Below are 283,330 nucleotides of genomic sequence, written 5' to 3'. Positions count from 1 at the left end.
AGCAGATATTACTGAATCAGTACCCTAATTATTAGGACAGCCCGAGAGGTGCTAGCCTTTCCAGCGAATACCTTGATTCCAGTTGATTATAATGATATCTGTTTGAAATATTTAAATTATCGCAAAATTACACCCTGACCTATTGATAGCGTCACTAGTGGATCTGCCATGAAAACCTAAGAATTCCCTTCCCTGCTTTTCTCTGGCTTGTTCATTGATGCAGTTGGCATTTCCAATACTAGGATTGCAATCCAGTTCCCAATGTATGTACAGGGTGTCCCCATGTATGAAGTCAAAACTGTGTCAAGGACCTTAGAGGAGGTGGGAAATTCCACAGCCGTAGCTTGAGGGCTCACCGTAGACCAACTAGATCCACCATGAACTGTAATTTTGCAAAATTGTACAGCTGTGGATTTATCTTGGCTGAAAGGGGTGGGGTGTGTGCCATTATAGGGGCAGAGTGGTACTCTTATATACTAAATATTTCCCTTAACGTTCATGAGTAGATAGATCACATTAGGGATAGCGTGAACAAATTATACAAGACCAATAATGTATTCAGTCTTGATGTGGAAAGTATCTCCTCATGGCTGAAGGGGATCTTTGGGGGATGGAGATCTTTGAGACAGTACATACTCTTGCCGTGGTGTCCTCCCCAGACATCTGGATAAATGGAGGATTTCGGACAGTCGATCCGGAGAGCCACTGTCTGTCCATAGGCATGGATTGTATTGTGTATTGGGGATTGGTCAGTGCAGACGTCTCAGAAGTACTGGAGCAAATCATTGGAATAGAGGGATACCACATGCCTTCTGTCCCCCAGGGTGATCCCCCACACCTGCCCTCCCTCCACAATGGGATGGTGAGCGGTTACATTGCCATCTGGAACAGTAAGGAGGACAGGGGGAACCCCTGCAGAGTGCCGCCTCCCACAGGAAAGGCGAGTAAGATGAGCCGGCCTAAGCGGATCCAGGAGAAGGGTTTTGTATATTGTAATTGCGGCTAATAGGTGCCTGCCTACTCCCATCTGATGCAGTACTTGGAAAAGATAGCCCTATGTAAGTGTATCAAACACCTTCTCCAAGTCCAATAACAGGCATGCTGCATGAGGGAATTTCTCTTGTGTTTGATCCTGGATGTGAAACAGACGTCTGATGTTATGAGAGGTGCTCCGCCCGAGACAAAGCTGCTTTGATCAGGATGTATGAACTCGGGGAGAATCTGAGCATATCTGTTGGACAACATTTTCCTTAGGATTTTATAATCTGTTCCTAGTATGGCAATTAGGCCAGTACTAGGTCAGGCAGGTGGGTTCTCTATTAAGCTTAGGAATGGACACCAAGAAGGACAACCAGAGGGAAGGTGGTAGTTCCCCAGACATTAGCTCATCATTAAACATCTCTGCTAAACGAGGTGCTAAGCTGCTGGCAAAAGTGCTATAGTACTCTATTGGCAATACATCAAGGACTAGGGTTTTATTTTGGGAAAGATCCCAAATAGCCTATTTGACATCTGCAGCTATGATCACAGTATCAAGGCTGTCTCTTTGGGCATTTGGGATCCTAGTGAGGGGAAGATCTGACAGGAATGGCTCCACCGCATCTGCCGTTGCTTGGGCAGGTGCCTTATTTATGTTGGAGTAGTATCTGTGGAACATCTGTACGATTTTGTGTTGCTCACAAAGGGTGACAACAGACTGTGAGGGGAGTTAAAGAATGGGACTCTGACAGCTTTCCTGGTGAATCAGCCATGCAAGGAGCCAGCTAGATTTGTCCCCCTCTCTGTGGGTCTTGTCCACTTGTGCTCCAAGATTAAAGCGCGTGTAATGGCTTTTAGCCTTAGTTAGTTCAACGCTGTTGGCAATGTCGTGCTCGGATGATATCTCTAGTGTTAGGGAGCGCTGCTCTGCCTCTATTATCTCCTTGTCCAGTGTCCTGCATACACCTACAATCTCCTGAAAGCAAATTTAGCCTGATGACCACCTTGAAGGCATCCCACTCCACCGTCCTAGTAGAGACTGAGTCGTGGTTTTCAGCAAAGTAGTTTTGTATGTGGTACTACAGAATGTTTCAGAATATGGCTCCTCCAGGCAGTCTCAGAAAGTCGCCACAAGGGTGTCGGGTGTGGGGCATTCCATCGCAAGTCCACAACATGTGCGTCATGATCTGAGATAACACTGCTAAGGTAGTCTGCACTGCAAACTGAGGCTAAAAGGGAAAGAGATCACAGGATATGGTCCAGGCGTACGTACAAGTTATGTGGTGCAGAATAAAAGGGATAGAATTGGGAGCACAGGTTTGTGGCCCTCCTTGCATCTGCTAGTGCGTTTTGAAAAACCCACCCTGCAAAGCACTCTGATTGTGTGTAGGGGGAAGTGCTCGGTAGCGATGGGTGAGAGTGATCACGGTGGAGATCAACTACACAATTATAGTCCCCGCCCAGCACCCATGGCATTTGGGTCCTATGCACCAGCGCTCCAGAGAGCGCAGTCCAGACTCTTTTTTATAAGTATTCATGGCGGAGACACTCCCTAATAGAATATATGAGCCATCAATTTGGCCCTCAATCAATACGTATTGCCCTTCTCTGTCTATTGCCTTGTCAAGCACTTAGAAAGGAACCGCTGGTCGGATCTAGACCATGGCCTCCCACATGTACGCAGAGTATTTTTGGGCATACACCAACCCCCTCCATCGTTTTTAGAGTTGTAGCATCTCCCTAGCTGTGATATGTGTTTACTGAAGAAATACTATTTGGGCATGCTGTCTCTTAATGAAAGAGTATACATTCTGACACTGCACGCACCTTTTTCCCTCCTGAGGCGGAAGCCGGGAGGTCTCCTGTCTGTCCCTGTGTTTTTAAATCACTTGTAACTCGTTTTTATTGCGTTTGTATTGGTACTCGTTTTTGCCCCACACCTGATCTTAGAGGTGTACTGAGACCCCCCAGTGCCTAGCAGCACCCAGAAGTCTACTCTTACCTGTCCTGCTGTGCCGGTCCTGCTCTCGGCTGAGAGCACCGGGCGCCGGTTTTTGGCGGCCATCTTGGGTTGGGCTGGGTTGGGGACGCCATTGAGAGTTCTATAAAAGGTGCCTGGTGCAGGTAATCGCCTATTCTGACACTGCACGCACCTTTTTCCCTCCTGAGGCGGAAGCCGGGAGGTCTCCTGTCTGTCCCTGTGTTTTTAAATCACTTGTAACTCATTTTTATTGCGTTTGTATTGGTACTCGTTTTTGCCCCACACCTGATCTTAGAGGTGTGCTGAGACCCCCCAGCGCCTAGCAGCACCCAGAAGTCTACTCTTACCTGTCCTGCTGTGCCGGTCCTGCTCTCGGCTGAGAGTACCGGGCGCCGGTTTTTGGCGGCCATCTTGGGTTGGGCTGGGTTGGGGACGCCATTGAGAGCACTTTAAAAGGTGCCTGGTGCAGGTAATCGCCTATTCTGACACTGCACGCACCTTTTTCCCTCCTGAGGCGGAAGCCGGGAGGTCTCCTGTCTGTCTCTGTGTTTTTAAATCACTTGTAACTCGTTTTTATTGCGTTTGTATTGGTACTCGTTTTTGCCCCACACCTGATCTTAGAGGTGTGCTGAGACCCCCCAGCGCCTAGCAGCACCCAGAAGTCTACTCTTACCTGTCCTGCTGTGCCGGTCCTGCTCTCGGCTGAGAGCACCGGGCGCCGGTTTTTGGCGGCCATCTTGGGTTGGGCTGGGTTGGGTACGCCATTGAGAGCACTATAAAAACGGGCAGGGATGACTCCGCGCAGCGGACGCAATCAGCGGGCGCGCCGGATCTGCGCCGGAGTCGTGCCAGAGTCCTGCCCGTCTGCGCCCGTCCGCGATACGGCAGCGGACGGCGCGGCGGCAGGCTCTGGCCATAGGCTTTCCTACTCTGCAGCGGATCTACTCTCACTTAACCTTAATACCGCTACCTGTCGGTATGTCTTTCCCGGCCGATTCAAAGGTAAATGCTGCTGTCCAGGGTGTGGATGGTATCCCAACATATATCGGGCTTCTGAGGGTTCCCGTCCGCTCCCTCCCAAACAGTTTAAGTGCTTATTGCTCAACACCCGTTCTTTACATAGGCACGCTTTGGACATCTTTGAGTTACTTACCTCGGAGAACCCACTCTGTCTCTTGCTGACAGAAACATGGCTCTGTGAGTCGTCTAATCCTGACATCGCGGCAGCCTTTCCGCCAGAGTATATTGTTTACAGACAGGATAGGACAGTGGGTAAAGGTGGCGGGGTTGCACTTGCAGTTCTTAGATCTTTTGCCTGCACAATGATCCCATCTCAGCCTATTTCTGGCTGCGAATCCCTCGCCTTTTCCATTGCACTCTCCCCGCATCAATCTTTTTCTGGGCTTTTGGTCTACCGACCTCCGGGTCTGCGGGGTTCCTTCTTTGACGACCTTCAATCTGTTATTACTGCTCTTTGCTTGAAGGTGGAAAACTGCATAATGTTAGGGGACTTTAACATCCACATGGACGTTGAGTTGGACAGTGAAGCGGTCAAAATCAAGGACATCACTGTTCCTCTTGGTCTAACTCCTTACATCTCAAGTGCGACTCATGATAAGGGCCACACGCTTGACCAAGTGTTCTCCACCTTTCCCCTTATTATGTCCCGTCCCACCCCTGTTCTCTGGTCCGACCATTCTTTGATTAGTTTTTTAATTCAGGGCAGAAGTAAAACATCTTATACTAACCCAGACCACCTTAGGCACCCCAGACGACCTTTGCATAAAATCACCCTTGAGAATCTTGCTCTAGCGCTTCACGAATATCCCTGTATCCTATCCGGCCATCTGGAGAGGGACCTTGAAACTTTCCAGGAATGGTTAGTTGGAAGGCTTGATGATCTTGCTCCTCTTTCTACCCCCTTTTCATCTGTCAAGCGCAGTTCGGCTCCTTGGTTCTCTAAGTCACTTGCTCTGGCACGGCGTAACTGTAAGTTAGCCGAAAGACTCTGGCGGAAGCAATATGACCAAGAAGCTAAGTCTGCCTATAAACTTTCTATTAAATCTTACCACTCTGACATTCTTGAGGCCAAAAAGAACTATTTTGCAAATAGAATTGAGTCTGCTTCAAATTCCAGTAAAGAAATTTTTGCCATTGTTAAAGAGTTTATCTCTCCTAAATCTAGCATAGTCCAGCATAAGTTCTCCGAATCTTGGGTAAAGGAGCTGGCCACTTTCTTTAATACGAAAATCAAATTGATTCAAGAATCTTTTCCACCAGCTGCCCCAAGTGTCTCAGTGCATGACTCCATCTTGATGACTTTACCTCCTGATTCTTGCCCCATTTTATCGGAGTTTCCTCCTTTATTGGAATCTAATTCTCTGGATCTTTTACTCAGGATTAAATCTGGCTCTCCGCTCGATCCATGCCCGGCGAGCTTTTTAGCCCGGACTGCCAAGATTCTGAATTCCTTAATCTCTCCTGTTTTGAACCTATCTTTGTCCAGCGGCACTGTTCCGCCAGCCTGGAAGAAGGCAATGGTCGTTCCCCTTCTTAAAAAACCAGGCCTTGACCCAGAGATACATGCTAACTATAGGCCCATTTCTCTCCTGCCCAGCTTGGCTAAGATCGTCGAGAAGCACGTCCACTCTGTGCTTTCTTCCTTCCTTGAAGACCATGGGTTACTCCACTCTACCCAATCTGGCTTCCGCTCCAACTTGAGCACGGAGACCGCTCTTTTGGAAGTTAATGAAGCCATTAAGGAAGTTCTCGACTCAGGAGGAAGAGCAATGCTGGTGATGTTGGATCTGTCGGCGGCCTTCGACACCGTCCCGCATGAGGCCCTCTTGAGAAGACTTCACAAGATCGGTCTCAGAGGGACGGTGTTGAGCTGGCTGAGATCTTACCTAGCGGGTCGTCGACAAGTGGTCTGGGCCCCCCCGTACTCCGCCGAGGTGCCGCCTATGAATGTCGGAGTCCCTCAAGGATCGGTGCTGAGCCCGACCCTTTTTAACATCTTCATGACTCCATTGGCGATACTGGCGGAGTCGATGGGTGCCCAGATCATATCATACGCTGACGACACCCAGCTCCTCTTCACCTGCAAGAAGGGCATGGAGTTTGACGGGGAGAGCATCCGTGGCTGCCTTGGGGCTGTCTTCAACTGGTTTCAGCGGAGCAGCCTTAAGTGCAACCCGGATAAATCTGAGGTGCTCTTCTTCGGCTGTCAGGCAGAACCGCCCTGGCAGGAATGGTGGCCGGTTTGCATGTCCCCCCCCTTCCTCTTCCTCTTTGGTCGCTAAAAATCTTGGGGTCAAAATCGATAACACCCTGGCTCTGAAAACACAGATCACAGGTCTCACGGGTACCTGTTTTGGTTTACTTAAAATGATGCGTAAATTCCTTCCTTTGCTCCCTTTAGCCCACAGGAAGCTGACAGTACAAGCTCTGATCTGTTCCAGGCTTGATTATTCGAATGTCCTCTACCTGGGTTTGCCGGACTATCTCTTGCATAAACTCCAGGTTGTACATAATTCAGCGGCAAGAGCCATCTTCGGCCTACCCCGGCAAGCCAGATCATCTGAGTTGCTTTCCTCCCTTCACTGGCTTCCGATCAAGAAGCGAATCACATTCAAAGCTCTTACACTGGCCCATAAGGCACTCCATTTGGTGGGGGCCTCCTACATTCAGAAACGGCTTTCTTTTTACAAACCCTCCAGATCTCTCCGGTCGGAAAATCTTGGCCTGGCAATGGTGCCTCCCATTAGGAAAGTCAGAATTGGTGGACGTTCCTTTAAATATCTCGCTCCCAAACTATGGAACTCCCTTCCTGTTGATCTCCGTCTTATTCCCAACCTGTTTGCCTTTAGAAAGGCCTTGAAAACCTGGCTTTTTAATCAGTAATTCTGTTATGTTTCTGTTCTCTTTTTTCTTTTCTCAGTAATGGGTCAGAAAGCGCCGGGACACTCCTTGGAGTAGCCGTGCGCTATACAAGTCACCCATTAACATAACATAACATAACATAACATAACAGAATAACATTTCCTCACTGTGTGCATGCCCTGTACATTCAGGGTGAGGAATCTAGTGTTAGTGAGTGGAGCCATGTTGCGGAAAATGAGGAAAGCCGGTCCTTGGGAGAGCGCAACATGCCAATGACTCACCACCCTACCTGTATGGGGTGTGTGATGCCTTCGTATCCTGTTGAGTTGTGTGGGGTAAACATTAAAAGAGCAACAACATGTATAAGCAGCAATTCACAGAGCCTACCGCGCCCAAACTAGATACAGTAGTTAACCATCTGGTTATTTGGGGTGGTGGCCTAACAATGAGTGACAAAGGTTCAAGAGTGGCATTGCCTTGCATGTCAACATCTGTGTTGTACTGAGCCCAGTCTTGATAGAGTGAGGAAGTGGGCGGCTACACCTCTGCTGTGGTGGCCTGGGAGGATATGGTTGCTATGCTCATTGAATAATGCACAGATGAAAGACTTATCAGATGGTAGGTAAGTACATAAGCAGGAATTCAGTCTGCCTGTGCCATGACATTGGGGTCTCATATTAAATTATAATTTCAGCTGTTTGTGGAGTCATCAGCGGTGGAGACTGGGATTCCTGATGGAGTCATGAGGTGAGTCAGACTCTCCATCTGAGGAAAAAATGTGAGGGCCACTGTCACCATCTGAGACTCCAAGCCTGGCCCCCAGATTGACTGCTGCCTTGAGGGCCCATTGACGGTCCTCTGTTATTTGTTCCAGGGCAGGGGACTTCAGCAGTGGAGACCTCAGGGAGAGTCCTCATCAAGGGGGATTTCTCCATTTCCATCTCGAGATGGTCCACCCGCATCCCTAGCTTGGGGAGGCAGTGAGGTTCCTGTCAGCCCAATCCCATGCATCCTTGGGGTCAGTAAAAAAGAGAGACTCGCCATTGGCGAGGATCTTAAGATGGGCTGGGAATTGCAAGAAGTATTGGATTCCAATTTGTCAGTCTCTTTTTGACCTCCAGAAAGGAGGTACACTGTCTCTGTTGGGCATAGTCAGGCAAGAGCATGACGATTTTGTCCGCCAGTTGTGAGGGTCCAGCAAATCTGGCAGCTTGTAGAATAGCATCCCGGTCCCTGAAGTGCAGGAACTTGGCCAGCATGGGTCTCAGTGGGGTTCCCGAGATGGGGGGGCATGCCGGCACCTGACGGGGTCTCTCCTGTGAGAAGAAGTGAGGTTCAAACAGAGACAAAAGACCCAAACCAGGTTTCCGAAAAAACAGGGGGTCCCGGCTTTCAATCCCCTCCTACAAGCACAGGATTATTTGTTGCTTCTGCCGGGGCGTCCTTCTGTGTCTTCTGCCTTCTCCTCAAGCATGTCGTTTTATTAATTAGATTAATTAATTAATTATAATCGTACTAATGGTTTGGAGTGATGTTGAAATAACTAATCAACCTTATTAATGACTGAAATTCACGTGGGATTTGCATCTGCATGGCCTAATTAATTACGTGAACTAAAATTCGTACACATACTAATCATAGACAATTAGAATATTGCATGATATATGTCGCTTTCGTGATGTAATTGTGATTCGTGCTTTATTTAGTAAGTATAAACCGCATTGAGTGTTGCTTTTGGCTAGATAAATACACACACATATGGGTATTAGCGGGGGGAATAACATTTAATTAGTCATTTCTATGTATTAATTACGTTTTTGTGTTTCTTTGCTTAAGTTGACTATTCTGGCCTATCGAATGATGGCTGCTTTTGGTGCCTAACCCGACTGCCAACGCTGAACCAGGATTGGGTGAAGTGCGCCTGCGCTAAGATGAGCAACAATGGCCCTGTCCTGACCCCAGGCAAGCTGTACTTATCAAGGCCACTGGGAATAATGCCAACGCTACAGACAAAAGACTTTATTAAAGAACCGGAACCAGCAAGTATGCTGACACCATGGACTAAACCTTATGGGAACTTAGAGGATGACCCCTGATCAGCCAATCAGAACAGTTTAAAACTCAAATTTGTTACATTTTGTTATTGAATTTATTATAAAAACCCATAGAATAGAGAGGTCGGGAGTCGCTCCTTTGATTTCCTGATGATATGCTGACAGAGAGGACGGTGACACTGCAGGACAGCTGTTAGCCTGAATCTTTGACGGACAGAATTAATGCCCAAACTCCTGATGAACTGAATCTGCTAAAATTGATGGGCATAGATTTGCGAGACTGCAAAATTTGACATAGAGGACGACTTTAGCCAGAATAGGTAAATATGAATGGCAACTTGATCAAATGAATGATTTAATCTGCAATATTAATATAAATTTGGATTTGAACATCTACAGAAATTAGTTGGGTTGTTTATTCATTGAAAGGTGTTTATGAAAAGGTTAATTAGAGTATTAGAAATTCACTTAAATCTACAACTAACAGATCCGTCCCGTTTATGAGGGGAATACCAAATGAGAAATCTAGGGCCTAATGAGTATAAGAAGGTTGTGTAGATTTGTTGCTCATTACGGTAAAGTGGTATCTTTCCTCCCTCCAGCGCTTGGAAGGATGATCGCCTCCCGCACGGACTGATGGTGAGTGAATGTTGGTGTTATGGGCCCCTCCAGCGAATGTATGGATAGAGTGCGTGTGTGAGATCTTTTGGTCCGTGACGGTAGGGAGGGATTTTGCACTCCGCGCTGCATCAGTTTTTCTGGTAGCAGTATGATGGTTAGTTATTGTTTGGTTTAGGGACTATTGCTTGTACATTGCTTATTGACTTTGGTTATTGATTGGTTTTTATTTATGTACTAACACTCTATGTTGAGTTACGTTGAGTTTAATGTTGTTTGTACGGCTTCTGGGATGTAGGAAGTCGGAAGTTTGTAACAGTTCCGTAGTAGAGCAGAGGTAAGCGCTGCTCTCGGGAAAGACGGAATTGTTATTGCCCAGTAGGTACACAGGGGAAACGTGTGACAATTGAAGTTGCACGGCGCATTGTCTGGGTTCGATTCGGTGACATCGTCGTGTGTTGCCATTAGAGACATTTTGTGTGAGAGAAGTGTGTATGATAGCGAAGGTTACCTGTGAAGTTCTGGTCTTAGGTACCAGGGATCCAACTGGCATTCCGATAACGCTTATCACTGGAAAGGTAATAGGTACTCTCTGAGCTTGTTAGAAGGACAAAGTAGAGGTAAACTCGGTTTTGTTAACGTATGTCATAATTCTGTAGTAGGACAGACTGTTCGCTGTTCTCGGGAAAGACAGGGTTCTTTGTGAATGTACTACATTTTTCTTGTATGAACGAGTGTGAATGCAAAGGCATTTGGGTTGATTGTGAAACTCTAGGTTTATTTCTCAGGAGCATTGGGTCTCCAACTATGTGTCTTAACTACTAGAGAAACATTTAGCTAATGCTTGTTAGAAGGGTGAAGTAGAGGGATGTGCTACTTTATCAACGGAAGTAATGACTCTGTAGTAGGGCAGAGGTAAGCGCTGCTCTCGGGAAAGACGGAATTCTCGTGAGAAAGTTTTTTTGCTGTTCTTTGGTTAGCAAAGCGGACAATGGAGATGTTTCTATGTTGTTACTAACAGAAGTGTAGTAATTGAAACAAAAACTTACTGAGCGGATTTGTAAAGGAGGGGTAGACAGAAGCAGGAGCAGGAGCTGCCGCAGCGGCTGCTGATGTCAGAATGACCGCGCTGGGATTGGACAGTCGGTCAGAACTGTGAAACGCCCCGGATTGGTGCGTTAGTGTACACTGCGCTAGGATTGGAGGAAACAGGGTGACGTAGACACTCCTTATTGGTGCGTTAGTGTGAGTCGCGCTGGGATTCGAGGATTGTGACAGTGACGTGGATGTTCTGAATTGGTGCGCTAGTGTGAAGTTGCGCTGCGATTGGATAGATTAGCGGTACAGTTGTAAAGAGGGACTAGCGTTGCGCGAAAGACAAGAAAATGTATCACGACCCACCAGAAAAGGTAAGAAAACCTGGTTAGGGAGAATCAAGAAATGGTTTAAGAAAGACAAACCAGTTAAGACTAGGGAAGGACAGTTACTTCCTCCACCGAAAACCCCTGCATCCTTTATGATTGGGAAATATGGGTATCATACTTGTATTTGGTTGGATAACTGGGTGAGATACACTAAGGACGACGACGAAGCAGCTTTTCCAGAGCATGGTTCATTTAATTTGGCTGTTTTAAGAAATTTACGGGAAAAGATGATGAATTTGGAACCAAGACCTAGACCGACACAGTTTGAGGCTTTGACAGAATGGGAAGACGAAATGCATGAACGAGAAAGACAAAGAAGTGGTAGAGTATATAGGTACTGGTTTGGAAGACCATACGGACACGAAACGCATAGCGATCGAATGAAAAGATGGCGAGATGAAAGCATGACTGAGGGTGTGTTCCCTGTAAGAACTGTAGGAGAGAATGAAGGTCGAAAGTGTGTAGAAAAGAGGCATAATTTAGAGTTGAGACGGTATGGAGCGAATGAGTCTGAGGATGATGTTCTTGATAATATGTTCTATAAAAATCCACCACCGTATCGATCAGAACCAGAAATGTTAACTCCAAGTGTCCCAATGAGAGAAACAATGCGAATTATAAAATCGGAACCAGAATCCCTAAGTTTGAGTAAAAATAGTGGTACCAGGGAAGTAGAAATGAGATCAGAAGTAAGAACAGATGGAGAAAATTATGTAGAATTAGCAAAAACAACCCTGGAATTAACCAAGAAAATAAGAGAATTGACCAAGAATCTAGAAGCAGTAACTGTTCCAGTAACAATAGGTCCAGTAATGCCTATTTTTGAAAAACAGAAGGACAGTGAGCATTGTTTGACAGTCCCTTACAGAAATAATAACCCTGTAGAACAACCAAGAGTGAGTCAGAATGAGAATCCATGGAGGCAAACTATGAGTGTAATGGAACCAAATTTTACAAATTATCCATTTGTAGATTAGAATTGTGCAGAGACGCATGACAATGATAAAGACAGTGTCAGAAACACAAAATGATTTTGGACACGGAAGTGTAGAAAAACCAGTAGGACCATCAACAGACGAGTTAAGTGAATGGTTAAGAAGCTTGCAGAGGAAAGACAAAGAATCCCAATCAATTGATGTGGCCAAGTTACGAATGGTATCGGAAGAGTTAATCGTAGGGACTATCCCGACAGAAAAATTGAAAACCTATCAGGATGAAGAATTATTATTTCTGTGCAAAAGTGTGACCTGGAGAGCGAAAAATTTGCATGAAAGGTTAGAAGGTGTAGCAAATGAAATGGGTATTAATATTGAAAAGATAAAAGCCTTACAGAAACCTTATCGAGTAGAATTCACTGAAAAGGATATTGAAAATATGAACACCACAGGACGAATAGGTAAATTAAGGACATAATCATTTTGCTGAGAAAATAGGGAGACGTGGATAAATGGAGAAGCAGGTGGTTTAGAAAACGCGATGATGCCTCAGATAAGACATTTTCAGCCTTTCCTGTAAGAGAAAAAGAGAAGGTAGTGACTGAGTGCCCTATGAGAGAGATTCCAGGAGGAGGATATGTACATGTCCCATGGACGAGACAGGATATTTTGTCTTTTACGAATGATTTCCCTCGACTACGCGAAAAGCCCGTCGAGTGGTACAGACAGGTAGACAGATTTGTGAAATTGTCTATAGTTCTATGGATTGATTTGAATAGTCTATTTGACATAATTGTACCAGCAGATCTATGGTCAGAGTGTAAGCTGATGATAAATTGGCCAACCAAGGAATATCCAAGGGATCCTAAAACAGGAGCACCAGACCCCGAGGTAATGAAGAAATATGAGCAGGTTATGGTATTTTTGAAAAATAAAGTGCCCCCTAAAGAGACAGACTGGGTAAAAATTGATCGAACACACCAGGAAAGTAAAGAGTCAGTGCATGCATATTACGAAAGGCTAATACAAGTTTTTAAGCAGTTTAGCGGAGATGAGAATCTGAGTGAAAAGGATTTGAGCCATTTTGTATACAGATTTGTATATGGTCTACGACCAGAAATTGGTGATATGATTAAACAGCATACAGTAGATTGGCAAAACAAGAAAATAGATCAAGCATTGAGACATGCTAAATACTTCAGTGATGAAATTGAAGCAAAACAGCGGATGTTAAAGGAGAAGGCAATGTGGGCACAGGTAAAGGTAGCGGAGAGACAGGAAGCACAATTGGTGGAACAAGCAGGGACCAAGCCAAAATTTAATAATGGGAAGTACAAAGGGAACATTGAAGAAGCTAAAAAGAAATTTCCGTGTCATAATTGCGGCAGGATAGGGCATTGGAAATCCGAGTGTAAGTTTCCCCCGAGTGCTAACAATGAAAATCCATCATTGAACCCACAGGTGCAGCGAGAGGTGAGTGGTCAACTGCAGCAACAGCAGCAAGTTGTTACTCCACAGAATCAGGTGCCAAAGCCGCCTTTTCCACAGAGCAGAAACAAACAGAAGTATAGTAGTGAATAGGGATTCTACAATGAAGAACAGGTAAATAAGCTGCCACGCGCTAGCGCTGTCTCGCAGTATTGGCTGCAACGCGATGAGAGTGACGCAGAAGAGAGCTATTGACGTGCCGAAGGGAGGAAGAGGAGTGCGTACTTGGTGCAACTCTAGAAGTAGACCAGACAGGACCTTTTGTAGATGGGAGGGTTAATGATGAAAATATTACTTTCCAAGTGGATGCTGGTGCTACTCGATCAACTGTTAGATCCGCTGATGTTAAGAATCTTCCTCTCTCGGATGAAACGATCCAAGTAGTTGGTGTGTCCAACAGGCAAATTAAGACCTATCTTACAGAACCAGTGAAAGTCAGCCTAGGGAAATTTTCAGAAATGCAACGCTTTGTGGTGTGTGACACCAGTCCTGTGAATTTATTAGGTAGGGACCTGTTGTGCAAAATGAATTGCACTATATTTTGTCCCCGGATGGAATAGCTTTTGAAACACCAGATGATGATATATTGTATAAGATGACCCTAGCTAACAGAGAAAGGGAAGTTACTGAAACATATGCTGTATTCAACCCTGATGAATTACCAAAAGAACTGAGAAACTCTGTAAAGGCAGAGGTTTGGGATTTCACTGGGGAAGATGTAAGATTAATGAGAAATGTAGATCCAGTCAAAATAACTGTAAAAGAAGGAATAACATATCCAAATGTCCCACAGTACAGATTGACACCTGAAATAACTGAAGGTGTAACTCCTATATTTGAGAAAATGATCAGACAAGGAATCTTGAGAGAAATAATGAGTAGTCCATGTAATTCACCGATAATGGGACTGAAAAAGCCTAATGGGAAATTCGGGATAGTGCAAGATTTGAGAAAGGTGAATACAATTGTGGTATCATGTTGTCCCATTGTACCAAATCCATCAGTGATTTTATATCAGATTCCCCATGATGCAGAATGGTACACAGTAATTGATCTGTGTCATGCTTTCTTTTCCATCCCATTGCACCATGACAGTCAGCAAATTTTTGCATTTCGTTTTGGTGAGCGTATTTTGGCATGGTGCCGAATCCCACAGGGGTATACAGAGAGCCCCTCAATATTCAATCAGTTGTTAAAGAGATCTTTTTTTTTTTTTTTTTTTTTTTTTTGAAACCGTTTATTGCAATCTCAAATAGTTACAAGTATGGGCCTACAACCGTCTGGCCGGCCGCTAGAGTGGCAGTAGCATATGACATACATACAGAAAAATCTCTAGGCGGTGCAAAAAGGGTAAATCAGGAGATATCAGTAGTGCAGGCCACATAACTCCGAACCAACAATGCGGTTTCCTTTTGTCAAAACACAACAACACAAAAACAACCACACCCGCAAGGCAACCCGCAATCCCAAGTGACAGCACGCGCTCCGTAAGTGGGGGACCCCAACCAATCGCCAAACTCTGAAGAGGGGAATGAGAACAGATCAGGGACTGGGGAACCACGGGCCCATGGCTGGGGGAGGGGGTCGGCTAGGGGGACGGAGATGGTGAGGCAGCCGGCAGCAGCGGCGGCTCGCAAATACCCCCGCGATAGGCGTTCCAGGGGCCCCAGATTTTCACCCACGCCCCAGGCTTACCCCTCGCAACATACACCACCTTTTCACGAAACATACACCAGTCCATGTGTTCTTTCCAGGCCGACACCGCCGGAGGCCTCTGGGATCCCCACAATTGAGCAATGTCACGCTTAGCTATCATGTATCCCAGAGTCACCCACCGCGTCTGCGGAACCGAGTAGTCAGTTGGCTCCCACACATTCAGCAAGCATCTCCTCGCTTCAGGCAACAGCACGACACGCGTAACCACTCGCAGGACCTCGTGCACACCACGCCAGAATCGCTCCACCTTTGGGCATTCCCACAGAATATGCAAGAAAGTTGCCAAAGCACCACAGCCACGCTTACACAGTCCATCCTCAGCAAAGCCCATACGTAGAAGCCTTGGCCCCGTCACATAAACCCGGTGGAGGATCTTAAGCTGGACGAAGCGAAGGCGAGCCGGGATGGCCACCTCCTTCGGAGAGGCCACCGCGGACATCCAGTCCTCGTCGTCCAACTCCAGCCCATCGGCAACCCAGGCCTCGCGGAGGCCAGTCAGCAGGCCCGATCGGTCGTTGATCAGTTTTTTATATATAAGGGAGATCGTGCTGTCTGGGACATGGCCATCCAGCACTCTGTCCTCCAGGGGGGAAGACTCCGGAATGGATGCGACATCCGGGAAGACGGAGCCCAGCGCGTGGCGGACTTGTAAGTACCGGAAGTACTCACTGCCTTGCAACTGAAACTCCGTCTGCAGCGTCTCGAAAGTTTTGAATCCCCCCCTCGTCCAGAGATCTCCCACTGTGCTGATGCCGATCGTGTCCCACTTCTCGAAGCCCTTCGAGGTCCACAAGGAGCCCAACCTCGCCGATGCATATAGCGGTGACGCCCGGGTCAAACGGTGCTTCCACCCCATAGCTGCGTTAGCCGCGTGCCACACCCGCACCATGACACGCGTCGGTCCCGTCAGGCGAGGGTCCGGCGCGCCAGAGTAGAGCGCCCGATTGTAGTCGCCACCGGGCAGGAGCATCTTGTCCATTTCAAATGCCGGGTTCAGGGCGGGCCCGTAAAGGCCATGATTAATCGCAGCTAGCTGGGAGGCCCAGTAATACCGTTTAATATCCGGGAGGGCAACCCCCCCATCGTACCACGGGAGCGTCAATTTAGCCAAGGCGATACGTGGCCTCCCGTCCCAGAACAGGCGACGCTGCAAACTCTCCACCTCTCGGAAGTAGCGCGCCAGAACCAAATCCATAGTGTTCTGGAGAGCGTACAGAAAGCGCGGCAACTACATCATCTTAAACAAGGCCGCTCGGCCAAGCGGCGAGAGCGGCAGACGCCGCCAACGCACCACGTCCTCCTTCAAGCGCTGGAGGGGGGGCAGCAAATTCCGCTCGTGGCGGGCCTCCGGGTCCAGAGTAATATATATACCCAGGTACCGAAACCCCTGGGAGGCAATCTGGATCGGACAGTCCCGTGGTAGGACCGGAGCCTCCCCGGCAAGCACATATACACAGGATTTCGCCCAGTTGATGACGGGGCCTGAGTTGCGACCGAATGAGCGCAAAACATCAACTAGGACGATCAGTGATTTACGCGGGGAGGCGAGATATAGAAGGATATCATCAGCGTAGAGGGACACACGGTCCTCATGCTCGGGGGTCCAACGGAGACCACGGATGGAAGGGTGCCACCGCAGCCACTCCGCCAGGGGCTCCAGGGCCAATGCAAACAGGAGAGGCGACAGGGGGCAACCCTGTCGCGTGCCCCGTCCCAGTGCGAATGGGGCCGAAACTCGTCCATTCACCACCACCTGCGCCAATGGGCCGGAATACAACAACTTGACCCAGCTGATGAAGCCCGGTCCAAAGCCAAACTTCGCCAGCATCGCCCAAATGTATGGCCACTCAAGCGTATCAAACGCCATGGTGGCGTCCAAGGACGCCAAGATGGCCGGCTCCCGCACGAACGGGACACGCGCGAGCACCCCGTGCAAGCGTCGCAGATTAAGGGCCGTGTTACGATGGGGTATGAAGCCGGACTGGTCTTGGTGGACCAAGTCGCCCACCACGCCGACCAGCCGGTTGGCCAGCACCGTGGCGAGGATTTTGGGCTCCGCGTTCAAGAGCGAGATAGGCCTATAGGATGTGACCCGCTCACGGGGTCTCCCCTCCTTGTGGATCACCACAATCGTGGCCAGACGCTGGTCCGGCGGAAGGGAACCCCGCGAGCGGGCCGCCAGGAACATCGCGCGCAGGTGGGGCGCCAGCACATCCGGTCGCAGCTTGTACAGCTCGATAGGAATGCCATTGGGGCCCATGGCCTTGCCAGATGCGACCGAGCGGATAGCAAGGGCAATTTCGTCCGAGGTGGGAGGAGAGTCCAGCGAATCCCTGTCCTCCACCGAAAGGGAGGGCAGCGCGATGTCCCGAAGCAGGGCATGGGAATCCTCCTCCGAGCAGGGAGAAACCGGGGAATACACCTCGCGGAAATAATCCGCGAAGCAGGAGACAATGGCGTCCGGCTCGGTGACACATACACCATCCATCCTCTCGATCAACGGAACCACACTACTCGCTCTCTCCTTTTTATCCAACCACGCTATCAATTTACCAGCCTTATCACCCACATCATACAGTCGCCCCTGTTGCTCTCTACTGAGGCACCTGGCCGCCTCCGTGACGAGGGCCCTATAGGCCGCCTGCTTGAGGTGTAGAACATGCAATGTGGCATCCGTCACCCCGCTCCCCAGGTCACCCTCTAGTTCAGTAATTTCGGCCTCCACCCGGGTTACCTCCTCCAGCTCGCACCTCCGGGCATGGGAGATAAAGGAGAGGGCCTCCCCCCTAAGAACTACCTTAAAAGCCTCCCAAAGGGAGATGGCAGACGGGACAGACCCCACATTCTCTTCAAAGTACCGCTGCAAGGATTTGATCAATTCGGCTCGAATAGTGGGGTCGCGCAGGTACCAGGCATTGATTGGGGCTACCCTGCCCTCCCCCCTCGGGAAGACATCAAGATGCAGCAGTAGTGGGGAGTGATCTGAAATACCCCACGCCAAATGGCGCACCTCTCCCACCCTCCCAGCATAGGCCGCAGGAACAAGGATATAATCAAGCCGCGAGAGGCTACCATGGGCACCCGAGAGGAAGGTGTATTGCAGCTGCGCGGGATGCTTTAGTCGCCAGCAATCCACCAACCCTAGTGTATCTAATAGGCCGGACAGCCACGCCTGTGCCCGGGGGAGGTCCCTGGGGGGATGACGATCCATAGACCCAGAAGCCACCGCATTGAAGTCCCCCCCAACTACCAGAAGCCCATCCGGGAGGTCAAGGAGGAGGCACCCCAGGTCCGCAAACGTGGTTGATTGCAACCCCGGCGGAACGTACACTGATACAAAAACGACCACCCTGCCCTCCATTCTACCCACCAAGACAGTGTAACGTCCCCTCTCATCATAGCGCACCTCATCAATCTCCAATGGGAGCGAGTTCTTAATCATGATGCCCACCCCCCGCGAGCCCGAGGTGAAGCCCGAATGGGCCACCAAGCGATAGCCTCTCCGATTCATGGCATGAAAGGAATTACCTATAAGGTGTGTCTCCTGCAGGAAGATCACATCTGGTGAAATTCGTTTCAGATACTGCAGGACCACACCACGCTTAATCCTATCCCCCAGTCCGTTAACGTTCCATGATAACACAGTCAGATCCCTACCCCCCATCATACATGAAAGCCATCAATCGTCCCCCATAGAGCATCTCAAAAACAACAATACAGTAAAGGGTTCGCCTTGCGGTGCAAACAAACAACACTCCACCCCCACCCACCCATCCCAACAGAACTCCCCCCTCCCTGCACCCCTGCATGAGCCCAGACAGCCCCCCCAAAGTGCAGTGTGCCTGTCGCCCCATAGATGAAAAACTAACTAGTCCCCCAGAGGAGGAGGGAAAGCCCCCAATGGACCCCGTACGACCTCCATAGGAGGGGAACATACACGATCAGTGAATGGTAACCAAAATGTTGTCCAGAGCAACGCCTACTATTCACCCCTCAGTTCTGATCCGGCGAGCCCTCCCCGTCAATCGCACCCCCCCCACCCCCCCGGCCCCGATCCCCAGGCAGAGTATCCAACCAGTCCCCAGCCGCCTCGGGACGGTCAAAGAAGTGCGTGCGACCATCCACCTCCACCCTCAGCTTAGCTGGAAAAAGCATTGAGTACTTAAGGTTCATGTCCCGTAGGCGACGTTTAACTCCGAGAAAACTCAGTCTCTGCTTTTGGACCGTCGGAGTAAAGTCAGGGTAGAAATTCACGTCCATATTATCGAGCTTGACCGGTCCCTGTAGCCTGGAAGTCTGCAAGATAGCGTCTCTGTCCCGAAAGTTAAAAATCCGGGCAATGAGAGGCCGCGGCGGGGCTCCGACCTTAGGTCTTCCTCCGGGGACCCTGTGAGCACGTTCCACCGCAAAAAGTTTACTCAGCTCCCGGGGCTGGAGATGGGTGAGGATCAGGTCTTCCACAAACAAATCTGCCGCCTCCTCCTCCCGTCCCTCCGGCACCCCGACAATACGAACGTTGTTCCTCCGGGCCCGACCCTCGGCGTCCTCCAATCGACGGTCCATCATGGCGCTCGCCTGGCCAAGCCGGTGCACCTCCTTTTGAAGGGCCGCCACGTCTGTAGTGAGACTCGAGATGGTGTGGGCCAGGGAATCGACCCGGTCATTTGTTTTAGACAAGTCGGCTCTCACCAGGCCCACCTCCACCAGGGCCGAGTCTATCTTCTGCGCCAGAGTATCAAAGCGCTGGTCCACCGAGGCCTTCATCTCGGCAATGGCGCCCATGACGTCCCGGAGGGTCAGATCCGCGGGTTGAGCAGACGCCTCAGCCGGGCCCGCGGGGGATGTACGCTGTGCCTCTGGGGATCCCTTCTGGAGGGTGTAGCGGTCCATACTGTTTGACTGAGGTGCCGGGCCGCGGCGGGTCGATTTCACCTTGGCCCGGTCGCCATCTTGCTTTGTGGACATGTCGCACTCCCAAAGTCGTGCCAATCTCTTCGAAAGGGCCGATAAACCAGTTCACGGGTTCCGGGGGGGGGTGACCACTGGACCGCAGGACAACTCACAGCCGGCGGGTCAGCCGGGCACAGGGACAAGGCCACACCACCGCACCCCGCTCCGCAACCCTACCTCGCTTGAGGGCAAGGAGGGCGCAAAAGCGAAAGTGAAAGCGCGGGGTACGCGAGTCGCCCAGCTCTGCCCGCCGCTGTTGTTCGCTTTGTCCCCGGATCGCCCCACAACTCCAATCCGGGGGGCCGGCGCGGAGAAGGCCGCGATCTTCGATCGGTGCTCCCACCCGTGTCCGGGGTCCGATTCGAAAACGGAAAACGGGTGCCGCCTCAGCTCGGGTACACAGACACAGTCCCCTCATCAAAGACAGGATATAATCAGGATTAATTCAGGAGGTCGCGGAGGTCCTCGGGAGCTTCGCACCTACGCGGCCATCTTGGTTGCGCGCTAGGCTCCTCCTCGTTAAAGAGATCTTTGGAGAGTCTAGAAATGCCTGAAAGCTCTGTATTGGTTCAATATATTGATGATCTTTTGGTAGCGTCAAAAACACGTGAAGCCTGTGAGGTAGATACAATAGCCTTGCTGAATCATTTGGCAGACGGAGGGCTTAAAGTGTCACCCGCAAAACTACAGTTTTGTAAGAAGGAAGTGCAGTATTTGGGACATAATATTGAGAAAGGACTAAGGAAAATAACCATAGACAGAATCAGAATAATAAAAGGAATGAGAGCTCCCATGACTCAAAGAGAAGTGAGAATGTTTTTGGGGATGGTAGGGTACTGCCGTCAGTGGATTGGTAACTTTTCCTTGATCGCAAAGCCTTTGGTGCGATTGACGAGAAGTGATGTAAAAGATCCCCTTGAATTAAACAAAGAAGAATTGGCAGCATTTAGACAATTGAGAGATGGTTTGTGTGAAGCACCTGCATTAGGTATGCCTGACTATGAAAAAGAATTCGAGTTGTATTGCAGTGAGAGAAATGGATGTGCACTTTCTGTGTTGACCCAGAAACATGGTAAAATGAGAAGACCAATTGCATATTTTTCATCAATGCTAGATCCAGTAGCTGTAGGTTTACCTGGATGTTTGAAAGCGGTGGCTGCAACATGTCGAAGCTTGGAGCAGAGTGAAGGAATTGTGATGGGATATCCATTGAAAGTGTTTGTACCCCATGATGTAGCGATTCTGTTGACAAGGAGTCGTACTCAGTATATGACACACAGTCAGCTGACTAAGTATGAAAAGGTCATATTAGGTGCAACTAATGTGAGTCTTGCAAGATGTGTGAATGGGAATCCTGCAACATTGTTGCCCAATGCTGAGATTGTGATGGTAAGAGATGAAGTTGATCATGATTGTCTGGATGTACTTGATTTTTGTACCAAACCACGACCAGACATAAAGGATATACCTTTGCCAGAAAGTGATTTTGTAATGTTCGTTGATGGGTCATGCTTGAGAACGGATGAAGGAGTGCTAAGTGCAGCGTATGCAGTATGCACAGTCGCAGCAGTAATCGAAGCATCATATCTGAAAGGAGTGAAATCAGCCCAGGTAGCAGAACTTGTGGCTTTGACTAGAGCATGCAAGATTGGAAAAAGTGTGAGAGTGACTGTGATAACTGACAGCCAGTATGGCTTTGGAGTCGTACACGACTTTGGCCAACAATGGCTACAAAGAGGATTCCTGACCTCGAGTGGAACTCCCATTAAGAATGCAGAAGTGGTTGGAAAGTTGCTTGAGGCGATACAGCTGCCTAAACAATTGGCTGTTGTAAAATGTGCTGCACATAGTCAAGGTGGTGATTATATTGCCACCGGGAACAGGTACGCCAACGATATGGCACAGTATTGTGCACAAAATCAGAATTCGGTCAATCGGGCTAAGGAAAGAGAAATGTCTTCTTGCTCATTGATGTTCACTAACATTGTGGGAACTTGGGAAGAGGTAAAACAATTTCAAGATGAGGAAATGAGACAGTGGGTAAAAGCAGGATGTGCCCCAAGGGAAAAAGATCACATGTGGGTCTATCAAGATGGAAGACCAGTTATGCCTGATAGCATGATGTCTACCATGGCACGGATGTATCATGGCCAGGGACATATTGGGAGAGATGCCATGATCAGGTCATTTAAGCAGACCTGGTACAATGCAAAATTCAGACTTGTGGCAGAAAGTCTTTGTCAGAGATGCTTAATATGTCAGCAGTACAATTCTGGAAGGAAGACAGTAGTGAGTCTGGGAACAATAGGTCGAGAAGGAGGGCCTTTAACCAGAATGCAAGTAGATTTCATTGAGATGCCTCCCTGTAACAGACTGAGGTATGTTTTGGTAGTGGTCTGCCTATTCTCCAGGTGGGTGGAAGCATTTCCAACAAGAAGAAATGATGGGTTGACAGTAGCCAAGCTGCAGTGTCACCGTCCTCTCCGTCAGCATATCATCAGGAAATCGAAGGAGCGAGTCCCGACCTCTCTATTCTATGGGTTTTTATAATAAATTCAATAACAAAATGTAATAAATTTGAGTTTTAAACTGTTCTGATTGGCTGATCAGGGGTCATCCTCTAAGTTCCCATAAGGTTTAGTCCATGGTGTCAGCATACTTGCTGGTTCCGGTTCTTTAATAAAGTCTTTTGTTTGTAGCGTTGGCACTATTCCCAGTGGCCTTGATAAGTACAGCTTGCCTGGGGTCAGGACAGGGCCATTGTTGCTCATCTTAGCGCAGGCGCACTTCACCCAAGCCTGGTTCAGCGTTGACAGACGGGTTAGGCACCAAAAGCAGCCATCATTCGATAGGCCAGAATAGTCAACTTAAGCAAAGAAACACAAAAACGTAATTAATACATAGAAATGACTAATTAAATGTTATTCCCTCGCTAATACCCATATGTGTGTGTATTTATCTAGCCAAAAGCAACACTCAATGCGGTTTATACTTACTAAATAAAGCACGAATCACAATTACATCACAAAAGCGACATATATCATGCAATATTCTAATTGTCTATGATTAGTATGCATACGAATTTTAGTTCACGTAATTAATTAGGCCACGCAGATGCAAATACGGTGTAGGCTGTGAGCCCGTGTCGCTGCGCACTGGTGTCCACCGCCACAGTATTAGCGTGACCCCTGCCACACAGGCAACTCAGGAGAGGAGGAAATATATGGGAGGCCTCCAGATCTTGCTGATGGTGCAACCAGCTGTGGCTCTATGTCCATCCTCCGGGGCGATTCCCCTCTCAGGCAGGTGGTGCTAGATCACTCCGCTGCCAGGCCGTGTAGCTCCTGAAGCCTCTGTTAGCCATGTTGTCCCCAGTGCAGCCAACAGGCATGCCACCACTGCAACCGCCTTGCCCTGGCCTGGGCACCGACTCAACTTGAAATCGACGTGAAGCAGTGCTGTTGCTCTGACCCCCACAAAGACTAGAGGCGAGATCGGTCTCACGAGCCCAGCTGGCTGGTCCCAGCCGTGAGACACAAGCGGCATCCTTGTCTGCACTCAGGAGCCCCCAGGGAATGTCTAGGGTTGCCATAGTCAATGATGTTGGCCGGATGCCGTCATTCAGAGTAATGCTGCAGAGCGGGCCACTATGTTTGCTGGACCCAGGGGACGGATTAAGGCAGATTGCAGGGCTGATGGTGTGGAGCTCTAACAATGAGTGTCTGCCATCCTGGCCCGCTAAGCCACACCCCTAATTGTGATTATTACTTGAGTTGGGTTCTCACACCTCTCAAATAATAACCCAGTTTCTTATGCTACCCTTCCATGAGGCCTAAAATTATCTTCCTACACCCTTAATGCTACCCTTCCATGAACCCTAAAAAGCCACTACTTGGCCAGTGTTAAGGGTGGGCAACATGGACAACGGGTGGGAGACAACAGGCAACACAGACAACAGGTGGGAGAGAACAAGCAGTATCACAACATCAGGGTAAAAAAAGTACTATGACATGTTACGTTATGTTATGTAATGTTAATATAATTTATATTGTATGTGAATCACCCTGGGTGGGGTAGTTCAGCTCAGAATGGAAACACAGACAAACGCAAAAACTGCTCCATTAGAAGCACTGTCTTGAGTAATTTTCTAAATTTGAGATGTTCAGTGCACGTCAGAATATGAAGGGGGTCAACTATTCCAATACAGAGGAGCCAGGTAAGAAAAAGCCCTGCCCCCTGTGAGTGTCCTTCTGACCAGTGGGACTGTCAGCAAAGCTTTATCATTGGGTCTAAGTAGCCTAGGTGTGTGATAAAAGGTGAGCTTAGAAGATAGGTAGCTGGAACCTTTCCCTATTTAGAGATTTGTGTTATGCAGCACATTTCAAAAATAATTATTTTCTGGACCGGTAACCAATGTAGTGAATGCAGGAGGGGAGATGATGCCCCTCCGGATGGAAGATTGCAGATGAGACGCCCAGCAGTATTTTGCACAACTTCAAAGTTTTGATAACAATGTGTCATCTACGGAGGCAAATATTTCATTACCGTAGCCAAACGACTAATGACCAGTGCCAGTACCAGTATATTCCTCACTGAATGAGGGAGCAAGGTGCCACCCAGTTTCTTTGCCACTAATTTGGGGCTGGAAAATTGATAATTAAATGTATTGGGGAATCAACATTCCTTTTATTGACCCAACAGTTGTGCGTTTCATGGTTTAGGAGCCACCACATGCGTGTGTGGGTAGAGATCCAAGTGTGTGCCCAGGTTATCAAGCAGGTGATGTATCTTGTATGAGCAAGGTAATGCCAAAACATGCTGCCCCCCGAGAGGGTGCTTACATTACAATTGAATGTTTATGCCAGATCCAGTACCACCATTGTTTGATCTTTCACACTTTATTTTTCCCTTTGCTGCACGTTATATGTTTCGGTCCATCTCAGACCTGCACATGTACTGTTTCACTTTAATGATACAAGTAAATAAGAAAATAATTCATAAAACAAATATGACAGGAAGAAGATTAGCAGCTCTCCTCAAAATATATCACACTCAAGGCTCAGTGAGGACAACACTGGACACATTATGGAAGCTTTATAAAAGGTCCACTCTCTGTGACTCAGGGCTTCACATAAAACTTTTGTTGCTAATCTTTTTACTGTTCCTCCTTATTGCCCCAGTCCAAGAAGGTACTCTTTCCACACTCTTGGAAGTTTCTCGCGCTGCCTTCAGTTGTGGCTGTGCTTTTAATTATTTATAGCACGTAACTTCCAAGGTGCTACAAGGGATAATTTGTTTGGTGTAGAGCCATGTGCGAGTCACAGAAAAGCCAAACACAGCATATACTAACTGCAGATCCCAGGATTGGGACACACAGTAGGACCATATCACACAAATTTAACACATAGAAGGGTGTTCAAGCAGGAATAAAAAAAAGAAAATAAATAATCTCCAAAACAAAATCTCACAAAACAAGGGCAAGATCAGCCTAACATTTCCTTTTCTCTTTTACAGGGTAAAATTTACCAGCAATAGCAGCACCGGGATGGCAACTTCAAGACATCACAACATTAGCAACAGGAAAATGTAAAAAGGGGCATGGAGCAAAAAAGAAATCAAAAAGCTGGATATTACTTGGTATTTTGTTTCTTATTTCTCTTCCCTACATGCAAATGAAATGACAAAGAGATGTAGGACATATGAAAGTAGAGTATCAACATTTGTTAAAACAGCATGGAGTTTTAGCTCTGATCTGTATCAATGTAAGCGGAAAGATGATTGCTGAGGTGCCTCAGCAGTAATACACCATTATAGCCAACTGCCAAGGTCTACAACAGCTATTAGAACATTGGAATGTGGAGCACTCCACTGAATACAATGGAGTGCTCCTTGCTTCTACGGGCCTGTAAAAGCCAGCAGATCAATATTCCAATGTTGCTTTTGTTCACAGCTGTTGCTGTGAACAAAGGCCTCTTGGAGCCTGAGGGAATTTAAACCCCTCCAGCTCCGAGAGGCCTTTGTTTTATTTGTTATAACATCTGCCCTCTAGTGGCAGAATGTTCTAATAGCCTTATAGCCCTTTGTAGCTGGGCTATACCAGCCATTAAAGTCCCGCTCGCTGGAACGGGCGTTTAATGGCCAGTATAAGGCTATATTAAATCACTAACCACCAGTGCCGAGGGCCTATATCAGGGAGAAGATCTTTAACAACCGGCATCCATCTGGATAAAAGAGCTCAAATGCTTTTAGAGCATTCCTGAGGGTAGAATGTTCTGAAAAAAACCCAGGGAGAAACACAAACATTGGAGTGTTGAACAGCCGCTATTGGCCTGGACCCACTCCATTGTCTTCAGATGAGCTGTCAACATTGTAATGTTCCAATACAGAGTTATGGCCTGCTGCCAAGGGCTATACCGGTTAATAAAGACACTGAGCGGCCTATAACAAGTGATGACCTTTAACAACAGGTATAGTCGGAGGCAGAAGAGTTATAAGGCTATTAGAACATTCCACCCACTAAGGGTAGAATATTCTAAATTAAAAAGGGGGAAAGAGAAAGACAAACATTGGAATGTTGGAGCAGAAGGCTTTTAGCAGCCATTATAAGCCCGGAGCCACTCAATTGTCTTCAAATGAGCTGTCAACATTCCAATGTTCTAATAGAGCATAATAGCTAACCACCAAGGATTTAAAGGTTGATAAAAGTCCCGGACTTGAGGTATAGCCCTGAGCCTCAGGCAACAGTCTACAACAAAGGAGAGGGCCTTTGACATTTAGAATAGCCCAAGTCAGTAGGGCGATAACATGTTTCATGTTGTATAGAGAACATTGTTACCACATCAAACGTACTCTTACTTCCTCTAGTCCTAATCCCTTACACGGATCATCAAGATGGTTACAGTTATTAAACATTCTTTACACGTTGAGAAGAATCTCGCCTATGTCAATAATGAAAATTGAATAACTATACGAATACAGTGATTACAGCAAACAACTGTACGGTGCAAATATTAACTATCAAAGAATGGAAACAAAGTAAAATGTATAATTGATTACACATGTCATTCTAGCTGTCTTCAGCAAATCATGTCGACAGACAATGGACATATCATCTATAAACTAGACATATGGCATGAATATAATGCAAACCGATGGTAGATTATCTCCGCCTCTGCACTCGTCCCGGGTTGTCCCGATGGTTTCTTTTTGTTGCTGAGCAAATTCTGAGGTGATGGAGGTGGGCTCCAATGGACCTGTGCCTGTTGGTTTCTCCGCCTCCCTCTCGAGCGTCCACGGCCAAACCATAAAAAAGGTTGGTTAATAAAGTTGACTTGGAAACCTGGTGGTTGGAACAGTCCCATTGGTCCCATGTGAGCTTGGAAAGGGGAAGGTGGGCATTGCCAGGGGTTGGGTTGCCACCATTGTTGGTATTGATTTGGTGGACCACCGCGCCATTTAGTTTGATAGTTCCTTCCCCGCCCTCTTGACTGTTGGCCATTCCTTATGGATGAATCAGAGTCGCAAGCACTTGACCCTTCATCAGAACTAGAAGTGCCATACGTGGAACCCAGCTTACGTCTTCTACTTTTACATTCTGGAGGGACACAACTGTCGCTAGTGTATGGGTAAGCCCTTTCATAAGTAAATCTCGCCAGGTCCTTCTTAAATTTCTCGATCTTCGAGAACAAAATGGTATCCTTAAATTCCTTATTGTTCTTGTTAGACTCTTCTTGATTTTTCTTGAAGGCTGTGCGGCTCCTGTGCTGTCTGTCCCCAAACTCAGAATTCCAAATCAGTTGATATTGGTACACGAACACCATGGGTACAGAAGAAATTTACAAACTGTAACAGTGAGAAGGTCGTATATTTGATCACGTGTCCATGTCAGTTAAACTATGTAGGGATGGTGACCCGAAAGGTCAAACTGAGAATAATGGAACATAGAAGCACAGTGAGGTGCAAGAAACAAGCCACCAGATTGACAAGTCATTTCTTAGAGGTCAATCATCGACCAGTGGACTTCACGTGGATGGTTTTGGAACAACCGTATATTCCGGAACATGTCACGGACATTTCTAAATTTATCCTGCTTAGAGAACAGAAGTGGGTGTTCAAGCTGAAGAGTGACAAAGTGGGTTTGAATGACGCAATACCGTGGGTAATGCTGTAATATGCTTCTGCACCCCACTAGCTCATTTAGATACTGGAAGTTCGACTCTTAATTATTCCCTCACGGCACTTTAGAACTCCAGTATTATGTTGCTCAGGGCCACTGCCAATCGAGAACTCCCGAGTTTTCTTGACCAGACTCATATAAGGGAGGGACAGGAAATATTTTGGGTCTGAGGTCTTCCTCCTGCAATTTCCATCTGACACAGTTTACATATATGAACAAAAGGTCTCTCACCATGAGTCTGTAGGCAGGAAAGTGGTGTAGTGTAGACTAGATCAGCGCAATTCATGGTAAGATTAAACTATATGAACAGTGGCAACCTTTTCAGGGAGCCATACTTCCCACGATTCACAAGCAGGGCCCCCCCTCTTTTCTCCCCCCTTTTTTTTTAATAATACACTATCATTGCCATCCTCCTACTTTTCAACATATGTAGCTGAAGAGTCCCAACATAATTACATAAACGGACACCAGCGTGAAATGGCCATGTTCATAATGACTTAAAGCCTGGCATCAATTAGGTGCGTCATACTTATCAGTATGTTTATTCACATCCGGTGATGATAATTTACACTAGAATAATTCTGAGTTAGGGATTACGCGTTTTTGCACAGTAAGAACATGATGTGTGAAGGGAGCTAATAAAGCTGGTTAAACATGAAAAACAGAATAAAGGAACTATATTTCCCATGAATTCCTGTGACGTATGCATTTGAAACTACACTTCCCATGATCCTCGGAACGTCACTCGGTGACATCATTACGTCTATGAGCGCAACGTCGAGTGTGTTGGCAATCCTTTACGTGAATAAAGGTGGGTTGCCGTCACCCCGTCGGTACATCCCCGACGGCTCGGATGACCTTCAAGAGGTACCGACGGACAGGTAAGCCCCCAGTGATTAGCGTAACATTTGTCGAGTAAATAAGCGGCAAGGCAGTCTCCCTGACTACGAGTGACACTGCTGCCTCCAAGACGAGCCGCCTCGCTAACCCTACACCCTTTATGAGTGCACGAATTATGTGCAAGATGCCAGTTTGTTTTTAAAGGCCATTTGTAAGACAGTGTCCCGGGTAGCGAGAGAGACTGCTGTTAATTTACGCACGCTCTCATAATTTAGAGCACTCGATTTGAGATCTACTTTTGAGTATCACTAGTCGTTTTTTGTATGTTAGAAGCTCCCATGTAATACGGTAGCTGGCTAAACACATGAGCGGCAAGACTGTCATTTCTCCATCGAGTGTAATTTTCATTGAGTGACACTTGCACTAAATACACTGTGGCCACAAAATGCGTGTCCGAGCCCACACAAGATGGTTGTTTAGACCTTGTGTAGACAAGCTGCCTGCGAGCCGCCTTAAGATTGAATTTTCGGGGCGGTATGTTCATAGACTGCGAGGAACACCACGAGTTTTTAGACGCATGTTCTCGCAGACAGAGGTTCTCGACCTAAGACCCCTGTAATAAGATAATCAGTTCCCCTGGTATATAAAGAGGTTGTTTGCGAACATTATAACAGCGAGATTGTCACTGTTTCATCAAGAGACAGGACACTATAGTGTTCACGATGGTGGTGCAATGGTAGTGTGTTGATTTACAATCAGTAGGCTGAGAGAAGCTCAACAAGTTGGTTTTTAATTCTGTGCGAACTGATGTGTATGTATGACGATTTGTGCATAATGACAATCACTAGGATGTTAGGAGAGGTAGAAGACCACAACAATTGAGGTATTGTTCTACTCTTTTCTTTTTAGAGCAGTGCCTCCTTTTTCCCTGAGCTGTTGCCAGGTGAGGTGAGGTAGCCTCCTCTTAAATTCTAGGTAAGAATAAGAGGCTTATATCCAATGTTGGAGAATGATAGATGGCAATGTCTATGTCACTATTTGATATGTTCTGACAACACTTAACTTTCTGTCAATGAACCTCAATGTGGCGCATATTGTTCCTTTCTTATTTTGCAGATACCTTCGGGTATATGGTTTTTATAGAGGAAGGATAGTACACTCCACACAACAGGTGATTTGGTTGTATCGTTTCCAACCATCTCTAGTGTACTGATAGTAGTTAATTTTCTGTTATGTATTGTTTCACATTTTTGCGGTAGCAATAATTGAGTGGGTCCTGACGAAGGCACTGGACAGAATAATGTCTGAGTGTGCTGAAACATGTTGACCATGTTGTAATCTTAGACAGCTATTTGGTTAAACTGTCATTTGCACTGTTTTTAGTTTCAATTGTGGGAGACAATAATAAATATGTTGTCTGTGGTAACTCAATTTTAACTTCACTTATCACTGTTGCACTGCACTTATTTCCCACACAATCAACTGCTCTCATCTGGCAGTCTAGCGAGTTATCCTCCTTTACCAACTGAATGAAAACATCCTCGGGCTCCCCAATCATTATGGTTGGGGTTGTAGCCCTTAGTGTCACTAGAGTGGCTTCAAGAGGAGACCCAGATGATGAAGCATGTCACCAGCTCTGTGAGTGATGGGAATCCAGAAATGTATTGGATATTTATTTCAGTGTTATGTTCGTTCTCTAGGATTTGTAGTGTTCAGAACGCTGCTGTAGACCCTTGGACACTTCAGGTATATGAGTATTGTCGATTGGGGCAAGGTATCCAGGCAGGTCTCTAAACATTGTCTCAGACCCTAGTTAAAGATATTTGAGTTTTATGTACCAATTGCATACATTTTTTATTTTTTTATTCCCCAGATACATGTATTGGATACATGACAAGCCTCATGACCAAGGGAGTTTCCTGTGGACACTTAGACAACAGAAATTGAGGCCCTTCCTTTAACATGATGTTGCAACACAGCATTATATATAGGGATGTAGACTAAAGCAACGCAGCACTTTGCACTGCCTTGCCTTATTCCATATCTATGAGACCAGGCAAAGGCACTCATGGTGACTTTGCTTTGCCTCAGATGTGATTGGGAGACCTCCTCCACCAGAGCATCACAGAAATTGAAGCTCAGGCAGTGCAGGCCTCTTCTACATGTGTGATTTGCAGGTTTGTAGAGCACATGTGCCATGTAGTATGGTGGAAGCATGAGGTCCACACAAGCTACGTATGCACTATCTCATTCATCCAACACATATATGGCTATTTTATCCAACCTTTTTAACTGTCATGAGGTCAGTCATGTGCTTCACTTACCAACCAGTAGGCCATTCCCATATGTCCCATTCTGGAAGCACTCATTTATGATGGCATGTCTGAAGATGTATGCATCACGAGCACTCCCAGGGTACTTTGCCCCAGCAAATTGATGAACATCCCCACATGGTCCACTATTCCCTGCATGTTGATTGAATATGTATGCTTCCAATTGCAGTACAGGTGGGATGTAGCAGCAGGAGGCACCAGTTGTACATGAGTGCAGTCCATTGCCCCCAACACATGTGGAAATCCAGCAATAGCATAGAAGCCATGCTTGGTTTTCCGTTGTTTTTGCTGCGTGTTAAAGAACATGCGGTACTGGGGTGTGAGGCTTATCATGGCCGACACCAGCATGTGGAGTACTGACATCAGCTTGGCCTGCAGAAGGATTTTGGTGCACCTCTGGGATGTTGTCTGGAGTGTTGGTGCAATCTGGTGCAGGAGGTGGGCAATGGGCTTCCTCCTGAACCTCTAATAGGTGATGAACTCCTCCTCCATGAGGTCAATGAAGATATTCCTCTGCCGGTATGTCCACTCCCTTCTCCTGTGCTGCCTCCGTGGTGATGGTGGAGGTGGTGGTGGAGGTCGTCATCACCTTCTCCCTGCTCCGAGCTGTAGTATGAGTAGCAACATGGCATAGTAGAGCTTACCAAAGTGCTCTGGGTATGTTCTGCTTATGTATCAATGCCGATGCATCATTTTTACGCCTGGGTTGCCGATGTGCAAGGATTTAGATGCATTTTGGACTCAGCGCATCATTTTCCTACGATGCAGCACTTTCCCAAAAACTTGTAAATATGGATGCATCTTTTTTGCGTTGGATTTTAGAGGGGGAACGCCTACCTTGCATATAATTAGGGTAACCTGACGCAACCGGTTGTAGCGGAGGAAAAAAAAGATTCAGGACAGAGAAAAGTGACGTAGTATGCCTAATGCATCACTTTGTAAATAGGGAGCAAGAAGTGCACTGCTGCGTTGAAACAAAGTGGTGCAGCGATGGCACAAGCTCCTTGTAAATATGCCCCCAGAGTCTTGGTGGCCAGACTGGAAATCCTAATCAGTGAAAATCCCTATAGCAGAGGTGACTCCTCTGCAATGGCAGAGGAGCGTCGCCCCACTGCCTGGCTCAGAGTCAGCAAAATGTTAAATAAAAAAATGTTCTTAAATTGTTTTATTGTGCATTTGCCGGCTCTTAGCCAGTACTGGTGGGAAGGGCGGACCGAGGCATGGGAGGGTTAGAAGGAGTGCTACATGCACTCCACTCCCTAAGTGCTCATGTGTGTTTGGCCGGCCGTCTCAAGCCAAGCAAAACAGACATGCGCACTTAGGTTTCTCTAACTCGGCTGCATTGGGCAGCCGGGCTGGAGAAACCCTAACAGACTCCCTGGCCTGAACGGGGCATTTTTCTAGTCAACTCAGGCCAATCCCCGTGCTGCTCTGCAGCACAGGGATTGGATGGGAGTCTGTCCCAGGGGATGCTGGGACCCAGAAAGAGGAGAGGCGGCGAGACGCTGGAGGCGGCCAGCCGTGGCTAAAGGTATGTTTTTTTTTATGTATTATTTCTAACACACCCCTCATACCCCCAGCGCTCCCTCCACCCACCCCACCACCCTTTATTTGTGTCAGCTGCCACTGCTCTATAGTTTCAAACTGGGAGTACTTGAATTGCAAAATAATGAGTGCCGGTGCCTAAAGCTCTGCTCAGAAGCCTGCGGCCGACGCAACTAAGTGTCAGCATACCAAATTCCAAGGTTGAATCCACTTCAAGCCTCTTTAATCCACAGCCAGGCACTCCCTGCCCTTTCATCTCACTCTCGCAGCTTCCTGCTTTCTCCCTTTACAGTGCTTTCTCAGTCCTTCTCTTCCTCCGTCTTTCCGCTTTGTTTGTTTTTCCATCTCTTGGTACAGGGAAGTGTTTGATGAGAAAAGGCAATTGCCGGTCCCCAAAAATGAGTGCTGGTGTCCCCCATCGGCAATCACTGTCTCCAAATAAGCACTGCAAATGAGGCCTCTATTAAGTTTCGACCTCTGTACATTAGTCGAAGAGTCATCCTCAGGACCATAAAACACATCACTGAAAGATAAAAGTAAATCATGATAGTAAATAATGCAATAATAGTGCAGATATTCTGTGTGAGTATGTGTCAAAAAAGCAAGAAAACTCACTAATTTCAAAAGGAGTCAAAAAGATCCGGGTAGTCAGAATCCTGAATTATTCTAGCTTTTTTTGTATAGCACCTTTTCACCACACTGAGCACTGCGCTATTGTTGCACTTTTCATTTTCACCTGTTATGCAATTTCATACAAGATTAAAGAACTACATATTATCACCTTTGTGTGATCTCTATGATTATTACAGTTAATGAATGGGGTAGTCTTTTATCGAAGTTGCTGTAGGAAGAACCATTATTGTTATTTAATCGAATACCCATGTTCCTCTGTACCTTTGGATTACCCTGTTTAAGTTTATATGTACAAATATCCTATTTTGTAAAGAAATCTCTTTGTTAACATATTCAGTCCTTTTACTTTTTTTGTATCGAACTTCATTTAATTGACCCTTTAAGTAAGGAACTCTACAACTCATTGAAAATTCCCAATCCCTTGAGATTCACATTTTATCTGCTTCAAATACTTTTTCTACTATTTAGAAGTGTAAAAAAAGAATTTAATAAATAATATAAATGCCTGATTTTTGTGATACACAATGTTTTTGCATTTTTTGGGTTGTCTGTTTCAGCATGCTTAAACCTCATTTACAACACTCAGCTTATTGGGCATTGTCCACACAGTATGACTTTCTGCCATACCTTGTACCCGGTGTACAAGGCCCAAAAAACATGCAGCACAAAGCCTTTAGGATTAAAATGTTTTAATGTTTTGGTGTAACGCACACCGTCGCCTACAACTTTCTGATGGGCTGGAAGTTCATTCATGAGAAGTAAAGCAAATATCTTCATTGTCCACCCCCCACAATCACCCACTAAATAATTCTCTCTAGCTCATGTGTACCATGGAAATTTACATTAAGCATCATATACACACTTGCCATCCTTTATAAGGTCCATTTTGTGCCACACAGACTAACTCTATCGGTACCCCAATATTTCAGATTATGCAGCAATGTAGACCCTCATGCACAAAGGACATCTCATAGGAGAGGCAGCCACACATTCACCATTTTGCTGGTATGCCTGTATTGGTTCAATGCTGCTCATTGTCTGGCAGTGCAGGCTGAAAACCCAGGACACTACATCATGCTAAAAAATATGTCATACGCTGCCCTCAATGAGTGAGGCAGTGCAATGTTGACAGTTTACCAGTTGCACTGTTTAGTGCAAGACTCTGATATTTCACTCCTCATGTGTTCTGTCAACATAGTGGACACAGTGCACTGCCATGTGTAGACTTCCATGTCCCACATTGACATGCACTCCCTAATGTCTCCATGGCAGTAGCTAATGAACAACAGTGACTAATGCTGTCACATCCAAATATGTGTGAATCTGCACCGGCAAAATTGTAAAAAAGCAGACATGTTTCAGGTCAGAAATGCCAATAGTAGTGTCAAACCAACACAGTAGAGAAGTGTGAGAGAAGTATCACCTCAATGGCTAACAGAGTCTCCATACCAGGAAAGATTTACCAGGTTCATGGCACTGGCATTCACAAGTATTACAAATAGTAACTGCATCACGTAGGCCAGTATCTAACAGTGTCAGTAATACCAAAATTGAAAGTGCGTGTATGCCAAACAATGTCAGTGCACGACCCATACTGGTTGAAATGTAGAGGAGTCATTCCGGACATATAAGAATGTACTTGGATGTGGGCCCATCAACAAAATTATGACCATTGACTGATTGTTCCCCTCCTTTCTTTTCTGCTGATCATGGATATGGTCTGCAGTCATGTGTCATGACCCGACATGCACAGCTCCAGACAGACGCCCAGCGGAGCTACAACCGTGCACTTTGCAGGACCCGGTCCATGGTGGAGCAGACTTTTGAAGTCCTTAAGTAATGCTTTCGCTGACTCTCTGGGGGAGATTGCTCTCCTCCCCCTATATGTTATGTAAGATTATTCTTTGTGCTGAATTTTGCACAACATATGTGTGCGCATCAATGTTACATCAGACGAGGTAAATGAGGACCATGAAGGCCCTGAGGATGATGTTAAGGAAGATGAGCACCAATTCCATAATGTACATACAATTGCTGGGACACGGCAGAGAGATCAAATAGTACACAATGTTTTTGCAGATGCATGAGTCACATAAATGGACACAAATACATGGACTTCATAAAAACAGTGTCCTAAAATTCTAATAAATTTATGAACACTACCTTTGTGTAAGGAATCTTACTTCATAGTCAGTGTAAATATCATAACACTCACATCACACATGATAGTAATTGGCCAATAATACGTTCAAGTAACCCCTCAATATAGCAACATATTGTGATGCATGCCAATAGCAAACATATATCTCCTTGGAATAAATTGTACTTAATTTGTATGCCAAAACATAGACAAAGATTTTATGTAAACACTAATATATATTAGCACTGTGCATGTGCCACACATATTCTTCCAGAACCAAGACCATACAGCAGATGTGTGTGTTCCACAACATGATATGGTGGTTTTAGGTTATCAGTCTATGGAAACTGTTTGTTCACACACATCAACATGCGTAATATATGTCTAGCCACATCCATATATACATCTAGACAGTCAATGTGTCCGCCCAAATGCCGCATACACTGCAGACTGGCTGAACCAGCCGGCATATGTCAACCCATGAGTGGGTAATATATCCATCACATATCCTAGGATAGTAATGGAGCTAGATATGGGCATAGGTGCCACAGGCTGGTGTCGCTGGTGGCTCACTACTTGGGGAGCTCAGGAGGCACAAGCCTCTCAACCATATCTATGAGGCCTCAAGCAAACACCCTGTGTGGCTCACCATGGCCTCATAGCTATGGAGTAAATCAATGCACCTAGATAGGCCAGGTTGGTGAACTCTGTGCCATAGGGACATTGCAGGGGTATTGTGGAGGGGGCGTTACTCACTGCACCCGCATGCAAGGGAATCTCTAATGACTTTAAAAGTGCCGGAGGGTTGCCGCATACACAGTGAAACATGGAGTAGCTTTAAAGCAGCTGCTCCGTTTCACACATGAATGCACTGTCCCCACACCAGCGCAAGTTGCGGGCTGCCCCGGTGGCAACGCATTCAACCTAATATGACACACTTTTTCTTGTAGCGCACAGTGCACACTCTAACTTGGGCCATGGTGCAAACAGAGAAAGTGCACACTATGCATAATAGGGCCCTAGTAATGCAACAAGTCACACATATGTGCACTGTCAACATACACATGCAGCACATCCGAGGTTTACAAGCATGCCAGCCAAGAAAATTTTAGCAAGAGAAGTGACCACTGGGAGTGTTTGCCTGCATTGCACCAATACACTGTACCACATACAAAGGGCTAGTTGCATCAATGAAAAAAATACACATTGGTCCATAGCATGACGGATTGCACCCAGACCCTGATTTTTAAGTCAGCCATCAATGTCAAAGCATCAGTGACAATGCATTGTGCATTGCCATGTTTTGTGTGTAACTTGCACATTGACTAGTCCCCTAGCAATGTGTCAGCAATAAACAAATCTTTATTAGGATGCATGGCGCTATAGTAGTCAACGTGACGCAATAGTAGTAAATATGACACAATAGTAGTCAATGTGACACTAAAGTAGTAAATCTGATGCTATAGTATTCAACATGACACTATAGTAGTAAATCTGACACTATAGCAGGCAACGTGACACTATAGCAGTATATGTGACTCTTGACAAGGAAAGGGGACACTCCAGTAGGAAAGGCGATGCATTTGTAGGAAATGTGATGCTTTTGCGGAAAAAGTCCTGCTTAACAGAAAACATGATGCTTGAGTAGGAAAGGTGAGACTCTAGTAAGAAAGGTGACCTATTTGTAGGAAACATGACTCTTTTGTAGTAAAAGTCCTGTTTTACCTGAAAACATTATGCTTGAGTAGGAAAGGTGAGACTCTAGTAGGAAAGGTGGCCTATTTGTAGGAAACGTGAAGCTTTTGTAGGAAAAGTCCTGCTTTACCTGAAAACATGATGCTTTAGTGGATCAGCGTCGGACGGAAGCATGCATCAATGCAAAAGTATCAAAAACAATCCTTTGGCCATTGTAATGTGTTGTATGTAACTTGTGCTTTGGCTATTTCCCTAATGAAGTGTCAGAATTTTTTTGTTTTTTCATAGGAAACATGATGCATAGGTCGGAAACATGACTCATCCACCCAGGAAATGGTGCAATGGCTCGGCCATGCAGCAAACCAGGATGTATGATGTTCCTTTCACTTTGACTTACAGTCTTTTTGTTTGTGCTGGCTGGTGGTGCGGTTTGTTGTTTGCTAGAGAGATTGGTGCTGTTTCTTGATCTTGTTGGTGTCTGTGCTGTCCCTGTTGTGTCCCCAAACTCTCATTTTTGTTTTGTCGTTGTAATTTTTGTTGTTTTGTGTAGTGTATTGTTGTGTGTTTGTCCAAATTGGGGGTTCTAGTTATAGAGGTCGTGGGATGGGTTAGTCTTTCTGTTTTGGGTTTAGGGTGGCTTTTGAGGTTAATGATATGTCGGGCAGTGGCACGGGCAAGAACCTGACAGAGGAGGAGTTTGGGGGACAGCTCTGGCTGATATACAGGTACCTGCCCAACATGATTGGCAATTGAGGCCGGTTCAGCCACGTATACCCAACCCGAGGCCTCAGCATTGAAAGAATGTGCCCATTCAGCTATCACACATCTTCAATGTCCAGCGAAGCATTTATCAACTCAAGAACAGGTGGGCTGATGCCATCAGCCGGGAGCAAGATCTTCTGTACCACCTGGGGATCAAAGTTGGTGGGGCTACCGGTAAGTCCCTCTATACCATAAGCTTGTAGTTGTGTGGCTTTTTCACAATACTTTGGGCCTCCATTACAAAGAATTTGCGTAGCGCCACACAGCAAGTAATTTGGCTGCACTGCCCTACGCCAATTCAAAAGGGCAGGAATGCACCATATTTACAATATATGGTGCATTCCTGTCCTTTCAGCCAGTGCTGATGCACAATGTGCAGCTGAGCGCCAACGCAGACACCTGATGTATGTTTTGTTGACATGACTGTTTTTGTGCAGGAAGGGGCACCTTCCTGCACCAAAACAATCACAAGAGGCATTTTCCTTGTTCCATGTGTCGTGTAAAGTGGAAAAAACAAGGAGAAATGTTCACATTGCCTGTTCTGCGGAGATGAACATTTTTGGTGCTGCCCCAGGTGTATGTGACATTGTAAATTTAGGGCAGTGGCAACTTCCATTGGTGATGAGTGGGAACACCCACAGCAACACCCATGAATGCCTCCTTGACGTAGAGTAAGGCAAGGCCACGCGTTGCACTGCTTTGCCTTACTCCATATCTATTAGGAAATGCAAAGGCATGCAGGATGGCTGTGCGTTGCCTCATAAATATGATTGAGAGGCCTACACCACCAGATCGTCAGATAAAGTGACAATTTGGTGGCACAGGCCTCTTTAAATAAGGGCCTTGGACTGGCTTTCATTCCAGAAGGCCTAGATATGTATATAGTACTATGGTATGATACTGGATAACTGCCGTACCACAGGGAACAGTTCACAGAGGCATCACATTAGCCAAAACCCACCATACAGTGCAGGGGAGGCCCATAGGTGAGGTGGGACCCAATCGGCACTGTGCAGGGAGTATTTTCACATGGCCTGGTAGGTCATTACTGACTTAGAACTGTGGAGGCCACACTCCATGTATGTTACAGTGGAACACACTCACTAGTCATCAAGCACAGATTGGACAGGATGTTTGGTTACACCCCCAAATGGTCAGACATATGTCTAGGTATCAAAAAATGGAAATCATTAATTTCTGAGCCTGTATGGGCCTTGATTAATCATTCTTCATTAACAGTCCACTGGTCACATGTAAGGAGCCAAGTGAAGAAGACAAACCAGCATGGGGACTGTCCGATGTGTGTACCAATGTAAAGAACACATATTGACTTGAGAAGGTCCCAGCATTGTCATACAATGCAGAGTGTTGTCCCTCAAATTGAACAGTTCACATAGCCATCAAAGCCTAGCACCTTTGCACCAAGTTGCAAGCTAGGCTGGTCTTGTACCTTGTCTGCCCTCTGTGCACCTCAGATGTGATGTGCTTGCTATCATCTAAATACACTGTGACATGACATACATATCTCCATCATGAGGGCGTTCCAACTGTGCCTCATGCTACAAGTCCAACGTACAGACAATACCAGGCATTTGTGATGTCAATGTACTGTGCTTCATTTGTACACAGTGTACATGTTTAGCATTCACAGATCAATGTACCATGTTTTAGTCTTGTAGGTGGACCAGACCCATATAACTGTGGTGAAGTGGTGACCTTCCAAGATCCCAATGATACTAGTAAGTGTCACCTGATTGTTTCTGCTATTTAAGGATTGTGCGTGTGTGTTTAAATGGTTTGCAATGAGATGTGCAAGGGCTTTCATCACTATGTGGAAAAAAGCTGTACCTTAAATGTGGATTCACAACAGACGTAGGGCTAAGTTGCATGTGCAATTGACCGGGCCAAATTGCTATGCGGAATCATTTCCAATATATGCAGGCCCACATGGCGGATGCCTGTTAATATGCTGAGCAACAGTTGTTGCAGCTATGGTGTGGATGCTTCTGGCACATGCACCATCACCTGCCCCAAAACCAACTGATGGTCATTGGTTCTAATGTCTCTCGTCCATACTATGGACAAAAAGACCCAACATGTTAGCCGAAATATGTGACACAAATGTTGCATGGGATAGACTGTGATTTTCCCGACACAGCATGTTTGCCCAATTCCAAATTTGTACAAGACAAAGGTGTGGTTAGGGTGTAACACATATCCCAAACCGGATTTCCAAATGTAAACAGCACATTGATTGTTGACATGTGCACAGTGGATATTTTACCAAAATATATGTCCTCCTATTGTGTGTTCACATCATACCATGCACATGCCTTCAGATTACCGGCCTCTACCCTATCAGCCCTTGTACAATCTAAATGAATAAAGGCATGTCAGATATTCATGCCACTCAAACAGCAAATTGTTTTGTGATCCATACATGTACCTGTAGTACAGCATCTACCCGTATTTTGGAGTCCAATGGATTTGGGGTACCATGTGAGCAGGCTCAGCATACCAAAGCATGATTCCATCCTAGTGTCAATGCTATATATGTATTTGTGAGGTGGCATAGTTAACATGTATTATTCATGGTAGCATAACCAGTGGGCAAGTTACATATTCCCATTTGTTGCAGTGAGTCCATAAGTCTATTGTCTATAACAATGATTTACTTGGGTTCATCTCAGCCCACGTTGATCATGATATGTGGCATCTGTCATCCTGCATGATGGGTACCTGTGCATCCCTCAGAGAACAGCACATCTGTGACATGTGAGATGGGGTGCCAGAGGTGATCTTGCCGATATGTAATTGTGGTACAAAGGAAATTTTGATGAAACTCAATGTGAACATGAAAATGGAGGGATGATGTTCTATCTGCCAGTCTGTTGCACATTGCTGCTGTAGGTGTACAGATGGGAATTTATGGTACTTTTTGTGTGGCAGATCTACACAGGCTGTGATGAATTCTACACCCATCCAGATTGAATAGGTATGAATGGATGTGAAACATGTCACCAGTCCATACATGCCAATGCTGTTACATGCCTGACTCCTGCCCCATATAAAGGCTTTTAGACTGTATTAAAATATAGACAAGGCTGATATATCACCATCATTTACTTAAAAATGAATGAAAGAAGATGAAAAAAATGAATGAAAAAAGAATATTTTGTGACGAGTACCAACTGTATAACCAGGCTACTGCCAATTACATGGACTGTAAGTATTGGCAAAAATTATCCTTTAGTTTAGAAACTGCTTCAGTAGACAATTTCATGATCTTTCATGTTCTTTTTCAGTTGTTCTTTACCTAAATTTCGGACTGATTCGCCTAATTTCTATGTGTGGATCATCCTATACATCCTATATGATATCGTCATTTTTAAATATAAGTAGGGGAACTGGCATTTCTGTGGCCAATTTCTGGTTTGAAATATAAATTGATCAGGGAATCTGAATCATCTTTATTTGTTCCCAGGTAATTCATTCCTCGACCAGTCCTTGGTTAATTATAAACCATAAATCTGCTGGAATTATTACCAGAACAGAAGAGGTGATTTGTTCAATATACCTTATGTCATGGTGGAGGCCACTATTTCACAACTGGGATCTATTGCCAATACATAGATATTTTTGGTGGTAGTTCCTCCTTTTTCTTTTCTTTTTTCTTTTTTCCCTCCTGCTTTCTTCTTTCTCTCTCTCTCTTTTTTTTAACATCTCCAATTGGAAATTTATCCTGATGAATGCATGCTGTAGTACAGTATTTATTATTATTATTTTTTCTGATACCCATTTACATCTCTGTTTTTAGATTCGTACATCAATGTTTTGGACACTCATGTAGTTATTACTTTGTCCTGATGATGACCGTTAATGTCTACAACGGTCGAAACGATGCATTGATGTGGCTGAAATTGATGAAGGACGCATTGTTATGCACTGTGTTGTTCTAGTCTTGTCCTGAACCCTTTTGTTTATGTACAAACCCTTCCCACTGCCACCTTTTTGATTACACACTGTATTGTTGATTTATTGTTCGTGTACTGTATTTGAGCTTCATTGTTCTCTATGTCTTAATATTTTTTATGAAATTAATAATACATTTTCTATGAATTGATGTATTGTTGTACATGGGTTTCATAGATATCTATCTCTTTCAATTTTATTTTCTCTTTTCTTCTTTTTCCTTCCCTCTTTTTCTTAATTAAATTGTATGACTTAGATTGTATTATTTTGTGTTGTTTGATATATGTTATGTCTCCTTGACCCGCTGTTAGGATTTCTAGCTTTGCCCCTGGTTCAGGTTTTCAGGGTAGCCTCTGTTGTCTATAACCACTTTTAGAAGTGGGCATTTCTGTGTGCTATGAGTCTTTGTGCCTGCCTGATATGTATTGACCGTCTGGTTCTGACTGACAGGGAGAGAGTGGGTGTGCATTATCCTCCAGCCAGTCCCTGGAGGGGTTGAGGTGTGTCCTGCCCTGCTGGGTGATTCAGCCCCAGGCTAAATAGGCCTGGGCCGAATTTGGAGTGGGGGGAGGAGTAGCACCTGCACCTGAATAGGGCTGTTCCTGCCTTCCACAATGATGGCTCCGCCCCTCTGTGGTGTGTCTGGAGCCAGGGCTTACACATTTAATGAGGAGTGTTGTGCACTTTAATTATATTTTTAGAGTGCCCTCAGAATTGATTTAAACTGGGCTCAGGGCCCTGTGCCAGGGCAGAACAAAGACTGTTGGTACTATAGGTACTAGGGCTGTGACCCCCATGCTGTTGAACTTCTTGAACTACTGGATGAACTGAAGAGAAGACACAGCATGGACTATTGTGTACCAGGAAGAACCGCCGTTTGGGACTAAGCTGCTGCCTGCTGGGTGGCTGAAGGGACTGCCCTCTGCTAACGGTCCCTGCGTGCTGGCCTGCCTGCCTGCTGTTCCTGTGCATGTGCCCCCAGTGCTCTAAAGAGGAGGCATAGAGAAGTGACACCATGAGCACCTCTGCCGTGAGACTCTTGCCTCTGAGTCTGGCAGCAGCGTGATCAAAGCGGGGAGTGAGGGTCCTCCCAGCCAAGTTGTGGCAACCCAGCGGGGGGCGAGCACTGGATTCATGCTGTTTTGCTCAGTGTGCTCAGCGCATGGTAATCGCTTTTCTCCTGCCTGCTGGGGGCAGAGACAGCTGCACTGAAGAGAGCTGTGGCCCTTGATTGAGCCTCTACTGCGAGGAAGCCCACCCACTCTTCCTCTCTTGCCAGCCAAAGCCGCGATCGAGAGGGTGGGGCAAGTGAGGAGCTGCCGGGCCAGCCTCGATCGGAGAGAGCAGCATCAGAGCGTGAGTCATGCCGGAAGAGCTTGTCCGTTAGGTGACCGTGCCTATCCCTCCATGTCGGGAGGGACGGTAGGAGATCTTCCACCACTGCCATTTCCGGAACGAGCAGCAGCTGCACCGCACATTCGTGGACAGCTGCTCTCTGTAAAGCCTTGCAAATGCGGGAGACCAAGTGAGGTACCCCGCCCATCCTGCATTGTGTGCACCCCCCGCAGTGGTGGCCTACCTGGGTTGGGAGCCTACGGCTGCATTTCTTGCAGCGTTGCCAGTCCCAGGGGGCCAGAAGTGAATCGTAGGATTGCTTTCTGTAAAGATTACCGTAATTCTGCTTGGAGGAGAGCAGAGGCTCCCCTATCCTAATGGGAATACTTAAAATACAGCATGGCAGATAATAGGCACGCAGAGGCGTTGTCTCTATGGGTTCCCTGCCACTATAGGGGATTTACCCCAGGTGTTTAGGGTGACATGTATATGGTAATTCCCATGTGTGTATTGATGCTTGTAATGTTATAATTCATGCATGGTCAGGATAACAGGCATCCCTCCAGACTGTACATTATATGCACAGTGAGGTGATGGTGGTATGTACAATATCAGTAATGGTATTTCCTGAGGTGTGCACGGCTATAAGTGTTTACTATGGTGCACTGCCTATTGTTGTATTCTAAATGCAAACCTACCAGTAGTTACTGATCAGCCAAATTGTGATGATTATGACAGTGGCCCAATAGGCCTAGTGATTTATGTAATCCCTGTGAAGTCATGACAAGTGCCTGGTGGCACAGTATAATATATGTTATTGTGACCTAATGTGTATTTATGGATAATACAAAGGTTATTTTTATATAACCTTGCTTGTATGGGGTTTCCTTTGTGGTGTGCCTAGTGTGTCGCTGCTGTGAGAGTGTGTTGCGCAAATGTTTTACACATTGCCTCTGGGATAAGCCTGACTGCTCTGCCAAGCTACCAAGGGCGTGATCAGGGGTCATCTTCAGCATGTAACTCCCTTGCCCTGACTAGAGTGGTGGTTTCTGCCTTACTTAAGCTTACGCCCTAGCCAACCAGAAACCCCATTTCTAACAATGTATATTAAGAAAATTAAAAAATACTAAAAAATATTTTTTTTGGTTTTATTCTTTAGGTAGTTTGTGTATAGGTATAGGTTATGTTTGTCTCATGTGCAAATGGATATTAAGGGGGTAAGGGTTAATGTTTAACCTGTCTGTTGTGGTATATGTGTAGAGTAGTACAAGTTGAGGTTAGGTAGGTTGGGTTAGTATTATGTTAGGATAGTGTAGTTGATTTAGCATAGGTTAGTGTAGGCATAGTTTAGGTAGGAATAGTTAGTGTAGTTTAGTTACTTTAGAATATTACTTTTTAATCGTGATTTATTTAAAAAAATGTTTAGCACTTTCACACCTGCTTGGTCATCGAGTCAGTGGCAGTTATTGAATATGCTATTTTTGGGCAGAGCACACACTGTAGGATTTCCTAGCAGTGTTTGTATACATGTGTAACTAGGCGAGGCACCAAAGGAGTGTATCCTGACAAGTTTTCAATGGAGTCACTTAAGGGATCTACAAACATAGTTGAGCACTGTAAGCGGCCCTCTTACTGTGAACAGACAAACAGGCCAAAACAGGTATTCACCTACTGTTGCACTGTGTGTAAATCATGCGACATGCATTTGAGTGATTGGTGATGTCAAACCATTGTCATTCATCATGGATTATTTGGGTGTGAGGATTTACCTACCAGGAGGTCCTCTCTTGCCAATTCACTGCCTGGACATCCTGTTGCTGGAGTTCCTTGCTGCTGCAGGTCCTGGTAAAAGAAAGAAAAAAAAATAAACAGACTGACAGTGCTAACCAATGGGAAGAGCTTGGCCAAAGAAGACGGAAACAGGGAAACTGGAAGAGGAGAGAGAGGACGCAGATGCAAGACTCCCAAAGGGCGAAACTGAGTCTGAGAAAAGAAGGACTGCCTAGAACACCCCTTACGAGTGGACGGAGTGCCGAACCCAAAGGAGGATCGCATTGGAAGCCACCGAGCCAGAGGCTGCAAAGGATGCAGTCGAGAGGACGAGGGCTCCGAGTCAGGTCCTGTGGAATGGTGGATTGCTCCGGAGAACGCTGACTCACCACCACAACTCAGGAGAGTTGCGACAGAGGGGGTAAGGGCCTGGGGCCAAAGTTTTTTCAAACGGGGAGGGAATGCAGGTTAGATACGGGGCACGATAGGTGATAGGTGAAGGCCATATGTACAGTTCGCATTGTTTCTAAATGAAGGCATGAATTAAAATAAACGGACCCACATGCATATAAATACCAGCAAAATATCCACCCATAAAAGACTAAAAGTCCCATAAGACTTTTTGGGCAGACTAAACAAAAGGGATATTATACTGAAAACTGCCCAGAGTAGAACTTCTCTGAATAGTCTCAAAAAAGGGGCATATATTATTCCCTTTTCTTTTTTGTTTTGTTTCTCTCTTTCTTTTCCTTCTGGACACTCTTCATTTCTTATGCAGGGAAAATAAAGCAGAGACATAACTAATCTTGTATGTACTGAATGACAGAGCCAACACCAATAACCTTTGGTTGTCTTCATGGAAACCCTCACACTTTTCCCATCTAATCACCAGAGGTATGGTTGATGGAGACTTCTTTCATTATTATTGTACCCATTACTTACTGAAGAGGACAGGAATTTCCATTGGAAGAGATTTTTGTTTTCGAATGCAAATCAATATCTCAAATACTTGGGATAAAAAGACATTATTGACAAACCGCCTAAGCCTCCTCACGTTTACCTCCGGCCCAGCCTCCTAAAAGTACCACACTGGGTCACTGTCGGGGCCTGTCCGGGACTATGTTGGGATCTCAGTCAGGGACTTGAGCAAGGACTTGGGACTGGGTAGAAAATGTACAGTGCACAGAAAGAGCAGTACAGCACTACCCAGGATCACACAGGGAGTCAAAGGAGAAATAGGGATCTAAAGGGGAAGCCTGTACAAGTGAACAAGATGGCTAAGACTCAGAAAGGAAGGGCACTCATGAAGCAATTTAGCAATCAGACTAACTACACTCAGGACAGACGTGCAAGACATATATATATATAAAACAACATTAACAATAAAGGGAATGTGGGGTAAAGCACTCGGGAGCTCCACATGGTAAGACTGAAGCTCAGTAAGTTCCTCACCCACAATTGCTGTTACAGATACTGAATGCAAATACCCACATATAGGATATGCATGCAAAGGTAGGGTCTGTGGAGCTGATGCTTATGTTATAAGTGTAACTCGAAGACAATACTCACAATGAACAAGAAACACCACTTAGGTCGTCAGCTGTGCCCACGGATCCTGGCGATCAAACAGGAACACACAAGGCAGTAACAGCAAGGGGGTAGAAGTAAACACAAGCACAATAGACAAAGAGGAGTGCTTAACAGGAAAGGAAGGAAAACAAGGACAGACTAGGCAGAAAGAAAGTAACAAACATACAAGGAAACTAGAAGCAAGATAGTAGAACAGGAAGACAGCAAACTAGGAACTGGAACCAAGGAAATGGGAAGAAAGGCAGGAACTGGAAAGGGAGGTACAGCACGGGAGGCTACAAGGGTATATTTTAATAGTGCAGGTTCAGGAATCAAGAAAACAAAGTAGCATAGAAGGCAGTACTGTGGCAGGAACAAGAATGGAGCTAAGACTCATGAGTCAAGGTTGCACTGCAGGCAGTGCTGGTTCAGGAACAGGGAAGTACTAAAGCTTCAGGAGTCAAGGTAGCACTGCAGGCAGTGATGGTTCAGGAACAGGGAATTACTAAAGCTTCAGGAGTCAAGGTAGCACTGCAGGTAGTACCGGTTCAAGGAAACAGGAAATAGCTAGATCTCAGGAAACAAAGAGTCAAGAGAGCACTGCAAGCAGTGCAAATCAAGAACAAGAAATAGCTGAGGAACAGGAACAAAGAATAACTATAGCTCAGGAACTCAGTAAACAAGGTATCACTGCAGGCAGTGCTAATTCAGGCACAAGGAATAGCTATAGCTCAGGAATAAGGATTAACTATAGCTCAGGAATCAAGGAATTTCAAAAGCTCAGGAAACAAGGATTGGTCTCACCAGCTACAATGACCAACCTTGGCCTGAAGGGAGCTGGGGCTTAAAAGAGCTCACAGTAATCACATGCATCAGGTGTGAGCAGGCTAGCAGCAGCCAGCCACAGGTGATCTGAATTCCTCCACCCATCCTTGGCCTGCAGGGGTGGAGACAAAGCAGTGAGCAGGGGATTATGGGTAATGGAGTTTCCAGCATGAGCAGACTGGCTTCCACAAAACGCGTCATGGATTGGGAATGGACCTCAATTCCTAAATGATGTCCAAATAGCTGGAAGTCAGGATATGCATACAGGGGAGTGTCTGGAAGCATATTAGAGTACAAGAAAGCCCCACAATTTGGCCCCCTGGTGGTGGGAACGAGAGCACAGGGAGTGAATCAAGACAGTCACACACTGGTGCAGACCACTTACACACTCACTCTTGCATTGTTTGCTTGTAACAGCATTGTTGCTAGCTGGCTATTATTCACGGATATGCTCACCACCAGTGCTGTGACTTCATTCACCATTACCATTGACTGCACGCTACTTGTTTTACTTGATGCTTGTGACCATGGGTAACTTCTTATTAGTCTTTGTACACAAAGGTTTCACCAGATATATTTCCTTCAGCCTGTATAGCTTTGTCCTTGACTCAATGACACAAATGTCCCTTTGTAAAATAGTTGGTGTCTTTGGCTCCCAAAATCCACCATGTTGTACTTACTCCAGACACAAATATACAATGCACATTGTTTAGGATCACAGACACAGTTCTTTGAAAACAACCTCAACAGTTTGTATTAGCTATTGGATGTCCAGACAGACTCCATGGGGGATACACTGCATGAGACATGTGGAAGAGAGGAGTGTTTCATGTTTTGGAGAGGATGATCGAATAACCAATAGGGAAGATAGGCCACAAGGACAGTCCACAAATGGGTGAGCTCAACAGGTGGAAAGGCAAATGGTGGATAATACCAGGGTGAAGTACTCTGGCATGGTCATCAGCACTAGGCAAAGGAGATATTGGCAATTTATGACAGAGAAATGGTGCCGGGCAGATTTACATTGGAAAGAGCTGAAGTCCACATCTTCCTCCTCTGATGTGTTTGGTGCTTCCCATGAGGGGGGGTTTGTAGGTGCCAGTGGCAACGGAAGCACACACACATCATTGGCTGAAGATGTGGAGCCCCTGTGTACAGCTGCAGCATTTCTCTGTGCCAACACGTGAGGCAGCAGTGCACTGAAAAGGGTCTGCTGGTTTGCCTGCACAGCAGTTATGTCACAATGGTAGGCACCCATAGTTGCACTGTGTGTGTCCTACTTCTGCTCCATAAACTCCAGGATGTAGCAGATGGCCCCCAGCTGTTTGGCAACCTCGCTGGTGTCACTTTGGCAGGGCGCTTGTTCATGCCTTTGCCTCATGACAACAGTGATATCAGCCAGGGACTGTGGGTCCACTGTGAGTCCACAGAGTGGAGGGCAGGTGCCTCTTATAGCAGCCAAGGTGTCCTTATTTGGAATGAGACACCTATGGACTGCTTCTAGGGTGCGGGCCACAGTCTCCATCCCCACTTGCACCACATCTACCATTGGACTCCTACTGCATGACATTGTTTTTCAACTTTGGATTCCTCAGATTCCAGGCCTAGGTTGGGCTGGCAGGTGGTGATTGTTGGGTGATGGGTGGATCCTTTGGAAACCCCACAATGCTGTTGGCCCTTCCCACAACCAGAGATGGTTTCAAAGGAGGCCAGGATTTGCTGTAAGGTCTCTTGGTCAAGGTTTGCTGGTTTTCATCCTCAGCCAGATCTCCTTCCCTGAAAAGCAGCTGGTCAGGAGGTGTAGGTACATCCTCTGCAATGAGATAAGATAAATATTAATGGTGTTCTATACTATAAGTTTACATAAGTGATCTGAATGACAATCTGACTTGCTAATACTTGACATTCAATACAACATTAATGAGAGTAGGATGTCTGTTACATGGAGGTATAGAGTCCAAGTTGCACTGTAGTTGCCTTTTAGATGCCAGTATCTCTACATACTGGCCTCCCAGCGCAACTTTTGGTGCTTTGCTCTGGTTCACAAAATATCAATCCTTTCGTAACTCTTGTAAATAATTATTCGTGAACCTAAAGTACCTTGTAAATATCACCACTATTGCTCACTCTGCGCCGCTCTTCACTGTGTCACTTATGACTTACTCCGTCCGACCTGGTGTGTCACAAGCACCTATGTGCACAACGTTTCTTTCAGGTTACACCCACATTCAGTGTAAACAGTGCTCATACTGTTGTTTTCCTATATATGTTCTGAATATATAGTGCCCCTGGCACATCGCTTAACCTTAAAGTCTCCCTGCTCTTTCTTCGTTGCAACTATATGTGCATGCTTTATTTAATAGCCTATCAAATATTACCTGTTGGTGACATTGTTTTTGTTACATACATTCATCACCCCGGTCTCAACTGGGTATACGGGTGTACTCTTGTCATTTGACCTGTACAGTATCTCTACATACTTCATGCAACCACTGTGTGACAAGGCTGACGTTCTGTCTAATAACACATTGCAAAACAGTTACACAAGTCACTGGGTCTACCATCCCTGGACGTTTAGGAAGAGGTCAGGTCCACATCTGCCAAGGTGATTTGCAGTCTTTTTCATGATACCTATGGTGATTGTGTTTATACATATTGACACCACTACTGTCACCTATCTAATCCTCACAGTGCCTGCATTAGCTGTGGCCAGTATTCTGCCCACTGCTCCTCTACAAGTGATGTTGATCTGGTCATGAATTAGTTATGATCTTGCCATCTAGCTTTCAAACTGTATACTATGCCTTGTACTGTCTTGCGTGCACATTGTGCATTCATGTGGGCAAGGTTTGATTCCGAAACACATACCTTACATAACTCTACACATGGACCAACCTTGCAACACTGCAGGAATGTGTGAGGGCATGCACTCACCATATATTTCATATTTGTGAATACTCATTTGGTTTGATTGGATACACATTTGGCTTCATCTTTGTGGACAATAGCCACTGTGTACCAAATCTGATGGGAAGGGCCCTGTAACACTAGGTAGGTTGCTAGCACTGACATTCACCATAGTTGATAATTGCCAGAGTTTGGTATCCGCATACTACAATACATCCTCTGACTCAGGAATTCTCACTTTTACATGTAATGCCTCCTATGCCACTCCTCATTTTGTGCGAGTGACAACTTAATGCCACATAGTGATGTAACCCACATCATACGTTGACTCTCATGTGCCTATAACAGCATAAATATTTGTGACCATATCCAGTGGACTTATATGGCTGGCTGTTTTTGAGGGCTATGGGTCAGGCTGTACTCCACATGGGGGCAGTGCTGGAATTGGTGACATGTGTCTACCCAGGTTTCCAACATTACTGGGCACATCCACCTCAGTCTGCAAACATTACTGACTCCTGCCCTTTGTGATGGCAGACTATTTTTCATGTCCATTGACTGATCCCTATTTCACACCCTCCTACTGAGACATATGTGGCATGGTCAGACAATTTCCCTTCAGAAACCCCCCTGGCACATGCTTCATCTTCACCCAATGAAAAATCAGAAGAGAGGGGCCCCGTACCGCAAAAGGGGTGGAGCACCAGCAGACACAGGTCAAAGAAACGATTCCCCTTTTGGAACAACAAAATTTGTCAACACATTCACAACTTTATACAATCAATCACCAGGACAAGACACCCAAAAATCATCTCCATAGCAAACTACATATAAAAAATTCAATATATTTTTATTCTTATAAAATTAATCATATAAGATACACACAAATTCATAAAAATACACAATAAAAAAAACAATAAGAAAAGTTTTTGTTTAAAAAAACAGTACACACTGTCCTACCTATACATAAACAACACTACACATACATTAGTGCAAAACAAAGGGAGACTCAGTAAGAAACATTTTTTGATCTCTTATCAACAGGAGTAAGGAGAAATATGATCATGATCTGCTATTTTCCTAGTTGATTATGTCAACATTTAATTGGTTCGGAAACTAGGAGTCACAACAATCTATACTCTCCCTCCTATGATTGCGTCGACGCGTTTCGGTGGAAATTTGAAGATATGCGACCACCTTCTTCAGGACAAGTAATAATATTCTCCCATGTCGTCAGAAAACAGTCTAAATCAAATCACAAAGTATACATATTAAAACACTTCTTACAATAATCAATTAAAACAAACACATTAAATTTTGAGACCTAAACAGTATCCGAAACATCAGTCCTATAAACAACCCCTTCTAAATATATTGGATATTTGCAAATGACATTAAGTCAAACATAGGGATAGATCAAGCCAATCTGGCATAGTGTTATTCTCCTGGTGATCATCCATACGGTTATTCATGCACACAAATCACAAAAGTGATTTCACACTCATCATGGTTATAATAGAGTCCCATCGAACTTCATTTGTGTACCTTATACACACGAGATGTTTAAACGACGGCTATTGAAGGGATCCTAGCCTCCTCCTTGTGCCTCATCCAGATTACTCAATCGAATCGGGTAACGGTCAATCGGCCCTATACTCTAAAAACGATAATTTCAGGCATTAGGGTAGCCTCAAAGCTAGAATGTTTTCTCTAATCTTCACCCAAGACAACATCACATTTAGGATGCTGTATCCCAACTGGCTCTTCTCTGTTATCACTTTCCAGGTGCAATACAAGTTTGACACTGTCAGACACAACATATCTATTCTGACCTCCTTGCTATGCAATGTCTCCCCATTCAGACACTGGCAGTTCAACCTACTCAGCCAGCACTTACAATGCATTGCATAACCAGGGGTCCACCTGGGCCACACACCATCTTTGGTTTCAACACGCATATTCTTCTGGTGTTCCTCACTTGCATTAGCCCTGATCCAGTCAGATTTAGTACATGGTTTGATTTCTGGTAGTCCTTAAACATGGAAACTAACACCTGTGTTCTCACCTCAGATGTCAGGACAGCTGTGTACTATGTATTATCATGGCAGATAATGTACATGTGGCTCTTGGCCTGTTCCTATGTGTTAATACTTCACATGCCCCACACCTGACCCTCTCTCAGGTCAGCTGTTTCTCCTTTGACAAGCCCATGCAAATTGTTTGCTTTACAGTGCAGTTGTGTGCATGGGCCCAAGTAACACACAGTGGCCTCATGGTGCAAGGTGGCCTGCATTGTCACCATCAGGCTATGTAGGGTTCACGTGTCCATGCATGATGTGTTGTGCTGACATGCAGCTAGCACCACAGGTGTGTCACTTTTTGTGACACACTGGTTGAGCAGGCTGCAGACCCATAGCTACATGTCCACACAAAGTGACTTTGTGTGGCTTTTCATGGCCTTGAAGATATGAAGTAAGGCAAGGCAGTGCAAGTTACTGCATTGCCTTGCCCTGCATCAGGGGGCATACCATAGGTATTGCAGTTGTTTTTCCCATGCACCACCCATGGGTTTTGATGCATTTCCAGATTTACAAGGTTAATTAAACCTGGGAATGAGTCAAAATCCTACACCTCCACAGGTGCCCCTTCCTGCATAAGAACAACCTGATTTAAACACAGACACCATTGCACCATAGTGCAAGGGTGCCTGCATTGGTGCTACGCAGCCATTTGTGCACCAGCACAGTGTAAGAGGACAGGAATGCGCCACATCTCATAGATACAGCGCATTCCTGCCCTTTTCTTTTGACACAGGGCAGCAAATGACGTGCAGCGCTGCCCCGTGTGAAATTATAGAATATAAGCGCCTCATTTGTGCATTCAACTACACATGCCACTATACAAAGTTGGAGTGGGACTGATGCTGCACTTCACAAATGGAATGGAGAAACATGACAGAGCTCGACAGAGCTGTGCAACATGTAACTGGGCAGTGAGACAAACATTTTTGAGCTATTTACTGGGACATGATAGAGATTCCTGCCCTTTGCACTGCACACAGACAACTGGGTGTTCCTAATGGTAATATTTGTGTCGCTAAGGGGACAATACAGAAATATGTTGTACCGGTAACCAAGTCAATTGGTCATTGTGCAATAGAATTACCAAATTATATTACATCAGGGGAAAACAAGAAGAAAAACAAAACTTTGTTAGAGATCATATCATTATTCTTTATATTTCTGGTTTAAAAACAATAATGTATACATCCATTGAAACATATATTTTGTAGGTTGCTCAAAGAGAATGCATAGAGATGTGTTTATCTTAGAGTGCTCATGTGCAAAGTGAGATAGATGAAACAACAAAGGAAGGAGAAAAATAATTCTATATTGTTTTTTAAACACTGCCTAATGTGCCTCACCATTGCGTCCTCCACTTCTTTCTTGAAGGACGCGACAGGGTGCAAATGCGGCTGTCACCGATGACCGTAGCATCTCTTTGGTAATGTCTATTATTAGACTTCGGCAGAACTGCTTTAAGGGTTCTTAATGATCTTTATTGGATTTAAGCCATGGCGGTGACGACCGCAGGATCTACCCCCTTTTTGGTAAGGTCTATTGTTAGACCCCCTCCATGTTGAATTCAGTGATTTGGACCTTATCATTCATGGATTAAAGCTACAGCAGTGAAACCTTTACTTTAGGGACCTCAGTACCCGGTGTCGGCCTGAAGAGGATTTCGTTGGGGATCCAAAGTATTTTGCCCCAAATAATAGGTTGCTTTACAATGTTCTCATTGTCCTGATGAAGACCCGCATGTTGAGGCTTTAATTTACACTCCAAGCTATAGTTGGGTCGAAACGTTGAGTTTCCCAATACCTTGGCCTGGATTAATTTTGCTTATTCCTCCGGGGAAGGTGGATTTGTAATCCTTGATCACCACCCCCTCACAAAAAAGTACCCTAAAAATAAAAGATTCAAAGAATATTTATTTGCAAACAGGCCAACTACACTGGTCTTTGACTTGGTGGCATTATAGCCGGTGTTTTTCAAAAAATAGATTTATTTTTCTTCTTCCTTTGTTTCCCCCTGGTGTAATATGCATTGGTAATTCTCTCGCACAATGACCAATTGACTTGATCACTGGTACAACATATTTCTGTACTGTCCTCTCTGTGACTAAGATATGAACCTCGGGACCACCCTGTTTTCTGTATTAAACTGTTCCCAGGTCCTTTGGTTTACCATGTGTCACCCCATTGCTTTGTACTGGCTTTGCACTGCACACAGCACAGTGGTCTGCTAGGACATAGCTGGGTGCACTGCACAACATGACCTTTTTGCCTACATTGCCCCATGTTAATATTTACCCTGCGGCTGTGGTTGTTCCTCGTATGCTGCACTATTGTATCCTGGTACTCGGATGACAGCTGCCATCCACTCCTCCCAGGCATCCATCTCCTCCTGGGGTGCTGGACTCCCTCTTCCGGTCTGCATTGCTGCCTTCAGGTTATTGGCTAGTTTGTCCTTCGTCTGGCACTTAGAATCATGCCAGCACTTCTTACAGTCGGTGACAGTCTTCTTCGCTTGCCCCACACTGTGGATCTTCTCCACGATGGACTGCCAAATGGCCTCTTTCCTCCCTAGTGGCAATTTGGAGGTGATAAACAGCTGATGTTGGTACTCTGCCACCGCCTTGATCAAGATGTAATTCTCCCACTCACTTAAGTTGGACTTCCACTTTTTCTACCCCTGGACATCCTGGCTGGTGCTGGGGTTGTGGTCTTTGCTTCTGCTGCCTGCTCTCTGCTCCATGGCTGCCTTCTGTGAAGTGTGCCATTTTTCTTCCACCCTCTCCCATAGGCATCATGGGGCGATGAATCATCCACATCATTGGCTTGCTTCACTGTAAGTTGAATCATGCTGCCTTTTCACAAGGCGCACACTCACAGTCAAAGCAGTTCCCTTCAGTCCCAGAGACAACTAAGGTAATGTGTTTTTCTTTTCGATTGATGAGGGCCTGGCAGCTTCCGCAACAATAAAGTTTTGCAGAAACCATGACAAAACAAAACTAGAATTGAAAAAAAAAAAGAAAAAGGGCTGGCAGCTAGCAGTAGAACAATCAGCTTTGCCAATTAATGTTTATTATTGTTATTTCTATTAGTATTGTTATTATTTCCGATTTTAACAATGTTATTGGACCAGCAATTATTTTTCACTTCCAATCACTACTGAACAGTATTATTTCTGGATTATTGAAGTGCTGAAATATAATGTATAGATTTTCTCAGCAACAAATCTCAGCCCTGGGCATCTCAGATGAGCCAAGGTTCCTTTCCTAGAAGCACACACCACAATGCCAGGCCTGCAATCATAGGCACCCATACTTTTTAAATTGAACAAAAACAGTTCCCTACTTCATGTTTAAAGACAACTGTCCAAGCATAGGTAATTCTGGCAGTTGAAATGCCTCATTGGAAGAGGAAGGAACAGAGTCTCCTGTACTGTGAAGCCGAGGGAGGGACAGACTACTAGACAATAAACCATCCTTCTTGCCAGGGTGTCTGCTGCCTTGAAGAATTGTAAATACGTACAGTTGGGTAATCAGATACTGAAAAGGCTGCTTTGAAGCCAGGATTGGCCTTAATTGATCGGGCCAAGCTTCCTGTTGACAACATTGTCTTCTTTTTTTAGAGATATTGTAAGGCTGTTACCAGCTGATCTGTGGAGCGTGTGCTTTTAATGGAAGCTATAAAAATATTCATCCTAGGTACAGTCTGCAGATTACTGAAATCTGTTTTCCAAGCACTTTTTTGATCTTCTACCTAATTTTTTTCATGCAGTGTGTTGCATGAACCTCGGGTTGCGGGGCGGGCACGGGGCACAAATAGGCATGGGCGTGTGGCATTGCACAATACAAAAAATATATAGAAATGAAACATACACTTACCTCGCCGCCAGGTCCCACATCTCTGCTCCTGTTCTCCTCGTCGGACAGGAAGAACAGAACAGCCAAGCACCCCTAACCAATAACAACACTACAATGCAGTGTAGTGATTGGTAAGCACCTAGGCTCCCCTGACCAGTCACAACACTGCAATTGGTTTTGAGTGTCCTGGTTCGACGCTCAACCAAGAAATGGGGGCCTGGGCATGTTCTCCTTGCAGGCTGTAATGCAGCCTGCATGAACAACGGGGAAAGTGTGCATGACTGAGTTTGGTGGCCAAACAGTCATTGCGTACTTAGGAGTGGGCAAACCACTCCTCCACTGCACTGCTCCTCAGAGCAGCCCTATCTACCTGCCTTCCCGCACGCAAAGGAAACATAAAATGACAATAACTCAAAGTTATTATCATTTTATATTTCCTTTACTTCACTGCTCAAAAGCAGTGGGGCGACGCTCCTCTGCCATTGCGGAGGAGCTGCCACTGCTTAAACTGTGTCCAATAAACTTTAAAATAACGACGTGCAGTGCTCTTTGTCACAGGTCCAGACCTTGTAGCACAAAAAATGTAAATAAAAGTCACTACTCCCCACTGAACCAACCAGGATTTAGGGGCGCATTACAATGACAGTGAGACCACCACCGACAGCCTGTTGGTGGCGGTCTCATCACCATCGTGTGCATGTTTACCGTCTGCCATATAATGATGGCGGGTGGGCGGCAGAAAGACTGTCCGACAGTAATTCGACCTGCTCAAGGAGCCCGTTCGACGGTCTGTAATGCCTGCAATGGTGGCGGTGCCCACCAGGCACCGGGGTAGGCATTACGATGTTCCTTTGCACTGGCCCTTTCATGGCGGTAAACCTGCCATGAAAAGGCTGGTGGAAAGGGACATTGGGGGCCCCTAGCATGCCCCCCCTACCTCCTAGCCCCCAGACACGGGACCTGAGGGGCACCTATGGTGCCTCCCTACATATCACAACACTGAAACAACCTGGGTCTGGGGCTGAGTAAAGAAAGTACACAAATTGGCCAAGGTGAACCCCAATACACAAGTGACAACTCTATAAGAGAGCCTCTCCTGAAACAGGACCCATCAATCACTTAAGGTGGTTATTTGTTGTTATCATCTGGGTCTGCATGCTCCAACCTGCTGGACCAGTTCATAAAGCAATGATCCGGTCGCTAGCATGGAAGAAGCACCAAAGGAGGATAGTCACCTGATCCCTCACGGGTATTGTCTGGGATGAAATCCTACCCAAGGAGCAAAAACGGGAGATCCTAAAATCAGCAGTAAAAATAATAAAGTGAATTTAAAAATGGCTAAGGATGCTCAAAAAATCTTTATTGGTAGAGGATCCTTGTCAAGATTAAGAAGCAAAATGGCAATATGGCATAAATAATTTTGTCATTATGCTATTGTCCATAGCATGATTGGTCAACATGTTTCTGCCCACAAAAGATCAAAAAAGTATCAGGGCATTCGTCAGGACCTAAATTACTGCTGTGGTTAAATGTGAAAACGTATTAACAAAATATTCAAAAGGGGTGTGTGAATGAACTAATCCTACCGCACCGGTCAGGTCAGGAACAATCAAAACCGGATACCTGTGGAAGAAAGTGAAAAAATACAGTGGCCGATTGTGTACAAACATAGTCAGTGGTCATTAGTCCTAAATGACCTAAATCATGCATATATTAATGCTGAATGGCATTCAATCTAGTAAATTGAATTGCACTTACCCATAACAAGTGGGCACTGCCCTCACCTCAACCTGGTCTCAACTCAGGGAAAGGGGCCCCGCTCTAAACATAAAAACAAATAGGAGAGAAAACAGGTAACAACTAGCCATACCTGAAAAAAACTCTCCTCTTGAAGGCATGGTGTAAAACATGAGATACACCCATACTGTGCAATGGATGGCAGAAAATGGTCAATCCAAAAGTTAGCAAAATAGGAAAAAGAAAGTGCCTAGTGAAGACGGTGTAGATGTTTAATACCGTTCCCATTGTTAAGGTGTTGCTAGGCAAGTGGAAAAAACACATGAAAAAATATCCTACAGAGGCAAGCCTCTTAACTGTTTATGCAGGTCCTTTACAAGTAAAAGGTAAGACCAGCCTTAAGTGATGTAAGTGGGACAAGTGATCTCTCTGCGTTTATCAAGTGTGTGAGACCAACGAGACACTTAAGTCAAACAACTAGAGTGATAGGATATGAAATACCCAGTAAGTACGCACCAAAATTCACAGATTTACACATTTACAAAGTCTCGTCTCACCTGTCCGTCGGTACCCCGGGGCGGTCTTTGAATCAAGACCGGAGGTATCTGCAGACGGCCTCCCTACATATCCCTGCACCATGTGGCAGGCACCGCATGGTGCCTGCCACATAGTGGAGGCATATGTCAAGTGTCTCTTTTTTGCATTGCAGCAGGTGCTACAGCCAGCAGCACCCCCGCAATGCAAAATATAGTTAAGTATCAATGGGGTAATCCATAATGCTAACTGGACCCGGGTAATTACAACAGTACAATGGAAAATTGGTCACACTAGCAATCAAAACTTCAATGTAAACATAAGAAGAAGGAAAGCATTCGTAAGGACCAAGTCAGAAGTATGCAGTAAATGCCTTTTTATTCTCAAAAACGTCAAACCCAATTGTTAAAGACATCACAATTGTCTATCCACTTAGGAGAATGGTGCTCAGGGTGAAAAAAAGTAAAGTTCTGTCTAATGTCTTTATCTATTTTCACCCATTATTTTCACGACAGAACACGTGATAGCGTTATGAATAGCGTCAAAAGGAGATTATTATATCACTTTTTTTCAGATCACTGAATGCTCACGATGGATTTGTCTAGCTACGTGAATATGGCTTTTATCTCCCCTTTTATGTTTTCTTTCAGGTTTATCAACTACACAAGACCTATTTAGGCATTACTTACCCTAGGAAGTTACTTACTTCCTGACACACTTACTTTTCTACTTTATATTTACGTTACTACACGACACAGTGAGTCTTTAGAAAGGGATCCTTATGGTCCTGAAGAAGAAGCTTGGGGAAGCTTCGAAACATGTCGGCAGACATAGGAGGCACAGCTCATTGAGGCATCCACACCTCCTCACCTCCACCTTTTATTAATACCAGCTCAAGGGTATATTAACATTTTCTAGACCACAGAGCCAGGTATTTTTTAATTCACGTTCCCATTCACTCCAGAACCTTCCTCTCACACCCTCGCATCACACATAGTTGTCTCATTAACATCATTGCTCCCACGCAAACGTAGGTTGTAGCACGCCCCGTCCCGTAGAGGGGCAGGAAGACCCCTATGATGAAGCATGACACCAAGGGCCCTTTTGGTGTGTGAGGGGTATTTTAACAACTAATGTGTACTTTCCACCATTGTGGGATACATATTTATTGTGGGAGATTCTGACATATTATACTTATCTGTGGGTGGATCACTATGTTTATTGACTTATGACCGGGAGGATGTATCCACCTCCACCACTCCTTTGAGTGGAACCTCTCTACTCCCCATTTGGTTCCTTTTCGTAGCCCTTAAGGCGACAGGAGGGCTCCGGATTATGCCTCAAGTTGTACCTGGACACTCCTCTTGTCGGAGATTCACCTGGACTGCTACCCAAACAGTCACTGCCAGCACCGCCCTCACAGTCCATGGGGTCATCAATGTCACCCCGACGTGGCACCTCTGGCTGTTGGACGGGCCACCGGGGATCAGTGTCACCAGACTGGGAAGCGGCTCCGCCCACCGCCTCGTCTAAGGACCCAGTCGTGGTCGGTGCTGGCGAATTCTCCACACCCGCAGGGCTGTCTCCAGGCACCCCTCGATTCGGGCCAGCAGTTCCTTGGGACGGCAGAACTCGTTTGAAGTACGATACATTCCGAGTCACTCTTTCCCCTCTCCACCGGGCTGTGATGCAAGTACCTTTGACATCTTCCACAGTCCACGGTTCCTTCTCGAATCTCAGTCGGAACTTGCTTCCGGGTGTTCTGTTTTTGATGAGCACCACGTCACCTGGGACAATGTCCGGTACCGCCGCCCTCCGTCGGGCATCAGCATGTGCATGTGCATACGCTTCTCTGCGGCGGGTATCAATGGCACTGTCATCCGGAGCTTCCGGTCGCCACTCCGGGTGATGAGGTATGGTGTCCGTGACCACCCTGCCCATCAGCAGGTGAGCGGGAGCAGCGCCAGTGGTGGAGTGTGGCGTCTGGCAGTAGCTTCGAAGGAAGGTAAAAATGGCTTGCTCCACTGACTGGCTCATGTCATGAGCAATGCGGATGACCTTGTTTAGAGTCCTCATGAATCGTTCGGCTTCGCCATTCGCTTGAGGGTGGCGAGAGAGATAATCAGCCGGGTTCTGGGGTCCAGGTTGGTATTCTATTCTGCAGTTGTAGTTTTGTAACTGGAGCATCCACTTCTATATTCTCGGCGGCGGTTTCGTGGAGGTGCCCGCGAAGAGCGATACTAGGGGCTTGTGGTCAGTTGACACCACAAATGGTTTCCCGTACACGTACAAGTGGAAGTGATGGCAGCCCCAGTGAATTGCAATCGCCTCTTTCTCTAGCTGGGAATATCTTTGCTCCGTCTCGGTCAATGACCTGCTGGCGAACGCCACCGGAGCCCAATCCTCTTGAGGCGTCCTCCGCTGTAGGAGAACAGCACCCAGCCCGACTGGACCAGCATCCACGGCAATCAACGTGAGCTTGGCGGGGTCAAAAAATGCGAGCGTTGTTGCTTCGGAGAGCGCCTCCTTGACTTCTTCGAACGCCCGAGCCTGCTCGCTGCCCCACATCCACGGGGTGGATTCCTTTGTCAGTTCTCTCAGTGGAGCTGTTAGGTTGGCCAAGTCCTTGATAAATCTTCCGCAATAGTTGACCATCCCTAGAAAGCTTCGAACTTCGGTGATGTTCGTGGGGGCAGCCGCTTCTTTAATGTCTTTCACTTTATCGGGGTCGGGGTTGACTCCATCCGCCGAGAAAGTGTACCCAAAGAATTGTAGTTTGTTGCACAGGAACTCACACTTTTCGATGCAGCGTGAGGCCGGCCTCTCGAATTCGACGTAGTACTTGGAGTAGTCGCTCATTGTGTTCTGGGACTGTCTTCGCGTGGACCATGATGTCATTGCTGACATTGATTGCCCCAGGGATCCCTGCGATCAGCTCCTGGATTACGTTCTGAAACACCTCAGCGGCGCTCGATACTTCAAAACTCAAACGGGTGTACCGCCTGAGCCCTACATGTGTCGAAAACGTAGTGATGTTTCGGGAGGCTACGTCCAATACCAGCTGGTGGTACCCCGACCGGAGATCCAACTTCGAGAACCACCTGGCCCCCGCCATCTCCCCGATAAGGTCGTCAATGGTGGGAGTGATGTGTCGCTCCCTCTTGATTGCGACGTTGGGGAGCCGCATGTCGACACATATCCTGACTGCGCCTGGCTGCTTAGGCTTCCTCGCCACCACTATGGGAGATACCCATGGGGTCGGTCCCGATACCTTTTCGATTATCCCGGCTGCTTCAAGCTTCTTCAGCTCTTCCTCCACCAGCGGTCTTATGTGGAACGCTATCCGTCGGTGTCGCAGTGCTACTGGCTGAACGGTGGGAACTATGTGCAGGTGGATCTCTTTGCCCCGGAACTTTCCGATCCCTTGGAACACCTCTTCAAACTCCTCCAGGATGTGGTGCATGGACTCCTGGTGCACGCCGAATGCAAAAGTCACTACCCCCAGATCTTCTGCTGCCCGGCAGCCCAGGAGCATGCCTTGGCCATCCTCCGTGACATAGATGTTAGACGTGACCGCCCGTGTTCCGTGAGAGATTGTCGTCCTGAACCTTCCGCACACTTTCAGCGGTGCCTCTTGACCATACGCGAACACCGTTATTGTTGACGGGTGCAGAATGGGTTTCGGGTGCATCGTGCAGTACAGTGTGGCAGCCATGATGTTGATACTGGCCCCGGTATCTACCACTGTCGTGATCTCTTGCGTCCCTACCCGGACGTTGCACTGCGGAAGACGTTGTGTCCTGCGTGTTGCGGTGCCTATCATGTGGATCCTGTGCACCACTCTCTCTTCTTCGCCATCGTCATCCATATCGCTGGCCGCCAGCTCTCTTTCTTCGATAGTGTTCGCTACTCGGCGCGGTTTGCGGTACCTTTTTGACCGACACACCTTCTCGAAGTGGTTGAAACGACCACAACTCAAACACTTCTTCCCTCATGCTGGACACTCCGCCGCGGCATGTGGCAGGCCCCCGCAGTACCCGCATGACTTCGGTTGCTCCGGAGCGATGGCTCCCGCCCCTTTCTTGTCCCATCTCTGTTTAGGCCTAGCCGACACCGCATTGACTGGCTCCACCTTCACTTGCACCTGAAGAGCGGCTTCCATATGCGCCGCGCGCACCTTCGACAGCTCCTTGGTCCGACCCATCGTTAATATCTCTGCCAGCGGTTTACCAGACTCCTCCAATATCCGCTCTCTCAGCTTGGCTGACGCACACCCCTGAATTATCTGTCCTCTTATTTCTTCCGTTTCATCTCGGAATCCACAGGTGGATGCCAAGTTCTTGAGGCGGGCATGAAACTTGTCCAGCGATTCCTCTGGGAGTTGGTGCGCCTGTCGGAATATGAATCGCTCATAATCGCGGTTCGCCATCGGCTCGAAGTGTTCATTGAGCGCGGCTATCAGCGTCGTGTGAGTTTTAGGGGTAGCTTCAGCGAGCGTCTTGACGATATTATGGATGTCCTTACCCCCGAGGTGAAAAATCATTGCGCGTTTTTGGTCCCTATTGACTTTGGTGGCCTCAAAGAAAATGCGTAGTCTGTCCTCCCAATCAATCCATCTGGCCGCTACCGCTGAGGGTGACCCCTCAACTGTGAATGGTTCTATTGGTGGAATGTTCGACATGCGTGCGTGTGCTGCCTCCGCTAGGCGAGACCTGGTGGTGATTTGGGTGTGTCTCCCCTGCAACACTCCTTCCCCACGTAGCGGGCCTACCAGCTCTGGCTTGGGGTCAAAGACGCTCCGTGTGCTGCCTCCGCTAGGCGAGACCTGGTGGTGATGTGGGTGTGTCTCCCCTGCAACACTCCTTCCCCACGTGGCGGGCCTACCAACTCTGGCTTGGGGTCAAAGACGCTCCCTCCCAGGCTCAAATGGCAGTGTAGCCGGTGAAGGGATGTGACCTCGCTGTCACACAGCTCTCAGCTCTCTTCCTGGCAACACGGGCTGTTCAACCCCTCCCAGGGCCTCATGCACTCTAGGCCAAGTACTCACGGGCCTCGCAGCAGGGCAGGTGCACGGTCCTCCTCGCGCGCGTTTTTCAGCGCTCCGGGCCGTCACCGTGATGTGCAGGACACGTGGCAGGCAGCCTCCTCTCGCGCTACACTGGGGACGTCCACGGGGACCCGCGACGCCACAGCAGGGGCGCGAGCAGCGTGCAACTCGCGGCTGCCACTCCCGCGCGTAGCACAAGAGCGAGGGCACGCCCACCCTCGTCGCCACTTTTGTTGTGTCCTGCGGAGGTCATCGGTTGCCGCGCTGACGGCGGGACACCGGGCCTAGGCTTTAATAATGCACCTGGACACAGAGGTATTGTTAATGGTCCGCCGCCACAGCCGTTCTGCCAGACGTGCGTGACCTGCTTTTATTGCCACATATCACGTGACCTGACGCGTACGCCTCAGCGTATCGCGTCAGTGTCACGACATTACAGCCCGCCCGCCCGCCATAGTAATCGGGCCCTAAATTCGGTGGCTCTTTGGTTACACATACAGCCAATTGTAGTGACCACGAACAGAACGTAACATTTCCAACTGACTAGTTTAACTTGTATTTAATATTTGATTTAAGGTGTGCATTATTTTATATACAATTACCTGAAAGTGAAAGACCAACAAAATAGCTACAGAATATGTTTTTCTTGTTAACCTTACCTTTGACCCTCCCCTCACGATCAATGACACCGCCCCCTCCCATTGCACTCAGGCATCACAGTTCCCATACGTTCCCCTGCAACACAGTTTTTTTTATTTGGTACATGTCACTCGGGGTCCTTCTCCCAGTCTTCAGCCACCAGCATTAAGAATGCCGGGAACAGTACCCATACTTACACTCAGAAAATGAAGCAATAGGACCCAGTATGTATAATTATGTTGGTTGAAAATGAAGGGCTGGCTGACAGTTTGCCTCGTGACACAGGTCCACTTAACAGCTCTGATACAGTTTGTGTAGTGGGCTGTGGTTATTTTTCTGTATTATGGAAATGTTTTGCTGTCAGGTGGGGGATGCAATGTATGACACTTAACTAGTCCTGGCTTTTTAACTGCCACTTCTTTTCATTCTGGAACTTGAGTTTTTCTCCATTACAAAACAGTGCCTCAACAACACAACTTTTAAAGCGCACTTTTAAGTGTCCAGTAAAATGAAGTCGAGGTTCAGTATTTCTAGTTATTGTTTTTTTTTTATTTAAAGTGCAGGCACTTCTGTAGGGAATAGGCTCAGGTTAAAGCTCGGGTATATATAATTAGACAATAAAGGGGACTTTACACGAGATGTCGGCAGTGTTGCAGTACACAAAGGTAGAAAACCCTGATAGCACATTTCTGTCGCCATGGAAAAAAGCAAACTGCTTACCAAATACCGGTTGGCTCCTTCAAATTATGGTGGAGTTTGTCAGCGAAATAATTTAATCCGGAAATTCATAAGAAATCAGCAAATGAGCACGCTGCCCCCGCTCCGGCCTTCCCATACAACGAACGGAAGCCAGCCCAGGAGTCAATCAAGCAACATTAGCCGGCATTATTAAATATGGACTCTGGAGCCAGGAGGCTAACGCGGTTACCGAGGTCCAGGAGACAGTTGGGTTGAGACTGAGCAGAACACCGACCGAACCATGATTGATAAAACGCCGCACCGCGAGGACGAGGGCGTTATCAGGGTGCGAGTCCGCCATGCCTGTTGCATCGCAGACACATTCCACCTTCCAGCCGGCGCGAGAGCTTTGTTTTCGGTGCAGCTTCCAACGCGGGTGTCCATTCGGTAAGTCGACAACGCGTGTTTTAATATTCCCTAGTTTCACGTTTTCTTGACAGGCAGGGCGAGAGGTCCTGGGCAAAACTAATCGTTTGTCTATGAGACCCAGTAGGGGTGCGTCAAATTGCTTGCGACAAGGAAAAGATCCAGTTCAAGGTTGTTTCTTAGCAATCCAATGCCTTCTGGGAGATGTAGTTGTAGATTATCTCAGGAGACCTAACGTTGTAGATAGATTATTTCGGGTGGTAGAAGGAAAAACAGTAAAAGAAAACCATGATTAGGAATGGTCCCTGGTGTCTGGAGACATCTCGAAAGTCAACTTTACCAAGGCCTAGGTACAAAACGCCTTGAAACATTGATGCTTCTAAAGCCCCCCATTTTTTTTAAATCAGGAAGACCCTCTTAGACCCCTTTTTTATTTGTCTATAATCCTTCCCCATTATTTTCACTTTTTTGGCGCAGCCCTAACGCGTTACACTATAATGACTTGCCCAGTTGGCATTTTGCTTTTATTTCCCAAAGTTTTTGCTACAATTGTTTTTCCTCTGAAGATTTTCTCCAATCAAACCACATCATGGCCTTGGCTGTTTGGACCCAGTGGATGGAGGGTAGCCTTGAACTTTTGTCTGCTAACTGGTGAGGGTAAGGAGGGGGCTTCAGATTCTGCACAGATGGGGCCAGTTAGCAGATTCAAAGATGTGTTCTCAGCCCTCTCCGTAACAGAACCCGTCCCTTAGTATGCATGCAACGTGCGATTCACCCACTACTCAAAATTCTCCCCACAATCATGTCTCAAGGAGTGAGCAAACAGCTTGTAGTCCTGTATTCACACTAACTTGGATCCTTATGAACTTTGATAATTTGCATAAGCAACATCAATCATTTGTTAAAATTTCTTAAATTCTCCTGATGGACAATAAGATGCAAACAGATTCAGAGAGTTACATTAGACAAAAGACTGTATTTGCATCATAAACATTGCAGCAACTATCAAGATACATACATTGTGGTGAAAACCCCCTGTGCTCGTTGTACCAGCAGCCTTCACTTGCACTGACTCCTGAGTACCACCCAGGGCATCCTGCAGCATTGATGTAACACATTGCCCAACAGTCATTAGTAGCAACTTTCTCCAACCTCCCATCACGGAGGTAACTACCACACCAGGACACCGCATAGCGCATTTGCCTCACCGGGGTACCTGAACACAGGTGCACTCCCCAAAAGTTCTTAACTTGGGCATCTTGTGTAGGGCAGGAGTCCAGGAACACCAGCAGGTCAATTCTCCCTCCCGGCAGTCCAGTGTCCCACTGAATGCTCTCCCCATCAAAGGGTCAGTCAGTCCAGACAAAAGGTCCACTTCTCGGTATCCCCCTCTATTTTGCTGCGATGGACCCAGCCGACTCCTCTGCTCTAGGGATGGGTGGGTAACTTGCTGCCTGTCTACACCTCTGGAGACAACAAAGAGAATGGCTCTACTCCAACCTACTGCTTATATCGCCCTTGGTGGAGCCTCGGGCCCTCCGATGACCTCACTGGCCGGCCCGTGCAGTAATCTCTTCTGGTGCATGGGGGGGGGAGAGGGGGGGGAAGGGCTCAAGTCCGAGATGCAACTAAGGACACCACGCTCCAAGGTGCGGGTGGCTCCAAACATTCTCAAGACTCGGTGAATGAGGATGAGCCCTGTGCGTAACAAAATTACTCTAAATCGTACCATCCAGGTAAGGCACATGACCTGCACCCTTATGATTATGAATAAGGCGTTTAAAGGTGAAAGACTATGCTCCAAAGACTACAGAAGTTCCTTTAAAAGGTTTTTGTCATCACCAGGGTGGGGTTATCTGTGGCTGGTGGAGGAGTCCTAGCAGCTTCGGACTGGCATATAGAGCAATCTGCCAGGGCCAGAAGTGTATAACTATGTTATTCACATAATTTTAGTAAAATCAAACATTCTTCGCTAACACCAGACCTAAAAACAAAAAACATTTGCTCTGGAGTTGGCCTGCCAGCCTCTTGCCTTTTCTAATGCTTTTTTTGTAATATTTTTGCTTATCTTCATTACATCTAGATAGGGGGAAGTGTTGAAAAGATAGATAAATAGTGAGGCTTGCAAAGACAGACAGAGAGGGTTGTATAAATAGTGTTGCAAAATAGAGCAGTGTGGGGGCCAGGTTTTTAGCTGTTTAACTTGTTTTATGGTCTAGTGGATGATTTTACTGTTTATTTCTACGATATTTAGGGTGGCCTGGCGTTTTGCCGGGAAAGTCCCAGGTTTTCAACAGTTATTCGGGCAGATTGCACTAAATTTGGCTCATGTCCGGGTTTTTTGAGAAGGTAAACTGAAGACAGAGAGAGGCACTTTTTAGGTGTTCCAAAGCACAGCTAGTTAACAGCTGTTAGAAGAAAGCAATTTCATTAACAGGCATGATGCTGGTTTTAAAAAATACATTTTATTTAGTTTCTTAGTTCCACTTCTGTGTTTCTATGTTGGTGGGCGCTGTCATTCTTTGCCACTTTGTTGGTGTAAAATGTTAGTCCTTCCTCTCTTTTTGGTGAAATGTCCCATTTTTTTGGATCACACGATCTGATCACCCTACCAATATTGTAACGAGCATGGCCTGAAGAAAGCACAAATGCAGGCAGTTCCATATCTTGCACCTGTGCAGCGTGTCTTTACAAGTTTAAAACTGCTCCGATTTGAAAACATGCGCCACTTTTTAGCTATCTAGTTTGCTAATCTTTCATTTTGGGGCCTTGACCTATTTTATGTCTTGGTCCAACCCTGAGTTCTTGTCAACTCATGGCACTGCAGGAACCCAGGTAAAAACAGGACAGGTCATGAACGTTTGGAATGCAACTTCCAGTGCATCAGTTTCCTGTGAACAATGTTCTATGCTGCCTGCTCATCATGTAAGACAGGGCAAGCCCCTTGAAATCTTCCTGCCAACTCACTAGGCTGCTATTGTTTATTAGGTCATAATAGAGGCTGCCTGAAATTTCCTTATAAAAGCCCCTTTCTAATTTCCTTCTTACTTGTGACATCTCTAGTCACCGGTGCCAAAGAAGTGACATAGCTGCTCAAATGTAATAAATTATTACAGGTGAGTTATGACACTTGAGAGCTAGCGACTGATTGGAAAGGCAGGTCACAGAGCATAATTAAAGCTGAACTTTCAAAAACAAAACATGCCTTTTCCTACTTCTTCTCTTCTTTTTCAGATGAGCAGAGGTAAACAGAAAGGAGATATTTATGACAACATGTTTTGTTTTTCACTTACTGAATTATAGGAAAGATAGATTCTATCTGCATGTCTCTACGGGTCCTAAGCTACAGCATTTTTTAAATCTGACATGTATTAAACTGCATTTAATATCTTTTTGCAAGAAACATCTAAGTGGTTTTTGGTTTGTTTAATTGTGTACTACAGATTCTAAATGTATTCTTCACGTTTATAGACATCCCATCTCTTTCATATGAAAGATCACCACACCAAGGATTTCAATTGTTTGTGGGAAGAGTATTGGGGTGAAACTGTATTTTAAGGAATAACGTACCCCTGCCATACATTGTTAGCTCCCCTATAGGATCCAAAAACTCCTCAGGTGACTTGCAAAATTCTCATAATGTATAACAAGTGTAGGAAGGTGGATATCTGACTATGGTTACCCCCAACTTTTTGCCTAGTGTCTAGCTGGTTTTTCGACTTAGTTGGCCTGAGATCCTGCCATTCAGGGTCTCAGGCTGTCTGCTCTCTCTTTAAAATGGACTCCATGTACCTTAGGTACATACACAATTGGTAAGGATCACCTTATTGGACCCTGTACAGTGTACCCTAGGTACCTACGGCATAGGTGTACCCGAGGCCACCCAGGGGCTGCAGCATGTATTATGCCACCCCTGGTCTGGCCTTCCAATCAGACACAACTGGCTGATCCCTCAGCTGGGGCAAGGTCGTGTAATCACCCCTTGCTTAGATATAGTATACCTATATCTACCCTTAAAATAGACACATGTGTACCTATCAGCCACTCCTATGGCAGGCCTTAACAATCCTGGAGGCAGAGTGCTTGGTAACATGTGAGATGGTGCTCTAGCTTGAGCTGAGCCTGTCTGCAGCTTTCGGAACCATGTCCTTATAGCTGTTCTATGATATAGCCTACCATATACTCTTAAAGTGCCTTATAATCTTAAACGGTTATGGTAACTATGGTTTGGCTTTATCAAAACATGTCGTGTAAGGTGTCTAACACTTTGGAATAATACCCCCATACCATTTCTGGTGATGAGGATATTATTCCTCCCTTCTAGAGGGAGAGAAATGTTAAAATCCTACTTTACTGTTTACCTCTAACCAAAGCCTCAGCATCACAAAATGGATGCTGCTGCCACAGACACGAGTCTGACCTCCTGCTGCTGGGAGTGATCCCGGCCAGGGGGGCTTGGACAATAGGTTTCCTGCTTGGGGAGGTGCTAGCACCTCCCCAGACAGACTTTAGTGTATTGGGGCAGGGAGGGCTGAAAGGAATGAGACATGCCTGGGGCACACATGTCCCATGCATAGTCCAGTTCAAACCGGTGCTGGGGCACTCCAGCCCCAGTCCTGGCGCGAAACTGGACAAAGGGCCTCCCAGGTCCCACCCATAAGGCGTGACCTAGCAGGCAACCCAGCCCCCCAGATTAGTATAAGAGTGGTAGCTGGGCCCCAGGAGATTAGATTATCCTGAACCTTCAACTTGGACAGAAACTCTGGACCTTCGACATTCGACGAAAGAAGAAGACTGAAGAATCTCCCTTGTGGCCAAGGAGTGGCTACCCTGTGCAAACAGGCACCATCAAGAGACTACCCTTTGCTTTGCTGAAGTTCTATGAGGGACCGACTGCAGAGCCCGACCAGAGCCTTGACTTCCAGACTTCTCCGACCCTGATCCACATCCACAGCCGAGCTGAGATCCGTGAAGGCGACGAGAGATGTGGGACCGGCTACCTGGGAAAAGTGGCGAGTATCTTCCAGCGCAGCTTCTGAGGTACCCTCGAAGTTGTGCACCGGGGATTGAGAAGCCCCAACCCCAAGCACCATCTGCACCGAAGATCAGCCCCCCACACTCCACGAGTCCTGCGTGGGGCCCTTCTGCATTTTCCTGCTTGCCGCGTCTGTCCGGTTGCTTGCCCGTTGGCTAGCGGCCTTTGTGACGACACACCTTGAAATCTTCACTGCTGGTTTGGCTCCTCCAGACTGGCTCCCGCTTCTTTGCAAAAGAGAAGCACCCCAGACCTTACTGGTCTGCACCAGAAGCAAGTCCTCCGTTCTTCGTGGGTCCCCCTTGCCAAGGCTTGGGGAGTCCTAGCTCGACTTCGACGCCGCCGACAGCAAGAGCCTTCGTGGGACAGCTCGCCTTCTGGTCCTGGTTGTCCTCGACATCTCCTGGTACCCGTGGCTGCAGCGACAAGCTTCACCCTTCACCTGCAATCTTCACGACATCGCCTGGTTCCACGTGGTCACTGGCTAGTGACCTTGACTCTGCCCCTTCTGCTTGCAGGTACCCTTCCTTCTTGATCCCGGCCTTGGGATCCACCGGACACTCTGCACTGACTGCCTGTCAGCAACTTTCCTTCAGGCATCCATAGAAGTCCACGACGAAACCCGACGCAAGTTCACACCTATGCACCCGCAGCCTGTGGGCTAGGTAACTTGGGTACTTCGGTGCTCACAAGGGTAGTGACTATCCTAGGGTCTAGTTTCCGAGTCTCGACTCTCTAGTTGCTTCAGAAGTGTCCTTAAACTGCTTATTTCAAAACTGTACTATTTCTATCGATTATACGCATTACACGTGAGTGTTTCCACTCTGCACCTGGGTCCCGTGGGCCTCCCACTTCCTAACTGTTGGTAGTGTAGTGTAGCCCCAGCGATTCCCTAGGCCTAGGCCTATTCTGTTTCCGTGACAGTGGTCCTTATACCACTTCTTTAGTATATGGTTTGCGTGGCCCCTAGGGCCTAACTGTATTACTTACCTGTGTGACTTAATGTATGCTTAAATAAGACTGTACTTACCTCGAATCTCATAAAGAGTGCTGAGGGTTGTCTAGAATAAATACACTTTATTTTATATATATATCTGTTGTGGTGTCCTTTCATTTGGTATTCAAGGGATTATATATGGTATCACAGCTGGCTTCACATGCCATTCAGAGTTTAGCCTAAGACTGCTCTTGTCCATGCTACCACTAGGATAGCTGGTCTATAAGGTTGACTTTACAACCAATCACCATAAGGGTTGCTTGGACTGATATAAGGTGTACACTAGAACTAGTGACATCATACATCAGGCCAACTTCTCACAACAAGGGATACTTTACCCCGTATATCAAACATGGGAGCCTGCAATCCCTGTATAAAAGCCAGGGTCCTAATTACTTTTTACAGTTGAGCTGTAATATCTCTAGTTACCTGTAATCCCAAAATAACATAGTGAACTGCAATAAGCTATTTCAGTTGAGTTGTGATGACGTAATGCTTCTTCAAGATCTAGCAGTAAAGTGAAAGAAAGGGCACAGAGCATCATTACAGCTCCTGTTAAAACAATCTGAAAACTGGCTTTTCTTTCTTCTAATGTGCTTTGTCTAGAAAGAAAAAGTGATCAGCAGAAATTAGATCTTTCTATCAAGATATAAGGGATAAAGTACCCCTTGACATACACTATAAGGATATTGCAAGCCACCGTGGAGTTCCATAACCTTATAGAAAAAAAAGGCTGTTGTAAGGTTATGGAACACCGAGGGGACTTACAATATCCTTATCATGTATGCTGGGGTACTTTACCCTATAAAATACATGGTCTCACTATCACCTTTCCCTCAAACCACTCAAAAACCTTGGTGTGAAGCCCTTTCATATGAAAGAGTGAGCATGTTTGCGAACATGAAGAATAAAAAGAGAACCTCTAGTGCAAAATTAAACACATAATTGCAACAGATATTAGAAACCGTTCAATACAAGAAGCTCTAAAAAAAAAAGCTGTAGGAGCAAAGAATGTGCAGAAATATGCAGAAATATTCTAACTTTTCTCTATCTAAGGAGTGCAAAAACAAAACATATTCTCTCTGCTTGTCATTGTAAGCTATTAAAATAGAGCTCAAGAAAGAAAAGCAAGTTCCATTTTCGTTGCTTTAAACAGCTGCTTCAATTATACTCCCTGACCTGACCTGTCTTACACCTCGGCTGCTGGCTCTGGCAGCAGGCATTGTGATGTCAGAACTCGGCTGAAATAACTTATTACAGTTGAGTTCTGGCGTCTTTTCTTTATAATCATCGACTGGGTGTGTCATAAATTGCCGATTTATAAAGAAATTAGAGACCGGAGTTTATACAGGGATTGCAGATTCCCACGTATTATATTTATTTTTTGCATGCTTTGGGTCATATTAGGATCTTGCTGCATGTTTCTACACATTCTGAGCTACATCAATTGTTTAATCTAACATTAAACTGATTCTATTATCTCTTACTAAAAAGTTACGTACTATTTTGGGTTTGTTTAATCTGGCTTTACATATTTTGCTTTCATCCTTCAAATCTGCATAATTCTGTCTCTTTCAGACCTGGCTTGGCAGTTAGTGCTGCACTGTTCCCATGAGGCACAGGGTCAAGGCTGATTTGCATATAGCTGGGTCTGAACTGAGGTGGCGAAGTGAGCTAAAGAATGAAGAGATTCAACCCCAGTCACAGATCTGGGTTGAAAGTCTGAAAAGGGAGGGAGGAGCCTAGCGCGCATCCAAGATGGTCGCGTGAGCACAGGGCTCCCCGGACCCTTTCTGCTCCTCGGAATATATCCTGAGACTATCCTGATTTGGTTTGTGGAATCTGGGAGATGAAGACCAGCTGATCTTATATCTCTTTTTAAAACTCTAATCGGACCTGGGAATCCTGAGTTGTCGTCGCCGGAACTTTTGGGACCCACCCGACGGAGGTGGCCGGGGTGAAGGTGACCCGTGGGGCCGGGCTGCAATTGAACAACAGCGGCCTCAGCGCGGTGCCAGTTGCCGATTCAGCACTTTCGGTTTCGGTTTTGGCCTTCAGGGGAGCAGCTGGCGTGCGTGCTCAAGGTGGCGAGGTGCCTCCTGGGCCTCTGCCCGGGGCTTGCTTCCATCTGCTACTGGTGGGCCTAACGCCTCCGACCCCTACACCGACAGCTTGTGGTCCTTTTGCTGCGCCCGCACACCTCGTGATCGGAGGTCCCATTGAGAGACTGCGCTCACATGGCGGGCAAAGGGGGTCCGGAGGGGCGCAAGACCAAGGCTTCTCTGCGCGGGGGGGCGGTCCAGAGCAACAACATGGACCGCTACACCCAGGGCCGGGGGTCCCCTGGCGCTGCTGGCCTCTCCCCGGATGCTGCAGGGGGAGGCACGGCCGTCTCTGCGGAACCTTCCCTGCAGGACATTATGGGCGCCATCGAGGGCATCAGGGAAACCATCGCGACGCAATATGAGGCCCTGGCCCGTAAGATCGACACTGTCGCGATCGATGTCACCCTGATTCGGGCCGACCTCTCCAAAACCAACGAGAAGGTCCAGGCCCTTGATACACGGACCTCCACCCTGGGTGCGGAGGTGTCGGATCTGCGGGCCGCGCTTGGGGACATTAGAGTGGTCAACGACCATATGGCCCGGCGGCTTGAGGACTTCGAGGGACGGGCCCGACGCAACAACATCCGCATCATTGGTGTACCGGAGTCCTCCGACAGCCGCCCGGTGGACCTCGTGGTCGAGGAACTTATCATGCAACAGCTGTCCCCGGCTGGCCTAAGCAAATTCTTCGCCGTGGAGCGGGCCCATCGAGTGCCGGGCGGCCGGCCTCGGCCGGGGGCCCCCCCGAGGCCTATCGTGGCTAAACTGTTCCACTACAGGGACCGCGACGCTATTCTGCAGGCTTCACGGACCCGTGGCCCGGTCCGCTACGAGAACTCGACCATAAATTTTTATCCGGACTTTACGCAACTGGTCCAGAAACAGCGGATGGGATTCCAAGGGGTGAAGCGCCGTCTCCGCGAGCTAGGCCTGAAGTATTCGATGATCTACCCGGCTAAACTACGAGTGGAGCAGGGAGAGCGGACAGCCTTTTTTGACTCTCCTGTGGCCGCAAGTGACTGGCTGGACTCGCTGCCGGACGGGGGTGGCCGGCCCGGGCCCTCTGGGGGCACCGCAGGTGACGGTTCCCCTTAGACTGACATTTGGTCCTTGCTTTTGCGGTTTTGCACTGTACAGTTGGGTCTTACTTCTTATGCATACTGTGTCTTACCAGGACCCGTGAGGGGTGCGGGCGGGTTCGGGTCCCTTTCCTCCTCCGGGGTCTTTTTGTAGAATTGGGTTAGTGGGGCGACAGGCACACTGCAAGTTGGGGGGGGTCTTTGGCCCGCAGGGGTGCAGGGTGGGGGGAGTTGGATTTGGGGTGGGGTTGGGGGGGAAGAGGGGTTGTTTTGTTGTGTGTTGTTTGTTTACAGGGCGAGGTATTGATTTTTGTCCATATTTGGGAACTGTGCGGCGGGCTGGGGGCCTCTTGATCTATTGGAGGGGATGGGGGGAGACGGGTTGAGGCTTATGTCATGGAACGTCAATGGGTTGGGGGATCGTATTAAGCGGGGTGTTGTACTGCAATATTTGCGTCGTTTGACTCCTGATGTGGTGTTTCTCCAGGAGACGCATTTGGTTGGCAATGTCTGCCATGCGATGAACAGGGGGGGATACCGCCTCGTAGCCCATTCTGGTTTCACAACTGGCTCCAGGGGGGTGGGCATTCTCCTGCGAACCTCCCTTCCGGTGGAGATCACGAGGATAGTCTCGGATGACAGAGGGCGCTATGTGTGTTTGATTGGGAGGTGGGAGGGGCAGCCCCTTACCCTGGTTTCAGTCTACGTCCCCCCGGGCCTCCAGAACTCCACCTTTATTGACTTGGGTCGAATGCTGCTTGACCTTCCGGACGGCCTCCTGCTCATGGGCGGGGACTTTAATTCTGTGGTTTCGGGTGAACTGGATCGTCACCCACCAAGGACCCTCCCCGCTGCCCAGTCATGGCTGGGTGGGATGTTGGAGACCTTCGGCTTGGTGGATAGTTGGAGACTAATGCATCCGACCCAGTGTCAGTTTACCTTTCATTCGGGGGCGCATGGGAGTCTCTCCAGGTTAGACTACTTCCTTATGCCCGCGGCGCAGACTGGTCGGATTCGAGAGGTCAGACACCTGGCGCGTGGTATCTCCGACCATTCTCCGCTGTGGCTTCTCTTCGACACCGGGTCGCGGTCCGCAGGGCGGATAGCTCCCATTAACCCCTGGTACTTGCGGGACCCTGTGACTCGTGACAGCCTGGTTAAGGCCATGGACCAATACTTCAGTGAAAACGAGGGGTCGGTGTCGTCTGCGTTGTCCCTTTGGGAAGCCTTTAAAACTGTGATACGCGGACACGCCCTCGCCCAAATAGTGGTGGCCAAGAAGGTTAGGAGTGAGGCGGTGGTGAAGCTGGAGACTGACATCTCGGGGCTGGAGTCGGCCTTGGAGGCGGATGTTACTCCGGACGGGCTACATGCCCTTAGCCTGAAACAGTTCGAATATAGGTCCCTGGTCACTGACGCGGCCAAAACTATGTATAGGGAGCAGCAGGGCCGATTGTATGACGCGGGGGACAAGGCGGGAAAGTTGATTGCGTGGCTGGACAAAAAGGAGAGAGTGAATCGTGTGGTCCCCGAGTTGCGTGCTGCGGATGGTGTGTGTGTGACTGAGCCGGATGAGATTGTGGAATGTTTCGCTGACCACCTCCGGGCGGTGTACTCCCCGGTGACTGACAGGGATGAGGATGACTCTCGCCTCCTACTGAGAGATATTGCTCTGCCCGGCCTGTCCGTTGAGGACCGGGAGCGGCTGGACGCCCCTTTGTCGTCGGATGAAATAGCGACCGCGATTCTTTCCCTTCGCTCGGGCAAGGCTATGGGTCCTAACGGACTGCCCATCGAACTATACAAATTGCGTCCTGATAAGCTTGCGCCCTTCCTCAGCCGCATGTTCCGCGACTCTCTTGCGGCGGGTTCCCTTCCGGCCGACCAGCGCTTGGCCACTATAGTCGTTATCCCCAAGGAGGGCAAGCCGCGAGACCGCTGTACTTCTTACCGGCCTATTTCACTGCTCAATGCGGAGCCTAAAATCCTGGCGAAAGTCCTGGCCAATCGATTGTTGAGTGTCGTGTGCGACCTTATTCATCCGGACCAATGCGGCTTTATCCCGCACCGCAACACCGCTCTTAACTTGCGGCGTCTTCACGGTGCCCTTGCCAGGGCGGAGTTCCTCTCCGAACCGGCCGTGCTGGTTTCTTTGGATGCCACGATGGCCTTTGACACTATTGAGTGGCCATTCCTCTGGGCCGTCTTGGATAAATTCGGCTTTGGAGCGGGCTTTATTGGCTGGGTGAGGCTCCTTTACACGGGACCCATGGCCCAAGTGGTGGTGAATGGGCGGGTCTCTCGGCCCTTTGCCCTCGGCAGGGGCACGAGGCAGGGGTGCCCGTTGTCCCCGTTGCTTTTTGCTCTCGCCCTGGAGCCGCTCGCTGCCTGGCTCCGTTGGGAGCCCTCGCTCAGAGGGATCCGGTGGGGCCCGGGCTTTGAAGATCGGGTCTCGCTGTATGCGGACGACATTCTCCTGTATCTCACCTCACCACGGCAGTCGCTCAACGTCCTCTTTGACGTTCTGACCTCCTTTGGGAACAATTCGGGTCTCACGATCAATTGGTCTAAATCCTGCGTTTATCCCATCTCTGGTGGTCCTCCTCTCCTGCCGCCTCGGCTCCCGATTCAACTATCTCTGAGCGGCTTTAAGTACCTGGGGATATACGTTTCGCTGGACCCGGCGGCTCGCTATGAGCAGAATCTCCTGCGTCCACTTCGGCGATTGCGGGAGGACACGGCCCGGTGGTGCAGGCTGCCCCTGTCCCCGCTGGGTCGGGCTGCGCTGTTCAAAATGATGTCCCTTCCCAGGTTCCTCTATGCACTCCAGAACTCCTTCGACGTTATCCCAGTGGCCTACTTTCGGGAGGTGGAGAGCCTGCAGAGGAGACTGGTGTGGGACGGGCGGGCGCGTATTGCTCTTGCCAAGCTCACTCTTCCCTGGTATGACGGGGGCATCGCGCTTCCTGACATTCGCAGGTACTATTGGGCCTCGCAGCTAGCTGCCATTAACCACGCCACGTATGCGCCCGGCTTGAATCCGGCGTATGAGATGGACAAGTTCCTGCTTCCCGGCGGGAACTACAACAGGGCACTTTATTCCCGCCTGGCTGGCCGGACCCTTACGGGTCCTACTAAGATTGCTGTGCGGACCTGGAGGGCTGCCACTGCGGCCATGGGCTGGAGTGAGCGATTAACATGTGCTACTCCCTTGTTTGCCTCCGACCGCCTGGGCAGCTTGTGGACCACGAAGGGGTTTGACCAGTGGGACACGATTGGTATCAGCAAAGTGGGAGACATGTGGCACAAGGGCGCGGTCAAGACTTTCGCGGTGCTCCAGGCAGAATACGAGCTGACCGACAGGGAGTTCTTCCGCTACGCCCAGGTTCGACACGCCCTGCTCTCGGTCTTCGGGGAGGGGACCAAGATCCCTGTTTCCTCGCCCCTCGAGGACCGCATACTTGACGGACATGTCCCCGATAGTACTATTTCTTTAATTTATAAAAAATTAATTAATCACCGGGCGGACCTTTTTGTGCGCCTTCGGGAGGCTTGGACTGGGGATGGGGTGGAATTGGACGACGAAGATTGGCAGTCTGCACTGTCGTCCCCCAAGGAGGTTGCCATTCCGGCTCGTCTCCGGTTGGTACAGCTCAAGATTCTCCACCGGGTGTATGTGACGGGTCCGCGCTTGGTCTCGATGGGATTTTCCGACGACGGGCTCTGTAAGCGAGGCTGTGGGCTCAGCGCCACCTTTCTTCATATCCTTTGGGAGTGCCGCGAGGTGGCGGACTACTGGCGCCGGGTCCACACGGTTATGGGACAGGTCACTGGGGTTGTGCTGCTGCCGGAGGTGCGTCGCTGTGTCCTGAATGTGTGGGAGCCCAATGACTACAGCGCGGCTCAGACTCGGTGGGCGGCCCTAGGGAACATGATTGCCAAGAGGGACATAGCGCAACTTTGGGGCGCTCAACGGCCGCCCACCGTGTCAGTATGGAAGGAGAATATGGACTGGTGTATGTTTAGGGAGAAGACAGTGTATGTGGCCCGTGGCAAGCCGGGGGCATGGGGTAGAATTTGGGGGCAATGGAACGCGTATCGCGGAGGCATCTGTACGCCCCCCCTGGTAGACACTGATATCGCCATGTCCCCCTGACCCTTGATGGTTCCTGGCGCCTCTTGTAACAACTACATATGGACGTTCAGCTCCCTTGACCCCCTTCCCCCCCCCCCTCCGCCCCCCGGCCTCCCGGTACTCCTCTCTTTAGCGGATTGCTCAATTGTCCTGACTGGAGTTTCCCGGGGGGAGCCTGACCCGCACTGGTTTCCCTCATAACTCGCCTTTTGTTTTTTATTGTTTTTGTTTTTTTTTTTTGTTTTTGTGATTGTTGGACTTGCGCTTCCTGTTCCTCGAGAACTATCTGGAGCCACTGCGGGGCAGCGCCCTGGGAACTGATTGTAGCCTTGATATGTGTAGATTTCCTTCTGTACCTAGCGGCCGGCCCGGGTGGTTGTAGGCCCGTACTTGTACCCGATTTACTGTTCAATAAAAAAATTTTCAAAAAAAAAAAAAGAAAGTCTGAAAAGTTTCAGCACTCTGTCCATCATCTCCTTGTGTTTGCTTTGTTCGACTCATGTTGGCAGGGTATGCTCAGACGTGGGTCCCATGCTCACTTTGCCACTGGATTCAAGCTAGCCTGGCTGATGAAAGGTGTTACCCAGAAACCGTTCCCAGGTTGCTTGTTTCCGGTTCAGGGAAGACCTGGCTTGGCAGTTCGGGCTGGACTGTTCCCATGAGGCACAGGGTCAAGACTGATTTGCACATAGCTGGGTCTGAACTGAGGTGGCGAAGTGAGCTAAAGAATGATGATGGATTCAACCGAGATCTGTGACTGGGGGGTGAGTGTCTGAGAGGTGTCGGCACTCCGTCCATCATCTCCTTGTGTTTGCTTTCATAAAAAAAAAAAAAAACAACACACAAAGGATTTCAGAGGTTTGTGAGAAGGCTGACTGTGACCATTGAGGAATGAAAGAATAAAACATACTATGCCATGTATTAAAATAATATTGCATATCTCCTCGGAGTTCCATGACCTTAAAATCGAACTTTGTTTTTGGCCACTTTACTCCATATGGTCACAATTAGAAACAACAGAGTAGTTTAAATATACTTTTAATCTATACATCTGGGTCCTGACCTACATCTATCAGAATAAGTGCATTTTTAACAATGCTCAGAAATGAATGGACGTATAATTGAGGCTTTCAAAGGCAGAGGATTCCACAATTGTGGTGCAAACATTGAGAAACATACTTTTTTTCTCCTTACTTATTTGTAAATCGAAGCTTCCTGAGCACAATGTAAGAAGGGTATTATGTTAATCAATAGTCATTTTTTGTCATCTACTACCCCTTGATGTTTTTAAAGACTCTGGTTGCCATGCGCGTCAAATATGGGGTCAGCTGATACCTCTGGCTTGCAATTTGGGATCTCCAACACAGTACTTGCTTCATCTTGTTTGAGGGTCATGAAGACAGCCGCAAGGCTCTAAGAGCCATCTTTATCTTCCGTGGTTTCCACTCCTTGCCATCCACTAAGCCTTCATCAGGAAGTACACAGCTATTGAGGGCTAAGGGCCAGTCAAATGATCAACAGTCCAGGAGGGGGAGGTAGCACCAGCCATATAGGCCATTGTCATTCTTAACACTTCATGTGTGATAGTCTAAGGCCTGCCCCCCCCACACCCCCCTCTTCAGCCGCTTAGCTAGTCCTCCTCAAGGATGGCTGCAGCAAGGTGGGGTGTGTGCATGAGCGGTGATGGACACAAAATACGCAGTAAAGACCGCCACCTCCTTTTTTTGGTACTGGGCCTTGCCACGGGCAGGTGACACTAAAACAATCTGCAGCAGATGCATAAACCCAGGCACCTCCATCAGTGATAAGAAAGTGAAACCCACAGATTATACATAGGACTCTTCAGTGGGTGCATTAAAGTGGAACGGTGTCTTATCAGCATCAGAACAAGTAGCCTCAGCGTTCTAAATCTCTGCAGAAGATGTGCTAAACAAGCAAGCAATATAGCTAGCACTTAGGGTGACCAACCGTCTGTAAATTTCACGGACCGCTCGTTATTTGGGGTTCTTGTCCGTTGTCGGTGAGGATTTCTTTCACGGACGCCTTTTGTCTGTAATTTTGGGGATGGCAGCTAGCTGTGCTGTTCCCCTGCGACTATCAGAGCCAGCTCGCACTTCTCTTTGAACCCTAGAGGCTGCCGCAGCCCCTCCCCAACTTCGCTCAGTCTGTGGACAGGTCGATTGTCATTCTGACTGTGGATGATTATCACATATAGAATGACAATGGGCCAAAGGTGTAGTGAAGCACCCTCTGTACCTGCTTAAGTGGGGATGTCAGGGGGACAGATAAAAGTGTTGCTTGGTCCCTTCTGACTTTAATCTGTGGCTCTCAGGTCAGCATAAAACAGAATAAAAAATAAACACAGCAGAAAAATCACCCTGATGCAGCTGTGGGGAGGGGGCTAAATGGTACCCAAGTAGCCAAAAGTGGCGACAGAAAGTGAAGTGCACGATTGTCTCAACCTAATGTAAACTTATTTTAATGTCTACTTATGTTGGTTGTCTATTTACTTACTTATTAACAATTGTGCGACCTCCTCTGATGTGTCTGTAAAACATACCCTTTGTCTCGAACTTTTGTCCTCACAAACTATTCAAGATGCCCTTTTACCCCGATTTTATTCTTTTACCACTTTTTCTGCTTTTTCCTACTTAATTATTATTTTTATTTGTTAATTCTAAAATAGTTTTTATACTTGTTTGGGGGCACATTGATCGGAGGCTGTATTTGATTTGAATATTACACAGGAAGCGAACGACCTCCAGGCTGTTAATAAGTGGAATTATTACAACATTTTAATTAGAGGTAGTAACTTTATTGGACTCATAAGTATAAATAAGCTAAATTGACCCATTTAGATTTGAAACTGTAAACATGGAAGTTGAAAAAATCTCTGCATCAAACACGTTTGTAGGATGGTTTAAGCTACGCCCTATTTACAACACTAAGTTAGCATAAACGAGATCATTGTTAGCAAGCAAGCTTGTCGTTTCTGCTGCGCTGCACACAACACTGTTGTTATGTGTTATTCATTTTAGAAATGCTGACTCGACTTTGCCTTACAGGATAACAAACTGTTGTCTCACATTCTTAACCGTGAAATGTGCCCTTGGTCTGTACATCATGCAAAGAACGGGTCTGGGTCACTAGAAGGTACAGAGTGTTGTGTTTAGATTGATCGTACCACTTGTTAGACATATCATGCATACAGCTGCCAATATCTGAAGGACAGGCGTCTTTAATATTGCAGAACAGTTTGGTCTTACATTCATTCGAACAGAAGAGCTGATGCATGAGAGAGCTAGCTGATCCTTTGATGTGATTCTACTAAGCTGATCTATACGGTATGGCGTCCCCCCTGTTAACCTAAGAGACCTTCTAATAGTCTAATAATAATGTATTAGATTCTAGGGAAAGGAGTGTGGCTATATACCACTGTCATTATTAGTATGATTGCTCCTTTCATTTTGTATGGTATTGTAATAATGCTTATGGTTCTGATCTGTACTGTTAGTCTGCTAGTGTTAGCCAAAGTACTGCATCTTAGGACGCGAGGTTTATAAAATAAACTCTTTAAACTTTACCGTGTCTGTATTATTCTGTTGTGGACTAACAAATAGATACGAACAGGTATTTCGGATTCCCACCACTCCTGAGAAATATCTAAGCCGCTTGTTCTGGTTTGTCTATACATTGGGACCGCCTAGCTAGATCTAGGCTAACGAATGGGATACTAAGCTAGTCGGATAAGGGGTTCTGGGTTCTGAGGGGAATTTTCTGGTACACCACAATTCTCTGAGGTCCTAGTCTCTTGCGCATAGTTCTGTGCAAAAGCAGAATCCCTGCAACATGGCACACCTAACGTTTGGTCTTAAGATCTGAGACGCTTTAGTAGTACTTGAGTTTAGTCCACAACTACCCTCGCTCTCGTTTCCGGTAGACAAGAGTGACGGTTTAACCTACCTAGGTTTTGACTAAAGGTTCTATCAAGCTTGAAATATAAAAAGGTTACAATTTTTGAGCCCAAGTGCTACTGTAAATATCGTTGTTGCTCTTTAGTGTGTCCTTATGACGGTTAATATTCCCGCTCATAGTAGGGTTCCTCTGCGCACTCATTTGAGGGCGTATGGGGTACCTGATGACGGGATGGCCGTGGTCTTTGTGGTGAGTGCTGATACCACCTACCCTTATGAGTTGTTTTACTCATGGGTGACCTTTGCGGAGGTGGATACGGACGATAATTTGTTCCACGAATATACAGCCACGCCTGTGCCTACGGTTTATGCCCCATATAGGACACTAGAAATACCTATTTCTGCCTGGCAGCATACAATTTGGTTTAATGGCGCCCTCCCCCATGAGGTCGTATCGGCGAGAATGGGTCCGTTGTCAATTGCAGGGGCCACTTGGCCGGTACTGGCCGGATATACTCCACACCCACGCTACCTAACGGTGGGAGTGGGTGATTTACGAACGCTACACACAGCCCTGATTACGGTCCATAGGGCTTTGGTGCAGTATGTGTCACGCACAGCACAGGTGGGAGCACCTGCGGTTGCTGGGCACGGGACGGATCACCATCACGCGGTGGTGATTAGCCCTGTTATGGTTAATGCGGTTGTCGGCAAGCGCCCCCTCAGTAAAGATGAATTTCCTTACTGGCTTGCGGAAAAATTTGATCAATTAGAAGCAGTGTTTCCAAACACTACGCCTGTGGATAAACACAGGATACTCACCATTACTTTGCCGAAGGACCTGGTCCCGGAACTTGTTGATTGTGACAATTGGGGCAAGGTCTTTGCTGCGACCTATTCGAAGTGCTACGGCACTCCGTCTATGTCTGCACTACCCTCCATCATCAAGAAAGTCCAAGAAAGTCATGGTGCGGAGGCAGCTATTGAGTTGGGGTTAAGGCTTGTCGACAGTTTCGATGTGGTTTGTTCCATGGTAATGGGCAACCTCAAAGGAGATGCCATGCAGTTCCAAGTTGGTAATATGCTGGAACTTGTGGCTGATGCCGACAAACCAAGGGAGTTCGCAAAAATTATTGCAAAAGCCTACAGGATGGTTGGGCGTAGTGCTTTGGGCGTGAAACCCACCATCAAAATTCCTGATGTAGTACAGCAAACTAAGGTGAGTTCGTCTACAAAAGATGAAAAGCCCAACTTTCCTAAACAAAGTTGGCGAGCCAAAAAACAAGAGAAGCAGCAACAGAAACAGGTTTCTCGTCCTGCCTCACCCGTACAGTCGTATAGTGAGCGCACTTATGATTTGCGCGATCGTACTCGTATAAAGTCACCTGATAGATTTCAGGATTCTGAACAACGCTCTCCTCGTTCTTCACAGGAAACATCGGCTTCGCACACTGGTGGTGGAGAGCGTGGGAGAGGACGGGGTACTCAAGGTCGAGACCAGCCCCGCCAGACTGACGGTAAAGGCAAGCAGGAAGACACTGCCAGACAACGTCCACCGTTTCAGAAAAAGAAAGTTGCTGCTATCTCAGCGAGATATGCCTCAGATGGTCAGGACACAGCTTCGGAACCTGACATGGGCACTAACGCTGCTAGACAGCGCGGCGGAGGTTACAGTAGTGCGGGAAGCATTGCGTCCATTTCTGGAGGCGACAGCAACTGACATTTATGTGACAGTTGAAATTGCTGATACTCGCGTAGCTCCCCCAGAAAGATTATTTGAGATAGTCCTTAATATTGAGGGTGACATACAACGCAAAATTAAAGTGGTATTTTGGGACAATCTTACGACCACCTATGATATTCTTTTGGCGGAGAAAGATTGGCCTCCGGCTTTCATTTTGGATGCTCCACGGGGTGAGGAAGTCATTCTTCCTTCCTTTGGGAGTGCCCACGGATGAGTCTAATAGGTTGGCTGGGGAGTGGGCACAGGTGCTTGCACCTGCGTTATATCGTAATCAGGTTGGCTGGGATAAATGTTCTCCCAATCATGAGATTCCATTGCGGTCCGATCCCCAGCCTCAACCCCAGTATCCCATGCGACGCGAGGCTAGACCTCACGTCGCGTCTATCCTTGAACAATTGGAATATCAAGGAGTGATTGAGACATGTGTGTCACCCATGAATAATCCTTTATTCACTGTGACGAAGCCTGACGGGTTGTACCGCCTAGTTTTGGATTACCGGCATTTAAACTCGCATTGCCGGACGTGTGCGGTACAAAATACTCATAGTTCGGCTCTCGTCGATAGTCTTGTGAGAAAACGTTTCAAAACTACGCTAGACTTATCAAATGGCTTTTATTGTCATAACCTGTCCCCTCTTAGTTATGAGTGGACAGCATTCACCTCGGGTGGCAAACAAAGATTGTTTAAAAGGCTTCCGATGGGCTATAAAAACAGCCCTGGAGTTTTTGCCGCTCGCGTGGTCTCTCTCTTGGAGATGGTAGACCCGGAGGCATACTCGTATGTTGATGACATCTATCTGACAGACGACGAGTTACTTCCACACCTTACTCATGTGGATAACATGGTGACTATGTTTGCAGACTTCGGTTACAAGTTTAACTTTAAGAAGTCCCACATTGCTGAGTACACAGTGTTGTTCTTGGGGAACGAACTCAATAATGAGGGTCGAGGCTTGGCACCGCAATTCCTTGAGAAATGCGCACGCCTTCGTATCCCTACGACACTGAAAAAACTACAATCTCTGCTGGGTTATCTGAATTTCAGTCGATCCTACATTCCTGATTATGCCCAGCGTATCAAGACGCTTTATGCCTTGATACAACCAACTTTTACCAGATCTTGCTGGCTGCCAGAGCATTCATTAGCATTGTATACTTTGCAAACTGATCTTCTTACAGCTAAATATTTAAAAACTCGTGACAACCACACCAACCTGGTCATTAGAATTGTTCCAGGCGCGGAAGGTTTCACGTACTTAACGTTCAACGAGAGCGACACAGTCCCCATTGCTTACAAATCTCATCTGTACACGTCGGCTGAGCTGCGATTTTCCACTGTTGAAAAAGTCTTAACAGCAGTTCAGATGGCGATCCTGAAAGAACGAGCGCTATCACAGGGAAAGCGCATGCTGGTGGTAACACCGTTTCCTGCTCTCGAAGCAGTCACTAAAGCTAGTGTACCAAATTCTAAGGCTTTGCATCCAAGGTGGATACAATGGGCGACCTCCTTAGCTTCGCCTGACGTCGAATACATCTTTGACGCGGCGTTGCAGACTCAGGAGAGTTTGGAGTATGAATTCGTTCATCCTGCTCCTCTGTCATTGCGCCCCATCGAGGAGTACCATTGTGTCATATACACTGACGGGTCGGCGCAACCCGCAACTGGATCAAGGCACGCTTATTCAGCGGCTTGCGCAATTGTAGTCGGTACTTTCGTAAATGGAGATTTCCAATCTGATGCTGTGCATACGAAGTCATTGGGTGATTGTACCGCGCAGTTGGCGGAGCTTCATGCTCTAGTACTTGCACTTGAGTTTGCTGATCACAGGGTCACTACTCTTATAGTGAGTGATTCTTACTATTGTGTTCAATCTTACAACGACAATTTGCTTTTTTGGATTATGAATGGTTTTCGTGATTCCAAAGGTGGCACAGTAAAGCATAAAACGCTTTGGGCTCGAGTGGCAGAACTTAAAGGGAGTCTGCCACTTGTGAATGTAATTCACACTCTTGGTCACCAACGAGTTGGTGTCCATGCTGTCGGTAACAGTTTGGCTGACGAGGCAGCTAAAACAGCAGTGGCAACATACTTAGTAGAAGCAGTTACAAGATCAAAATGAAAGATTGATGCTGACATCTTGGCAGCTATTGCTGCTTCTGAGACAGGGACAAACTTCCCTAGAGGTTTCCCTTCTAGATACCATTATCACTTAAGTCCTGATAACGTACCGTTAGTGAGGATTAACGACGTTGGTGATAGATTGATTCCCAACGCGGACTGCAGACCAAATTTGATAACAGCTGCCCACGAAGGTGTTGCGTCTGCGCATGCTGGAGTGTCAGCAACTGTGTCTCTTTTACAGCAACGTTACTGGTGGTACGGTTTGTATAAACAAGCGCGGGCTTATGTACTTAGTTGTGACATTTACCAGCAGATTAAACCTTCTTCTGTTGCGCGTCCACCTCCAACGCAGCTGCATATATCTAATCAGCCACTTGCGTGTGTTTATTTAGATCACTGCGGTCCTTTTACCTCTGATACTGCGTACAAGTACATCTTGGTTGCAGTGGATTCGTGCACACGTTTTCTCTGGGTGTGGCCACAAAGGAGTGCTGATGCCAGGACTGTCATCAAAGCATTGCGTGTCTTTATAGGGAGTTTTGCATGTGGCACCCTTCATTCTGATCAGGGCCCAGCGTTCGCCTCTAAGGCGTACAAAGAAGCAATGAGAAGTTTGGGGGTCCAAGTCAAAATTTCGTCTCCATACCGGCCTGAGGGCAATAGTGTTGTGGAACGGATGAACCGTGACCTAAAGCAATCGTTGACAGCCAAGGTGTTAGGTACAGGCCGGAACTGGCTTGCCCACTTGTATGACGTCCAACGTGCACTTAATAACCTCCCTAGAAGGTATCTGGGTGGGCGGACCCCTTACATGATGCTCTTTGGAGTGAGAATGTTTGTTCCGGACCTTGACGGTCTAGACATGGCGGCGGCTGCCGCGCCTTTTGACCTAGATGACCACTGTGCTGTATTGCAGAATCTACAAGAAGCAAGAGACACTCTGGCAAAGGAACACGTGCCCTCTACATCTGAAGAAGCGCTCCTGATTCCGGTAGTCGACTGGCTACCTCGTGTTGGTGATCTGGTCCGTGAGAAGGTGGAGAACAAGAAGGAGTTTGGCCCCTCTTATCGTGCACCAGTCCCGGTGCTTGGAGTATTGGGTACTCGTACAGTTGTTTTACCCCCACTTCCTGGTCGCAAGGATAACAGGTACATTTCAATTGAGAATGTCAAGCTACACAGGGTGGCCGATTCTCCATAGTATGACACCTTCGGTTTCCTGCCCTTCGATGCTGAGAAACTCTGTTGTGGTGCCACCCTCTATCATCGTGCCTGAGGTTTCCGTTGAGATGCTTACAGTTACTAATACGCCTGTGCCACCTACTGCTGGTGGTTTGCCTGATGATCCTGAGTATGCTTATCCTACAGAAGTCCCTTTGCCCCTATTACATACAACAACACTCACCCAGTCCCATTCTTCCTTTGAAACTGAATCATTGACTTCCACTGCCCCTTCAAAAATTTCTATATTTCTTGCCTGGTTCAAGAGACATTTTTTGGTTGCACCTTGGACTTACATCTGGTTGGTGCTAATTTGTATTTTTTTATTCATGACAATTGGCTTTGTGGTAGTGTTTTTTAGACTTATCAATGGACACTACCTGAATGAGCGTTCTACAATTCAATTAATTGATGGAACTTTGGCCCCCCATTCCTCATCACACATCATGAAAAGAGACCAGACGTTTGTGAACATCACCGCCTGGCCTGTACGTGATGGGATTGCGTGGGATGCAGTGAACTTTCAAATTCATGGTCCCACCGAAGTTATTAATGTGCCAACTGTTTTTCGTGTTTCTATGGGTGATGTTGTTAAACAAAACATCCGCTCAGATGATTGGGATGTACAAGCAATAGAAGCACTGTTTTCTGATTTGAAATATTATGCTGCATTTGATGCTGAAGATCTGTATTTAAATACTGCAAACTACGATGAACAATTTTGTTTTCAACATTATGGCACACATTTCCTACACAGGGCAAATACTTTTCGAAATTTTGTTAATTTCACTCAATGGGAACATTGTCCTGTCCCTATGACTGGCAGCTCTGCTACTTTATTGAAAAAATTCACATATTTTTCGGATTGTAGTGTGTCAGACCCTGCTTCTTTTTATTTTAAAGTGGCAGTAGAACCCACTTCTAAGGTTAGATTGACACACACAAAATTATTATATTCCAAATCCTTTATGGATGAGCTGGCTATTGGAGGTTATGACGTATGGAAAGCTACTATCGATCTTAAATCGGTTTGGGGAACTAAACTGTGGCAGGTACAGGGAACGGAGGCTTTGCATCGTGCCTGTCTTATCCCAAACCATATATTATTTTTAAATTTGTCTATTTTTCAGACTACCTGTTTTGGATTGGCTATATCTAAAAAATTAATTTCCCCCTCGATCCCGGATCTGGGTGCTTATCCTGGTTGGGAAAATCACTCAGATCTGTCCCTTACTATGTTGCAGTCCCTTGTTTCCAATGGCACCTTCAATATTTCAACATTGAATCCTGAGGGTTGGTTGGTATGGCAAACAAGCTCAGATTCCAGTCAACGTCGGTTTCTGGATTTGGCTCCGGGGTATACACAACCCTCGTTTTACATCTTCACACACGGTGACTACCTACTCTGTAGGTAAGTTATGTCAGTCATGGCTGCAACATTCCACGTTAACTTCAGTTAAGCTTCATTTATTACGCTTAAATGACAAAATAGATTTGAATTATTTTATTAAGGGTCCTGCAAATGGCAGGTCTAAACGATGGGCTTATGCTATTTACAATGAAATTTGGAAATTGTCGCAAATTGAAGCTGCTTCTAGATTACGTGCTATTGACCAGGCCAATATGGAAAAAGTATTGGCTGTGATAGATAATAGTATTAATACTTTGTCTTCTAGAATTTATACATTAGATAATATTGTTTCTTCTGTCGTAGACATTGTGCAAGATGATGTATCTGTGTTGTATCATGGTCAAAATGAGTTGCGTTCAATTATGCAGTTTGCATGGACATTGCAAACGTTAAAGGCAGGGAAAGTCCCTTGGGATTACATGAATATTTCATCATTGTTCCTTCCATTTAATTTGACAGAAAAACAGCAGTTCATGTCCATGAAAGATGCAACTTATGCATTGCTGCACATTGAAAAATTAGAACCTTTACCTTTTTCTGTAGCTGAGTTGAATTCAGCCTTGTGGCTTATCCACGGATTGGTCACTTTACCTTTTTAGTTTGTTCAAATTTAGTTTGTGCATGAAACATTATGCCATTGGCAGATATGAACAACTTGGTGATGCGTTCCTGCACGAAGTTTGGTCACTTCCGTTCACTTACAGATGCGTAAGAGATGGCAAGGAGGTTTACTTAAAAGGTGAAGAATGCACTTCCTCTCCTGATCACTCTGTGGTTTGTAGACATATACAATTACATGGCGCTTGCAATATACACGCTCCTAATTTAGCTTGTGTCCTCAAGGGGATTCCAATGCCAGTTATAACGTCTTCTTTTAAGCTGCTTGCCAACGGTAGTTATTTGCTTTTAAATAGTGAAGCTTGCTGTGGGATGCTAGTGGGTATTCCATACATAGTCACTGTTTCGCAAAAAGTAGTTTGCTGTAATAACGTCCTTTTCCCACCCCCGCAAGGCCGACTCGATATATCCATCTGGCCAGCGATTCCAACCTTGAACGCAGAGTTCAATAGGATGAGCAGAATAAGGGCTCTTTTGTCTAAAAAAGAGGTTGCGTTGACTTCGTCCCGTGAAACATTTCTTCTTAATGTGGCGAACACACGCACTGAGGTACAAGCTCTTTTAAATACCGACCTCCCCCTCCATTTTGGAACCTTGATTCAAACTATCTTTAATGCTTTGTCTACGACTGGCCTTGTTCATTTTTTTAAAATTGTGGGCTCGGGCCTCGTGACATCTTTCCAGACTGCTTTTGGTGTGATCCCCGCATTTTTTACATTCTATTTTTTCAAGTGTCTTCGGAGGGTTCCCTTTGCTCCTCGCTTTGGTGGCTGGGATCCTCTTGTTGATTTGCGCACTTCGATATGGCTGCACACCAGGAGTTGCAAGACAGCGTGCTGCGCTTGCTCCATCTTCGTAGCCGGATGCTTGATTACTACGGCACCTTACCACTGGCGGTATTAAGCGTCAAGTATGGATTGTCTTTCCGGTTTCCCTTTTTTACGTGTGTGCAACCTGTCTTTCATTGCCTAGATTGTCCCTTCCAATGGGCTCTGGACTTGTGCCTGTCAAACTTGGCGTCTCCTGACCCGGATTTTGATGAACTAATGTGTCCCTTAGTGGCTCATGAATTTGATTGTTCTGGTGTCGGGTTTATGGCTTTGGGTGCTGCACACGGAGTCCTTGGGAACTGGGATATCGGAGAGGCAGCTATTGAATTCCTTGAAAGGAGTTATATCGAGGATGCTGACGGTTGTCCTTTAATGGTGCTGGATGCTCCGATAATTGATGAACACGTGTGTTCCTTTCCCTTGTTAAATTGGATGGCAGATACTTTTCCGGAACGCTCCAATGATTTCCTCTTGGAAGCTGTTGCAACTTACGGTGCATATACTTTCATGGATTGACTGATTGACATTGTCACCCCATTTTTCATTTTTTAAAACAAATTTTTTTTCTATTCTTTTTATTCTCGGACTTTACACTTACCTTATATGGACTTATAGTTCATGCCCTTGGTTCCGTTCTAAATCACTTGAACTCTGCGTTCTTGATAAGTGTATCTCTATTGGTCAGTGCACCGATCATGGGGGGGTGTAGGATGGTTTAAGCTACGCCCTATTTACAACACTAAGTTAGCATAAACAAGATCATTGTTAGCAAGCAAGCTTGTCGTTTCTGCTGCGCTGCACACTACACTGTTGTTATGTGTTATTCATTATAGAAATGCTGACTCGACTTTGCCTTGCAGGATAACAAACTGTTGTCTCACATTCTTAACCGTGAAATGTGCCCTTGGTCTGTACATCATGCAAAGAACGAGTCTGGGTCACTAGAAGGTACAGAGTGTTGTGTTTAGATTGATCGTACCACTTGTTAGACATATCATGCATACAGCTGCCAATATCTGAAGGACAGGCGTCTTTAATATTGCAGAACAGTTTGGTCTTACATTCATTCGAACAGAAGAGCTGATGCATGAGAGAGCTAGCTGATCCTTTGATGTGATTCTACTAAGCTGATCTATACGGTATGGGGTCCCCCCTGTTAACCTAAGAGACCTTCTAATAGTCTAATAATAATGTATTAGATTCTAGGGAAAGGAGTGTGGCTATATACCACTGTCGTCATTAGTATGATTGCTCCTTTCATTTTGTATGGTATTGTAATAATGCTTATGGTTCTGATCTGTACTGTTAGTCTGCTAGTGTTAGCCAAAGTACTGCATCTTAGGACGCGAGGTTTATAAAATAAACTCTTTAAACTTTACCGTGTCTGTATTATTCTGTTGTGGACTAATAAATAGATACGAACAGGTATTTCGGATTCCCACCACTCCTGAGAAATATCTAAGTCGCTTGTTCTGGTTTGTCTATACATTGGGACCGCCTAGCTAGATCTAGGCTAACGAATGGGATACTAAGCTAGTCAGATAAGGGGTTCTGGGTTCTGAGGACGCAGGTGATGCTGCTAGCGGTGTGAAACGCGCCTCAAAGTACTGTATGAACTGCACCTTTTGCACATGATTCTTTTAATCACTTTTAACTGGTTTTAATGCTGGTTTTAACACTGTGATTACCGTAAAACTCTTACTTGCTAATTGTTGGAGCTGCCCTGCATCCCGGTCCGTTGCGGCAAGTGCCGATCACACGGAGGGTGGACCTTGGGCTCAACTCCTCCCCCTCCCCCCACCACTTCCGGGGCACTGGGGTTAAAAGCAATGTTTTGGCGAGCGCGCAGCGGACGCAGGTGATGCTGCTAGCGGTGTGAAACGCGCCTCAAAGTACTGTATGAACTGCACCTTTTGCACATGATTCTTTTAATCACTTTTAACTGGTTTTAATGCTGGTTTTAACACTGTGATTACTGTAAAACTCTTACTTGCTAATTGTTGGAGCTGCCCTGCACCCCGGTCCGTTGCGGCAAGTGCCGATCACACGGAGGGTGGACCTTGGGCTCAACTCCTCCCCCTCCCCCCACCACTTCCTGGGCACTGGGGTTAAAAGCAATGTTTTGGCGAGCGCGCAGCGGACGCGCGCAGCAGGCGCGCCGGCGGCGCGCCGACGTCCGCGACCGGCCGGGACCAGGGGCCATGCCCCCTACAGGAGTTAAGCAAACTCCCTCCCAATTTATCCACTACTCAAGACAGGATTTACTGGCACTTGCAGACAAAGGGGGCAATGCTAGTGAGTCCTGCTGCAGAGTGGAACCAGGCCTAGCACATGGGCCCTTTTCCTGCCTTGCCTGCCATTGGTCGAGCATGGGTATCTCTCAACTGAGTAACCACTCAAACCACGCTGAGAGCAACATGACGCTAAACTGCCTATATCTCAACGCCAGATCCTTACCCAAACATGCTCTAGACATTTGGGACCTGCTTACTTCAAAAACCCCAGATCTACTCTTTATTACGGAAACATGGCTGTCCGACCATAATGCCCCGGACTTAGCTAATGCTCTCCCCGTCAATTACAAAATCATAACAAAAGATAGATCTGGGAAAAAAGGAGGAGGAGTGGCTGTGATATTTAAAGAGCAGCTAAAATGTTTAGTGGAACCAATTATCCCTTATTGCGAACATCAGACCTTATCCTTCAGAATCCTCCATGAGGGCATTAACATACTAGCTGGAGCTGTAATATACAATCCCCCAGGTCAACAAACTAACCTTGGAGCCAAGCTACTCAATCAACTCCTACCCCTTTGCCTGAAATTTCAGAACTACATCATAGTGGTAGATTTTAACACCCACTATGAAATAGCAGAGGCCTCGGGCACCTCACAATTAAAACAGGACATGGAGACACTTAATTTGAAGCAATGGATCACAGGCCCCACTCATATTGCTGGTCATACACTGGACTTACTATTCACAAATATTACATCCACTTATGTAAAGGAAATTCAGCCATTATCCTGGTCTGACCACTTTCGCATATCTTTCTCAATTAATGTCCCCTGCAAACCCCAGAAACCCAAAAACGATCAAACAATTGCTAAACGAGCTTGGAGATTAGTCGAGGATTTAAACTTCAACACATATTTCCAGGTGGCTGACTTCGAATTACCCACCAACGCTTCCGTATGTAAGGACGTTGCATCCCTCGATGCCGCCATTCTGCAAACCTTAGATAAAATAGCCCCCATACGGACAATTAAGGAAAAGGCTCCCACAGAAAAATGGTATACACCCGATCTCAAAAATCTAAAAAGAGAATGCCAAAAGCTCGAACATCTATGGAGGCAATCCAAGGACAAAATAGCTAAACCCAAACTCAAACTTAATTACACCAACAATCGTAAAAAGTACACCCTAGCTATCAAGCAGGCTAAGAAAAACTACCTCACTCAGCGTATTGAGGAGAATAGTAACTCCACGAAAGAGCTATACAAAATAGTGAAAGAACTGAGTAAACCTGCTACCATTTCCCAAACACTTAAACCCTCGACTGAGGCTTGTAACCACATCAGCACCTTCTTTTCAGAAAAAAATAAGAAAATCTATTCTGATTTCTCTCCCCAAACCGATGATACAAACGCTACAAAATCCAATGGATCCGACTCACTTTCTTCAGATGTCCCTTGTCTAATGGATTTTAAACCCCTATTAGTAGCCGATGTTCTAACAGCAATGCAATCAGTTAAATCAGGCTCCCCCTTGGACCCTTGCCCCCATTTCGTGTTCTCCAAGATTGCACCTACACTCTGCTCTTTAGTCACTCAAATCTTCAATAAATCGCTGAAAACTGCCACATTCCCTAATGCCTGGAAACACGCAGCTGTCATTCCTCTCCTAAAGAAGGCAGGCTCCGATATTGCTAATCCTGAGAATTACAGACCTATTTCTCAACTCCCATACCTCTCCAAAGTTCTGGAAAAACTGGTCAATGTCCAACTGACCAAATATCTGGAAACCAACTCCCTTTTGGACCCTACCCAGACAGGCTTCAGAGCCAATAATAGCACTGAGGCCACGCTGCTGGCAGTCTCGGACAGTATTAGGTCTCACACCGACCAAGGAGGATCGGTGGCACTAATACTGCTCGACCTGTCAGCGGCATTTGACACGGACCTCCCATCAATGCCTGTTGAATATACTTCAACAGAAAGGAATACAGTCCAATGCCTTAAACTGGTTACACTCCTTCCTGAGTGCCCGCTCCCAGACTGTACACATGGGCCAATTTCAGTCTAACATCACCTCCATCGACTGCGGGGTCCCCCAGGGCGCATCGCTGAGCCCCACACTTTTCAATGTTTATATGTCCTCTCTGGCTGACATTGGAAGGAAATGGGGCATCGGCATGTGCTCGTATGCGGATGACACGCAGCTAGTAGTGGCCTTAAATGAAAAACCAACAATCACCAAAACCAAACTACAAGGCTGTTTGGCTGAAATGGCTCAATGGATGCATGCCCACTGCCTGAAGCTGAATGCTGGAAAATCGAAGATCCTGCTATTTGGGGGAGCCAAACAAATCTGGGATGCCTCATGGTGGCCTTCAGCTCTGGGTCAGGCTCCCACCCCTAAACAACATGCCAGAAACCTGGGAATCACTATGGATGATGAGTTATCCATGAAAGACCATGTACAATCTCTTTGTGGCAAAGGCTTCGCCATCTTGAAGCTCCTAGCGAGACTATTCCCATGGATACCACTGAACTGTAGACGCTCAGTTACCCAAGCCCTATTGGTCAGCCGTCTTGACTACGGGAATGCATTATTTGTGGGGATGAACGAACACCTTTTCTCCCGCCTACAAGTACTGCAAAATGCAGCCGCCAAATTGATTTGTGATAAGGGCAAACTAGACTCGGCATCGGAATGCATGAGAACCCTTCACTGGCTCCCTATGCGCCAAAGGGCTGCCTTCAAGCTGCTCTGTCACGCCCACAGAGCCCTGTATAGGACGGGTCCAATCATACTCCAGGATAGAATGGAATTCTATGTTCCTACCAGGAACCTACGTTCCACTAATTCAGCACTGGCAAGGACTAAACGCATATATAAAGTAAGAGCGGGCGGCCGCTCTTTCTCTTATCTAGCGGCCAAGAGATGGAACGAGCTGCCCAACGATCTTAGACATACAACCAACTACCTGTTGTTTCGAAAAAAGCTTAAGACTTACCTGTTTCCTTTCCATCACTAAATAAAACCCTTTCTAACCGTTCGCTGTTTTCATCTGGTCCTAGCGCCGTGATATCCCTTGGGATGAGTGTTGCGCTTTACAAATACCATAAATAAATAAATAAATTAGGGGAATTTTCTGGTACACCACAATTCTCTGAGGTCCTGGTCTCCTGCGCATAGTTCTGTGCAAAAGCAGAATCCCTGCAACACGTTCACTTTATGAAGTGGAATGGAAAGTGTTGGGGTTAGTAAATCTGGGCCTTTGTCTCTAGGAACAGATTAGTAAGGGACCCATGCCTGGAGCTTAAGAGCTCCCTTTCTGCTACACATGATCAGTATTTTTTTAAATGATCTTTAGTTATCAATGGGACCTGGCTCGGTCTGTTCCAAAAGACCTCAAAGCCAAGTTTGTGTAAACATAATTTAATATGTTTAGCCAATAAATTCTACTATGAGTATCTAATATAATCACCTCCTTGAGCTATGTTGTAAGGCAGTAATTCATCTGTATATCAAATGCAACTCCAGTATAATGATCTACGGTTAGCTTCCAACACTATAGGTTTCACTCCTAAGTTTGGATATAGTGGTATAAGGACTCTGGGGCAAATTAACTAGCATTTCAAAAAATATATATTTTCTGGTGTTCATAAATTAGAGACTTTTGTGTGTCCTCAAAATTCGTCCATGTATAGCGCTGCCCTCATGGCTTTGACACTATATAATGGCAGGCAGTAGCGTAGCAAGGGGAAGGCGGGGGTGGTCTGTCCCGGGCAGCACAAGCTTTTGCCCCCCCCTCACCTGTGGCCGTGCAGAGTGGCTGTCGCAGGAATCGCAAGCACCCCCTACTTACCCCCACTCTTACATGCGGCCGACAGGCGGCTAACGCTGGAACCGCCACGGGCGACACAACGTCTAGCTACGCTACTGTTGGCAGAGAAGGGATAATTGCTTTCATAATGGTTGATTTTTTTAAAAAAAAATTTAAAAATATATTTTCAATATCGCTGAGCTGTATTATTGCAATTTCAGTGCACTTTTAGTTTCCTGCATTTCTCATAACACATTTTTTTTGTCAATTTTACCCTAAGATATTCAAAAGTCATGCCCCTTTCAAGCTTACTTCCTCCCATCGGGTTTGAACCACAGCAGTAGCAGCTCCTCAGCTATGGCAGAGAAGCATCACCCCACTACTTTTGGGCAGTGCAAAGTACAGAAAATATTAAATGATGATAACTTTGAGTTATTATCATTTTATGTTTCCTTTGTGGGCGGGCAGGTGGGTGTGGCTGCTCTGCTCTCGGTTTGCCCACTCCTAATTGCGCAATGGCTGTTTGGTCAGCCCTCTCGGGCTGCCCAAAACAGTCATGCGCACTTTCCCTGTTCTCCATGTAGGCTACATTACAGCCTGAGTCGAGAACATGCCCTGGCCCCCATTCCCTGGTTGAGCGTTGAATCTGGGCGCTCAAAGCCAATCACAACGCTGCATTGCAATGTTGTGATTGGTCAGAGGAGCCTGGTGTTCCTCCTTACTTCTAGTTCCTCGAGTCCCAGAAGCAAGGAGCAGAGATGCGGGACCCGGTGGCAAGGTAAGTGTATATTTTATTTATTTTGGGGTTTTTTCATTGTGCAATCCCACAAGCCCCCTCCCCCCCCCCCCCCCACCCGCCCTGCCACGCCACCCACGAGTCATGCTGGCCGCCACTGATCCACAGTAAGCTTTGTGGGGGTTGAAAACCATATGTTTAGTCTTATTAGGGTTTACTTAGAATCAATCTGGAAGAGCCCATTAGTGTCGCTGAGATTAAAAGCCTGTCATCCACAAACTGAAGGGCTGATATTCTTGTACCAAGTTCTTTTGGGGAGATGTCTGTGCAAAGTGTCAAAGAATTCAAAAATGTCATTAATATATAATGAGTTCAATGTGGGGGCCATTATGCTCCCCTGTCGTACCCCCTTTATTATAAGGATGAGTTCAATGAGTTTGTCATGGGGCCTCTATCTTACTTGCGTATAGGTTTTTCCATGCCGTCATATAATGATTAACAGGAGATTACTTGGGACTCCCATTTCATGCAAAACTAGCCAGTTTATCACAGGGTATGAGGCCTAATGCAGGAGGTAAGTCATGATTTCCTTATTTACAATAAACGTTTTCCAATAATTGAGTAGAAGCCTAAGTAGCAGATCTATTGTGCTTATTTTCTTTTTAAAACCTGTCCAGACATTTGATAGCATTTTCTTTTCATCTTTCCACCCATGGAAATTATCAAGTATTTGGATACAGGACATTTTCTGAAACCAACAGGCTGATATGCTGTAGTTAGCCTGATCAGCACTCTGGTTCTATATAAGTGTATGGATTATTTCTGCCTCCTCCCAGGTTAGTGTTATTTCAGCTTCAGTCAAAATAGCATTAGATAGCCCATTAATGTATGGAGCCCATATATACGGTTCCCTAAGAAAAAGATCTCCTGTTACTTTGTCCGGGCCTGCCGCCGGCCTTAGATGGAAGCATAATTGCTTGAACAGTGTCACTTAATTGAATGCTAAGTGGCTCCTTATCAGCTCCAGCGTGTAATATGTCAAGTAAACCAATGATAATGTTAAAACCATGGTTAAATGGTTGTTAAATGATCTATCCTGAGTTCACTGGCGGCTGCTTTGGAAATGTATTGGTAGGGCGGGGGAGAGGTGGGCTCGGAGAGATAATATATATATATATATATATATAATCTACTGGCGGTCGCCAGTAGATAGTTCTAGTTAGGACCGTGTTTCCATAAGAAATCCGCAACATTCTATTTGGAATAACTTTGGCGCCGATTGACGAATCCTCGCGAAATTTTCAAAATAGGTGGGGCGCTCCGCTCCGCTCCTTCCCTGAAAGTCTCGGGGGGATTCGTCAAGCGGGGGCTGAGAAAAAGGGGGGGTCCCAAAACGCATTTTTCCATAGGACCTTTTAGTCAAAGCTACAGCCCGAACGGCTGAACAGAATTACTTGAAATTTGGCAGAGAGGTAGTCCTCAGTTCAGGGATGTGCCTTTTGCAGGTCTGGTGTAAATCTGTTCATTAGTTCCTGAGAAAATTGCAGTTAAAAGCATATATATATATATATATATATATAAGCGCGCACCGTGCGCGTACGGTAAGCATACCGTACGCGCACGGTGACGTGCGCGAGCGGAATTCTGATTGGTTGTTAGATGTCAGTAAACATTCGAATCGGTCGAAATCAGGAAGTGTCGGCCGCCATTTTGTCTCTCGCAGTCTGAGGCAGTGAAAAACAAAGGGGGAAAACGTGAGAAGGGGGCAGGATGGACAGGTCCTGACCCCCTAGCCTTTGTCAGGGGGTCACTGAAGGACCCCCAAGGGTAAAAAACAAAATTTCTTTTTTTGCAAAAAATCGCGTGGTGCGTGCACCGTACGCGCACGGCACGAACAACGCATCGTGGGCGCTTGGAGCGTGAAGCGCACCAAGCGCCCACAGCGCGCGCACGGTGCGCGAAGCGCACCGTGCACGTACGGAGCGTGCACGGTAAAAACCTGAAAAAATACAAATATTAATAAATACATAACTTAGCATTTAAAAAAACGTACAAATTCACTTAAAAAACCGTAGGTTTCACACACGTTATAGTTAGGAATTAGCATTTAAAAAACCTTGCAAATTCACTTAAAAAACCATAGGTTTCACACATGTTATAGTTAGCTGGACATTTCACTCGTGAAAAACCATTGAAATTCCCCCGTTATAGTTAGTGCAGGCAACTATAACTCACGCGACCGCAATCCTCTGCTGATGACGTCAGATATTACATCACTGATGACATATGTGTCTTTCTGAAAAAAAAATATTTGTAATATATGTATAGCTAAAAATTAATGGAAGAAGACATGGGTAAATAAGTGTCTAAATACAGTGATGTAATATCTGACGTCATCAGCAGAGGATTGCGGTCGCGTGAGTTATAGTTGCCTGCACTAACTATAACAGGGGAATTTCAATGGTTTTTCACGAGTGAAATGTCCAGCTAACTATAACATGTGAGAAACCTATGGTTTTTTAAGTGAATATATATATATATCTCTCCTACTGGCGGTCGCCATGAGGTAGATATAGTTATGACCTATTTTCCATAGGAAATCTGCAACATTCTATTTGGAATAACGTTGGCGCCGATTGACGAATCTTCGTGAAATTTTCCAAACTTTTGGCCAGCTCCGGTCCGCTCCTATCCTGAAAATTTCAAATAGTCAAGTGGGGGCCGAGAAAAAAGGGGGGGTCCGAAAACGCGTTTTCCCCATGGATTTTCCCGTAGGACCTGTTGACGCAGCTACAGCCTGAACTGCTGAATGGAGTTACACCAAATTTGGCAAAGAGGTTGTCCTCAGTTCAGACTCGTGCCTTTTGCTTAAATGGTGTCAATCCGTTCAGTAGTTATTGAGAAAATCAAAAGTAAAATCATAGATATATCTATGGCCTCGGAGGATCAGCGCACCCTCCCCGCACCCAGCTCGCACCCTGCCGTGCACAAGCTGTATTCTAATTGGCTGTCAACACTCCAGATCAAGAAGTGTTGGCAGCCATCTTGTGCCTCGGTAGATCCAAGGCACAAGAAACTTAAAAAACAAACGCGAAAAACGCAAAAAGGGGGCAGGGTAGAAACACCCTGACCCCCTAGGGCCTGCTCAGGGGGTCCCACAAGGACCCCCAGGGCCAAAAAAAGATTTTTTTTTTTTTTAAATCGGCGATTTGCGCACCCAGCGCGAATTTCGGACGAATATTAAAAAAAAATTCAGCGCCGCCTCCTGCACTGAATATTCCAATTTGCCCCAGGGGGCATAATTAAAAAAAAAAAGTGTGGGGGGTCCCGATCCCCCCCACACTGCCCCGGGGACCGCCAGCCCCAGGGGCTCGAAGATTGTATTTGCGGGGGGGCTCACGGCCCCCCCGCAGCCCCGGGGACCGCCAGCCCCAGGGCTTCGTTAACATAGATGGGGGGCTCGCAGCCACCCCAACCCCGGGGACCGCCACCCCTCGGGGCTTGAAACAATTTGGTGTGGGGGGGGGCTCTCAGGCCCCCCCAGCCCTGGGAACCACCACTCCCCGGGGCAACTTTTACATGTTGGAGGGGGGCCATGCGGCCCCCCTCCTGGAGCCATGTATTGGCCCTAGGGACCGCCACCGCCCTAGGGACCGCCACCACCCTCCTGCAGTGACCCGGGGTGCCCACCCCCGGGACACTGCTGTTTGCTATGGCAGGGTGGGAGCAAAATGTTAGCTGCTCCCCACGTGGAAAAGCAAGGCCGGCTCCCGCAGGAGGTTGGGAGCCGGCTGGGACCATGGGGGATTGGGGACGCCCCCACGGTCTCCGAGAGGCCAGGCCCCGGGGGATGGGGTCCCCGGGGCCAGAAATGGCCCGGGAGGGGGGACACGTGGCCCCCCTCCCCCATTAAATAGAATTGTTTTTTTTTTTAAAACAATGGCTGGCCCCGGGGGATGGGGTCCCCCCGTGGCCTTAAAGTGGCCAGAGGAGGGGGGGCTATGCAGCCCCCCTCCATACATTTTTTTTAAAAGAAGGGCCATGCCCCGGGGGATGGGGTCCCCGGGGCAAATTATGGCCTCGGGAGGGGGGGCCACGCGACCCCCTTCCCGATTTTTATTTTTTTTTGTTGTTGTTTTTTTCCATATATAAAAATTGGGGTCAGGCCCTGGGGGATGGGGTCCCCAGGGCCAAAAATATAGAAAAAGAAGGGAGGCTACACAGCCCCCCTTCTGAAAAAAAAAAAGAAGGAAAAAATATAACGGATCGGGCCGGAGGCCACGCCCTCTCTTTACACCACTCTGCAAACGCGCCCCCTGGCGCGTTTGCAGAGAGGGAACTAATTCCCCTTGAATACTGGGGGTCCCTGGGGGCCAACTAGGCCACCAGGAACCTCCAGTATGAGCCAGGGGGCTGCGTTGCAGAGAGGTGTAATGAGGCCACGCTACTTTTTACACCTCTCTGCAACGCAGCTCCGTGGCGCTTACTGGAGGTACCTGGTGGCCTAGTTGGCCGCTAGGGGACCTCCGGATTCAAGGGGACTTAATCCCCCAACTTAAAACACGCCACGGGGCGTGTTTGCACAGTGGTGAAGGTAGGGGGCGGGGCCTGAGGTGATATGTGTGCAAGCACACCCTGTGGCACGATTTAAGTTGGGGAATTAATTCCTCTTCAATCCAGAGGTCCCCTAGGGGCCAACTAGCCCACAAGGTACCTCCAGGAAGCGTTGTAAAAAGGGGCATGGCCTCTGAACACCTCTCTGCAACGCAGCTCCCTGGTGCATACTGAAGGAACCTGGTGGGCTAGTTGGCCCCCAGGGGACCGCAGGATTGAAGAGGAATTAATTTCCCAACTTAAAACGTGCCACAGGGTGTGTTTGCACATGTCACCTCAGGCCCCGCCCCCTTCCTTTACCATTGTACAAAAATTCCTCTAAAATCAGCCGAACTACGAATTCCGATTTACTCACCTGTTATCAGGAGAGAACCCAGGGCTGCATCTTTTAGACCAGCACTGACCCTGAAAAGTAATTCTAAGCATACTTACCAGTAACTTGTATTTCCTTCCATAGGAATCCATTGTGTGGTTTTCACCAGAAAAGTTTCGAAGTGTCAATTTTTGAAACGTACAGATATTCCTCTAAAATCACCTGAACTACGAATTCCGATTTACTCACCTCTTCTCAGGAGAGAACCCAGTGCTGCATCTTTTAGACCAGCACTGACCCTGAAAAGTAATTCTAAGCGTGCTTGCCAGTAACTTGTATTTCTTTCCATAGGAACCCATTGTGTGGTTTTAAGTAGAAAAGTTTCTAAGTGTCTATTTTCACAAACTAAAAATATTCCTAAAAAATCGTCTGTATGACTTAAACACATTCTTTCAACTGTTTACAGGAGATTCACCTGTGCTGGATCCAGGATCCACCACTGAGTAAGAAAACGTAACGATAACACTACTTACCTGCTAAGTGAATTTTCTGCCATAGGATAACATTGGTGATTCTATGTGAAAAAGTTTGTGTCCACTTTTAAAATACAATAATAATCCTTAAAAATCACTACTGTAACCAAAACGCTTTTACTCAACTGTTTACAGGAGATGTCCAAGGACTGAATCTAGCATCCAGTCCTGTGGTTAGAAAAGTAATTCATAAAGTAACTAATTGCATTTGACTAGAAATTCCCATTGAGCTCAATGTTGCTTTGTGTTTGAAATTGTGTAGCCCATTGCAACAACTGTAACTACTGTACTTAAAAGTCTATTGCCTATTTGCAAAGTATTTAAACTAAGGTAATTCATTCTGAGAAAGTATATTTTGTATTGTAATGTATAATGTAGTTAAAAAAATAAAATATCTAAAAATAAACAGTTTAAACAATGTAGTAAATCAGTATTAAAAAAATCAGTATAACAATAATACATTAAAAATTGTCATTTACAAAACATTTGAAATTCACTGAAAAAACCATAGGTTTCAGGCCTGATATAGTTAGGAATTAGCATTTAAAAAATCTTTGAAATTCACTGAAAAAACCATAGGTTTCAGGCCTGATATAGTTAGGAATTAGCATTTGAAAAACCTTAGAAATTCAATGAAAAAACAATAGGTTTTAGGGGTGTTATAGTTAGCTGGACATTTCACTCGAACAAAACCATTGAAATTCCTCCGATATAGTTAGTTGTACTAACTACATCTCGCGCGCCCGCAATCCACTGCTGATGATGTCACATATTACATCATTCATGACCTGGTCAGTGACATCACTGATGACATATCAAATGACATCCCTGACGATATCACTGATGACATCATCCACGTGACAATCAGATACACCTCATCATACACTAGTATAACCTTTCATCACTCACTGTAAAATAGAGAGTTCCAGATTTAAAACCATTGACACACCAATACAAGTTTCTAAACACCCACTCAGTGATTCCTAGATCTATACACACATCTAATCACTTACCTATAGATTCACTCATACATGCTGTCAATGATCAATAGAACACTATCAAATATACTTATACACCTATATCGACATTACACACCAGCACACATCCTAATCACTTATGAAGTCATCCTACTCACTTATGCAAACAATGGATCATACTTAGTTTTACTTAGCTATACACTTATAAAACACCACTTCATCTATTCATATAGATAATAGCTCATACTTAGTGTGTTATAAAATCACTATTACAAATATACAGTTATCCGTACAGTCACTCATACAATCACTGAGTGTTATGTATACTTATTTATATACAACAACTGACACATACACTGGCTTTTATTTTTCTAGTTTGTTGGACATGTACCATTGAGACATATATTTGCTCATCGCCACACCCATAAAGATATTCACTCACCCAAACAACTGCTATAACATGTAGTTTTAACTTCATATACCTACTGAATCAACTATTCACACATCTTTGGGCAGTCACACACCCCCCACCAAATCACACACACATTCACTCTCCCATACAAATACTCAGTTACCTAATCAATAAATAATATAGACTTTCACGTAGCTAGTAACCAACTAGTGCAGCAGTTTACACAACAACTGACAAAGTGATACAGATATTCACACAGTTTAGTCACTATCCAATATATTTAGTGCGACACTATAAATTAGTCAAGTAAACAGTCAATCACACTGCTACTAAATCCTCCATCCAGATATTTATATTTATATATCCACTCATTCTTCAATGTATATTGCTATATATATAATACATATTTAAATAACAAACCAAACCACATTCTCTGGATTATGTCATCAGTGATGTCATTTGAGATGTCATCAGTGATGTCACTGACCATGTCATGAATGATGTAATATGTGACATCATCAGCGGGCGCGCGAGATGTAGTTAGTACAACTAACTATATCGGAGGAATTTCAATGGTTTTGTTCGAGTGAAATGTCCAGCTAACTATAACTTCCCTAAAACCTATTGTTTTTTTCAGTGTGTGTGTATATATATATATTCACAGAAAAAACAATAGGTTTCAGGGGTGTTATAGTTAGCTGGCCATTTCACTCATACAAAACCAGAGAAATTCCTCCGTTATAGTTGGTTCTGCTAAGTATAACTCGCGCACCCGCAATGTACTGCTGATAATGTCACATATTGCTTCATTCATGACATGGCTAGTGACATCTCTGATGACATTACTGATGACATCACTGATGACATCATCCACGTGACAATCTGATACACCTCATCATACACTAGTATAACCTTTCATCACTCACTGTAAAATACAGAGTACCATATTTGAAACCATTGACACCCCAATACCAGTTACTACATACCCACTCACTGATTCCCAAGTCTACACACACAACTACCCATTCAACAACAGAATCATTTATACATGCATTCACTAATTAATAGAACACTATCTTATACACATATATAGACATTGACTCGTCAGCAGTCATCTTAGTCGGTTATGTAGTCATCCTACTCACTCATGAAAAAAATAATCACACTTACATTTACTCACTTACACAGTTATCCAACACCTCATTTATTCAAACACATAGTAACACATAGTTAATATGTTAAAAAACCACCATTACAATTATACACTCATTCATATAGTTACTCTCACACTCACTGACTCTTGCACATACTTATTTATATACACCAACTCTCACATACAATGCCTTTTATTTTTTTACTTTGTTGAAGATTTACAACTAAAACACATATTCGCTCACCAACACACAAATAAATACACTCAGTCAACCAAACTGTTTCCACATGCACTCTTAAACCTATACACCTAGTCAATCAACCATTCACACATCTATGCATAGAGTTACACACACCTCATCCAACCACACACAAACTCAGTGTCCCATACAAATACTCACCCAACTAATCAATAACTAATATACACACTCATGTAGTTAGTGACCAACTGATGCAGCATGTTATACAACAACAGAGACAGTGATGCACACATTCTCATAGTTTAGTTACTAATCCATGTATTAAGTGAGACACTTTTAATTACTCACTTAAAAAGACAGTAAGACAGCTACTAAATCCTCCATCCAGACAGTTATATATCCACTCAATCTTCAATACAGATTGGTGTATATATATAATACATATTTAAATTTCAAACTAAACCACATTCACTGAATGATGTCATACTGTTGGTGAATGAGTGGATGTGTATGTGGATGTGGATCTTAGAATTACTGAAGAGATTGTTGTAACCGGTATTGGTATGTGCAATATTTTGTAAATTTTAGTCTCTATTTTTGAATGTGTGTATCAATTGTTATATTAGGGTGAGAGGAGGTCTGCCACTCTATCACAAGGATGATGTTATTTGAGATGTCATCAGTGATGTCATGAGTGATGTCACTGACCATGTCATGAGTGATGTAATATGTGACGTCATCAGCAGTGGATTGCGGGTGCGCGAGTTATAGTTAGCTGAACTAACTATAACGGGGGAATTTCATTGGTTTTTTACGAGTGAAATGTCCAGCTAACTATAACGTGTGTGAAACCTATGGTTTTTTCAGTGAATTTGCAAGGTTTTTTAAATGCTAATTCCTAACTATAACGTGTGTGAAATCCATGGTTTTTTCAGTGAATTTGTATGGTTTTTTTAAATGCTAATTCTTAAATTTAATGTGTGTGAAACTTTTCTTTTTTTTTTTTTTAATTTGCAAGGTTTTTTACATCTTTTTTTTTTTTACTTTTTTTTCCCTTTAAACACTATGGTAAAATTTAATGCATTCTGCAATATATAAAGTTTCACCTTTTTTTTGTAAAAAAGGTAAGATATAGTTGTATAACATAGTGAATCTTTTTAACAATTTTTTTTTAAAAAAAATACATTTTTTTTTTTACCGTGCGCGTACGGTAAGCTTACCGTAAGCGCACGTTTCGCTTTATGTACGTAATATTTCTACTCTGTTTGCGTATGGTTACGCAATTTGTGTAGGCGTCCGTACTTCCTACGCGACGCGTAAGCGCATGCTTTACACACGCACGCGCGCACGTTACGCGGAAGTGTACGAGCGTGCCTGTAATGCGCATGCGCGCGTGCGCGTGTCTTCCGTACGCGCATGCGTAGTTTTACCGTAAGCGCTCCGTAAGCGTAACGTACGCGTACGGTTGGTCATGTGATCAAGAAACAACACTTTTGATTGGTTTAAACTACTTTCAGTTCTAGAACCTTCCTACACCACACCCATTCCCCTCATTACTGCTTGTGACCCCTTAGGAGAAGGAGCTGAATTGTCTTTGAGATACGATGGCAGAACAGCAGTCCTCTTCTGAGAGTGAGCCTGGTAGCAGCATCATCAGAGAGAGAAGGAGGAAACAAAAGACTTCTTTTGTATGGGAATATTTTACCTATCCAGAGGGGCAGAAAAAGGTAAATGCTCCTTTAGTCACCTGCTCACTTTGTGAGCGTGTCTTATCTAGAGGGAATCCAAGGAAGAAGTATTCCTTTAGAAATCACTCTATGGTTAGACACATTAAGGATAAACATCCCAGGACTTATGCTCGACATACTGGAGAAACATCTCCAGTAAGTCACCCGAGCACACCTGCAGAAGCTCAGCCGAGTACATCTTCGGCAGCTCAGCTGAGCCCTTCCTCTGCGGTGGGAGCATCACCCTCTTCTGCTCCTCTGGATATAAACCCTCATTTTGGGAGGGTTACAATGAAGTGCACAAGATGTCATGGCCTAATTGTTCATGCGGAGACCAGTGTTTCCCTAATAAACAATAGGATAGACCAGCACATCTGTGGTCCTTGTTAATATTCCCATTCTTTCTTTCCTCTTTCCCTTTATGAACACAACGGTTCTTTTAAGAGCCAACCTTACCTCTTAACTTTTTAAAAAAAATTTTAATGACTTTTTTTTTTTTACCGTACGCGTACGGTACGCGCATTTTTTTTTTTTTTTTTTTTTTTTTTAAACAAAAATGTTTTAATCACCCTACAAGGTCCTTGAGGGACTACTACAGAAATGAGAAAAGCATAGAGAAGAGTAGTGAAAAAAAGTGAGCATTAAAGTAAATGTGTGATAATTCCAGAAATTTCACACTTACCTGACAATGAAAATAACTTAATTAAAAATAAGTGATTTATTTAACTTTATATAAAGAAGTTTATTTTTCATATTTTTCCTTTCTCAATCTGTAAAAAAAGAAAAAGGTATTAATATTTAACAATACATTTTAGAATACAGTGCACATATTTTCATATTTCAACAAACATTTTTTTGCCCTTTTTTTGCTGTTTTCAGAATATATTGCATTTCACTGTAAATCGTAAAAGCAATTGCATTCATCACTTAACAGCGGGCAAAAAAAAAAACAATCTGAAAGATTGTTTAAAAAAAGCCCAGAATCTCTTCTCACTAAAACATACCGTAATAGAAATGTAACATTTGCAATAAAAATCTCACCTAAGAACAATAACTAATTCCAGTAAATATCGTCTGAAAATTGTGTTGCATAATCACCAAAATAATTTGTGTCAAAGAAGTCCACAATGCAAATTATTACCTTTCCTTTAGGCCAAATGGTAATTTTTAAAATATTTTTTGATGACCTTTCCAATGGTAATCCAATTAAATTGTAATAATGTTTTGTACAGATGTTGCAATTTCTGTCTAAAATTTTGGTTTCAGAAAAATTAAATAGGAATTTGCTAAATCAAAAGGCAAACGTTGCTTGAAAACCAATTGAGAATCATTACACCGTGTCCAGCCTTTTTCACATTTAAGAAAAACTGTGTAATGACCAGAAGTTACAATAGGCCCATCATGGAAAATTATTGCAACTGTGACAAAAGTTTTTCCAGAAATTGATAATTGCTGTCCTGTAAATTTCTTTATTAAAGTGTCCAATTTTGTTCCATCAGCTCTACAACGTTGCATCATTAAAATTACATACTGTCCATATTTCTTTAAAAATAACGTTGAAAACATGTCTGATTTACATTTAGAACATTCCATGTTGTGATTGGCATCTTTAACTAATTTACTAAAAGTCACTGATTTAGTCTCTGGCAATGTTAAATAGATAAACCTTTCTGAATCAACATTAGAGCTGCATGTGTAGAAACAGTTTTCACAACTATGTTCCCATTTATAACAGAGACCAAACAAATTTTCAATTTCTATCCCTTCATCTCCAAGTACCAAAAGGATGTACATCAAGAATTCCTGTGCATCTTGCTGGACATTTTGAGAAAACTGTGTTCGTCCTGAACAAACATCTAATAGATTTCTAATTTCAGTCGCACTTTCAATTTTAGCTTTATCAACACTCAGCTTCTCATAAAGAAGACTTAGCACAGAACAGAATCTTTTTTCATGATTTTCTATTATCTGCTCTTGCAAACTTTCAAGATAAAATACAACATTCAGCACTACATTTGCGTAGCAGTTGACACCAGAGCTATTTTCAAAATGGCAACCAGCAACCTCTTCAACATTGTCCTTTTTCTTTTTGCTTGCAATCACATGACTCTCTTTTTGTTTTCTCTTCTGTACATCCTCATTACAGATATTCTCAATTCTCCTTTTCCGACAAACAACACGTTTCTCCAACACAGGATACTGACCTAAATGAGGAGCATAGGTTCTTCTTAATCTATTATACTCCTTAACACAATTTGCATCAGCACTAACTTTTGAGTCATCAAAGTCTATCATGAATAAACCAGATAATGTTTTCACTCGTGACAAAGCAACATATGCCATACCTTCTTTGAACACAGTAGATCCAATGTTTACAAATGCACTATCAACAGTTAATCCTTGACACTTGTGAATAGTTACAGCATATGCTAGAGAAAATGGAAACTGCTTCCTACGTACATATAAGTCTTTCACAAGCAAAAAACGGACTGAACAACGACTAATGTCTTTTACCTCTTCAATCTGATCAAATTTTATTTTTAAAAACTCAATTCCTTCTTTTTTCTGGTAGTTAACAAAACCCACAACTTTACCCATAGCTCCATTTACTAAACCTTTTTCAACATCCAAATTTCTACTTAAAAATACTCGACAGTTCATGCAAAGATATAGATTTTTTTCTAATCCAGCTGTTTTCGAAATGTTCTTCTCTAGAGAATCCAATTTATTTTTCAGTTCGCCTGTTAATGTAATAGTAATTCTTTCATGTTGGATTTTGTCCACTACTTCCATTTTCTTAATCTCTTCCTTTTCCAATTTCAAAAGTTTCTCATTGAATATTGAGCATTCACGTAGTGTTTGCATTAAGCAGATTACAGTATTTTTTTCTGCAATGTTCTTTCTCTACATCTCTGACAGCAATTCCTCTGTGCTCACAGACTCATGCTGTGATTTTACGCAGAAAATGAAATTTGCTTGCCAATTTCAAAGCACACTTACTACTGTTTTCTGTGATATTAGGCAGAAAATGAAATTTGCTTGCCAATTTCAAAGCACACTTACTACTGTTTTTTCCTCCAAGTGTTAAGTACTCTAACAGTCGCATACATTTTCATTACAGTTTTCAGATACAGAAAACAGCACATGTGCAAACAGCTTTTTGAGACCATGAACATGTGTGACCTTGGTGACTGACTACACTCCAGCAAAAGAAATCAGCCTTAGTGATGTTGAATGTATTCGCATTACTCACTGCTACCTGAAACACCACTCACTTGTGAATACTAAGCATGATTCTACAGGATAAACTGCTGGGTGTGTGCTAACAGTCTGCTTTTGCAGACTGTGTATTTTCAGTTGCAAGAGACATATGCATGGATACTTCCAAAAAGAACCAGAGAGACACGAAATACATCTCTGACAGCAATTCCTCTGTGCTCACTGACTCATGCAAAAATCACCACATACATCCCCTCTCAAACTCATAACTCACCTTTAAAATTAGTTAGTTGAGAAAGAAATGTGGCACTCAAACAGCAGACTATCAGAGCTGTACACCTCTCTCCTCTGAGCAGAACCAATTAATGGCAATGTTTCCCTCTCTTTTTTCACACATAAACATGTTAATTACAAATCTCAGTGCTTCCAACTTTTTTTCAAATGAAATCATACATTTCTATTGGTTGAAAACTTCAACCCTTTTCCAAATGTACCCTTCCCCCAACTTGACTTCTGCCTGCTACCATAGCAACAGCTCATGGAACACTGCTGTGAGGAGAGAGGTCAGAAGTTCACCACACAATGTTTCAAATCGAAAGACCAAGAGTGCTTCACCTGTCCAACCTAACAGCAAATCCAAACTATTCTTCTGTGGGAACACAATTTTCTGAACCAATACAAAACATGCTTCTAAAAATGTACACATACAGCCTACATTTAACTGTAAAAAGATTTGAATCAGCCAATGAGTTCTTTTTATTTAAAAGAAATATGTATGCCTCCATTTTACATCTATCTTTCTTTTCATATTGCCATTCTACTGAAAGACACCTTCTGAGTGCATCCAGATCTCCTTGAAAGATGTTCACAGTGTGGATTGTAGGTCACAGCTATGTCTTCTGGAGTGAAAAGTATGCAGAAAACAGAGGTATGGTGAGAGACCTTGCTTTGCCAAATGTAGACATTAAATGGATTGGTCAGAGAGGGTTAAAATGGCACCAATTATTGCCTTTGGTGAAAACCTTTCAACATCTCCCACAGCCTAACCTTATTATTGTGTACTGTGGTGGAAATGACCTTAGGCATTTTAACTGGTGTAGGTCTGGAAATGCTTATTAAGGACACCTTTGTGCAATTGATGTTGCTTTTTCCTCAATCTGCCTTTGTATATTCTAACATATGCCAAAGGCAAAAGTGGAACTAGTCCAACCAATTTTGTCCGCAGATTGACAAAGCAAGAAAGCACGTCAACAAATCTGTTTCTGCTTTCCTCAGAGACTATGGTATGGGTTCTATATACCACAACAACTTGCGTTACAACATGCAAGACATTTATAGAGGAGACGGTGTACATTTCAATGATGAAGGGAACAGAGTCTTCCTCTTGAACTTTAGACTCTGCATCGGTACTTACTTGTAGGTACCAAAAAACACTCAATGAACACAACGGCTCTTTTTAGAGCCCCCTAATATCTTAACACTTAAATTTGTTTTTTTCTTCTTTTTTTTTTTATTTTCTACCGTACGTGTACGGTAAGCTTACCGTACGCGCACCCCGCGATTTAAAAAAAAAAAATGTAAATGTATTTTTCATACTTTTATGGCCTTCTTGGACCCCCTGACAAACGCTAGGGGGTATGCAACTCTCTTCATTGCCCCCTTTCCACGTTCTCCTCCTTTGTTTATCAGTGTGAGACACACAAAATGGAGGCCGACACTTCCTGATTTCGACCGATTCGAATGTTTACAGTCATGTAACCACATGCGCGCCTATAGATATATATATTGATTTAAATGCTATTTTCTCATCAAATACTGAACACATTTACACCTGACCTACAAAAGGCACATCCCTGACCTGAGGACTACCTCTCTGCCAAATTTCAAGTAATTCTGTTCAGCCGTTCGGGCTGTAGCTTGGACTAAAGGTCCTATGGAAAAATGCATGGTGAAAACCTGTTTTGGGACCCCCCCTTTTTCTCAGCCCCCGCTTGACGAATCCCCCCGAGACTTTCAGGGTAAGAGCGGAGCGGAGCGCCCCACCTATTTTGAAAATTGCGCCAGGATTCGTCAACCGGCGCCAACGTTATTCCAAATAGAATGTTGCGGATTTCCTATGGAAACACGGTCCTAACTAGAACTACCTACTGGCGACCGCCAGTAGGTAATATATATATATATATATATATCTGGAGTCCCTTCACGTTCCGTATGAGATTCTTTTTATTACGGCGAAAGTCACGGCACCACAGCAAGGGTAATGATTTTAAGGATGATTTATTTTACACACCATATTGCAAACGAACAAATCGGGACAGTCTACGCGTTTCGGCTTCCACTAGCCTTCTACTAGAATATATATTTCTATCCACTTACCTGAAGGACCGCCGCCTCTCCTCCATCTAATTCTCTTCCCCCAACACCATTGAAGCACACTGGCTCCCAGACTCCCCTAGCCAATCAAGATGCTGCTGTCACCAGCATGACAGCAGTGTCATGATTGGTCTGAGTGCCCTGGTTCGGCACACAGACAGATAATTGGAGCCTGTGCATGTTCTCCACCCAGCTGTGCAATACAGCCGGGTGGAGAACATGCTAAGTGCGCATGACGGTTTGGCTGGCCCAAGATGGCCAGCCAAACTGTCATGCGCACTTAAATGAACATTCTACCACTCCTCCTCCCTCTCCTTGTGAAACCGCCCAACCCCGCTCTAACCTGGCTCAGGCTCATAACAGAAAAATAAATTGCTAATAACGTAACGTTATTAACATTGTGTCATCATTTGATTTTTTCCTTTTACATTTAGTAGGGCGACACTCCTCCGCCTTTGCGGAGGAGCCGCAGCTGCTGGAGTTGAGACTGTATAAAAGGCTACATTTGCATCATTTTGACAACTGCAGTGTGCTACAATATGCCAGAACATTTTGCAGTCATTACCTATTGCTGCTTTAAACAGCTCCTGCCAATTTTGAACTTCCTACTTTTTTTTGGGTGTTTCCTATATTTTAATACACCATACTCCTCCAGAGAGTGAGCATTTAGCTTTCTTACACTCTTTGTCAAACCAAGGTTTTTTTTTTTACACAGTTGGCAGTCCTCCTTTCACTAAAAAAAAAAAATAATCTTTCAATATAGCAAAGCAGTTGACATGTATAAGCTTGATTGCTTAGTACTAACTTGTCATTCACTCAAGCCCGTGCATCACTTCCCTATAAATATAAGCTAACATCTATGGCGGGTGCTTACTGAAATCCATTTTATAGCTCATTTTGTATTTATTAAAGTCAGCTCCCTGCTAGCCGTATGAGTCATGAGAGGATCTGCATGTGTTGTAATGCCTTTCATAACTAAACACACAGCATTATGATCACTATCTGTTCGATCGACAACCGTCACCTCAAAAAGCTCTTTCCACAGCTGTGTCTAACATTATATAGTCTATATAGCGAGAACTGCCATTGAGGCCCTCAGCCTCAACGACAAGGTTAGTGCCTTCAAATGGTTTGCAGAAGGAGACCATTTTTGGTAGGCAGGAGACTCGGTTTAGGGATGTTCCATAGTTCGTCTGTTGCTGTGATTACAACTTCAGCAGTGATAAGGGGTTCATAAGTTCTGTTGAAATCCCCTACTGTAATCACAAATCAATTTATATTCAATGATTCCATATATGGGTCTCAAAATGGTGCAGTGTTTCAGATACTCTCTTTTCCCTAATAGCACGATTATATATGTTATAAATATCATATACCTGGCCCATGGATAAAATCATGTTTATGCCTAGGATGTCAGTCAGGTTGATCAATACCTTTCTGCTTGCTCCTACAATTGAAGGTTGTTTTGATCCATATGGTTAAACCCCCATATAGATGTCCCATTTCCTTAGCACATGCACGTTACATTAGAATTTGTGAACCCAGATCGATAGACAGCTGAGATAGACCGGATCTCCCGGAACCTACTGATGTCAAACTACTCTACATAGTCACACAATTCGAGGTCCGGCCACTTAGACATCCTAATGCTAAGTTCCATAATATATTTACCGTCTTTTTCCAAATTACACTGACAAGGTATCATTTCACCTGGGTTTGACTAAATAATGTAGAGTCATTGACATATCTAATGTTCACTGGCCAGTTGAATTCCTCAAAAATAGTTTCATTATTTACTTTTAGATGTGCAACATTATTTAGAGAACTATTCAGATTTACAGAATAACTTTTCTCCCCTCCATCGTCCAGTCAGTCTATCTCGACAAGGTCAGTGGAAACTTTGTCTGCTTCCAGAGACTGATTAAAACAGATAGTTTTCAGTGATATATCTTGAGACCTTCCCTGAGGTGTACGTGCAGACCTCAAGATCCACAAAACCATTTGCTTAGTTCTGAATTATTTTAGGGTTAACTCCTTGAAACCATAATAGTTTGAAAAGGAAGAAGAAGCATTGCCTCTGAAATGTTTTAACAAATCATCAAGTAGCAGTGACAAACACTTCTAGTCCAGTGGATTTATTTGTTAATTTACATCTTCTCCGGGGTGGGGGGGGGGGGTTGGCAACTTTAATTATGAACACAGTCAAATGCTTGGCATTGGCAGTGTAAGAACATGTATGGGCTTTCATCATGATAGCAGAGCCTTGTTTTTATTGAGGATTAATCCCGTCTGTAGTTCTCCACCCAGTCCAAGATGGGCTAACATCATTAAAAATAGTCCCATAGTTTCACAAGGGTGGATTTTGACTGTGACCATTAGCTTTCCATGGCAATTGAGACTCCCAGGTGGGTTTGTAGGCAATGGCTCAGTTCTAATAATCCGACGTTGGGGTGTGTCATTGTTCGCATTCACACTCTAACCCCGCCCCCTTATCCCTTATTTGAGGCTCCCAGGTGACTAAGAGCCTGATTATAAGTTTGGCGGTCTCGCAGCGGGCTGCCACGCCAGTGCCCCGCTGCAAGACCGCTGAACCCGTAGTGTGACAGCCCGCTGTACTACAAATATAATCCTGACAGGCAGTCCTTCGGCGGTGGTCCCACGGCAGTGCCTTTCTAGGGGAGTCTTAGAATGGCTGCGCCGTAGGAACTCTGCAGCCCGCTCCTGCATCGACAGAAATGCACAATGTTGTGCATTCCTTTCTGTGCAGGAACAGGGGGTGCAACAATACAGGGAGGCACACCATGTGCCCCCCTGCATGGACCCCCATGCACAAAGCATTAGGGGGCTCTGAATTGCCTCACTGCCATCCTTTCCACAGTGGGGCTTACTGACATGGAAAGGGTCACAGTGAGGCAACTCGTAATATGCTCAGCAGTGCCTCAGCGGCACCACCAGCATATTGCTGCCTCAGACCACCGCTGCAGGATCAAGGATCACGGCAGTAGCAGTGGTCCAACCATCATACTTGAAATACAGCGGGTGAACCGCCACCACAGGTTTAGTGGTTCCATGAACCACCAAACTTCTAAGCGGGCCCTTAGTAAGCAATGGCTTAGTTCTCATAATCCCGCCGTGGGGTGTGTGGATGTTTGCAGTCAAACTTTCACTCATACCACTCATGCCTTCTGGTTTGATCTGTTGGAAAGTGCACAGTTAAATCATTTTTCTTAAGGACAAGCATGCCTTGCAGACTTGTCAATGCTAACATTCCAGCCATCTGCCTCCTTTCTTTGCACTGTTAAATTATCCACTAGTAAGACAACAAAATATTTTAAATCCTTAGGGCTAGATGTACGAAGATGGTATTTTCCATTTCCTAAATACCGATTCCGTTGGAATCACTATTTAGAAAATGCAAAATATGTACTCATTTTGTGATTTCCTAATAGTGATTCCTAAAAAGCTACTAAGGAATCATAAATAGGAAATTCCATTGCATTCCCACCTATGGATAAAATAGGAAATGGTTTGCATTTCTTAAATTCAAACCCAAGAGTGCCTCTGGCCTTATGGCACATGGATACCATCGACATCAAGTCGATGAGTAATAGCATTTCCTGAATGCCCAATTTGCATGAAGGAAATGCTATGTACATGTGCTTTAGGAATTGCAGATACGGAATGCCTCTTTGAGATTCCTAAATCGATATTGCAATTTGCGATTTTTACTGGGTAGAATCGCAAATTGCGACAGCGAACAGGCCTTTGTACCTCTGAAAAGGTCATTTTGTATTTCTTAACGGTACTAATAAACAATTTGGTCCATTAAGAAATGCTTTTTGGCTTTGTGCATCTGGCCCTTTATTCCGTTCTTTAATTCGTTGATTAGATCATTAAGTGGCGCTCACTTAGTCAGGCTAACTCGTTCCAGTTCACACTTTCCTTGCAGACTTTTTAAAGGCCCACTATCATCTCGTTAAACCACCCTTGCATCTATTAATGGAGCAAATCTATTTTAGCAAATAACATTTACTTTGAACAGTACATGGTCCACAGGAGTCACTTTTCCTACTCTCTATTGGCCCCTAGTTTTTCAGGTGGTGCTCCCGCTTCAAGTGATTGTGTTTTTGAGCTATTAAAAAAACTTTTCAGGGATCATCACATGATGTTTTGAAAGACTTATGGCTGAAGCCTTCTTAGTGTCGAGGATAGATTCTACTTCCTCAATCAGTATATCTATTTCTCCCAGGGTACAGTCTTCTGCAGGGAATGTAACTTTCTAAAATTCTGCTTGCCCCAGGATGCTATCTGCCACTTTCCTTTGCTCATTTAAATGCATAGCAAATCACAGTATGATAGTGAAAACAGATCAAAAGCGTTTACAACTTGCAATCTCTTGACTCACCGAGCAGATAACTGAATGACCACTTGAGCTCGAGCTAAGTGGAATGGGCCAGTCCAGCCTCTTTTGTGCGATGTCGGGCAAAGACTGGCCCAACCTTGGCCCTGGCGCGTCCTACACTGCGGACGTTTGTTGGAGCTTTTATAGGTCTTAAAAAAATCAAGAGGGAGAGTCCAACTTCCTCCACCCCCTCAATCTGTAGCAGGTGGAACTCATAGTCACTAATTGAGCAGAACTGGAGTATGGCATCCCGCTCTGCAGGAGTTTGACACTTTTATAGTGCTTGCCATAATCAAGAGGAATGGGCCAACCTCCTTCGCCACCTCACTCAATGGCTGGTGCAGCTGGGACTTATGGTTTACGGCAAATGGAAGCATATGAACAAGACTGAGAATAAATCCAGGAGCAACTTTAGATCCTGAAGACTTGCATGATTTTTGTCCCATCTCACTTCTGAATTTTACCAAACTTCTTGATAACATGGGTTTTTTCCAGTTGCAAGAATTTTACTAAAAGCACTAGTTTATTCAACCTTTATAAGGTAGGTGGTAGACCTGAAGAGAACTCATCTAGGGGCGTTATCAGTCATTGATGGCTTTCAGCGTGGTGGTTGGAAGTGCTGGAACGCTGACATTATTAGTTCTGTTGGCTGCCTTTAACACCATTGACTGTCGCCTACCTGTTAAGTCCAGGTGAATGTAGATTAAAAAGCACTTTAGTTGATCAGCTATAATCTATGATCTCAAACGGGATGCAGTTTTTATTCACCATGCAGCCTCTGGTTTATCCTTCAAGTGAGTGCACACATTCATCGTTTTATTTATGACAATTGGCTAGTTCTCAGATTCTCTCAAAACACATAGGATGGAGGTTTGTTTCCTTTACATAAGAGTTTTACCTCATAATTACTTTGACATTCAGAGACATTATATCTCATTATATTAGATAGGAAGCCATTACTTTGCATGGGTAAGTAATGCTAAGTAAAGGAAGAGGGGTAGTTAGGAGTTTTTAAGGTTCAGAGGAGGGTAGTAAATAGGGATAGTTAGGAGTTATTAGCGTTCAGGGACATGTAGGGAACAGGGGCAGTTAGGTGCTTTTAGCGGTCAGGGATGGAGAGTTCTAAGGGTTCAGAGATAGGTAGTGAATTGTGGTAGTAGGAATTTCTAAGTTTATTAGGTGGGTAGTGTACTAATTTGTGGGACAGTTTTTGTTCAGGGTTTCTGGGCAGTTAATTACTTTTTTTGGGTGCATATTCTTTTTAAGTTGAGTGATAACTTTTTAAGAATGGGTTGCAGGGTACACAGGTTATGTGTGGGCAATGTATTAATTTATGGGACATTTTTGTTTGGGCATTCAGGGTGTTTGGGGGTTTAATTACTTGTGGTGTTTTTAGAGATGGGTGGTAGGGTATAGTGTATTCATTTTTGGGACAATGTTTAGGGAGTTAAGGGTGTTTCGGGAGTCATTTTGTTAAATAAGTGAAGCAGATAAAGTATCCTAACAAATGTGTCCTAATTACCTTAAAAATATTCACACAAGCAGCAAGTTATTCCACTATTATTTTTAAGAAGACATCTTTTTTCAAATTAAATAATTGATAAATATATTTTTTTTATTTCAAATAGTTATAAAAACTTTCTAAATGTTCTTGTTTTTTTGCCAAAAATATTTTGATTAACTATTCACATTGTTTGAATTTTTAACACACAACATTTTTTATATTCTGTTGATTGTTTTTTTTTTTTTCCTTTTCCCACGGGTTACCATTATTTTTTATGGAGAAAATAGTTATTTTGGGGTTTTATTACTGTCATTTATTTTTTAAGACTTCTGCTTTTGCATCTGTTTCTTCATTTGGGGAAGCGGCACAGTCTAGACGGAGAGGTGTGGCTACAGCAGATAGGTAAGAAATAATTTTTTTTACATACTGCAAACAATTAGCGATGTAGGGAAAGACTACTATATGTGTTAAGATTGAGGAGCAATGTTATAATTTTGAACTTTTTTTTCTTTTTCGATGTTTCATTCCTTGCAGTTTCCTGACTCTGTGAATGTGTGCCTGCTAGGGAATTTGCTTTTCTGTAGAGTTTTGCTTTCTTTTAACAAAAATAGGTAGTGATTGAGTAGTGGGACGTTGTCCCATAAAATACTTACACACCTTTTTATGTTTTATCAGTTTTACTGTGCGTCATTTTTAATTTTGGGAGAGTTTTGTTTTTTATCCATTCGACAGAGTTACTCTGGCTTCTCTGCATCTGAATTTTGTTTATAGGGAGAAGTGGGGTCAAATGCTTGACTTATTTCCTCTAATTTTCCTTTCTCTATATGTCAGGGAGCTTTCTTGGATAACTGCACTAAAATATTTTTCAGTTTTTTAAGGGTATTGGCATTGGATTGCTCCTGGAAGTTTTCATGCTGCTTTTTTTTCCAAAACTGTTTGTTTTTGTGAAATGTAAAATTAAACTTGCACTTCAATCCTTGTTGGAGTTTCCCTGTGGTGTTTTTTTCCATTGCTAATAATAATTTGTTTCTGTTTCTGTTAGTTTACTCTTTTGATATTTCATTTATTTTGGAGCTCTATTGGATAAATGTAGAATGGAGATGAGAGTTAGAAGTTCAAAGAAAGAGAGCCTCTTAAGACAAGATTGGAACTTATTTTTAAATAATTCATTATAACCTGGTCTCTGTATTTAGTAATGCTCATTATAGGTTTTATTGAATTTTATATTTTCCTTTCTAGGATGGGTTGGTGTGATGTTTGTATTTTGTCAATTTGTAAAATATGTCCAAAGACAAGCGAGTAAGAGAGAGATTAGTTTTAGATCAGTGGTGTAGATGTATGCAGTGTTTTCAAGGTGGTCTACACCTTTAAACATTACAAATTGTTGCACCTTTGAAAGTAGAATGGCATTCTTTTCTTTTGTTTTTGATAACTCTAGGTTGCAAACTACCTGCAAAAATGTGTGATTCGTTCATTTCTTGTAAACGTTGTTCTTTTTTCAGAATTTCCAAGAAATCGAAAAAAGTTGGTAGAGCATTACTAGTAGTTGAAGAGAAAGAGTTATGCCACCTCATCTACGGCAGTGTTAGTTTTTGTATCTCCTTCTAAGCATGTTGTATATAATTTCCACTATTCAATGATAAAATGTGAAAGTCTCCTGCAATCCGACCTGCTTAGATGTCCAATCCAGGTGTCTTCAAAGTAATTTAGCAGTGATGCCAATTTTTCCTAACTGGTACTAATCACTTTATAAAATTACTATAAAATGTTCATCCACTAGTTTAGGAGATTCAAAGGATAAAGCGGGCAGTTTTTTTTTTAATTCAAATTGGAATTTACTATCTGACATGCAGTCTCCAGTCATGGATGATTCTTTTGAATTTTTTACCAAAAAAATAAAAACAAATCCCTGAATTTGTGTGTTTAGGTAAGATTTTTAATGACAGTACTCTTCACCAATTCAAAGCCTATTATGATTTTTTCCCCAGGTCTTTTATTGTCAGCTTTATTGTGTATTGATTTGTATTTTTTAGACTGTCAGATAGTAGCGCATTCACGAGTGTTATTCTTGTGACGATTATTTTTGCACAAATTGTGTAAATTTAGATGAATGCATGAAGTGTTGGATTAAATGTCCCATCCTTCATCCAAATTTCTCTTTTCTCTAGTGTTAGTAAATTTTGTTTGGTTGCAAGTGTTAGCATATTTTTCTGATGGTCACGATGCCATGCAAAAAGAAAGGTTCACGGCATATATAGTTTTGAAATTGTCAGGAACGTTAGTATCTTGAAAACTATTCATACTTGCATGTTTATTTCTGCGGATTCCAGCAACATGCATACAAATATTCTAGACTACCTCCCTTAGTAGTGAACTAGGGTGCTCGCTGAAAGTGCTACCTTTCATTTTTCAGTTGTTTCTCTGACCACTATATCAACAGCAGAGGTGGAGTGATTATGCTCTGAGGTTCTTTTGACAAAGTCTCTCAGAGAAACCGCTTTGACCATGCAGTAGCTAGAGAAATATTTGACACACTTCCAGCCATGGCTTTAGATAGTATTCTTTCTTTGTAATGAACAAACCCACTAGGAGATCACAACATGTTTCCCCTTTTAGAGAGTATGTATTGGGTGGGACCCATCTTTTCCATTTCTCATTCAATTTATGCTATTGAAATTGGAGAACAAAATAATATAAGATTGCTAAATAAACTAGGCTGGTAATCTGTATTAAATAAAACGGGTTTGCCTTTTGTTTAAAAAAAAAAAAAATCTTTGTTTACTTGTTACATTGTTTTTCAGTTGCTGTTTAGCACAGAGCATGTTGATTTCATTACAAGACCGGAGGCTACATTATGCAATAACTTTTATTGCTGCCCAAGACATGCAGCCCTTCAAAGTGTAACCATTACATCATAAATAAAACATTCTAACACAGCATAGCAAGGCGCCATAGCAACCAAGTGTCTTCCTCTTTTATTCGCTGCTCTGGACAAGTTAAGTACAACTTCTAGTGTCTCTTATACTTTTTCAGAATTTATAACATGTTATATCTAAGAGGGTTGTGTGAACTGTTTTTATGATGACTAGTCATCGTCTGTTTAATAACTGTGCATGATTTAACAACTCTTAAATCGCCTTTGCTCTTACATTGTACATACCATTTGTCTGTACCTTTTCTTTTCAAGTTTTTCACTCTTAAGTAGTTTTTCCTCCTTCTCCTCACCCCTCCAATTTATGGTCGGGCTTCTTTCCTTTTTCTTCCGCATCGCGATCTGCAATGTCCTTTCCCCTCCCCTCAGAGGCCCGGGGCAATCAGAGAGCTGACCCTCTCCTTCGCGTACATCTCCGTACGCGGAGCGGAGTTTTTTCCCCCTCTATCCTCTTACCGAGGCTCTACCCTGTTATCGAGGCTCCCTTTGGGATGCGGGTACAGTGAGTCTTTTCTTCGTTGCGGACTCGTCAACGAGTTGCGGCCGTGTAGAATTACTGCGGAGCAGTGCGGCGAACTTTGCCTCTGTCCTGGCGTTTCCTCCTTCCGGGTCCCTCTTAGTGCCCTGCAAAATAAATGTGACCCGAGAGGTGAAAGAAAATGTGACCTGAGAGGCGAAAATTAGACAGAGCGTTGCCATGGCAGCGGACAGCCGATCCAACGGACTTGTTTGTGCTCGATTGGATCAGCTGTTCGTTACTCGCGTATGCTCTTTTGGGACAGATACGTTGATAATTATTAATTTCTGCCTTTTTTACGCCTGTTTTTTGACTTACACGCCTACCAAGTACCCGCTTGGGCTGATCTCTAAACCCACTCCTGGATTAATAGTTTCTCAGACTCTAGAAACGAGTTTTTCCTTTGTTATTCAAGGCTAAATCTATTTAAAAAAAAAATAAAAGGGAAGATTATTTGGTCTTTTGCTCCCCATAGGATCTGAAGAATATTTGGTTTTTTACTCCCCATGGAATCTTACTATGTCTCAAGGTGACGCTCAGTCTACCAATGACTCAAGCCTTACTGAGTCCTCCTTAATGAACCTTCTGGAGAGGGAAATCAAAAATACACTAAAGGAGGCTGTAGAGTCAGCTCTATGTAAAAGGAAAAGAAGTAATGCGAATAATGAGAGATCTTCATCTTCGGATGAAGAACATGACCCCGCTCCAATTAAAAGCGGAAAAGCCACCAAAAAAACGAAGCACATTGAACCAGCTAGCCTACGTGCTGCCTGTAGAGACAGAATCTTATCTCTTGGTAGCCTGTGCGCTACAAAAGACCTGGGTGCCCCGAGCGGCACGCAAAGAAAGAGCGACCTGAATGGCGCAAAGAGTTTGGGTGTCCCCCGCGACACAATAAGATCTGGTGCTTATCTCAGCACGGTTGACCTTGATGTCGATGACGACGAATACCTGTCTCCAAACGATATGACCGAGGACGCAGACGAGTACGTCTTTGACCCTCACGAAAAAATGGAGGTTGACCTCGACCAAGATTTGGGGGATTCTATCCCACATCCTAGTAACATCGTGAGGGATCCCTCTGGGTCCGAGATGTTTAACCCTTCTAAAATTACACACCCAAGGGGTTCTGATTGGTGGCCCATGGACCATGTCACAAAGTTCATTAAGGCATGGATCCGAAGACCTCTAGAAAGTAATATTAGAAACTTAATGAGGTCGGAGTGCCCGAAACCCTTTCTAGACAATAAGGCCGGCTTAGCCCCCAACCTAGATTCAGAATTACTCACCTTTCTCTTCAAGTCTGGGAGAGACCCATGTAAAGGTCTGGAGCGTTGTCTGAAACAATCTCAGGACAAATTATTGGACATCCTTGGTCCCCTCGTTAGAATCCTAGATCTAGCTGAGGAAGCTGCAATGAATGGCTCTCCTGTCAATACAGATCTCCTCAGAGGTTGGAGTCAGCGTGCTATTTGCCTTCTAGGTAACGCAAACGCAAACCTAACATCGGAAAGGCGTAGAGCCATCCTAATGCGGATGAACCCAAAGTTGGGAGATTTAGCCAATAAAAACATCCAAGAGGATCCCAATGGCCTTCTCTTTGGTGAGGCCTTTATCAAAACATTGGGGAATTACGTCTCAACCTTTTCCGCATTTAATAGAGCACAGAGCAATATGAGGAGATTGTTCGGCGGAAGAGTTTTTGGAAGGGCTGGCAGGGGAGGACCGTCTGCCAGCCGAGGTTTCAACAGGTCCTCTTACAACCCCTTCGAGCGGGGATCCTCTAGATACTATCGGGGAAACAACAATTTCTACCCCCAGAGACGCCGCAGTTCTCGTTCCCGAGGCGGGAACAGTCACGGAAGATTTCAAGGACAACCAGGTAAGTCCATGTGTTGGTTCTTCCCTCCCAAGGGTAGGGGGAAGGCTTTTAGAGTTCAGTCACAATTGGTCTACCATAACCAAAGACGCACGGGTCCTAGAGACCGTCAGGGGTTTCAAAATAGATTTTATTACAACTCCCTTCCAAGAGAGAGTGCCCATGGAACTTTCCCTAACCAAAGAACAATCTTCACTAGTAGACATAGAGGTCTCACAGATGTTATCCAAAGGGGCGATTCGGGTCATTTCAGACACAAGCGTGGGTTTTCTAAGTACAATCTTCCTGGTAAAAAAGAAAGAAAAGGGTTGGCGCCCGGTTATAAACCTAAAGGGTTTGAATTCTTTCCTTGTGTACAGACACTTCAAAATGGAAGGAATTCACCTCTTGAGGGACATCCTGCAAGAAAAGGATTGGCTTATAAAATTGGACCTGAAGGATGCGTATTTTACGATCCCTATGGACCCCTTATCTCAGAGATTCCTACGTTTCGTGTGGAGAAACGTAACTTATCAATTTCGTTGCCTTCCTTTCGGTCTATCCTCTGCTCCTTGGTGTTTTACAAAGATCATGAGACCAGTGGTTTCATCCCTAAGGAGAAGAGGAGTTCGTCTAATTATCTATCTGGACGATATCTTACTGATGTCCCAGAGCAAGGACGAATTGTTCACCCACATGAAATGGACTATAGACCTTTTAGAGAGTCTGGGTTTCATTATCAATGTAGAGAAATCCATCATGATCCCTTCACAAAACCTAGAGTTCCTAGGGTTTCAAGTCAACACCCCTATAACTCAGTTACAACTTCCACAGAAAAAGTTAGCAAAGATAAAAAAAGGAGGTCTCTTATGTCCTTTCAAGGGAATCAGTCAGCTTAAGGGAATTAGCAAGGATAATAGGTCTTTTATCTTCCTCGATTCAAGCAATTTCTCCGGGGCCTTTACAATACAGGGCCTTACAGAGACTGAAGACTTCAGGGCTAAGGCAAGGCCTTTGGTATTCAGACCTTATCCCCCTGTCATTGGAAGCCCGGGAAGATCTTCTTTGGTGGCGCCACAACCTAGACAGCTGGAATGGAAAGGCGATTTTCGGGAACATTCCGCAACACACTTTAGAATCAGATGCAAGCAGTCTGGGTTGGGGTGCAAGATTAGGGAGTTTGGAAACTGGAGGGAGGTGGTCCCAGAAGGAACTTTCCTTACACATAAACAGTCTGGAAATGATGGCCAGCATGAACGCTCTGAGTTTCAAGGATATATTGAAAAACAGCGTAGTTCTTATCAAGCTAGACAACTTTACAGCTGTTTCTTACATCAATCGCTTGGGTGGAGCCAAATCCAAAATCCTTGTGGACCTGGCACAAAGGATTTGGTATTTCTGTTGGAATCAAAAAATAATTCTAAGAGCAGAATTCATCCCAGGCCATTTGAACACAAGAGCAGACTGGAATTCAAGGTTTCTGAAGGATTCAAGCGATTGGAAACTCAGTCCTTTGATTTTTCAGAAACTGCAGTTCCTTTGGGGTCCTTTCAATCTGGATCTCTTTGCCAGCAGGCTAACCTTTCAGATAGATCAGTTTTTCAGTTGGAGACCGGACCCTCTGCTCTTGCAATGGACGCTCTCCTTCAATCATGGGACACACCCAACTGTTATGCGTTCCCTCCTTTCGCACTAATCCAGAGAGTACTCTTGAAAGTTCGAACGGAGCGTTGCCGCATTGTTCTAATCACTCCTTTTTGGAGTTCTCAAGTTTGGTTCCCAGCCGTGATGGAGTTGGCAATAGATTTTCCAAGCTTCATCCAGGGGAGTTTGGATCTCCTTCAGGGCCCAGATGGGGAAGTACACCCTCTTCTCTCAGAAGGAAAAATGAACCTTCTTGCTTGGAAGATTTCAGGGGTTCAAGAAGATATTCTGGCCTTTCGGGAGAAGCTAAAGTTCTTCTGGATGAATCTTGGGCTCCAGGAACAAGGAGAAGATATACCGGTTCTTGGAAAAAATGGCATAGTTGGTGCATGGAACGGGATTTGGATCCCGTGGATGCACCTGTAATTGAGGTTGCGAACTTCTTAGCAGATTTATTTAAGTCAGGCCTTTGCTATAGAACGGTTAATTGTTATAGATCAACAATTTCGGCAGGACATTCTTTACTAAATGATTTTTCAATAGGTTCTGACCCCCTAATCCGCAGGGTGATGAAGGGAATTAAACTCAAACGGCCTCCTAAAGCTAGGTATGATTCTTTATGGAATGTAAACCTCGTTTTTGAACTTTTTTCTTCTTGGCCTGATAATTCTTCACTAACAAGAAAGCAAATCTCCATTAAGTTAGCTACCTTATTATGCCTTATATCCTTCAGGCGCGTATCAGACGTTAAAGCATTCGAGATTTCTAATAGATTTTATTCTCCTGATGGCGTGTTGTTTGAAGTTTGTAAAAGAACTAAGACTATGGCAGAAAATATTTTCTATCCCTCCTTTTTTGACTGTCCCAAACTCTGTGTGGTAAGTTGTATGAAAGTTTATGAAGAGAAAATGAGTGTTTTGAGACCTACTAATGAGAATCAGTTACTGATTTCATTTGTTAAACCCTACAAGGCTGTTTCTTCTGCTACTATCTCTAGATGGGTTAGAACAGTGATGATTGATGCCGGTATTGACCTTTCAAAATTTGGTGCTCACTCCTCTCGTGGAGCTATGGCTAGCAAGGTTTTCTGGGGTGGAGGTTCACTTTCAGATATCCTCAAAGCAGCTGATTGGTCAAATGCTTCAACCTTTGTTAAATTTTACCTTAAACCTGTAGAACATGTAAGCAACATAGCATTGCAAAGCTTTAAACTTGCATAATGTAGCCTCCGGTCTTGTAATGAAATGACGATTCTCCAATTATCATACAGAGAGAATCTTGATTTCATTAAAGACGACGGAGGCTGACATTATCCCTCCCACCACTCACTGGTGGTTGTTTATCTTTGACCTTGTTGCTTTTCAATCTTATTTTCCTTTTTCAGATTCAACTTCCTTATAAATCTTGATCATCGTTCAACGTGGATGAAGTTGTCTTAACGTTTCGCAACTCTAAGAGGAAGACACTTGGTTGCTATGGCGCCTTGCTATGCTGTGTTAGAATGTTTTATTTATGATGTAATGGTTACACTTTGAAGGGCTGCATATCTTGGGCAGCAATAAAATGTATTGCATAATGTCAGCCTCCGTTGTCTTTAATGAAATCAAGATTCTCTCTGTATGATAATTGGAGAATCGTCATTTTCATCAAAGGTTTTTTATTTCTTCCCCTTTATTTCAGATTTTCTGTAGGTATAAGTTGTTCCTGAATATGAAAGTGATTATGGGGCATATTTATCAAATTGTCACACATGCAAAGCAGAGAGTCACCTTGCCAGTCTGCATGAAAGGAAGAGGGCAGGAATGCACCGTATTTAACATTATTCAACGCATTCTTGCTCTCTCCCTGCACTGGTGCACAAACTGCTGCCTAGTGCCAACACAGGCACCTTTGCACCATTGCGCAAGGGTGCCTGTCCTGTGGTGTAGGCAGGATTGTTTCTGTGCAGAAAGGGACACCTTCCTGCACAAAAACAATCCTCTGAGGCATTTTCCTCTTTCTATGAATGCAGCATACGTAGACAGAGGAAAAATAAAGCTCTTTCTCCCCATTATGCCTCCCCTGGGGAAGCATACCATTTTAGCGCATTCCCAGGTCTGCCACAAATTATAAATTAGGGAATGTGCCAAAAATACATTGGTGGGTGGGAACACCCATGCTCCACCCATGTAATGCCTCTCTTTGGGCAGAGTAAAACAAATCCGCGACCCAGCCATTTGCAAATCCATCTTGACCCTGCTTGAATAGGAATATTCCAACTTGAAATGCCACACCAGGCCCTCTCTAAACCGAAACACAAGCAATCCAAAACTGCTTTCGCCCTAACTAGGACTTATCATTCGGGTATAGCTTGGGTCTAGTGGCACAATGAGCACTGGACCCACGTCTGGCATACTTGTTGCACTTAGGGCAGCAACTGCAACAGAAACGGAAACCATCCAGTCCACACTGCCAGGCCAGGTCCTCCCTTAACTGGTAAACAAGCAACCCAAAAACGGTTTTACCCTGATTAAAGCTCAAAAGTCAGGTATAGCTTGGTTCCAGTGGTACAGTGAGCATGGGAACAACATTTGGGCATAGCTGTCATGCTTAGGGCATTCAATGCATGGCAAAATCTGGGCAAATCCGGTCTTGGGTTGATTGTGTTCCGGTTTAGGGAGGACCTGGCCTGGCAGTTCGGGCTGAACTGTTCTTATTGGAGTATGGTCAAGACTGATTTACATATGGGTGGGTCCCAACTGAGGTGGCATGGTGGGCAAAAAAATATGAACTGGAGTGTAGCCCAAGAGATTTCCAGAGCCTGAGATTAATCAATGCATTCTATTCATCACCTTGTTCGTCGCAGTTGCTGCTCTAAGTGTGACTGGCATGCCCAGACGTGGGTCCCATGCTCACTGACTCTGCCACTGGAGTCAAATTATGCCCAACGGAAGAGCCCTAATCAGGACCAAACCAGTCTTGGGTTGCTTGGGTTTCAGTTCAGGGAGGACCTGGACTGGCAGTTTGGACTGGACTGCTTCTATTGGAGCAGGGCCACAAATGATTTTCATATGTCTGGTCCACACTAAGGTGGTATGGTGAGCAAAAAGCGATGGACTGGAGGTCAGCTCTGAGTTATTGCCAGAGGCTAAGATTATTTCAAGCATTCCACCCATGACCTTGTTGTTGCAGTTTTTATTTTTTGAGGCACCTGCAAGTTAAAGGCATTATGTTTAGGTTATGTTGATATTTATTTTTATCTTGAAAATTTAGGGAATATATACTAGCCTCTGTGTGCTCTTTTGTTCCTTTTACATTTAAAAAGAGGTTGTAAAAGTGTGTGTTGTTCTCTCTTTGGTCACAGGAATTGTTCTTCTTTTTTATCGTGTACATCTCTTGAGAATGTTCAGGTAGTAGTCAGTAGACAGCTTGAATTTGTTTTATCTATGAATAGTATTTTTTATTTGCGGCAAGTTAATGTGTTATATTTTAGAAGCAATTATAATGTGTGCTTACCCTTTTTAGTGTGTAGGTGGGACTGTGTTACAGAAACAACTCTATCACTTGCTCATTACAGTAGTCTCATCCTGACTGACAGCAAAATGGTGGATGATGTCTTGTATTTATTTTTGCCTATTACTGTTTCTTTAGTTTTATCTGTTTGTTCAAATCTGTAAAAATTCTATTTTAAAAACTTCACTTTACCATATGTATTTGTTTACTGAACAAATAAGTGTTTTATAATGAACGTTCCTTTATATGTGTAGGACCCAGTCTTTGTTGGTGCTGAAGCTGTTTAATTTAAATTGTACCTCTTTTGTTTTAGAGGCTAAAAACTTGTATTATATTCAAAAATCCTTTTTATTGGTAAAGATTGGAAAAAAATATGTTTATATGGTTTAGTTTACATACTTTTAAATCTGTGAAACAATATGCGAAGTAAGGGTAGAGGCAGTAGAGGAAAATTGCATAGTCATACATTATATTGTGGTGTAAAGAGGCGCGTGGTAAAAAAACGTGATGTAAAACACCTGGATGTAATGTACATCGATGTAACTACTGATATTCGAGGAGGAGTCAAAACTGTTTGTAGCTTTCCTCATTATCGAATTGCAGTGGTGGTTGGCACGTAAGAAGGGTGGTGGGACAAAAATAAATAATAAGTAAGAAAATAAATCATTCCACTTACCTTCCTGGTGCGACTTTCTCCTCGCTCAGATCTTCTTTCCAGGCAGACTCCAGGAAACTGCAGTAACCTATCATGGCGCTGCTCTCATAATGCATGAGAGCCACACAAAGATTGGAGGAAGCGGCCTCTCTCGCTGCTCCCAAGGACATTGGAGCCCTATGTGGTCTCTAACCCAGCTGTCTTAGACAGCTAGATTGGAGAGGTTAAAAATATGCATGTCTGACTGGCCTTTGCAAGACGTCCAGCCAAAAAGACATGCGTACTTTAAACTTCAAGTATCACTGCTTTCTGCTATTGCTTGACTGGATGGCATCAGCAGAAAGCTCCACACCCGATACTGGCGCTCGGGACGGGGTGATGAGTAATAAAATGGTAATAAATTAACTTTATTACCATTTTATTTTTCTATCTCTGGGGCAATTTTTTTGTGGGGCGTACTCTTCCACCTTAACGAAGGAGCTGCCACTGTCGAATTGCTTGATTTTGATCAAGCGATCGATATCTATTGACTTTAAAATATTAGACCCGAGCAAAACTGAGGTCTTGTTGCTATCTCTTAGTTTTGATATGTGGGAGAAAAACATTTGTCCCTCCCTTTGGGCACATTTCTCTCGCCTATCACATCTGTCCAAACTGAGAAATATACATTGATCACAACCTGAATTTTAAACGTACAGTGCAAAATAATCTAGCACATGCTTTTTTCAAGTGCTCAGAAGACATCTTCCCTTCATGAAGCCTCAGTTGCACATCTCTGTGGCTACTGCCCTCATCCATAGGCATCTGCACTCTGTGAATTCCATTTATCTGGCTGCACCAGAAAAGTTATTTAATCATCATCATCATCATCATCAAAAGACTATGTTTGATTATAAATCTGATAATCAAATAAGTATATACAGAAACACAGACAATATAATTGTACAAAAACACATGGGCCCAGATACACAAACCATTTAGCATTTCTTAATGGGCGCAATAGCCATTTTGGCCCCTTAAGAAATACTACATGGTCTTTTCAGATGTATAAAAGCACAAAACTGGTCTCGATTTGTGATTACTACCCGTTAGAAATTGCAAATTGCGACCTTGATTTAGGAATCACAAATGGGGAATACCTACATTTGCATGTACATGTACAAAGCATTTCCTAAATGCGGATTGGGTATTTAGGAAATGCAATTACCATCAAATTCAAGTTGATGATAACCATGTGCAAAATAAAAAATGCATTTATTTTTTGTGACATGTAGCGCACATTTACCCCTACGCTTACATGTGCACTAAGAAATTTGCGGTGCCTCAAGGGGGACCTTAAGCCCTGAGGCACCCTTGGGTTTGCATTTCTTAAATTGAGATTTCCTATTAGGAAATCACAATTTGGGAAATGCAAACCATTTCCTATATCTCCCATAGGCGGAAATGCAATGGCATTTCCGATTTGCAATTCCATAACAGCAATTCCTAATCTGTAGGAATCGCTATTAGGGAATCGCAAATGTTGTACATATCCCTTTGCATTTCTTAAATAGCGATTCCTATGGAGTCGCTATTTAGGAAATGCAAACGGGAACCTTAGTATATCTAACCCCTTGTTACATATTGACTATTCATGCATAGAGCTACAGCACTGCACAATACATTTTAAAATGGAGCTTACCGCCCAACAGACCTCATCATCGCTTAATAACTGTAAAAAAACAGAGAGCTGAAACACAACTTCTAAAATGTCTTAATTTTAAAGCTGGAATTAAGTACCTTTTAGCATAAAATACATAGAATCTACAAAAGAATGTAAAATGCAGCAAAGTCTGTTCTGAAACGCCATCATAGGGGCAGTTGATAATGTTGTCTGGTGCATATTGGCCCAAAGGGAAGCCCAACAGGGTTCGAATTGTGCATGGTCAGAACCAAAATAATAGTGCACGCTCCCGGTGCCCAAATATAAAGATAAAGCTCAGTATATAATGTGATCTGGAGCTCAAAATATTACCTACAGATGGTCTTGCTGGGTTCATTGTGGTCATGGTCAGAACATTTTAAAGCTAGAAATGTTCTCTTGGCCCAAACTTTGTCCTTCTTGTGTATGGAGGTGGGGTGGTCAAAGTAGTCCTTTTAAGGATGCAGGTCTGCTTTACATAAGATAATCACGGGATGTTGGACCAATGATTACATTTCGAACAATCTCTAAAAACCTTTTCTCTTTTTTTTTTTTTTTTACGGAGTTTTTATATAGCGCGAACTTGACTCGAAGGTATCTTCGGGGGCTTCATCCTAACAACCAGGGATCCACGCTGTTTCGCTGGGGGCTGGGACTTTGATTCCTGCTTCCTTTTTGCCCATACGAAGCTTCTCCCCGCCACAGACGCCGCAGATTGTCGGGCGCTGCCGCGGAGTGGGGGAGGCACTGCACTACAATTCCCAGGAGGCCACAGGGAACGGACACTGCCCGGCCCGCCCAGAGGCGCCTGAAAAGGACGTCGCTCGTACCACCTCGCGGGACGTGCGCGGGCGACGCTGGGCAGAGGGCGGGCCGTCTGTGGCCATCAGGGGCCTAGGGAGGCCAGGCTAGGGTAAGCGCAAACAGTTGGGAGCGGAGGAGGATGGGGTTAAAAACGCCAAAGTGCCACGTAAGGCAGATACTATTATTTCTTATCTGACCTCCACTTTGGGGGCAATTGACCAGAAAATCGCTAACGCGGAAAAAGAGCTTGAACTTGAAAGGGCAACTGAAAGCTTGGACAAAATACCCTCTATTACATCTCCATTCGGGCCCATAGAGGGCGAACGCTTTAATTCCGTAGTGAGTACAACTGTGGCCAATGCTCCCAGTACTACCCTGTCCTCGCATGTAAGGGGAGGCAGCCCTGGGGGCGCAACATCTCCAGTCAGAGTAAAAGCTAAGAAATGTGTGCGTAAAGTCAAGCACCTGCAGGGAGAACAGGATTACGTTACTGGCACAAACCTGGGAGACAAGATGGAAGAATTGTTTGAATCACGTATAGAACCTTTGTTGGTGGGCATCGTTAGACATTTTAGACTCTTTGAATACCCAGAGTCCATGGAATGTCTGGAGTCACATGTGCCTCTAGGTTGTTCGCAACCTCATGCGTCCCACACACAACAGTTAGTGGTCAAAAATTTGGGTGATACAACAAATAAGGTGGAGGTTCCTCTAATACCCCCAAGAGGACATTTTCTTAAATCGGACACGTCCAAGAGCCCAGTAATGTATCCCAAACCCTGCAGTCACAGGTTGCACCTCCCGCCAGATGCAGCGCCGTTTGTGGAAGTCTTAACGGGGGTCCTGCCTCTTGAATCTAACATGAGTGAATCTACGGAGGACCTCCTAAGTAAATCTAGGGATTGGTGTAGACACTATTCCACTGGGGGGGGGTGATATATCATCTTCCATTATTATGGCTAGAAGGGTGGGGTGGGTGGGACAGGGTCCCAAGTCAATTAAAGGGGACTGTATTGCTGTGAATTTCTGTGGGAGAGACGATGCTGAAAAGTTATTCTGGGATGGGTCTGACTTGTTTAATAATAATTGTATAAGACCGTTACCACTTGGTTATTTCTATCCCCCTCGGGGCATTCGGAAAACACGCCCTCCTGTCCCAGGTTCATACTCCAACAGAGACATTACCACCTTAAGACCGCACTATATTGCTAGCTCCCCTATGTCCTCCTTGAGTCCTGACATTCGACCACAACACTCTCATTCGCTTCCCACATCCCTTCAGGTATCTGAAAGTACTCACAGTGGGGGACTGGCTCTGTCAAACCGCTTTTCCCCCCTGTGCCATTTACAGGACTCTGACTGACTAGATAACACACGATGCATAAAAGACATAATTGTGCACAAGTCATGCAAGAAGATTACGTGTAAAATTTTAAGTTGGAATATCGCGGGTATCAGATCCAAAAGTCAGGATGAGATTTGGGCAGGCTATGTTACATCCCACGACATTATAGCACTACAAGAAACTTGGGATACATCGAATAGTTTTTCTCTGGATGGATATGCCCATTTTTATATCCCAGCTAAACCAATCTTGGCGGGTAGGGCGAAGGGTGGCCTTGCACTCTAAGTCTCACTGAATCTGAAAGGATCTGTAACTCGGTTAGAGTCAGGCTCCCAAAACTGCCTTGTTGTAGAACTGGCGGCAGTAAATTCTCCCACCCTGTTACTTATTAATTTTTATAATTCACCAGATAGTGTCAGTCCAAATCAGCATCTAGAATCTCTTGGGGAGGTTTTGGATAAGTACAGAGTGTCACATAATAGTCCCGAGGTCATCCTGATGGGTGACTTTAACATCCACCCATGCAGTCTGGAGTGTATTGTGGAAGATGATGGGGGGCCACCTTATTCATCATCCACACACTTTGAACATACTAAACAAGGTGAGGTTTTGGAGAGCCTTTTGGCCTCCTCAATCCTCTTAGAATCTGGCTGTTGTATGGATGGGCAGAGGACTATTACATTTAAAGGCAAAGATTCAGGAACAGTCATTGATTACATTTTTTTATCTTCTTTGATCTTGTCTACGGTTTTAAACTATAGGGTAGAAGACTCTGCTTTCAGTGACCATAATCCCGTGATAGTAGAGGCTGTCCCGGGGGGATCACTGGCTTTTAAAGATACAAAAACTTCAGGAGCCACAGATCTTTTATTAAAGGATCAGGGCAGGAGACTGAAATGGGCCAAAGTGACCCCGGTCACCTTCTTACAAGAGGTCCTGGTTAAGGTTGAAACGGAGGTGGGCATATGCCTAGATCATGCTAACACCAACTCAAGGATAGTTGAGGCTTTTAACACCATTTGTCTACAAGTAAATAATGACCTATTGGTAAAAAGCAACTCAGGCGGGCAAATAGGAAAAAGATGGTTTGACACAAATTGCACCAAGGCTCACTCTGCACTCCTAAAAGCATTAAATGATATACCCAGAAATAGAGCACTGATAGTATCCTTGAGGAAACAATACAAACAGGCCATCATAGCTCGTAAAACTCAGATCAAGGAAGATGCTTGGAACGATTTACAGTCAGTTGAAGTCTTGCGGGATAGTTCCAAATTTTGGGGGGTTATAAATCATCCATACTTTTCCGGAAGCGAGAACCAGGCCATGGAATGTAGTATTCCAGACGAGCGGTGGCTAGCTCATTTTGAAAGTATTTATAGCCAGCAATCCTATGGGTGCACAGATGAGACGCCAACTTTTAACCAGTGTGGTTTAGTCTTGGCCTTTAGGGAGGAGGATGTGGAAAAAGCAATTTATGAGACAATTAAAAATAAGGCTCCGGGCCCAGATGGGGTCCCTGCAGACTTGTATATCTTGACTGTATATGACTTGTCCGCCCCCAAATTTTGGGCCAAAATATTGACTAATGTTTTTAATGCCTCTAGAGATAATAATATCCCCGAGTCCTGGGCCAGGTCTACTATTATTCCAATTTTCAAAAAAGGTCAGAGGGGCAACCCGGCTTGTTATAGGCCTATTTCCTTAATAGACTCGGCTGTTAAAATCTTAGGCAGAGTCCTTTTGGGCAGGTTGACTGTGTGGCTTGAGGGCAGAGGCATACTGTCTAATGCCCAGTATGGTTTTAGGGCCAACAGGAGTACGCTGGATCAATGCCTAAACTTCCATCTACTTATTAGTAAATATACGATCGCGAAGGAGGGGTCCCTGTATATGGCATTTATGGACCTCTCCTCAGCTTTTGACCTTGTCAATAGGTCAAAGCTGTGGAGGATCCTTCTGGATATGGGGGTTGATCCCCCTCTGGTTGTTTTTTTGGCGGCCCTACACTGCGGCTTATTAGCCTCGGTGAGAGTCACCCAGGGAGGAAGGTGTACCAGTTGCTTTAAGTCGGAGAGGGGTGTTAGGTAGGGGTGCATCCTGGCCCCCCTCCTCTTCACACTATATATAAATGCACTGGAGCCAGCTTTGGCCAACTCAGCGGTGGACGTTCCGCGTGTAGGAGAGACCAAGATTCCGGTTCTCCTATACGCTGACGACGCCGTTCTTCTGACCCGTTCAGGTGTGGCCCTTAAGAGACTACTGGCCACATTTGGCGAATTCATGACCTCATTGGATTTGAAAATTAACACCCAAAAGTCCCAGGTCATGATTACTAGTCTGGCCAGTAGGAAAAAGAAATCCAAAACATTTTTTTGCCTAGGTAATGAGGTAAAAAGGGTCCCGATCTTTACCTACCTGGGGGTCATCTTTGATGAGAAAGGAACGTGGGGTCCCCAACAAAAACTAAAAGGCAATTCTGTGGCAAGATCTGCAGCAGCTATATTAGGTTTTGCCAAAAGTTTGGGAGCACGCCCAATGGAGGCTATTCTAAGGGTTTATAAAGCCAAATCTTTGGCTATAGCCACCTATGGTTCTGCCATCTGGGGATACACAAATACTGATACCATCCAGAGGGCGGAGAACATGTTTTTAAGATCCCTGTTGTCCGTCCCTCAGTCCACACCCACCTTTACGACACACTTAGAGTTGGGTGTGGGGTATGTAACAGATTTAATAAAAGCGGACCCTGTAATTTGTTGGCTAAAAACCTGGCTTAACCAGGAAATCTCTTTAAACCACCTGATTCTCAAAGACTCTCTTGCCTTGGACAGAGTCCATGGAATCCCATGGCTGGTTTACGTCAAACGGGCGCTTGCAATAGTGGGTCGACCAGAGTTATTTCACTCCCCCCGATTGTATTAATAAAAAGGATCTCACGGTGATTAAATCTGCATTAGTTACCCTACTCACGGCAGAGAGGGAGGACTCAGAAATAAAAAAGCCACTAGTTAGAAGGAACTACGCACTAACAACTGTTCCCGGTCTTGAACCCTATTTGGCTTTTGTAACCAGACCATTTCATCGGTTTCTTTTAATTAAATTTCGTTTTAATTTGATACATTTTTTGCTTGGCTCCTACCCCACATGGGCTACCCCAGAAAATGCAATCCCATGTGATTGTGATAACTTTTCCACCAAAGACACGCTACATTTTATTATGTTCTGCGAACACTACGCACAGATTAGGAAAAAATACTTGTTACCTATCCTGAAGGAGGCCGGTTTTTTACAAGTTAGGCCAGCGCTCCTGTTCTTGCAACTCTTACCCAGCATTAGTATTGCATTTCATGTAGCAAGTTTTTTAGTTGCGGACGTTCGTATAAACAAGAAGCGTGTCAATGTACGGCTAAGCCCCATTATGATTTGATTTGGTGAGATAGGCTGGGGTTTTTTATTTTTGGAGGTAATTTATATTTTTTATTTTTTTATCAGACTTTTCTATATTGTAAATATACCAATGTATTATATTTATTTTTTAACCCTGAACTGAACTTACGAAATATGTTTATTTTAATTTTTAACTTTGACAATGCTATTTATAACCATTAGTGTAATTGATGAACTTTTGCCCTGTATTTCATGTGACTATCTGTTTGTTGTGTCTTTTTTTGATTTTTAATCGAATAAAAGTAATTGACTGACTGACTGACTCGAAGGTATCAGAGCACTTGACTTAGCACCAATTGCGTTACATGAGGACACATAAAATTTTGTTTGGCACGGGGAGATTAAGTGATTTGCCCAGAATCACAGGATGTTTTACGTCATTGCTGAGACTCGAACCCAGTTCTCCAGATTCGAGGTCAACCATCCTAGCTGTTAGGCCAACACCCTTGTGGTTAAATGAGGGATGTGTGTTGGACGAAATGTATAGCCTAAGCAACAATGGGGCTAACATGACTAAGGCCTCAATATATTACGACCCTGCTCCTCATGTCACATATAATTCGAGATACTGTGTAGAATGGAGAGTATACATCAATAAAACCAGTTTGCCTCAGTTTGTAGTGCCATAGTGTTCTAATACCACCATATTCCAACACCATAGGTGGCAATAGGCTGGCACTGTATATTGTAGATGTTAAAGAAGGGCGTCAAGGGTTACCCTCCCAGTAACGGAATCAGATTAAATAGCACCACTATAGATTGAGATAATCTTTTTACACCAAACGGAATTAATAATGTGCCAGTGTTGGGCACAATCAAAAGTAATTCCTAGGTAGGCGCAGCTATATACCACCATTAACTTGTTCTCCCTATCTGAGATGGGGTGCATGAAAGTGGTTTTCCCATGCGCTCTTGTCTGTGACTTGGGATAATTAATGGCCAGGTACTGTACGATGCAGTTCCAACCGACACATATTCTCCGTGAGCCAGTCAGAACCGATTGGGAAAGACCGTGTGGTTTACAATCCGGCCACTAACATCGTAATCAGTCAGGCAGATTATAAACTGACCGAGTCTGTCAGAAGGGTTCTGACACGGTCTAGGAGAATCCGCCTGTCAGGAGGAGGCTTTCCGCCCGACATCGTAATGAGGCTCTAAGTTTCTGGTAGAAGAGAAGTTAACTTTTTTAAAGTTAAGCTGTGGAATGCACCTAAACCTCTGAGACACTATTTCACTCTATAGTTAGAATTTTGTATGTTTAAAATATTTTACTGAATAAGTAGAATTACAAGTTGTCCATTTTGAACAATTAATATAAATTGGGTGCAACAAGAATTATAATATTACTTTACTAATAAAAAATAAATGAAAAACAAGATACTAATATCCATAAGAAGCAGAAAATTATGTATATAAAAAAGGGTGACTGCTAATAGAACAAACGGCCTTTGGCAATAGTATATAATGTGGCATGAGACCAATCAGCCAATTTATGATGTTCAATGAGTACACCTAATAAACGGCTGAAGAGTATGGTAGTTTTCCTTCTCTGAAGTGTCAGCAAAACTAAATCGGTTGAATAAGGGTTGGCCTGAATGGTATTAGCACATGTGAGGGTGTCATGAGGACAAAACAAAAAAGAAGAAGAGGGAAAAATGTATAGTGGAAGTGAAGGTACATGGTGTCATACTCTAATACACTGCTAAATAACAAAGATAGATTCGGTACAATATTAGAGCAATTAAATGTATTTGTGAATAAATAATTTAATAAATATGTTGTCCTATATATATTGTGGTTGCCAGTAGGTAGATATAGTTAGGACCTAGTTTTCAAAGGAAGAGCATTTTTTAGGTCTCGCCTGAGACAGCGCTTTAGCGCTGCTCTCGCGAGAGCTTTTGTTAAATGGGGATCTGGAAGTGCAAACGAGTGCTTTTCAGGCCTCCAAATACAGTGCATGTGCGCCGGGCGCGCGCACCATTTGGCAGCCTGAAAAGCACTGCCTGATCACTTTCACGGCAGCTTTGATGTCCTCAGTGAGCCGCGCGGCCACTGAGGACATCAAAGCGGCCGTTACCAGACCCCCTACAAATACATGCCCACAATTCTATTCACAGCTTGGGTTTAACTCTGGGGGTGGCACTGTTACGCTAAAGATGTTCCTTTGACACCCTCAGATGGCTGCAGGGTGGTCTGAAAGAGCTGTTGTTAGAGCTACGGTCCAGAAGCTCTGAATGGTTTTATGACGCATGGCTGTGACATCACAAAAGACGAGAAGGCGTGAAGCCACGACGCTGCACGGACCTGCGACCCTGCCACACCGCAGAAAATATCATGTTTCCCTTTGCGACAGAAGAGGTCTTAAATGATTGAGGGCCTGTGATTTCCAGGCTCTCTAGAGACTGCGTTACAGTTTCCTGTATACAATTCCCTCGGCCGCTAGGAGGAACACGGTGTGAACGTCAGGTGTGCATGCGTACACGCATCACGACACAACCCTGGCGGCTGAACATGATTCACAATGCGCGAGGAGCCTCTGCTTATCACACAAGCGGGCCACGGGCAGACTGGAGGAGTAGCCGTGTTTGCTTAGTGCAGGGAGAGGGAAACACTGCTCTCTCATGGCATTGTATGCAGCACCATAGCAACCCGGAGGCCTGCCTGGAAGCCCAGCGCGCAGGCAGGGGCAGGCAGGACGCGTCCAGACTGCTGCAAGTTACCCCAGTCTAACTCCCCGCTCTTGCACAAATGAAGGGTGTGCTGCTGAACGACCCCAGCGCCCCACGACCGCGAGACCATGCTTCCGCATAAATGAGACGGCTGGGAGACCACCTCGGACGGGCTGTCGCAGGGGGCTTCCTTCAGGATGTGCGAAGTGGCGACTCAGGCGCGCAACACCCATTGGACCCACAGGGCTTCAGCCCCCCCCCCCCCCCCGTCGTGTGTGGCAGCCCGGGCTGAGACAGCTTCTGGGCACACACACAGCCGCACCCGAGCACTTCACAGATCTTTAAAAGACCATTTGCATGTTAATGAGGCCTCGCTGTTGTTTCACCCCTTCTAAGAGCCCCTGCAGCTCCACTCTACCGATTGCTTAAAGTTTCAGCCCCCCCCGAAATTTTTTCTTAGCCCCCCCCAGAGGGAGTCAAAAACACACGCTTCTCGGCGCTATTCGAGGGTATGTAGCGCTGTATCATTTAAATCTCGCAGCGCTTCGAACAAGCATTTGCAATGCAATAGGTCTCGCAGTTATACGAGTTTGAGCTATTGGCATTATAAATGACAGTGCCTTTTATTTATGTTTTAAAAAAACCAAACTTAACCCCTTCCCCGCTCATGACGGAACCGCTCCGTCATGAGCCACGGTATCCGTGTGCTCATGACGGAGCGGTTCCTTTATGCCACGACCGTTGGCGGCCGCTCCGCCCACGCGGCGCTGTTTCCCTGCCTGTGCGGGGGGACAACGCAACTGGGCGGAGTCATGACGGAACCACTCCGTCATGAGCACAGCTCAACCGTGGCTCATGACGGAGTGGCTCTGTCATGAGCACAGCGCCACCGCGCTGCCCCCCCGCACCCCCCAGCGCTGCGGCGGAATTCCCGCCGCAGCGCAGGGGTTAAATAAAAAGCATTGTCATTTACAATGCCAGTAGCTCAAACTCCTATAAATGTGAGACCTATTGCATTGCAAATGCTTGTTTTCATATGCCAATAACTTTGGCGTTGTTTGACAAATCCTCGCGAAAGTTTCAAAACTAGTTTGCCACTCACTTCAGCTGCTATCTTGAAAGTTTTTGGGTGATCCCTCAAGGGGGGACTGAGAAAAAGGGGGCGTCCCAAAACCTGTGTTCCCATAATAATTAACATAGGAACTTTAGATATGGCTAAAGCCCGAACTGCTGAATGGAATAACTATATTTTGGAGCTGTCCAGCCGGACAGATATACTTTTAATTCGTAAAGTAGACACACGAAACAATAAAGTGGGACACAAGCCTTACTTGAAAAACATACAGGAAAGCTCGGGCTGTGTGACTTGCTTGCATGTTATACATTTGATTAGAGCAGTGCAAGCAAAGATATAGTGAGACACTGTTACACATGAGTAATGTACAATGAGAAAGTGTTTACAGAGTACATGTGATCGACGAAGTTTTGATCCCTTTTAGACAATATTAGGATCATCATTAGGACATAGTATTTACATGCCTGAGTAAAGGATGCTGTTTTCCAGTAGAAAATCGGCTGGAAATGTTGTGTACCCCGTACGCGGTTACACTGCTTAGTTGAAAACTGCAAAGGATCTGTTATATCTGTAGACCTTAACCCTGTAGGGTAAGGCTTGAATGTGGTGAACCGCGTTCACAGTATAATCCCCAGATGCGGCGGTTGCAGTGAACCTTTACCCTGTAAGGGTAAGGACTGAAGGGAGATGAACCGCGTCCGCGGTTAAATGTGCGAAGTGGCGGTTGCAGTGAAGCTGATGGCACGAGGCACTGAATAGCAGGAGCGTCTTCACAGCATACAACCTCCTCGATTGCATGCTGTAGTGCACTTTTTTGGGGAAAATTTTGTGAAGATTCGTCAATGATGCTAAAGTTATTAGCAAAACAAAAAATGCTTCATCTATATGAAAAGTTGATCCTAAGTATAACTACCTACTGGCAATCACCAGTAGGATATATAGATCTATATATTCACTGGAAAAAAACAAAGGTTAAAGTAACATTATAGTTGGGTCAATGTTAGTGACAGCATTAACTTTAATTAAAACACACTAACTAAAAAACACACAGAAATGTACAAGTTATAGTTAGCAGAGCTAACTAAACTATAAATTGCACCCCTGCCAGCAAATTAGCCCAAGAACAATAAAGCTCCCTGTGCCAATCAGAATGCTCTAATTTTGAATTGGTGCTCCTGCGAGAGTCACTCGAGCCTCTCTCGGGCACAACTGTCCATATATATAAATATATTTTACTCTACATTTCTAAAACACAACTCAACTGGGCAAATTTTAAAACAGCACAATCTGCTGAGTAAGATCTAGCTTCCTGCAAAATCTTTCATCGTTCTGTTCAGCAGTTTTTCCTGTAGCCCTGCCTAAAGAAGTCTATGGAAAACTCATAGGCATTTTGAATTTTGGGACAAAATTAAATTGAACTAATAGTGTCTCGAATGGTGTTGGAAAAACATGGTCCGAAATATTTTTTTTTACTATTCCAAATAAATGATGGTCTTTAAACAATTCTTTAAAATAATATTTGTTTAGTGGAAGTACTTAATAATAACACAATTTGTACCCTGATACTCTAGTGCACAGAGAATCCGCCTCCAAGAATACAGGTAACAATAATGCAGGTTACTAATATATATGAAAATGTCTTCTGCATATGTAGACCATTTTATTTCAGGATATGCAAACTGAAATCCTTTAATATTAGTATTTTGCTGAAATGTAGTCAAGATCTGCATTTAAGTTTAAGGAAATGCTAAATAGAAGGGGGGCGAAAAGACAGTCTGGCATAGCAGCCCTTTTAATATAATATCAAAGTAAGGTGTTTAAATGTTCTTGATGAAGCCTTGAGTGATATATATGATATAGATACCACAATTTGAAATTGTGGTCCAATACATGCCATTGTAAAGCCTTTGGCATTGAACTCCAATCTAAGTAAACAAATGCTGTCTCAGCATCTAGAGCAAGGCCTGAACATTATCAGATGACAATCCAACCTTAATAAACTCTGACTTTTCATTTTTAACTAACTCCAAGGTGGAAGATTCCATTCTCGTAGCTTGAATATTTGCAAACATCTTACAACTGTTAGTGATTTGAGATATAGGGTGATAACTATGTTGTAGCATATCATTTTTTCCAGACTTAAGGATTAAACAAATCATTGCTTCTAAAAATGTGCTTTAGGCCAAGCTCATTCTCCTAAATTGATCATAAAATTCAAATAACTTCGGTGCTAAAGTGCTGGCGAAATGAGAATAGAAGTCCGAAGACCTTGAAAGACCCAAGTGCTTTATCTTTTTCACATAATGCTTTTCCAATAGGAGCAATTTCCAAAGAAAGAGAGATCAAGAGATTTATCAGACTTTCAGGAAAGATGTTTAAAATAATTTATAATGTCCTCATATGTATGAATTAATTCTGGAGTAAATATATTTTTGGAGAATCATAAAAAAACAATTTGCAATATCAGACTTAACAGCTATGACTTTGCCATATTCATTGAGTATTGATTGAATAAAGTATCTTACTTTCTTTATCTTTCGATCATTGGCTCCAATTTTACCCATCATATATCTTCTTCAAAAATACTTAGCTTTACCTTTGAACATAAATTCACAGGCTTTCCAGTTATTATATTTATTAAAGTCTATATTGGCTATACTTAGCGAGGTGTGGGATTTTCATTTGTTGCCTTTCCTAGAACAAACCAGGTCAGAATCGGGTATCATTTGTGCATACGCCGTAACAAGAATAACACCAATTTCAGAATGCAACACAGTTAGTGCTTCTTGATTGAGAATCCTGCACTGGAGGATTAAATACAAATTTGCAATAGTCTGGATTGTAAACTTTCCAATTTTAGAGAGAACTCTCTGAGTAACTAAGTTTTCAATAACGTGTGCATCTTATTGGGAATGCATTTGCTTATAGATCTATTATCCAAAAAGGGATCAAAATCTGGTTGCATTCTCCAACAACTATCCAGCTGCCATGATATAATTGTACTGAGTTATCATCATAATGTTTATTTTAGCTAAAAGCCATAAAAGAACAAATAAACAAACATACAGAATAAAAACACATAAAATTTAAATTGGGCAATTGGCATCGGGGGGTCACTAATATCATTCTGGAAAGGTAAATTAGTATTTTCTGGGCCTTAAAAATAGATATGGGAATATCTTTTGCTTTTGATTTTGCAAAATACAATCTTCCATCCGAATCAATACATTGGAAAATACCATAAAATTTGAAATACATTTGTAATAGAATAACCATACGATTTTTCTTACTTAGAGCATGAGAAGCAAAAACCTCCCCTACCAAAATATTTTTAAGTTTACTAGAATCAGAGCCTGAGTAAAGTATTTGTGAAGAGCACAAACATTCATAAAGTGAAAACACAAAAAAAGAAAAGTCTGTTTGCGTCTTTTGTCTCGTTCCTCAACAGTAGGAGGACCACGTATCCCATTTATCTGCATAGGTTCCACCCCTTCCGATTGTCTTACAACTTCTTCAGAAACCGGCCTAGGACAAGGAAGAAAGCATTTGGGATCACCACGGTTCTTATCACTCTCTCTCTCTCTCCTGCATCCTGTGATCAATTTGTACTGTGAGATCAATCAAGTCCTCACACATCTGTGGTAAATGGATCACCTGTGCAAGGATGTATTTTAACTCCCCTCGTAGTCCTTGATAGAAGAGCATGGCTCTTTTTCTTGAGGCCAATCTGTTTCAACCAGCAGGCGATTGAACGTGGCGATATAGGTTAGCAAATCCTTGTGAGCCCTGCCTGAGGGTGATCAGTTCACAATCTGAAGTGAGGAGATGTGATTTCCTATCAAACAAATTGTGTATCTCTGTACAGAGATCTGAAAAGTTATAGAGGATGGGGTTGTCTCTTTCTATCAAGGGGATTGATCAACTAGCTGCATTCCCACTCCAATCAGACATTACAAACCTGGTTTTATATTGATCATCTTGGAATATTGTGGGTTTGCATAAGAAATGTAGTCTGATTAAAACAAATCCCAAACTTCTTTGGCACCTCAAAAAAGCATTCTGGTGCCGCTAAGGGTATTTGCGGTGGCTGTATCACCTGAATGGATGCAGGGCCTGATGCTGTCAGGGGGGTATTGTGTGTTGCAGAAAAGTATCCAGTACCAGGTGCCCTCCTTTCTGTTGTAACCAGTACGAATTGCTCTAATGGAGTGCCTGCTGACTGTGGCGGTAACTCCCTGTCCTTGATGCAAGACCCTCCCTCATTATCCTGTTGACCCTTTCTAGCTCATCCAGCCATCTCTCTCCTTATGAAACCAATCTCTTTCCGTAGCTCCTGATTCTCCACCCGAGAAGCCTTAACCTCTGTCTGCATGGCGGACATTGTTTCCAAGCTGGAGGTAAGAACTGAAGCAGTATACATGGCCCAGGCTGGATTTGCTACTTGAGCTTGTCAACCTGTCAGGTTAGCAGGGATCACAAGCCACTAATCTTCAGGTACAAACCAGCGGTGGTGATGACTGTTTCCCCACTCCTCCCCAGGCAAACCCACAGAGAGCAAACATCACTCCTCTGCAAGCCTCCACACCAGGGAAAAGGGAAATGGTTAAAACCATAAAAGCAGCAGAATGCTACTGGAAGGCATCCTCTGTCTTCTCTCTCTCCGTTAAGAGAAATACCTCTTTCTCTCTGAGGTGTACGCCTTACGTGAGACCATGCATTCTACTCACGAGCAGTGTGTAAAATGAGCGCTCCCCGTATCTAGTTCAGTAGAAGTCCAAGGGGTAAATACCAGTAAAAGTCTCCAACCCACAAGCAACCAAATCCAAGGGCACGTGATTGTCTCAATGTCACTAGAATGAGGTTAAAGAATAAAAAGCAAAAATGAGAGTGGCAGGTACTTAAATGCCAATAACACCATCACTAATCCTCTCTTCCTGTTAGTCCTCACAGAAGTAGGAAGTGGAAAAGACGAGCCATTCTGGGTCCTCTTGAATCACCAAAAACACATTGTGTTGTCATGAAGATTAAGGGCAGTTAACGCGCCACATAGAATTAGTCCGTTTATGTGAGCACGATAGGCAGATAACATGCAAAATATGGGCCTGATATAGAAAAGATGCTTCTCTCTCTCTCTCCTGAGAGTTACAGCGATTCAGGTTGGGTGGTAGCAGTACACCCGGAAATAAAGTGTTCTGTCAGAATGTGCCGTAATAGCGTTCGGTCCTGAACACGTATTACGAGGCAGTTCCTGCAAAACGCAGGATTGTGAGTGGAAGGAAGCATTCAGGCCTGAATGTGTTGTGTAGATTTCAAAGTGGTAATCCAGTTGTCTCAAAGACTCAATACATTGTGACAAGCACCTGCCCACTCTCAGGGAGTGGCTTATACAGCATAAGATCCACCCTTATTGGATCTAAAAGCTTTGGTTCATATAATGCATCATCAAGTCATTGCTCAACACTCGCAACTCAGACACACTTCATCACATGGGTGATCAGTATAGGGAACGTCTATATGCAGATCCTTCTCCTCTCAGGGTTCAGTTTATGATTGAGAACCAAGACTCCTTAGCAATCTCCATGAGGTCAGAGATCCTACCATCAACTAGATGTTAAAACAGCTCTGGAAAACAGTTGCTGGACATGTGCTCCCTTGCAAACAAACTGTACAGCCCCTTGTAATCACTTAAATCAGTGCCCTTCACCCAACCATCCAGAGCCTTGTAAACGTGGTCCACAAAATCCACCTAGGACTGCTAGGGCAACTTGCAGCTGTTCTTAAACTGCATGTACTTTTCTTGGGTGAGCCCATACTTCCTCGTAAGAGCGTCCTTCATGAAGGGATGCCTTACCCTATCTTGTTGCCCTAGGGCTGACAGGACATCCCTCTATTAATTCGAAATATACCTCCAGAGACTTTCTCCCCAAACCTCCTCAGGGACTCTGTGCATCTCTAGAACAACCTCACAGGTCTCAAAACACTTATCTATGTTATACCCCTCAACAAAGTTATGCAGCAGATCCTTTGTAATGTGGACCCTCTTCTCTCCAGTGGCCACTGGAGTATTGCTTCCACCCTCGTTGCTGGATTCTGGTTTCTTGGATTTCAGATTCATCTCCTCTCATGAGGGCGCCTCTATTACTTTAGAGCCAGCCTTATTTCCTCCAGAGCCAGCTTCTCCTCCATTTGAAGCTTGGCCAACTGCAACCTGAACTCTTACAGCTGTCCTGTCTGCCAATTCTTCGGGGACAGGATGTGGTGGACACTCTGCTTCTTGCTTCAGCTGTGATTTCCTCTTCTTTGGGCAAGTTGTCATCCTCTTCAGAAAGTTGCAGCTCAGGGTCTATGGCCATACCCTCCTACTCCTCATCTAAGTCCAAGCCCTCCTTTTTAAGGTTGCCATCCTCTTACTCCTCTGGTGAGGACTGCTTCATTTAGACCTCATAAGCATGGAGGGCTATCTGGAGGTCCAACTTTGTGGCCCTCTCACCTGCATTCAGCTCCCTCTCCTTGCACAGCCTCTTTAGCTCAGGCCAGCTGAGGTTCTGAACATTAAGCAACTCCATCTCCATTGTAGACATAGAGGAGGGTAAAACTCAAATTTGGAAAAGTTAGAAAAATAGCCAATCACAAACTAAGGAGAATTCAAAAAGAGGTCAACTCTAGTGTCAAATTATTTGTCTGGGATTTTAGCATTACATTACTTACTCAATGGCACTGCACAAACACAAGTACTGCATCTAATTACTGAACACCAGTGAGATGAATTGGGTTGTTGGTTGAGGGGGTGAAAGCCTACTCAGACAACAGCCACAATCATTAGGGTCAACCACAAAAAGTAACTCAATTGATCAGTGTTTGACCCTTTGGTAGCTTGGCATAAAAGCAGTCAGGCTTAACTTGGAGGCAAAGTGTAAAGTATTTATGCAGCACACAAATATCAATAAAGTGAAAAGACAACCCGAAAAATGCCACAACACTAGAAAAGGGAAGAGTGTAATTTGGATAGCAAAGTGGGTTGGGCCTTCTCTGCACTGATCTTAGGACTTAAAATAAATTTCGAGAAAAGGAAAGTTCAGCGCACAAGGTAGCTAGTATTGTCTGAGGGGGATGAGGCATCATCTTCGGGGAATAGCTGGACAATGTTGTGCTGAAGATTCCTTCATTTGGACTTAGTCTCTTTTTTTGGAAGTCGAAAATCTCCAGCGGGACGAAGCTGCAAGTTGTTGCCAATGATGGCTCCACAAGGCCCCATAGCCCTTCTGCGAGGAGCCGCTAAATAGGATTTGCTGCTGCGGAGAAGAACCTAGTGGGAGCTGCCATGAAGTCAGGCCAACCGGTGATTCACCTTGGGCGGATCGAAAAGCCGATAGGACCCAATCTCCTCTCAGTTCTCGGAAAAGCTTTTGCTCAAAAGTGCTCAAAGTCCCATGTTCTGGGTTTGGCCTATCTGGGCACCTTTAACACCTCTTCCAAGGGTCCAGAACTGGAGAGGCGCGACTTGGAGGGTTAGGATTCATTCAGGAAGGGTCCATCTGTGGATTCACAATGGTTGGAGACTTTTCTGTTCCTGCAGCTGTTATTAGAATGCCAGCCGACATGCCTTTCGATTCACTCTGGAAGTCTTTGGTTCAACGTAAAATGCAGGGCTCAAGCTGCAGGGCAGACCTCTGCGGATGCAAGGCAGGCAGCAGAGTGGTTCTTGGTGCAGCAAAGCAGTCTGCTGAAGTACATATCAGGCCACAGAAGCAGGAGGTCCTCCTAAGGTCCTCGGCAGGTCCAAAAAGTGAACTGAACAGTGGGTATGAGGATCCCCTCTGAATACATGGTGTGTACTTTGAAGAGGGAGATATTTCCGGAGGCTTCCCCCCCACAGAAGTGTCTTGAATGTCCTGCCTGCTTGCCCTGGCTACAGGCATAAAGGCTAGTATGAAGTCATTTGTGTGAGAGTAAGGCACAGCCTATTGAAGTGCAAGTGGGGTTGTGCACAGCTCGCCCCACCCCCGCCCGAGATTGCCCATCCTGGTACACCTAATCCTCTATTGTGTGGCTGTCTGTGAGGGATATTCAAAGGCCATCTACTACTCACACCTAGTGATGTGACTCAGAAACAGGCTGCAGGCACCAATTGATTAGGGCACAAAAATGGCAACTTTTTAAAGTGTCATTTTTAAAAAAAATGAAATGTGCCATTCAGGTGTAAGCCAATTTTTCCATGTTTCAGGGAGTGAGCACAAGCACTCATCGCTGTTTGTAGTGGTACAGTGTACAGAGTTCTAAAGCCAACAAAAACGAATTCAGGAAAGTAGTAGGAGGGGTGGAGGCAAAAGGTTTGGGGGGAAGACCACCCTAAGGCTGACAAGTCTAACAATATATATTTCTACATATACTCCTAGATATAGGTGTACATGTTTGGTTATTTGCTTTACTGGTACATATATGTGAGTCATGCAGTGTTTTCCTGCGGTACCCATTGCATGAGGCCTTCCATGCTTGCAACATTAATATAAGACCATATGAATATGATGAAGCAAAGTACTCCATCTATAAACTGTCGATCCCCAAGCTGCCCTTTGTACTGGAAAATGTGGGGAAAAAATTAATCCACCAGATGGCAACCTTGTCAAGTGATCAAAATCGCATTATTTTGTCTTCAAACAAACTGTGAATACAAGTTTGTTCCGAAATAGTTAAACCATTACAGTTCGAGCATCTGACTGACATATGAATAGCGCAGATTCACAATGGTGCTAAGAAAAACAGGAGATAACAAACCAACGATTTTTTTTCTGATTCAAAAATGCATATCATTCATAGCAGCTGATGGTTTAATGCCTATTTTTTTATTGTTGATTAGCTGAAATGTAGCAGCTCAGTAAGATGTTAAGGACGGCAGTTTCCTCTATTACAACGGAGGATAATCCAGCTGCAGCCATCCCCAAAGGCCTCGAGCGATTCTATCCATAGTTTGTATTTATATCTTCATTTCATGTAGTATGAAGAAGACGCATAAACGAGCAATAATTCACCTCATTACACAGGCTTAATACCGTGAATGTCAAAACAGTCCTTGACTGCCATCTAGTGAACTCGTAACTAGAGTGCAAGCGATATTTGTAGATCTTTTAAGAAAAACCTCCTCAATTAAAAAAAAAAATGGTATTACTGAATACCCCCCCTCCCCCCCCATATTCGTAGAAACTGTAACAGTGATATGGCAGCCATAAATAGAACAAGCATTTGCAATGCAAAAGGTCTCGCATTAATAAATGTTTTAGCTATTGGTGTTGCACAATATAATGCCACGCCAATAGATCAATCTTTAATTAATGCGAGACCGAGCTTGTTGCTTCCTAGAAGTTGGTACTGAGATGGTCCTAGTGCCTACCGACTCGGATTAAAGTGATACACAAACATTTTAACTACCGGTGAAATACCCATCATTTACAGAGTTGATGCTCCACGGTGCCTTGTTTCTTGGTGTTTAAAAAAATGTATAGTTGCTATTATCAATTTCTCTCAAGCGCATATTATCAGCTTTGGTAAGATAGCAACCTGAGTCTCCCAATTCTAGAGTTCCTAATCCGAAGTTTACTCTCAACTCTCAAATGCAGTCGCTGGACCCACGGAACAGCCTTACTCGCTTACTCACCAGTTAATCCCTATACCATGCAAGCTTTATATTATATGGTCAAAGGTACAGAGAGTGTAACTGGAGACTTTCTACACAGCATATTTGCATAATACAGAAAGATAATGCTTTAATGCATCCCAGGGTGTATCCGTGTAGTACTTGTGTAGTGCTTGCTTCACACTGATAGTGAGTTTAGTCACCGTATTTATTTCTTATGAGATACAGTGCTTGAAATGGAAATAAAGAAGTGCTGAAACAATCCTACAGAGCATTTGTTCTACTGAACAGTGCTAGCACTTTTCTGTAAAGTATGGACTCCTTCTGAGAAGTGCTGGAACCCTCCCTTTCAAGTGAAAGCAGTTCAAGTACATGAAAGTGCCCTCTCATGTACAGTGCTGGTGAGAGGAAGTGCTTTTGAGGGCAGGATACTGATGCGCTCTTTCAGGGCGCTCTCAGTCTGTTCCACTGGGGGGGCAGGTCGGGGGGGGGAGGGGGGGCGACTATGGATTTCTGGAGAGGTGAGTGGATGCCATCCTTACCTCTCCCACTCACCACCCAGGGCTTTAAGTGGGCCGATTCCATCCATGTCTCATAACTGTTAGTAATTAAAAAAGGCTATTGAAACGAGTGCCTATCTGGCCCTATAATCATGTCCTTAACTTTATAGGCAAATAACACTGATCGATTTCTGAACAATTTATGCAAAAAAATGTTAAGGTGATCCATGTCAGTGGTTCAGGTCCTGTTCATATTTCACGTGCTACTTAATCTTGCACCAAAATACAGATGGGGTTGCACGTTACAGGGATCGCAAAATGTTAGTTTATGTGTTTAAGCCACGCACTTACTTACATATGCCACGCGCCGTTTAGAGACCCCACCCCCCTCACTCGTGCATGCCCTTCTGCCAGCTTTTAACTGAGCTCTCCACCAGCTTCACCTTCCCAGTTGGTCTTCGGTTCCAACTCACTCATAAATTATTAAGGCAGACAATTGTCGGAGGATAGGTGGAAGATTTTATAGTGATTCGTGGTTGCCTGCTCTACTGGGATAATGAGAGTTTTCACTGACGGCCTGTGACTCTGATAAGCCCATAGACATAGGTCAGTCCGAGGTTGCAGAGGTCTTAGTGCCCTCCGGTTTAGGGGCTTGAAGGCCTGGCATGCAACTCTCTCTATCCCTGTCAGTGTCCCATGACGGCCGTGAATGCTCTCATGTTACTGTAGGCCAGTCCCGGAGCTCGCTTCTTCCGACTCCCCGACTTTAGACATCCACAGCCCAGCACGCCTCTAGGTGACAAACTCCTTGACCTGATTTCTTACACAGACCACAGAAGGGATGGCGACATCTACAGACCTATAGAAGCTTGTCGTGGACTTCAGTTCACCTGCATGCCAGGGGTACCAGAAGTCAAATATAAGAAGGTAGCCCCCTAATTAATTCATTTTAGGTCTGGGCAAAGGGGAGAGAAACACTAAAGAAACAAAGGGATCCCCACTTGACCTGTATTTCTTCTGCTGTGCTTACTAAGTGTTATTGGTTCTGTTCCACTCGTAATATAATGCTTTGTATACATGATTTTTTATAAAAAAAGGTTTATTATATCCTTTCCCCAAAATATCTCATATTTCATATTTGTTGATTGAAAATATACATAAATACATATTTATGTACAAATGTACAAATTCATTTTGATAATTCGTTCCATGTATTGTGACATGACTTACATTAAAGATGGAGATGAAATGTTTTTCCTTCCTATAAAATCAAAATATCACCCTTGCAAAGAAACTACCATCATAACCAATCCTCTCACTCCAACACCCATTCAGACTCAAAAACTACCATACTCAACAATCATACCAAAGTCCCAGCAAATTACACGTACAAAAGAACAAACAAAGGCAGAAATACAGGTTGAATTTTTATCCATTATTGTGTTGTGGGCTGGATCTGTTGTCCAACAACACCACGACGGGTAAAAATTCAACCTGTATTTCTGCCGTAGTTTGTTCTTTTGTATGTGTAATTTGCTGGGACGTTGGTATGATTGTTGAGTATGGCAGTTTTTGAGTCTGAATGGATGTTAGAGGGAGAGTATTGGTTAAAAGGGTAGTTTCTTTGCAATGGTGATATTTTGTTTTTATAGAAAGGAGAAAAAAATATATATCTTTGATATAACAGTCATGTCATAATACATGTAAAGAATTGTCAAAATGTATTTATAGACTTTCTAAATATGCATGCTGTTTTTCAATCATCATATAAGAAATATGAGATACTTTGAGAAAAAAATATAATAAACCTGATGTTCTGAAAAATCATGTATAGGTAGCATTTATCACAAGTGGAACAGAGCCAATGGCACTTCGTAAGCACAGCAGAAGAAATAAAGGTCAAGTGGGTATCCTTTTTTTTTTCTTTAGGTGTACCGGAAGTGACTTCACAAGATATTTGACTATCAACCCAGTTGACCCCTTGTTTCCTCATCAGAACTCCTGTCTTATGCTGAGGGATGTGGTAAGGGCAATGAGTTTTGTTTACGCTCTAGTCTTGCCTTAGCGGCTCCTGAGAAAGGACAAAGGTCAGTGCCTGGGATGCCAAAGAGCTGCTCATGATAGTCTACCCCTGATTGTCACTAATAAGGGTCACAATTTTAGGGCGCCGAATAGGAGGAAGGCAGCTCGTGCCCCGCGAGTCCTTTTGAAGGCGCGCGTGAACTCCCGTCAGCGGCACCGTCACCCATGCCACACCGACAGGGCCCCTGTCTGAAGAGAGACTGGCCTATAGACGCTGCCAGTGCAGTGTGCGCGTGCGGATATGAGGAACTCGTCACCTCTTTAACCCCTTAGGGAAGTGCCCCATCATAAATGGACGGCCATCTGGGCCGGAAAGTGTACAAATCGCATAAATGCATAAAATACAACATATAAAATCACCCGTTTTCATTTCTGCAGCTGTACTTGCGTTTACAATTTCTGTAGGATGTACGCGGCTGAAGGGAAAGCCCCTCGCGTCCCGCCGAGCTCGCCTCGTGATCAATACGAGTGTGGTGTCTTTGTGGTGATCAACACCGTATAGGTCTCCCCCACCCACCATAGCTCTAAGTGTCCTTTATTGTGTAAATTTGAACTGTGTGGCTTTGGGGGGGGTAGTTTACGGACAGATAATTAGTGTGTGAAGTTCCTCTACATGTTGGGGAGTAGAGATGGGGTGCTGATTGCCCACCCCCTAAAAATTTAAACGTGTTTCATATTTGGGAATTGGTCTGTTCCACAGTATAGAGGTGCTTTATAAGGTAAAACACAGCGAAGTGAAAAACCCCTCCATTCCACGGCAGAGCTGCTTCACATCCACTGTATGAGGAGCCGTATTACAGGATTGCTGCGCCACGTAAGGCAGACGTTCTCCTCACAGTACAGAGACACATCATCGTGAATAGTCGCTCTGGGCCTCTTTCTGTGTATTATATATTTATATCAACAGTGCACTTCCACACTGAGGTTTACGCTGAGTGGCCAGTGCATAATCAGCACTTGCACTGACTAGCCTTTGAAACTAGTCAATTGCGTTAACATAGCAGTTAATAACACGTACTGTTTCGTGTGAAAATGAGATAGCCGATTAGACATCGCTCAGGGCTCGAGTCGGGGTACCACGCGGGTGGACGGCGTCCCCCCACTTATTTTACCAGGTTTTTCCGGGTGGACGCCGTCCCCCCTGCCCAAAAGCTGGACAGCATTGTGTGAGCAGAGAGCCCGGGTGGGAGGGAAGTTTCCCGTAAATGTTTGTAATTGGAGACTTTAAGAGGCACCGGTGGTGTGTGCAGGCTGGAGTGATTGGGAGGCGGAGCGAGCAGGCGTTGGCGGTTAACGCTTGAAATGTGTGTCCTTCTGTATCTTGTGCACTTTTGAGCACTTCGTTGTGCAACTGGGGCACCCCCTCGGGGGAGTGGGGGGGAGGGGGGGTTGCAAAGGACATCGAGGAACAGACCAGGGGTAGCAGTGCTGTGAAATGCCCCGTCATCTAAAGGCATATGAATACTCATGAGATTCCTGTTGTGACGTCACTTCCGGTGACAGCGTCCCCCCACTTCTTTTTTTAGGACTTGTGCCCTGACATCGCTCAAGGCAAATTGGGAGATCAAGGGGGAGGGGGGGCGAGCCGACACGAGACCAGTTTATTTTGTGTGAAAAAGGCCGCTTTATTGAATCAGGTGCATATCAAAATTTCATCCCTTGGCCACTGCCTTACAAAACTAAACACCTCACTATACAAGAATTTCCTGACCCCTTGTTCCTCCCCCTACGATCCCCACATCAGTTTCCCCCATCCCACAAAATACAACATAACATTCCATAACCATAATATAACCCAATCCTACACAATCTGGCTTTTCTAAATCCTAAACTCCCCTGACCGTAATCCCCACCTGCCTTTGTGCTACTGTAACTAACCAACCTCTAATCTAAACTTATCCTACCTGGTTACCCTTTCCCTGTTCCTGCTCACAAACTACCAAACATATAACAACAAACTCCAGCCAATCCCGGCCAACTGTCAACCACCCCGCCACCCAGAAAAAGGCGGGAGTGTAGGCGGATACGCCGCCTCCCCCTTATTCTGCCCCCCCCCCCAACAGTATCCTTCCCGCCTAACAACGGTAAAACCCCCCAACAACCGGGCCAAAACCTCCTGCAACTCCAAAAGATACAGGTCCATGCCAAGCCGAGACAAGTGTACCCGATCATCTATGAACAAAATCTAACGAGTCGTAACTAATTTCCCTATGCGCAATCCTACCAATCCCCAAGTGCCGACAGAACCTCACCATCTCAGTGTTCAACTTCCGCCTAGCTTTGTCAACTGCCCCAGGATTGACCGCCCCTCTCCAAACTCTCCGAGGGACAAACTCCGTCCATACAATGGAGCACCCTGCCCACTGGGCTTTGATCAACGACAAGTCCCTCTTCATAGCCCGCATCAGCGCCAAACCAGTCTCCCTGACCATATCGTTTTCCCCCAAATGTAACACCAACACATCTGGGCACCTACCAGCCACCAAGAGCCCGTTCAGCACCGATAACCACTCCTTCCATCGCATACCGCCCCGACCCCGCCAAGCCACCGAAAATAAGTCCTTATTGAACCCCAAACAGTCTCCAAAATAACTTGAGCGGGCCTGGACCTGCGCCCGTTTCACAAAAGAATGCCCCACAACCCATAACCAAACCTGAAAAGAGAAACGAGAATGAGACACAAGAAAAACACCAGACAACATTTTTTTTTTTTTTTTTTTTTACAAAACACCTCCCCCAGCGTCGCTGCGCACATAACGCTGATAGCAATCCGATGACCACCTACCCAGCTTCATAATGTCCCCTCGCCCCCAACCCCTAGCATGAGCCTCTGACGCTGCCCCAATCCGAAAGGAGTGCGTGCCAAACCCCTTCCCGTCGATCCCCAGTCTACCCAGCGCTTTCCTCAGCACTGCTAACAGATGTGACGCCTTGACGCACCGCCCATCCCCATGAGCAAAGACCTGTCCTCCAAAATCCCCCGACAAGGATTTCCACCGCAGACCCCGCCAAAAAGGACACACTGGCGACATGCGCCCCCTTTTCAAAGCTACCCATTTTCCTTTGCTTTTCTGATCCGTTTTCGCCTTCCGAAGCCAGATATTGACCTCCTCTGTACTGAAAGACACCTCCCCCCCAAGACAAACCCCGCTCCCCTTTGGACCCCAACAACTCTGAAACCCTAAAGGCCCCGAAAAACATCCAGGACATGAGTGTAGAAAAAAGGATTGCCTCCCCTTCATCAAAACACACCTCAGGCAACACCCTGAGCACCCCTTCCAACAGTTCCCACGACAAAGGTCTCCGCACTCGAGAGGTGCGCCCACACCCCCGTGCCCAGCCCTCCAAAATCCGTGCCCCCAGTTCACCCGCGGAGGGGGCATAGCCCCACAACAATTTCCCGACTAAAGAAATTCCCGCCAGGTTGCCCACGATCGTGACCTTCGTAAGCCCTTTCTCCACCAAGTCCAAGATAAACTTTATTACATCCTCCTGTCTAGCCACCCAGGAGGCCCGCCGCCTTGCCCCCGAACGTAAGAACTCTTCCCATGCCGCTCCATATGCTGACCTCGTGGACTGTGCTAATGAGCCTAAAACCAGTTGCAACTTCCGGTGTTACCTACGTACCACAGCTGGTGCAGAATTCTGGTCGGGGTCACGTCCGCGTCCTTGGCGAGCCAATGGAATCTCCCCCACTGTGAACGAGACAAAGCATCCGCAATGTCATTGTCCACACCTGGCACATGCACCGCGCGAAAAGCAATATCATGCTTCAAGCACCCCAACACGAAAACCCTCAACAACTTCAGAACCTGGTCATCTCTCGCAGACTGTCGATTGACCACATGCACCACTGCCATGTTGTCGATCCTGAAGCTCACCTTCATGTGGGCCAACAGCGCCCCCCACAGCGTGACGGCCACCACCAGGGGGAAAAATTCCAAAAAGGCAATACTCCTGCCCCCATCCAACCATTCCTCAGGCCATGGTTCGGCACACCACCTCCCCTGCCAGTACAGACCGAATCCAGTGCTCCCTGCTGCGTCTGAGAAAATCTGTACGTCCCACACCATGTCGGCCTCCCTCTTCAGAGGTATCCCGTTGAACTGATGCAAGAAAAACTGACACACCCTCAAGTCTTCCCTCACCCCGGCTGACAGACGTACATGATGATGTGGGGGCCTCTGCCCCGCCAGTCGCCTACAGAACGTCCTCCCTACTCTGACGACCCTACAGGCAAAATTGAGATGGCCCAGCAGAACTTGTATGTCCTTAACCGTAACTTTTGTTTTTGCCAAAACGCTTGCCAGCAGCCCCAACATTTGCTGCTTTTTGTCCGCAGGAAGGCGTGCTTCCTTCAAACTTGAATCCAACTCGATTCCCAAGAAGGCCAGGGTCGTGCTGGTTCCATTGTTTTCTCCGGGGCCAGCGGCACACCCTGTTCCCTCATGATCTCATTGAAGCTGTCCAGAGCCTTCTGGCAGTCCGTGGAGTCTGAGGTGCCCACAAAAAAGAAGTCATCCAGGTAGTGCATAACTCCTTGGTGACCCGTCCGTTCCGTAAACAACCATTGTAGGAACGTACTGAAACATTCAAAAAGTGCGCAAGACATGGAGCAGCCCATCGGCAAAGCTTTGTCCACGTACCAGTTACCGCTGAATTGTATGCCCAACAGATCCCAGTCATCAGGGTGAACTGGAAGCAGCCGGAAAGCTAACTTTATGTCGCACTTTGCCATCTGCGCTGTTGCGCCCGCGGTCACCACCAGTGACATGGCAACGTCAACAGAAGAGTAAGATACAGTGGCCGCTTGTTCATCAATAAAATCATTGACCGATCCGCCTTCCGGCCAGGACAAATGTTGGATGAGGCGAGACTGCCCCCGCTCTTTTTTAGGCACCACTCCAATGGGTGACACAATCAATTTGGGCAACGGCCATTCCTGAAAGGGGCCCGCCATGCGGCCCTCCCGTACCTCCTTATCAAGTTTATCTTGCACTACCTGAGAGTGCTCCCGTGCCGATTTCAAATTGTCTGCCCATCGTCGCACCTGTGGGCCCTCATACCCCAGTCTGAGACCCTCAAGAAACCCCAAACGTAACCGCTCCACAGCCTCCCTCACTGGATACCCCTGCAATGACGCCACCAAGTTCCCCACGTTAACCGGAGTACGAGCCCTTTGGCCCAGGCCCCTTAGACCCCCGCCCCCTCCCGACTGCTGTTGCTGGCCCCCTGCCTTAAAGGCTCCCGACTGCCACTGCTGACCTCCCTGCGACTGACCCTGGGCCCCCCAACAGTTGACCAGTGCATGTCGTTTCCTGCATCCGGAGCATTCGTGCCGGAAACGGCAGTACTCCCGAGTGCACAGTCCTTTATTGTAATCCCAGCTGGCCGTGAAAATGGTTTTCCCAGACCCCGCTAGTCCCATCGTATGCTGCCACAAATCTGTATCCAGCTCGCCCCACTTCGCCTCCGGGTCCCACGCCATGCACGCCCGGAACTCCTCATCATACTGGGCCCAGGCATATCCACCCCCCGTAATCTGTGCCTTTCGTATGACATCCATGTATTTAAACATGGCCACCGACCTCTCCGGGAATTTCTCACAATACACACTAGCGTATATAAGGAAAGCCGCTGTCCAGTTTTCAATAGTCAACGGCACCTTAGGCCGCTTCGCCAATTCAAATTCCTCCTCCTTCGAGCCCTCCTTCGCCCTCACTTCCCTGTGAAGGAGCTTAAGCATCTCCACGTATTCCCCTTTCCAAATACGCTCTTTGGTAGCCAGCATCAAATGTGCACCTAAGGGCTTCGTTACCCCCATATATGGCAAACGTTTTATCTTCACTTCTTTACTTTCTAATTTCGTCTCCCCCTCTCCCGTCTGCGTCTCAACCGTCCCCTTCGTGTCCGTCAAACTCTCCACGTCCTTGCCTTTCCTTCCCTTACCTGCTTCTTCTGTGCCAACCGCCATATCCACCACATACGCACCCTTGCCCAACCTCCCCCCAACCCCCCCTTCTCTGTCAGACCCACCCACCCCCACGGATACCATCACTGGGCGCCCGAGCAAAGACCTATTATCTGGCGCCAATGACTCCGTCCGTCGCTCCCTGTGTCCTGGCCGAGGGGCCGAGCCGGTCTCCCACCTCGATGTCCGACCCGTGGGCCTCGCCTGGTGTCGTGACACCTGTAAAACACTAGACACAGCATTACTCGGCCCCCCCGCCCTGTCCTCCTCCACATCTCGCAACTCTCCCTCCTCCATACTATCTTCCTCATAATCAAGTTCCTCCTGCCTCGCACCCCCAGCGCTCCCCGCTGGTGGAGCTGACTGAACCCTGCGTAAAAAACAAACATCCTCTTCGGCGCTGCTTCCTCGTCGTTGTCCCCCGGGGCGCTGCGACCCCGTGGGTGTTGGGGCCGGCGAGCCCGTCCCGGGCCTACTTATGCCAGCCACGCCGGGATCCCCCGCCGGTACTGGGCATGCAGCCCAAGGCTCCACCCTCCCTTCTCCTTGGTGCCTCCGGGCCGCTCCCAGCCCTACCAAGTCTGGCACCCCGCGATGGTCAGGTTGTCGGTCCACTGGCCTGAAACAAAAAGGAATGGTCTGGTGTGCTGGGCCCACCTCTCTTCTGTCTACCGTCCCACCCCCGCTTACCTGCCCCTAACGTACTCGCTACACACGCCCGCCCCACTGCACTCCGATCCACCCTCTCATCCTTATCGCCTTCCCCTTCCTCCCCCTCGCTCTACTCCAAACCCCCCGCCCCCTCCCCCCCCTCGAATGCTCAGCCCGGCCTCCTTGTCCTCTGCCGCCCTCACCCAAGTCCTCTGCACCCCCACCTTCCCGACGCTCACCGCGAAGCCTGCCCCTTTCCCCCCTCTGTCCCAGAGCCCCCAACCTTCCCGAACCCGTCCCCTGCCCCAGGTGCCCCAGACACCCCTTCCGCCCAAGATTAAAAAATGTCCAGGCCCTCCCAGTCGCGCTCGCTCCCATCTGATTCAATCAACAAAGGGGAATTCCCCCCCACCACACCACCCCCTTCCTGCCCCACCGGAAACCCCATCCCCCTTGCACTGTACCCCCCGCCTCCTCTCCCCTTGCCAGCCCTCCCCCAAACTGCTGGTCCACCCACAAAGGAGCCTCCTGAACCCCCCAACCTCTGGCCCAGGAACTTGGAGCCCACCTTGCGCCCCCTGCAGCCCTGCCACACCAGATATCATCCCAGGGGCCGCTCTCCTAGCATATGAGTGGCCCCTCTCAGCCTGTGACCTCGGGGGGAGCCACCTGACGCGCTCCCCCTCCGAGGCCTACCACCTGACTTGCGCTGAGGCCCCAGGCACTTCCCTTTCCCCCCGCCTCCCTGCAGTCTTCTGGACAGCGCTCTCCATTACCGCACTGCCCGGCTCCACACCCGCCGTTACTATAAAGGGGGCCGCTCCGCATACTTCACCGCGGCCCCCATCGTGCAAGGCGCTGCCCTCTCCCTCCTCTGGGGCCGCTCTCCTGGTATACGAGCGGCCCCCAACGGAACGACTACGCGGCGGGGAGATGCCCGACGCGCTCCCCCGCCCAGCGCGGTTACCACACCCCGCCTCCCTACTACCCGGGGCCGTGCCCCCGACATACGCGCGGCCCCTTGCACTCACCTGAGAACCGCCGGCCTTCCGGGGGAACGAGCAAGCCGCGACGGCGGCCGCCACCCCGGCCGATGCGCGCCTCACCGGGCGCGAGGCCGCTGAGAGATCCGCGACGACCAAATCCATGCACCCGGCCTCCCTAAGAAGCCTCAGTGCTTCTAAAACGCGGTAATCTCCACCAGCCATCATGTAATAAAACACCAAAAACGGCTACTAAACCCACCACAAGAGCACTAGGCGTACAAAACCCTGACAAAAACCCCTGCCCTGAACAAGCGCTCCCAGCCACCATGTCACCAAACCTAAAATGGTGGCTGGGTTAGCGCGAAAATTCGTTATATCCCCTTTGGGCTACAAAGTCCAAAATTGGGCTACATTTGGGCTATTCCCAAATCCTTCAAAATGGCCGCGCCGGCCACTCCCCTCCCCCTCCCAATCTGCCCGGGGGGCAGACCTCGCTGTGCTCGGCTGCCCCCCAAGCTTCCATGCCGGCTGTTTACTAATGTTCGATCCATCTTTTAAATGACATTTAGTGGGCACTGCTCCGCACGTGCTGCTGTCGGGGCAAATCTGCAGTGCACCTGTGAAAAGGGCATGGGCCGTGGCCCAGTCACTCTTCCCAGTATAGGGACAACGGTAGCGGCACTGGTTGAGGGTGCCAGTACATACGGAGCTGTGCTATATGTGCATGTGAAGGTATTCTTTCCTTCCTGCACGATGCAGGATGGATCACGAGAGAGGGCGTGAAGACAGGGTGGCGGCCATGCCTTACTGCTCACCTGTGGGATCCGGCTCACAGGAGCTCAGCGGCACAGCTGCGTCAAACCCCATTTGAGAGGCCGTGAGTAGGTCTCCCACGCTGCACCGTACCCCATCATAGACTTCATAATAGTTCCAAGCCGTACTATCATTAGCGCCTAGAGTTTATTCACTTATCACCATGAGCTATATAAACGGTCTTATTAAGATGCACGACCAACATCAACCTCTAACAAATAAAGTTGCTCTCAGTTTGACCTCTGCTCTAAGTTTACTCTTCTCGTGTAACGTGTCCCATACGCTTTGTAAATAAACTTATAGCACTTGAAGCAGCCCTGTGCATTCGGAGCTATATAAGACAAAATATGTGCTGCCAGCAATAACAACAATAATACAGCTTGTTCCAAATAGTGCTTTCATATCGCAACTGCACCGCTTCTACGCGCTGTCAACAACACATTTCCACGGCAGGCGTCCATACAGTTAAACGTATGTTTTAGTAGATTTGTCTGTGTCAGACCATGATGATGTACTCTTTAGTCTCAGTTGCAGTGCTTTAAATGGGCCGGTACTCACCGGTACTGAGTACCGGCACTTCTTAAATTTATCGCTCTGAGTACCGGCACTTCGCTACTGCCCTAGAGAGTAACGGTACTCATGAAAAGGTTGGCTCATTAGCTGTGCTGGTGAGCAGGAGTGGGACGTGTCTCCGGCAGGCAAGGTGCCGCTTCTGTGGCCCCGATCTGAGCCCCAGCTGAGCTATTCTGCAGGGCTCGTTTGAATAATCTCCGGTGCTCACTATCACGCTGTGCTTGACAGAGCATGGTCTCGATTCATTTTACCTGCTAGTGTGCGCGTGTGATTTTCAAAGCGCAGCACTTCAGGTAGTGAAAAGTCAGTGCAGGGTAATATTTTAAACCGAGAAATGTTATCAGGGTCAAGGGCGGCGGATTCTCACACTTGCCATACTTTCTCTGGATCGGAGGGTTAATGCCCAGACAATGCGATCGAAGAGGCTCCTGGAGCGCTTATCTAACTGCTTTTTTTGCTCTGAGGCACCTACCGGCCTGACTCTCTGAAGAAGAGACAGGCTAGCGATCCCGGCGGTGCCACGCCAGCAGCTCTTCTCGGTGGATCGTTCTGACAGCTATAAAGAGATTCAGGTCAATCAGATATTAATTTCATAATCTCCTGCTGCAGACATTTAAAATGTTTGTTACAAAAATGATTAGGGGGCTCCAGCACGGTATAGGGCCTTGCAAATGGGCACACTCGAGTTGTCTGTCTGAGCTGAAAATGCGCTACCTTTTGTCTAAACTAGCAGTTTTGATGATTTATGAGTAGTTCAAAGTGTTTAACATCCCTGCTTGACAGTGACACTACGAAGCAGCAGTCTTTCTTTTCCCAGCACAGACTTGTTAAGTCAGAGATAAGTTATGTGATTATTGTTCCCGCTGAGGAGAGGTCAGAGTTTTCTCTGACAGATTTCACTCTCACCATTAAGTAGCGTAAAGGGTTAAAATGCCTCCTTCAAAAAAGCATATTGTGATGTACTGTATTGTATGTGGATAGCTCAGCGAGTTGCTATTTTTGTCACAGAGATCTCTTTGTTTCATGTGGCTTGGCCGCACCTGAAGCTAAGGTTGGGGTGGGGGGTGCTGATTTTTAAAAAAAATTAAATAATAGCTTCAAAAGCACCTGCTGAGTTTGACTTCCTTGTTGCTCAAATGAGTGTGGTTTCTGATATTTGTCCATTTCCATTGACTTCATTCCATGATTTTGGTCGCAAGAAAGTGCCACTCTAAGTGTTACACATCTAGTTGTTAACTGACTCTCGTAAATCCACTAAATCTATGAAAATGTCACACATAAGCAATCTGAAACATTAGCAGCTATACTCAAATGGGTGTCATTTCTGATATTTATATGATTCCCTCGTCTTCATTGCTTAATTTTGCTCGCAGGAAAGTGTCAATCATAGTCGTTGAAATGTCACTCATAATTGCAATGAAAATATTAAAATGTCACACATGGCAATCTGAAAACTTGGCAGCTATGGGGTCCATTCAGGCCCTGTGCTGTCAACCACATTCACACTATCCTCTGCATTTGCGCAAACACAGGAATCATGGCAGTCCCCTGGCAGTGGCAATTCAAAAAGCCACAGTGAAGACTATAACATGGCTTTTAACATACTGGAGTCTTTTGTGTGTCTGCTTATGTTTGTGTGTTTGCCTGCATTTGTATGCCTTTTTTTTGTAAGAAACAAGTGTGTAATAGAGAGAGAATCAAGACACTCTCAGGAGGTATTTTAAAGAAAATGGGTGGCACTTTGTGTGTACATGATTGCTCGGTGACAAAGGTTCATAAATAATGTAGTAGGAAGGGTTGGTGGGTGAGTGAGTGAGTGGATGGATGAGTGAGCAAGGGTGGATGTATAGATGGATGAATGGATGGATGAGTGAATGAATGGATGGATGAGTGAATGGATGGATGGGTGAAAGAGGGTGGATGATTGTATAAAAGGGCGGATGATGGGTGGATAAGTGAAAGATTGGATGGATGAATGAAAGGGAGGGAGGATGGATGAAAGGGTGGATGGTATAAAGGGGTGAAAGGGTTGATGGATAGATGAGCGAAAGGATGGATGGATGAGTGAAAGGGTGGATAACGAGATGGATGAGTGAAATAATGAATGGATAGGGTTATGGATGGATGGATAGGTTTTGATATGAAGGGTAGACAGACAGAATGGTGAAAAACTGAATGATGGATGAAAGACTGAATAGACAATAGAATATAAAGGTTAAAGGGGGGACATCAGCAGGTAAATGGTAGGATGAAAGGATGAATGGATAGATCGATGGAAGAGACAAGAGATATCTTCTGGGGAGGGTCGTGATGATTTGCTTCATTTGCTTTGTGCCATAAGAGCTTTGGATCAAAGTGGGGGTATTTTCAGCTTCTTCTTACTCATGTGCTCAAAAATATATAGTATTGTGGCAAACAACAGCAACTAACAGTATGACATTAACAAGGTGCAACAATTGCAAAAAAAGGAAATGTTATCATATTATCGCATTTCTCTTTCATTTTGTGTAATGAGTTAACCTGCTTTGTTTATATAAACACATTTATCATGTGTTTTGGTGTGTGCTGCAACTATAATAGAAGTCGTTAAGTATCATCATGTCTTGCTCTTAGCCCCGCCCCTAGCCCCGCCCACTCACCACACCTCTAGCTCATTTTAATGAGTACCTGCACTTATTTTTTCCAATTTAAAGCACTGCTCAGTTGTATGTATATGATCTTAATCTCATACGTTTCGCCTAAATATTGCCCTTGCTTTTAGTTGGCGCTGCAATAAAATACCCTCAACTTGGTCGCTGACTTTTTACCTTTATATAATGCACACCCAACCCCACCACGCAGTATACTTTTATGTAGGACTCAGCCTCCCAGTGGCTAGATCCGGTGCATATAATGTTTTAATTGCACTTTAAAGAGGACATATTTTACCCATTCTTTTGCATATGTTACTCCGCAAGCCGCGCAAGTGACCATTTCTGGTCCAGTCACTGAATCCCTGCCCTCCCTCACAAGAAGTGTCACAGCGCAGGACAAAAGTTCGGGAACTTTGTCCGCCACCGAGAAAGCTTTCAGCGGGTCTTGCCACGAGCTCGCTATGTCGGGGTGGGGAAATGAAGCCACCGTACCTCATATCCACCCCTCACCCCAGTAAACACGCCGTACATCAAGTCACACAGGTTATGTATATCAGTCGTAAAACCAGGTATATATAAACACACACAATGCAGCGGCCATCTGTTTTATGTCACAGTAAACAAGCACTGCAAACAAACCAACATCCTGAGATTTTGTATCACACTTAAATCTGGCTATGCAATTGTTATCCTATTAGTAACATTTATAGCTCTTTTCAATGGCCATCGCCCCCCCCTACAGGTCTGTAATCCTGGCCTTCAGAGGATGGCACGCTGCAATTTCTACAACCTGGGACGTGCAGGTTGCTCATAAAACACTGTGCAGGTGCATTCATCCTGAGAGCTATCCGTCAGGCACGTTTGCTCACAGATAAAAGACTGAGTGCCTCGGGCACGAGAGATGCTGGGTAAAAGTCTCTGGTCCGCGCGTACGTATTCGCCTCAAAGGGGACTCCGAGCGCCCCGCGGGTGAGGGAAAGGTGAGTCCACACAAGTGAACTTTGTCAGCAGGGGAGAGGCCTCTGAGCGCACCAGGACAACTTCTTACCTTCGCTGACGGCGGCGCAGACGCAGGAAGCCATGCTTAAGCCGATTTACAGTATGTAGGTGGCTATCACCCGTGCCCGGGCCATGGTCCGGCGCTGCTGGGTGGCACACGGCCGGAGAGCTCTGCAGCCGGCTCCCCCTCTCCTCCTGCGCTCCTCAGTGCATGAGCGTCTGCGCTACAGCAGAGCTGAGTGCATCCCGTTGCACTTTAAACATACTGCCTCACATCTACATAGGCAGCCCGAAAGGAGGGTGGGTGCAGACTGTCCATCAGAACCTGTCAGCCAATAACATTCCAGAGCTTTGCAGTGACACAAACCCCAGCACAAACACACGCTAGTCTTTAACTCCTCTTCCTAAAGTACGAGTGGTGCGTGCCACAGCGAGCCGTGGTTTCAATTTTCGGGCACGATAATTGAAACCACATGGCCTATTGGTGTCTATTACGCGCACCATGTGCGTAATAGACACCAATAGGCCGTGGGCGGAGCAACGCGCCCGCCTTTGGCCAAATACGTGCAGTCTTTCATTAAAAGACGCACGCAAAGGCCAATGGGGTAGCACAAAAGGAAAAGCACACGCACGAGCATGTGCGATTCCTAAGTAAGTGCTGAAACGCCTTTTTTCACCTACTAAATGTTTCGCGCTGCGCAAGCACTGTTGTGCAGTGCAACGCTAGGTGCAGGACCTAAAAACGGCTAAATTCTATCTTCTAGTGCAATTTACAACTGTGGACAAATATTACGCATAAGAAATTTCATTAGAAATGTAGAAGGGGCAAAATTATAAATACAATTGAAATAACTGAAATTCAGTGACCGAGGGCCGGATGTACGAAATCACTTGTTTGCTATTTCCTAATAGAGAATTATAGCCATTCTTGGGGGCATGGCCAGGCTAACGACCAAGAAGGTCGCGCAGCGCTGAAGCTCTGCCGTATAGCCTGACATCCTGGCCCTGCTGAATTGATCCTTATGCTTATAACCCCAAATTTGCATGCCTAACGTCAGCGTAGACCGTGGTTGACAAGCGCGGAAAAGGAGTGGTGATTTGAGGCAACTGATCCAGCATTGCCCACGACAGTCTGTGCGGCCTTCACACTACGAGCCTGGAGAGTGGCCTGGTTTTCAGTGCTTCCCCAGAGGGCTCTCCGGCGGAAACTGCTGTGCCGCTGCATATCCGTAAACCTGGAGACGGCGGTCTCTCCTTTCTGCTTTGAGCTTCGGCAGTGCGGCACTCAGTTGGCGGCTTGAATTTGAAGCGACCTACATCTGGGCGCGTGGTGAGTCAGCCTGCTCCCTAAACTGGGCACCTATTGCTGTGGGCGAACCGGAGAGCTGTACTAGTGGGTTTGGGCCAACTACAGGTGTAGTGGGTGATCCGGACTGGCACTCTTTCCAAAAGCCATAGAAGGCCTGTGCTGAATCTGATTGCGGGGTGGCACTGTGGAGTGCAGAGAGATGATTTGAGCTGAGCCACGACGGGGGTGTAGTGCCCTGCTTGTGGTGCTCCCCGGCAACTGAACTTGCTGTTGGTGTGGCGTGGCGTGGGTTACATGGAGTGCGGCCCCAGCACTTCGTAGAGAGACGATTGCCTTGGCGTACATTCCTACACTGCTGGTCCCCATCTGCAAGCAAGGCCACGTGTTCCTTAGACGTCTGTAATACTTACTTCTCTCATACCAGTTAGAGAGAGCCATCTTGTTGACTGTAATCCCTCACGTGTCAGTTTGGTGTCTTTGTTTGCTAACGGCAGCCAGATGCTTATGGAGACAAGACCAGGCTACAAGATCTGATGTGGGTCGGAAAACCCCAAAGCAGCACCTACTACAATTTAGCCGTACTGATACTGGTCCAGTTGAGACCGTGGTGACCATGGCAGATGGGGGAGTTGAAGGTCCTTCCTCGATCCCTACCCCAGCGGGCTCAGAGACGCTGATGCTGGAACTTTGAGCGGGCTTTAAAGAACTGGATGGGCGCTTTGACTCCCTTGAAAAGAGGCTAGACACGATGGGAGCAAGATTGGACAGTAGAAAGCACGTTCTAGCCAAGAGCGTGTCACTCGAATTGCACTCTGACTGAGAAATTAATCAAGCGAGGATAAGTTCTGTAATTCAAAGATTTTTTTTTTCAAGTAAATCCATTCAATGAGTCCTTTAGAGGACGAGGTTTTCATAGTATTTCCATATCACAACGAGTGTATTAAATGTCATAACTCGATGTAGCCCATGTAGCCCAATGCATTTCGGGCCAGTGTGGCCCTTCGTCAGGGGCAGCACTAAAATTAGAGGATACAAGGAAGCAGCTTTAGTCGATATGGTACATATCAGTAATGAACAACAGTAAATGAAAATTGAATTGATATGTTCAAAGTGGATGAAATGATTAATGAAAACAGGATGATAATGCTGGTGATGAAGATAAGGTGCCGTTTTGTGAAAAGAATCGTGTATCTAGTTTACATGTGGGATATCGTAGGATGAAAATAAGGAAGGTGTTCAAAAGTGCAGTTAGAACAAGAAAAGATGTGTGAGAAAAAAAGAAAACCAAAGGAAACCGTTGTGCGTCAACGCACGGTGAGTTTAAAGGTACGTGCGGGATGTTGGTCTACGAACGAGTACATAAACCGTCAGAATTGTGAACGTGATAGAAAAGGTTGATAAACGGGTCACAAAAGTCACAAGTGCATAGATAAGCAGGGAATGTGAACGAAAAACGAGCTAAAACCCATGTATAGGATACGGGGTAAAATACGATATAACACAAAAACACTTACGTGATACAAGCTTTAGATTCGATCGTACCTCTGTGTTCGTAAGCTGTAGGCGTTTGTTAGCGGGTAAATCTACTGCGTGACGTAAGTGATATTTAAACTATGTCACGTGCTTATCGCCACGAATCAAAGTGTCAGAAAGCCGAAATGGCCAATGACAAGGTGTATCTAGAGGGTATACCTGCGGACGTATAGGGAGCGGGTAAATACGTCGAGAGACGGTAGAACCAATTAAATGAATTGGAGTCTACAAGAGCAGGTCAGTAGGTTACGGGTGTGTCTATATTAGTAGCGTCAGAGATAGATAAACGACCAATCAAAAGTGGAAGGTAAAAGCCTAGTGAAAAGCATCGAAAGATGCGTGTGTATTGAGACGGTCAAAAACGGTGCAAACGGGAAACCTGCAACAAAGTAGTAAACTAAATCATTAGGGTGAGTGAGGGGTCAGAGAACAAAATGTAGTGCCAACCAAGACAAATGTGTGTGAATAGGGTGTGAACGTAAAAAAAGGAGAAGATGTAAAAGAGTTCACGTTTGTTGAAGTGGTAAATGAAAGTGATCAAGAATAGTGGTGAGAGTGAGGGGAAAAAAAAGATAAACAGAGAGAGAGTGAAACGGGAATCTGGAAGCAGAAAATACTGAACAGTCTGTGTTGGTATAATATGTGAAAAGAACAAGACCTGTATGTGTAGAAAAGACGGTCACAATAAAGTAGTGAGTGAAACTGAGTGTTTGTGGTGTTTTCTGTACGAGAAATGTGGAACATCAGGAAGCAGAAGGTTATAGGATCACAGGTGACAAGGAGTTTGGGTCCTAAACCTAGAGTACTAGCATGTTTGTCAAAACATTGAAATATATTTAAGAATCGAAGAACATTACAAAAAACAACCCAGATCATAGCGTTCATTGAGTCCTTTGAGATGAATGGAATCTAATTTGTTGATCCAAAAAGCTTCACGTTGTAGTAGATGTTGTGTGTTGTTGCGTCCTTTTATGATGGGAACCTGTTCCAAAATCAAAAAGCGTAGTTGGCAGATATTGTGTTGTAGTAGATCAAAATGATTGGCAATAGGAGATTTGGCATGATGGGTACGTATGTTGCTCTTGTGTTCATTGAGTCGAATTCGTATTTTTCTCTCTGTCTTGCCAACGTACACGAGCCCACAAGGGCATTTGAGTAGGTAAATTACGTTTTGACTGTTACATGTGGCTGTGACCAGCAAGTTGATAGGAAAACCTTTATGAGGATGTGAGATCTTGTTACCTTTAATGATAGAGTTGCAATTTCCACAATTTAATCAGGGAATAGTGCCTTTGTAAACCGTGGTAGTCTGATTGGCAGATGTAGACAGCAGTTGTTTCAGATTGCGAGATCTTTGGCAGGCAAATCTGGACGGTGAATCAAAAATGTGCTGAAAATCAGGTTCGTTACTTAGTATTGGCCAATACCTTAAAACGTTTTTTTTAATTTGATGACTTCTTGTTGAAAATTTGGAGATGAATACCGATCTGGTTTCTTGTTTGGCTTGCGTCTTCGGTTGAAGCAAGTCCTGGCGCGTAGGGGTGTTAGCTTTGATGATGGCACTCTCCAGTATGGTAGATGGATAATTGCGTTTTTTGAATTTGTCAATGCAGGCAACTTTGCTGACTTCATAAAGGTCCTTGGAACTGGCGATTCTTTTCAATCGTAACAGTTGTGAATACGGTAGGTGTTTTTTTAAAGAAGGTTGATGAAAACTGTCATAGTGTAATAAGTTGTTACGATCAGTTGGTTTGGTGTAAACTTGTGTAGTGAGTTGATCTCCAGTGTTGGTAACCAGAGTATCTAGAAAGGTAACTGAATCTTGGCTGATGGTGTGGGTGAATTCTATTCGATGATCCACTGCATTCAGTGTGTCGATTAGATGATTCAGTAAAGTAACAGGTCCTTTCCAAATGATAAAAATATCATCGATGTATCTTTTGTAAAGGATCAGGTTGTTTGTCCAGTCTTGTTTACTTAAGATATGATCAAGTTCAAAACGATACATGTAGAGGTTGCCGTAAGTGGGCGCGGCACAATTACCCATGGATGTGCCCGAGCATTGCATGTAGTATGTTCCAGACCATTCGAAGTAACTGTGGTAAAGTGTAAAGTGTATCAACTCCATGAGAAATATTTTCAGATCGTTAGGTTTGTCTGTTAGAAGTAGAAAGGATTCGATTGCCTCAAGTCCTTGGTCATGAGGAATTGAGGTATATAATGCCTTTACATCAATGGTAGCTAGAGTGATGTTGGGGGTGATTTGGTTTTGTATTGACTCCAGGATACTGAGAAAGTCGGTAGTATCCTTGATGTAGGTTGACATGGATTGTACTAATGGTTGTAAGTGTCTGTCCAAGTATCTTCCCACTGGTTCATGGATTGAGTTGACTGTAGCAAGATTGGACACTCACAAAAGGAGATTGGACACAATTGTGGGCAGGGTGTTGGATTTAGAAGATGGCGCGGCGCAGTCCACAAAGAAAATAGATCGCATGGATAAAATATTGAAGTCGGTGGCTCTGAAGAACGAGGACATAGAAGTGCACATTAGACACAACAACATCCGCATTTTAGGGGTGCCGGAGTCCACCAATGTCGGGCGTATGGACTTATTTGTGGAGAAACTGCTCACTATTCTTTTTGGCAATGAAGTGTTGACCCCCACATTTCTGGTTGAACGTGCACATCGCTCCCTTGGTCCCAGACCCAATCCAGGGTGTCCCCCCCCCCCCCCAAGGTCTATTATCGCCCACCTGATGAACTATCGTGATAGGGACACTGCGCTCAGACTGGCCAGGGAAAATGGCGAAACAGGGCAGGGGTCCACTTTGGCACTCTATCCTGATTTCACTGCTATAGTCCAAGAGGCGAGAAGGAAATGTATGGGTGTGAAGGCCACGTTGCGTAATCTGGACCGTCGGTATGGCATGATTTACCCGGCTTGCCTCCGGGTAGACGTAGATGGCAGATCCAGAATTTTTGATTCCCCAGCTGTGGTCCAAGCTTTTTCTCAAAATTATAATGCAAGCTGCAGTGGTAAGACTAGGGACCAATCTGGGGATTTTCCTCCGCACAGTGGATCGTTGGCCAGTGGTGAACTCTTTTCAGTGGAATGGTTAACGTATCGCATTTTATTTTACATAAGCCATGCTTAAATGTCAAATATAGTATTGCTAGCAGGGCAAAGTATTGATTTTGTAATTATTCAGGATTTTAAATGCTTGGGCTTATGGTGTGGTGTTGCCTCGCCCCTAGTGTTGTAACACCTTTAGTCTACTATTTAGTTGGAAAGTACAGGAAATTATCTCTTGCTTACTATGTTGCAGATTCACATGCTACATTCTACAGGGTTGTTAAATTGGGTTGTCCCTGCTTGGGTTTGGGCAGGGATGGGTGAGGGTTGTGGGGAGAGGGGACAGAATGCTTAGTGGGTTTATGGTGCACAGTGTTAAATGTTCACCATAACCATTTTAGTAATTTTTGTTGCACACTTACACGATCAGATTTGAGCTAAACGTATGATTACTGGAGTTAGGCTGCCCAATTTTTTGGATCTTACATTAATTACTTGGAATGTTCAGGGACTGAATAAGGCTAGAAAGAGGAAACGGGTCCTTCAATATTTGCAGCGGCATCAAGTTGATGTCACATTTCCACAAGAGACACACCTCCCAAGCAGGACTCTACTATCTTTGCTTCTACCTGGGGCTCACAAAGATATTTTGCAAATTTTAGCACGTATGCTAGAGGGACTGAAGTCTCAGTACATAAAAGTCCGCCTTTCCAGTTGGAGAGTGTTTGCAACGATGAGGATGGACACTATACAATAGTTTCAGGGTGTTTATTGGGCTATAGGGTGGCATTTGTATGTGTAGATGCTCCAAACACTGACCGTCCAGATTTTTTCCATGACCTTCACATGCAGCTACTGAAGCTGGATGTGGACTACATATTTATGGGTTGGGATTTTAATTTGCTGTTAGACCCGTCATAGGACAGTATGTGGGGCTCCTCTGATTCCAAGCCTTGTGCCCACTGTGCTTTATTAGAGCTTTGAGAGTCAATTGGGTTGTTAGATGTGTGGAAGCTTTGCCGTCCAGGGGAAATTGCCTATACTCATTATGCTGCACAATATAAAACCTGGACTAGGCTTGATTGCTGGTTAGTGTCCCCAAATTTGACTTCATTGCACAGGGAGACAAAGCCTCTTCCTAGAATACTTTTGGATCACTCCTGTGATCCTCAAGGCAAGGATCCCCAGGCCAGAGGGCTGCAAAAGGCAGAGCTTTGAGCTGTTATTGTAGATTACTTCCAACTGAATAAAGGTTCCGTACAGACATGGGCAGTTTTATGGGAAGCCTTTAATGCAAATATGCAGGGTATCTGAATTGTGAAGCATTCTGGGGTGTTGAGGGACCAAAGGGGTACATTATCTCGCATAGAGCAGCAGCTTGAGGCAATGGATGAAGCGCACATTACATCTCCAGCTCAAGACGATCAGAACCCCCGACTGGGGCTCCTTTTGGAGTTCCGGAAAGCGGCAGAGCGTGAGACACTATTTTCGAGTAAATATGCTACTGCTCGGCGTTACCGGGAAGGAGATTGACCCGGCCGCACCTTGGCGCAACTTCTGCACCCAGTGTCAGGACCATTATGTATCCCATGTATTCAGGCCCCGAATAACAAGACACTATCCGACACTAGGGAGATACGAGATTTTTTTTTAACTATTACACGGAGTTGTATACTTCACGTGCTACACATAGTGATGAGGCCAGTGGAGATTATCTGTCGGAGATAGCTCTCGTGTGGCTGGAGAAGGGAATGCAGGAGTTTCTGACAGAACCGTTTTCTGTGGAGGAAATTGTGTGTGCCATAGATGCCATGAATGACTCAACTGCTCCCGGGTTAGACAGGTTTACCGGGAATCTTTAAAAGACCTATAAGGACCTATTGCCCACACACTTGCTAGAGGTGTATGATGAAGCGCTGAAGTGTTCAGAATTGCCGCCCACATTGCGTGAAGCAGTTATTATATTATTGCCAAAACCTGGGAAAGATCCTCTCCTGTGTGGGTCATATAGGCCATTATCTCTCCTTAATCTCGATTATAAAATCCTGGCCAAAATGATTGCATTGAGATTAGCACTCCTATTAGATTGTATCATTTCACCAGCCCAAACTGGGTTTGTCCCCCATAGATCAACGGAATTGAGCCTCCGTACTTTATTTACGGTCCTGCATCATATATATTGCCTGAGGTCCCCGCGGCAGCGTTATTAGATACTGAAAAGGCCTTTGACTCCCTTTTTTTCTAATGGTCATGCAGCGGATGGGAATGCCTAAAGAATTTGTGGAGCTGGTTTGCCTTTTCTATACTTCCCCCCCCCACTGCACTACTCGAGCTCAATGTCACCTTGTCTTCGCAGTCTTATCTTTCCCGGGGCACACAACAGGGCTGTCCACTCTACCTCTTACCATTTATAATCGCGCTTGTACCATTAGTCCGACACTTTCAGGAGAGGCATCTATATAGAGGCTTGCAATTCAAGACAGGCCCATTATTGGTTTTGCTCTATGCTGACGATGTTATTCTTTGTCCCGCATCCAGAGGAAAGCTCAGACCCATTAGTTAGAGAGATTATTCGGTTTGGGGGGTTCTTGGGACTTGGCATCAATTGGGGCAAATCAGTCATTTTCCCCTAACATCAAGCACGGTCAGATGGGACTGTGAGTTCCCATTGCAGTGGTACGAGGAGTCGACGAAATACTTGGGCATTCAGATACATAGAGATCCACATCAGTTGATTTTACTAAATAATGGGCAGGTCATTTGCAAATTAGAGCATCAGATAGAGCGCTGGTTAAAACTACCTTTGTCAATGGCAGGCCATGTGGCTATCATAAAAATAGTAGTGCTTCCCAAATTTTTGTATTTATTTCACAACATCCCCATCCCGCTCCCCAATAGTTTTTTTAAAACGATTCAATCTCACCTTACAAGATTAGTCTGGGGAGGAAAGAGGGCCAGAGGTAGTTGGGATGCACTGACCCTGTCATATGAGAGGGGTGGACTGGGTGTTCCAAACTTCCAGATTTATTACCTGGTAGCACAGTCTAGCTTTGCGCCCACCTGGTATCACCCTGACACACGGATTCCATATACGAGACCAGAAGCTGACTTGGTGTTGCCAGTGCCGTTGAAAACAGTCCTGCCGAAGGGATTCCCTCGTGACAACCAAATGGTGTCAACGATAAGTTGGGCCTGGCAGAAGTTGGCTAGTATAGCAGGAGGAGGTCCATTATACTTGTCTGAGATTCCCTTACGTAATAATCCCTGGCTGCTCATTACAGAGGAGAAACTAGTGCAGCAACCCTTTGACGTTTTTTCTCTGGTGAAGTTTAGAGACAGTTCCCCAGGGGACATGTGTTTAATGTTATAGAATGTGAGCGGTACAGAGGTGCTATTTTATGGATAGGATTGTTTTGTGCAGAGTTCGCAGAGCACTTAGAAACAGGATTGCTAGTTTCCCCCTGGAGCCTGATTCATTTGCACCATTAACACTATTGATAAGTAGCCAAGAGGGAGACCATTTGATTTCAATACTCTATAGAACAACAATGTCACTGGTTGCCAGCAGAGACACTAGAGTTAAAGAAGCGTGGAAAAGGGATCTAGGACACACAATACAAGACACGCAGTGGATGTTCTGCTGTGACCAGACAAAAGAGGTATCTCTTAACAGTAGACCTAAATTACTCCATTTTAAATTTCTCAGGAGAGTATACATGTCTCCAGTAAAAATAAATTCTATAGACCCCAGACAGGCCACATTGCTTCTGCAAATGTAGGGCCCCGGGCTGATTTTGCTCACATGACATGGAACTGTGCGAAAATAGGTGAATACTGGAGGTCTGTTTATGGGATATTATCGCTCATGTGTGGGCAAGAGATCAATCCGCTTCCTGAAGTTGCGCTGTTGAGTTAGGTATATGAGTTACCAAAGAAATTGAGGAAATTCACAGAAATTGCTTTACTTATTGCGAAAAGGGAAATTGCTATTCACTCCAAGACTAAGACATGGTTGGCAAGCCTGATGTACTGTAATATAAATTGTGGTTTGTTTGCATCTATACAGCCTCTTGCCGCTAGGCCAAAAGATATTTGGTATCCCCTGAAAGATAATCTTCTGTGGTCTAGAACCAACCTCCCCCCCCTCCCCCCCCCCCTCCGTGACGCAGCCTGCGGGTATTGTCCCCCTGGGGTGGGTTGAGCTCATGGTATAGTCGGATATTATGCTAGTGTGCTAGTATTCTCATTGCAATACTAAAATGTGTAAGTTATGTTATCAAATGGTTTCAACAAAGGGATGTTAAGTCTCGGTGTGTCATGGTACACAAATCTAATCATATTTGTACTTATGAAAAGTGTGTCGATTTAGTATGGATTATGCTATTATACCTTAAGTAGTGATAACTCTGTCATGGTGCTTTGTAATGTCATATTTTGTTGTGCGCAAAAAAAAAATTAAAAAGGAGAAACAAAATTATAGCCATTCATTATTAGGAAATCGCAAAGTGCAATGTACAACAGTGTATTTGAAAATGTTAGTGATTCACGGTGGCTCGCAAATAGATCTGCCTCATCAATATTCATGAGGCATTGTGAATGGCTACAATCACAGGGATGGTAGTCTGCTGGAACTCATTGCCCATAACCTATAAATAATCCTATTATCCAGAAAGAGAAGATTCTGAAATAAAATTCCCATCATGGATAAATTTGGGAATAGATTTTATTTCAGACAAGACAAACAAGCATCACATATCTATAATAGCCTGCTGGACTCAAAGCAACATAAGTGGCTAGAACCGAAAGTAATATTGCGGTCTTGGGCCTCATGTTGACTGGAACAATAACCTTTTAAAATATCAAATATAGTATATTCAGATTTTCAATTAGAAAAGGTTTTCTTCTGCAAACATTTTCAAAACGTCAGCATTTTCAGAGATTGGAAGGTTTTAATAAACATGCAGAAAGAATATTACATAATTATGATGTGTGGGAAAAATTCAAGAGCAATTGTTTTATTGGAATTATTATTATTTTTAAACGTTTGCGTTTAAAATGCTTTGCTTGGAATTTTCACATGCGGGCAAAGTATACGAAAACTTTGCATTCTTCACTAAATGTGGATTTCATTAACCTTTTTAAGCAAAAAGTAAACTTCACACACACCTATAAGCTATAAAAATAAATAGTCAAGTGAAGTGCACATTTAGCCAGGATCTTAATGCAACTTTACTAGTCAGATTACAATCTTAAAACAGATGAGCATTTTTTTACAGATGAAATCAACCCACGGGATGTGAGGGAGAGCAGGCATTAATGGAAACTGCTGCAAACCCACACAAGTTCTCAGAATATGGAAATTGATGGAATATGTACAAAATTGTTGAATGCTCTACACACAATCAGTGCCCTTTCCTCACCAGCCTATGATTTGCAGGTTCTAACATTTAACACACACTAGTGAAATAGTTTGTCTGTGGAAGTGCACTGTCGCAAAGCCAACTGAGGCCGAGAACAATCTTTGACTGAATTGGATTTTTCTTCTTGTGATGTTTGGTAGTTGATATGAGCCTGCAGAAAAAGATTTCTAGAGGAGGAAGTGTGGTAGAAGGTGTGGTGGAACCTAGAGCTTCCAAGAAGAAAAGAGAGCACCTGAAGAAGCGCTTGTCATCACTGAGTCTCTTCTGTGCACCTTTGAGGGGTAAAAGGTAAGTCATCTTGATTTATAGAGGATGCTATCCACTCTGGGATGTCTGAATGTGCAATGGTCCCAAGTGATGTCAGTGGTGGGGGGACAATTTTCTGGGTAAGGGGTCGGCTGGCCATTGATGTTACCGCATAAAAGCATGGGAGTTGTGAAAAAGCTAACTTCCACTTAAAGAGTGTATTAAATGTGCACAGATCTTTGAGAATTGTGGCATGGTTGAGTATCTAGTGGTACCTGTTTAACTTTATTTACACAAATATTTGGCTAAATGAGGTGTGATAGGTTAATGTCATTGCCAGCATCCAATCGGCCTCCTTGTGCAACTCGATGAGTAGAAAACAACCACTGGGATGGCAACTCAGTTTTGATATGAATGGAAAGCACAAGGCCTTTGATGCATCCAAAGCTTAGGATGGTTTATGTTAAAGACAGGCCTGGGGAACCACAGGATCTCAACGAGAACAGGTACTGTGCCTTGGGATTTCCATCTACAAGTGAATCGGTCCCATCCCAGCCTTCACCAGTCATTGATCCATGTAAAGGTGTGGAAAGAGGCTGGATTGCCATAATCAATACTCAGTTGGAGGAACAGATTCGTTTTATTTTTGTAGCACCTAAAAGTGTGCAGAGTTTGCTAAGCACTATACTTCTGATTGCACCAAAGACAGCAGATATTCTAACCCTAGAATTGAAAGGCCCGGAATTGACTTTTAAACTAGCAGTTGAGGGTGATGTAGTTCAGTGGTTTAAAGCATTTGCTGTATCTGACATACAAATTCTCAAAAAAGGAAAATACAACAACCATATGTCAGTCAGTCAGTCTCAAAGTCCATATGTCATAAAATCACAGTATACAATACATTAAATAATAGGCATTGTCCAAGATCACAAAAATAAAATGAAAAACAATGGTGCTCATTTTGGTAGCAGTGCTTAAAACAGGAGGTGGATTCTGATAACCGAAATGCCATCTTTCTTAGTTTTATCTCTCAATTTAGCATTTTATTTCAGAGAAAAAAAACACTCCATGTGTTTACACATTTTACCTCCACATTTAGCATTTGCGCGTGGAAGAGGGTGACAGTTTACACATGCTATGATGCAGTTTTTGCTAGTCACTAATGTGGTAATATATAATAATGGTGCTTTTCTTTCAAACGTAAAATGTGTTAAAATTATATGTGTATATGTTAGGTCTCCGCTCATATTGTGCAGCACTTTAAAAAGTGCCATTGAATATAATGAATGAGAAATACCATTGTCTGCCAATAATATATTGAATAAACCTGTTATATGAAAAAAAGTGACTTATGGGTTTGCAATTGTTTCATTTTTACATTAAAACAGAGACATGTCTGAGTTGTACCATTCTATATTTTCCATAAAGTAAGCTTATTTATTGTTTAATTATTTTGACCTTTTATGGTGCATTTGGACCTCAATTGTGTTTGGGTGCTTTACAATGAAACAATCGAAAGTAACTGAGTTACATCAAGATGTGGCTTAGTGTGATTCTGTAAAATTGTGTGTCCCTCTTAACGGTGGATAAAACATTTAGGGAGATTTCAAAATAGTCCAAATGCACCCCCTTTATTCACAATAATTAAGGCTGACTTGTTACTTGGCAAGCAGAAAAAGAAATTGCAAAGCCCAGCAACACATTTGCTTTTAGGAGCACTGTGAGGAGCCGGGGAAATTGTACGCAATATGCTGCCCAGGACCCCGACAGTGCTCTTCCAGCATGGAAGTGTGTGTGCAATTCTTACCTGCAGTGTACTTGTGGCACTCTAGCAGACAATCCATGTGCTGTGTGTCCTTCTGTACTCACCCCACCCCCACTTCTAATCATGTCAGGCAGTTGTAAAGCCATCAGAAATGGGTGACATTCGGTAACCTAAAAAAAACAAGGGATATGTCTGCCCTCACTCAGGACAGAGGACACCACTAATCTCAGTCTCAAATTCCTTTATTCGATCTCACTCATAAGATCATAAAAGTGTTAACAGTCACAGTTTATAAAAGACATAGTAAAATGTATCATAAACCCAGGTGGAACAAGAATGCAAACATTCATTATATCATAAAAATTGGTACAATAAATTTGTGTCGTTCTTAACAATAAAAACCACAAAAAAACTAAAACGTGGAGATCCTTTTGTGGAAACTTGTTGTCACAAGGACATACTGAGAGATCGGAATGTTTATATTGCTTCCCTGGAAATCCTATCATCAGAGGGATCATATTTAAGCAAAATCTCAGTAAAATGAATTTGTGGTGTGAGAGTGTGACATCAGCCAAATACAGAAACCTTCTCTCCATCAACACTGGTGTTAGTTCATACAGACGGCCAAGCCGTCTGGGTGTGGGAGTTTTTTTCCTTTCTGAGATATTGTGCCCTCAAAATGAACATCTCAACCAGTTTTTGCTTAGACATGGACTTACAAGTAGAGGGGTCTTTAAAAAGGCGGCTTAAACCAATGGCAGATAATTCCGACTCCACATACTGTAGCCACTTAACCCTACTGTAGTTATCTGACTTTAGAATAGGTGTTATCAGGTTTTGCGTGAGGGGAAGTCACCCTGCGCCAGATAGAGTGCCACAGTAGGAGTGGTGCCATGTTAATCGTATCAATGATGTATGGTAAAGCCAATTCCATATGTAAAACATAGTTTGAATAAGACTGTGGAACGGAAGTAAAAGACTTTAAAAAGTTGTTCTCTATGGATTGCAGAGTATCACAGGGAGCCATCCCCCACTAATCAAATATTCATACAAACGTGCCTGTGAGTTTACAGATTTTATGCGTGGGTACTGAACATTACATTGGAAATCTATATACCTTAATATCGTAGACAAAATATACAGGACAAAAATGTGGGCAGGTAAGTATGTATAGAATCTAAACTTAGGGGCAAGAATGTGGTGACTTTCTAAAGTCACCTTTATATAAAAGCTACTTCAGCATTAAGTTGATATTAATATAACAGTTAGTTTAATGCCTTGAAATGCTATATTTGGTGGTCCCAAATGGAACTAGGCACATTGCGGTTGGGCTAGTGTAACCCCATGGTAGCCAGTGGGACTACCAGCCTTGGTACTGTGAAAATGACAATTTCGAGTTTTCACTGTCTGGACATGTAAAATGTAAAAGGACCATGTCCTTTTTAGGTCTCGCCTGATCCAGCGCATGCGCTGGCCTGGCCGAGACATTTTGTTTATGGCTTTTCATAGGGCTGCCTGTGGCCTAAAGCTTGCGTGCACGTGAGCGTGCACGCGCGCAACGCCATGTGTCTTTCCTCCGCTGCGCTCGCAACGCGTAATCGCAATCACTCTCACTTTCGCGGCCGCGTCACCTTCGTGGCTGCGTGGCCAAAGCTTGTTTATTTAAATGTTTTTGTCATTCGCGGCCGCGTCACTTTCGCGGCCGCGTGTCAATGCTTGTGTTGTTTGATTTCGATGCCAACAATTTTCAGGGCTGGCTCACCCCGAACCCTGGCTCTGCTCTCCCTGTTAATTTGTTGGGCGGTCCACTTCTAGAGCTAATACTCCACCTAAGCAAGAACACTACCTTCGGGTGATTAACTGTTAATTTCTCGGTTTCGTGAAAGTACGTTTACTGCTGGGGTGTTCTGTAATGGGACTACGAACCCATCAAAGAGGACGTAATCAAAAGCGGTGGCCATCTTTGAGGTGCAATATATTTATGGGAGGTCATATAAATCAGAAGGAAAACATTTAGAAATGTTAAGCAAAATTTGTCACAGATACATTCTTATGAAAGTGTATTAAAATTTCTCGCTTTGTAAAAGAAAACATCTTCACAAATATTAATGAAGCAAAATCTTAGGGAAGCTGTTATAATACAGAAGCATTCAATGGAACTATATTTGCGTATTCTATTTAGAAAAGTCAATGATCGTAATTCCACTGAACTGAACATCGTTGCGTAATTTGGCGATTGCTTTTATAGTGAACATGTTTGTACGAATTGCTTCCCTATTGTCCTGTTTTTATTGTCATTTCTATAAGAGGTTGCGCTTGCGCACTTGTAGGATTTTCTGTCACTCCTTGTAGGCGCATGCGTGCCGGGGTTGGAATGGTTAGAAGCTTTTAGTTTTACTTCTTTGATTCATCTTTGACTGCTGTGGCACGGTCAAGCTAAGGATACAGACTTTGGGAAGGTGGTCCTTTTACAGGCATCAGGCTTTGTTGTGCGTTATTTTAAAGCTTTTTGAAACAATGGGTGGGAAGAATTCACAGCTGTCCGCAGCCCCTCTCTGGCTTACGGTAGGTCGGGAACTGATGGTTCACAGAGAAAACATCCATCGGTGCTTTTGGGGATACTTTCAAGACAAGGATGATGTTGAAAAATATGGAATACTTTATAGTGCACCACGGGTTTTCGTGTTCTGGCCTACCGCCCTTCTCCTTTGCTTATTACCGTTTAAGGTGTTGACACACATTGACTGTTCATTACTAATGCTTAAGTATGTAATCCATGAATCATACATTCCTCACAGTGTTAAGAACCTATTCAATTTACTACACTCTGCTTTCTTTGGAAAACACCGTGCAATCAAATGTCATATGCATTTTGAAATTTACGGAAGTCTCTGCCGGCAGCTCAGTCAGTGGTGGGGCATGGAATTGCCAACACAGCTTCTGTCTCTTATTATGCTGGTCCAAATATACTTATTCCAACTTTTTTACCAGTTTTCTCTGGTCATTTTATTTCACCTTGTGAACGTGTCAGACTAGGTAAAGAGTAATTGTGAACTTTTTTTAACCAAAGGGACAGTCAAGATACAGAGAAGAAGGGGTAGAGAAGGCAGCAGCGTTTGTGTGCGTTTAACATTTACAAAACAACATAAAATGAGTTGTCGACTGTATTGCCTTTCCATCACACGGGCATCTCGGTAGATTCCGGGGCCACAAGTCTGTTTTTGGGAAGACCACTAAATGATGAATCGGCTCTGGGCCTAATCTGGTCAAGAAAAATCTTTTAATACCTACCCCATACACTTGTATCTATCCCGTGTTAGGATTGGCCCATACAGTACCTAGCAATCATAGGTTTTATTATTGCCTGGTGTTCTCTACACAGTTCCATTTTTCTCTCCGGGGATAAATTTGATTTCCTTTTTACTAAATTATAGGATATTGTGGGGTTTTAAAGGATTAAGATGTTCCTGTAGTTCATGTAATAGGGTGGTTACGTACTGGAGCCAAGGTATTTTGTCAAAATGGTCCATGCACAGGCAGCCCTAATGATCTCCCTGGTAAACTTTGTACCCGGTCTTGACCAGATCTATGCCACTTCATGAAAGTATTGAGGTGGACTGTATCCTCTGCCAAAAGCCTGCATAGGAAAATGTTTTCGTGTACCTGCAACAGGGTACGCTTTTACCTACCCCATACCGGGGAACCATAGAAAGCTACTTGGAGACATTTGCTTCTATACAATTTAGTGATTTCTTTTATTGGCGTGCTTCCTATTCTCATAGCAAAACTAAAACAAGCATTGGCATAGCCAATAGGTCTAGCTTTTGGGACCTTATAAGTATTTAGTTATGCAGCACAATATCCTTGGTGCAACAACATCAAGTGTTGCATGGCTAAATACTTATAAGGTCCCAAAGGCGAAACCTATTGGCTATGCCAATGCTTGTTAATATTTAGCACCCAGACTTATGGGCTAATAAGGCCTTCCCCCTGGGGGTGACCTATAAATACTAAAACTGATATTTTAGATTATGTAAAAGTGTATAGTTTGCCAAGTCAGGTGGAAATTTAAAAGCTGCCTAACTATGCTGAAGTGGCAGATCTAAACCCATGATTTCACTTAGTCACTGCAGTGATGGCACAAGAAGTCCTGCAGTTCACTAGTGACACTTAACTTACAAGCCCTGGGTACACTTTGTACCATCTACTAGGGATATATACATAAGTTAAGTATGGTAACCAGGTACTAGAAAATTGCACATACACTTATGGGTCAGACACACGCAATGGGGCCTGGTCAGCATGGAAGAGTGCACTTCAGAGTTGAAAAACCAGAAGCCTCAGTTTAATGATTTGGGGAGTGCAGAGTCCTTTCCTTACAATGTACGAATATGCTTGAGAAACTACTTTTGCAGTCGAACAATGCCACTCTTGCATTTATTCTCACTTTACTTGCTGCGTGTAAAATATTTGTTCCCATAAAGCAGTGTTCTTCAAAGTTGGTCCTGGAGGGCCGGATCCATGCCAGATTGTTGGCATATCCCCATTTAGATTAGATAAATGTAGCAATCTTGAAAATCTTGCATGGATCCAGCCCTCCAGGACCGACTTTGGAGAATCCTACCGTAAAGAAATAATTTCGCCTACAATCCCATCAAATCTGGGGGTGTTTTTTCCATTTCCTCCCAGGAAATGGATTTACTTCTCCATTTGTTAGGGTTATATGTATGACTTTGTCTAGGGTAAGAACACTTAATGGAGAAGTTTATGAATACCACCAATTTTGTGGTATTGTGTTTGCATTCCCTACCCAATACGCCCATTCTCCACCCCTCGGAAATAAATTATTTATCTCACTGTGATGTTCTAATGCATCAGTAAGTTCATTTACCAGTGCAAACTCACTTTTTGTGAATTTCAAAAATTAATCTGCACTGACAAGGCAAGTCATTTGCGCGTTTGAGGTAAAATTACACACGCAAATATCTTTGAGCCCGACCTAAAGAGTTAGTGTTGAATCTTTAAATACTTCTGGAATATTTAGAAGTACATAGAATGTTTAATTTGTCAAGGTAACAAATTATTTATGTAAAAGTGTTTTGAACTTCTTTGATATACTGAAGCCTTCCCTTTTCACACACTCCAGCACATTGTGACTAGCTTCATATTAGACCATTGCTCCCTTTGAAACCAGAGAAAGGAACATAAAACACAGATGTCAGGTAAAACAATAAGCAACAGTTTCTCATAAAGAGTTGCCTGAGCTCTGACATTGTGTCTTTGAAAGCACAATTAATGCTACCAGAATAAGAGCACACAATGGTCTTCTTTATTGCTCATTCTCCATTTGAGCTTTTCGGGGTTATCTGGGGGCGCTGCAACACCCCCAATCCTAATCCTAGCACCACTTCTGGTGGTTTGCATCATGTACATAATGAACTACACAAGATCTTTGAGCTCCTCTGTGCAGCCTGAATGTTTGTCTCTTTTCACTTCTTCATGTGAGCTATGAATGCACTTGTGGGTTTATGAACGCAGATCTTTACAAGGCTTCTCCAGAAGGGAATAAAGCAGAGTCGGTATCTGGCCAGATCACATATGTTTTTGGTCGATGCAATTACAAAAAAACGTGGCCATTGTATCCTTAAACCAGATTTGTGGTTGTGTTATTATTTCTAAAGAACGTTTTTAAAAATGTAATCGGGTGGACTACAATTGAGGTGCATTCTCAACAAAACAACAACACAATAATACAACAGAATATAGCAATAACACAGCAATGCAATAACAAAGCCATAACCCAACAATACTCAAGCGTCACAATACCACAACGCACATGTTTGTTCAACTTAACTACCTTCACACCCTACTTGTGCTACCTGTCAATAGAACTCTGGTTTATTTTGGAATATTCCACAAAACAATCATCATATACATAATATAGAAACGTACAAAAAACAGCCAAGTCCTAAGAAAAAACATAAAATATTTACAAACCTCCTAAAACAACTATTCTGTCAGTATAAAAAATATTGTTCCTTCAAAAACACCCACCCAATATGTGATGACTAAAACAAAAGCATTTCTTTCTTTGATTCCAGGCGGAAAAACATACTTGGAGAGGGCGAAAATTCCTATTGACGATGTTACAGGTTTACATTTTGGAAGTGCCATTGCACGTTCCCTGACCCCAATATTCTGCAACTAAGGTATCGGATGTCTTTGCCTAAATCGCCACATAATAGGAACAGAAGAAAATGTATGGCCTTCAGTCTCCGCTGCCAGGTCACAGGAAGGACACATTTCATTGGAGATACTGTTTTTACTCTAAAAGTCGGAGAATTTAGCTCGCAGCAAGCTAGCAATACGAAACTGAAAAAATATATATTTTTGCGTATTGGGGCTCAACCAAGTCCAGGAATGCTTCACACTTAGGTCCATCTTTGGAAATAATATAATTTTCAGTCAACCTTCCTAAATGAACGGATGAAAGAGTCAATTCTTTCCCGCGGGCCATATAAGAAAATATAACAAGCAGGGCGGTTTGAGGGTTGAATTCCTCTGTTCTGCTTCAGACCCAGTCGAGACCAGAGTTTGCCAAATGGCACCGAATAAACTTAAACCAGCCCAGCTCGCCCAAACCTCTGATGGCTACGACATCTTGTAATGCATTTCTTAAGTTCAAGAAACTTTTATTCAAGAGATAAAGGATGTCTGTATATGATACAAAGTATTAAAACAATAACAATACACCGCAAATCTAATAAAATAAAAGTATGTAAAACGGACTTTCAATAAGAGAGAAAAAATCAAGCAAACTAAATAAAATATGAATGCTAATAAAATAAATACAATTTAGGAACATCTCAGGGAAATCAAGGTGGTTTCAAAACTTCCTGCTGGAATGGCCTAAGCGTGGAGGCATTTTTGGCACAAGCATCAATGTACAGTGTAACTGGCGACCACAAATCCAAACGTTTCATTGCCATACATGGAGGATAAACAAAAATGGTATCCAATCTGTGATTGTAGCAGACCGCATACCACCAAGCTTTATAGGAAATTTTTGCAGTGTCTTTCCAATTACTTGTGATTTGCTGGAAAGCAATTGCCAACATCAAATCAATAACCCTGGGATTGGATGAAGTGTTCTCCCAAATAGAAGAAAGACTGCCCAAGAAAACGTGAGTACAAGAAAAAGAGAACTTAGTGTCAAAAATTACATTAATTGGAGACCATACACGGCGGCAGAAGGTATGGACGTGTGGACAGGAAAACAACATGTGAAAGAGATCAGCTTTGTGCTCCAAACACGTCCAACACGTATCCGGAGTACTGGGAAATCTTTTGTTTAAAACAGCCGGTGATAGTAGAAGCCGATTATAAATAAAGAATAGTGTTTGCGTTGTAGAGGCTGCTCTTGATGACTTGCGTATTTTATCCATATTTTTTTCCACAGGGATAGTGGCCATTCAGTCAAAAAGTCACGTTCCCAGCTCTCCTCTACTTTGGATTTTTGTCTATCTACAACTGAATCATTTAGATATCTGTATATGATAGAGGCTTTAGGTGATGTCTGTAACAAAATGTGTAAGCGTGAAGGAGGGTTTAGAAGGGCAAGAGTATCTTGTGTAGTGGGGAGTGTAGCGAATACATCCATAATCGCTAACTTAAGCAAGTTATATTTGTGAATGTATGAAGAGGGTAAACCAAAGGAATGGCTGAGTGTGCGAAAGGATATGAAAATCGAGTCTGAAAATAGTTGGTGGATCCATATTAATCCTCTTTGTCTCCATGACTTCCAATAGAAAGGCTTACCTCGAATAGTTAAATGTCTGTTGTGCCAAATTGGGGATGCAAGGAAAGAATCTTTAGTAAGGGGAGTAGAGGAAGTTGTGTAGTCAAGAAGTTTGGAGGTATGTTTTATGATAGGGGTAGAAAGAGATTGAGGCTTATGTGAGAAGGAAAGGTACTCCTGAAAGGAAAAGGGAGATAAAAAGAGGTGTTCTAGAGAGGTCCATAAAGGACAGTTGTCCGTAGAGTCTAGTAACCACATGGAAGCTTGACGTAGAAGGAAAGCCTTCTGGTAAGCTTGAAAATCAGGATAATTGACTCCACCTTCTATCTTGGGACGTGATGGCTTAAAAATACACATTCGAGTTTTCTTATTACTCCATAAAAAAGAGGAGAGGATAGAGTTAACTCTCTTGAAAATTTTAGCCGTAACAGGCACTGGAATATTGGAGATCGTGTATAGAACTATGGATGTTAACATCATCTTTATAGTGTCTAAACGACCCCAGCAGGAAAGGTATAAGGGATGCCATTTAGCAGTTAACTCTGAAAGTTTTTGAATACATTTTTGCATGCATAGTGATATTGTATTTGTTACTGAAGAAGTAAAATGTAAACCTAAATACCTAATATGATGAGAACTCCATGTAAACCTAGAAGCACTAAACTCCGCTTTAAAAGTATATTTGGTCAGGGGTAGAATTTCACATTTATCATTATTCAACTTATAGCCAGATATGAGGGAATATGATTGTGTTTCTGCTAAAAAAATCAGGAATTGATACCTCTGGTTGTGATATGAAAAGGAGAATATCATTAGCGTAGGCAGCGAGCTTAATATGGGCTTTTGAAGTTTGAAAACCATGTATGTCAATATTCTGACGTAATTTGGATAAAAAAGGTTCTAATGCCAAATTGAATAAAAAAGGAGAGAGGGGGCATCTTTGGCGCACACCTCTACCTAGCTTAAAAAAGGGAGAGATCAAGCCATTAGCGCAGACTGCTGCACAGGGGTTAGAGTACAGGAGAGATACTAAATTTATAAAATTCGGGCCAAAACCAAACCATCTGAGAGTGTAAAATAAGTATTTCCATTCAACTCTGTTAAAATCTTTTTCTGCATCTAAAGCTATGGCTGCTAGCGATTGTTTTAGAGTAGGAGACTTAGATAGGATATTGAAAAACAAGCAAGTGTTATCTGTTATAACCCGTCCCTTAACAAAACCGGATTGTTCTTTCCCTAGCAAGGAGCGTAAAACGGAATCTAAGCGTATGGCCAAGGCCTTAGAAAATATTTTATAGTCAATGTTCACCAAGGAAATGGGTCTATAATTTTTGCAATATTTGGGGTCCTTACCATCCTTAGGAATAAGGCAAATGTGAGCCTCCGGAAAAGAACCTATAGAACTGTGTTTGGAATGAAAAAACTGAAGAAGGGTATATCATTTGGGTAAAAGAAGTGTAGAAAAGTGGAGATAAAACTCAACAGTAAAGCCATCGGGCAGGTGCTTTCTCTTTCTTAAGGGTTTGGAGGGCATTTAAAAGTTCTTGCTGTGTTAAATCAGCCTCTAGGGAAGACAAATCTAGTGAATCGCGTTGAGGATAATGAATAGTTGAGAAAAACTGTAAGAGTGAGTTATCCGATGGCTGCACTTCGGAGGTATATAATGATTTATAAAAGAGAGAGATTTCATCTAAAATTTCAGTGTCCTTAAATTTTAAAACAGATTGATTGTCATAAACAGAATCAATATTTAACTTGTTTTGTCGAACTGTTAAATAATTAGCTAGTATTTTCCCAGCCTTATTTTTGCCACCATAATATTTTGCACTAGACTTTAGAACATATAAAGAGCCATCGTCAGTTGTTCTTTTGTTAAATTGGAATTTAACCTTTATGAGAGCCGTTAGATTTTCTTGTGTCTGTGAAACATAGTAAGAGTGCTTAATGTCATTGAGAAGGTAATTAGTGAATTGACGTGCAATTCTCTGCTTCTTTGCAACATAACCAATAATAAAGTCCCTAGCAGAAGCTTTAAAAGCATCCAAAATAATAGAAAAAGACAAGGACTCATCTTGGTTCACCAAAAAATATTTGTTACAAAATGCGGTAAAGGAGGCTGTAAATTTTGGATCTAAAAGGAGGCTGTTATTAAATCTCCATCTTCTGGGGGATTAGCTTTGGGCAATATCTCCAAACCAATTGAGACAGGGGCATGATCAGAAATAAGGATGGGACCTATATCAGCATACGAAAGGGATTGTGAAATATTGTGGGAGACGAATATATAGTCAATCCTTGACTGAGTCTGATGGGCTGGGGAATAAAAAGTATATTCTCTGGTGACTGGATTGCAAAGGCGCCAAGCATCAATAAGTTTATGTTGAGTAATAGTGTGTACAAAGGATTTATGGGATCTATTGGGAACATAAGACACTTTAGAATTTCTGTCTAAAAAAGGGTCAAGCACTTGATTACAGTCTCCTGCTAAAATAAAATTATCCTCAATGCTCTGAGAAATCTGCTTAGCTAAAGCAGGCCAAAAGGATGTTTCTCCTCCAGTAGGGGCATAGACATTGAGAAAAGAAACTGGAACACCCTTCAATAACAATTTGACAATTAGCCATCTGTCTTCCGTATCTGAATTCTGTGATATAAATGTAACTGGAATGGACTTACGACATAAAATCGCAATTCCATTTCATTTACCATCTCCTTGAGAAAAGAAAACTTCCCCAACCCAACCTTTTTTTAATTTCAAGGATTCATCTTCCTTAAGATGGGTTTCTTGAAGGAAAGCAATATCAGTATTTAGTTTGGCAAGATGAGATAGAACCCTTTGCCTCCTAATTGGAGAGTACAATATAAAAATGGAGCTGCGTAATGATACATGGCATCATATCAAAAGTCCAATGCAAAACAGCCAAATATAATCATGCATGAATAAAATACAGAACGATAATAAGAAAGATAGGACTCAAGCCACAAAATGTTAAAAGGTGTACTTAATTGAGACCAAAAACATGGTCGATGTAAAACATTAAAAGAAAATAAACAAAGTTGACAATTATATAGTAAGAAAATGCTGATGAAAAGAAAATAAAAAATATGTAAATAAAAAAGATTTGTGAAGAGAAGAGGAAAAGCAAAAATGAAGAAAATACAGACAACCAGAGCTTTAAAGAAAAAGAGAAGCTGTAAGATAAAACAAAAAACTAAAGACAAAACGAACAACATACCTACTCCAAGGGAAGAAGAAGGTAGGGCTGGGTGTAACCACATAAAGCAGATGAGACGACCAATGAGGACCGGACCATACCGAGGAGGAAACACAACAAAAATGAACACAACTATGGAAGCAAATGAGAAAGAAGATGTGAGGAATAAGTTATATGATAAGACAAAACATGAAAAAGGTACAGTTTCATAGCGTCAAGTAACATCATCAAGGCAAAACTAGAATGCATAACCAGTAAGAATACATAACAGCAAAAATCCTGCAAACAATGGGAGAATAACAACTTGAATTAGAGTTATAGGTCAATCAGGTAACATGTGAAGAGGATGGTCTAGAAGAATCCATAAGATCCGTCTTGTTCGCATTCATGAAGCTTGGCAAGCGCACTGGATCCTCATAGGAAATAGTTTTATTGTTATTGTTATAAGTGACTTTAAAAAGGCATGGATGAAAAAGTCCATATCTGGCACCCATAGAACGAAGGGCTGGTCTCATGTCGAGAAAGGCTTTGCGTCTTGAAGCAGTAGCTCTTGAGTAATCTTGTGCAAAAAATAGAGTGGCACCAGACCAAGAAATTTTTTGAATAGCCCGAGCAGCTGTCAAAACTTGTAATAGATCGGTATACTCCAAGAAGTACAAGATGACGCCTCTCGGTCTCTGTGAAGATGTGGAGTTAGTGGAGATACGACCCAGCCTGTGAGCACGCTGTATATTCAATGAAGAGCCTTCTGGTAGATGAAGAACCTTGGGGAGAAAGGATTTGAAGAAAGCGATGGGATCTGTTGCTTCGATTCCCTCTGCTAGATTAAAGATGCGTGGGTTATTCCTCCTATTCCGATTTTCAAGGTCCTCGACTTCTTTTTGTAATGTTGAGACCTGAGAATTTAAGGAGGTAATGCATTTGGTAGTATCCTGAAAAGAGAACACATTCTGCTCCACTGTCGTAAGTCGGGTATCCATCTGCGACCAGTTATCGGAAAGGATCTGCAATTTAGCGTTTGTTTCTTATACAAACTGTCTTAGGGCTCTTATTTCCTGGAGTAAAAGCTCCATCGAGACTGGGGGAGCCGATTTAGGCGGTGAAGGAGGGTCTTTTTTTAGGCGCTTAACATTGGACTTTCCTGTAGGTAACTGTGCAGGCTCCATAGCAGTGGTACAATAATCTGTATGGAGGTCACCCAAACTCTCCAGACGAGATAACTCAGAAAAAACCTTTGAGTTCTTAATAAAAATAAGCTTTGGTTTCGGGCGCACAGAAAAATTACCTTTCGTTCTGCCCATCAACCTGCAGCAACTAAAGTCCTGAGGGCATAAATGATATTGATGTGTAAGAGAACCAGCTAGGAGGGCTAAAGAATAAACTGTGTAGCTGAATAAAGCAGCTGCCTCAAAAAGAATGTTGAGCAGAAGAAAAAAGAAGAAAAAAAAACAATTCAAGAGTTATTGGGAAGTTTGGAAAAAATGTAGCCAATGTATGCCTCTTCACCAAAAAGGGTAGAACGCGTTTTCTGAGCCCTTATTTAAAAAATGCAAAAACAATAAGCATCAAACAAAAACATTTGCAGGATTTCCTAGTACTGTTAAGATATAATTGGCATGCCTCTTGGTGATGATGAGAGGAAAAGAAAAAAAAAAACTACGATCCTCCTGTAGCTGAAGACAAAATGGCAGCAGAGACCACAGTACCTCAATAATACTTCAATGGCAATGATAAAGAGAAAATAAGAGGAGACTGGGTCACATCATTCAAAAGAATGCCGCTAATGTAGATGGTTATGTCTTTTGAGCATGCGAGAAGTAAATAAGCGAAGTCATGCAGAACAAAGTTGCCGCTTCTGAGAGGAATCAAAGCCCTCGCGTTGCGGTAAAAACAAAATGGCGGCCGTCAGCGCTACTCTCCAGACTCAATTAAATTGATGAAAGAACAGATTAAGTTACCGCATAAGTGTCTGGGAGGGCGCCATGAAGGAAGACAGCATTCCAACGTTGATCCCGCTACATAAAGCTTCGCGCGCGAGTCATTTTATGCGCGTTTCGTCCGCATCGGTTTGGGAGCCTCAGCGGATCGGCGCCATGCATGCCGGGCTCCAAGCCACGCCCCCCCTTGTAATGCATTTCTAACCGCTCTGTATTTTATAAATCTACAGATTTACCCAGTACAACACAGGTTTTTAAAGGCAAAGCAACTTCAAGATATAGGCTGATTTAATAATATACAGCAAATTTAGGGGTACTTTTAGGAAGGCAAATTAGAGATTTCAAAAACTTCTGAAATGTATAGCTTTTCGATGTTGCACCAGCCCTAGATTCCACCCCCAAAACATATTGCTGAAAGTGCTGGGTATTCGTAGACCTCTAGGGAATGGAAAACAGCCTTGCTTGCTATTTTTCTGGCAAAGTGCAAAACAGCCCCTATCTCTAAGCCAATAAGATTTTACTCCTGGATACCTGATTGACCTATTTCCCATTAACACTCAGTCTAACACTCAAATAATCAAAGGACAAAACGCTCATTAGTGCCAAGTTATCCAAGTTCATGATCCCCTCAAACTTTCTATGGGGTTTGAAGGCCATAAATTCGGTCTTTGCTTGGTTGATGACTGATCCCCGGGCATTGCAACAAGTCGTGAAACGAGCTAATTAATAGCGTATCCCAATGGTGAGTATGAGAAATTAACAAGGTGTCATTGGCAAATAGAAATGCAATTTCATGTCACCACCCAAAAAGGGGAAATCCTTAGGGCAATCTTTTAACTAGCTAAACACATTTTTAATGTGCATATTAAATGGGATTGGGGCAAAGACACAAAATTGCCTGACTCCCTGATGGACCTCAAATGGTTGAGTAGTTTTCTCCTTGCAGACTAATTATTATGTTTAAAACATCTGCAAGGAGACCTCAAAAAGCCAAAGCATATGACAATCTGTCCCATAGAATGCTATCAAAAGCCGATTTTAGATAAAAAATAAATAAATAAAACAATGCATAGATTCCCACCTTAGCTTGACATACTTTCAATTTTGAGAGGCAATCTAAAAACCTGGACTATCACACTAACACTCCTAGGAAAGCCTGCTTAACAATGGGATAAGATTTACTAGCCCGGTGCGAGGTCATATTCCCAAATATTTTTTGTGTATTATCAATAAGACCTATCGGTCTCTAGTTCACTGGGTCTTTTGTGTAAACATTTTATAGATCAGAACTTACTTGGCTCCCAAAGAGGAAGCTGGCACTATCCCTGTGTGTGCAATGCTATTTGATCCAATTGCCATTTAAAGGGCCTATAGCATAAGCTCTGACGTAAGAAGATCCTTTGGAATCTTTCGAATCCTTTGGAATCTTGTCACACCTAGGAGCTTTGCTAGACTTTTGTCAGGTTATATTTAGCACATTGCAACTCAACAATCGTAAAAGGGTCAACTTCATTAAAAATAAATTCCAATATGACTATAATATTTTGAGGTAAACGTTTCTCAGTATTAAATGCTTCCACCTGACAATGAAGTAACATTCGAATCATCACCTGCTTTGCAGCACAAAAAAACGTAACTACAGCAGTAAGTCCCCACAACTCCGCTTGAATTCTCATTGGCTATCAACTTTTAAATGTGTTTTGGAAATGCAATATTTTGTCTTCCTCAGCATATTAGTTTTTGAAAATAAACATTTTTCTATCAAATACCACTTTCTATTTTATTCAAATAAACTCAATTTTCCAGAGGAAAACCTGTTCTGGAAAAACAATGTTTACTATTGAAATATCAGTTCTCATGTTTAGAAAAAACAGTCATCAGATATCAGCTTGTCATTTTCATCGAGTATTACCATGTAAAAATGCTTCATAAGAACAGATTCTGTTTTGTATGACCGTTATTACAAACATAGGTCATGGATGCTTGCCATAACACCAAGGATGCCTATGGTATGCCAATAATGGACACCATTATAACAGGGCCACCATTGTGCCAAGGCTGAATGCCATAACATCCAGGATGTTCACCGTATAGCGGTCATGCCCATTATTATGAGAGGAGCAGTTATCCTTCTTTCAGAGGTGGCAGAAAATAGGCAAGATATCATCAAATAACTTTATTTCGCATTTAGGGAAAAAATGCATTAAAGTACATAGTGCAAATAACAGTTCAATAACTTAAGTTAAAGAGCATCATAGGCATACATTCTTTCTTAAAATCCTAAAGCGATAGTAAATATCCCATAAAATTCATGTCTATACAAAATATACATTTGATCAACGATTAAGAAGGTTGCACATAAAAAAAGAAGCAGTTACAAAACACACAAAAGGCGTCTTCAGCTGTTGCATAATGGACAATGTGGTAATATAGCTGCAGAGAAAAACTTTTTTTGTTTTTAAACGGGATAATAAATCTCTTTTTTCCTTTATATACAATTGGCAAAACAATAAAATATGTACAATTGATTGTCTTGACATTTTGTCGCAGGGGCAACAGTCCAACTGATTTTGGGAAGAGACATTTGCAGGATAGCCCAACATTATTATTACATGGTTAAGATGTAATCTTGTCAAAATAAATCCACTATGGTTATTTTTTACAAAAGTACAATATGAAGATGGTCAATGTAAAGTAGGTGGGATCGCATTATACGCAATTACTGTTGCTTTTTCTTTGTATCTATTCCACCTAACTTGTGCACATTTCTCTAAGAAAATCCTTTTGAGACTCATTATTCCAAGATTCACAACGTTCAGGTTGGACATAGAGATCCCCCAACTCCACTGGTTCGAGGGTACATCTTAAATATTGTAGCCAAATGACTTTTGAGGCATGCTTCATTTTCATTATGTCCTTCAAGATTGATTGGTTTGGCTGTTCCTCCTCCCGTTTCCATATAGACAACCATAATAGAAAAGGGCCTAATTTGATTGTATCCATAATATATGGTACTGCTAACTCTTTGTGGACTATGTAATTTGTGGAAGCCTTTGGGACAGACAGTAATCTTTTGGCAAAACTGTCCTACGTGAGTTGTGCCCCAGATTGCAGCCCCATACGTTGCCAAATAAATTCTAACCATCTCATGGATTGGTTTATTACCCAAGTTACAAGAAAATCTAAAAAGTGCAGCTATACTTTTCTTCATCTGTGTATCTCTTGAGGTCACCATAAAATTCCAATCTAGCTTAGTGTCAAAAATCAGACCTAGATAAGAGAAATTTACTACATTTAAAATTTTCTTTCCTCCAATATTATACTTTGCGCTTTTTATCCTTCTTTTCCCAATAGACATAACAAAAGACTTTGTTTTGTTAACATATAGATAAAAGGAAATAGTTCATAATACTCTTTAGTAAGGATAGGGGTGTTCGGGAAAGTAATACCGCATCATCTGCATACAATAAAATTGGAAAATGTGTTGTATTCGCTCTTGACGTATCTATAAACTTTTCAACCGGATGGTATTTAGGCTGTTAGTATATACCGAGAACAGAAAGGGTGCGAGTACACAACCCTGTCTTCCACCATTTGCGATAGTAAATGGTCTGGTGCACTCCCCTTGTTTACCATGAGGCACCCTGGCAGTGGCCCTATATACATTTGTCTAATAAAGCAGATAATTGCTGTGCCCATCCCCATTTGCTCCATAATATGCCACAACTTATTGTGATTGACACAGTCAAAAGCAGACAAAAGGTCCATAAATGCCATATAAAAACTTTCTTGCTTGGCTTGCCTATTTTTTGCTGCTAGAAGAGCCAGGTTCAGGCATTGGTCCACCGTTCCTCTGCCCTTCTTGAACCCATATTGCACCTCAGCAAGTATCCCCTTTTCAGCCGCCCATTCTTCAATTCGATTCAGCAATACTCATCCCATTACTTTAGCAGTGCTGTCAATTAAGGCTATCGGACAATAATTTACAGGATCTGAACCGTCTACTTTCTTATATATTGGCACAATTATTGATTCATTCCATGATGGGAGAGGACCTATAGTACTGATGGTATTAAACACGAGTGTAAGGAAGGGTACCCAGAGCGATCTATTTATTAAAAATATATCAGCAGGGACCCCATCTAGGCCTGCTGCTTTAAGAGGCTTAGTTTGAGTCGGGGCCTGTTCTATCTCTTCCATTTAAAAAACCAAAGGGGTAATTGCTACAGAGGGTTCAGACCATTCGTTAGTACTACCTTCCTTATGTTTTTGGAAAATGTTTTTAAAGTGGTTTACCCAGGTTTCCTTGTCAATGAACACATCAGTCGACGGACCTCCCACCTTCTGTATAAATGGGGTATTTACAACCTCCCAGAATGACTTACTATCGTTGCTAATGGGCCCTGCCCTTAATTTCTCCCATGCTTCCCATCTCAGTTGTTTTTTTTCCGCTGCTCTATACGTAATTTATAAATTGCTCTGAGATTTGTAATTAGTAGCTTATCCCTCGGTTTCTCCTTTAGAGCCTTAAGTAAGTTACTCGAAGCTTTCAAGCACGATTTGTCAAACCAGCAATTTATCTTTTCTGTTTCGTACACCTGATGGCCCAGTCAATGGTGCCTTAATGCTATCTAGGATATTAAGAAACGCTTTAACTACCTGTTCGTTATTTGTTGGGAAATCTAGACATAACAGGATCTCATTATAATTAGTGGATATTAACTGTGTGAGGAGATCTTCATCCACTTTATTCCACCTTAATGAATATCCATTCCGCCTGGCCAGAATTAATTTAGGGATTGTAGCTCTCCTTTCTATACAGTCCCTTGATTTTTCCACAGGAAGGTAGTGAAGATCATTGCATGATCACTAAATTCCATCATCTTGATGTGTATATTATTAGAGATATTTTCCTGACTTTTAGTTATTATATGGTCTATAGTCCACGAGAACCCTGCTCTATAGAATGCATGGACCAATTGTGCATTGTTATGTACGCTTTGGGTACTAAGAGCTAAACTAAGTGCCAGACCATTAATATATTATTTAAGACAATTCCATATGTGGAATGTATAAAATGGTCTCCTAGCTCATCAGGATGTGCAAATTGTAGGCACATACAGTGATCTTCATTCATGCATTTTCTTATATTAAAATCACCCGCCCAAAGGATATTGACTGGTTTTACTTGATATAGGATTACATCCTCCAGGGCGTCTACAAGTTCCTTGGCTATTGCCATTAGATTTTCAAAATTGTTATTATAATAATTTATTATCAGCCAATTGTTACTGTGATTGCTATTTATCACCATAATATGTCGATTTATTTATAAAACTGGAAGTGCGCCCTATAGGGTGCCGGGCTAACAATTCACCAACAACAAATCTATTATCAAAGTTTAGCACAACACAGTCACCATCAATCACCTTCTCAGATGTTCCTACCCAGGGTACCCTTCTGGCCATGATTAAATGATCATAGATAGACAGTGGAAATGTGGCGGTCTTAGCTAGCCAATGCCTCTTTATCCATCAACTGGGTTGTTGTTTCTTGCTGCTCTACTCTAAGGGACCGAACATTTACCATAACTATTACTAATGGGCAGGCAGCTGGTGGCAGACTTAAAAATGTGATGTTGTAGGGGTGTTTTTGTTCAACGAGCTATTATCATTGAGCAGTGAAGTACCTGCCATCAAGCTTAACCTGTCCCCCCCTTTGAGGGACAGTAATGCGTGCCATGTTTTGAGAGGCCTTACCCGCCTCAGTACTCCCTATTACCATGGGTGGCCCTGTCCTCGCTTTGACTCTGATATTGAGTCGCTCGAAACTGGGGCTCTACCTCCTCCTTTTTCAAGTTACTTTTCGGGAGGGCATATTGACATTTGGTCTACATTATTATTTGGTGGAGGGCTTATATTACAATTACACTTGCATTTACATTTAGTTAGAATCATCCGTTCACTCCATGTCTTCTCGTCCAATGCAGATTTTAACAGTTCTTCTAGTGAAGTCAATCGTGCCAGTATTGGTAACATGGATAATGATAATTTATCTCCACAACTTTTTCTAAAAAGCAATTATTCAGGAGGTCTTTATCCTGTGATGGGCTTGTAAGATCCATGGCCGTTTGTGTAGGAGACAACTTTTTTTTTTTTTTGCTTTCTTGGGTGAGAGTAGTCTCTTCGTCTGCATTTTCCGCTTTGGTGGAGCCTTTTTTAGAACTGGGTCAGGCATACGGCAAATTGGGGGTTGCCTGTTCACTACTGATGGAACTAAAACTGGGGCTGGGGGGGTCTGATGATACATTTTCATTCAGTAAATTCTAAACTTCCAATGCAAGTTCATTTATAGTGTCATTCCCACCCAGGGACAGCCTTTTTTCAGTTAGAGCAATCTGATTTGAAATAGCTGTAGTAGCTTTCAGCAAAATGAGTATAATGTTGAAATAACTCCCCACTCTACTCCTTTCCCATGACAGTCCAGAAGGCACACAGTCTGGGCGTTCGATGTTAGAGGGGTGGCCCAGCCTCCTTCGGGCTCCGACGGGCGTGGACGGGCCTGCCCTAGGCCCGGGCGCATCAGCCCATCCCGTGCCGCGGGAGCCCCGAGCTGATTTATAGCGCATCCTGGCACGTACTGGCATAGTCGGCGGCCGCGTGGGTCGCACAGGTGCCTGGGACCTGTAGTCCTGGTCCCCCCTCCGGCAACACAACAAGCAGGCAACTGGCAGTGATGGGCTCCCACACCGCGGGGGCCCCTAGCAGATTTATAGCGCCTCCTGGCGCGTACTGGCATCACCGGCCGCCACGAGGGTCGCACAGGTGCCTGGGACCTGTAGTCCTGGTCCCCTCTCCGGCAACACAGCAAGTAGGCAACTGGCAGTTATGTTCTTGATATGTCAATGATGGCAGCTTGTAGAACACAACTAGACTGAAAAATAGCCATTATAGTTAAAGATGACCATTATTATTGCATTGGCACTATTATTCCATGAAGGGACACTATTGCACCAGAGATAAAACCCTTATGATCTGGGTGAGCATACAAATTTGACGGTCTTTTAAACTAGGAGTACCTTCAAGGAAACAACACTGTTTATTAGGGAGGGACACTATGTCAGACAGACACACACATAAATTCTGATGAGGCTTTTCATTTCTTTTCTCTGGATCCATACCCTGCTCTCCAAAGCTCTTGGTCTGATCATGCTCCCAACCAGCACATTTTCACTCTGGCTCTTGCAGTCCCTTACTTTGGTGGGTCAGTACTGATTACTGCTACCATTTTTGTATGTTAATGCATTGGCCATGTGTGGTGCGACTGCTAGAGCAGGGCGTATACAATGGCCAATCTCTTTGTGACTTCGATTTAGAGTGGGTACAGATGGTCATGGAGCTGACCCCATAAGCCAACACAGTTTGTGTTTGGGTGTTAATATAAGGCGCTGCCATTGGATTGACTAGCTTTCACTCTAAGGGGGAGATTTTCAAACCTTTTGCGCTGGTTTAGCATCCCAAAAGGGACCCTAACAAGCGCAAATTTTCTTTTTTGCCATTTTCTTTCCAGCGCAAAACTTGTTTTGCGCTGGAAAGCACCCTCTAAGTAGCGCAAAGCCGCGCAAGGCACTGCTTTGCGTTACTTTGCGCCGAGGGGGCGTTATATGGGTGACACATGGACTTTCCCATGCAACCACCGATGCCTTTTGACGCAAAACCATATTTACAGAGATTGGTAAACATGGTTTTGCGGAAAAGGTTAACGCCCCTTCAAATGAGGCTCTAACAGGAGAAATGCCTTCATTTCTCCATGCTTTTCCTGACTTTCCATGCGTGCTGCACTGTCGAGCACGTATGCAAAGTGGGGAAAACATCGTGCCTAGCATAGTATTTTGTACAGGAAGGGTACCCTTCCTGTACAAAACCTGTGCTACACTCATGCACACACCCTAACGCTGCGGCGCTAAGGTGGGTGCATGGCACACAGCAGCTGAAATTTGCACCGGCACGAGGGAAAGATAGCTCTGAAGATATGGCACTCTCCTACTCCCTCCCTGTTGTGCAATGCAGCACAGCCTCACAGGGGGCTGCGCTGTATTGCGTGGCTTTTTTGAAAATCTTCCCCCTAAGGTTTTTTTTTCAAAATGCTTTGACTCTCCGAGATTGGCTTGGATGGTGCCTCTGAGAGCTACTTTGAGGGTGCTGGCGAACTACCAGTAGCTCCTGAGCTATTTGTTGGAAACCCCTGCATTAGGGGCTGCATATATATTTTTAGTCTCATCTATAAAAAAGTTTCACAATCATCTGGAATCGTTGTTTTTTGAAGCTTCCAAAAGTTTCTCTCATAAGTGCAGAGACCACTTTTTCCTGAATCTGTAGTTATTCTTTATATATTTTCCTCTATGAAACAACAGTTTCTCTCAATCTGCTTTTCTGTAATCGACATCCAGCCAATTATTAGTGCTATGAGGCCTTCTTTTAGACACTGTAGGAAGTTGTGATTCCATAATCCCCTCATGCCATTTAACTAGTGAACAATGTTCACCACTTCTAAAGAAAACCAATTCAAGCAGGGGCAGGACAAAAGAATAGAGATCAGGGAAAAGATGTTTTAGATAAAACATGATCCCATATAAGATAAGGTCATTTTATAGTCCACAGGTAGCCTTAAACTTAATTCCAGAATCAGATCAGAGGATTATGGTCGCTCTCAAGTCTAGTTATCATTTCCATATCAATTAAATCATTCCAATGACTTATATTAAAAAATATAGTCTATATAACTATGATACCAATCTGACTCTAAAGTACATTTTGGCTGACAGTCAGATACAGTTCAACCATTTGCTCATTTTATGCTATGTCTAGTAGACGCAAAGCCTACTGTCTCGCAACTTCAGTAGGATGTTTAATGATTGAAGGTTGGGCTTGAGGGATGCATCAGATCTCATTCTCTAGTTCAGTTAAGTTGGTCCCTCCCTATATAGATTCAACGTTCAATTCAATATAATCTTTATTGGATCATGCCTAAGTGGATCATAAAAGATAGACATACACAATGTAGACAGTTAAAAACAGTGGTTAAAACTGGTTACAAAAAGAAATTCAAAGGTAATATTAAAGCCACCTGTCACTACTATAATGGAGGACAGGTTACATAGCACAGCTCTTTTTGATAGCTCATCATCTAATAATTCCAGGGCTTCATATTTTCCCCAGGACCCCTATAGATAGTAGTGCGGTCATAGAGGGGGAGAGAGAGGGGGAGAGAGAGGGGGAGAGAGAGGCGGGGAGAGAGGGGGAGAGAGGGGGAGAACCAGTGCGCCGAATACGGAGTGAATATTTGTGCATTACAACTCCCAGAAGTCTTGAATTTGCCGAATTAAGGGGCGTTACATTATTGCATTTATGGGAGTTGCTGCACACCACAGCACGCACTTACCACAAGCCTTTGAGAAAGGGGAAACCAGACGCGCGTCAGGCTGGTTGGAAAGCTGCTTTATTGTACCAGCATTCATCGCACAACTATAACTGAAATAAAAGGCTGGTAACCTGTCATTTGTCTCAAGTGCATCTCATGTGAGTTACCATGTGATTTTATATATATATATATATTATTTTATTTTTATTTTTTATCGAAGATGTATCCTGACAGGGAGACCACCAGGCGCTCTGCCTTTAGACAGAGCTACAGTACATGTACAATAGCAAGTAAAACCCATCATATAAAGAGGCACCGTGGACCAACTTTTTTTAAAAAGGCAAATATTTTGTTGCACTATTAGAGTATCCCAATCTGGATCAATAAGTTTAGAGGCTCAGCCCACCACAATCCAAGAGACCATTTTTAAGTTGTTTTTTGACAATACCACACAGTGTTCACGCGAGTGGGTTTTGATATATTAAAACAATTTTTGCTAGCCCCAGTTTCATTTTGATCAATGTCAAATACAGGTGCAAGAATAGTAGCAGTATCACTCCCCAGTCAGTCAATCTCCTAAGAAAATAAGCATCCCGCCAATCCAAGGATGGGTTACCAGAGGACCAGAACCACAGTAATGTTGGATTAGTATATGCTTGAGCCATGCTATCACATTCAAATAGCTCTGGTCTTTTATTAAATAGTTGATTCGAGAAGTTAAAGGCAGTAAAATAAGTGTCCAAGTATAAGGTTCTAAATTGCTCAAATTAGCAATAGATCCTCTTTTCTTCCATATCCATTTTACTCAAATATGTACAAGGATGAAATGGCTTAATCTATATTGTTGATTTAGATGGGTATGGGAATCAATATTGGATGTTAATCAAGCCTTCTGCAAGATCCATAAACACTAATTGTAGTGCACTACGGAGTAGCAATGTCTGACTTCCCTGATCCAATGAATAACTTTATTGGTAAGTGATTCCACAGATTCAAACCTAGAAGCCATGGAAGCTTCAGCACCCCCACCGGATAAATCCTCGCAGGATTCATGTGTTTGAGCTTTGGTTCACTTGATGAATTGCAAACTAACATGTGGCCCTTATCAGCAGTCCATAGGGTAGGAATGGATTGAATCTATCCTTTCCATTTTGATTTATCTATCAATCAAGTTTTTACAGGGTATAACCCCTAAAAACGTACATATAAACCAACCGTACAGTGAATCGACTACGTACAGCAGTTAAATAATTAAAATAGCACAATATAAAATCTACTTTTAAAATCTACTGACATGTAAAATCCAGCATTCTACGGGCATGTTTCCCAGGATAATCTTCCTCTAACTGTGGAATTTTTTTCCCACACTCCAAACAGCATAGATAAGCTTTCCAAAATGTCTTCACTTGTTTTGAATCTAAGAATTCTCAATGCTACCATAGATTGTCTCACCCCAAGCTATCTGCAAACTGGTAGTATCCATTTTATACGGGGAACTCCTTAGCTTTATAGGAAAACAGATTCTTGCTTCTCATTACAGGCATTTTGATTTACCAATCAAGGCTGCCCTAACCACTGCCAGTCAGATACTTTGAATCAGTTGCCTTGATCTGCACCATTTGGACTGCAGTGAACCTCCAGTGGCCCTCCATTTCTAAGACTTTTACATCTGCCCAACTCACAATGATGTTAATGTCGTCAGTTAGTTGCCAGAGCTTTTGCTATATCTCATCAATTCTCTGGAGAACATCTGAACCCTATCATCCCTCTCCCTCTCACTGTGCACAGCTCTCTGAGGCAGCTAATAGCTGCAAATAATCATCAAAAGCCCTACAAAGTAAGTATGTATGCCCTGCTACTAAAGGAACACATGCGCTTTAATGGCCCAACACTATGAGGTGCAATGGAAGCATTAATCCTAAAGGAGGATGGATGGCATTGCATGCACAGAATGAGGACCAAACAAGCATTGGCAATGCCAAGATGAGTGGTTTGAATTTTGACTAATGCATTTTTAAAAAGCCTGTTATGTTAAAAAGCAAAACCAAAACGTTAATATGTTATTTGTATTTGGGAAGCACACTGTCACCCGCGAGGGTATCCTGGTGCTGAGCTGGTGTGTGTAAGTAGCCCTGCCTATTGTAGGTTAGTTAATTGATAAGCCAGGGTTTTGCTTCTTGTGGAATTCAAGAAGAGAGGAGAAGGCTGTGGAGAGGAAGGTCATTCCATGCATTAGGAGCAATGGTAGAGAATTCCCTTCCTCCCGATCTGTTTCTGTGTATGCCTGGCATGTGTGCAGGTAGGAGTCCTATGGACCAGAAATATCTGGGTGGTTGGTGGAACAAGATGCTATTGTTCAGGTAGGTGGGGCCTAAGTTGTGTTGTGCCTTGAATGTACATGTAAGGAGTTTGAAATGAGCAGATTTGTGTATTGGGAGTGAATGAAGCTCCATGAGGAACGGTGTGATTAGAGTTCTGGGTGGGATGTTAAGTATGAATTTGCCGGCCGAGTTCTGGATGGGTTGTAGTCTTCTGATGAGTTGCTTGGTGATCTGAGCAGAGAAGGTGTTCCCAAAGTACAACTTGCTGGTGAGTTGGGCATAAGAGATAGTTTTTCTGTGTTGCTTGGGAGCCATTTGAAGATCTTCCTCCGCATACTCAGGGTGTGGAAGCAGGATGCATGTGTGAATACTGGGTGTGGATGTGAATCCGAGTTCGGTCACCCACCAGTTGGAGTCCCATTATCAAGGTGTACTGCTTCTGCCTTGTCAGTGTTGAGCTTGATACAGTTGGCTTTCATTCAGTTAGCAACTTCAGTCATGCAGGTGGTGGACTTGTTTCTTGGGTTGTGGGTTGCATATCATTGGTAGAGCAGAGGATGTTGATGTGTGCACGGATAACATTGGTCAGAAGGATCATGTATGCGTTGTAGAGGGTGTGGCTGAGCGATGAACCTGGAGGCACTCTGCAGATGAGCTTGCGGGCTTCTGAGAAGTAAGATGCCAGGTTGACAGCTTGTGTTCTATCCATTAAGAAGGAGCAGATCCAACAGAGAACAGGTCCTTGGATGTCCATCTCATGCAGGCACCAGATGAGGATGGGATGTGAGACCATATCATATCCTGCAGAGAGGTCCTGGAGAATGAGGGCTGCCATGTCTCCTCTTTCAAGAATCACATGGAGGTAATTTGTGCCACCGATGAGTACTGTGGTTGGGTCTGAATCCAGACTGTGTGGCATCGAGAAACTGGTGGTTGCTGAGGCATCATTTGATTCATTTCTTTGAGATCATTGCCAGGTATGGTACAAGGAAGATGAGTGTGTAGTTAGAAAGTGTGTCTGGGTCCACGGATTGTTTTTTTGAGCAGGGACTTGAAGCAGGCATGTTTCCAGGTGTCTGGGAATGTTGCTAAGTAGATGGAGGTGTTGAGAATGAGTGTTAGGTCTTTGCTGATCAGCAGGAGTCCTGTGGTGAAGGCGTGGTGGGAGAAAGGGTCAGCTGGACCCACCAAGTGGATGGTCTTCATGGAAGCAGAGGTTTCAACAATGCTGATGGTGGCCCACAAGGTCAGGCTTTGTTCTTCAGCCATGATGGAGAGTTAAGTTGCAACAGTGACTGGGTCTGGTCAAGGGTTGAATTTGCTATATATGGAGGTGTTTTTGTTACAGAGAAATTCCAAGAACTTGTTTCAAAGGACTTGCGAGGGGCTGATGTTGCTGGTGGTGGCAGGAGGTCCGGTGAAATCTTTGATGGTGAAACTTCCCTTTCTGCGGTTAGTGCCTGCGTCGATACGCTTGGTGTTCCATACCTGCTGGTTGTAGTGTCTTAAGGCAGATTTGAAGATACCTTTATCAGTGATATCTTGACTTGTTCTCCATTTGCGCGTCAGTTGCGTGCAGTGGCGATCTGCCAGCCTGAGTTTCTCTGTGTACTACCTGGCCTATGGTCAGGCTGTTGCCATTGAGTTGGGCTTGAGGGAGACAGTGTGTCGGCACATACAGTGATCCACCTGTTGAGGATCTTGATGGCTTTCAGCAAGTTTCTAGTGTGCTCAGGCGGAAGCCCACTCTTCAGCGATACTTTGTCAGCTGCAGCGATGGATCCTGTCACGAAGGTCAGTTGTGGTGCGGGATGGGTAGGCTGAAATGGATGAGGGCATGGTCAGTCCAGGTCATAGTTGCTGGTTTGTTGACTGCATTGTTGCTAATCAAGAAGAAAATCAGGTCAAACAGGTGTCCGGCAATGTGGGTGAGTTCAGTAATGCACTGTGTGAGGTAGAGGTTTCCAAGGTGTTCTAGAAGGGTGCTAGGGTTTGGTTTGGTTTGGTTTGGTGAGGTCTTCGAAGTGAAAGATGCTTTCTGTATATCATGTGTCCTTTAGACGAAGACTTTAACATGTGATGATTGAGTGTACTTCTGAGATTTAAAATAGTTCCTCAGAATTGACAATGCAAGCACTCCATAGAAGGCATAATGATGCAATAAACAGCCAAAAAAGTGAGGTGAGAGAGAAATACTCCTGTGCTGGTATGCAATTAATAGTTCAGTAGGTGCTGTAGCATCTGGCCAAAGGTGTAGGGGGCTCACAACAATACAAATATGACTTCCTTTTAATACCCGATTAGGGATCGGGGGACATTTCCCTGCATAAATTAGAGCCAATGGCACCCTAGTTATACCATTGCACCACTGAGCAGAGCCAAAGCCCATTTTGTTTACATTTTAAAGCATTGATAACAGTAGGTCTTCAGACAGCTGTGGTCTCAAACCAGAACCTGAAAGGGATAGAAGCACAATGCAGCTTATGTCTATAAAAGGGTACAGACATAATAAAATTGCAGTATCTCTCATTCAAAATGTAATAGGACTTGGTCAACAGAAAATTTATAAATCTAGCTTTTATGTTCTGCGGCTTGAGAGTGACGACTGCTTAGAGCATTAGTCTTGAAAGGACTTGTTTGAGTCCATTTGCATTAACATTTGTCTGTTGAGTCATTCTTGCGGTTAATAAGTAAGAATTGACATCTGTGGGATAATGAATTCAAGCCTAAAAGCAAAACCACATTTTGACACTTTGACACTTTTGTCAAAATTTAGGCTTGTATTTTATACTAGTTTAACCTACCCTTTAAAAGAAGAAAAGGAAAACACTGTGTGTAGCAAATGGGTTCCGCTCATGTAGTCCACCAGGATTTTTCGCAAATGACTACCCGGTTTTTGGACGTTTGCTTTGGGTGGTTCTCACTACCCGGGGCTTTACTGTGATTGAACTGAGCGTGTTTACCACCAGTTTCTGGCTTTTAACATAAATCTGCTGCTGTGCAGATAGTGTCAGAGGCACTGGATTGGTTACATGTGAACATGTGTGTACAAATGTGTGACATGTTTGGGCAGCCCATTTGACACTACAGTGGTGCAAAACCCGTTAATTGAATACAGGCAGCCTGGTGAAGAAGGGAACATGCAAGAATTGGTACTGACCTCGGGTAGGCCTTATAATATTAGTGCTAACTATATGATATACAGAGCACAATGGCAATATATAGGGTTTAAAGTGGAGTCAGAAAGAGAAATTAGCTATACACATTGGAAGGTTGGTACACAATGATATTCTTTGTATTTATAATAAACAACATGTAAGCAATATCTTAATACACATTCAAGTCAAAATAAGAATTTTAACAAACAATCATAAAAGGTGTCCCAGTGAAAAAAGTGATTGAACCTAAACTAAAAAAGTGACATAAAGTGCAACATAAGTGAAAGGTTTCAATTATTCAATATAGAGGCGATCATGAGGAATAACACAATATAGTTCTCAACGCTTATTCATCGTAAGTGTTGGGTAATGATTCGCCTTTATTTATTGTCGACGGCGTTTCGACCCTATTTGGGATAAAGGGTCTCTTTAGGACCTTCTAATGTTGGGACACCTAAAACGGAAAATAATAATAACATCAGTGTGAAGTCCTATTTAGAGAAGAGGATAGTCAAAGGCTGCTATTAAGCATGTATACCTGAACAGTGGTAATGCTGCCTGATGTATAAAGGTAGTGACACCGTGTTAGAAGTGAAAGAAAATAACTCACAGGGTACCCAGCTGGGTGCCCTTGTGAGGGTAAAGTCAGGCCGTGCAACTGCAAAATCGCTGTGGATCGTTGTACTAGGCTTGCTTCGTATCGAGTGGTCATTAAGCGTATAATAACGATGTAGGTGCGGGAGGGCTGAAGTGACAATCCAGCGGGCCGTATTCTGGCTCTCACTGTGCTCGAAGAATTCGATAAACTACAACATAATTTAAGAAAAAAGCCTGATATAAAAGGTGTCTCATGCGTCTCTAACAAGCGGTATATAAAGTTGTAGAGAGTCGGTCTTACCCCTCTCAAAGCCGTTACGGTGTCTGAATATTCCGCATCACGCTGCAACAGAGGAACATCTTTCACTCCGTATGGTACAATCACAGTGATTGGCGGGATGAACTCGGTATTTAAAGGTGATTTGTTAGGGAATAGCAAATCAGAAAACCGCGTTTACGGGGAACAAGGCAAGGATCTACGTTGTGTCACTAGGCAACCTGTCATATACAGGTTGAATGCGGGCGAACAAACAATGGAGCGGTGGTCAATAAAGTTAGAATGAGCATTAAAACCCATTATGTAGATGCTTATTTTAGAATATACAGTAAAGCATTATTATTATTTTATGCAAAAAGGATGAAACAGAAAAAATAAAAATAAAATAACATATGCTGCGAACGGAACTTAAATGTGGATTCCAGTGATACATCATTTCTACTACAGACAAGTCATACTGTGTTGGAAACAGGGAATCGTATCACATTAACATTCAAATAAATTCGGAATTTCCTCTGAAACACAAATCATTTGATCGAAATCTTGGCAGATAACAACATATTAAGTCCATAGCTGGTCAGTATATTTCCTGATAGTTACATATCGATGTGAATTCGACACATATATCGCTGGTCTGCACCTAGAGATAATTCAATTAATTATCACAAAGGAAGAATAATATCAAGTAGTATATGGATGCATCTGTAAATCTTCTATCTAAACAGACAGTTAGACACCATATTCTAATTAAACATTACATCTCAGCGGACCACAGGAAGTACATTATATTGGTATTACCAATATCTTAAGTGGACGATTTCAAACAAATGGATTTTTTCTCATTCTATAAAATGCAATATGCATAACGAATTAGGATAAGGCATAATGGTTAACCCATCAATATAAAACAATATAAAACCACCTAGTCTAGCAAGGTGGTGCACATTTTACCAACATCCCAGAAACCTCATTCATGTGAGGGTGGTAACAAAACTACGCCATTCCTCAGCTGAATTCAGCCCTTATGTGATCGAATTGGTACGTTCAATCCAACGGCATTCTAGTCGTTGCTGTATCTGTGTTAGATTTCCGCCTCTAGTAGAGGCAACCACTTTATCTATCACTTGCCAGCGACTATCATCTGCTGTATGACCTTTTTCTAGGAAGTGATTGACCAAAGGTGCGTTAGGGACCAAATTCCTAATCCTGCTACGATGCTGTCCAATTCGTGCTTTAACTGATTGTTGGGTTTGCCCAATGTAAGGTAGTCCGCAAGGACACAGTATACAATACACCACATTCTTCGTGTTGCAGTTAACATAAAATTCAAGTTTCTGATTAACATTGCCATGTTCGAATTCTTTTGTATTAGCTGTGAATTCACAAGCAACACAATTGCCACATTTATAATGCCCCTTAACTTCTGGTAATCCCCATACCGACTGCAGCGATCTGGTTGTTTGTAATGGACTTTCCAAAGATGATTTCATAAGATGGTCTTTTATATTCTTGCCTCTTTTAAAAGCAAACATCGGGACATCAATACTAGAATCTATGCTCTTAATGATGTGCCAGTTCTTTGTGATTAGCTTGCGAATTTGATTAGTATGTATACCAAAGGTGGTGACACAAATAAGTTTATTTAGATTTTTCTTTTGGGGTAACTAATATTTCTCTAGGGCAGAACCAAGCTCTTTTGAGAGAGTTTTTTACTAGTTTCTTTGGATATCCCCTAGTTAGCAATTTTTCTTGTAGTACACTCGCTTCTCTCATATAGTCCTCTTTTTTTTGTACAATTGCGACGTAGTCGCAAAAACTCTCCGTAGGGTAGGCCATCTCTTAGTGCACGCGAATGGTGACTATTATAGGCAAGTAAAGTGTTACGTTCTGTTGGTTTTCTGTGTAACGAAGTATACAATTTACCATCTTCATATAAAATATTTAAGTCTAGGAAAGCAATACTAGATTTATGTATAGTTGACGTGAACTTCAAATGTTGCTGTACTGTATTTAGATACAAAACAAAATCATTGAACTCAGAAATGGTATCCGACCAAATTAAAAAAAATATCATTTATATAGCGTTTCCAACAGGTGATTTTGGAATGGTATATATTGGGGTCATTGAGGACAAACTTATGCTCTAGATAATCCATACAGATATTAGCTAGATTTGGGTCAAAAATTGCCCCCATGCTGGTCCCGGAGCATTGTTGATAATAGTTTCCTTCAGATATAATATAGTTATGTGTCAATGTAATCTGTAGAAGCGCAACAATAAAAGAAGTAGGGACCTGAATAGGTTTTGGTCTAGTATCTAGTAGATCTTTAATCACTTGTATGCATTCCTGTTGTGGTATATTCGTATACAGTGAAGTGATGTCCAGAGTAGCTAGCCAATTTTTTGTAATGTCATATGGCCTATCTTCCAACAGATTTATCATATGCATAGAGTCTCTAACATAGGTCTCTTGTAAGGGGACGTAATCTTTAATAAAGAAATCTATATATTTGCCGATGGGTTCAAGAATTGAACCACAACCGGACAATATAGGACGTCCCGCAGGATTGGTTGTATTTTTGTGTATCTTCGGGAGGGTATACAGAACTGGAGTCCTTGGATAATCAGTATTAAGGTACTCAAATTCTTTTTTTATTTACAAAACCTTGTTCTAGGCTACCTCTCGTTTAAAACAAAATCTCTTCTTTTATTGCAGCAAGTGGGTTACTGTCTAGTTTTTTTATAGTGTCTTTCTTCTCCAATTTGTTTCCTGATCTCAATGTCATAATCCTCTCTGTTTTGAACAACAATCCCACCCCCTTTGTCTGCAGGTTTCAGTACAATTGAGTTATCGCCTTTTAACCTCTCTAAGGCTTTGCGTTCATCCAAACTGATGTTGTATGGTAAAAATTGTTTGCTATTCTTCAAATTGTTTATCCCTGCCAGTATTATTCTCTCAAATGTCAGCAATTCAGGTGGCATCATGCCATTGCTAGGGTAAAAAGTCGAGGGTGGTCTAAGTCCTGTTATGGAATCTTGTAGAAGATTGTCTTTTCCTATAAAAAATATTTTGAGGCGTATTTTACGGAAAGACTGGTACATCTCTGTTTTGAGATTAAAGAAGTTCGTACATTCACTTATAACAAATGATAGTCCCTTACTTAATAGGGATATTTCGGAAGAAGATAAAATGTGTTGGGAGAGATTAAAAATGGGGATACTTTCTGTCCCTCTATTGACTTGGCCTAGTATGGTTGGGGTCCCCATTGATAGTATTTGTTCCGGGTTTGCCGTTCTCCTGAATATTGGTGCCATGTTTTGCCCCTCCTCTTGCCTCCTCGGTCTAAAAAAGGCTGACCCGGGTGGCTATCTATACAGCTAGGTCCGGGTTGTACGTCAGAATCACTTGAGCCTCCAGATGACTCAGAAAAGGTAATCGGTTGATTCCTCCTGAATCTACCCCAGGTATTTTGTCTGTTCTGGGTACCGATTGTGTTATTATAATCCTCTCTTAGATAGGGATATGCCTTTTCTTTAGAAAAACTTTTGATGTCTTTGGACACTTCCTCTGCCTGATGCACAAATGGCCCAGTGACCCCCTCCCGCTCCAGCTAGGTTAAATATGCCGGCCTCTTACCTTCCTGCACACTGCACAGGCATGGGACACTGGTTTGCTCCCACCACTGGCAGGAGCCCAGAAGAGAAACTGCTCCTGCATGGTAGGAGTACGAAGCCAATATCGGGTTCAGGGCAGCACTGGAGTGACTCATGCAGAGCCAGTGGAGGCCTGCAGGCTTCCCCACAGTCCCCAACAAACATTGGAATCTGTTGGCCCCCCCCGGTGGGCCCAGGGCACCCAATGCAGAAGTAAACTCCCTGGCACGAGGCTGAGAGAATTTAAGTGAAAGTGGCAAGTCACTCATTACCTATTCACTGCTCCCAAGAAAAGCTCCCCATCATTCCCTGTGAGGGCCTTATTTTTTGGCTGATTTCTTCCTTGTAGTGCCTTAAGGATGAGCAGGGACACCACAATCAAATGATAAAATTGTTGTGGGGGGTGCACAGAGCGCAGCAGCCCCCCCAGAAGTGATTTGTTAAACAGGTGGCACTAAAACATGGCCTCAGGCGAGTCTGCCATAGCGCTCCCTGTAGGAAAGTGGATTATTAGTAGGTGGGGGTATTCACCTTCAGCTAATATATATTACCAAAATCATTAATCAGTCCATTCAAGTCTTAAATCATTAATCCTTGCTCAACCTTTGGTAGCTTATCAAACCAGCAGTTAGCTTAGGAGACAGGTATGTGTAAAGCATGTAATAATACCTAAACAGAAAAATAAGTAAAAGACACAACACAATAAAAATCCAACACCAATTTTTATAATATTTTTATCTTTAAAACAACACAAACAACAAAAATCTAATGTAGGGAACAAGAGATATGAAGTTTTAAAATATTACATCAAAAATTGTACATTCTAGCATCAAAGAGGTTAAAGTGCAACTTGTGGCTATCTGGTTGCGTTGGACCTTTGCAGACTCAAAGTTTTTGGCCGACAGTGATGGAGCGTGGGTCGGCTAAGCGGAGTGCTGGGTCCCAGTCAAAAGCTTACCTCCAGACTTAGGACCTGATTTAGATCTTCATGGGATCCCCATCATCCTTCTGCGGCTGATGGAATGCTGCGTGCCGTATTTAGATGCGTGCTGGCTGAATCACTATCCGCGTCATTAAAGTGTTTTGCGTCATGTAAATGGTTCACTGCTGTTGATGCAACAGATTTCTCTGCTGGCTAACTTTACTCCGTTGCTGTTAGGTTGGCTGGATTGTACCGCGCCTATTTAGATATTACAGTTGGGCTAGCAGTGTTCCAGCGGGGCATTGCCAATGGAGTGAGTCTGTTGCGGAATGCAGTCAACATTGGCCTTTTCTTGTGGCTGTAGGATGGGTGGTAGCCTCACACACCTGATGTATTTTGGCTAATTGTGTTTACCTGCATACCAAACTATAAAACACACTCTATTTCAGATCTTGATCGTTTGCCATTCCACTGCACTTCAACATTTTCCAGCAGAACCCTTGCCAGTTAAGTCAGGTTATTTTTTTGGGCGGGGGGCTTTCTCTGTTTCTTGTCCCTTCTCTTTTTTAATTTTTTTGACGTGGGTCACACCATCTACATCTTATTTTACAGAGGGAGAATTGTAAGTCATGGTGGATGAAATTATTACAGTGGAGCCACAATTGTTTGCAGGCCCAGTACAAAATACAACCATATCTCGGAAAAGGTAAATGTGGACCAGAATAGTTGACGGAGTGAATGCAGTAGCAAACAAGCTGTGCACACAGGAGGAAATTAGGAAGAGGTGGAATGACCTGCGGGGAGAGTGAGTTCCTTTGACTCCAAGCATCACCTGGAGGCCCAGCGGAATGGTGGTGGTTCTCCAAGCCCCTCTTTACAACTTTGTCCCAGGGAAGAGAAGGTTTTACAGATCCTACATCCTGAACACTTGACAGGAATCCCTTGTGGGTTGGAAACTGGTAAGTTTCTCTCTTCTATGTGTCACTAATCCTAAATCTTGTTTTAGATTTTCAGTTAACTGTTTCTAGTGCGTTTTGCACCTTTTGTAAACATACAAGTACATGTATATATATGTATGTATGTACATGTGTATATATGTGTGTATATATGTATGTATATATATATATATATATTTCAAACATACGTTGAGAAAGCTCCAATAAACCAGGAAAAACAACGCTTCACGGCACCCTGTGCTTTTAAGGCAGAGTTTATTGGGCAACACAAAACTCTACGCGTTTCGGGAAAACTTGGTCCCTTGTTCACGAGCATACAGGAATAGTGAAAAAAATTACAAATAAGTAACACTTGTCATGTGACCTTCGGTTTCACGAATGAGAAAGAGTGAAGACAGACTTATCTTTCAATCACAAATAGTTTAGGAGATTCCTATTCAAACCGAGTAATTGCTTATTCTCTGTTGTTAATCTGTTTGGCAAATGAGATAAATATTTTTTTTATAATAGTCTAGATAACCCCCTTGAGTTGTCTGGTATTGTGAGTGTGAACGGGTCCAATTATCTAATCTTACTTTTAAACAGTGGCAAGGCAAAAACGTTATTGATCGCCCTGCTTGGCACGCTGTGTTTGCGGCAAATGGGTACTGCAAAATACGTGCATATTGCACCTCATGTTTTTATCACACTTGATGTTTAAGTTGTTGTCCCGCAATGCCTCACAATTGATTTAACTTTGTTTTGAAATAGCGGGCACTCTGCATTCTAGCCCCAGTGGGCAGCCTGTCATTAAGTATCCATCACCCACTAACATTGAATACTCCCATCACAACATAGCAAAATGACAGTTAATGACCAACACTTTATAGCCCCAGTGGGCAGAATATCTCCAAGGGTTCAATTGACCTAGACTCCATGTATTTAAATCGATAGGTCTCCATTATATTCTTAAACAGATAAACATCAATACTGATCCTTCTTCTTCTTGTGTTCTTTCAACTCTAGATCTTTGGTTTTCACAAGCTGATGACAGTCTGCAAAAATACATATAATAGAAACAATGTCACAATTAAAGTTTACATATTTAGATTAAAAATAGCATACAAAACATCTCAGTCTTGGCATACCAGATAATTGAATAAAGAGAGAGATAGAGAGAGGTGTGTAGAGAGGTGAGAAGTAGAGAAGATGTTTCCATGAGCCCTAGAGTATGACTGTTTACACTTAGCCCAAGTGGACTGATAGTTCCTCGTCAATATTATGGCCCCAGGGTTTTACTGTCTGAAATTGAATTATCATCCTCGATTCCAGTCGTCTCAACTCAAGGACTCTGTTCCCCCCCCTTTCCCTCAAGGGGACTGTATCTAAAACACAGAAGGAGAGCAGACTGGTGTTCTGGCGATGTTCAGCCTTAAAGTGTCTGGCCATTGGATATTGTCTATCGTTTTTGGTTATGGCTCGCAGATGTTCAAGCACCCTCTTTTTGGCGGGGTGGATCGTGCTGCCAATGTAATATTTGTTGCATGGGCATTTGAGTGCATAGACTGCATGATCGGTATTGCAAGAGACATGCTTGGTTATCCGGAAGGGTTTAGTATTTTCAGATAAGGTCACCACCTTACAGTTGTTACTGTATTTACACGCTTTACATTTACGGCAAGTAAAAAACCCTTGAATAGGATTGTTGATAATCGGTTGCCTAATGGTGCTTTGACACAATGTGTCTTTCAGTGACTTGGCTTTCCGGAATGTCACCTGTGGGAAACATTCAATTGTGGGTTCTAGGTCTTTATCAGTTTTGAGAACATCCCAAAACTTGAATAGACATTCTTTGACCTCACGTGCTTGGTTTGAGTAAGTGGTGATGAATCTGATTTTGCTCTCAACATTCTCTGTCACAGGTTCAGCCGACTTTGTTTGGAGAAGTGTGTGTCTTGTTCTGTTATCTACTTCGTTACTAGCTTTGGCAATATCTTTCATATTATAGCCTCTTTCCTGGAAGCATTTAATCATAATCTTTTTCTATTGCGAAGCCTGCCTCATTACTGCAATTTCTTTTAGCTCGCAGTAGCTCTCCTAGCGGAATGCTCCGTATCAAATTGTTGGGATGACAACTCTCCGCATGTAAAAGGCTGTTGCCAGCCGTTTCTTTTCGGAACAGTTGACTTTCTAGTCGCTGTCCCGAGACTGATATCTTGAGATCCAAGAAGTCAATAGTTTCTTTTTCAATTCTTCTGGTGAATTGAAGATTGAAATCATTTTCGTTAATGATATCGACAAATTGGTTGGCCTGCTCAATGCTCCCCTTCCATACCACAAAGATGTCGTCTATATATCTTGCCCAAACAGCAACACAATCATTGTACAGTGGTAACGAGATGACGACCTGCTCCTCCCACCAGCCGAGGTACAGTCCTGCAAGGCTGGGAGCGAAGCAGGTCCCCATCGCCGTCCCAAGCACTTGACGATAAACGATCTTATCAAAAACAAAAAACCAGTCACGGCCCGCCATCACCAAGCGGCTTGAGTTGAAGCGAATTCGTTTGTTGGAATATATATATATATATATATATATTCAACACGCACACCTTCGTAGTACCGAAAGAAAATCCAGGACTCTCAGGATTTGTTTAGAAAAGGATTTATTGGGCTGTGTCACGCCTCACCAACGCGTTTCGCTAGATAGCTTTTTCACGGTATACCGTGAAAAAGCTATCTAGCGAAACGCGTTGGTGAGGCGTGACACAGCCCAATAAATCCTTTTCTAAACAAATCCTGAGAGTCCTGGATTTTCTTTCGGTACTACGAAGGTGTGCGTGTTGAATACAAGGGAAACGGAGCCCGTCCAGGACCGCCATGTGAGAAGCTCCAGACTTCCGTATATCAGCGTTCAGATATATATATATATATATATATATATATATATATATATATATATATATATATATTCACTGAAAAACCATAGGTTTCAGGGTCGTTATAGTTACATGAACATTTTACTCGTACAAAACCAGAGAAATTCGGCCGTTATAGTTAGTTGAGCTAACTATAACTCGCGCCCCGAAATGCACTGCTGATGACGTCAAATATTACATCATTCATGACCTGGTCAGTGACCTCACTGATGACATCTCAAATTACTTGACTGATGAAATCATCCAATGACTATGTTTTTCTGTAAAGTTTAAATATGTTTTTATATATATATATGCGCCAAGGTGTATTGAAGAATGAGTGGGTGTATCAGTGTCTGTAGGGATGATTTAGTAGGTGCACGACTGACTGTATAAGTGAGTGATTAAACGTGTCTTGCTGAATGCATGGGTTAGTGACTAAACTGTGTAAAGGTCTGTATCAGTCTGTCAGTTGGTGTGTAAGCGGTTTCATGGGTTGGTGAGTAGTTAAATGAGTGTGTACATGGGTTATTGATTGATTGATTGTCTTAGTATCGGCATGGGTGTCTGAGTGTCTGTGTGGATAGGTGGGGGGTGTGACTGTGCATAGGTGTGGGTGATACACTGGGTATATGTGTTCAAGAGTGCATTTGTGATGGACTGTATGGGTGGGTGAGTGTGTGCATGGGTATGTTGGTGAGTGAATGGATGTCTCAGTGGTACATGTATGAGTAACTACATATGTAAAAGGCAGTATATGTGAGTGTTGAAGTATATAAATGACTATATGTGAGAGAGTGATTGTGAAACTGGCTGTATGGATGAGTGTGTGCTTGTATCAGTGATTGTATAAGAGAGTAAGTGTGTTAGTATCTGTATGAATAAGTGAGGTGGGGTGTATATACACCTATATAGGTGAGTAGAGGAGAGTGGGATTGATTATTTGCATGACTGACTAGATGTGTGAGAAACTCTAAGGGTGAGTGGCAGTGTGTGAGTGTCTGTATAGGTGTATGAGTGCCTATGATAGTGATGTATTGATGAGTGACTGCATGTATGAGTGACTGTATTGAGGAAAATAAAAATCTATGAGGCCTATGTGTCCCCATGTGCCCCCCCCGAACGCTTATGTGCACATACATGTAACCTATGTATTTCCCCTCCATGGCCTTTCTATCATGATGCTTATGCTATAACGTGGCCTGCCATCATCCAGTCTCCCATGAGAGAAACGACAAATCTGTATTGAGGCCTACACGTTTTTCATCATGTTTTCCTGCATTTTCATGAAGCTCATGTTTATGGCTCAGCCAGAGCCAAAAAGAGGTTTTCATGCCTCAGAACGCTCTGAAAGCTACAGCTACGTATCCTTGGCCTTGCACACTTGGGCCTCAGCCAAAGGGGCCCTGTCACAAGGTACTGAGACAGTATTGAGCACGGTTATCTGCTTACTCTTACTGAAACCACATTCTTGCCTGGTGAAGGAGGAATGAACGCGCCCATCTGCAAGGAGGGAGCCCAGCCCTACTGTCTCTCTTTGTGAGATTGCAAAGCTCACGTCAGTAAAAAGCCCATAGCCCCCATGTAAGGCTTCTGCAGTAAATGAAGTAAATGAAGAAATAGATGCCACATCGGCTCTTGGTGATGAGCAACCTATGTCACAAATCAGTCCCTGCTCCAGACATCGGATATCAGATAATACAAGATGTGCTGGTCGTCTTGACACTGAAGGCCTCACTAACTGAAGGCCTCACTTCCAGACTTGTTCGGTTGCATAGCAACCCTCCCCACGTCAGTTACACGTCATGCTCGAGTTGAGCACAAGTAAGGCAAAGTTCCAGTACAATTCCAGCAGATCACGCAACCCCCTCCAGGTATCCACCCACACATGACAAATTACCCATTATCATCAAGTGGACGCCCACATGGACGCCCACCTTCACGCCTACTTACACGCCCACATGCTCTTATCTCATTCTCTCTTGCTCTTTTGCTTACGTACAATTGAGAAATGTATATATACTGTACTCTGTGAATAATGTTTTGAGAATATTGAGAATACTTTTGAGCCCCTTTCCAGATCCAATTTTGGTGATGGAAATATTCTCCCTTTGACTCGAGTTATTGGAATAAGGCCCTTTTAGAACCTGATACCACAGACTCAGCCTCTTGCTTTATGCATGATCCTATTGATATTCTGAAAAATTCTGAGAGCGTAATATTTTATTTACCACATAATGGCGCCCGAACAGTTTAATCTCTTTCCCCACACGCCGGAGATGAAGGTCCAGTTTTGCCCCCTTCCATAGCCGTGACGGACTTCAAGCGCGCACGTCGCGGGTCTTCCCGCCAACTCCCTCAGGCCAACGAAGGGGACAGACTGCGACCAGGCATCCATACGAGGCGGTGAGGAACGCAGATTGTCCTACCCAGAGCCCACCTGCGAGAGAGCTGTGTCCGAGGTATACAGAGGCCCACCAGATTCCGAAGTTCCGAAGTTCCGAAGTTCCGCGTCGAGTCCAGTCCGGTCCAGTCCAGTCCAGTTCAGTTCCGAGGCCTTCCGTTCCGAGCTACCCGGTGAGTACCATTGCCGGGGAGGCGTTCTGACGTGCACATAGGTTGTGCCGGTCAAGACGGGTTTGGGTACACAAATCCGGTCTGCACTGTTTCAGCAGTGTATCTGTACTGTTTAGCAGTATATCTAGTATGTCTAGTATATAATTCAGAATAACCTAGTTAGTGTCGAGTATTATGCTAAGTGATTAGTTCCCTAATGGCCATTGTTGTTCGTTAAATGTTAAATGTTAAATGTTTTAAATACGTTCTACATATTGTGGTGTGAATGACTGTTCATTATTGTGTTTATTGTATTAAGTGTGTTCAAGTAATGAGGTCTAAAAATGCCGCTCTTTTCAAAATTAAGACAGATCAAAACTAGAAAAGGGGTACTCGAAGAAGCTGTTCCCATTCCACCTAGGGACACTCCAGGGTACTTTATGTATCATAAGCATGGCCTAGATGCCGTATTATTTCTTGATTTATGGGTGGACTGCACCAAGGATTTACCAGAAAGTCAGAGGTGGCCCGCAGTTGGGACATGGGATGCAGATTGCATCATGAGAGTAGAAGAAGAATTATGGAAAAAGATAGCCAGACAGTAACAGAAAGATGCCATTGAATTATGGCGTAAAGAATAGCATAGACGCACAGAGTAAGCGCTCAGAAAAGAAGAGAAAAGTAGGGAGGATTCAGACAAAGCCCGAGAAAACGTGTTAGTTGAGGAAGGTATCCGAGTAAAAGCAGAACAAGTAGATGGACAACGAAACACTCTTATGAAAGAGAAAATGTAGACCAGCTTGGAAGGATGCCATTGAGTTTTGGCGCAAGGAGTCACATAGGAGGTCAGAGTAAGTGTTTCACGAAGCAGAGAGAAGTAGACTGGAGTCTGGAAAAGCCAAGGAAAAGATTTTAAAGGAGGAATTGGAGTAGGTAAAATGAGCGCAGGCTGACAGAGAAAGAAATACTGACGTTGCTGGTATTTATCCCGTCCTTTCAGAGGACTTAGCAAGAGTGGCCCCAGTAGAAAAACCAGTTAGAGTGCCACCGCAAGTACCACGATACATATAATAATGATATAGTAGCCCAAAGGTTCTTGAGCCACCCACCAAATGAACAGCGCATAGCTGGTGTTTACATGGTCCAACATTTGACTACGTTGTCAATAGGAAATTGAGAGGGGTGTAGCTAGAGAAGGAGCAACACCTGTGATGTGATGACACCCCTAATGTACAAAGTGTTAATGAAAAATAATTAGTGAAAAGTTTAGCTTGAGAAAAATTGTGGGTATTTCGAAGTTACAAAATTGTTCCAGAATCCAGGTTTGTGTTCTTGGTGGTCCAGTGAGCCAATGTGCTGGGTCAAGTCGGTAAGATTATGACCCCCTGAGTGCAAATTGTATGTAAAAATAATTTTTCAATTGAGCGAATTATTGCAGTTTATGGAATTGAGTAGTCCTTTTGTCTTTGACAGATTCAGAGTGAGGAGAAGGTGGGGGCTGTGTAGAGCAGTATGTGATACAGAAATCGGAGACAGATTCTGACCTTGTAGCCAGTGTAGGTGGGGGCCGGTGAGAGGAGCAGAACAGAGGCACTGCTTAGAAAGCTTCTCTGACATCGCATCTGTGTAATGCCTGCAGCCGGAGCGACGAAAAAAGTTGGCTGTCAGCCCAGGCTCAGGCCGCGCTGAGGGGCTATTTTTAGCTTCTCTGATAAGACAGGGCAGCTGAGAAATGTAAGTCGAGAAAGATTCCCTTGGTCTATTCTGTGCTAGACCAGTGCCCCGGGGAAATGTCTATGGAGAAGATTTGTTTTATTTTTTAGCAATTGTTATATTGCTTCTGGCCAGAAAGTAAAGTGTTGCTCTTGCTTGGAATTTTAAGGGCTATGTGCCTATATAAAAACGATTTTCAAATTCAGACATTTTTGAATTGTGGCCACAAGCTGCCACCAGTTGCATTGGATAAATGATCCAGTGGTAACGGGTCTGTGAGGAAAGATGGGAGATGCATCTTCGACTAGGACATGAGGGTACATTGTGTACGAAGATGCATAGCTCATTTTTATAAAAGAAAACAAACAGGTTCGTGTGTTCTTCGTTTTTGATTATTATTGCTGATTCTGTGTGTCAGACTTGACACGGTGATTTCAGATGGGGGTGTATAGGGCAGGTAAATGAATTATTGATTATAAGCCTGACAAATTAAGCAGGCCATAATGTTCGCCTCTGAGCTGTAGGTACTGTAATTGCGCATCGCTGCTCATTTATATATGTTAGTGCAATTGTCTATGCTTTCTGTGCTTGGTATACTGATGGCTTGGCATATGTATTTTATATATGTTTTGTTTTTGTGTTGTATTGACCAGTCTGTTTAGCGTTTAATACAAAGTTCTCCTGTGCAAGTACAGAGATAGTCGTGACGACGGCGATCTTTGCACAGCGCTTGGCTGGAACTTGTTCACAATTACTAAATTTCACAGACGTGATATTACCTTTATCATGCTGTCAAAATAGCAGACAACACGTTATCAGTGTATGTCTAATTGGTGTTGGAGATGAATGAAATAAAAGGAAAAATTATGCAAGACTAAAATATTTTTCACATGACTGCCTTTCTCTTATAGACAGGCAGCCTCGGTCATATGTTTCCAGATTGGACATTAAGGAACAATTATGATCTGTGCACTCGCATCTTAACTCTTGAAAGGCCTGTTTTAAATAAGGACTGCCACCCCAGAGTGACAAATGAGGCTCGGTATTTAGGGTAATGAGAAAATATCTGGCAGGATTTCCTTTTTTAAAGTTTGCTTTAGTAAGCTCATTCTTGTAAGTGGTGGCCCCAAAAGTTGACTTGTTTTTAAATTAGGCTGTTTATTGTATAGGTGGAAATTATTGCAGAATTACTGATTTTTTTTTTAGCAGATGAATTATTAATTATCAACATTAACAACTGTTCTTAAAACTTGGTTTTCCGAATATTTAGGTAATTTAGCATTCCTATTAGGGCCTACTAGCATTAATATTGACTTCAGGTTGGTGTAGGTTCATGTAATAGGGACATTTGCATATGAGATGTCATTTGGCCAGCTTATGAGCTAACACAATGAGGTTTGTACATTAATTTGAAGGATTTCTCGCCGTTTCAAATACGCTGTGTATCTCCTATAATTTTGCTTACGCCCAGTAGCTACACACAGGGATTAATAGTGTTGACAAGACACAGGGTTTGATAGTGTTTGACAGCAGTGAAATCTGTTTCAGATTTCCTCCTGTCAAAAAGGGGGGGAAGGAGGAGAATATTGGCTTTCTGCTGGCCCCTGAGGAGGTTCGCTTCCCGCTAGCCCCTTAAGAAATTAAGCCCCTTAGAAATTAGCCCCCTTAGAAATTAAGTCGAGGAAATAGGTATGGTGCTTTCCCCTTTTTCTCATGTTTTATTGTGATCTTTCAGGGGAATTAGTTGTGGGCACCGGAACATATTCAATTGATTTCTGGTTTTTCCCAGCCCTAGACACAAAAAGACTAAAGTCCTCAAGAACACACTGTGGCATTTGAAGAATTAAAGAGAGCTTTATGTCAAGCACCAGTTTTAGCAAACCCTGATTACAACAAATCGTTTATGCTTTTTGTGACAGAGCGGGATGGAACAGCACTATCTGTCCTAACACAAGATCATGCAGGAAAACACGAGCCCTGTGCTTATTTTTCTAGTACATTAGACCCAGTAGCACAGGCTTTGCCTGCGTGCCTAAAATCAGTTGCAGCAACGGCCTTAGCCATAAGACAAAGTGACTTGATAGTGCTGGGCCACCCTCTGACAGTACAAGTACCACACGCAGTAGAGGTTCTCTTGAACCGGACACAAACACAACACCTGACTGTAGCTAGACTGACAGGCTATGAGCCAACGTTATTTCAACCACACATAGAGATCAGACGATGCAACATACTGAATCCTGCTACCCTTTTGCCCTCCAGTACAGAAAGCGTTTCACCACACGACTGTGTTGAAGTAATACATACCGTGACTAAACCAAGACAAGACTTGACAGACGTTGCACTCCCAGACCCCGACCTAACACTATAAGTTGACGGCTCATGCATGAGGACAGGGGCGGGAGAATTAGTGGCAGCATATGCAGTGACTACTGATACTGTAATAATAGAGACTAAAAGAATAGACATATTGTCAACACAAGCAGCAGAGCTCATCGCCCTGACACAAGCGTGCATAAGAGCTAAGCACCTGAGAGTAAACATTTACACCGATTCTGTGGAGAGAAAGAGGTTTCTTGACCTCTCATGGGGCCAAGATACAGCATGGCCCCCATATTCAAGCCCTTCTGGAAGCGATACATTTACTAACAGCCATAGCTATCCTAAAATGTAAAGCACATACTAGAGCCACAGATACCATTTCCCAAGGCAATGATCTGGCAGACCGAACAGCTAAACAGACAGCTCAGACCCCACTAGACATGACAAAGTTACAGATACTATCACTGTCCAAAGCCATGACAGTTAGGGATCCTTCCAGGGATATACAAGACATTCAGACACATGCTACTATGGACGAATTAAAGAAATGGTCGGAACAAGGAGGGGTGCTGACTGATCAGGGTTGGATGACAAGGGCAAATCCACATGGCTTCTTCCTGATTCGATGGTACAAGTGATTATAAATAACGCACATAGTCCTGCACACTTAGGAGAGAAAGCAATGATAGATAGCTTACAGAATATATGGTTCAACAAGCACCTGCGTGCAGCAGCGAAACAAAAGGTCAGAACATGTATGATCTGTTGCCAATTCAATCCAGGTAAAGGCATTCCGATGGAACAAGGTGGATTCCATCCACCTGACCACCCTTTTGAAGTGCTCCAAATGGATTATATCCAAATAAACAGATGTAGAGGTTACAAATATGTCCTGGTACTAATGAAGCAGGTGTCCCTTCTGTTAGGGTATACCTGGAAATTCCATTGTGTGCGACATCCTGAAGCAGCAGGCCTTGTAGAAAGACATAATCAGACATTAAAAATTTGCGCAGACAAAGGTGTAGATTGGATGGTAGCCCTGCCGGTTGCCCTCTTTTACATGCGAATGGTAGCTCATTCTAGAACAGGCTTATCTCCCTATGAAGTGGTCTTTGGTAGACCACCAAATATGTGGGGCACTCCAATGCCTAAAAGATTACTGATGTTGATAATAACATGCTGACAGATTACCTGGCTTCCTTGATGTCTGCACTACTCTCTTGTTGTTCGCAGGTTGCTGCCGCCTTCCCTGACAACACCCAGGTCAAAGAATACTCCATCGCTCCTGGATGGAAGGCGCCAAAGTCAGTGCTCTGGACCACGGGGACGGCCGTTAAAGTCAAAGTGCACCTTCACCACTCTTTTACAAAGGAAAAAGACTTTGAACTTGGATTTTGGATTTTGAACACCATTTTCTAGAGGAGACTCCCCAGAAGTTTCCACAAAGATAAACTTTGATCTAAGAAGTCAGAACCCGTTTGATCAATTAAGTCCACTAGGTGGTGAAGCGGTTGAACATGTATTCTGGCTTGCATAAAATCTTGGACAATAACATTGAAAAAAAAAAAAAAAGAGCAAGATGTGCATCACGATAATATGTATCAGCTTAATACTACATGCTATTTTTCCTCCTATTGCCTCACTTTTACACTCCTCCACTAATGATACCATAAAGCACACATTTAGTGATCTGCCATCCTATGAGCTATCATATCGACTTGCCCTACGCAACAATACCTTTATTCAGATGCTGCACCATTCACATCAGACTAGCAATGCTACAGACTGCTGGGTCTGTGGCCAACTTCCCCCGTATCAAAAGATGAAGGGAGTGTTGCCTCTTTTCCCATAATGGTTCTTGCGGAGCATGGTTTGCCTTAATGACATCCATCAACGGTGATGCCAAAGAATGTCAAGACAAGGAGTGTAGGGGCGAGTGGGTATGGGGTAACTTGAATAAAGTCATGAACAAAGCATGTTTCCCAGATGAAGAGGGACTTCCCCAAATGAAAGGTACATATCTAGAAAATGAAGAGTATCTGCAAGGAAATGCGACCCTCGATTTCATAGTGTTGAACGTAAAGCCCCAACACATGTTAGGTCTGCCTTCAATTACAGTCCTGCCAGTAAAAGGGAACTTGTGTGTCAGAAAAGAAGGCTCAGTACATTTGGGGCACAGTGAGTGTGATACTATAATAGTATTCAAAGACAAAGGAAAGTCCTATTTCAGAGCATCACGACACACCTACTTTATTTGTGGCCAGACAGCCTATGTGCAACTGCCCTTAGACTGGGGTGGGACGTGCTACATATCATTTCTTTCATACCTAATAAAGGCACCATCTGTATACAAAGCAATAACAAGGCTCCACAAGATTGCCCAAAACATACATCAAGACCCAGGCACGTGGACATGGTCCGGTTGGCTCTGGGGATTAATATCGGCTTGGGGATGGAAAGTGTTGACCGTCTGTGGGTTGATACTATTAATGATATTCAGTTGTTGCCTATGTCTGCAGTGTGGCCCGGCCATTTGTGGCCTGTGTGCTACTGCATGTGTTCCACATCCCTATTTACAAAGCATTGAAAATGGAAAAATAATGCTGCAAGAACAGATCGACTGTCTCATGAACATAGACGTTACATAGGGGGTTCACTAAGGTACAAGGAGGAAATGAGGAAAATAAAAATCTATGAGGCCTATGTGTCCCCATGTGCCCCCCCCCGAACGCTTATGTGCACATACATGTAACCTATGTATTTCCCCTCCATGGCCTTTCTATCATGATGCTTATGCTATAACGTGGCCTGCCATCATCCAGTCTCCCATGAGAGAAACGACAAATCTGTATTGAGGCCTACACGTTTTTCATCATGTTTTCCTGCATTTTCATGAAGCTCATGTTTATGGCTCAGCCAGAGCCAAAAAGAGGTTTTCATGCCTCAGAACGCTCTGAAAGCTACAGCTACGTATCCTTGGCCTTGCACACTTGGGCCTCAGCCAAAGGGGCCCTGTCACAAGGTACTGAGACAGTATTGAGCACGGTTATCTGCTTACTCTTACTGAAACCACATTCTTGCCTGGTGAAGGAGGAATGAACGCGCCCATCTGCAAGGAGGGAGCCCAGCCCTACTGTCTCTCTTTGTGAGATTGCAAAGCTCACGTCAGTAAAAAGCCCATAGCCCCCATGTAAGGCTTCTGCAGTAAATGAAGTAAATGAAGAAATAGATGCCACATCGGCTCTTGGTGATGAGCAACCTATGTCACAAATCAGTCCCTGCTCCAGACATCGGATATCAGATAATACAAGATGTGCTGGTCGTCTTGACACTGAAGGCCTCACTAACTGAAGGCCTCACTTCCAGACTTGTTCGGTTGCATAGCAACCCTCCCCACGTCAGTTACACGTCATGCTCGAGTTGAGCACAAGTAAGGCAAAGTTCCAGTACAATTCCAGCAGATCACGCAACCCCCTCCAGGTATCCACCCACACATGACAAATTACCCATTATCATCAAGTGGACGCCCACATGGACGCCCACCTTCACGCCTACTTACACGCCCACATGCTCTTATCTCATTCTCTCTTGCTCTTTTGCTTACGTACAATTGAGAAATGTATATATACTGTACTCTGTGAATAATGTTTTGAGAATATTGAGAATACTTTTGAGCCCCTTTCCAGATCCAATTTTGGTGATGGAAATATTCTCCCTTTGACTCGAGTTATTGGAATAAAGCCCTTTTAGAACCTGATACCACAGACTCAGCCTCTTGCTTTATGCATGATCCTATTGATATTCTGAAAAATTCTGAGAGCGTAATATTTTATTTACCACAGTATGGGTGAATAAGTGGATGTGTGTGTAGACCAAGGAATCACTGAGTGGGTATGTAGTAACTGATATTGGTGTGGCTATGGTTTTGAAAATGGTAGTCTGTATTTTAGAGTGGGTGTATCAAAGGTTATATTAGGGTATGAGGAGGTGCATCAGATTATCCCAGACACATTCAGAGTAGATCACAGTCTTGAGTTAATTTTTAAAATAGCACAAATTCATATATTCCTTTAAGAGTTAAGGGAAGCCTGCGTTCATTTTACATAATTATCATTAGTTGCAGTTAACAGGGCCTGATAATGTGCAGTGTGCAGTCAGATTCATGCCCCAGCCTGGGGTTTGGTCACAGAGGTGAACAACTGGAGCACTGTGGTATGTAACTCTGAAATAAAAGTCCTGGCCAACTCAATATTTGACCTGTGAACAAAATGATGCTTCAGAATGCATGCTTTTAAAAGGGAGAAAATGAAAATAGAAAGTTACCTAAATGAGTAATTTAACTCTATATTTCAATTTTCTCCCATTTCAACGTGTCACATTTACAAACAGCAGGCCCTTACACCCAGTGGCCAGTAGAAACTGTGCCATGAGTATAATGGAAAAAGCAGTCCTTTAAAAAAAAAATAGAGAAATTTTAAGTGCTGACATTTTTTCCATATTATGAACATTTTGGTAGTTTATTTTTCTACACTTTAAATTTCTCCTATTTAAAAAAAATGAAACAGTATGTTTGTGTTATTCATGTAACAGTGCCACATATGGCGAAAGGTATATCCTGTGCTGAAAGTACATGACACAGACTCTCAGTCACCCGTAGCAATCTGTCCCATTCAAACGTACATATGTCCATGCACCCTCCCCCCCCTCCCCCCCAAAGACCGCACTCTCAGTGACACATATGACGGCCCTTTCATAGTGCTCTTAGTCAGAGTATGCTGTTCAAACCATAGTATGTGGTTCTATGGTTATTAGCTTTAAAGTCAATGAAGCTGGGATTGTCTGGTAACAATGTGCAAGTTGTTTAGCCTTCAGTAGTTCACTATGAGTTTCACTGATCAGAAGTAGCCCTTACTAAAGACAATGTTGTAGACCCCTGGCCTAATGATGTTAGTGGCCTGGATTAGGACATCATAAGGGATAACTGTACTCAACAGGTTACTACAATTTTGTTGAATTGTATTAAAAATGTGAAAAAAAACAAATGCAGTTGGAAATTCTTACTAATGGTTGTGATTAATTGCTCAAAATTGTGTTACAACGATGCTAACAAACCAAAAGTCTCAAAATAGTTTTGTTTTCTTTCTTTTTCTGTATCCATACAAGTCAACAGCCATAAAAAAATACATCTAGAAGGCCATCACCAAGAAGGTGCAGACTCTGGAGGGCCAAAAAGCAGCATGGCATCAATTACAGGAAAAGGTGAGAGGACCTATGATGCTGGACAAAAAAGTTAGCTGGAGTCCAGCTCAGCCAGTCCTCCAAATATGGGAAGCGAATGTGCCGTGCCCTGACCCCACCCCTCCCCGCCCTTGTCCGGTATACTTGCAGTGGCTTATCCCCAGCAAGATGGGCAGTTGAGACCCCAACAACAGCATCAAGGGGGCGAGTTATTTGTGGAGTATATCATGTTACATAACTATTATCACAGCAACTAATTGTGGCCTCAACATCAAGGCTGACACATGTACAACGCACAAGAAGAGTTCTTGACGGTGTAAGTTTTGCACAAGGTGTATGATGATGTATTATGTATATTGATTTGTGAAAAAATAAGATCATACCAGATTTCTGATCACTCCCAAAGGACTGTTTTGAACAGAAACATGTTTGCCTAAACAGCAAATATACGGGAGTTCCATAGATGTTATAAGGGACAGCTGTACCAAACAGGTCGCAAGTTATAATTGTGTCAGGTGTGATGCCCCTTAACAATTGTGAAGGTTGTTGCCTTATCCCTATTACAGGTGACATAGCATTAAATGCATTTATCATACAGTGGATTTTCCAAACGTCACATTGGTGAGGTGGTATAAGCAAACAATAGTGAGCATGTAGGCCTAAAAGACTAGAAGCATTCGATTACATGCCTACATTTTTGATTAAAGACATCTCAAATATGTTTTGAATCAAAAAGATTATTTAATTTATGTCAAAGGTGACTGATTTGCATGATGTCTTACTCCTTCACAAATGTGTGTGTAAGGCTGTCTATTTTTGAAAATACATTTTTCCAAACATACATTTTTTGAGAAAACAGATAGGAATGTGTACACATCGGGGACAGAGTAACAAATATCCCCAAACATTTTTGAAAATTTCCTTTATGTCCAGTAATAATTAACATGAATAGGACGCTAAAAGGGAGTTTTGCAGGTGGAATGTCCCATCACATATATGTTGGAGTATCCCATCCTGAAAACTCAAAATCGGGCACAACTCAAGACTCATTATGAGATTGTCGGAAGGCATCAAGGTTTGATCTGTTGCATATTGTGCTTTCCATTTTAACCCCTTCGCCGCGGCAGGAATTCCGCCGCGGCGCTGGGGGGGGTTTGGGGGCAGCGCGGTGGCGCTGTGCTCGTGACGGAACCGCTCCGTCACGAGCCACGGTTGAGCTGTGCTCATGACGGAGTGGTTCCGTCACGTCTCCGCCCACTGCGCTAATCGCCCGCACAGGCGGGGAATTAGCGCCGTGTGGGCGGAGCGGCGGCCAACGGCCGCAGCATGACGGAACCACTCCGTCATGAGCACAGCGCAACCGTGGCTCCTGACGGAGTGGTTCCGTCATGAGCGGGGAAGGGTTAAATTAAAAATTGTGTATGAATTATTTACTGTGATGTTGTAGCAATTTGTGCCTAAAGTGAAAGCCAGAATATTTTTTTTAACATGTTCACAATGGAAAAAACAAATTGGACATGGTTTTTAGATATTTTGGAGTCAATTGTAAAAATATTTTTGCTATGTACTAAAGTGGATTAGAAATGTATCAAGTCCTATGTATTTATTTAGGCTGTCGAAGTAATTTGATAATTCCCCAAAATAATTATTTCTTAATTTCTTCTACAGCATAAGTGTATACATAGCACGTGATACATGAATAAGCAACTTCAGTACTGATTCCATTTAATATTTTTGACATTTGAAAAGTGCTTAAGTTACTTGAAGTGTTACCATTGTGAAATGCCCAAACAGAGAGGGGAGGCTTTTAGAATCTACAAATATTGGTACAACGTTGCAGTAATGGTTAACACACATTGATTTATATTTGAATTTTTATAAATACATATTTTTCAGCTTTTTTCTGTGTACACACACTCTACAAAGGTCTTTAGATCACCACCAGTTCACTAGTCTAAACAATAAATCAGAACCATTAAGAGGTGTTAAACTGTTCCTGGAGTGAATTAAATGGGTTAAGAGGCATGATCATATATGATATAAGAGCAATAATGGGCACTGACCAAATGGTTTCTGTAGATGTTCCATACATGCATGAGATAAAAATAATATTGAACCAAAGTTTGAAAGCTTTGAAGAAAGTGAAATCTGAACATTTGGGAAATATTTTGAGGAAACAGTTCATTATTAGTTCTATTTACACAGATACAATAAAACTATTGTCTGTCTTTTCAGTATCTTCAGAATCAGGCAAAGGGGACAGTGGCCACTGTTTTGGGTGGAGAGACCACAGACACTGATCAAAACAGTGGCACGGAATGTGAGAGGACTGAACAGAGGCCACCAGCTCATCAACATCTTTGGCGACCTCCACAAGTGACCGGCCCCTAATGGTGGCAGACCCTACAGGAACCGCATGTATGCTTGTCCACCACACAGAGACCAATCTCCACCCTCTCTCTTGCTCCCTCCCAGTTGGCCAAACCAACCCCCCTAAAATGGCTGGGGTCTCCTTCACCACAGGCACCTCACCCGCTGCCCCTGTCATTCCAGCTGCGCTGAGTGAGGAGGCTATTGACCTCCTACATAGTATCTCTGTAGGCCAGACTGCACTCCTGAATGACATCCAGGGCCTTAGTTGCCAAATGCAACATATGATAGCATACCTGGAAGTCAGTCATAGTGCTATGTCTGGCCTGCAGAGATCATTTGCAGGACTAGCCTCCTCACTGAACGCAGCCTTCCAACGAGCCCATACTTGTGTCCCTACTCGGGTCCCTTTCTCATTCTAATTCCAAAGTCTCACCCCATCCCAAGCACACTAACCTCTTTGCATGCACCTACTCCAACACACACAAGCAGCACACGCATAAACACATGTAAACACAAACAAAAGAAAACACCCATACAACATACATACACTACACCCACAGGCACCACACCCACATGACACCCACAACCACACCCACCAGTACAACCACAAGCACCACAGCCACCAGTACACACACAGCCACCAGTACACACACAACCACCACCACACCAACCACCTCAACAACCGACTCAAAAACACAACTACACACAAACCAACACCCACCAAACAAAAATGCACACACTCACCGAATACCATAACATACCGTGTATTTGTAAAGTGCACATTCACTTAGAAGGGTATCTTGGCGCTGAAAAACAGATGTTTGTTACCCAACTCAATGGTACTCATTTTATCGACCTCAGAAGGACCCACCAGAATTTTAACCTGAGACCATGAGGTTGAACACAGGCCCCTACAGTGGATGTTTTAGTCCACTAAGCCACCAGGCCCGGTCATACAAAACACCAAAGAAACCACACACATCAAAACATACACCAGACCCACAGGCTATTGCAAAACATATACCCACAGGTACCACACAACCACCTTAACAACACACACTCATCAAACACACACCTACACACAAACCAACACCCACTAAACACACACACACCCGAACAATATACACCTGCCAGGAAACAAACATCAAAACATACACAACATACACCAGACTGACATACAACTGCAAAACCAATAGACACATGCACATCACACACTGCACCTCCCTCTCCTTCCAAAACCCAATCCTCTCCCACCACACCTCCTACCGGTACTCCTCCTCCTAACTTCATGTCTTACCTGGCCATTAGCCTTGTCAAACCCAAACCCACCCATCCCAAAAAAGATCCATGAGGTGCCTGCGCTATGCGTACTAGATGCCCCTCCATGAGGAGGTTGTCCGTTGGCAGTCCGTTTAGGAGGCAGGTTTGGGGCAACACGCTGACGTCATGTCTTTGTGACATTTACTTGTTTGACTATTTTATGGTTTGAAATAAAATATTGATTTGAGAGAAGTATCTAATTTCTGAATAATAAATATTTGTATTTCACTAAGTTTGTCCTGACATTATTTTTCAATTACTATTCTTTGACTCCTATAACTGTTAATGATGAGATATGTATATTACATATTAACTTAAAATTATGATAGAATTATTTTTCATAATATAATTTTTTATAGTTGTCTACTTTGCAAAGTCCATACACTAGTAATAAAAGTATGTGATGGACATTTACAATTTGGTGCAAGTATTCATCATGATTATGGACACTTATACCAACAAATGGATTTGTCATTTTTTTGTTTTGCTAATACAGATGTGCTTATTTGTACTTGATAAGTGATGAAAATAAACACTTATGCATTGCACCTTAAAATAATGATGACACAAATAACATTTAATAAAATGCAGGAAATGAACTAGACAAGAGGAAATGTTAAATTGATAAATATATTAATTGATTAAAGTTTGGAACTAATATTGGTTTTACAGTTATACCCCAAAAAAAGGCTTCACTTTGGCAAGTGCAATTTCTACATTATATTACATTTCAATTATCCAAATAATGTGTAATGCATAGGTTTATGATTTTATGGTTCATGAAAAGTAAGTTAACACACCGGTATGCCTAGTTTTAGAGTTTTTGATTGATTTCCATTTTTGTGCAAGTGTCCATTATCATGAAGGTAAATTGCCCAAATTTAAAATTAAATTATACAGCTGTGTTTCTTTATATTTCTTAAACAACATTATACACATATGTATTACACAGTGGTATGTTATTGCTTGTAAGAGAGATTTCAACATGCATGAGTCCAGATCAAATGTATACAGACAAACCAAAAGGTAACAAGTTATAATAGAAGCTTACTTTAGATTCCGGGAACAACGGTATTGATTTGCTTTGTGGTCAAATACCAGCAGCAACAAAGGCAGGACCCGAACAATCGGCTCCATGATGGAAAAAGAAGTGTGAAACAGAAAGAAGGTACGTTTTGGCCTTCTATCCATTCCAATTCACCAACTGAGGTGCAGATGTTTCAACGCCGCAGTTACGTTGGTGGGAAGGCACATCGTGATTGGCCCGGCAGACAGACTGGCCGTACTCCCTCCAACAACCACATTTGCCTATGGTGCCAACAACGTGAAGAATGGAACAAGTTAACTAACCTTAACCCCTTCGCCGCGGCAGGAATTTTCGCCGCGGCAGGAATTTTCGCCGCGGCAGGAATTCCGCAGCGGCGCTGGGGAAGTTTGGGGGCAGTTGCGGTGCCGCCGTGCTTGTGACGGAACCACTCCGTCATGAGTCCCGGGCGAGCTGTGCTCATGATGGAGTGGTTCCGTCAGGACTCCGCCCACTGCGCTAATCGCCCGCACAGGCGGGGAATTAGCGCCGCGTGGGCGGAGCGGCCGCCAACGGCCGCAGCATGACGGAACCACTCCGTCATGAGCACGCGGCACCCGTGGCTCATGACGGAGTGGTTCCGTCATGAGCACGGAACGGGTTAAGAGGCAACAAATACGCACAGCTTTACATGCAGCAATTCTCATGGAATATCTGAGAGCTAACATCGCCCCTCAGGGTTTAGTGGTGTCCAACGCCCCTCCGCTGTTCCTAGAAAATAAGGTTTTTAAGATCAATTGGTCCAAGATTGCTTGGAAGTGCTCTAGAGATTGGCTGATTTTACTGATTACCACAGCAAAAGAAACATCAGATTTATTGCTAATTGAGATCCAAACTCTAGAAAATCAACTCAAATGCTCTGCCCAAATCACCTTTTATAAAAAACGTCTAGAGGAAATTACCAAGACCTTGAATGAAACTAAAGACGATCTGATTAAATACAAGGTGAACAAGTTGAAGAAAGATATGGACAGATTTACACAAGAAAAGATCTATCCATATACTTCAGATGAATATACCTCATTGCCCATTAAAAAGAATAATAGACGTGGGGCACGAGGATGGCGGCAGAACACAGATGAATGGACCTCAAATTCTGATGATTGGAGCCAAACAGATGATTTGGGTTCCAGTGATACTGAAACTGGGCAGTATTCTGGCCAAATGAGAGGACGTGGGTATCCGACTTTTACACCTCGGAACAATGCTTGGTGGCCCCATCAACCGTAGGATTTTCCACCACCACCCTTCCAACAATTTCCCTACCAAGGACCTGGTTTCCAGGGGTCTTTTTTAGGCCAGGGAAGGGGACGAAGAGGAAGGAGAAGAAACAACGGAGACCGTCGACCAGAGGTACGACAAGAACAACAGAGACCCCAAGTACAATGGGATCCAACTCTGGAACAACGGATCACACAGAGCATGACTGGAGCATCGGCCAGTGCAACAACAATCTCATAGTTAACTTGAGTCACAAAGTACTTGATCCTCTTGAATCTACAATACTTAACAAAGAATTAGGCTTTGTGGCTACTTATATGGGCGATGATTTTAAAACACAGCAAGAACTTTTTTAATTTATTCGTAAAATTCGCCTAGCTTTCTTCTTTGATGATAAGGAAGCTATTAGGCAAGAAAACATGAACAATACAGGACTCCGAAATAAATCTACATTTCTCCCCACTTTACAACAATTACCTTCGGAGGTAGCGACTTTTGAAAAAGCAGTAATTCAATCTTTCAATGCTGAAAAACATCATGCTATCACACCATTTTTCAATATGAGTAAAACAGAAGTACTATGTGCACAACAACTAGGGAGTGACCCTCTCATTGTTATCAAACAAGCAGATAAGGGTGGTGCAACTGTAGTGATGGATGCGACTGCTTATCGAACAGAGTGCTTAAGACCATTACAAAACACCAAGTATTACAAGCCTATTACACGTGATCCTACCAACAGATTACAGAATACCATCCGGATGCTAGTCCAGGAAGGTCTGGAAGCAGGTTGGCTTACTAAGAATGAGGCAGACTTTCTTGCACCTAAACATCCCAAATTCCAGCATTCTACATCTTGCCAAAGATTCATAAGAGTCAGAGGCCCCCCTCCCCTGGACGACCAATTGTTTCGGGCATTGGTTCGCTATTAGAACCTTTATCACAATTTGTGGATTGGTTCCTTCGTCCATTGGTAATTCAGATGCCATCATATTTACAGGATACAAAACATGTACTATCTTTCCTGACTACACTGGCATTTGATCCAACGATACATCTCATGGCCTCTTTTGATGTAGAGGCGCTCTACACGAACATCCCCCAAGAAGACACTTTACGTACCATCAGTGATTTATTGGAAGACCAACCTCGCAGTGATCAAACCCCTACAGCCTTTGTAATGAAGTGTGCCAATCTTGCCATGAGAGAGAACGTTTTTTTTTTTTTAAGACCAACTATATTGGCAAGTTATGGGCACTTCAATGGGCAGCACGTGTGCTCCCAGCATGGCCAATTTGTACATGCACTGGTTCGAGGTCACGCATATATACCCAGAAGAAAATCCATTCCATAGTAAATTGTTGCTTTGGAAGCGGTACATTGATGATATTCTAGTTATTTGGGAGGGTGATCAGAATTCACTTCTGGAGTTTGCGGATTGGCTTAATTCTCTTAAAATCCACCTTAACTTTACATGCGAAACAAGTAATGAGTCTTTACGATTCCTTGACCTACGATTGTATCCCCGAAATGGGAGCATTTGTACAGAACTCTACCAGAAACCAATGGCTTGTAATGCGCTATTGAATTATAATAGCTTCCATCCACGTGCCCTTCGGGATAACCTCCCTGTTGGACAGTTTTTACGGCTTAGAAGAAATTGTACTGAATTGAAGACATATCATCAACATGCAACCAACCTCAGTGCACATCTTCAGAGACGCCAATACCCAACACGGTTGATACGCAAAGCAAATAAGAGAGCGATCAACAACAATAGAGAGGCACTCCTTGAAACATATGTGAAACCCACTTCCAATCGCCTAGTGTGTGTCAGTACTTTCAGCCATCTAAGCACTACGATTAAGAAAGCAATCAAGTCCAACTGGCATATACTAAACAAAGGCAATAAGTCCTGTGAAAAGCCATTGTTTGCTTTCAAACGTAGTAAGAATCTTGGCAACATTCTAGTGCACTCTCGGCCGAGAGTTGCATATGGGACCAATCAATTACGAACTATAAATACGGGCACACCAGTTCAGGGACATTTTCCATGTGGCTCATGTGTAGTTTGTCATCTGACTGTACGCACAACACAACTAGATCTAGGATTAAAGACACCTTGGGTACTAACTAATCATACGAATTGCAATTCGGAGGCAGTTATATATCTTATAACGTGCCCCTGCAATTTGTATTACGTGGGTATGACTACTCGCAAAGCTAAAACCAGGATTATCGAACATAAGAGTTCGATAAGGTGTAGGAAATCTAACACCAAATTAACTAGACATTTCCTGCAAGCTGGTCACACCGATCAGGATCTACGTTGGGTGATACTTGACAAACCACACTATCATAAAAATATGGGACCTATAGAGACCATATTATTTCACAAAAAACAGCGTTGGGTATTTAGATTGGACAGCCATCTAACTGGCCTGAACGATGATATTCCATGGTGTGCATTGGCTTCTCGTTCATATAAATATATCTTTATTAACGTGAGTGTGGACACATTTTTACCTACACAGACTCTCACGCGATGCGAGTGCAGTACACTTTCTCTAGTATCATGGTCCTTTGTAATATTATATGCAAATATGGATTGTGCCACATTTGAGTAGACCTAGAAATCACCTTCCTTGATTTCTTGAATATTGTCCCTTCTAGAGAGCGAGTTTCCCTATGCTTCCTGTCGCTCTTTGATAGAGTCATGAGCACTTGGTACTGGTTTGCTGATCGATAATTATCAAGACATACTTTTACATGGGCGAAGGAATTAGTGAAACAGTTTAGACCATGTTCACACGCATAGATGAGAAATATCTGCTTGATTCACCCAGCAGATTCGGCATTGGTATACGGAGTTAGTTGACTCCGTTACCATGACTACAATGCATATGTCCTAACACGCTGCGTGGTACGTAATACGCACGTCGGCCTGTATACCAGATTCACTTCTGGATATATAGACGCTGCGAAAGCCGAGTCCGGTTCTCCCCTCCGAGTGTCTTAAGCAGAGCCATACGTCATGAAGGTGAGAAAACTGCATATAGCCGTATGTTAACTTCTGTATGAGAACATGCTGGTTTGGTCATTAGTCTTTACTGAGTAACCCGAGTAGCGAGGGTTTTATGTCAATTTTCATTTTGATCTCTCCCGATCGGTACTAAATAGCGGGCCACATTATTCAAGATTTACCGCTCACTATTAAGAAAGTAATCTATTATGAGATACCAATCGGGTGCAACAACGCTGTAATTTAAGAATATACACAGAAAGGATACACATATAAATTGAGAGCTAATGTGGCCATTGATATGTAAGCTTGCTCCTTTGGAACACACGTTGAACACATATATAGTAACAGACAAGGTTCATGATTAAAGTAGGTATGTTATGAATGTTACTACCACTGGATGACATCACAATACACTGCTAGTCAGAATGTCTGCTGTATTGATTTATTGGAAATCTTTCTGTATACCTAGTGCTTTGGTGTCTGCTGTATGAGTTATGTTCTGAATTAATATTTACATCTCCTAATAGCATATTTGACGTGGTGTGAGACTCGGCAGATGGTTGAGTAGACACATAACTATATGCTATAGGTAAGAAATTGTATTTGGTCACGGAATTTGGGTTGTGGTGCACTTGGGTGTATGGTTAACCCTTTTAAGACATGGTTCTATTGTTTTACAGAGCCTTCAGATCCATCGCATAGATTGACACTGCGATTGATGGTCAAAAGAATAAGGCCTAAGTATTTTATTATGATTTGAGCACCTTATTAGCAGAGTGACCTTTCTATGATCCTGATGAATGCCTCTAACTATTTCGTCACCTGGGCAGAAACATGTTGATCTTTAGATAGGGTATAATTTTTCCAACCCTACATTCACTTGCATTTTAATGTGCTACTACCTAGGCAGGAAGAATAAAGTTGATGCCCCTAGGTAGATAGTCTTTTAGTCACACCATTACTATTATTTTTTGCACTCTGCCCCTCCTTACCATATCTAGTTGGTAGCACCAACACGTGCTTTGCACTCCTGCTCCTTCCCTCTTTGGGTAAAGTCGTAGCCCACATGGGGTACCTTGCGGTCCACGTTTGTTGGAGGAACCCAATGATGAAGCATGTCACCCTCGGGTGAGTGAGGGTTTTCGTCCATAACAACTGTTATGCCCAACCCATACTAGTGTACTGTTCTTCACCATTTTGAACAACGCTACCCTATATTTAGTGTGAGTATTATATACGTGGGAAGAGATATAGGATAGAACACTATATTGAGTTGCGTTATCCTTCCTTTGACCCTCTCGTGTGAGACTATAAATGAACAAATTGACCCACAGGCATCTAAATAGAGTGGGTGGACCATCTAATGGGCGCGTGGGGAATCCTACAGAAAAACGATGGCACCAAGATCTAAATCAGGCCCTTAGTCTTTTTCTTGAAGTTTTCCTCTCGTCTGCAGGCTAGTCGTGTGTTTTTGGGCTTCTCTGATCCAAAGTTTGATTTGATGATGACAGCCTGCTGCAAAGCGATGTCTCTGTGAGTCTCTGAAAGTCTTTGTCCTCCACATCAATGGTGAGGAGCTCCAGAGCTTTAATCGCAACATACCAGCGTAGTCAGGCCGATTACTAGTCAGCAATGGTGGCTTGACTCTCAAAGTTAAAACTGTCTCCTGGAGCTTTTCTGCAAAACTTTGCAGAAAGTTTCCAAACTTTGAGATCTTGCTTCTTGTTCATTTCCTTGGGGGAAAATAAGGGTCCAGTGGCACCAGCCAAGGGTTCAGGGAGACTCTGAATTGCCTCTTGATGTCTAGGACTCAATTTCCTACAATACACCTGCACAGTACAGGAAAAATTCAGTTGCAACTGGTCTGCTAGGGTCATCCTCTCTTTGGCTTGGTTGATGACCTCTTCCAGCTCTGTTTTGCCTGTTTCTGATCAGGGAGTCCACTCATTTTCCTTTGAGACAGGCACAGTCCTTTCTTTGTGGAGCCTTGTGAGTGTTCCTTCTGTGGTGCGTTCCGAGGGTCCAGCTGGGCAGACCTCCTTTTGTTTTTCTAGACAGTGTTCTGGGGAGCTCCTGTAGCTCTCCCATATGTGTCCTCTATTCTGGGCTAGCATGAGGGGGGGTACACCCCAACAGTAGGGGCAAAGTTACCTCCCTCTGTTATGGTCACTTCCTGTGAAGTGTGGCATATTTGTGACTTAGAATGCAATGTTCTCCAGAAATTAAAAGGGAGAATATCTCTCCTTCGTGTCTGTGTAACCCAACCCAGAAGTGTGGCTAACAGCTTCCCCTTCCAGCCCCTCTTAGTCTAATTAAGGGGTGGCTCCCATCAGGCTGGGAATCAAGGAAGTGACAGTTGACCTGTGTCCTATGCCATCTGTTCTCCTGCTTTTAAAGTCCAGCTTATCTCCCTACCCCCCCCTTCCTCTCCCTTTGCTTCTCTTGGAAGCAAATCTCCACCCAACAATTGGCGGTAATGTTTCAGCCCCAGGCCTTTTCACACCTACTCAGGGAGCAGCTTGGCTCAGTATGTCAAAGACTGGCCAATCAGAAGAGGCTGCTACAGAGTGGCTTTAGGTTACTTCAGGATTGTAAGTTCTAAAACTACTTTCCTGTAATAGTTGCATTCAATCTAACTTTTGCAAGCTTTTGGATTTAATGTGGCCATTAATTTGATACTTTGAACAATATTGCTAGCTAGCTCCAAAGCAAAAATAGACTTTATTAAGTTTAACCCCTTCGATGCTCATGACGGAGCGGTTCCGTCATGGGCATCGGTTGGGCTGTGTTTATGACAGAACCGCTCTGTCATGAGCACAGCCCCTGGGGGAAGCGCTGGCGCTCCCCCCCGGGCCATCGATCCTGACCCCACAGAGGGGGAGGTCGCGGAAGAGTTTCCGCTGCCACCCCCGAGCCCCCCCACGCTTCCCCATGACGTCAGCGCGCGCAGCGAGCGCCGACGTCGTCAGGAAGCGTTGGACGCGCTGGAATTCATTTCTTCCAGCGCGTCCAACGGAGCAGGTAGGTTTTTCGCTCCGGTGTGGCGGGGGGGGGGGGAAATTGGGATGCCTTGAGGCATCAGGGGAGAGGAAAGAGTATTTCCTCTCCCCTGATGTCTCAATGCTGGGCATTCCTGCCCCACGATCGTGCACAGCGTCGCGATCGTGGAGCAGGGATGCCCCACTAGACACCAGGGATGTGTTTTCTGCTCCCAGGGAGGGCAGAAAAGCCCACTAGACACCAGGGATGAGTGTGTTGTTGTAGGAAGCGACCCCTTGGGCAAGGGTCGCTTCCTGGGCCCCCATTTTTTTGGTGAGACTTTTCTGCCCCCTCTGGGGGCAGATCGGTTTCATTTTGATGCCGTATCCGCTCCCGGGGGGGCAGAAAAGCCCACTAGACACCAGGGATGTGTGTGTTGTTGTAGGAAGCGACCCCTTGGGCAAGGGTCGATTCCTGGGCCCCCATTTTTTTTGTAAGACTTTTCTGCCCCCTCTGGTGGCAGATCGGTCGTTTATGTAGCCGTTTCTGCTCCCAGGGTGGGCAGAAAAGCCCACTAGACCCCAGGGATGTGTTTTTTTGAGTAAAGGAAGCGGCCCCTTGGGCAAGGGTCGCTTCCTGGGGGCCCATATATTTTTCAAGACTTTTCTGCCCCCCCTGGGGGCAGATAGGTCTTTTGTGTAGCCGTTTCTGGCCCCAGGGGGGGGGCAGAAAAGCCCACTAGACACCAGGGAATTAGTGTAAATAAAAATGGAAGTGACCCCTTGGGCAAGGGTCGCTTCCAGGGTGCAATTTTTATAATATGTATTTGGCCCACCCGCCCCGGGACAGAGTAGCCTTTTTTTTTTCCTGCTGTTTTCTGCCCCACCTGGCACACAACCCGATTGACCATTTGGGTAGTAACATAGCATGTTATAATGTTTATTGTTATATTTTTTGTGAATTGCAATTGTAATGTTTTTTTTTTTTACTTTTTTGTTCTAGGTGAAGGCTTTTGCTCTTTTCAGTTTGCCGTTTTGTTACTGGTGGTTCTGCTGTTTGTGTAGTTTGGTAAGAGACTTTTTTTTGTACAATGTAGATGTGTTTGATTTCTCTGCATGAATTTTTTTTGCAAATGGTGTAATAATAGCAGTATGTTTGGTTTTTGAGTGTCAAAAACTTTTTGCATTAGTGCTCGATGTGTATTTTGTTGTCTTTTTTCTTCTTTCTAGTTGGATATCGTTGGTTTTTGCTGTGTCACTGCAGAGTTGGTTTCTGGTGAGTGCAGCTGTCTCTTGTAATTGAATTGTATAGTTTTTGAGTACATTGATCTTTGTGATAAAGGTACACATTTCTTTACTTACTTGGTTTGCACATTGTTGGTTGTTGTTGACTTGTTTGTGCAGTCTTCTATCTTAGTAAGTATAATGGCTAGCCGCAGGATTCCTGCTCAACAGGTTGTTGGTTTGCTGTTTGAGTCTTCCTCTGACCATGGTTCAGAGACTGACTGCATCTGAGGGAGAGGAGGCAGGGGACGATTCTGGCTGTGAGTTTTCTCTCCGTATGGAGTCATCGGATGATGAAGATACTCTTAGTGCGGATGAAGTGCCTGTGTTAGAGGAGGAGACTGATGTGCCGATAGTGTGGCAAGAGGCATCTGGGCTGCAGCCTGGGGCTGCAAGGCTTCCCGTTGGTGTAGTGCGGCAAGAGGCTTCTGGGCTGCAGCCTGCGGCTGCAAGGCTTCCCGTTGGTGTAGTGCGGCAAAAGGCATCGGGGCTGCAGGCTGGGGCTGCAAGGCTTCCCTTTGAAAGTGATGACCTCTGGGTTGCCCCTGGCATGGTGCAGCCGGCATTGCCAGAGTTTACTGCTGTTCCAGGGTGTAGAGTGAATACTGAAAACTTTTTGCCGGTAAATTTTTTTCAGTTGTTTATGGACGATGTGTTTTTGGCAGAGATTGTTGAGCAGACTAATTTGTATGCCGAACAGTTTTTGAGGGACAACAGTGCCAGTCTTAAGCCACACTCTAGAGCTACCCGGTGGACTCCCACAAATCTTGAAGAGATGAAGAAGTTCTTGGGTTTAACTTTTTTGATGGGCTTGCTAAGGAAGCCATCAATGTCTTCATATTGGTCTAGCAGTCCCTTGATGGCAACGTCTATTTTTCCGGCAGTCATGAGTCGTGACAGGTATTTGCTATTGCTTCGGATGATGCATTTTGTTGATAATGGTTTAGCGTTGCCACGAGATCACCCTGAGTGTGACCGTCTTTTTAAGATTAGGCCTGTCCTTGATCACTTTGTTGATCGATTTTCTGAGATTTATGCTCCTGGGAAAGAAATTGCAGTGGATGAGTCTTTGGTGTTGTTCAAGGGCCGCTTGGTTTTTAGGCAATACATTCCTAGTAAGAGGGCACGCTATGGAATAAAGCTGTATATGCTGTGTGACAGTAGGACTGGATATGTCTCTAATTTCAGGGTGTACACCGGTAAGGAATCCAGGATTAACCTCCCTGGTTGTCCGTCCACTTTTGGAGTGACTGAGAAAATTGTTTGGGAACTTGGTAGAGGATTTTTTAACAAAGGCCAACCATTTATATGTAGATAACTTCTACACTGGTGTGCGGTTATTCAGGGAATTGGCCAAAGTGGACACTCTTGGTTGTGGCACAATCCGCTCTAACCGTAAAGGTTTCCCGAAAGAACTTGTTTGTCAAAAGCTTGTGCGGGGACAGTGCAGTGCGTTGCGTTGCCAGGAGCTTCTTGCTGTGAAGTTTCCAGACAGGAAAGATGTCTACATGCTGACTACCATCCATGATGAAAGCACTGCACCTGTGACTGTTTGCGGTCAGGTCGCTGAAGCGCGGAAACCTGTGTGCATATTAGACTATAATAGGCACATGGGTGGTGTTGACAGAGTAGATCAGAGGTTGGAACCTTACACTGCTCTTCGTAAGGCTTACATTTGGTACAAGAAGTTGGCTATCCATCTTTTCCACTTGGCAATGTTTAATGCTTTTGTTGTGTTCCAGGATTCTTGCCCTGAGGCAAAGATGACTTTTGTTAATTTTCAGGAGTCTGTAATAGGCAGCCTTGTTGTAGTGGAACAGGCAAGTGTTCCTAGAGTTGGAGTGGTGGAGGATGTTGCTAGATTGAAAGATCGCCACTTTCCTGATCACATTCCTCCCACACCCTCAAAAGATTTTCCCAGTAGGAGATGTGGTGTCTGTTGGTGAAGAGGTACGTGAAAGGAGAGTCGTATGTACTGCCCGACTGTCCTTCTCAACCTGCACTGTGTGTCCCTGCTTGTTTTAGAGCGTACCACACGCGAAATAATTTTTGGGAGCATTCATGAGTGGTAAAGTGAACTGCCTGGATAATTTGATTCTGTTTCAAGGTTGGTGTTAGTGCAATGTATTTAGTTGCTGATTTTGTGTTTGAAGATTTGTATCTATTTGGGATTTGTTTGTGTTTTTATTTTTTTCTAAAAAAATCCTAAATGTGATGGCGGTGTGTGTAGGCTGGCGCTTGGCTGTTGGTGTGTGTGGACTGGCACTTGGTTGGTGGTGTGCGTGGAATGGTGCTTGGCTGGCAGTGTGCGTGGAATGGTGCTTGGCTGGTGGTGTGCGTGGACTGGAGCTTGGCTGGCGGTGTGCGTGGAATGGTGCTTGGCTGGCGGTGTGCGTGGACTGGTACTTGGCTGGCGGTGTGCGTGGACTGGTGGTGTGTGCGGACTGGTGCTTGGCTGGTGGTGTCCGTGGACTGGAGCTTGGCTGTCGATGTGCGTGGATTGGCGCTTGGCTGGCGGTGTGCCTGGACTGGCGCTTGGCTAGCGGTGTGTGTTGACTGGTGTTTGGCTAGCGGTGTGCGTGGACTGGCGCTCTGCTAGCGGTGTGTGGGGACTGGCGCTCGGCTGGCTGTGTGTGAGTAGTGACTTTCTGCTGGTCACTACACACACTGCTAGCTGAGTTATGTTATGTTATGTTAACATTTTGATTAAGCGCAACAGCTGCCCCAGCAAAGAGGCGTCCCGGCACTGAAGAACCACAAAAGCTATACTGCAGAAGGAGAAGAAAAAAAAAAGACAGAGAATCCTAAGGGGAAGGGAACAGATGGGAATTAATAGCTTTGCGGAAGGCAGACAGGTTTTCCAAAGAGCGGATGTTCGGTGGCAGGGAATTCCAGAGCTTGGCTCCCAAAACCCTGAAGGAGCGACCGCCAATACGGCAAAGCTTTGTACGGGAAACAGTCACTAAGTGCTGGCCTAATGAGCGCAAATTGCGCTGTGGCACGTAAGAGGTTAGGAGTGGGCGCAAGAGTTCTGGACATCCGGATTTGAGGATCTTAAATGCCATGGTAAGGGTTTTAAACTGAATACGAGATTCAATGGGCAGCCAATGCAGTTTTCGAGTGGTAGTTCTGACCGAACATCTGCGGGGAAGGCCCACCAAAGCTCTTGCCGCAGAGTTCTGCACGCGTTGCAGTCGCGCTATCTCCACTTTGTTGGCGCCCAGGAGTAAAACACTGGCATAGTCCAAACGGGAGAGAATTATGGATTGAACAATGAGTTGGCGGATTTTAGAGTCGAAAAAGCAGAGTATCGGGTTGAGACTCCTCAGCAGGCCCACACAAGTAGCTGCCACTTTTTTTGTGTGGGTCTGGAAGCTAAGCGAGGAGTCCATCCAGACGCCCAGATTTTTGACCAAGGATTTAGGTGGTGGAATGGAGCCCAAAGAAGAGGGCCACCAGTGCTCATTCCAATAGTTGGTATTCTTCCCGAGGAGCAGCACCTCCGTCTTGCCTGCATTAAGCTGCAGGCAGTTATCCGTCATCCACTGGGCTACTTCAGCCAGGCCATCCCTAAATCTCAAAGCCGAAGTAGAAGGACCTTCGGTGAGAGTGATGACCAGCTGCGTGTTATCTGCATATGACACCAGCGTAAGGTCCCACTCCTTGGCCACTGCCGCAAGTGGCTGCACATATAGATTAAAGAGGGATGGGCTGAGTGCAGAGCCCTGAGGGACTCCCTGGCCGATGGAATGGGGCTGGGAGAGAAACGGGGGAGCTGATACCCGGATGGATTTGTCCTTCAAAAATGAGCGGAACCATTCCAGGGCAAGACCGGAAATCCCTACTGCCGCCAGACGATTTAACAGAATGTAATGAGAGACCGTATCAAAGGCTGCGCTGAGATCTAACAAAATCAGCGCAGCGCTCTGACCGGCATCGAGAATTGTCCGGAGGTGTTCAGTCGTGGACAGGAGGGCAGACTCAGTACTGTGGCCCGGCCTGAACCCGTTTTGAGACGGGTCCAAAATTTTATTTTGATCCATATGTTGGGACAGAACATTGTTTACATGAGCCTCCGCAAGTTTAGACATCCATGGGAGTAACGAGATGGGTCTGAAGTTTTCTAGTTTGGAAGGGTCTAAAGTGGGCTTCTTAATAATGGGGGAGACCCATGCTTGTTTCCAAGCCGTCGGGACACTAGCCGAAGAAAAGGAAAGATTAAGTATAGAGGCTAGGGAAGGTAAAAAGAATTCTAAAGATTCAATAAATTTAGCCGGCCTTATGGGGTCTGCTGGGGAACCAGACTTGACTTTCCTGCAGAGTTTGGTTAGATCCTCATACGAGATTTTTGGTATGAGCATCAATGTGGTGCCATTAATAATAGAGTTAGTGGAGTTAGGCGGGTCAGAAAGGCGTTGCGGGAATGATCTGTACATTTTTTGCACTTTTTCTACAAAGAAAATGGCAAGGTCCTCACATTGTTGCGCGGAGGTGATGGGGGAGGCGGGGGATCTGCTACTCTGCAGTTCTTGCACCAATTTAAAAATAACTTTGGTGGGATTCGCGCTGGAGTTGATTTCTTCTGTATAGAACGAGGCGCGCGCGGAGCAAATAGCTTTATGATAGAGTTTTTGTTTGGATAGGTATGATGCTTTATCCCTATCATTATAATCCCTTCTCCAGATTCGTTCGGCTTTTTTACATTCTTTCCGCATGGATTTCAAAGTATCATTATACCATGGGTTTGAGAGGGAACTACGTCCCTTAGTCCATTTGGCTGGAATGAGGGCATCTAGTCCTCTAGTGATCCAGTCATGGAAGGCAGCGTGTGTCATATTGATATCCATATTTGCCTCAGTGCCACTCCACGCAATCCATCAGCCTGTGTAGTTGCTGTGTCAGGATTGTGGGCGTGTGAAAGTGATGGGCCCTTGAATGGCGCTGTGTGCTGGTGTGAGTTTTGTTATGTGATGGGCCCGCGGCTGGCGGTGTGAATGGTTTTGTATGTCTCACACGTATGAAAGGTGTATGAATGGCCTGAAAAGTGGTTGGTGCCTTGTCGTGGCTTTACAGCTCACGAGCTATGAGTCAATGGTTCAGTTTCTCGCCCTTTCAATTATTACTAGTGCATTTCATTTTAGTGAAATCACTTGCTAATACAATTGTATCTACTGAACCATCACTCACCCTCGTGCCAAATCCAACCAGTATGTGTGTGTGCTTGCGGATTAGATGGCTGTGCAGTAATATTTGTCTTTCTGAAGCAGGGTGTACCTTGTCCCTTTTTGTGAATTTTGTAATGTGTTGCTTTTGTGCCTGGTGGTGCGAATGGTCTTGTTTGTATCACGTATGAAAGGTGTGTGAATGGCCTGTAAAGAGGTTGGTGCCTTGACGTGGCTTTACAGCTCACTAGCTGCGAGTCATTGGTTTGGTTTTTTGTGAACTTAATTATTGACAGTGTATTTCATTTTTGTGAAATCTCTTGTTAATAAAATTTAATACACTGAACCATAACTTGCCCTTGTGCCAAATCCAACCAGTATGTGTGTGTGTTTGAGGAATAGATGGTTGTGCAGGAACCTTTGTCTTTAGTTTCTCTGCCAAGGTACACTTTCCATGTAAGAATAACCCACCAACTGTAGATATTGTCGAAAACCCATGGGAGTTCATGGTGATGTCTCTCTTGTGAATTCAAAACGTTTTTTTATCCCCGATGTCCTGCAAACCTCAAAATGTCTGCCACATTTTCATTGCAATATTATCCAAAATTCTCACGCTGTAGGAACAATAGTTAATCTGGTTTTGCAAGGGGGGTCACTTGGTTTTTGGCCCGGTGCTCAGCGGCCATCTAGGGAAACCTATCAAACCCACACATTTCTGAAAACTAGACACCCGGCGGCTTCCAGGGAGGTATGGCTTGCGTGGATCCCCCAACGTTTCCTTACCCAGAATCCCCTGCAAACCTCAATTTTAGCTGAAAAAATCACTTTTTTCACACATTTTGGTGTGGGAAAGTTGTGGCATCACCGGGCTCACACAAATTTACCACCACCCAGCGTTCCCCCAGGTCTCCCGGGAAAAATGGTGCCTCACTTGTGTGGGAAAACTGAGTCACATCACCACAGAGGCCCAAGTACCTTCGGCAGGCAAGGGCCCAAAACGTAGTGAGGCGACATCAAAATGGCCTATCGCAAAACCACCTGGTTTTGCAAGGGGGGTCACTTGGGTTTTTGGCCCGGTGCTCGGCGGCCATCTAGGGAAACCTAACAAACCCACGCATTTCTGAAAACTAAACACCCGGCGGCTTCCAGGGAGGTATGGCTTGCTTGGAGCCCCCAACATTTCCTTACCCAGAATCCCCTGCAAACCTCAATTTTAGCTGAAAAAATCACTTTTTTCACACATTTTGGTGCGGGAAAGTTGTGGCATCACCGGGCTCACACAAATTTACCACCAACCAGCGTTTTCCCAGGTCTCCCGGTAAAAATGGTGCCTCATTTGTGTGGGAGGCCCAAGTACCCGCGGCAGGCAAGGGCCCAAAACGTAGTGAGGCGACATCAAAATGGCCTATTGCAAAACCACCTGGTTTTGCAAGGGGGGTCACTTGGGTTTTTGGCCCGGTGCTCGGCGGCCATCTAGGGAAACCTACCAAATCCATGCATTTCTGAAAACTAGACACCCGGCGGCTTCCAGGGCGGTATGGCTTGCGTGGATACCCCAACGTTTCCTTACCCAGAATCCCGTGCAAACCTCAATTTTAGCTGAAAAAATCACTTTTTTCACACATTTTGGGGTGGGAAAGTTGTGGCATCACCGGGCTCGCACAAATTTACCACCACCCAGCGTTCCCCCAGGTCTCCCGGTAAAAATGGTGCCTCACTTGTGTGGGAGGCCCAAGTACCCGCGGCAGGCAAGGGCCCAAAACGTAGTGAGGCGACATCAAAATGGCCTATCGCAAAACCACCTGGTTGTGCAAGGGGGGTCACTTGGGTTTTTGGCCCGGTGCTCGGCGACCATCTAGGGAAACCTACTAAACCCACGCATTTCTGAAAACTAGATACCCGGCGGCTTCCAGGGAGGTATGGCTTGCGTGGATCTCCCAACGTTTCCTTACCCAGAATCCCCTGCAAACCTCAATTTTAGCTGAAAAAATCACTTTTTTCACACATTTTGGTGTGGGAAAGTTGTGGCATCACCGGGCTCACACAAATTTACCACCACCCAGCGTTCCCCCAGGTCTCCCGGTAAAAATGGTGCCTTACTTGTGTGGGAGGCCCAAGTACCCGCGGCAGGCAAGGGCCCAAAACGTAGGGAGGCGAAATCAACATTGCGTATCAAAAAAATGTTTGGGCCCTTGCCTGCCACGGGTACTTGGGCCTCCCACACAAGTGAGGCACCATTTTTACCGGGAGACCTGGGGGAACGCTGGGTGGTGCTAATTTTGTTTGAGCCCGGTGATGCCACAACTTTCCCACACCAAAATGTGTGAAAAAAGTGATTTTTTTCAGCTAAAATTGAGGTTTGCAGAGGATTCTGGGTAAGGAAACATTGGGGGATCCACGCAAGCTATACCTCCCTGGAAGCCACCGCGTGTCTAGTTTTCAGAAATGCACGGGTTTGGTAGGTTTCCCTAGATGGCCGCCGAGCACCGGGCCAAAAACCCAAGTGACCCCCCTTGCATAACCAGGTGGTTTTGCGATAGGCCATTTTGATGTCGCCTCACTACGTTTTGGGCCCATGCCTGCCGCGGGTACTTGGGCCTCCCACACAAGTGAGGCACCATATTTACCGGGAGACCTGTGGGAACGCTGGGTGGTGTTCATTTTGTGTGAGCCCGGTGATGCCACAACTTTCCCACACCAAAATGTGTGAAAAATTTGATTTTTTTTCAGCTAAAATTGAGGTTTGCAGGGGATTCTGGGTAAGGAAACATTGGGGTATCCACGCAAGCCATACCTCCCTAGAAGCCACCGGGTGTCTAGTTTTCAGAAATGTGTGGGTTTGGTAGGTTTCCTTATGTGCCGGCAGAACTAGGGTTAAAAAACTACAGCTAGTCACTTTGCCAAAAAAGGGTCATTTTTCACTGCAAAATTGAGGTGTGACCACGTTGCGTTTTGCGCCGTTTCCTGTCACGGGCACTAGGCCGACCCGCACAAGTGAGGTACCATTTTTCTCGTAGGACTTTGGGGAACGCGGGGTGGGTGGAAATTTGTGGATCCACGCAGATTCCAGAACTTTCCATCACAGAAATGTGGTGAAAATGTGTTTTTTTTTGTCAATTTTTTACGTTTGCAAGGGATTCTGGGTAACAGACCATGGTGGGAGGCACTCAAGTCACCCCATCCTGGATTCCTCTGGGTGTCTAGTTTTCAAAAATATATAGGTTTACTAGGTTTCCCTAGGTGCCGGCAGGGCTAGGGTTCAAAAACTACAGCTAGACACTTTGCCAAAAAAGGGTCATTTTTCACTGCAAAATTGAGGTGTGACCACGTTGCGTTTTGCGCCGTTTACCGTCGCGGGCACTAGGCCGACCCGCAGAAGTGAGGTACCATTTTTCTCGTAGGACTTTGGGGAACGCGGGGTGGGTGGAAATTTGTGGATCCACGCAGATTCCAGAACTTTCCATCACAGAAATGTGGGGAAAATGTGTTTTTTTTGTCATTGTTTTACGTTTGCAAGGGATTCTGGGTAACAGACCATGGTGGGAGGCACTCAAGACACCCCATCCTGGATTCCCTGGGTGTCTAGTTTTCAAAAATGTATAGGTTTGCTAGGTTTCCCAAGGTGCCGGCAGGGCTAGGGTTCAAAAACGACAGCTAGTCACTGTAACCAGGAACCCCGGGACACCCGTCAACAATCCCTCAAGCCCGAAACGGACCCCCTGAACTGGTGGATACCCACCACTGACCGCTGTGAACTGTCTTCCCTCTCTCAGGCAGGTCCGCATAGCGTCACAAGAAACGACTGGCCGACAGAAGAAGAGGCAGGGAGCAGCGTCCCCTGTAACTGGCAACAGCCCATTGACAACAACGCCTCCTCCGCTGATGACGATGACGCGGAGCCAATCAGGAAGCCGGATGACAACAGAAAAAGGGAAGACGGCCAAGGAGCTACAGGAAACCCGGAAGAGAAGGAGAGAGAAGGAAACGTGTATCGAAGGAGAAGAGAAGCAGACAAGTTCGTCCAACAGTCCCGGACCTGCAGTCTACAGCCGGCAGTAGGAGAGCCAGGAGGCCAACGGTCCGGCGCCTCGCCCAGCCACACCTCAGGAGAGGTGTGGCTCTCGCAGGTACGGAGCCGCGTAGCGGGTTGGGTTGGGAGGTCTGCCTGGGGAGCGAATGTTAAGCGCTAGCCCCAGTTTTGCCCGCCTTACAGGAGCACCTCACCCCCTAGCACCGTGAATGCTGTTGTTACTCTAGTCAGTACACTGACGCACAAGGTGATCCCCTTCCCTCACTTTCCTACCCTGGGACCCCCACCTTACTCCAGTAGACAAATACCCTGACGCTCTGTATTTGTTCGTTCCCTTTCATGTGGGGAGGACACCGTGGACGCCGCCACCCTTACGGAGCAGACGCCCGGGAGAACTCTGAGCCGGCCGGCGGTGTAAAGACCGGACAACCCCCTACGGATACAAGAGCTGAGCACCTGATAGCATCGGAGGCAACCCATCACGGAGTACCCTGAGTGATAGGCGGACTAAGTGACCCTCAGGGGTTTCATGTTGTTCACGGATACCTGAATAAAGAAAAACCAGTAACCAACCCTACCTTACCTCCTTCATTATTGGGGCATCTCACACCCGCTCAAGCGAACCCGTGACATTTTGGTGCCGAAACGTGGGACGCCCTCTCTCCATTGATAGTAATGGATGCCCTCATTCAGCATATTGTACAGGCCCAGGACAAGCTGGGATGGGCCCTAGAAGGACAGCTTACGTCAGCACAGGCAGACCGAGAGGTCTTTACCAAAACCATGACCGCCCAGCTAGAGGGGCTACAGAAAATTGCGACCGAGCAAGTGGCCGGTCCCCACCCCGTGCCCCGTACCGCACACCATGGTCCCGCAGGGGTGGCGCTACAGAAGTTGTGCAAGGGGATGATCCAGACGCCTATCTCACGAACTTCGAAAGAGCGGCAAGGGCCTGCAACTGGCCCCCTGAAAAGTGGCCGTTTTTCCTCGTCCCGCTGCTAACAGGGGAAGCCCAAGCGGCTTAACAAGTCGCCAACCCCACTGGCACCACGCCCTATGGCGAAATAAAGATGATCATATTGGATCACCTGGGGTTGGATGAGGAGGCGTATCGGCTACGCTTCCGAAAAGATAAAAGCCAGCCGGGTGAAAACCCGAAGACGCTGTTTTATCGCTTAAAGTTCGCGGCAGATAAGTGGCTTAAACCAGACGAATGTTCCAAGGAGGAAATCTTGGACAAGATATATCTAGAGCAATTCTTGGACGATCTGCCATACCCCACGCAACGTTGGTTGCGACAACACGCAAACTTAAGCACAAAGGAGGCCATGGAGATGGCTGCCACTTTCGCCCGAGCCCAACCAAAAACAGGCACCGGAGACGCAGACAAAGGGTATCGACCAATACCGGGGAAGTTTGTTAGACCTATCAGACGACGACCACTCGAACCCCCTAGGAGCCGACCCAAGCCTATAGAAGCCCTTCCCACTAAGGGTCCACAATGTTTTGACTGTGGGGGATGGGGCCATATCGCAAGAGCCTGCCACCACAACAAACCCACAGAGGAGCCTATGGACATTGGATACGCCCCTAGAGCCGTGCTGTACACAGCGGAGATGGGACCAGCCTTTTATGTAAGTGCTAGTATCAACGGGTACCACATAAAAGCATTGTTGGACTCTGGTTGCAAGCAGTCTGTCATCCTGAGGGACTTAATACAACCACAGGATATCCTTCCAGGGGCTGTTGTGCATATCCGATGCGTCCATGGAGTGGTAAAAACATACCCGGTAGCCACCGTGTCACTCACAGTAGAAGGGGGAACCCCGCACACTCTCAGGGTGGGGGTCATGGGTGATTTACCGGAAGAACTAATCATTGGAACAGACAACACACACTTCATGACCCTCTTCCAGAGCATAACTAAGCGCCAGATAGAGCAGACTGAGCCAAAGCCAGGAAATAGGACACCAGTAGCATCCGCCTTGGTTCATTCCGAACCCTGGGTTATCGATAAGAGCTTTAGGTTTTCACAGGAAAACGACAGCACCCTTAGACATGCATGGGATGCAGGGGTCACAGTACACCAGACCCCTCCACCTCCCCCTTACTTCTTAGTCAAAGAGGGGTTGCTGTATCGAGTAAGGGACAAAACCTCAGATCTCCAACTTTTGGTCCCCTCAGAGTTCAGGGAGCAGATACTCTTCTATGCACATTCCCACCTAACGGCAGGACACCAGGGAGCAGAGAAAGCGACACAGGCTGTCCTAAGATACTTCTAATGGCCAGGGGTCTATCAGGACCTACACACCTATTGCCAACAATGTGAAACCTGTCAACGCCAGAGCGCGTACAAACCCCCGGCTGTGCCATTGCAGCCACTACCCATGATAGGGACCCCCCTCACCCGGATCGGGATGGATTTAATAGGACCCCTCCCCCGAACAAAGAAGGGGCACGTGTACGCCCTAGTGGTAGTGGACTATTCCACAAGATACCCCGAAGCTTTTCCCTTGAGGTCCCCAACCACCACAGCCATAGCCGCTTGCTTAATAGAACTGTTTTCTAGAGTTGGGTTTCCTAAAGAGATCCTAACGGATCAAGGATCCCCCTTCGTTTCTAAATTAATGAAGGAAGTATGTACGACTCTAAACATTAAACATATCAAGACCTCTGTGTACCACCCACAGACGGACGGCTCAGTGGAGAGATACAACGGGTCCTTAAAACGAATGCTCCGTAAAATGCTAACAGTCGAAGGAAGAGAGTGGGATCGCCTGCTTCCTTTAGCCCTCTATGTCCTAAGGAGTCAGGTCCAGAGTAGCCTGGGTTGTTCGTCCTTCCAGATGTTGTATGGAAGACAGCCCAGGTCTCTCTTGGAAATGACCAAAGAGGCATGGGAGCGACAGGAGAAAGAGGACTCTACCCACTTCCTCGACTATACCCGTAATCTCCGTGCAAAATTAGGGAAGCTCCGAGACCTAGCCTACTCAAACCTCGAAAAAAGGCAACGAAAACAGAAGACGTTTTATGATAAGGGAAAAAAATGGAGATATCTAAGTCAGGGAGACTGGGCATTGGTGAAGATACCCTCCAGCCTAGGCAAAAACAAAACCGAGTGGTCAGGTCCTTTTCACGTAGTCGAGACAATCGGACAAACCACATACCGTCTACAGATGAACAGACGGAAAACACAATGCTTCCATATCAATCTGCTAAAAAAATGGATTTGGCCACCCCCCCCCCCCTATCAGATTCGCCTCCTCTATCACCGAGGAGACAACCACGAGGAAACACCTCGTGATTAATCCTGCCCTGACCTGTACTCAAAAGAAGGATCTAGATATAGTGTTCAAAGGGTTTGCATCCACCTTCTCAGACATACCCGGAAAGATTTCCCTTACAGAACACGCCATAGAGACGGAACCTGGTAAAAAGGTAACACTGCGTCTTTATCGCATTCCTGCTGCCCGAAGGGACGCCATCCGGAAGGAGGTACAGGATATGTTACAACTGGGAGTTATAAGGCTGTCTAAGAGCGATTGGTGTTCTCCCATTGTCTTTGTCCCCAAGCCGGATGGCTCCTGAAGGTTTTGTATGGATTTTCGAGCCTTAAATAAAATATCCACCTTTGACGCTTATCCTAATCCCAGGGTGGACGAACTGATAGAACGGTTAGGAGATGCCCAGTTTATCAGTACCCTAGATCTGACAAAAGGATACTGGCAGGTCCCCCTACGAGAACAGAATAGAAAAAAAACGGCCTTCGTCACCCCAGACGGCCTGTATGAATTCACTGTATTGCCGTTCGGCCTGCACGGAGCACCAGCAACGTTCCAGAGGCTCATGAACACCGTGCTACAAAAGCATCGAGCATGTGCAGCCGCTATCTAGACGATATAGTGATTTATAGCAGTTCATGGGAACAACACATGCTGGACCTACGACAAATACTAGGCTGCCTTACAGATGCTGGCCTGCACATAAACTCCCGCAAGTCCAAAATTGGGTTTGACAAAGTGAAGTACCTGGGGTACATGCTCGGCCATGGGGTGATAGAACCGCAGGAAGAAAAGGTGAGGGTCATTAGGAACACTCAACTCTCCACCACCCAGATAGAGATCCGAGCCTTCCTCGGACTCGTAGGGTACTATCGAAGATTTATTCCTCGGTTTTCGGAAGTGGCAGCACCCTTGACCGATCTTCTAAAGAAACGGAAGGCAGGCACGGACTTACCCGCTCCCTCGGACGCAGCAAGAGAGGCATTTCAAACACTGAAAGACATTATAACATCCGCACCGGTGTTGAGATCACCAAACTTTGCAGTCCCGTTTATTCTTCAGACCGATGCTTCTGACAATGGGATAGGAGCGGTTCTCTCCCAACTGTCCCCAGAGGGAGTAGAACACCCTGTCTTATTCATCAGTAGGAAGCTGTTCCCACGGGAAGCCCGCTATTCCACAATCGAAAAGGAGTGTCTGGCAATAAAGTGGGCTGTGGACAAACTACGGTACTATTTAGACGGTACCATGTTTACGCTCTACACGGACCACGAACCCTTGACGTGGATGTGTCGTAACATGGGGAATAATCCCCGAATCATGCGCTGGTTCTTGACTCTACAGCCGTACAGTATTGAGGTCCGACATCGTAGGGGCAGTGCCAATGGCAATGCGGATTATCTGTCCCATGTCACGCCTCTCCCCGAACGGGAGCAGCATAGGGGGGAGGTGTGTAACCAGGAACCCCAGGACACCCGTCAACAATCCCTCAAGCCCGAAACAGACCCCCTGAACTGGTGGATACCCACCACTGACCGCTGTGAACTGTCTTCCCTCTCTCAGGCAGGTCCGCATAGCGTCACAAGAAACGACTGGCCGACAGAAGAAGAGGCAGGGAGCAGCGTCCCCTGTAACTGGCAACAGCCCATTGACAACAACGCCTCCTCCGCCGATGACGAAGACGCGGAGCCAATCAGGAAGCCGGATGACAACAGAAAAAGGGAAGACTGCCAAGGAGCTACGGGAAACCCGGAAGAGAAGGAGAGAGAAGGAAACGTGTATCGAAGGAGAAGAGAAGCAGACGAGTTCGTCCAACAGTCCCGGACCTGCAGTCTACAGCCGGCAGTAGGAGAGCCAGGAGGCCAACGGTCCGGCGCCCAGCCACACCTCAGGAGAGGTGTGGCTCTCGCAGGTATGGAGCCGCGTAGCGGGTTGGGTTGGGAGGTAAATGTATGTGTCTTGTAAAGCGCACTGCTGCCCTGAGGCGTCGTGGCGCTGTAGACCGCTGGGGAACCCGTCCTGGCTATCCCTGTGAGATGGTCCCTCCAGGGTATCTCCAAGGTGAAACCAGGCATCCCCGGCGAATGTGGGGGGCCGTTGTGGAGATGAGGCAAGCTAATGCCCAGAGTTGCAGAGTGTGATCCCTGGTTAGAGTAGGCACCGAAGCAAGAATTATCAAGTCCGCTGGCCCTGGTCCACGACCCTGCCGCGTCGGGAATTGAACCCTGGTCCCGGGCCGTCCTCTGCTTCAGGGTCTGCTGCCTCTAACCAGTGAGCCACACCACACCATACCCACACCCAGGTCTGCCTGGGGAGTGAATGTTAAGCGCTAGCCCCAGTTTTGCCCACCTTACAGGAGCACCTCACCCCCTAGCACCGTGAATGCTGTTGTTACTCTAGTCAGTGCACTGACGCACAAGGTGATCCCCTTCCCTCACTTTCCTACCCTGGGACCCCCACCTTACTCCAGTAGACAAATACCCTGATGCTCTGTATTTGTTCGTTCCCTTTCATGTGGGGAGGACGCCGCCACCCTTACGGAGCAGACGCCCGGGAGAACTCTGAGCCGGCCGGCGGTGTAAAGACCGGACAACCCCCTACAGATACGAGAGCGGAGCACCTGATAGCATCGGAGGCAACCCATCACGGAGTACCCTGAGTGATAGGCGGACTAAGTGACCCTCAGGGGTTTCATGTTGTTCACGGATACCTGAATAAAGAAAAACCAGTAACCAACCCTACCTTACCTCCTTCATTATTGGGGCATCTCACACCCGCTCAAGCGAACCCGTAACAGTCACTATGCCAAAAAAGGGTAAATTTTTCACTGCAAAATTGAGGAGTGACCACGTTGTGTTTTGCGCCATTTCCTGTCGCGGGCACTAGGCCGACCCGCACAAGTGAGGTACCATTTTTCTCGTAGGACTTTGGGGAACGCGGGGTGGGTGGAAATTTGTGGATCCACGCAAATTCCAGAACTTTCCATCACAGAAATGTGGGGAAAATGTGTTTTTTTTTGTCAATTTTTTACGTTTGCACGGGATTCTGGGTAACAGACCATGGTGGGAGGCAGTCAAGTCACCCCATCCTAGATTCCCCTGGGTGTGCAGTTTTAAAAAATGTATAGGTTTGCTAGGTTTCCCTAGGTGCCGGCAGGGCTAGGGTTCAAAAACTACAGCCAGACTCTTCGCAAAAAATGTGTACATTTTCAGTGTGAAAATGTGGTGTGTTCACCTTAGGTTTTGAGCCACATCCTGTCGTGGGCACTATGCCTACCCACACAAGTGAGGTACCATTTTTATCGGGAGACTTAGGGTAGTTCAGATTTGTAAAGCATCTGTTATTACCTATTGATTTTTTTTATGCATTTCTCCCTTCCAAATGAAAGACTGTGTAAAAAAAAAAGTCATTTTGAAAAATGACCAATAATTGTCAAGCAAGTATGAGTATTCCCAATTTCGAAAATGTGCAAATATGCACTGTTTCTAAACTCAGTAATTTGTTCCCATTTCAGAAATACATAGGTGTCTTTCATACCGATTTTTCCATGTATACATTTTCCCACAATAATTGCTATATACCCGGAACAAAAAAAAACCATTACAAAAGGCTGATCAGTTTTTTACTCTGGGTTCGTTGGGCTCTTGGTGAACCTACAAGTCCTATATATCCCCACAACCAGTAAGGTCCACCGGATGTAACGGTACATTGCTTTCAAAGAGATGTCATAATTAGAAGAAGTTACAGGTGAAAACGTTGACTCAAAAGGCTGCTTTTTTTCAACAAATTTTGAATTTTTCCTATATTTAACTGTTAGTTTCTATAAAGAAACCTTGATGGATCTACACAAATGACCCCTTGCTGAATTCAGAATTGTGTCTACTTTTCAAAAATGTATAGCTTTCCAGGATCCATTATTGCTTTTCTACCCATTTCTACCATTATCTGGAAGGAGGTTCAAAGCACAAAAAATAGCAAAAATAGGGTATGTCCCAGAAAAATGTCAAAACTGTGTAAAAAAAAGTTGGATTTCTGACAAAAATCTGTCATTCCCTAAAAGCTGGAGAAATGGTGATTTCAGCCCCACAAACCCTTTTTTTATATCCTTTGCAGAGAAAAACCCAGACGCTTTCTGTCAGGTGTGTGTCCTCAGGGTCGGAGTGATGCTGAGATTGGGTCCACCCCCTGATCTACCCAAGACCAGAATGCCGTAAAAGCCGTGGTCTAAAGGAGGATCAAGTGAGGGAAGGATAGGAAGGGGACTGCAGGGAAAAAGGACCTGAAATGACAAAGCACATCGGATATAACACTCTCTTTCCCCTAGACTCTCACCCTCTCGTCAGAAACCAGTAACATTAATATACCTGCAGTGCAAAGTATAAACACAGGACAGAAGATTCTTCTCTTCTATGACCCCAAACTAACGTTGCCTCTCGGAGTGACAGTCTACCTGTGATGCAGAGAAACATGGTTTAGTAAAATCCTATCGCTACCTTGACTGGCCAATACATAGTTTACAGGAATCACAGTACCTTGGTTTATGGTGTGCGATTGTACTCTGGTCGTTGGTTTGGTGAGGCGTTGCTGACTCCTCCGATGGAAGGCAAAAGAAATCTGTGAAGTGAGTGGGAAAACCGTCCTCCGCACGAGCCGCAAGACGCAGGCTCACCAACGGAGGACACGTGAAGGGAGAGTGTAGAAGGTTAAAAGCAAGGAAACCATGCCCCGCATGAACCGCAAGACGCTAGCTCACCAACGAGGGCGCGGTATCTGTGGTGAGGCCGGTTAAGGAAAGAACCGGAAACAAAACGTCCTCCGCACGAGCCGCCAGGCACGTGCTCACCAACGGAGGACCCAGGTAATAATTCAGGAGCACCGCTCCCCTTGTAGCTCCTAAACACGTCCTCCGCACGAGCCGCAAGACGCAGGCTCACCAACGGAGGACACGGAACGTTGGGACCAGGGACAGAACGTCCTCCGCACGAGCCGCAATACGCGTGCTCTCCAATGGAGGACCAAGATAATACTCCTCAACTGAGGACGTGATAGATGGAATCCGGGTGCACAACGAGTTAACGGCCCCTGCCGGTGCGCTGAGCTCCGGGGACCGGGGATTGGTAACAAGGGTATCAGAGCGAGGTCCCTGAGCATCAGCAAAGCTCAGCTTGGATATCTCGCAACTCACCCTCCGGGGACGATGTACGGCAATCCAGCTGGAAGCTGCTCCGTACTCAGTGTTCGGCAAGCTTCTGACTTCCGGGTCAGAATATCCGACGCCGGGGAAGGGATCTTGGCGGTCTTTATCGTCTCTCCTCCCTCGTTGCGTCGCAGGGCTTCCTGGGTGATGTAGTCCGTAAAACCTCCCGCAACTCAAGTGAGGTGCGAAACGGAATCGTGACACTTTCATTTGCAGCCACTTTTCCCCATTTTTCACAAAAATTATTTTTTTTTTTGCTGTGTTTTGACTAATTTCTGGGAACCCTCTAGGAGAATACACAAACCCAGGGTACCTTTAGAATCCCCATGATGTTGGAAGAAAAGGACGCAAATTTGGCGTGGATACCTACTGTGGTCAAAAAGTTACAGGGGCCTAAGCGCGCACTACCCCAAATAGCCCAAAAAAGGCTTAGCACAGGAGGCGAAAAGGCCTAGCAGCGAAGGGGTTAATAAAGCCTTCCCCATGTTCGCCTATGGGTCTCGGCTGTTTATAACAATGCATCCTACCCTTGGGGCTGCTACGGATGACCTTAGGGTAACTTCTAAGTAATAAAAAGGTTGTTTTTGATTTTGGAAATACTTTTAGTTCCAAAGTCGAATTTAGACACACTTGTATTTTAAAACCAGCCTGCAAGCCAGGCCTGGCTTTAAAATGATACCAGACACCACAGCAGTGCACCCTTAAGAGCATTAAGTCCACTAGAGTTTTTAAATCAACGTGCCATATACTAGGGACTTACAGGTAGATTGTCTTTGCCAATTGGAATTATACCAATTACCATATATCTTTATCGGATACAGCTGTGGGCCTGGGTAGTGGAACCCAGGTCACTTTCAGAGTCAATCACCACCATCATCAGTTAAGAAATGGGAGTAATCAGAAAAAGGGACGACTTTTCTATACCCCGACCCCGTACCCCTACCCCACCACTAAAGGTGATGGACAACTAACCTACACCCTGGTATTTCTCATCATCTAAGTCGAAAACCTGAAAATTCCATCTGCATGGGTCCACTGTGAAGTTCATCCCCTGTAGTGAAATGGAACACCTCAAGTAGTTGTGGCTTCTTCCACCTCATCTGCATGAGCCATCTGAGAGGTCTGTGGTCAGTTTGAACATGAAAGTGAGTGCCAAACAGGTATGGACTCAACTTCTTCTGGGACCAGACACACCAAGTGCTTCCCTCTCAATGGCACTCCATCTTTGCTCTCTGGAGAGTAGTCTCCTTCTCCTGAAGGCAACTGGTTGATTTTGGCCCTCTTCACTTACTTGTGCCACTCCTGCCTCAATACATTGCTCGGAAATATCTGTCCATATCTCAAACTCCTTATTGTAGTCAGGGGCCAGTAGGACTAGGGCTGAACGAATGGCCTTCTTCAGAGTGTCAAAGACCTGCTGACACTCTTGGGTCTAAATTAACTTTTTGGGCAGTTGCTTTGAGGTAAGCTCTGTCAAAGGCACCACAATGGGTCCCATAGTTTGTCACAAGCCTCCTTTAGTACCCAGTCTGGCCAAGAAGGCCTTGACCTGTGTCTGGGTCTTGGGAGCTTCCCAATCCAGAATGGTCTAGAGAGATTGTATAAGCCCTACACCTACGAGGTGGTCCAGGCACACCAATGAGCCTTGCCCTATCTGGCATTTGCTTGCCTTGGTAGTCAGGCCCACCTACTGCAGGGCCTGAAGCACTTCTCTCAGGTGGACAAGGTGCTCCTCCCTGGTGGAACTGAATACAGCTATATCGTCTAGACTAAGGGGAAAGTCTATCTGTGCCCCCCCACCCGAACTACTTGGAGGACCTTCGTCCAGTAAGGTAGTGAGAGAAGGCAGGACCAGACCAGGTGGAAGAAGTCAGAGTCTGAGTATTCTGAGGTCAAAGCTGTAAACATGCATGCGTGGGGGGTGGGAGGGTCAGACAGGCCAGAAGAAGTTAAAAGAATCAAATACGTTTGAAGCAGTCGTTTCTGGACACTTTAGGACCAAGTTCTAGTACCTCCCACCAGGACGAATCATTTATAGGCATCCCCAGATCCACCTCCCAATGTGACCGGAGGGCCATGAGAGCCGACTGGGCCCCATCCATCAAGGCCCTATAAAGTAACGTGACCGCTTTCTTCTGCCCCGTAAGAAGGAAAAGATGATGTAAACACTCATGCTACGGGGGTTCTGCAACACCAGAGCCCCACCACTCCCGTATTGTGCGAGTCAAGAGACCATGGAGTAGAAAATGGCCCACCGGGAGATCTTATGGTTCCTAGATGTCCGAAAAAGGACACAGTTCCCTCACAAAAATATCACCCAGGCCAGAAATTCCAGCCCCCGGCCACTCATGGAGTCTTGGCCAGACACCCCTTGGTGCCCCCAGCATCGGATCATCAAGAGAGAGAGTTCTCGGATATATGGGGTCTGTGTACGGGTCCACCACAAGGCTCGAGCCCAGACATAGCGCACTGTCCTAATGAGGATGTCTGAGGTCCGTACCCTGGAGACAGGTGTCAGCTTCAGCAAGATACCAGTTAGTAAATCTTTAGAAGAAGAGTCGCACTCACTAGTTCTCATGCCATTCCACAGATAAGACCGCCAGTAAGCCACCCACTAGAGCTGTGCTGCCAAATACTATAGATCAAGATTAGCTGCTGCCAGATCCCCCTTGGCCACTGACAGGCACAGTTTCCAAAGGGCCACACAGTGATTTGAAGTGCCCCAGTATAGCGACAGGAACAAGCCGTCAAACTCTGGAAATCATTTTTGGGCAGCTCCAGGGGGAGGCCGGCAAACAAATAAAGGAGACGGGCAGTATAGTCATCTTTGAAACAGCCTCCTGGCCACTCACCGGCAATGGTAATGTAGTCCAAAAGGCAATTGAGCATCACAAACCAGCAATCGCCAGCCTGAAGTTTTCCTCATACAGAAATTCCGGGAGGGGTTAATGGCCGCCCCCAAGTATCAAACCATATGATGCTCCCATCATAACATTGGAGCCATGGGAATAGGACCTCGCTCCAGCATATAACCCCTTAGGGGCTAGACACATAATTTATCCCAACTGACCTCCAGTCCAGAGTGAATACCAAACCCCGAAAACATCACCACACCTTCCTGAGGTCAGTGTCCGTCTCCCTCAAATACAGCAACATATCATGTGCATACAAAGAAAGATATGTGCAATGAGATGTAAGACATCCTTGGTACTGAAGGCCCCGGTGGACCATGCAAGTAAATGGTTCCATAGCCAACACAAACAGTGGAGATAAGGTGCAACCCTTTTGAGTGCCCCGTGTAATTGAAAAAACTCCTGGGGAATCATCCGCAATATAATTCAGCATTCCCACCTCACTACTCAAAATAATCAAAGCGGCAAAGGCACTCAAACAGCTTCTCCCGTTCCTTCATCAGGCGGCCCCTTCTATCTGGAGTCCCCTCCAGCCCACAGGCAAAACCATCCAGCATCGCTTCCTGTTGCAGGATAGCCAAAAGCTGCTGGGTACGCACCCCCACTCTACTGGAAATGCACTGTCCATGGATCACCACGTTCATGGCCTTCCAAGCCACCCCCACAGACTAGGTTGAGCCAGGATCATCACACCAGTATTGCAAGATGTGCTTCCCCAATTGAACCCGGAAGACCTAATCATCCAGTAGTGCCGAAACAATGCACCAGGTAGGCACCCTAGGCGAGTACCATTGGAACGTACCCAACACTGGAGAATGATCAGAGTATGTTTTTGCTAAACACTCTACTCTCACTACCCTGCAGTAGAGCACCCTACGCGTATAAAGCCTATCAAGCAGGCCTAAAGATCATGTAGACCACAGCAGTATAAGTATACACAAGTCTTCAGGTGCCTCACCCACAAACAGTCTACCAAATCCCACTGTGTGGCCCATGAGTAGATAACCACTGCCAGCTTGCCGCAGGTGCACCATGAAAGGGCGTTTGTGGCCTATCTAGGCTCAAATCCACAATGCAGTAAAAGTCACTCCCCACCAATCTTCCCAGAGGGGACCATAAATGACAGCGGGGGTGCCAAGCCAGTGAGGAATGATGGTTGGTCCACGTTTGGTGCCTATATGGTAAAGAGTGCTATATCTCTGCCATCCAGGCACCCCAATACCAGGACATAATGTCCCTCAGGGTCTGTAATCGTCCTGTGCAATTGGAAGCGCACCCCAGGCATGATCCAAATAAGAGTGCCCCACGAAAAGCCGAAGTAAGAAGTAGCATAGAGCTGGCCCTGCCAGCGCCCTTGAAGGGTGCAGCCCTCAACCTTTGTGAAATGGGTTTCCTGGAGGAACACAATATGCACTCCTCTACGTTTCAAATAAGACAATACATTATAATGTTTAGAGGGGAAGAGAGGCCCAGTACATTCCACGTAAACAATTTAACTTGTGTGGCCAAGGAGAGTAAGGGGCGCCTGGAGACCTCCCCAAGGTCCGTTCCCCTTGAAACCAGGAGAGCCCCACCGTACCAAACACACAGCGCCACAACCACATATGCTCAGCCACCAGCAAACAAAAAAAGGCACAGCGAAACAGAATGCAATAAACCAATAGATTCCCCAACTCTCAAGGACTGAGACATACAACCATCCTGTCAAAACAGCACACCACGCAGTGCCCAACTAGGAGCCAACTCAGGACCAAAAGGCCAACTGGATCCATAACTGAAGATATGTGGTGAAAGAGCCGCCAGCTAGAGGTGGACTACCAACATTCGAGAAATATAACCGTTCAATAGGACGTAGTCCGCAAGTCCCTGTCCAAACACTCTTAGCCCACCCTAACAAGACTAAAGAAATCGCATATGAGCAATCAGCCATATAACCAACCCACCCTCATTAAATAATGGAGGAACAATACAATACAAAACCCGCACGAAATGCCCGGGAAGGCGCCTCAGACCAAGACGCCCACAGACCCTAGAGTGACCTCTGGCAGAATGTTTTTGAGACCAGAGGTAACAGTCTGAGTCCGAAGTGGAGGTGTGACGTTCCAGGGACAGGTGCTAAGAAGAGTCCTCGCCAGCCCCCAGAGAGGCAGCAGTTTCAACCGCCCTCAACTGCTCCAGCATCACTTGCATTTTAGTAGGATGAGTCTTCCCCCTGCGTTGAGATCGTTGGCACCTGGGACACCAAGGACATTTCAGCTCAGGCCTCTCAGGTCACACAGTGCTCTTGTCAATGAGTTCAATCCAGTCCCATGCTGCAGATGGATCCGTGAAGAAGAACACCTTTTCCGCAGTCTGGACACGCAGTCGGGGAGGAAAAAGCAAAGAGTAAAGCAGACCCAAGTCATCTAGTTTCTTCTTCACTGTCAGGAATGATGCCCTCTGCATTGGACCTGGAGGGTAAAGTTAGGGTACAGAGTTACCTTGACATTGTCTACCGCAAATATGCCATGCAGGGTGCTGTTGCAGGAGATGATCCCGGACCTGGAAATGTAGGAGGTGGGCCACCATGGAACAAGATGGGGCCCCAGGGTGAGGAATCTGTGCAGGCAACGTGGGTGCACACTCCAACACATAGAATCTGGGGGAGGCCCTCCAGAGTACCACCTCCTGAAACCAAGTCTCAAGGTAAGCCATCAGAGAGTCTCCCTCAGCAGCCTTACAATGCGAATGTTATCGCGTCCGGCCCACCCCTCCTGATCATCCAAGCACAGTTAGGCGGCAAAATCTGTATCTCAAAAGCCATGATGCGATGGTCCACTGACTGAACAACTGCTGTCAGGGTGAGCACTGGGCTTCCCAGGGTAGCGACCCTTTTTGAGACCTTCGTTGGATCTTATCTAATAAGGCCAAGCTCCACAGACAGGGAGTCAATCCTGCCCTCCAAGCATTCCCCCGGAAGCATCAATGGCAGCTAAAAGTTTGTCAAACTTGTCATCCATGTTTGTTATGTCTCCCTCCTGGGGGGCGGTCGCATCATCCTTAGTGTGTTGAGCGTGCCCCATTATCACACAGAGAAGAAGGGGCCAGGGAGTGTCAGGATCAGGGCCGCCACCACCACTATCAGACTGTAAGTTCAATCAGATCTGCCCCAGATGATGACAACCCCTATGGGCTGGCTATCTGATGTTGTGGCAGGCCAGGAGGGCATAGTTGGCCATGTGCAGGACAGTGCACCTCACAATGCAGGACACAGATTGTATAAGTGTGATCAACTGGTCAAATCACTGGGGTGTAGAAGCACAGCAAGAGATCCACTTCCTCATGACCTCACCGAAAGGCCCCAAGCTGCCAAGAATGCAAGAGACCAAGACAGTCACCTGAGCAATCCCCCGCTGAGAAGATGAGCCCGAAATATGCTAAACACTTCCTAGAGGTGCACAGGGATGCACATTATTGTGGGGCTGGGGCCTTTTTTAAGGCATAGTAAGTGAAGTGCCAATAGTGATGGGTCAACCAAGGGTCAAGAGCAAGGCAGTTAGAAGGGTATTCCGAGGTGCCAGGACCCACGCTGTGCCCACACATCCAGATATTCCCCTAGAGAACAGTGAAGGGAGGCCTCCTGGCCACAGGTAGGTCAAAAAGACTATGCCCGCAAACTCCACCCCCTTGTCGATGTGGTAACGTTGTGGCTAAAGTGCCTCAAACCCAACTCACCTATACGTCCAGAGAGGGAAGGGGGCACTGTTGTGTCCTATTTTTGTGTTTGAGGCTTCTAGTGGTCCTCAGAAAACTCCTTACCATTAGTATGTTTTCTGATGTATGTGACTGGGTGTGGTTAATAAAGTTTCTGATGCTGTGCATTCAGTTAACGGTTCCATGCTGAAGAATAAGGACATGCAAACCACATTTCTGTGTGTGGCGTGGTCTGTTACATGCTTCCAGGCTGGGGAGAATGCTGCAACTGTCGATAAGGATGGGATGAGTTTGTTGAGAGACTTGAAACACTCATAAAGCACTGCAAGTTCAATTAATTCAATGATGACGGTAACCCATGCGTCTTAGAGTTATTAATGGTTGCCTTTTAGATTCATTATAACAATGCATGCTGCCAGAACCAGCTCATGAGTGCTCTTGGATACAAGCGCTGAGGAACATGCTGATATGGAAGCTAAAATAACCAAAAATGAATCCGCATTGAGCATGAAAAGTAAGCAGAAACACAAGGCAGAGGCCCACAGAGTGATATCTCCGGAGAAAAATAAATTGTTTTTTCACTGTGGATTCACCTTTCCACATGAAGGTAAATGTCCTGCAATTTGACAAATATACAAAGGTTGCAGGAAAGAAAACCATTTCATAACAGTTTGCAAAGTGAAAGAGAAACTAAGTGCTGCACCGAGAGACGAGAAGATGAACACCAGAAAGTTCCAGAAGCACTCTAGCCACTCCCACAAGGCCAAACTGCACATCGACTAAGGAAAGTGGAAACAAAGTTGATTGTTATCAAATTCATCTTCCATCAGTTTGTTGACATCCTCTTTGAGTGACAGTGAGGAAGAAGGATATGCGATGGTTATGTCAGGCACAAACCAATGCGCACATGCAGGATTGGCGCTTGCAGGGAAAAACACATCTGAAAAGTATCGCCATTCGAAGCAATAAGGTTCATTTGGACATTGTCCTAATGTCAAACTCAAGGTAAAAGCTTGCCCTACAACCTTCATTATAGACCGTGATACATAGATAAACATCATGCCGGCAGGAAAGTGCAAAAAACGGTCTCCGATACCACGTCTCATGCCGTAAAGAACAAAGGTGTACACCTGGACAGCTTTTACGCATTTGCAGAGTAAAGGATAGTTTGAGGCGACCATGTGGCACAAGAAAAAGGTACTACATTGAGTGCATGCTTACTAGGTTTTGATACTGCTGGTGACATGGGTCTGAACTCTATTAACTACAACTTGAATGTCCATTCTGAAGTAGTGATTCAATTACCGTCATTGTTTCATGGACTTGTGAAACTTAAGACAATTAAGGTGCAGCTTCACACTTTAATGAAGATATTTGCCCTAATGCACAGCAACACCATCAAATTGCTTTTTACTTACAGGAAGTGGTTAAAAAATAACTCGAAACTCTGTTAAAGCAGAACATCATCAAGTGCCCTACTGGTCCAATACCTTGGGTTTTACCCATTGTAGTGGTGCCAAAAAACGACAGTGAGTCAGTGTGCGTTTGTGTCGACATGTGACAGGCTAATAAAGCAATCGAAAGAGAAAGACAACCAGGTTCCCATATTGCGGACGTGATCACGCAGCTGAGTGGTGCCAAAGATTTCTCCCCCTTGATTTGCCTTGCCCAGTGGCAGAGAGTTTCTTAAGTTAAATACCCACCTCCTTGCCCAGATGTAGTGTAAGCCTCAATGCCCACACCCCTTTATCTATCCCAAGGACAAGACGAGTTTAAAAAAACAGAACAAGCAAAAGGAGGAGCTGGTGATGTACCACCCACTAATGCACTCTGTTTGCATACATGGCACAATGCTGGGTGACAGCTCATCTCCTCTGACTTGCCCTGCACAGGCTGGAGGGGTGGATTTCTTACTCGTTCCTGGGCTCTGTCAGCAATTGCGTAATAGGTAAGGGTGCCAGCTGACCGGCTTCTCTATGGCATGCACCCAATCTTGTACTCTGTTTCCAAATATGAATGGTGCAGAACGTGCATGTTTCAGGGCATGGAGGAGAGGGTCAGCTGGCACCGACTCCTGTATCCTGTTCTGTAATGGGAACAGAGAATAAGAGAGTGTGCTTGGGAACATGGCACAGGAGTGGGTGCCAAGGAATGGGGCACAGGAGTAGGTCCATCTGACACTCTCCTCTGTGACTGACAGCATTTTGCTGGCCACAGATGAGGCATGCACCTGACAAACTATAGCATGGCCAGTGCTTATATTGAGCCGGTGATTGCAGGTGGGGTCCAGGGCACTCATTTTTGGAGACCAGCATCTATGTTTCCTTAATTAACTTTGATCCACAGTAAGAGAGCGAAAAACCCAAAAGGGGTAAATAACGAGGAAGAGAAAGACGGAAACATAGCAACAAAGGGACAATGCAGGGATGAAAAAGAACCTGCAAGAGAGAAATAAAGGACCCCATTACGATGCCTGCCAGACAAGTGTCCAACCGGCATCATGTCGGAAACGGGACCACCTGCCCGACGAGGTGTTGGCAGTCCCGCTTCCCAAATTAGGATGCGACCGCCTTCACAGCAGTCGGAAAGTGAATATTTCTTATCAAGCTTGTGCTGCAGCACAAGCCGTAATAGGAAATATACACTTTTCAAACATTCATGCAACCTTGTGGTGCCTGCCACACGATACATGGATGTTTGGGGGGGCACCACAGGTGCTCCCCAGGCCTCATAGAGAAGGCTGTGGGGAGACCGGGGCCCTGCTAGGGGGCCCCAAAGTCCATTTTCTGACAGCCTTTCTATGGCAGTCGGACCACCATAGAAAGGCTGTCAGAAACGTGCATCGTAATCCCCATGGAAGTGCTTGAGCAGGCACCGCCTCCATTTTGAGGATTACAATCCACCCTCAGAGCCAATTCCCCCCGCAGGCATCAGTTGTACAACCAATATCATAATACGGGGGTCATACCCTCAAATGTCAGGCAGAACGCCATTGATGACCTGTCGTCTGGCCTTCCACCCAACATCATAATGGGGCTCAAAGAGTCAGTGTGTGTCTGGTGTTGTATTAAAGAGAAATAAAGTTGAAATAAGACTATGCAGTCTTTGTAGTCGGCACCCCAAACATCAATAATGTAGATCGAAGGTTTCTTGGCAAAATCTTTGCCCCCGCCACTTATTTTACAAATGAATCACTGCACATGGCTTTATTTTTTTTTAAATTAATTAAATGAAAGCACTGCCTCACTATTCGGTAGTGGTCAGAACATTGCCACACTTGACACTCACATTTTGCCTTCCATCTCCAAATTGGCTGGATTAATTTTCATCAAAACAAGAAAAAGCACGGAAGGATGTAAATGTGGGGGGCTGAGCTAGCACCATGACCTGAAGGCGTGACTGGCGTGAGCTTTTTGCTGACCGCGAGCCCCCGAACACTAGCATCCACCGCAAGTATCCTGCTCCACTCGGTGAAAGGACCTCTAAGCGGTCGTGGTCCCAGTGGAGCCTTTGGGTGCCCTCCCCTAGGGAGGGCCGGAAACCAGCAGTGGAAGGCCGCGGGCGCCTCTTGATACGGCTCGAAATGGTGACCCTGCATTTCTAACGGGGACTCCGCTGCTGCCCGACACGGTCTGGCCATGACTGTGCCTCCCTTGGCCAGCAGGAGTGTTGTTTGGCCCTATAGACCCAGTAGGGACTATGGATTCCTTGGGGACCGGCATATCGTGCTGGGCGACCCTGGACCTTGATCAGTCTATTGGACGGCAGCAACCAAGAAGGGGGCCCTGCTGTCATAGCAAGGGCTACAAAACTATCAGACACGACCCCCGAGCTGGGAAGCCGCTCAGGAGCACAGTTATCATGTGACCAAGGTGCCTTTTCATTATGCTTGCTACCCCTTTGAGTTCAGCAGGCCGGGCAGGGCTATTTTTACAGCCCCAGAGCCCTTACCTATAAACTGGTGATAATAAAGGGGGACCACTGCAATATTTGTCTTCAGCTGTTGAACGCCTGGCGAGGCCCGGGAAAATGGGATCACTGATGTATGTAGGCCAAATGGACATGCTCGCTGCTACTAGCGGCTACGGCCTCACCCCTGAAATGACCAGGGTCGCCCTCTCATCTTCATGCTGTTGGAGACCTAAATGATCTTTGGCTTTGCTCTTCTACGCCCTGCGGTGCCTGCAAGCTTTGGGCCTGGCAGTGATGGTGATAGAGCTGCTATTGTCACTTAAAGCCTTGGGGTCCAGACTGGTGCCCAATTCTGCAGTTGCCTGGGGCTCTTTCTGACTGCTGCTGCTGGGAGGCCAAAGGTGGCCTACACTGCAAAAGGGCTCCCGTTGGGTGATGTTGCCTGACTTGTCTTTCTCCTTGTGCCCTGAGACGGCAATCCCTCCTCTATTAATTGGGCTGCCATGGGGCGCCCACAACAGACAAAGGAAGATGTATCTACAAGCGCCTCCCAGCAGGAGCTCAAGCAGGGAGCCACTGGTAGTGACATGTCATATATCGACTGTAAATATGAGAAACTCCTGCCCGCAATTGATGCTGTTGGGGAGAGACTCGAGGGTAAGTTTGACTCCATTGCAGTGGAACTTGGCCTTATCCTAGAGGACTCCTGGAAAATGTCTGAGAGAGTCAATGCTCTGGAGGGCACTGTGCAGTCCTTAGCGCCAGCTGTTGAGTCCGCTGATCACCAGCTTACAGTATTGGAGGCCCAAATGCAGCAATTGGATGCTCAGCTTGAAGATCAGGAGGGTGGGCCCGCCGGAATAATGTCAGAATTGTTGGACTTCTGGAACGAATTGAAGGGGACTCCATGCCCGCTTCTTAGAAGACTGGCTACAGGAGGTGGTAGCCCCACAGGGCTTACCCATATTCTATGCTTTGGAGCTGGCTCATCGGGTACTGGTGCAACTGCCTTGCTCAGGGGCCCCACCTCGGCTACTGGTTCCCCGCCTCCTGCACTTTCATGGCAGGGATCATCTGTTTCAGCAGGCCCATGCTCATGGGTCCTTTGCAGTGGACAGTGCCAATATGTCTTTATATCCTGACTTTACCCTCCAGGTTCTGATCCAGGGGTCGTTGTTCCTTGCATTTAAGAACAAGCTGCGCAAACTAGGTTTACTCTGCTCCTTACTGTTCCCGCCCAGTTGAGAGACCAAACAGAGGATCAGGTGCACTTCTTCACGGACCCGGTTGCAGCCTGGGACAAGCTGGAGTTATACGACAAGGGCACTGTACGACCGGAACTGCAGGAACAGCAGATGCTACCAAGTCCACAGCAGCGAAGATCTTGGCATAGGGTGCATATAGGCCCACTAAGTCCTAGTTGGCACTGGCACACACGAGGACGGTGGAGACCTCTGCCTCCCTCAGAGCTGGTGAGGTCTCCCTGCAGTGAAAATCTCTGGCACATTGCAGCTCCACTTCTGACTCGGAGGACTCCGTTGTGTCGGGTCTGGAGAACATACTTCTAGGGGTTACCACAGGCATGGCTGATTACCTTGTGTGACGAGTGACTGGATGATGATGGCTATCACTGTAGTCTTGATTGTGCTGTGGTCCGGTTTCATTTTTTTGATTTGTGTGGGCTGGGGGAAGCTGGTCGTGGACTTGCAAAGTGTGTCCCACTGTGTTGGCCTGCTTTACTGTTTGCCCTTTCTCCTCATCTGGACGGCGGCTCCGATCCCCGATCCTTTCTGTCCATTATCAAACTAGTTGCTCCCCTTTGGACTCTAGTTGGGTCGTTGGTGGGCCCTGTGTTTTTCGTATGGACAGGATGTTTTTATGTCGCAGTCCTGGGGGGTGTTGGGAAAGTTCTGTTTTTTGAATTTTTTTCTTTCAGTGAGTGTGTATGAATGCAGATGCTCCAAGCTGTGAGTGATGGGGGTGGACTAGATCGACTGGACCGGGCTGAGGGGGGGGGAAACTGGTGGGTCCTTACTTGGACTGGTTTCAATGGCAGCCTAGATTAAATTGATCACATGGAACATGCAAGGCATCTCCACCCCCTCTAAACGTTATAATGTGTTGACTTATTTGAAGCGTAGGGGGGTACACATTGTTTACTTGCAGGAAACTAATCTCACAAAACCTGAGGGGCGGGCCCTCTGTGGGTGCTGGAGGGTACAGCTATACACCACTACTTACTCTGTTTTTTTACATGGGGTGCCATCATTTGGATTAGGCCCAGGGTGCCCTTTCATTTGCATAGGTCATGTATTGACCCAGATGGTTATGTATTGGTACTTGATTGCTTGGACAGTAGTGATGTTACCCTACTGAATGTTTACGCACCAAATGTGGACAGGTCTGCCTTTCTGACCAGCTTGGTCCCTCTACTCCCGTTGATGGTTCAATTTTTTAGGCTAGTGTGGGGGGGGGTCTTTAATTAATTGTATAGTGAGCCTAGGCTTAGAGAGATCGCACCAGCCCTTACATACCTCACCAGTGTGTAGGTTAGCGGATGCTGCCCAATCTTGGGCTGCACAGTGGGTCTGGTTGATTGCTGGAGGGTTTGGAACCCGGTGGTCCGGATGTTCCTATTGCTTTGAATTGCATGACTTGGAGGTCCAGCTCAACAGAATTTATAGCTGCATGACAACGTATAGTAAGGTGCTTGGTCCAGAGCACTTGGTGAAACTATACTCTGATTATTTGCCTGTGTTGTGCTCCTTCCAATGGTCCAAATGTAGGGCGAACCTCCCGGCTTAGCACTTGGACCCCATGATGCTTGAGGACCAGGCTTTCAGGTTTCATTGGGTGAACATGTTGTGCGATATTGGCTTGATCACGCAGGCTCTGCCTTATCAGTGGTGATTTAATGGGAGACCATGAAAGTGGTAATTCATTGTTATTGCATGTCTAACAAAGTAGGAGTGCACAACCAGTTGCATTCTGATATTCAGAGGCAGGAAGCAGTGCTTGATGGAATTCCCCTCAAGCTGGGGAGGGACCCTGGAGATCAGGGAGAGCACCCTGGAGGAGAGAAAAAAAATGTTTGAACTGGTTGAACAATTACGGTAATTTGAATTTAGAGCCTATGTGGCCAGGCTTCAAGCCGAGAGGGACCAATCGGGCAGAATGCTCGCGTGGCTCTTACAGAGTGAGGGTTGGGGGCATGCCGTTCTCTAGGTGTAGGATGCTTTGGGACATGATGTCTTTCCTCAGGAGGAGATTAATGCATAATTTCTCCATCATTATCAGGTTTTGTATTCTGAGAGGATTGGGGGTAGTGAGATGGAAATGTTAAGCTACATCCCAGATTCCTCCCCAGTAGACTTAGATTCTGCAATAGTGGATCAATTGGTTGTGGATATTACTGAGCAGGAAGTGCAGGGTGCTATTAAGGAGATGGTGAGGGGGAAAGTCCCTGGGTTAGATGTTCTGCTCATAGAATTCTGTGCTTTGTATGCCATGGGCCTTGTCCCTAGGTCGTGGGTCTCTTTGATGGTTCCTGGAGGCGAGGAGTACTTTCTACCTTCCTACATTAGGCAACTATTGTGTCCCTACCTAAGAAGGATAAGGACACACTTCTCCATGATTTAGATTGTTCCTCTCTCAATGCTCAGCACTGACTATAAGATTCTGAGCGAAGTCCTGGCGACCCGACCACTCCTCCACATGTAATCCTTGGTCCACCCCCACCAAACCAGTTTTATTCCCACGCAAAACATCATGCCCAACATTCGTCTTTTGCTTTTGGCTTTGGACCAGCAGGAGTGGCTAACGTTGAATGTGTTGGTTATCTCTGTGGATATGAAGAAGGCATTTGGCTCACTCCACTGGGAGTTTTTATATGCCACTTTGTTTGGCATGGGTTTTGGGTGCCCTGCATCAAATGGACAAATTGTCTATACGCTAGTCTGTTGGCTAGGGTTTATACTGGCTCAGTGATATTAAAGTTGTGTGTGGTGAAGCGGGCCACCCGACAGGGGGTGCTCTTTGTCTCTGCTGTTATTTGCCCTGGAAATGGAGCCATTTGCCTGGATGGTCCAGCGGGGGATGTACTACAGAGGTTTGCAACTTTCTTCCAATTGTCTAACTCTCCTTCTATGTGGATGAAATGCTACTGTACATGAGAGGGGAGACTCGGATCTTGGGGAAGTTGTGGCTGCTTTGACAGAGTTCAGCAATCACAGTGATCTTAAGGCAAATTGGGAAAAGTCTAGTGTCTTTCCCCTCCGAGGTGACAACAAGGTCTATCCCGACTTCTGGGATTGGGGGGTTTTAAGGGTGGGGGGGTGTTTTTGGAGTTATAGGGTTGTTTAGAAAAGCAGATGAAGGACAACGAATCCTCCGGGCCGACCTCGACAACCTCCTGAGCCCCCACGGACTTTCGCCGCCCGACCCCAGGGTTGTGGGCTGAACGGCTGTGTGAACAACTTTCGGAGGGGATCGGAGGGTTGGGTTTCAATGCTCCGGCTTGAGATGTAATGCTGGCCGATTATGTAAAGATTTACTAATTCCTGCAATAAAAATAATTTAAAAAAAAAAAAAAAAAAAAAAAAACAAGGTCTATCCCGACCGTCCAAATACTGCAGTGGTAATTGAGCACTACTCAGTATTTGGGGGTAGACATTTACTGTACTGTAGATCTGCTATATGAGAGCACTATCTGATATGCGATTTTTGCCCTAAGACGTTTGGTGGCCTTCTGGACCACACAACCATTGTTAGTGGGTGGCCGGGTGACTGTTTCTAAAATGGTAGTAGTGCCTCAACTCCTCTGTGTTTGCGGCCCTCCCAGTGGAAATACCTCAGTAGTCCTTTTGGGAACTGGATGGTATTCTACTGATGCTGTATTAGGGCACTTTGCTACGCTGCATAGCATTCAGAAGCTTCGCTTGCCAGTGGCAAAGAGTGGCGTGGCTCCACCCGATTTCGAACGTTTATATTTGGTGGCACAGCTGCAGTAGGTGGCTTGCCGGAGGTCTGCTCTGTGGGATGAAGTGGGCCCTCGCGAGCATGGCTCACCCTCCAAAAACCTGCTGACTAACATTTTGATGAAGCACGTGCCCGCTTCCCTGGTGCAAAATATGAATGTATTGATTAGGATGGCATGCTTCGTCTAGGCTAGGGCACTGCAAAGGATGCACACTAAATGATCACATACTTGCAAGCTCCTGCCCAGTGTTGGGAGCGATCGGGGGATAGTCTGGGCTCCACAGACGGATGGCGACAGGGGTCACTATACTGGGTCATTTATTTGTGGGGGAAAAGCTTATCCCTTCTTGGAGCTCCATGAGAAGTATGACCTCCCAATGGGGATCTTTTTGCTCACAGTGTTCTTGTACATGGGAGACCTGAAGTTGCAGAACCATCAGAGCATGAATTGCTTGTGTCACCTCTTTCTCTTCACGGACCGGACGAGGGTGGTCACATTGCTATACAGGACTCTGCTGAAGGGGCTGCAGTTGGATCTGAAGCATCTCCATTGTCTGTGGGAGGAGGACTTTGGGACGCATCAGTCTGAGTCACCTTGGAAGAGGGCAGCGGAGTTTATCCCCAGGTTGTCTAGGAATGCTTGCTTTAAGCTTATTCAGTTCTACTACCTACACCAGGCTTACCTCACCACACAGCGAATAATTACCATGTTCCCCGGCGCAGCATTGGCCTGTAATAGAATTGCGGTGTGAATTCATCATCATAGTTTTTTCCCATATGGAGTAGTCCTGCTCAACAGCGCTCCCCTACTGGACCCTCCAGGTGGTTCACAGGGCTATCGTTCGGGACTTTGAGCCCCGTGTGTCTGATGGACCACCACGAGCATAGTGCGGCTCGGCGGTTGAAGGATAGATTTACGGACCTGACAGTGGTACTCACCCGCAGGCAACTGACTATTAGCTTGAAGTTAGCTCGCGTCCCTGATGTGTATAGGGGGGGGGTCGAAATCGGTGAAATAGGCAGAATGTGAGAGGGCGGTGATCCAATGGTAGAAGGCTAGGGGCGTATGGTAAGTACAGATTCCGCCAGCTTAGGATGTTGTATTGTTGGCTTGCCCTAGGTTGGACCCAAGTGTGTGAATTTTGGAGGACAGGCCCCTCTTGGGGGTTTCCTCCCTGGCTACTGCAATACAGGGAATGGTCCTGCGCCGAGGGGAACCTCCATGACTGGTTTCTAGTGTGCGAGTGTGACAGACTTGAGGTTTCGGATGGGTTTGGATGCGGGAAGGTAAGAGTGTGTGCCCCGGATTGCTGGGCTGGAAGGATGCTCTAACGCATTACAATCATAAATTGGTTTTGTATACTGAGGCCCCCCCACGCCCTTTCTTTCATATTTTTGTATTATTGATTTGTTAAATGCTATGTTTCTTGCCCCCTTTACTGTAATGTGTACTACTATTGCTTAACATTCTGCTTGCCCGCAATGCTCCACTGTTATCCGTTTTGTTTGATTAAAATGCTAATAAAAATATTTACCAAAAAAAGGACTGTAAATGTCACTGTGCCTTAAAAGTTGGTGACCATCCTTACAGCCGATTTGGAGTTAGACGCATAGACCAATCTCATATGCAATTCCTATCCTTGTTTTGTGTTAGTTTGCTGTTTTGAAACCCCACCACCCAGTTGATACTTTGTACCAGGTCACTGATCTGCAATAATTTGACATGGTTCTAGATGTCTAACTGAATATTATTTCCACAGTGTTTGGTGCGGATTGGTTAAGGGGGCAATGCTATTATGGGTAAAAAAAAAGGGATTTCCCATAGAGTGACATGTCAATCGTAACTAGAGGCACACCTGCATCTCTATAATATATGTATTTCCTCATATCGTTATGAGCTCATCTATTACATTGAGCCTATGCTTTTGGAGAAATTATACAAGTTACTTGGTGGTTTGTAAACTAACACATGATTTACATGTCATGGTTTCTTTAAATCATATGCATTTCCAATTATAACAACTGTGACCCGGGATATATCATGTGCAGGATGCGGGTGTTGTATATCATTGGTAGAGGCAGACCGTAATTACTAGGAGGTGTCCAATTTTCTTTTCTGGCTGCCATTGGTTGTGATGATGTTGCATGTGTAAGGTGGTTGTTTTTAGAAAGATCTATAGGACCCACCTACTGTGCACATACATATGGATGTCAACTATACCTGCGTAACAAGACTGGACATCTTCAGCCGAACTGGGATTTTGACTCCGTCAACTCTAGTAAAGTACAGGTCGCCAGTATAAGCACTGTGTAACTTAATGTTTTAGACCAAAATTTGGAGTTGGTCTTTGCAATATTAATCTGCATTGAAAATAATCACCCCACTTTGTCAAAAATTATAAATCCAACTTGTTGTAAAAGATTGCCCGTCATCTCTGTTGAGCCAAATGGAAAAGTTAATGGAAGAGACTGAATTTGTACAGTTTCATCTGACTAAACCAGCCAACATCCTGCCATTGCATGAGATCATAGGAAAAGAACTACATTATAGGAATCAATTAGAGTTGGGTGATAATGGGGCATCTGCTTAAAAACAGTGAATCAGTCTTGGTCCACCTGCCTCACTTGAAGCCGTGGGACCACCTTTGTTTCTAATGATGGATCAGCAGCTCCTCCTTTGGAAATGCTCTTAAAGCATGGCCGTTCTGGCATTCCTTGGCCCTTATTAGGGTGGGACTTCTGACTGCGTCTGCCTTTTTTTCCTGTCCAGTAATGCCATGCACATCATGGGCACCCGGGTAGGTAAACGATCAATGTTCCCATGCACTAGGAGATAACCTCTAGATTGTAAGTCAGATTTTGTTGTTGTTTTTTTTTTTTTATAATGAGGGTAGATCATGAAAAGGGAAAAGAAAAACTGCTGGCTCATCCATCACACGGCCAGTTTCACTTAAAATGCTCCTGCCATATTAGCAAAAACACATTTGTTGAAAACTCCCTGCCAAATGAACAAAGAATTCGGAATATTGTGGGAGGGTTGCTGCAAGCGGCCCTCTTTTGCCGCCAGACTTTTTTGGCTTCCAACATTCTGTGGAGGGCTAACAAGGATCACTGAGGTGGTTGCGACACCATTCGCTAAATAATCTATTTGGGTTTAACTTTGTACCTCTCTCACTCGGCGTACATATTCAGCAATTTTCTGCAAGAATCACTTTCCTTAAAATTACTTTGACCTTTGCCCTAAGGGGTCTTGGTTCCATATTGAAACATCCTGTCCCTATGATGGTCTCATGAATTAATCTTGGTCAGGACCAAAACAGCAATGCTCTAACCCATTTCCTTTTAGTCTCTGTTAAGATTAAAATCTGGGAGATTTTTGTTCCTATGCCTGGGACATTCTACAAACTATATAGCCTTAGGAATGTGCTATTGTACATTGATGAGTAGGATAATCTGTCTAGAATTTATTTTCTGTTATCCATGTTGTTGAAGTATCTGCTTATGTGCGAACCCCTACTGAAACAACTTTTTTATGATTGAAAAATATAAAGATATGATAGATACAACTGCCGGCACTGATTTATTTCTTATCTTAAGGAATCAAGATTATTTGACTTTGAGTTGGTTTCCTAATATCATGACCAGACGTTTAAAAATAATTAGAGATTCTACTTTAATATTTTTTCAAATATTTCCCTTGTAGGCATCTTTACCAGACTCTTAATGAGTCACTGTGTGAGGGGTGACAGGTGAATGGCTACTGGTGCTTTATTTTTAGTTACAGTAAAAACAGTGACGTAAATTTGAGAAAAAAAAGGATATCTGGGCATCAAGTCACTGGTATCAGCAGTCCAGCACGTACAGGTTTTAAAACTGTAAGGAGACCAGATCAAATCAGCTGTAAACCACCACTGGCAAACTGCAGAATTGTAGCCCAAAGTGAATCTCCCAAAGTCTTGGTCCACCTGCCTCACTTGAAGCCGTGGGACCACCTTTGTTTCTAATGATGGATCAGCAGCTCCTCCTTTGGAAATGCTCTTAAAGCATGGCCGTTCTGGCATTCCTTGGCTAATATGTATCAGAAGGCCGGCCCTTATTAGGGTGGAACTTCTGACTGCGTCTGCCTTTTTTTCCTGTCCAGTACTGCCATGCACATCATGGGCACCCGGGTAGGTAAACGATCAATGTTCCCATGCACTAGGAGATAACCTCTAGATTGTAAATCAGATTTTGTTGTTGTTTTTTTTTTTTTATAATGAGGGTAGATCATGAAAAGGGAAAAGAAAAACTGCTGGCTCATCCATCACACGGCCAGTTTCACTTAAAATGCTCCTGCCATATTAGCAAAAACACATTTGTTGAAAACTCCCTGCCAAATGAACAAAGAATTCGGAATATTGTGGGAGGGTTGCTGCAAGCGGCCCTCTTTTGCCGCCAGACTTTTTTGGCTTCCAACATTCTGTGGAGGGCTAACAAGGATCACTGAGGTGGTTGCGACACCATTCGCTAAATAACCTATTTGGGTTTAACTTTGTACCTCTCTCACTCGGCGTACATATTCAGCAATTTTCTGCAAGAATCACTTTCCTTAAAATTACTTTGACCTTTGCCCTAAGGGGTCTTGGTTCCATATTGAAACATCCTGTCCCTATGATGGTCTCATGAATTAATCTTGGTCAGGACCAAAACAGCAATGCTCTAACCCATTTCCTTTTAGTCTCTGTTAAGATTAAAATCTGGGAGATTTTTGTTCCTATGCCTGGGACATTCTACAAACTATATAGCCTTAGGAATGTGCTATTGTACATTGATGAGTAGGATAATCTGTCTAGAATTTATTTTCTGTTATCCATGTTGTTGAAGTATCTGCTTATGTGCGAACCCCTACTGAAACAACTTTTTTTATGATTGAAAAATATAAAGATATGATAGATACAACTGCCGGCACTGATTTATTTCTTATCTTAAGGAATCAAGATTATTTGACTTTGAGTTGGTTTCCTAATGTCATGACCAGACGTTTAAAAATAATTAGAGATTCTACTTTAATATTTTTTCAAATATTTCCCTTGTAGGCATCTTTACCAGACTCTTAATGAGTCACTGTGTGAGGGGGTGACAGGTGGATGGCTACTGGTGCTTTATTTTTAGTTACAGTAAAAACAGTGACGTAAATTTGAGAAAAAAAAGGATATCTGGGCATCAAGTCACTGGTATCAGCAGTCCAGCACGTACAGGTTTTAAAACTGTAAGGAGACCAGATCAAATCAGCTGTAAACCACCACTGGCAAACTGCAGAATTGTAGCCCAAAGTCAGCATAAAATTTAAAAGGAACCCACAACTAACAATTACTTTTTCTTCTTTATCTTCTTTTGTAGCCCTCAAGCAGGGAGCCAGGTTTGTGAAGAGAAGAAAAAAGTCTCAACTAAGGATGTATTGAAAGAGGTGAAGTCCGCGAGAGAAGAGGTGTGTTCTCTGAGACAACCCCGTTCAAGAAAGATGTGTCCTAAATGTGAGATTGTGATCTGCCAGAAGTGTGACACCCTCCATGCAAACAGCAGTTTTGTAGCCCACAGTTTGCTAGATCATTATGACCGGGGTGGGCCGGCACCGTGCATCTTGAAGGAGTCTAAGCCAAGGTACTGTGACCAAGAACCGCATTTTGTTGTGAGATCCAAACACCAGAAGAGCTTCTGAATCCCAGTTACTGCTATAACGGGAAAGTGGAAAATTTACAACATTGAAGAGCTCTGCGGCTTTATTTATTTGTTTTGCAACTTTTACATTTTTTTTAAGCCAGTTTTGAAGCATAAAAGCTGATCTCCTTGTCAGTTAAAAGAAGAACTAAATGGCAGGTACAAAGTAAGATAGAAATGACGACTTATTTCACTTTTATAAATAAATGATGAATTCCAGGGTGGGAGCTGTCCTGACCACAAGGTCATCCAATCAAATGAAATAAAAGGTTTGAGGATCGCGTGCCTCCTCCTGCACATGTGGGTGATATGTGTATGTTTTTTTCTGCAGTATGGCTACAATCAAGTGTTTTTAAAGATTTTAGGGATTGATTTGGCATTAAATTGTAATGTAAAAATCTATGTAGTCTACTGTTTAAAGATGTACCCACGAATTCAGCAGTAGCACTTCACCACCCTAGAGATAGTACAGTGTATGGAATTCCACAATTGGATTCTTCTCTGGATTTAGCACTTCCCCCAGAAATCAGGGCGGTTTGCAATACCACCCAACTCTATCTCATGCCCTTGAATCTGGTTAAATCTACACTGTTTCTCCATCACAGCCGAAGGACATTTCTCTGCAGCTCTAACTTCCTACCACCTCTGACATCACAAATTCTGTTTGTTTTAAAGGCTACTGCACACACTTTAAACATACCCTAGAATCCCATGGGGAAAGGTGGCTGTGGTCAGCATGACTCCATATCCACAATGCTAAGGCGAACTGTCAGTCAAGGTCTGAGGCACATTTGCACAAGCCAGGTACTTTAAAGAAGTGATCTGCCCAATCTATGCTCTTGTCTGCCTGAACCTTTGACAGAGGTTTCAGTCCCTCCTTTCTCAAGCTACCTACTTCTCCTTTCTTATCCTCCTGCTCTTAAAGCTTCTGTTTGAGGGACCCGGTACTCCCAATTGGACGAGACACAGTAGGTACTGGACCTATTGGTATTACCAGTTCTGCAGTAGTTCCGCTGTGCTTGGGAATTTTCAGCTAGACCCTTTGTTGAAAGCAGCAGAAATGTCCTGATGAAGCTCTAGAAAGACATTAGGAAGTACCAGGGGAAAATCGGTGCATCAATCTAGATTCCCCTATTTCTGGGGGTATCCTATGTGTGCACTTCGTAATACCTCGTTGTTCCCCTCCCCCATTTTTACTGATGGCCTTGGTAACAATAACTCAGAAGGGAAGGAGAACATGGGTGCTCATAATGAGGCCTTTAAAGATTCACCATAAAGGATGATTTAATGAGCATCTATGTAGATTTGCGATATTGGACAATGTTAACAATAGAGTTGCATATTTCGATCTGTGCCACATGTTTTTGAATGTAATGTATTTCCAACAAATTAAAAAGGACAATTTTTTATGAATTGCGGCTTTGAAACTTGTTTATTGATTATAGATGGCGCCCTTGAGTGCTGGGGTTTTACAATGTGTATTAAAAGTCCTTTAAGATCGCCAAGATCTTCTGCCATTCTTGGAATCTAGAGGGCGTGTATAACTGGTCAACGCATAAAGGGCGTCCGACTGATGGTACTTTTCTAATGGGTGGTGTCGGTGGTCATAGCTCTGTATCCCCCTTCAATGCCCTGTTTTAAGGAGAAATTATGAAATGCACAGTAACAGAGGTCTCACTTTCTCATCTAAGGTAGGAGCAGAGTCCATGTCCTCTAACTTAATCCCACAGGATGTACACCTGCATGGGCGTGACGTAATCCATACCTTGTACTCACATTCTTTCACATATAGTACGTACCATTTACCATTACCCCACCCTCTCTTGAAATAATGGTACGGGATGGACAGTAGAATTCCAGATTTTGATTAATTATGCATCCTCATTCTGCCCAAATAATACCATCTACACCTTGGCGTGACCACTGCTCTGATTATTTTATTGGGCATTAAACTATTTATTTGTATTCTGCTAATATTACTCCTTGTGCAGCAGGAAAGGAAACTAGTCTGAGGTTCAATAGCTTCAACAGTAGTGGACATACATTTTAATTCATTGATATTATTCTGATCTGTAGCATCACAGGGACTGTATAGAATGAACATCTAGTGAACCCCGAGGGAGAGGTCAAGCTGCCTAGCTTCTTTCATAGGGTTCACTTGTGTGTAGTATTCTTCATTACTTGTTATTCTTTGCTGTTCCTTTAATTGTGATGATTCTAGGTTAGAATTATGTAATGTCATGTATGTTTGGTTCTGCCCGAGCCAGTTTGCTGCTGGCCTCAAGCTTCTACACTCGCTCTTTATGCGAACTCTTCTTTGTGCATTTTCCTTATTGGTATTTCACCAATAAAGCTTACTTGAATATCACCAGCGCCTCCTGGAGTTTTGTGGATACCTTCACTACAATTTGGTACCAGGAGTGGGGTCGTCCTACATTCTCTGCAATTATTGGCTTCCATGGTGATCTTTGATTCCTCAAGAGCTCGCTAAACTACCTACGCTGGGAACTGAGAACATTCATAACCTTTCAGAATCATTTTTAAAGTTGATCTGCCTTGTCTCTGAAACGCGCAGGTTTGATTTCGTATAACCTGCGCCACCGCACATAGCGTCTTGGAGTACCTTTTGATTTACAGACACATCGGCAAACCCTATGAGACATCTTGAGGTTAGTTTAAATTCATTTATTCCCAGGATTTCTATGCGCAAGTAAAGAACTGTTTACCTTGTGGCATCATTTGAAAATACACAAAGCAGCACTCCTACCATCAGCGTTCCAGGTTTGTGAGTTCCATGTTCCTTTCCTCTCCCTCTGGACGACGTTTTCACCGCATTGCATTGATGTATTGACTTACACGCACGTCGGCAGCCATATTGGATAAGTGAAGAGACTTTCAGCGCTTGAAGTAGTTCGGAGCGACTTCATATTTACCAGCATCACAGCTTCAAA

General features: G+C 44.8%; 1 protein-coding gene across 1 annotated transcript; it reads left to right on the top strand.

The window, feature by feature from the left end:
• The first annotated feature begins 65,219 nt into the window (after window positions 1-65,219).
• PGBDF (plakoglobin binding and degradation factor) lies at window positions 65,220-281,792 on the top strand. The gene is made up of 3 exons (XM_085634529.1): window positions 65,220-65,541; window positions 177,384-177,531; window positions 280,062-281,792. Exons 1-3 carry the CDS (start codon window positions 65,454-65,456, stop codon window positions 280,378-280,380), a joined length of 555 nt encoding a protein of 184 aa, XP_085490655.1. The 5' UTR covers window positions 65,220-65,453; the 3' UTR covers window positions 280,381-281,792.
• Window positions 281,793-283,330: the final 1,538 nt, after the last annotated feature.

Source organism: Triturus cristatus, chromosome 11 (genome assembly GCF_964204655.1).
Source record: "Triturus cristatus chromosome 11, aTriCri1.1, whole genome shotgun sequence".
Lineage (NCBI taxonomy): Eukaryota > Metazoa > Chordata > Amphibia > Caudata > Salamandridae > Triturus > Triturus cristatus.
This window is presented reverse-complemented; position numbering and strand designations above follow the sequence as displayed.

What these genes read in the sequence shown, in the direction of transcription:
- PGBDF (XM_085634529.1), top strand. Translation starts at nt 65,454, where the DNA reads ATGCCTGTTGCATCGCAGACACATTCCACCTTCCAGCCGGCGCGAGAG. An exon ending in CCAACGCGGGTGTCCATTCG is followed by an intron (nt 65,542 to 177,383) that starts GTAAGTCGACAA and finishes GATGTTTGGTAG; the next exon opens with TTGATATGAGCCTGCAGAAA. An exon ending in GCACCTTTGAGGGGTAAAAG is followed by an intron (nt 177,532 to 280,061) that starts GTAAGTCATCTT and finishes CTTCTTTTGTAG; the next exon opens with CCCTCAAGCAGGGAGCCAGG.